The sequence below is a fragment of the Eupeodes corollae genome, chromosome 1, assembly GCF_945859685.1.
Source record: "Eupeodes corollae chromosome 1, idEupCoro1.1, whole genome shotgun sequence".
Classification (NCBI taxonomy): Eukaryota; Metazoa; Arthropoda; class Insecta; order Diptera; family Syrphidae; genus Eupeodes; species Eupeodes corollae.
The window spans coordinates 255412896-255701253 of NC_079147.1; the positions used below are offsets into that span (position 1 = coordinate 255412896).

At 34.2% G+C, this 288358-nt stretch overlaps 15 protein-coding genes across 16 annotated transcripts; 7 read left to right on the forward strand and 8 right to left on the reverse strand.

The window, feature by feature from the left end:
- Positions 1 to 1943: 1943 nt before the first annotated feature.
- LOC129943527 (probable cytochrome P450 6g2) lies at positions 1944 to 146537 on the reverse strand. The gene is made up of 5 exons (XM_056053038.1): positions 146234 to 146537; positions 142396 to 142966; positions 141510 to 142331; positions 141143 to 141452; positions 1944 to 1956 (listed from the first exon to the last, which is right to left on the reverse strand). The coding sequence occupies exons 2-4, from the start codon at positions 142861 to 142863 to the stop codon at positions 141168 to 141170; spliced, it is 1575 nt and encodes a 524-aa protein (XP_055909013.1). The 5' UTR covers positions 142864 to 142966; positions 146234 to 146537; the 3' UTR covers positions 1944 to 1956; positions 141143 to 141167.
- LOC129943529 (uncharacterized) lies at positions 43832 to 46020 on the forward strand. Of its 2 annotated transcripts, none has more exons than XM_056053041.1 (4): positions 43832 to 44030; positions 44099 to 44287; positions 44385 to 44594; positions 45840 to 46020. In XM_056053041.1, exons 1-4 carry the CDS (start codon positions 44013 to 44015, stop codon positions 45891 to 45893), a joined length of 471 nt encoding a protein of 156 aa, XP_055909016.1. In that variant the 5' UTR covers positions 43832 to 44012; the 3' UTR covers positions 45894 to 46020. The 2 variants fall into 2 exon arrangements, with proteins under 2 accessions (XP_055909016.1, XP_055909015.1); XM_056053040.1 differs by lacking the exon at positions 45840 to 46020 and adding an exon at positions 44655 to 45157 and having other exon boundaries at positions 43838 to 44030.
- LOC129949936 (putative nuclease HARBI1) lies at positions 45915 to 46744 on the reverse strand. Its single transcript, XM_056061676.1, has 4 exons — positions 46380 to 46744; positions 46185 to 46320; positions 45982 to 46130; positions 45915 to 45918 (listed from the first exon to the last, which is right to left on the reverse strand). The coding sequence occupies exons 1-4, from the start codon at positions 46742 to 46744 to the stop codon at positions 45915 to 45917; spliced, it is 654 nt and encodes a 217-aa protein (XP_055917651.1).
- Positions 48725 to 55814, forward strand: LOC129943526 (proteasome-associated protein ECM29 homolog). The gene is made up of 19 exons (XM_056053036.1): positions 48725 to 48793; positions 49060 to 49190; positions 49253 to 49485; positions 49548 to 49697; positions 49759 to 49849; positions 49905 to 50773; positions 50833 to 51106; positions 51168 to 51345; positions 51404 to 51766; positions 51824 to 51976; positions 52041 to 52405; positions 52467 to 52581; positions 52647 to 53300; positions 53365 to 53483; positions 53554 to 53898; positions 53964 to 54080; positions 54142 to 54282; positions 54350 to 55388; positions 55450 to 55814. Exons 1-19 carry the CDS (start codon positions 48766 to 48768, stop codon positions 55656 to 55658), a joined length of 5574 nt encoding a protein of 1857 aa, XP_055909011.1. The 5' UTR covers positions 48725 to 48765; the 3' UTR covers positions 55659 to 55814.
- LOC129943532 (uncharacterized) lies at positions 59448 to 62111 on the reverse strand. The gene is given in 4 exon segments (XM_056053043.1): positions 59448 to 60395; positions 60397 to 61590; positions 61704 to 61775; positions 61838 to 62111. Coding segments are annotated over 4 exon segments (1947 nt in total). The 5' UTR covers positions 61873 to 62111; the 3' UTR covers positions 59448 to 59749.
- LOC129943528 (cytochrome P450 6g1-like) lies at positions 69433 to 78539 on the forward strand. The gene is made up of 4 exons (XM_056053039.1): positions 69433 to 69508; positions 76846 to 77322; positions 77381 to 78166; positions 78223 to 78539. The coding sequence occupies exons 2-4, from the start codon at positions 76858 to 76860 to the stop codon at positions 78508 to 78510; spliced, it is 1539 nt and encodes a 512-aa protein (XP_055909014.1). The 5' UTR covers positions 69433 to 69508; positions 76846 to 76857; the 3' UTR covers positions 78511 to 78539.
- Positions 79829 to 90937, reverse strand: LOC129949938 (probable cytochrome P450 6g2). The gene is made up of 5 exons (XM_056061688.1): positions 90379 to 90937; positions 89534 to 90319; positions 89178 to 89465; positions 80197 to 80982; positions 79829 to 80134 (listed from the first exon to the last, which is right to left on the reverse strand). Exons 1-5 carry the CDS (start codon positions 90841 to 90843, stop codon positions 79841 to 79843), a joined length of 2619 nt encoding a protein of 872 aa, XP_055917663.1. The 5' UTR covers positions 90844 to 90937; the 3' UTR covers positions 79829 to 79840.
- LOC129949948 (uncharacterized) lies at positions 93930 to 126652 on the reverse strand. The gene is made up of 7 exons (XM_056061698.1): positions 126509 to 126652; positions 112317 to 112797; positions 111460 to 112257; positions 111114 to 111399; positions 95198 to 95682; positions 94353 to 95138; positions 93930 to 94296 (listed from the first exon to the last, which is right to left on the reverse strand). Exons 2-7 carry the CDS (start codon positions 112779 to 112781, stop codon positions 94003 to 94005), a joined length of 3114 nt encoding a protein of 1037 aa, XP_055917673.1. The 5' UTR covers positions 112782 to 112797; positions 126509 to 126652; the 3' UTR covers positions 93930 to 94002.
- LOC129943531 (uncharacterized) lies at positions 134863 to 135425 on the forward strand. The gene is made up of 3 exons (XM_056053042.1): positions 134863 to 135022; positions 135092 to 135251; positions 135324 to 135425. Exons 1-3 carry the CDS (start codon positions 134953 to 134955, stop codon positions 135328 to 135330), a joined length of 237 nt encoding a protein of 78 aa, XP_055909017.1. The 5' UTR covers positions 134863 to 134952; the 3' UTR covers positions 135331 to 135425.
- A 4745-nt stretch (positions 146538 to 151282) lies between the features above and the next one.
- Positions 151283 to 153072, reverse strand: LOC129939712 (cytochrome P450 6g1-like). Its single transcript, XM_056047827.1, has 3 exons — positions 152593 to 153072; positions 151717 to 152538; positions 151283 to 151653 (listed from the first exon to the last, which is right to left on the reverse strand). The coding sequence occupies exons 1-3, from the start codon at positions 153058 to 153060 to the stop codon at positions 151369 to 151371; spliced, it is 1575 nt and encodes a 524-aa protein (XP_055903802.1). The 5' UTR covers positions 153061 to 153072; the 3' UTR covers positions 151283 to 151368.
- A 23749-nt stretch (positions 153073 to 176821) lies between these two features.
- On the forward strand, positions 176822 to 178704 carry LOC129941859 (probable cytochrome P450 6g2). Its single transcript, XM_056050611.1, has 3 exons — positions 176822 to 177295; positions 177372 to 178175; positions 178412 to 178704. Exons 1-3 carry the CDS (start codon positions 176828 to 176830, stop codon positions 178694 to 178696), a joined length of 1557 nt encoding a protein of 518 aa, XP_055906586.1. The 5' UTR covers positions 176822 to 176827; the 3' UTR covers positions 178697 to 178704.
- An 11050-nt stretch (positions 178705 to 189754) lies between these two features.
- Positions 189755 to 191691, reverse strand: LOC129940652 (probable cytochrome P450 6g2). The gene is made up of 5 exons (XM_056049052.1): positions 191250 to 191691; positions 191048 to 191195; positions 190717 to 190986; positions 190126 to 190656; positions 189755 to 190062 (listed from the first exon to the last, which is right to left on the reverse strand). Exons 1-5 carry the CDS (start codon positions 191570 to 191572, stop codon positions 189775 to 189777), a joined length of 1560 nt encoding a protein of 519 aa, XP_055905027.1. The 5' UTR covers positions 191573 to 191691; the 3' UTR covers positions 189755 to 189774.
- A 6911-nt stretch (positions 191692 to 198602) lies between these two features.
- LOC129940654 (protein LTO1 homolog) lies at positions 198603 to 199176 on the forward strand. The gene has a single exon (XM_056049054.1). It carries the CDS (start codon positions 198757 to 198759, stop codon positions 199174 to 199176), a length of 420 nt encoding a protein of 139 aa, XP_055905029.1. The 5' UTR covers positions 198603 to 198756.
- A 15-nt stretch (positions 199177 to 199191) lies between these two features.
- LOC129940653 (probable methyltransferase-like protein 25) lies at positions 199192 to 200761 on the forward strand. Its single transcript, XM_056049053.1, has 2 exons — positions 199192 to 199773; positions 199835 to 200761. The coding sequence occupies exons 1-2, from the start codon at positions 199192 to 199194 to the stop codon at positions 200720 to 200722; spliced, it is 1470 nt and encodes a 489-aa protein (XP_055905028.1). The 3' UTR covers positions 200723 to 200761.
- A 9850-nt stretch (positions 200762 to 210611) lies between these two features.
- LOC129940864 (protein preli-like) lies at positions 210612 to 222256 on the reverse strand. Its single transcript, XM_056049377.1, has 4 exons — positions 221952 to 222256; positions 221721 to 221875; positions 221422 to 221635; positions 210612 to 211707 (listed from the first exon to the last, which is right to left on the reverse strand). The coding sequence occupies exons 2-4, from the start codon at positions 221810 to 221812 to the stop codon at positions 211324 to 211326; spliced, it is 690 nt and encodes a 229-aa protein (XP_055905352.1). The 5' UTR covers positions 221813 to 221875; positions 221952 to 222256; the 3' UTR covers positions 210612 to 211323.
- Positions 222257 to 288358: the final 66102 nt, after the last annotated feature.

The window sequence follows — 288358 nt, forward strand, 5'->3', positions numbered from 1 at the left end:
AAAGCTTGTGTCTATGGTTTGTAGGATGGCAAATAAAAAGGATATAACGTATTAACTTACTCTTTTGTTTGGAAGATAATCAATTATAATGAGGTTAATCTGTGGAATGAGAAGTTAGCACATAAAAGGCGGTTTTGGGATTTAAATAAAAACCACAAACATTATAAATAGGAAGTTAAAAACTTTAAACATATGAAAACGTTGGTTGTTTGGCTTTTGAAAGAAGTACATAGGTTAAGGAAATTCTGTTAAAAATATTAAAACAAAAAGATACGTATACGCGGTAGTGTGCCTTTTTAATTTCAACCTTAACATGTACGATACTATTTACTTACAATTTTATGCAAAGAGTTTTTTCGAAAAGTAGAAAAAATATTCAAGGTTTTGTTTACCTAATTAAAGCTGTCATCTTTTGTCAGGTAAAAACTATGTCAATTCCTGCTTTAACAGCGCATTCAAATTTATTGCAGACATTTTGAAAACTCTGAAGTCACAATTAACAAAATTAAAGGACTATTGGGTAATCTTGAATCAATAAAAGTCTTGGAGAAATATTGTAACTACAAAAAGAAGTTATCGGTATATACATATATGTAGATAGGGGTCTACGTGCTATTTGTTTTAATCTTAATGGCGTGGCCCTTATTTGACATCTTGCTGTGCTGTTGCTCAATTTGGTGTGTTAGGTCCGTATTTTTTCAAAGAAAATAGGCAAAAAGTTGCAGTTAATGCGGATCGCTACTGTCACATGATTGAGAACATCCTCCAACCAAACTAACTATTGGACACTCACTTTCCTGGTATTTCTCTTACCGAAACTTGCAACAATTTTATACGTTCAAGTTCAAATACAACATATCCACAAGGTCTGATCACGAAGGTTAAGCTACAATGGGCTCTCAACAGCTGCAAACCATTTAAAGCTGCAGGACCAGATGGAATAATACCAGCCGAATTACAAAAGACTTCTGTTATAATTGCACCAATCCTTGAAGCAATTTTTACCAGCTGTCTTTACCTGGTCGATGTTCCCTCGGTATGGAGAGAAGTAAAAGTTGTTTTCATACCTAAAGCAGTTAAATGCTCCCAAGTCAATCCTAAAGATCTACGACCTATAAGTCTATCATCATTCCTTCTTAAGACCCTGGAAAGATTGATTGATATTCATTTAAGGGCACGTATCGATACCAGACTTCTGTCTTCGTTTCAACATGCCTATTGTAAAGGTTAATCGGTGGAAACAGCGTTACACACTTTAGTACGCACCATCGAATATTCCCTCCATGATAAAAAGTTCACTATGGTTGCTTTCCTTGACATCGAAGGTGCTTTTAACAACGTGGACACATCTGCAATCACATCTGCACTGACATCTCTAAATGTAGAGAGTTCGCTTCGGGAGTTAATTCATTTAATGCTTACTAGCAGAATAATTATCTCAAAACTGGGCAACTCTTCTAGCAGACGATTCGTTAGTAGAGGGACACCGCAAGGTGGTGTTCTATCCCCTCTCCTCTGGAACCTAGTGGTGAATGAAATCCTTACTAGTCTGGATGCGGAGGGTTTCAGAGTGATAGCCTATGCGGACGACGTTGCTATTAAAATTCTCAGACGAGGCTAAATACCTGGGTCTTGTCTTAGACAAAAAACTAAATTGGAAACGCAACGTACAGGAAAGAGTCAAAAAAGCTACTGTAGCTCTCTTTTCTTGCAAAAAAGCTATTGGTAATAAATGGGGCTTACAACCCAGAACCACGCATTGGCTATACACATCGGTAATCATAACGATTTTAACGTACGGTGTGGCAGTATGGTGGACTGCTTTAGAGAAAGGTATAAACAGGGATAAGTTAAATAAAGTGCAACGTTCAGCCTGCTTATGTATAAGCGGATCGCTTCGCACGACCCCGTCTGCTGCACTGGACACCTTGCTCTACCTTACACCTCTTCACATATTTAGCAAACAAATATCTGCAAGCTCTGCTATTCGCCTCAATGCTTCGTCGCAGTGGATTAACAACAACATTGGCCACTCCGTATCTTAGATATAAAGGATCAATTCCAAATCACACAGCCTACACCATCCCCCAACTGCAATTCGACAGAAACTTCCAGTTTTCTATACCTACCACATCTTTTTGCGAGGATATGACATTCTTGGATAGTGAGTCAATCCATTTTTACACAGATGGGTCAAAAACCAAAGAGGTGTGTACTCTGAACGACTGAAATTAAGTCTCTCATTCCGCCTTCCCAATCATTGTAGCGTGTTCCAAGTGAAACTTTTGGCGATTAAAGAAGTCTTTTCTTGGCTCAAAGAAAACGTGATATCAACATCTGATATCCGTATTTTCTCTGACAGCCAGGCCGCTATCAAATCTCTGGACTCTGTCTCTACAAACTCTATAACAGTCCATAACTGTCGATCATCTCTAATGGAGATGGCACAACAGTTTAATATTCACCTTTGCTGGGTGCCGGGCCATAGCGACATTCCAGGTAACTGTAAGGTAAGTGTGTCCGTTTCCATCTTGGACAGCCACTATAACATAACCTAACCTGTCATTGCCTTTTTTAAAATATGGGAGATCTTTTTGCTGGACCTTGTATATAAACCTTAATTGTCGTTTAAAAACAACTGAGTATATTTCTGCTGTAGCCCGTAGTTTGTACATTATTACTCATGTAATAGGATCTTCAGCAGAAACTGGAGACCAAATTCTAAAATCATTATGTGGATGTACACTGTGCGCGGCTTACCACTGATATGTACAAAGGCAGCAGTGATGAGAAAGACCAAAAAGATACAGTCCACTTATTATGCCACTGCCCAGCACTATGTCACACCAGAAACAAACTCTTAGCCAGACACTTCATCAATAATCTTGAAGAACTAGTAGAAATTTCAGAAAACAGTCTGTCAATGTCTACAAATTGCTATAGTAAGACAATCCATAGACATCATAGGTTTTTCTATTTTATTTTCAAGGAAGTTCAATACTTCGGGCTATCACAATGGTTCTACATTGATCTAATCGTGGCGATAACAGAATCAATCGCCGGACCATTTGCCTAACCGTAGCGTTGACAAAAAAGCAGATTTGTCGAGTATTCTTTTCTGAAAAATCAGAATGAGATCTCTTATTGATGAAACCTTGAATATTACGTCCTATAAGAAGTTACATATTATGTTATTTGATTTGCCTAACATGTCTGTGTGAACATAATAATGGAGACAATCTAATTTGCGCCAACTACAGAGGCATCAGTCTCCTTAACATTGCATATAAGATCCTCTCTAACGTTCCCCTGTCTGAAGCCGTTCGTCAACAACCTGATAGGTCCTTATCAGTGTGGTTTCAGACCACGAAAGTCCACCATTGACCAAATATTCACATTACGGCAGATTTTTGAAAAAACCCAGGAACTTCAAATCGATATCCACCATCTCTTTATCGATTTTAAAGCCGCATATCTTTAAGGAAGAGCACAACACAGCAATGTTTCATCAAGGTCGGAAAAGTTCTCACTGATGTATTTAATGTCAAAAAAGGTTTTAAGCAAGGAGATGCACCTCATTGTAAAAAGAATTGTGCAAAACTCAACAGTCAACACTGGCACATTCTTCCAAAAGTCCATCCAATTACTCGGATACACAAAGGATATTGACATAATTGGAAGATCAAAGCGAGATGTCAGTGGAGCGTTTCTGAGCTTTGCGACGGAAGTGAAAAGATGGGTTAAGTGTCAATGTGGACAAGACCAAGTATATATGTTGTCATTAAGAAAGACATTGAACGTGACGACGTCTTGGACAAAAAGTTACCATTGAAAGCTATAAATTTGAGGTAATTGAGCACTTTATCTACCTAGGCACCAATATAAACTCAGACAACAACACCAGCGCTGAAACGAAGAATAACTCTTGCAAATCACTGCTTCTTTGGACTTAGAAGGCAATTGAGTAGTAAATGCTTCTCTGGATCATCTAAAATCACAATCTATAAGGCGCTCATTATCCCGGTTTTTTTTATAATAAGCCCACACTCAAGGGGATATATTACCCTTATTATGTAGAAACTGTGTGAGCACTAGGAAAGGGAAAGAGGGGTTGAAAGGAGATGCCGGTGCACATCGGTTTTGATATGCTGAATATTGCAATATCTGAGAAAGGTAAGGCATTCCACATTTGCATAGTACGGCTAAAGAACGAATCTCTGTACTTGACATCAGTACGACCGAAGTTGGGTTCGAGGGTATATTGATGAGAATTCCTAGAAGCGCGAGAATTACGGTTGAACTGTTTAAGTCGAGGAATGCAGCTGGCTATATCTCTAGAGCATAAACCGTTCAAATAACGGTAAAAGAGGTTCAAGTGACGTAAATGATCTTATGATGGTAATATCACTAATCAATCTAAATGCTCTACGTTAAATACTATCCAAGAGGCTTAAGTAAATGGCAGGAGCACCAGCCCAGATATGAGAGTTATACTCAAGCTTTGGACGTATATAAGTCTTGTAAATAACAGCCAGATCAGAGGGGGAGAAAAACTTCTTGCATCGCCTTGTGATCGCGTATGTGATCGTTCCACAAAAGGTGGTTAGTGACACACATACCAAGAATATCGAGATGTTCAGTTTCCTCAAAGCAGGTGCCATTTATGGACAATGGCAGGAGGGTATATTTCGCTTTAACGATACAAGACAGCATTGCGTTTTCTAAGCATTAAATTCCACGCGGTTTCTTATTCCCCATTGTACAATGCTGTTTAAGTCGGAATTTAATGAGCTTATCATATTTTGTCGTTGCAGTTCCACATCCGAAGAAGAGGGATGTGAATCTGAAAACGAATATGAAAAGCTAAGAGTACTATCGTCAGCGAAACAATGTATTGGATTAGATGTAGCAGACAGGAGATCATTAATAAAAATGAGAAAGAGTGTTGGAGATAGAACAGAGCCCTGGGGCACACTTGAATCCATCCAATACAACTTGTATTGAACGATTTAAAAGGTAATTACCAATCCAATGAAGGAGGGATTCATGGAAACCGAAAGGACGCATTTTCGATAAGAGAGCCTGATGCCAAACCCTATCAAATGCTTTTGAAATATCTAGTGCAATAATCTTACTTTCTCCAAAACTATGTAAAGATTTGTTCCACTGTTCGGTGAGATGAACCATGAGATCACCAGTGGACCCATTGCTACGAAAGCCATACTGTCGGTCATTAAGAAGCTTCCGTTCTTCAAGATATTTCTTGAGCTGATAATTAATCAGCGTTTCCATGACCTTGGAAAGAAGGGACGTAAGTGCAATCGGTCGATAATTAGACCGTGAGGAAGATTCGCCTTTTTTGGGAATAGGCTGGACAAATGCGGTTTTCCATCCGCTCGGAACGAGACTTGAGGAGTAGGACAGATGAAAAAGCTTACGCAGTGGTTTTGCCAGCGATGAAGAACACGTTGCTACAGTACGAGTGCGAAAAAAGATTTGCCCCATAGAATCATTAACCCAATCAAGTACAGGCGGAGTCATAAAACTCACTGGCAGCGTTGAACTATCCCTGTTCTGCGTTGAGGCCTGGACCATATCAAAGGAAGATGAGAACGTCTTTCGATGCTTCGAGAGAAAAATTCTTCCGATGATTTTTGGTCCTGACTCAGTTTGTAAACGCAGGTGAAGACCTCAACTAACTTGGTGTGCGAAACTAGAGACAGCTAGCTATATTTTGGCAACAATTCAAGATGTTGGTTTCAAACTAATTTTGTTTGTTTTATTATATGATTATGTTTTTGAAAAAATCCAATATTTTTAACTTCCCATAGGGAGTTATTGTAATGGGTCCGATTTGTGAAATTGAAAATGTTGACATTTTGTCGACGTTTCATGGTCCCTAAGTCAAAATAAAATATTTTTAGAAAGATGTCTGTGCGTGCGCGTGTTCGCGACGTTGTTTTCGTCGTCCATAGCTCACGAACCAGTAGAGATATCGATATCAAATAAATTTTGTTATACAGATAATAATTCAGAAAGGGCTCTTAAGAAAATTGCTTTGGTGTTTTTTTTTAAATAGCAGTTTAAAAAAAAAGGTGAACATTTTTGTTATCCCTAAATATCTTACGAACCAAAAACGCTTGAGACTTGAATTAAATTGTATATAATATACTATAACATGATACAAAACAAGTATATTTTTTGAAAAGAATCCAATTAACGCTTTTTTTACAAATCAAAAAAACTGAAAAAAAATTGTCTTCCCGAAAATTTTACGAATAAATAATGATTTTATCTTAAAAACAATTTTGTGCTACGAAGAATAAAGTTTTCAACAACTGGTTGAATTTTGAGAAAAATGGAATTGACAGTTTTTCTTATTTTTACAAAAATAAAAACCTAAACAAAAAAATAAATAAAAGTTAGTAAAAATTGATTTTCGACTGAAATATCTTGTCAAAATCTTAGATCTTGGCTTGAAACTAATTTTATCTTATAAGAAATATTGTTTTCAACATTCGGAAAAAATTTTGAAAAAATCGATTGATAGTTTTTTCCAAAAAATAAAAACCTAAACAAAAAACCTAACAAAACTTGGTAAAAATTTACTTTCGACTGAACAGCTTTTCAAACATTAAAAATATTGTTTTAAAACTTTTTTTATTTCACAGAAAATATTTTTTTTTCGATATTAAATAATTTTTTTTTTTTATGAAAATCCAACAGTTTGTGGGTTGCATCTCTAAAAACCTTTAAAGAAATGTTGCTTAAAATTGTTGAATTGAAAAATATTTGTATACAAAAATATCCCAGAAGAAAAAGACGTATTTTTGTATTTTTTTTTAGAAAAATCCAATTGGCAACTTTTTAGAAAAAAAATTCAACAACTGGGAAAAATAACTAAAAACTGATACAAAATTGTCAACGACTAAAATATCTTGAGAACAAAGAAATAAATGATTTCAAACATTTTTATGTGTAACAAAATGTTTTTATTCTTTCACAGACTTCTTTTATTTGTTTGGGACTTGTCTGCTACTATTTTGAAGTCACTTAAATGACGTGAGAGCTATAATTTATTTAACAAATTTACAAACAACAATAAATCTTTAAAGTTATTGAAAATAAAACTTTCAAAACTTAAACTTCATTTTCAATCTCAAAATGAGATTCTTCAAATGATTACTATAAATAAAATATTACCAACTAAGTGGGAACTTCTAGGCACTCGCCATTCTTATTAAATCTGAAAACCATTCCAAAAAAAATGTTTTCAATAAAATATTTGTTTCAAATTTTCTTTATCCATATCAAAGGTATCACAAATAATATTCGAGAAAAGCAATAAATACCTAAAAACAAACAAATCCAAGACATTGTTCTCTAAAAGCCTATATTTCATAATTTTCAAAACCACTTTCCATAATTAGCTTCCTCTCTCCCTTTTTCTTTTTATCCCTCTCTTTCTATCTCTTTAAAAGTTAGTATATTTTTTTTTTAAACTCATCCTTCCTGAATGACGATGACGATGATGATGTCCTAGTTTTTTTTTAGATAAATAAGAAAGCAAAAGATTTATTGAACAAACAGGACAGAGATATAACGGTACCTACACTACACCACTATATATGTACATAGAAGAACACATAATAATAAAGGCAATTTACTGTAACTCTGTGTATATGCATTCTAATTAATTGCTTACTTCGTCTTCATCATTATCATCATCATTGTAGTCCTAGTCGACGTCGTCGTTGTAGTAGTAGTCATTGGGGTAGAGAAGTCTTATTTGACTTCGTCTTCCATTACGCCACCCGTCGTCTTCGTCGTTTTGCCCGTCATCGTTGGTGTGCTTTCAATTTACAAGTTCCGCTTTCTTTCCTGCCATCATGCAACATTAAATCCATGTTCTTTCTTCATTCTATATATAAATCCAATACCCACCTTCTAAGCTCTATGTCCTATTTGGAAATTACCAAAGCGAGTTCCTGTGAGCCATACCCATCCCAGGATGACGATGATGGCGAAAACCTAAACCATGGAGCCGTTCTTAATTATTACCACAGGCACGCATTATATATTCCCTCTATTTTCCTATTCTCAAGGCACAGAGCCAGAACCAGAAACAGAGTCAGAGCACACAGAACAGAACACATAGAGTACATTTATAACAAAAGCTCACTCAGAGTCTCTGCAGTCTCAGTTATCAGCTATGTTAGCTATACGTGGATGAACTGAATATCCAATGTTCCAGGACACGCAACTTGTATTATAAAAATCAATAAACACCCTCTAAGCCTGGTAGAGCTGAAGCTGATGGTCTACTTTTCCATTGTTCTAATACACCTAACTACCCACAGTTTCATCCTCTATTCCTATTCCTCAGCTTTGCTTGTTGCCTCCTCTGCAGTGTGCCTTGTCAATTTCCATTTGGAGAATCTGTGCTCAGCTCATAAGAAAATCCTGTTTATTTAAGGTTAAAGGACTGCTGGTGCTACTCCTGCTGTCGTCGTCCCTACGGTCTGGTATTCTTGGTAGTACTGGTTGGTATAGAAGCAAGTCGGTGCGTCGCGTTGCTTGTTCGCTCACTTTTCGCTTATCAGATGCCGCCTATCAGCCGCCCTCCTGCTAATTCGGTTTTAATGGAATTCCTTGCCAAGCGCACAAACATTATACACGAATACAAATGGTTTTTCACTCCATGGCGACACGACACAACCATGATGTAGGGGAGCCGTCCTCTTCGTCGTCGTCGTCGTTGGAGCAGCGCAATATGGAGCAAGTGAGCGTGGCTGGGCAACTATGCGTAGCGCTAGGGTACTATCCATCCAACCATTCTATGCCACCTCAAACCAAGGACCAAGGGGATCTGATGGGAATCTCATGAATATTTAAGGAATTCAATTGAAATAAAGAAAAAAAGCTTGACAAGCACCACACAAGATTCACGGATGGAGTTTTATGGCGCAACGTGAACCTGGAGAGTTGTTTTTTGATCTGGTAGAGGTTAAAACGAAGAAGGACATTTTTTTCCTACTCCGAGAAACAAATGAATAAAAAATAATGATAAAAACTTAGTCCTTATTGTTCTACCAGGAGGACCGTATTTTGTTTAGACCTTTCGCATGCTATGAGTATAAAAAAATTAGGAAAGGAGACGTAAGAGGATAGGAGATGGGTCGTAGGAACTTGAAAGAAAAAACATTTGATGGAATTATCTTTTTCTTAGAAAATTAAGCTTGGAATGTAGTTATTTTTGGTTGTCAGGACAACTGACATAGGTGTGAGATTTTGGTTAATTTTGCGGCAAGAAGTATTTCAATTCTGTTGCTTAGCCAAGATTGACGCGATTTAGAGCGGAATTTAAGTAGAGAAAGCTTCTACGATTCTTTTTTGATATATCTACAATGTATGTATATCCCTTAAGGCTTTTAAAATTGATAAAAAGAAATGTGTTACACATACTTGACACACAATCTTTGTAAGAAATTGTGCAGCTCATATATATAAACAATGAATAACTTTTTTTTAAATGAAATTTCAACTATCTGTTATTTTAAGAAACTCCATTCTGAATATCAATCATTAAGAAAATAAAGTCTTTTGAACAAAATTTGAAGAAAAACGAAAACTTATCAATAAAAACAGAAAAGTTTGTTTCTGAACAACTTTTCGACTAGCAATTTTTTAATTTATGACTTCAATTATTTTATCCAAACAAATTTGTCCAAAAACTTAAAAGGGGGGGGGGGTATTTATTATACGTCTCCTTCGCTTTTTGTTTTATTTGTAAATGATACAAAGCAAAAATACTTATCTAGAAAGCTGTGAAACCTTCTTTTGTTATTATTTATTTATTGTAGTTTTCACAGCCAACAACTTACCGTACTTTGTTGGAAAATCTATCAATAGTATAGTACATTTTTACAGAAATATCAAAAACAATATCCGCAGTATGGATACTACCGATAAAAGTTAAAGTAGAATCTTACTACAGATGGGTTTCTGACATTTATATGAATCTCGAGTGGATCTTATGTGATTTCGTTTTCAAATGTTGGTACGACTGAAATTGCATTTGTATCCCGATGGCTGTGTTCGTTGAGTAGTTGTGCATTTGGAATCATGTGTTTCCATTGGGAAAACAAATTAATCGGTTACTGATGATATTATTTAGTTTTGTTACTATAAAAATGGACTAACTTGGCTTATTTTGCAAGAGAACACAATAGAGAAGATAATTAAGTTTCGATACGCTTTTAGCAAAGGTTTATCTCAGTTCAGATTGAATAAATCTTTAAGTTTTAAGTTTAAGTTTCTAAAATGCAAATGGTGCATCGATGTTCTTCATGCAGTGCAAATGAGATAGTTTGATTCGTGTTAAACAATGAAGAACTGAATAGATCAGCACTCCATGTGTAATTTTTTTGTATTTGATTAAAGCAAAACTTTATTTTTTGTACACAAACTTGCATTATCTGTAAAACCAACTCCTTCACACAGGTTTTTCTTCACAAATTTTGACTCGATTACGGTCGGGGAATCAATCTCAATTGAACTCGATTCAGGTTATAAGGAATTAAGGCGAGCTTCAAGCTCGCTTCAACACCACATGTTAATGTAGTAGTCTACGAACGAACCCCTTTCTTGGAGTTTTTATTTTATGTCACATTGTTTAGTTACTTAAAACTTTGAAATCAACTATCACATTACACAGACGTATTTTCTTGATTTTGACAGTCAACTATCAAAAATCAGCTTACACAATTTCAGCCTTGGTTTGAATTTCGCTTTTTTTATTGGAATTTTTTGATAAATTATTCTGGATCAACTATCAACTTTCAAATAAAAAAACTGGACTACTGCGGATCGTTTTTTTTTTGCTAATGAAGGTAGCTCAATGACAGTAAATTTTTTTGTTCAATTTTTTAATCTAAAATATCCGTTTTAAGCTTAAGTTATGGTGTCATATTCTTACGAATTTAAGATTTTGTAATAAAAATAGTATACTCAACATATATTTATTATAAGCAATTCAAAAATTAGCAAGAATAAAAATTGTATTTCTTAAATTCCAAAATTCAATTAAGAAAACTGTAGCAAGGGTGTGTTCGAAAAACCATAAGACTAAGGGTGAGGGCACAATTTATAGCCCCTGAATAAAATTGTAGGAGATACAAGTAGTTTGTAATTTAACATAATTCCAACTTATTCTCATCAGGTAATTTTTGTATTTCACAATTAAAATTTGAATTCATTTGTCAAGTCTAAGCATTGCTAATTTGTGTTCATATTTTAACACACAAATTGAAAAGTTTTTTATGCTTTTGAAATGATTTTACGATTTAATGAAATGAAATTTGATGGCTTTTTAGATAATACATATCCCATTGCGCGGATTAAAAACTTTAAATAGAAGCCCCAAAATGGTTTTATTAGCATTTACAAACTTTAAACAATAAAAGAAATAAAGCCTACTCTACCGAAAAGTAAATAAACCCTTAGAATTTACCAAGAACCGTAGTACGACTTTGTGAATTATTCTAGCAAGTATAATCTTCAAGCCATCTTCCAGAGTAAATTGTTTTAATCCCTTATCTATGACATAATTTCTTTTAATAGTTTTTTTGTTATAAGTAAAACTCAACATAAAAATAAATAAGGTGGCGGAAGGTGGGCCTAGTGACTTACAACTTTCAACCATTTGTGTGTGTGAGTACTGTTATCCGAGATGGGGAAGACCTAGAGTTATAAGCCGAATTCTACCGGCTAATTTGGGAAAGCACTTTTTATGACAAGAATTACTCAATTCCCTTGAAAAATTAGATGGCATAGTCAGGGAATGAATCCAATCTCTCTGGCATGACAGTCCAACGTACTTGCTATCATGGCACGGGTACTACCAAAACTCAACATTAGTTTATACAAACAAATCTCTACTTTTTATTTGGATGCATTGGAAAAAGGCTTTGAAGTCGATTGAATCCTTACTTAATTTAGCAAGGCATTTGACAGGTTAAATAATGAAATTCTTCTTAATGAATTAAGTAAAATTAGACTTAACGATCGTTTCGTTATATGCGAGTTTCATCATATCTTAAAGATAGTTATAAAGTCAAATTTGGTGTAACTCAAGGGAGTAACCTTGGTTCATTGCTGTTTATTTTATAAAGATCCGATAGAAAATTATTGTAATCAGTTCGATTTGTCGAATTGAAAGTTTTGACGTTTATCAACGCAGTGTGACCAGTAACAACCGTAACTACATCAATGCATTGGCGTAAGAAGCAGAAGATGGTGCAAATGGTGCGACAGCAGGATTGTTTACAGAATAACTAAAGAGCTGATCGGTGCACACAGCTCAAAGTAACACCTGGTGAAAGAAGTAGACGGTACTTTCAGATGGTGGAAAGAACACTTTTCCTCGGTTTTAAACCGAGTGTTTGCAAACAACGTGCAGCCGATGCCTTCTGAAGCTACCTAACAAAGTAATCCCCAAATCCGCACTGCACCTCTCTATAAAGATGAGATCGTTGACACAATTAAAGCACTTAAAAATAATAAATCGGTAGGACTTGATGATATTCGTCCATAGCTTTTACAAGCAGCGCCAACGTCATCAAGCGAACTCCTTCATTTGCTCATAAAAGAAGCCTGAACAACCGAAAGCTTCCCCGATAAGTAGAAAAAGGGAATGATCGTCAAGCTCCCAAAAGAAGGAGATCTTACAAACTGCGAAAATTGGAGAGGAATTTTCGTTCTACCTGCCATTGCCAAAATAGTCTGGAACGCATCAGAGAACACATTGAGGCCACACGCGATGCCAAACAAGCAGTATCCCGCGCTGGATCCTACTGCATTCATCATATCAACACCCTGCAGATCATTATAGAACAGTGCGTTGAATATCGATCACTACTACACCTTCTGTTTATCGACTTCGAGAAGGCCTTTGATAGAGTCAACATCTGGTTAGCTTGGCGGAGGATAGGCAATATAAAGGCAACATGTGATGGATTCAACTGTCACGTTCTGCACGATGTTAGGTTGTCAGATGATTCTGAAATCCGTAGCGGAATCAGTCAGGGCTGTATTATGTCGCCAATATTGTTTTTGTTGGTGATAAGCGATGTACTGCGACCAGCTTTGTCACGTTGCGGCGGTATCCAATGGACTTAGGCATCCTATTTAAAGCACTTGGATTACGCGGACGATGTTTGCTTACTCTCTCAAAGGATCATGGATCTCCATCAAATAAAAACAAGTGTGAAGAGAGAAGTTTGGGGCTGAAAATTAATTCTGGCAAAACAAAAATGATCAGCCTTGGAACCCTCTCAACATCCGGTGGAAAAAGTGGAGAGCTCTCTATACCTTGGAAGTATCGTCTCCATCGAAGGCGAAACCAAACAAGACGTCATTTGCTGCATCAGAAAAAGCAAAAACGGCGTTCAATATGCTGTCAGAATAACTCTATCAGCTTAAGAGCAAAGCTACAACTGTTTCTCACAAATGTGGGATCTGTGCTTCTTTATGGGTGCAGCACCTGGAAGGTTAAAGCTGCAAACCTTCGTGAATAGATGTCTTCGCAACATCCTAAGAATTTTCTGGCGAAACCGTGTATCAAATGAGGTACTTCATAGAAGGACAGGTCAGGAACCTATAGACGCTTCGAAAAGGTAACGACTGCATTGCAGGCCACGCAATGCAGTGGAATCCATCCACACAAGAAGAAAGGAGAGCTGGATGGCCGCGAAGCACATAACACAGGACAGTCGAGGTGGAATCAGCGTCACTTAGTAAGTGACGTGATACCAAACAAGTGTATTTTGGAAAAAAAATCAAATTTGCCCTTTTTTTTATAAATAAAAAAAATAATTGTAAATAGGAAAATTAAGTGATTTTATCGCCAAAATAATTGTTTGCAACGAAAAATAACGTTTTTGACATCTGGTAAAATTTTGGCAAAATTCGAATTGACAGTTTTTTTATAAAAAAAAAAATAACATGACTTAAAGTTGGTAAAGATTGGTTTTCGACCCAGATATCTTTTCAAAAACTAAAAATATTGGCTTAAAACTAATTTTATCTCACAGAAAAGTTTTAACATTCAGTATTTTTTTTTTAATCCAACTGTCAGTTTTTTCATGAGCAAATAGAATTTACGAAAAATATTACGCAAAAGCTACTAATAAGGACAACTTCAATCCGGCGAATCTCCGGTCGATAAGTCTTCTGCCGCTTATCAGTAAGATTTTCGAAATGGTTTTAAATAGAGCACTGTCCAAATGGGCTGAGAACAACAAAATAATTCCGGACGGAGTTCGACATGATTCTGATATCCAGTGGAGCAAATCTAAATGGCAATGTACTGGTGCTTGTCTTCGACACCGTATGGTTAGAGGGTCTGTATATAAAATCAACCAGACTTGGCATAAGTAAACCATTCTTTAATATGCTTTATGACATGCTTAATGGTAGACGGTTTATTGCCAAAATTGTTTATCTACCAAAATCTTTAATATTAAAAATGGTCATCAACAGGGAGCGGTAATATCGCAACTCTTTTTCAGCATTTACACCAGTGATCTGATAGCAAGTCTGACTCAGGTAATAGCTTCCGCCGACGACCTAATTGCGTATAGAACGGCCCCGAAAAATTGAGGTTATCAAGACACTTTTGCAGGATGTCTTCGACAAGATTCAGCAATATTGGAATGACTGGAAGTTGAAAATCAACTTTCAGAAGTGCAAAACTATTCTGTTCAGGACTCCGCTGTATGGAACCTCAAAGGATATGAAAAAGAACTGGACAAATCTAGGTATCGTTGGACCAAATCGACAGCCACTGGCGAAGAAATGTGTAGTAAGGTACCCTGGGGTTTGGTTGGTTCAGTACTTGTATTTTGACAGACATATGAGTGATGCTCTGGCCAGAGCTATAACAAACTTTGTCTGAAAAAACGGTTGTTTTTTAGCAGCCGTCTTATCCGGTCTATGATAATCTATGAGTGACCGGTATGGTTCAACGTTGCCCCATCTCAAATGAAAAAGAAAAAACTGTAGATAAGCAACTCCTTTACAGTCGAGAGATCCTCGCAATAGACGCAGCTGAGCGCCTTCGCTTCAGTAGTACTGTTTCCAATAGGGACCAAATAGAAAGTTAGGTGATGCACGAGAACCAATTCAATGGCTTCAAATTGAGAATGTCATTTAAAGTTGTTTAGGGCGTTTAGTCTTACTGCTTAAAGCTTAATGTGGCGGTTCTAGTTTGTAAGTAGTTTAAAGTAATTTTAATTTCGTTTTAAATTTTTTATTAAATAAAAAAATAATGATCAAGAACCAAGTTTTTTCCAAATATCTTGGTTTTAGATTAAGTTATTATTATTTGGTATTAAAATTGTTTTTAGGTCGAAATGCATTAGTAGATAATTAATTGACATAGAGCGCCCGCATAAGCTCAGTAAGATATATTTTTAACGTTTTTGATATCTACCCTAGTTTGTTTTAAGAATTTTGGTCTTGCTTTAAGACAGTTTTAAGATTTTGATAAAATAAAAAAAAACATTTATGGTAACTGACAGCTGTCAAACTCAGCTGTCGTTTGTATTGTCCTTATATTTTATATTTGTCATTTATTAAAATGGATCACTTAAAAATCAAACAATAAGTTACTTCAAAACTGTTGAATAAAAAGTAGCCATTTTACGAGATGATTACGGCTGTCATAATTGATTTCAAAATAATGAACAATTTTGCTAATATTGCTGGGCCTTTAAATCATCGTGGTTTTAATTTGCTTACACACAACCACAAATTCAAATAATTATTCTTAACTATTGTGGGTCTTTGCCGAAAATTAATAATCTTGAATGTTAAATTTGGTGTAAGTTTTAGTTTTTTTTTCATGCAACCAATATTTACCCCATAGAATGCAAAAACAAAGCATGAACAAATTTAAAAAGTTTTACTCACTATAGTCAGGTGGTTCTTAATTTAAAAATACGAGACAAAACAACAATGAAAAGAATGAATATACAAAAATGTACCTACATTCATTTCATGCACACATATGTGAACCTACCCTTAAGGTAAAATAATTTAAGTAAATCTTCTATATTTTTTTCTCAATCAGTTTTTATGCTCAGGAAAATTGTCAACTTGTGTGTCTTTTCTTTATTATTTTGGGACTATTGTTTTTAGCTATGGAAAAAAGTTGGTCTTTTTGTTTCCTCTCAACTTTATAGGATGTATAGAAGGGCAATCAATCTGGTTTGTTGACAATGCTTTTTTGTTGTTCCTATAATTCCGAAAGGACTTATGTAACTTTCATCCAATGGTTTTTGGATGACAAAAAAAAAACTAAAAGAAAAATAGGTAAATAAGGATAAGATTTTGTTGACATATTAAACATATATTTGAATTGCCATTCATTCAATTTTATATTAGTCAGAGATAAAAAAGTTTGAGAGGAAGAGAATAATATTGATTTTGGAATATAGGGCAAAACCAAATTTTATATAATTATAGGAAGAATGTTTTTTTTTCAAATAACACAGGAAAGAGATTATTTGACAGGAAAGGTCTATATCGTTTAGACCACACACCATCATCTAAGCTCTAGAATATTAAATTAACTAAATTGAGAGTGTTCTGTTTCAGAGCCAATTGGAGCCTGGAAATTAATAGATTTCAGATGAAAATGGCAAGAATAGTCCTGTTGAAAGGTTTGCTTCCTGGAAATAAGTGACAGTTATTGAGTTTTATAATTGACTTTATTTAAATACAAATGTTTTGCATGATGCAGAGTTAACTTCTAGAAACTTATACGTTTTATAAATACCTAGAGCTTTTTCTAAGAAGAGGTGTTTTTTTTTTTATTTTAAACTTTTCTTTTAAATCGAATGAAATTCATTAAAACTCATAAGTATCCTTGTTTTCTTTGTTTATTTTTCTTTTATCTGAAAGTATTTTTAAACTACAATTAAGTCATTAACTGCACAACAATAAATAACTTATTCATCAAAGTAACACCCTTATATTAAATTATCACGCTCCTTATGCCTGCTTTCCTTTTCTTTGGTTAAAATATTCTTAAATATAACTTAAATAAATAATTATTGTTGCGTGAGTTACAAAATGTAGGAAGGTATTGTTTTTGTTTCCATTTTTTTTTCAGTTTTCAGAATAACAAAAATGTTGATGTAGTTTATATTTAAATTTTATAATTTAAGAAACATTATCAAGGAAATACCTTTGTAGTAGGTATACATTTAATATACCCCTATTTTATAAGCATGCAAGGATATGGGGTTCTTACTTAAGTGGCATTTAAATTAACTGTTAGTCGATGTTATGAGGGTTATTTTCTCCTGCAACCAGTTGATAGAAAATGTAAGGATAAAGATTTTTGTTCACTTTTTGTGGCTAAGTTATATTTTTTTTTGTTTTTTCTTGTTAGCAAATCCTTGTTAAAAATAAAAAGTATAAAGTTATATTCCAAATAAAAGAATTATGAAGTATGAAATTAACATTTAAATTTATAACACAACCTTTGAAAAAAAGATGTTTTTACTTATAAAAAATAGCAAGTTTTGCATTCTACTACTTAAAAGACCGTGCTTATGTGAATAATGTTCAATTCTTTTGTGGGTCCATTCAAAAATAAAATTACTGATGTTATAGCAGCGAAAAAGTGATAAAAATAAATTCACAAGAATCGCATGCATTGAATCTTACCAATGCATACGTTTGAATGATATTTGTTGATACTTAGGGGCCAGTTATAGCTATCATTGAAATCAATCCGGAAAAATGTTTGAATCGATATTTGACGGTGTTTCCCTTTGGTTAGAAATGAAAATTATATACTGATCGATCGGAGACCACACAAAGAAATTTTTTTGAGAAAAAAAAGTGTAATTAATCTTTTATTTTTCTATAAAAATTAATTTTTCTATTTTCCGGATGGAAGGGTAGGTAGAAATGGCGATCTCAAGGCAACCTAGCCTGAGATCCAATTAGTGCTGTAGTGCGCCATTTTGATACCAAAAACTCGTTTGACCTTTGATTGAAGGGGATAGATTTATAGAGAAGCTTCATAGCGATTATGTAAGAGCCATTTTGTAGCATTGAGAAAAAAGATTAGGTCTCTAATCTTTGTCTCAGATAGCTCATCAAGTTCTTGAAAGAATGCTTTTCCAAAGTATTTCATTCTAGTGTTTGCCAAAGCAGGACATTTGCAGAGGAAATGGATTATCGTTTGACTTTCTCTTTGATCACTACAGCTACGGCAAAAGGTGTTGTAAGAGATACACAACTTGTCTGCATGAAGATTTTACCCTTCATAGCACCAAGAGGAATGTTAACCATTTCCGCAAGTGAGCTATGAAGGGCCGATCCTTGCCTGGCTAGCTCGTCAGCCCGTTAATTTCCCACGATACCACTATTGCCCGGAATCCAGATCATTGTGACACCGAGGTTAATAATCAGGCTCGAAAGCTCATCGCGACATTGCTGGACCAATTTAGATGAGGATATGGCCGAGTTAATGGCTTTGACAGCTGCCTGACTGTCTGCAAAGATAGCCGCATTTCGGTTTTGGTTTGGGTTTTGTTTAAGTATCTTACATGCCTCCCTTATTGCCAGCAAAAAAAGGTTTGGCTACACTTAGGGACTCAGAAAAGATCCCAGAACCAACTCCGCACTCCATCTTTGAGCCGTCAGTAAAGATGGTTATGTCGAAACCTATCGACACGATGTCATCCTCCCAATCTTCTCTCGATGGAAAAATAACCTTAAAACCCTTACTAAGGCTCAAAGTAGGAGTGCAGTATAGTCAGTGTCTACCGAGATAATATCTGAGGGAATAAATTTCGTTGTGTTGCTGTGACCATAAGGTTTTGACAACCAGCTGTTTGATTCCATCAGCCTAATAGAGTTGCAGGAAACTATGTATTTAATAAAAAGGTCGATTGGTAGAAGATCCAAAATAACGTTTAAGGCGTCCGTTGGGCAAGTACGCATGGCCCCTGTGGTGCCCACGCAAGCTGTTCTCTGAACCTTCTTTAGCTTATCAATATTATATGCTTTTCTAAAAGCAGGCCACCACACAATCGAACCATATGTTAAGATTAGACGTAATACGGCTGTGGACGTCCATAAAATCATTTCGACTGAAGTCCCCACTTTTTGTCGAATGTTTTGCTGCAGGCGTAGAAGGCAACACAGGCCTTCTTAACCCGTACTTCAATATTTAGTTTCCAGTTTAGTTTAGGGTCGAGTATAACTCCCAAATATTTTGCACTGGAAGACAATGATAGGATTTGACCGTTGAGTCGAGGTAGCGTGAAGGGCGGTACTTTAGTTTTGGTGGTAAAGAGCAACAGTTCAGTTTTACTTTGGTTAACTCCTAGTCCACAACTCGTGGCCCAGTTGCTAACTTTCTTCAAAGCTGACTCTGTGATTTCACTTATCACAGAGGTGTACTTTCCTGACACCAATAGCACCAAATCATCCGCATAAGCTAGAGCCTTCACTCCACATCTCTCTAATTTAACGAGAATTGTATCCATGACCAGAGGCCATAGCAGAGGCGAAAGGACACTACCCTGGGGTGTTCCCCTACTCACGTGTTTTATTGCTATTATATTGCCTAGAGTGGCTCGAATATTCCTACCACTGAGCATGGAAATAATCCGGATGGAAACTCATTTTTGTGTTTCAATTTCACACAATTCAAATGGCCGATGTCTGTCAGTAAAAATTTTTCGGTGGATATCAATTAGAAAATTATTTTCAATGACAGAAATTTTTAGTGAAAGCTATAAACGACCAAAAAAAGTCCAATGTTTGTTTTCAAACATGAAAACCAATGATAGTTATAACTGGCGCCAAAACCAAAACTTTGTAACGAAATGAAATTTGCATCAAAAATGTATCACTCTCCGTATTTTGTTAATATTCTATAGGAAGTTAATGTTACTGAAAAAAGATGTGTTTTAAATATTTTAAATGCCAACGGGTTTTTCTACAAATCAAACGCAATAGAAACGCCAAAATTTTGTGCCCTCGAATATTTTGCCAACATTAATTGATTTTACCTTCAAAATCATTGTATGCAACGAAGAATAATGTTTTTTTTTAAACATCTCCAAAATTCTGCCAAAAGTTGGTAAAAATAGTTTTTCGACGAAATTATCCCGGGAACAATGAACGATATTGAAACCGCACTCATTTTATTATGTACCTACCTATGTATTTGCAAAATGTTGTTAGCTTTTTGTTTAAATTTTTAGAAAAATTCAATTCAAATCTTTTTCTTACAAACAATTAAAACAACTAAAAATTGATAAAAACTGGTTGTTGACGCAAATGTCAAAATATTGTTGTTAAAATTTTGTAAAACTTTAAGAAATATCTACAGACGATCACAAATGGAAAGTTATCAGTGTTTGGGTCTCATCCACACCTTTACTTTCGAAGCTGAAAATTGCATGAACTCGTACAAATTTACTAAGATTTTTAGACATGAATCAGATTGAGTTTGACAGATTTTATGAATTCTTTTAAAAACTCCATCTAGCTCGGTCCTTAGCTAGATGTCTACAGTTTCGCGTTCCAAGTTGGGTGAGTTCACTTTCCACTTTGATGATTGATTGATGATCCACGATGATGTTGATTTTGACCGAGACGTCTGTGTTGTAAGTCCTTTCTTGATGACAGTATGTACTTTGTTTTACCCTCATTAACCGTTAAACCCATTTTTGCTGGCTCTGCCTCAATACTCACAAAAGCTCCCACGCATGCAAAATCGCATGACAGCGCATCACCTTGTCTTAAACCTTTTTTGACGTCGAAAAGTGCTGTTAAGTTGTTTCCAACTAAAGGTTGGCAGCGTGAATTCTAGATGGTCATCCTTCATAAACGGACGAGTTTGGCAGGGATGCCAAAACTATACATGGCTCTATACAGCTCGTCAATGAACACAGTCATAAGCGGCGTTGAAATCGATGAAAAGATGGTGGGTGTCGATTTGGTGTTCTTGGGTTTTTTTTTCCAGGATCTGCGTAATGTGAATATTTGATCGGCTGTGGACTTTCCTGGTATAAAACCATACTGGTTAAGGACCTATCAGGTTGTTGACGGTAAACTTTAGACGTTCACATATTAGCAGTTCGCATTCGGCATATAAACAATAGGTCCCCTCCCACTCTGACAACATTACTCGCACATAGAAATGGTTTGGAATTGTAAGTTACTAGGACCTAGTTCTAAACGGACTATTGCGCTACCCAATTTATATTTTTAAATAGAAAATATTTCAACTTTATCAGTTATCAACTGTCAAAATTAGGTAATCCCTTTTATGTTAGTTTTAAATGAACTCTCAAAAAATTTTCTGTACCAGGACGATTGAAACTATGACCCCGAAAAGAAAACACTCATACACCCAAGTGCAACTTTGCATTTATTCTCATCTTTTCCACAGATAAAATGGTGATTGATGATTTTTTAAGGTGTGAAGTTTCTCATAATTTTGTGGCTTATCACAGTTACACACAATTCTTACATTTGTATTTGATATTTGTTACTCAATTATTTCTATCCTACTTACTTACTTACTTAAGGTGGCGCTACAGTCCGGCGCGGACCTGGGCCTCAACCAACAATCGTCTCCAGAAAGCTCGGTCCCTAGCTAGCTGTCTCCAGTTTCTCACGCCAAGTTGGTTGAGGTCCTCTCCCACCTGGGTGCGCCACCTGAGTCGCGGTCTTCCTCTACTGCGCCGTCCCTCGGGATTGGATTCGAAGACCTTCCGGGCTGGAGCGTTGATGTCCATCCGCTCTACATGACCTAGCCATCTAAGCCGTTGGACTTTGATTCTGCTAACTAGGTCAGTGTCGCTGTACAGCCCGTACAGCTCGTCGTTATATCTTCTCCTCAATTCTCCATCTATGCGTACGGGACCAAAAATCGCCCGAGGAATTTTTCTCTCGAAGCATCCTAAGAGGCTCTCATCTTTCTTTGACAGGGTCCAGGCCTCAGCGCCATAAATGAGAACCGGGATGATGAGTGTCTTATAGATGGTGATTTTACATGCTCGAGAGAGGACTTTACTTCTCAATTGCCTTCTAAGTCCAAAGAAGCAGCGATTTGCAAGAGTTATTCTTCGTTTGATTTCAGCGCTGGTGTCGTTGTCTGCATTAATAGCGGTGCCTAGGTAGACAAAGTCCTTAACTACCTCAAAGTTATAGCTGTCCATGGTGACGTTTTGTCCAAGGCGTCATCGTTCAGTGTCCTTTTTTGATGACAGCATATACTTGGTCTTGCCCTCATTGACCACTAAACCCATCTTCTTCGCTTCCGTCGCAATGCTCAAAAACGCTCCACTGACATCACGCTTTGATCTTCCAATTATGTCAATATCATATGCGTATCCGAGTAATTGGATGGACCTTTGGAAGATTGTGCCTCTAGTGTTGAAGGTTGAGTTTTGCACAATTCTTTCCAGAACGATGTTGAAGAAGTCGCATGACAGTGCATCGCCTTGTCTAAAACCTTTTTTGACATCAAATGCATCGGTAAGATCTTTTCCGGCCTTGATAGAGCAGCGTGCATTCTCCATCGTCATTCTGCACAAACGGGTAAGTTTGACAGGGATGCCAAAACTAGACATTGCTCGGTAGAGCTCTTCCCTATAGATGCTGTCATACGCTGCATTAAAATCGATAAAGAGATGGTGGGTATCGATTTGAAGCTCCTGGGTTTTTTCCAAGATCTGCCGTAGTGTGAATATTTGGTCGATAGTGGACTTTCCTGGTCTGAAGCCACACTGATAAGGACCAATCAGGTTGTTGACGAATGGCTTCAGACGTTCACATAATACGGCAGAGAGGATCTTATACGCAATGTTAAGGAGACTGATGCCTCTGTAGTTGGCGCAGTTTAGAGGGTCTCCTTTCTTATGTATCGGGCACACTATGCTGAGATTCCACTCATCGGGCATGCTTTCTTCCGACCATATTTTGCAGATGAGTTGGTGCATGCTCCGTACCAAGTCATCGCCTGCTGCTTTGAATAGTTCGGCGGTGATGCCGTCAGCTCCAGCAGCTTTGTTTGACTTAAGTTTAGATATAGCTATCTTCACTTCGTCAAGGTCGGGTAGGCGGAATTGTTGATCTGCGTCGCCGAGGTTGAGTGGTTCTATCTCCCTTACAGCGGAATTCGGTTTGTCATCGTCGTTATATAATTTGGAGAAGTGATCTTTCCATATTCTCAGCATCGACTGTGGTTCTACTACGATGTTCCCTTGATCGTCTTTACAGGCTTCGGTTCGTGGCTGGTGCCCTTGGGAGGTTTTTTTTACCTTTTGGTAAAATTTACGAACCTCATTCCTGTTGTGACATCCCTCTATCTCCTCGATCGCGCGCTTCTCATGCTCTCTTTTTTTCCGTCTAAGAAGCCGGTGTTCCTCTCTCCTCTTCTGCTCATAGAGCTCGCGAGCAGCTCTCGTCCTTTTGTGCAGCGCCGTTTTGTATGCCTCTTGTTTCGTTGCGTGAGCTTGCCGGCATTCGTCGTCAAACCAGGGGTTTCGCTGTGGTGGCCGTGTGAAACCTAGCACTTCAGAGGCGGCATCTCTGATGGCTGCAAGGCAATGTTGCGACTGGTTTTCAATGCTTAATGCAGGAAGCATAGGACTCCCTAGGAGGTTATTAGAGACTCGATCGGAAAAGGACATGGCAGTCTCTTGCGATTGTAGCCGTCTAACGTCGAATCTTCTCACAGTACTTCCTTGTTTTGGCTTGGATCGGGATATCCGTAGCCGTACCTTGGCTACAACGAGGTAGTGGTCCGAGTCAATGTTGGCCTCTCGGAATGTTCGGATATCCTGGATACTGGAGAAGTGTCGTGCGTCGATCGCAATGTGGTCAATCTGGTTGACAGTTGATTGATCAGGAGATTTCCATGTCCCCTTGTGGATATTAAGATGCGTGAACTGCGTACTAGCTACCAGAACGTCTCGCCCGGCAGCGAAATCGACCAGCCTGAATCCGTTGTCGGAGGTAGTGTCGTGCAGGCTGTTTCTACCGATTATGCCACCAAAGATGTCTTCTCTTCCTAGCTTGGCATTAAAATCTCCTAAGACAATTTTAATGTCATAGCCAGGGCACTGCTTATATGTCTTGTCCAAGAGCTCGAAGAATATATCTTTGGTGTCTTCATCTTTCTCCTCTGTTGGGGCATGCGCGCATATTAGGCTTATGTTTGCGAATTTAGCCTTGATGCGGATTGTCGTGATGCGCTCGCTCACACTGTTGAAACTCAAGACTTTTTGCCTGAGCCTAGTTCCAACAACAAATCCACATCCAAATAGACGCTGTCTTTGTTCTCGGTAGCAGTCACCGTAGTATATATCGCAGTCTTTTAGTTTGCGTTTGCCCGGTCCATCCCATCGCACTTCTTAAATGGCTGTAATATCTGCCTTGCAGCAGTTTAGGGCTTCCGCTAATTGTTCGACTGCACGTGGTCTGTTAAGGGACCTAACATTCCACGTACATATCCGAAGTTCGTTGTCCTTATTTCGTTTGCGTGGGTTGTCAACAGTGAATCCGTCCGTTTTTACGTGGCCAGGAAGTCACCCCGACGGCACAACCCCCAACCTGGAGGGCCAGATCCTTAGTATAACTCCAAGGAAGGGGAGCCGGATGAACCGCTCCTTATAGGCCTGGGCTCCGAATATGTCGAAGAAGCCCTATAAGGTGTTCACTAAGTAGTTCGACCTTACTGGAACTGTAGACGCCACCATTGATTCTATCTCGAGAATTCGTCCGCTGCCGACTGGATAAGGAGAGGTGCCTTAGTGGAAACACCTCTCCCCCCCTCTCTCGTTTGCTGCCCCCAACAACTTTCCACTGGGGTTGGAACCCAATCTCCAGTTGAGGTACTAGGCACCCGATGTTCACCGCGGGGAGGTGAGAGTAGGAGTTGATAGACAGAGGTGGGTTTTGAGAAAAACCTGTAGACGCTTGTGTCCTCTTGAATGCACATGTCTACCATTTGAACATCGATTTCTATCCATCTTGCCTTATATTTTGTCTATTACGCCAGGTTTTTAAAATATGTGTACCCTAGCAATTTTTATGCGCACCGTAAACATTAGTTTGTCTTGTTTTTCAAAATAAAATTGCTTTCACTTTGTCAAAGTCCAATATGACCAAGTGCTGAAAAGTGACCTTATTTAACTTTTGTAAGGCGCAATAACACTTGGCTTTATTTCACGGCACCACAGATAGAAATCTTAAAAGGAATACATCAGAAATCTGACATAAAAGAGTAATTTTTTAGCCGCATTTGAATAAAAAGCCACCAAAATCTATGCAAAAAGTGCAATTTTATTGCCAGGAATAAAACTTTGTTGGCCAGAGATTTACCTGATTTTATAAATTATAGAAAAAAATAAAGAGTAAAGACAAATATTTCCCCTTGAAAAAGTATGAAGCAAACTTTTAAAATACAAATTGACATGCAAAAAGAATTTGAAAACTAATTAACAATCCTTTTCTCAAATCTTTAAAACCATACTCAAATTCGCCCCACTAAAAAAAAAATGTTCAACACGTAGTATTAAAATTTTAGTGTCAAAACCACGAATTCCTTTGATGAAAGTTACAGCTGTAACTGCTCCATTCACAGGTGGTATGGAGGCAAGATGCTTTCTCCAGAAAAATCCGGTGTGAGAAAAATGATGATTTTTATATGAATCACATCTCATTACTTAGAATACTTCTTGAATATGAAGTTTTACGATCCTCATTAAATGTTTTATATGCTTTATCAAGATCTTTTCCCATTCAGGGATAACATAGAATTCGAATTGTCAGAGTATGAGCACAGGATAAAAACTTTTGCCATCCTTATCGTTAAAGGAATTGGAATCATGTAGAAGTACATTGTAGGTACCGACTTCCTTGCGCGTGTACATATATAGGTATTAAGTTGAAGAGAAAAATGGCAACGACCGAACCGACAACGACGACGAGCTAGCTAGGAAGATGTCGAAGACGATAGCATTTAAGTGCTTTACTTTTTGATTTATTTTTATTCGTATTCACCTCTTCTCTCCCTCACCACAGAGATGAGAAAAGACCAACTTCAGGAGGTTTGGTACTCGTATATATCCTCCCAGACTCGCATTGACTTATTCCATTAGAAATATAAAAATAAAATAAAGCTCCGGGTTAGGCCAAGTCAAGACTTTGCCACCAGCAGCGTGAATTTTATGTATATAGTAAAATGGATGGCCAAGAATCTTGAATAGCAATAATCTTCCACTTTGTATGGAATTAAAATGGTCATTAAAATTGCTCGAAAATATTTTATTACACAAATGAAAGTTTTTCGCTTCCTGCTGATATTATTTTTTGTTTTTCGCTGATGTGGGGGAGAGTATTTAACCCTTAAGATTTAGGTTCAACGACGAACGATGCAATGCACGGCGGCGGTTTTGGCGGCAACCGAAGAACGATGGCGGCGTTTTAGAGGGAGGAAGAGATATAATTCATATAAAAAGTCATTGAATCGATAGAACAAATCATGGGATGAGAGTGGGCTGAGGAGGGTAGTGTAGAAAAAGATCATAAAATTCGTGGTAGCCATCAATTTAATGAAACTTTATTCTTCCTGCAGTTTAAGGTGGTTGAACAAACTTGAGAAACAAGAAATGAAGTGAAACTTGTAGGTCCGTACTTTTTATGGATCATTATATTACCATGACTTTTGGGTGAGAGAAATTGATGGAAAGCAGATGTTAATAGTTGTGAACGCGACTTGACGTTGATTTTGACGGATATTCTTTCAATTGGATGATGAAAAAAAATAAAAATATAATAAAAGAAGCCGTCAATAGCTCATGTTGAAATTTTATAGTATTTTTGGTAAAGAATGTTCTGACGAAATGAGATGTTCTAAGTGAAAATGCTACAACACCCACTACTTAACATTTTATCATTGGAGCCATTTAACGTTCATAAAATGCGAATTTAATCTTGTAAGAATATTTAGCTGGAGAAAGACAAACGCTTGGGATATTTTTAAAGTCTTTAGATTCTGCAGTTTTCAAAGTTAAAACCCCAGTAGAAGTGATTTATTTGAAATTAAAGGAAAAATGAACTTGGCAGAACTGTACAACAACTGAACTCCATAGCAATGGTACCTTACGGAAAATCTGTCAAAGTATTCACACCGATTATATTTTCATTATTATATCCGATGGGGAGGCTGCCAAATAAAGCAAATAACAGTTTTGACATTTCTATTAGAGTAAACATATAAATGCTTATTCCGAGTCCTGTCAAAGTTACTTACCGAAACAGATTTATTATTTGTATACTAATGTCTCAGGAAATCAATTCAGTCAATCTTGATTTTTATGTACCTACCTTATGTATAAAACGATGTTCACGTTGACGTAACTCATTTTGACAATTCATTATTTTTTCGCACTACTACTCGTTTAAAAAAAAGTTTCTTTCCTGTCTCTTTAAAATTGTTTTAACTCATTCTTATTAACTTCCCATAGGAAGTTATTGTAATGGGTCCGATTTGTCAAATTGAAAATTTTGACATTTCTCGATGTTTCAAGGTCCCTAGAGTCGAAATAAAAGATTTTTAGAAGGATGTCAATATTGTTTTGACATCTGATAAAATTTTGAGAAAAATCGAATTGACATTTTTTTTATAAAAAAATAAAAATCTAAAAAACACATTACTCAAAGTTGGTAAAAATTGAATATCGATTCAAATATCTTTTCAAAAACTTGAAATTTGGGCTTCAATCTTATTTTATCTTATAAGAAATATTGTTTTCAACATTTTAAAAAATGTTGAGAAAAATCGAATTGGCAGTTTTTTTACAAAAAATAAAAACCTAAACAAAAATTAATACAAGTTGGTAAAAATTGATTCCCGACTCAAATATCTTTTCAAAAATTGTAGATATTGGCTTAACACTTCTTTTATCTTTCGAAACAAATTTTTGTTAACATTCAGTAAAATTTAAAAAAAAAAAACGAATAGACATTTTTTGTAAAAAAAATTAAAAACCTAAAAAAGTATTTAACAAAAGTTGGTAAAAATTGATTTTCGACTTAAATAACTTTTCAAATATTTGAAATATTGGCTTCCAACTAATTTTATCTTATAAGAAATTTTGTTTTCAACATTTGATAATATTTTGAAAAAAATCGAATTACAAAAAATAAAACTCTAAAAAAAAACAATACTAAAACTTGGTAAAAATTTACTTTCGACTCAAATAGCTTTTCAAAAATTAAAAAGAGGCTGTAATGTGACCCACACTGATAACTTCCCATCCCGTCTGTCGGTTTGTCTTGCTTAAAAGTTTGTCTGTATGTACTCGTATCAATTTTTACCAAATTTGCGTACTATTTTTTGTAGATTTTATTTTTTATGAAAAAACGGACTGTTGGATTTTTATATAAAAATTACTGAATATTGAAAACAATATTTTCTGTGAAATAAAATAAGTTTGAAGCCAATATTTTTAATTTTTGAAAAGCTATTTGAGCCGAAAATAAATTTTTACAAAGTTTTATTATTGTTTTTTTTTTTAGAGTTTTATTTTTTGTAAAAAAAAACTGTCAATTCGAATTTTTTAAAAATTTTAATGAATTTTGAAAACAATATTTCTTATAAGATAAAATTAGTTCAAGCCACTATTTAAAATGTTTGAAGACATATTTGAGTCGAAAATCAATTTTTACCAACTTTTATACATTTTTTTTCTTAGGTTTTTGTTTTTTGTAAAAAAACTGTCGATTCGATTTTTCTCAAAATGTGTCCTTATGTTTAAAGCAATATTCCTTATAGGAAAAAATTAATAACAAGCTATTATCTCAAAGTTTTTTAAAGATATTTGAGTCGAAAATCATTTTTTACCAACTTTTGTACATTTTTATTTTAGGTTTTTTATTTTTTGTAAAAAAACGGTCAATTTGATTTTTCTCAACATTTTTTGAAATGTTGAAAACAATATTTCTTATAAGATAAAATAAGATTGAAACCCAAATTTCAAGTTTTTGAAAAGATATTTGAATCAATTCAATTTTTACGAACTTTAAGTAATGTGTGTTTTAGATTTTTATTTTTTATAAAAAAAACTGTCAATTAGATTTTTCTCAAAATTTTATCAGATGTCAAAAACATTATTCTTCGTTGCACAAAATTGTTTTAAAGATGAAATCATATTTCAGCCGTAAAATTTTGGAGGTGACACATTTTTGTCAAATGGAAAAAATATATTTCTTTGATATCACGTTACAATATATTATATAAAATTTAGTTCAAGTCTCTAGCGGTTTTGGTTCGTAAGATATTTAGGGTTAACCAAAATATTCACCTTTTTTTCAAACTGCTATGGTAAAAAAATCACCCACGCAATTGTCTTGAGAGCCCTTTCTGCACCTTTCTGCCTTATTATCTGTATAACAAAATTTATTTGAAGTCGATATCTCTTCTAGTTCTTGAGCTATGGAGAACGAAAAAACGTCGCGAACGTACGGACGTATACAAACATACGTCTAGGGTCTAGGGACCTTGTGTGTTGTGTTTCCTTGAAACGTCGAGAAATGTCAAAATTTTCAATTTGACAAATCGGACCCATTACAATAACTTCCTATGGGAAGTTAATAAGATGTTTTCGACTTGATAAAATACTCAAAAGAGAATGATTTTCTTATAGAACTAAACGGATTCAATTTAAATATAACTTTAACGAAAAAGTTGATTTGTCCAAATACTTTAAGCCGAAAGTCCGCTTGGCAAAAAACCAGAAATCCACTTAATTTAATACAGATTCCACTTGTTTTTAGCAAGTCTTTTATAAACACATTATTAAATATATGGGCCAATACATCAACGACATTAAAAGCGATAGAAATGGCAATCTCAAGGCAACCTAGCCTGAGATCCATATAGCGCTGTAGTGCGCCGTTTTGATATTAAAAGCGATACTTTTCAAAAACTTGTTAGAAAAACTGTTTTGATTCGCAGAATTTGAGCTGTCCATGGAAATAAGAATTTTATATAGCTCAAAAGAAATGGATAGGCTGAAAATGTTTTGAGACCTATTTTCTTTATTAAAACAATGTCTGGAGCAGAAACTTACGGTTAACATTGTAAAACCAGCAGTCTTAAGCGTATCGAGGGCAACCCCTGTGAAAAAATTGTTAAATATGTTAGACATATTTAAAGAAGAGTGAATTTTTTGGCCCATATATCGTCGGTATCCTGCAAAAACGTCTCAAGTCCACTTTTTTGTGAAATAGAGTTAATAATGCAAAAATGTCCCAAAAGTCATAATCCATGTCGTGAAAAAAAATCCCATCTCTATTTAAAGTATTTATGTAGTTATTGTATTAAAACCATCCATTCTATGTCCAAAACATCCAAGTGCGTAGAGCAAGAAAGACCCAAGTGGACTTGGGTCCTTTTTGCACAACTCTTTTATTTCCTTTTTTTCATTTTCTCTGCAAAAAAAGCCCAAGTACTGATATCAAATAAAAAACTATTTCATGGCCTACTTGAATTTTTTTATTAGGGGATTTCCCAAATAGTTTTGCTTTGAATTTACGTTAAGAAAAATGATCATTATTGAAAGTTGTTCATGTGTGTAGGTTGAGCTTTTTTACTCTATTTTAAGAAAAATGAATTTCTCAAGCCGAAGCGCTGTTCTTCTACAGCTTGCGTTAAAAAAAGGTTATTATTTAGTTTCAAAATAGCTAGAACGTTGTTTAACTTAATGATTAATTACTTTCAGAACATTCCAATAAAAATTTTGATATTATAAATTTTAACAAACCCAGTACTTCAAGAGCTTCAAAAACAAAATCTACGGTATCAAATGGTACTTCCTGACTTTTGAAAATCATTTCATGATGTATGTAAGGCTTAAATTCGATTTTGAATTTTATGTTTAGATATTCAAGAACCCATTCCTGGATGTAGTAAAGAAAACAGCGAAAAAGAATGGGATGAATCAAGCCTTGACCAAGATTTTTCAGGCGACGATGATGACCTTGATTATATTCCTGACAACAACAACGAATCAAGCGATGATGATGGTGAAGGAGATGTCGTGGTTTTGGAGGCGCCTCAAGAATCTACTGCAGAAACACCAATCGCTGAAAAGAAAAATATAAGGTGGAGAAAATCGTGTCCAGAACTATGGAAACGAAATTTAAAGCATGCTGATTTAATACGAGGTAAGAATCCCAAGCAATCAAAGTGTGAAAAATGTCGTTTTAAATGCAAGGACAAATTTACGGAAGAACAGCGACTAAAAATGTGCAAAGACTTTTGGAAGTTACCATATCAACGCCAAAAAGATTTCATTTTAAATGCGGTAGTCGATTCGCAGATACAAAGGCCCCGAGTAAGATCTTCAATTAAAAAAGTTAACCGTAGTGTAGCTAGATCGTACTTTTTGAAAAATGAAAACTCCAATGTACGGGTTTGTCGCGACTTTTTTTGTGGGACCACATCGAAAGCTTTCCAACTGTAGAGTCTCACTACTGCCGCAAAAGTTCTAATCGGATGTATTTAGATGCAAATCTGAGTATATCAAAAATGTATGCCTTATTCTTAGAAAAATACAAGAGTGACACGTTAACAAAGATACCTTCATCGACTACCTACAGGAAAGTTTTCGGTGAGTGCTACAATTTGTCGTTCTTTCGTCCAAAGAAAGATCAATGCCAAGCATGTGAAAAAGGCAAAGATAGCCAAAATGCTGATTACATTGCCCATTTAAAAAGAAAAAAAGAATGTTCAGAAGCAAAATCCTTGGACAAAGAAAGGGCCATCAAGAAGCCTAATTTCATGGCATGCACATTCGACTTGCAATCGGTGTTGCAAATTCCTTCAAGCGATGTAAGTCCAATGTATTACAGCCGAAAACTATGTGCATATAACTTAACTATTTACAACGCCGCTCCACCTAACGATGCTTTTTGCTATTTTTGGACAGAAACTGATGGCAAAAGAGGAAGCAATGAAATTGGTTCGTGCTTGTATAAGTATTTGCATCAACTATCACCAAAAATAAAAGAAGTGTCTTTTTTTTCTGATACGTGCAGTGGCCAAAATAGAAATAAAAATATTTCAATATTATTTCTCTATTTGGTTCCAACTTTAAATTTAGATATAATTGAACACAAATTTCTAGAAAGTGGACACAGCTACATGGAAGTTGATAGCATGCACAGCGCAATCGAGAGGCAAAAAAAGAATTTTCCAGTCTATACGATCCAGGACTGGCTGACTATATTCAGACTCGTACGTTCCAAAAGACTTAAGAGCAAAGGAAATCAGTATAATATAACCCAAATGCGATACACTGACTTTCTGGACTTGTCACAACTGTCGGATATTATAAAAAACAAAAATTTGGACGAAAATGGAGACAAGGTTAACTGGTTAAAAGTAAAATCTTTTAGGTACCAAAAGATAAAACCTGGTGTGATGGAATACAAATATGACCACACTGAAACTTATAAAGAGATACGTGTTTTTGGTAAAGGTCGTCCAATTAATTTAAAAGAAGTTACCATCAAAAGAGTCTATAACAGCAGCCTTCCCATAAGTGTGGAAAAGAAAAAAGATTTACTTAGTCTTTGCAAGTCAGGAGCCATACCGGAAGAGTTTCACCAATGGTACAAAAACTTAAAAACAAGCAAAATCACCAGAAATAAGGCCCCAGAGCCCGATATAAATGAGGATTCGGAATCAGACCAAGATTAATACATAACAAAAAAAACAAAAAAAAATGTTCATAAAAAACCCATGTCCCTTTAAACCTTTTTTTTTAATGCAAAAAAGACCTATGTCCAAGATTCATTTAATTTTTGTATAAAAAAAAGTTGAATAAATTGAATTGAGTTAAATTTTTTGGTTTCATCTTATTTATAAATACTTTTACTATCAGATTTTAATTACAATTTTCAAATCAAAACTGCTTAGTGATTTTTCCGGCCGCCATGAACTTTAAATCTTCAATAACTCAGAAACACAAAAATGTGACTTGAGATGTTTTTGCAGGATACCGACGATATGTAGTTTATAATAATGGGTGAATCAAAAGTAACATTAATTCAAAAAATTTAATTAATGATGCCCCACTCTTTTTTAAGATTCCCTTGAGCTATTTTAAATTTTTGAGAAAAGTAGTGTTCTTTACACAAGGATACCTGGGCAGCAACTTCCTTTGATAACTCTGAATATTTTTTTCTGCAGACAAAGCTCTATATCCAAAATAAATTGAAGATCAATATAAAAAATGAATTGTTTTTTTTACCCATGGAAACCCCCTTAGCAAAATTTTATATTATATAAACTCTATGTGACAATATTGCCAGAAATGTCATTACAGCCATTGACAGGCGAGGTTATAAACTGTCAGGTGTGGTTGTTGAGAACAAATAGCAATAGCTGACAACTACTTCAGTGTCTATTGTCATATTAAGTAACCAATACTATAGCTAAGTTATTCAAAATTCGCCTCTTGACATGTATTTTTTATAAGACTTTTAAACTCTTATCATCACAATTAATTCTGATGACAGCAAGTATGACAGCTGATAGGTCTATTCTGCAACCATGTCACAAATAAGTATTTCCATTGGTGTATTTCGATTTCAATATCCAATATCTACTTAGTTGTTTGGAATTTCCAGCAAACCAATTATACAAACAAATGAAAAATGAATCCTTCTGGAATCTGACCAAATCAAATGTCATAATCCTTACTTCAGTCAAAACGCAAATCAAAAATATTCAATTTATTTTAAATGAATATTTTTTTACTTTGTCTGTTTCTTTTTGGTCGTCTATTCAAATTCGTCTACTGAATTGACCCTTCCGCCTTTATCCATGATGCTAGTTAGAATCCCAAAACAAAGTCAATTTCGCGTCAATGTCATTTAATTTGCAACAGTAAAACTCTAATGTCAATGTTTTGACAGCAACATAATCTATGGGCTTATTTTATGGTAAACAAAAGTGTAACTATCGATTTTGACACATTTGACATATTTCTAGATAATTTTAAAATAAATTGCTTTCTTTTGAACTTTTAAAGCAAAAACACACTTTTCAAGGATGTTGTTTCCCGTAACAACTTAATTTCTGCGTCAAACAATGTCATCCATAACAACATACCTCCTGCAATACAAACAAAAATATACGTACATCTATAGAAAATACAGTTCTTCAAAACTCACTCTTAGGACAAAACAAAAAATCCAGGTTATGGTCATTCATGAGAGAGCTAAAAATTTGGGTCAAATTGGGGCGTTGGTTGGTTGCTTGCAACATCATGCAACTTAATAATGTTTGTTTTTTCCTTTTTTTTAATCGAGTCGAGAGTAAACCTACGCAAATGCACCTAGACAAGCCCCAGCAGCTGCATCAGCAGCAATAATGTGTTGAGGAGGTAAAGAACGCAGAGGTATGTACATTTGTACATAAAATGGTGAATTCACCACACCAACCTCCTTACAGTCGTGTTGTGTGTTGTATTTTCTGTGAAACTTACCTCTCACATTTGTACAGAATACAGGTTAAGGTCAGCACAGGCGTGTAAGCTCCTATCCTAACGGTAGATATCCTGTTTTATGTGCAAAACATACATAGATATACAAATGTATGTGTTTTTCGGGGTATAAGCAAATGATGCACAACAGTTATGTGGATTTACCTTTCACCTCACTACGTCGGTTGATCCTGATGGTAGATAATTCGACTCCAGTCTTAATCTGCTGATTGCGGGTAGTTTGACGATGGTGGGTAAATTTGAAGGGCTAACAGTCGTTCATTCATCTGCACGCAAATTGTGGGTGGGCCCGCGTTGGGCGCCATCTATGAATCCGAGTAAAGCGCATGGAATTTCAACACCCTCATGCCTCAAACTGCAGTTAAATCGACTGTATGCACGAAGGGTGGAAGGGGAGCGAAAGAGGGCTTCAAGAAGGGGGTGATGGTTGCATTATTAAAAGTTTTCCTAGTTGTTGCGGTTTGGACTAGTTTCTGCAGAGCTCATTCTGAGATGGTATACTTGTAGTGCTGTATGTGTCTGCGCGCTGCACTGATGGTCTGTGTCTATTTATAGATCAACTTTTCTACATTTTGACCTCCTTTTTTCGTCCTCAGTCCTCTCGTGTTTCGTTTTGAATACTTTTTGTTGTTGTTTCTTTTAAATAGAAAGAAAATAACTGCTTGAAGAGCCAATGCTGGGCAAGAAGAGAAGAGCAGAACGAACCGTGGTTAGCCTTTATTGTTGATGGATGGTTGATGAAGACAAAGGAAATAAGGGATAGAAAAAAGAAAGCAAGGTCTTTCAAGGGGATTTTCTGTAATATTTTGTGTGCTTTTTTTTACTTCTTCACTTTTCTAGTGGTCACAAGGGGATGTTCTTGTGTCTTCAAAGAGCATACAAAGTGAACAGCTTATGAATAAACGAGTAACATAAAGTTGACATTCGACGTCGTCGTCGTCGGTCGTCGTCATTGCAGCAACATAAAGCCATATACCTACGACGACGACTCTAGAAAAGCAGCAAGCAAATTGTTTTCTTTTTTTATTTGTATGTTGGTAGGTAGATAGGTGCTCGAACTATGTACGGACTTGTTTCTCATTTTTATGTTTGGCTTTAACGGAACACAGAAGGCTGGGCTCTATATAATGGAATCAAGGTTACTCAATGCAAATAAGGGTAGATAAAGTCTACTTAAGAAATTGTATTAATCTACAAGAGGGTGAACTTGTTTCTGGGACAAGGTTCTTATTTTAAGAGCCATTTGCATCTCGAAAATTAATAAATTGATTTATTAGCGGAAGTAGAATCTGATTAAAGGTTATGACGAGAGAATTAGGTAAAATTTAAAAGAAATTATTTCCGTTAAAAAAGAAAGAAACAATAATCTAAAGAAAGTTAAGCTCAAGGTTCTTTAGCTAAGGAACCTTGTAATAATTCAAGATCCAAAGAAAATAGCTTTAGCTTTGATGGTCTACATCAATAAAAGGGTATTGACCAAGGGGAAGAAGGGGATTTGGAATGGAAAAAATACATTTTAAATTAAGAAGTAATCAGGCTTGTAAAAGAATGCAATCTTTTAAGAAGATTGCATTCATTTTATTCATCTGGAGATTGGAACTTTAAATTTTAACTCATCAATCACTTGAACTTGAAAAGATTGCAATCATTTGAGATTTCATGCATTTTTTGCATTTACTTGAAGTCCTTGCATTCTTTTGAAGTTTTTGCACTTACCTGGAGTGTTTGCATTTTGAGGTTTTTTGACCCGGATTTATCATTGTCATTTGAGTTGAGAGTTTGAATTAGAGTTGAGTTGATATGGTGTTGAAGTGACATTTGACGTTTAACTGACTCAACGTTAATGAACATACGTGCATGAGCTTTTATTTTTAGTTTCTATTTCTATACTCACAAAATATATTTATTGCTCAAATTATTTTCCAAATCCACATCGTCAATTATAAAATATTTAAGGTATTGTCATATTTGACAGTGTTCACGTTCGAATCTTTCAAGTGGACACATCTTAAAGTTTCATCGCTTTATATCCCCCTTAAGACTGACGTGGTTTCGATTTGTCTAATGTTTTTTATGCGAATACTACCGAAATCCAATTGCACAATAATGTGGTCAAAAGTCAATTAAAGAAACTAAGTCAAATATTATGGCGAAACAATTCAAAACAAAGTTATTATTATTCAACTTTTGCAGACATTCAAAAATGTGAAATTTTAAATCAATTTTAAAATCAAAAAATGCATCTGAACACGACTAAATAGTGACAGTTCGTGTAAAAGAATTAAAACTTTGCGTACTATTTTTGTAGATTTTATTTTTTATGAAAAAACGGACTGTTGCATTTTTATACAGAAATTACTGAATATAAGAAACAATATTTTCTGTGAAATAAAAAAAGTTTGAAGACAATATTTTTAATTTTTGAAAAACTATTTGAGTCGTAAGTAAATTTTTACCAAGTTTTAGTATTGTTTTTTTTTTAGAGTTTTATTTTTTGTAAAAAAAACTTTCAATTCGATTTTTTTTAAATTTTACAAAATGTTGAAAACAATATTTCTTATAAGAAAAAATTAGTTTGAAGCCAAAAGCTACAATTTTTGAAAAGATATTTGAGTTGAAAATCAATTTTTACCAACTTTTATTAATTTAGGTTTTTATTTTTTGTAAAAAAACTGTCAATTCGATTTTTCTCAACATTTTTCAGATTGTTGAAAACAATATTTCTTATAAGATAAAATAAGATTGAAGCCTAAATTTCCAGTATTTGAAAAGATATTTGAATTGATATTCAATTTTTACAAACTTTGAGTCATGTTTTTTTAGATTTTTATTTTTTTATAAAAAAAACTATCAATTCGATTTTTCTCAAAATTTTATCAGATTTTAAAAACATTATTCTTTGTTGCACAAAATTGTTTTGGAGATGAAATCATATTTTGGTCGTAAAACCGTTAAATAGATTTTTTTCAAAAAATATACTTCTTTGATATGACGTTACAATATATAATATAAAATTTATTTCAAGTCTCACCTTTTTTCAAACTGCTATGCTAAAAAAAACCACCCACGCAATATTCTTGAGAGCCCTTCTGCATCTTTCTGCCTTATTATCTGTATAACCAAATTTATTTAAAATCGATATCTCTTCTGGTTCTTGAGCTATGGACGACGAAAAAACGTCGGGAACGTACGTACACACGCACGCACAGACATCTTTATAAAAATCTTTTATTTCGACTCTAGGGACCTTGAAACGTCGAGAAATGTCAAAATTTTCAATTTGACAAATCAGACCCATTACAATAACTTCCTATGGGAAGTTAATAATAAACTTTTTGAAATAGCTTTGATATTTTACTGAATTGTTTAAAAACTTTCCTCCACTATTTTGAAATTCCCACGAAAAGCCATTTAATCTTGCTAAACTACTATTTGTACAAAAAAATTCTACGTTTTTTGACAACATTTCAATTGGAGCACTTAATTCACTTGAGGTAGTAGATTAGTGAATGCTTTGAAAAAGTATAATTTTCCGCCTTACAAATTTTTTTATGAACTACCCTTAAAGAAATATAGACGTTTAAAAAAAGTTATGTTCGTTTTTTTTATTTGGCTTCGACCTTTTTCTTTAGTGACATTTCGTTGCAAATTGTCGCATTATAAATCCAAACCCCGGTTCTCGCGAAGTAATTGTTTTGGGCATAAAAACTAAATCGAAAACTCAAGTTTTCGCATTCATTATTCGTAAGCCACAAATTTTCGTAAACAACAAGTTTTATATATAGCATGTCGAAAACCAGCAGAAATTCTAAGATGAATTAAACAAAAAAACCTTTCGAAACATTCAGCGCTTAGTAAAATGTAAACAAAACATCTGATGACTGCTGTCAAAAGAAATATTTCACTTCAATATTTTGGATTTCTGACCACACAAACCAGAGGTTTGAATTTAAATGAACCTTAATTTTGTTGTGGAGGACAGCCATCCCTCAGGTATTTATTTTCGCAAATAATAATTGAAGTACCTACTAAACTTTTACTTACAAATTTTGCATCAATACAATATTTGACGGTGGATGTTGTAAAAACTGAAATGCCAAACGACAACGTGTAAATGGTCAGTGTGACCAATTTTCGGGTTTTCGAAAACTTTTTGCCGAAAACTCGGTTTTGTGTTTGGCGTAAAAAGGCTATTCATCAAATTCATGAGATAAATGTTTGTACACTGTAAAAACATTTCAACTTTAATAGTTCGTTGTTGCGGAAATAATTTTTTGTATCGATTTTTACAACTATGCTTTAAAAAATCATGATAAATTTAAAGATACAAGAAGACTAAACTAAAAAAATTGTTCGAGCTTATGTTTTAGGTTGATCGTTGAAGTAAATGAACGGATACCATAAAATTCTTTTTATTCCATTGAGCTGATAACATTTGATGTAGTTTCAAACCAAATTTTATTTTAAAAGAAAAAACTATGATATGACAAAATTAGTTATCCTGAAACATTCAAAAGTGACATGTCACTTTTTTTACATCTTTGATGAAGAACACAACATAACAATTTTGACAGTTGTTATCTATTATTTACAAACAGGCTTGTTTTAAATTATAATATAACAAAGCACTAGAAATTATAAATTAGGAAATTTAACCATTGGTCAATTTTTGTATATATTTCATTAAAAGGTTTTCTTGGAATTTTAATGTTCTTAAAGATTCAATTTCCTATATTCGAACACTAGAAAGTTATTGACTTTTGTTTTTGAAAAAATAAATAAATTCTCCAAAATTTTTTTGCAGAAGAGCATTTCAAACAATATACATAAATGATAAATGAAAACGATGACTTCTGTATTCAGCTTAATATCAGACGATTTTCAGATCTCAGACAAATGTCAGATACAGATGATATCATTGGCGGCGTTTTATCTCGTTTTGGGTAGGGTATCTTGGATAGGTGGATTTTAAGATACCTTGTTGAACGAGTTGGATAGCTGTATTGGGATAGCTGTGAAAAAATAAAAACAACTTTCAGCTGTTCACAAAAAACAGAGAAACGTTTAAGCTTTGAAGTCGAAGTTGGGAATTTTAAACGATTTACGTTTAACAGAAAACTATCCTAACAGAAACGAGGGCTATTATGAAGTTGTAGTAGATAGGGTTTGGAAGAATTTCGATCTGATTTCCGAATGAGCAGAAGTTGCTTTGCAGTAATATTTTGAGTTGGTTTGTTCACAGTAGATAAAGTTTTAGCTTAATGCTGGACCAACGCAAGAAGTTTTGTTGCATGATATATCTGTTTGTATATCCAACGCTTCTTTTAAAACCATTTAAGGGGCAAAATCAACTAAAATAGCCAATAAAATGTGAAAAAATCAGTCTTGATATCTAAAATGAATTGCTTATTAACGATTTCAAATTATAAGGATCGCTTGCACAAAGTGCAGCAAAATAAAAGAACTTTTAACTTGGAGAAAAAACAGTTGTTTTTTGTTTCGATCTTGAACGATCAGATGAAGACAGGTATCTTCTAAAACAGACATCCTCATATGAAACGTCAACTGACATTTAGTACCTTTTTGTTTACCAGCAAATACAAAAAAGCTGAAATCAATTTTTAAGTTTCTTGAAATTCAACCATGTGTTGAATCAGCTGTTCTGTCAGATACCTACATACCCCAGAAATTCTTGGATACATTTGGATTCCTTCCATGACATCATAGCTGATTTTGACCAGCTGTTATTTTACACGTAAAACACTAACAAAAAGGTATCCGGATACCTTATCTGTCTGAGATTTAACGCATTCATTGTCGTTATTATCTTTGAAACCAGATTTTGAAATGTTTTTTTTAAGCTATAATTTTTTTGTTTGTAATCAAGCCGATATTTTTGTTAAGTGATTTATGGCATATAAGATCAGTAAATAAAATTATACCTACCTTAAAAAACATTTGTTTAGTCAAAAATTCAGTCAAAAATAATTCTTCCCAAAATCCACACTAAACTGTAATTTTTTGAGGATGCATTATAACCTGGTGGCTTGGTGTCGCGTCCCATATATGGCAATTTTACTTGTTAACACAGCCATTCATCCAAAAATGCGCCTAGTCACTAAAGATGATTTCTCGCCCGAAATTGGGGTCCTCTTCCAAACGATTCAAAGCCTATTCCACGAACAAACGGAGTTGCTTATGGCCATAAACTTTGAGCTCCTGGGTCTAATGGATCTTAAACGGGTGTAGACTCAAGTCCCGACGCGAAATGAGCTAAGTTGAAGTGTGCGAAAGCCCGAGTTCTAGCGCACGGCGAGGAATAGACTGTTTCGGGTTCTGCTGTAGACTTTCAGTGACCACGGCGATGATCTCGGCCGACCTTGCGTTCCTTGAACGTACGGATGTAGGCTGATTGTTTACTGAACTCGTTGTCTCAAAATTGGCCACGAATAAAGTTTTAACATTTGAACGTGCTGTTTAATCGTGTAACTTGTGATCACACTACCTTCCCTTAAAATGACATGAGGCAAATTTAATTGATTTCCAATTAAACTTACGTCAAAGCTCAAAACTTTATAAAACTAATTTCTTGTCCTTATTACGAATTCTTTGTCTTCAGGTTATAACTTCAAGTTTTTGAAATACATTGAAGAAAATATAAAAATAAAATGCTGAGAATGGGTATTTCTGAATTTGAATACATGAAGATAAAATCGGAGTACAGATTCAGAATCAGGACCAAGAATTATCTCTAAAATGAATCATTGTTTTTTATCATTGAAAGCAATCATTAGAATTTTTTGACATTTTGGTAATAGCTGTCACTTAGCATTTTTGTTACTAAGACAAATTTTCTGACTATAATCAACCATTTGAGGTAAGAGTTGATCATTGACAGTAAAACTGACAGTTGGGAATACAAAGAAAATGGAAAGCATTAAGTTGCACGATTATGTTTTGAATTGTGAAATCCACAATCAGCTTTAGGTAGATAATAATTTCATTGTTGAAAAACTAAATTTTAACTTAAGGAAAAGTTCTGGATCAATAAATTAATTTTTTTAATAGACAAAGGGCCTTACCAATAATCAAAATTAAAGCTCAGTTAAATATTTAACTGGGTTTTAAATATATTGCAATACATATAAATATTTTAATAGTTAGGGTAAGGGCTAACACCCAGTTAAATTGTATTGTTGGGAAACTCAACTATAAGCGGACATTTAAATTAAACTCCATGGTTTGCACTGTCACTTTGACAGGCCATCCAACAAATACTTTACAGGTCACAAGAGTTGAGATTTGTTGTGATTGTTGTCTGCTGATTGTTCGTGGCAATATTTTATAAAAAAAGGATGTCGAATAATACTTTTTTTTAATATGAAATTGTGGTTATGTTCAAATAAATATCCATCATTTAAGAAATGGCTGAAAAACAAAATTTAAAACGGAGCAGATCGTCAAATTAGAGGACGGCAATGAAGAAGCTACAAGTCGAACCAGCTAGACCTCTGGCGCATATTATATGTAGATTATAAGCTAAATGATGTCAAGTCATTCAGGCAAAGTGGCTTTGAATTAACGCCGAAACAAGTAAGGGACCGATGGAGCCACTACAAGCAGGAGGTGGACCAATTAAAGTCAATTTAATCGATCTCAGAGGGATACCTGATGTGGAAAATCTTCTAAGGTACCTTCTAAGATCGATTATGAAATTTCCGCTGTGGATTTTGTTGAAGATACCGCAGAATTTCGTTGCTATGCCTTTTTTAAAAAGTCATTAATAATAATAATAGTTACTCAAAAATTTGTTTTGTTCTTATTTTTGCTCTCAAAAATTTCGAACCATTTATTATTTCGAACTTTCAATAATTTTAATTTAAATATTGTATAATTTAATATTGATCAAATATTTTGGTTTTGTTTATGTTTGCAAGTTCTACTAATGTCGATTAAATGCTGTCTTTTTGAGCGAGAATGTAGTACATATTGTAATAGAAGGCTTATTAGTAAAAGACTTGTTTATGTTGGTTATAAGTATACACGCAAATTAACTCGCAAATTAAAACTAAATTAAACACAACAATACCTAGACGTGCTTAGCAATTTATTATTTGTAAGGCGCAAAATCTACAACTTATCTGATTCATTTCGACACGGAACATAACATAAGAGTCCATTGAAAACTAGGGCCTTGTGACTTACAACTCTCAACCATTCCTGTGTGCGAGCACTGTTTTCAGGGAAAGAGGGGACTTACAGTTTTAAGCCAAATCCGGACGGCTTGAGGAAGCACTTTTTATGACAAGAATTACTCTTGGAAAATTTGTCAATTTCTCGCAAGAGTCAGTACCCGGTAAAAAAAAACTTTAGATGGCACAGGCAGGGTTTGACCCAAAACGCACTAACCATCACGCCACAGGACCTATTAGACTGTCTTAAGCAGTATTCACATGAGCACGACCAACGAATGAACGGATATTCGTCGATTTTGACATTTCTTTCAGATGAGAGTTTTTAATTCGTCGCTAATGAAGTTTGACTTCGACAATTGTTTTTTTTTTTGTCCATCATTATTGTGTTTTGTTTTGAAAACAAACGATTGAGAACATGAGGTCGAAACTATATTTGTTAAAAAAAAAGTTATTGGTGTCCTTTTTAATAAACAAAACAAGAAAAAGATTTCAAGAAAAAGAATATGTTTCCTTAATAAGACTGCTGGAAAAATATCCAGAAAACAGCCGAACACCATTCACCATCGAAAACAAAACAAGAATGTTTTTTTTAAGGTTAAGTGCGCTTGATTATTTTATTCGTTGCGAGTGTACATAAAGTGGAACGCGAATGATGTTTGACAGTTCGTTTTAACTACAATTTTTTCGCGACGAATAAATTTGTTTTCTTAAATTTATTAATATATGACATTAAGTGCGTTTTTTTAGTATAGTACAGTGAGAAATTCCCAACAAAACTATCCGCAGTAGCCAAATTTTTGTATTTAAAATTGCTACAACTGAAAGAAGATCATACTTACTTACTTAAGGTGGCGCTACAGTCCGGGGTGGACCTGGGCCTCAACCAACATGCGCCTCCAGCCAGCTCGGTCCCTAGCTAGCTGTCTCCAGTACCCATGTTCTGTAACTATCGCATCGATAAAATTCTTCGAGAAACGGTGAGAATCGGTACAAAAATCAATTTATCGCATCATCGGGTTTCTGTATCTTTTGACAATCGATAACTTTATCGACTGAAACAAACGGAATAGAAATACTGGAAAAATGTGATAAAATGGGTTTCTGTATCTTTGAAAGTCGATAAGTTCATCGATTCAAATGTCAAAACTTATCACTTACCATCAAGCAGGCGAATAGAAAGAAACTAAATAAAATGTCTGAAGCTAAAAAGGTGAACAAATAAATAAATAATAAAAAGTTCTATTTTTTACATTATTTTATTCAAATTTTATAATTTAGAGATCCTCCCGAGTTACCGGTGGTCAGAAGACAACTTTAATAGAATATATGGCCGAAAACAAGCCCTTTGCAAGAGGCCAATTCTCAAGCCTAAATTCTAGGCAAAATAACAGCGAGACGTGGGAGAGTTTAAGCGCACAGCTAAATGCTCAAGGACCTAACGTAAAAGCTGTTGAGCAATGGAAAAAGGTATACATAATATACATATACAAAAACAAAGTAAGCACCAATTTGGTGTTGATCTTGTTTCGAGGACAAAGTTTTTAATTTGTAATTTTTGTTTTAGTGCTGGACAGACATCAAATCGTCCGTTAAAAAACAAGCCAGCGAGCAAAGGGCGTTTATGAATAAAACTGGTGGTGGGAGCGTAATGGACCGACCTCGACCACTCAGTGATATGGATGAGAAAGTTTTGTCCATCATTACAATTGATGCCGTTGATGGGGATGGTTCAACCCCTGAATTGGGAATAGAAGTAGCACTCAATGAATACGATGTAAATACCTACAAATTATTCTTTATTAAATTGAATTCTAATCTATTTTTTTATGTATAGAATCTAGAAATTGAACTAGATGAAGACGAGGGCCCTAAACCTCCAAAAGTTAAGAAGACCCAAAATATTGGGTATGCAAATGCTTTGGAGGAAGCAAGGGCCATGCAAAGCTCCGTCGAACAAAAGCTCGACGAAATTTTAAAAATAATCAAGGAAATTCTGGATTTTTTTAAAAAAAAGTGAATATTAGCTCTTTATATGTAATTAACTCTCTCCGTGTGATTTGTTTGTTGTTTTTTTAAGTATACATATTTATTTTACTGTTTGTATGTTTTATGAAGTTTATTTATTTTATTGGATTCACTATTTTTATTTTTTTTAAGGATGTTTTTTATTATTTTGTTAAAATAAAAATAAGCCTATAGCATATATTTATAAAGACTTGCACTTCGATTTTCATTTCTTAACAAAACATTGGTACTTTTCGAGTGACATTATTTTCCAACTAAAACTTATCAGAATTTCAGTGAAATTTCAATGTCACTCGAAAAGTATTTGCTCGATTTGGATAATTCAAAAGCTTCTGAGTCACTTATTAAGTGTTATGCTGAATTTCAAAAACAATTTTTAATTTCAACAAATATTTCAAAAAAACATCATATGAAAATAGTTTCCTCATGCTCAAGGATTGTATACGAACTGACGAAACTATTCCTATATGAATTTTTTTTGTAATTTCTGCTTGAATCGAAAATGGATTTTAGTACCACGAATAGGATCTTAATTAAGACTCAGAAACGTTTGAATTATCCAAAAGAATCGATTGGTTTTAAAATGACATTTACATATCAAAAACTTACAAGAACTTGAAGAGAAAATAATACGAAATCAATGATGATTTTTTATAATTTGTTTTTTTTATTTATTTAAATTTTTTAGTAATATTTTTAGACAAATTAATTAAAATTTCGTTTGATGCGGTCTCGAATCACCGTGGCTGCTCGTAGATGGGCTGAAGCATTTTCGTGGAAAGAGCTTTCATCTCCAGCATCATTTTCGTCTTGAAAATTTTCCTCTTCTAAAAGGCCGTGCCTTAATCGGAAGTTATGCAGCATACAGCATGCATTAATTATTCTTCCTGCTGCTGGCGGAGAATAGCATAATCCCAATTTAAGGCACCGGAACACAGATTTTAAAACTCCGTTGAGCCTTTCGACACAGTTGCGTGTTCTTGCATGAATGAAGTTGTACGATCTCTCATCAACAGCAGAAGAAGAGCGGTATGGTGTCATGAGATAAGGGCGAAGTGGATAGCCAGAATCACCTACATAAAAAAGATTTAAAATTGAAGTGCAAACGCCTTGTGAAACATAATTGCTTACCTAACAGCCAAGAGCTGTGTTCCCCCGGTTCACAAGCTTCATAGCGTCGTTCAAGCAAAGAATTTACTTGAGATCCATCCCATGTATAGGAATCATGTGAGGATCCTCCAAACTTTGCTATCACACTTAGAATTCTCAGATTGTAGTCACATACCTAAAAGCAATTTTCATTAAAACTAAGATTTTAAGTTCTTAAGAATATATTTACCAACTGGACGTTCTTCGAGTGGTATCCTTTTCTGTTGAGGTAGCATGCTTCGATTTCAATGTTTGGTTTTTGGATCCTCACATGGGTGCAGTCAACAGCCCCAATAACTCCGGGAAATCCGGTCTCATTGAAAAATCTAATAATAATTTACATATGTATGATAATAATAAGTTCAAAAATATTTTTCAAATTTACCTTTGCTTTATTGAATCGTATTCCTCTTCTCTGGGGAATTTTATCCACTTGCCCGCTAGCTTGTCCTGAAGTATTTTGGATACTTCGGCTACAATGCGGGACACCATAGTTCGGCTCATTGCTGCTGAAAAGTCGTGTCCAACGTCCCTTTGGTAGGACCCAGACGCAAAAAAAAGCAGTGCCGCACAGATACGAACAGGGATGGGGATAAAGGTTGTCCTCTGTCCCTGCCTCATATGTGGACGCATTTCTTCAACGAGAATGAGCGCTGCATCCCGACTAAGTCGGTACAACTCCCGAAATCGCTCTTCTGGCATTTCAAATGGGTTAGTATTATCCCGAAGTCTTCGCCTGTGTATACGCATTCTGTTGCGTCCATTCCGACAATAAAATTATTGCAAACATAGTAGATATATTTTGTATATTAATATTTCTTTTTACTTTTACTCAATATCAATTATTTTAAAACTTTCTTTTTTTATTTGACAGAAGATTGACAGTTCAACTTATCGCCTTCCAATTGATATTCCAGTCAGAATAGTTTGGAAATTGAACTTATCGCGTTCAATTACAGAACCCCGATTTTTTCCAGAGGTGATAACTGAGGAATGAGTTGTTTCATTTTTTAACGATGCGAAAAGTTATCGCCTTAGTTACAGAACATAGGTACAGTTTCGCACGCCAAGTTGGTTGAGGTCCTCTCCCACCTGGGTACGCCACCAGAGTAGCGGTCTTCCTCTACTGCGCCGTCCCTCGGGATTGGATTCGAAGACTTTCCGTGCTGGAGCGTTGATGTCCATCCGCTCTACATGACCTAGCCATCTAAGCCGATGGACTTTAATTCTGCTAACTAGGTCAGTGTCGCTGTACAGCCCGAACAGTTCGCCGTTATATCTTCTCCTCCATTCTCCATCTATGCGTACGGGACCAAAAATCGCCCGAAGAATTTTTCTCTCGAAGCATCCTAAGACGCTCTCATCTTTCTTTGACAGGGTCCAGGCCTCAGCGCCATAATTGAGGACCGGGATGATGAGTGTCTTATAGATGGTGATTTTACATGCTCGAGAGAGCACTTTACTTCTCAATTGCCTTCTAAGTCCAAAGAAGCAGCGATTTGCAAGAGTTATTCTTCGTTTGATTTCAGCGCTGGTGTCGTTGTCTGTATTAATAGCGGTGCCTAGGTAGACAAAGTCCTTTACTACCTCAAAGTTATAGCTGTCCATGGTGACGTTTTGTCCCAGACGTCGTTGTTCAAGGTCCTTTTTTGATGATAGCATATACTTGGTCTTGCCCTCATTGACCACTAACCCCAACTTCTTCGCTTCCGTCGTAATGCTTAAAAACGCTCCACTGACATCACACTTTGATCTTCCAATTATGTCATCTGCGTATCCGAGTAATTGGATGGACCTTTGGAAGATTGTGCCTCTAGTGTTGACGGTTGAGTTTTGCACAATTCTTTCCAGAACGATGTTGAAGAAGTCGCATGACAGTGCATCGCCTTGTCTAAAACCTTTTTTGACATCAAATGCATCGGTAAGATCTTTTCCGACCTTGATAGAGCAGCGTGCATTCTCCATCGTCATTCTGCACAAACGGATAAGTTTGACAGGGATGCCAAAACTAGACATTGCTCGATCGAGCTCTTCCTTATAGATGCTGTCATACGCGGCTTTAAAATCGATAAAGAGATTGTGGGTCTCGATTTGAAGCTCCTGGGTTTTTTCCAAGATCTGCCGTAGTCACAATATTTGGTCGATAGTGGACTTTCCTGAAAGAAAATCTGTCAGAATAATAATAAAAAAATAACACCCAAATAGACGAAATTTTTGTGAAAATGAGATTCTAAAAGTTCATTGAACAATTGCTTTAAGGATTGGGTTTATTCGTAGACTATATTAAAAAGCTTCTACCGTACATTTCCTTAAATCATCCTAAAATGTATATAAAAACTTCAAAATAAATACTTAACAAATACAATTGTTTCTATAAAATCCCAAAATGTCATCACTAATCAAAAACCCTTTAAGAAATGTCAAAATAAACTATTTTTCATGTACTTGATGAATAAAACTAAACTTTGAAGATTAAAAAAGTTATTTAAAAGTTTGATCTTCCATATTTTTTTTAACCAAAAAGACAATCTTTGTAAAAAAATGAAGATATTTCTAAAAATAATTCCCCAAGAAACAAACAAATCAAATTCATAAAAAGTTTCAACTTCGAACGCTTCCATACGCTATTCATATTCACGATTAACGAACACACCCCACAAAACCAACAACACTGGCCTACAAAACTATTACTGACTTATCCACTTGTCAAGCAGAAGAATATAGAAATAGAAAGAGAAAAAAGTAGAAGAAGAAAACAGTCCAAAAACAAAATGTCATCAACAGCTGCAGAAGAAATTGGTAAATTCCTTGCACAAATATTAAAATCTCTTTAATTTATGAAAATAATTAAATCAAAATGAAGAAAATGTTTCCCCAACAATTGAAACAATCTTTCTGCGTTCAAAAAATATCCAAAAACAATTCCAATGGGAAGAAATTGACATTTTTGAGGCACAACTTTTTTGAGTTTCTTTTGTTCTTCGGTCCGCGAAAGAATTGAATCGCTGAAAAATTCCAAAATTTAAACTTTAAAAAATTATTTCTATTTGTTTTCTTATTTATAGAACTCCTAGAACGCGTATTATTGCGTCTGGGTGTTGCTGATACCGATGAGAAACTTGAGGCAACTGTTGGCCGGTTCCTGACACCGGTCATCATCAAGATAACCTCTCCCCATGACAATGTCCGATTGAAGGTACTTTGCATAATTTCTGCACCCTAAAAGTCTAATTTTTGAAATGGGAATTCAAATTCTAGGTCGTTGAAGTGCTTACGCACATAAAGAGGCGTGTAACTTCCCGACCTCTGGTCCAAATCCCGGTGGAATCGCTGCTGGATCAGTACAAGGCTTCGGGTGAGTCACCATTTCTACAGAATTTCGCCATAATCTTCATTACCATGGGATACCCGAGGCTCCCGATTAAGAAACAAACCGAATTGGCAGCCAAGTTGATTGCCTGCGAAGACAAATTGGAAAACTATCAGGATAAGTATGTATGAGGACATTCGAGAGACCTCCCAGACTTATCTCACTCTGTTCTATGATTTCTAGATTGTTCATGTTGCTATTGCCATTGCTGGGGGACATAAAGATTCCTGAGGATCCAGCTAAAAGGAAAGACCTGCTCGCCATCGATGATAAGCCCGCCATCAAGAAGAGCTTCTTGGGACTGCTTCAGGATGTTCTCCTGGTTCCTTATGGGTGAGTTTCTTGATTTCTTTACTTCTTTCGAGATGACCTATGATTTCTTCTACGTTTCCAGATCAACTAACGACGTCATCCCGGCTGGACTCAGTGCAAGTTCCTTTAAACGCATCAACGCCAACAATTGGAAGGCCGAGGAACTAGAAAAGGTACGTCAGAAATCAAGCTTCTTAAGGCACATCTAATCATCTCCTCATCTTCTAGATAAAACAAGGAATAGTCCGTTTCATTTGCTCTGGAATCTTTTCCGACTTGGAGATCTTCATTCTCCTCGTCATAGCTTCATCCGATACCCGATTCAGTGTAGCCACTCCGGCAATTGCTGAACTGAGCAAAGTCTGCACCATGCTCGACTTCACCGATGGCCATGTCACAGCTCCCTTGTACACACTCTTCTCGGGCAACAACTCCCCGAATCCCGATCGCAAGACAACTCCCTGCTGTGCTCGTGTCCGTCAAAAACTCCTTCAGTATCTGATCAAGGCCCGTGGCAAGGGAATCAACACTCCCAAAGGGATCCAGGTCATCTTCGAGGGTCTCTTCGGGGAGTTCACCAACCAGAAGTGTCGCGTGTTGGCTCTGCAATTCTGTGAAATCCTCATCAAAGAGGGACCCATCGAGATAGTGTCGAAAGTGGCCAAAGTAATTCTGACTGGTCTATCGAAGCTCATCGGTCGGGAAGCTGACGAACCGGTAGATGTTCAGAATGCCGCCTATTCAGCGCTGGCTCAACTCTCCCGGACCTGTCCGAATGTCATCAATCAGGATTTGAAGATAGTTCTGTCGTATTTCAATCACTTGGCCAATGCACAGCCGGAATTGCATTCCTCGATTAGGGAAGCTTTGATCTCGATGGCTCCGGCGTTTGCCTACAATTCAACCATGGAAACAGACAACAGCAAGGATGACTACCAGCTTGACTCACAGCAACATCTCCTGTTGGCCATGTTGGCGGATAACGCCGAGTCCAAGTTGAACATTGTCCAGAATGTCACGAGTATTTTCTTGACGACTTGTTTCCCGGAGCATTTTGCACCAGCCAGGTTCCTCCTGCTTCTCATTGCTGGAGAGAGGTAAGTTATTTAGTCAATTGGGGACTTTGTTCTTCATGGGCTTATTTCTGGGTTTCTAGGAACTCCTTAAGAGAGACTGTCACATCCTATCTCTATGGAGTGTCCAAAAAAGACCAAGTCAACTACAACTATCTCTCGTCGATTGACTTCCCCGAGGGAACTGTGGATGATTTCAACAAACTTAGCTCCGAACAGAGACGTGTGGTGATTCCCGGATTCAAGCCAATGATGAGACACGTTGCCGATGTCGCCAAGAAGCGTCTAGCCAAGAATACCCAATGCGTCGTGGTTGGAAGAACTAAGTTGGCCTTCAATTTGAATGTCTACGAGGAGGTGAGTTCCTCCCCTGAAACAAATGATGAAGTCGGGAAAAGTGTTAAAAGTATCTTTCCAGATCCTCGACTACCTGAGAGTCTGTCTCTGGTATTCGGCTGGAGTCAAAGGAGGCCCTGGAGACGAGAAGAACACCATGCAGCTCAAGAACTACATCATGAAGAACTTCGCAGAGAGCGAGGAGAATGAAATCCATCAATACCTGCAATTGGTTCAGAAATCCGTGGAAGCTAAGAGGAGTATGGGACTTCCTAGAGATCCAAGAGAAAATGTGTTCTAATCCTAATCTCCTTCCAGGTGAAGGAAGTCTCCTTTGTTTGTATGATCTTCTCAACGCCGCTCCAGAAATTCTCGCAAAACCTCAAATGCATTTAATGGAATCGTTGGCAAATTCCCTCAAAGATGTCTCCGAGACAACGAGGTTACATGTCGCCCAAGTCTATGGGATTCTTTTGGCCTATGGAACCGATCAGAAGGAATTCGACTCCCAGATTTCAGAGATTCTCGCTGGACTTCCCCAGAAATCTCTCGAGAATCGTCATGGTTGGTTGTTGGTTCTGGGGCATGCCTACAGCAGACGTATTGAGTCCATTAGCAAGGTAGAGGAGAAGAAGCAGTTCAGCAAGGCACCACAGTTCATTGGAAGTGTGAAGGTTCTTGGTGGGTATTTTTAGAGGACATTTTTAGGGAATTTTCTATCTAACTTCAAAATTTTAGTAAAAATGCTCTGCGAGACTCAGCCACTCTTGGTGTCGGCTGCAATTAAGGGCATCTCGATGATTGGTAGGACCGTCGAAATCCCTAACTTTGATGTCGAGATACCAATCCAGAAAGATGACGAGAATGATGACGCTATGGATGAGGACAAAAGTAGTTATCTTCCCTTTTTGAATGATTCCCCAAAATCCTCAATAAAATTCCTTTTTTCTTTCAGCTGCTTCTGTGTCCACAAAATTCATAATTTTCGGAGTGATCTTTGGCCTCCTGAGGAGCTCCTCGGTGAGAGCTAAGATTCGTGAAGATGCCTGCAGGTGCTTGGGCAGTCTAGCCATCGGCGATGGTCTCCACTTTACCACCAAGAATCTTGATAAGTTCCTTTCTCTGGTCAAGGTTCAGAAAGATGCTGCTCTAAACATCGCAATCTCGGAGGCTATTGTCTCGACAATCAATGGATACGATCCAAGTTGTGGACCACCAAGTGTGGGTTTTGTGAATACACATTGCGACGATAAGGCTTTTGAGAAATTCTTGAATTCTTTGGTCAAGATTGTCACTGATCCAAATCCCAACTCAAGACAGGTAAAGAACAAACTGAGGAGATTCTGTTGAGAATTTAATGAATTTTGACATGTTCTTCCAGGCGAGCGCTGTGTGGCTCTTGGCTGTGGTGAAGCACTGCAGCAGCCGACCAAGTGTCTTGGCTAAGAAGCAACTCCTTCAGTTTGCCTTTACAGAGCTTCTCTCTGACGACAGTGGTAAGTAGGGTGTTCCTAAGGGGTTCGTTGGATGTGTTTCTATGTGTGTTTTGTTTTTTGGATAGAATTCGTTCAGGACGTTGCATCTCGAGGTCTGGGTCTGGTGTACTCCCTCTCCGACAGCAACAGCCAAAACGACCTGGCCAACTCCCTTCTCGACCAGCTTATTGGTGGCAAAAAGAAGGTCAACCAAGTGGCCGAGGACACAGAGCTCTTTGCCGAGGGAATGTTGGGAAAAACTCCCACCGGAGGCAACATCACAACCTACAAGGAGCTCTGCAGTCTGGCCTCGGATCTCAATCAACCCGAAATGATTTATCAGTTCATGCAATTGGCCAATCACAATGCCACCTGGACCAGCAAACTGGGAGCCGCATTTGGTCTGAAATCGATCTCCAAGGATGCCAAAACTAAAATGCAACCGTATTTGGGAAAAATCATTCCCCGCTTGTATCGCTACAAGTACGATCCGACGCCAAAAATCCAAAATTCCATGATCTCCATTTGGGATTCGATTGTTGCTGATTCCAAGTCTGTGGTGGAGGAGTACTATTGGGAGATTATGAGGGAGATTCTGGATAATTTGACGTTCAACGAGTGGAGGGTGAGGATTGCGTGTTGTTTGGCTGTGAGGGATTTGATACGCAGACCGAATGGCTTGAGATTGAGGACAGAGGAGGCAGCAACAGCAAGGAAGAAGACTGATGCTATGGAAGTTGGTGAGTGTTTAAGGTTTGGAGAGACTTCTAAACCAATTTCACTAATGTTTATTCTCGTTTGAAGATAATGAAGTTCCAGAACCTGAGTTAAAAGAACTCTGGTCACAGTTGTTCCGGGTCATGGATGACATACACGAGGGCACGCGTCTGGCAGCTCAAGGAACAGTTTCAACTCTTAGCAAGGTAACATCACGATTGATTCTTCCTTCCATTAAAATGATACTCGTAACTTATTCCTCTCTCTCTTCTAAAGATCTGTGTAAAAGCCTCGTCGAGTGATCATGGGAAGTCTGGTCTAGCTGTTGCGTCTTCCATTTTACCTTTGCTTTTAGAGACCGGAGTTGGTCATACCGTAGCCGACATAAGGAAAGTTAGCATTCAAACTATTTCCGAAATGATTGAGTCTTCGGGATCTCTTATTACCCCGCATTTACCTTCGTTGATTCCGTGTTTATTAAAAGCCACCGGAGAATTGGAGTCTTCTAAACTTTCCTATTTATCCACAAGACTTGGAGCCGAAGCTGAAGCTCAAGAAGCTGTTGATTCGATCAGAGCTGAGGCTGCAAAATCTCATCATACCACCGAGACTACAGCTAAGGTGAGTTTCAGAAGAAGAGGTTCCAGAGTTTTTAACCTTGATTCCTTTTTTTTGGTGATTTTTAGTGTATTCGTCATGTGGATTATGCAGCTCTGGAGAAGATGACACCAGAAATCCTCGAGCTCATCAAGACGAGTATGAATTTGGGAACGAAAATTGCTTGTGCACATTTTGTCTGCTTGGTAAACCACAAACTTGAGTTCCATGTCATAAATCAGTTTTAATTCATAAGATGTCTTTCAGGTAAGCATCCGTTTGGGTAAGGAGATGACTCCACTCGTGGGTAAGTACTTGGGGGCCTGTTTCACTGGCCTCAAGGATCGCAATGCCACAGTTAGGAAGTATTACGCAAGTGCACTTGGTCATCTTATGGGCATCGCCAAAGTAAGAAATTGACCTCACAGTTAATGTTTTTGTGACCATGAATCAACTTGTTTCTTCTTTTTTTAAGGAGCAATCTATAAAGAACCTGTTCGTGAAGCTCGATGAGCTGTACACAGAGAATCCTTCGAATCGATCAATTGCCCTGACAATTCAGTCGATAAACAAACGTCATCATGAACTTCTCAAGGACTACACAGAAAGCACTATTCCTTTGATCTTCTATGCCATGCATGAGGAGTCGAATGAGGAGAACAAGAGCAACATCGAGCTATGGAAGGATCTGTGGAATGAAGTGAGTCCTGGCGATGCCGGCATTCGACTGAATTTGAATGTGATCATACCCAAACTCGAGAAGTCCCTGGAAGATCCCAGTTGGTTGAGGAAGGCACAGAGCGCCAATGCCATAAATACCATTGCCAAGCGGTTGAACACCACCCTGGAGGATGCAGAGCGTTTGAGACTTATCAATTTACTTTTGGGTGCTCTCCAAGGGAGGACCTTCCAGGGAAAGGAACGTCTGTTGCAGGCTCTGGCAGGACTTTGCAAGGGTTTGGATAAGAATCATGAAATTTGCAGTAAGATCATCGATGCTGCACTCAAAGAATGCAAAAAGGAGGAGCCTCAATATCGAACCATGGTGCTGTGTTCGTTGGGAGATATTCTCGAGGAACTGGAAGCTGATCGATTCGAGGAGGTTTACAACATGATTTGGTATTTATTGGATAAGAAAGATCTCAAGAGCGACGAAGACGACGACATGGGTGAGTTGAACGCCGATCAGCGGAATAAGAGAGCGAACCTCTTCAACAAGCTCAAGGAAACTGTCTGCGAAACACTTGGCAAATCCTGGCCAAAGAACTCGGAGACAACTCAAGCCAAGTATCAAGTTCAATTTGCTGAAAGGTGTTCTCAGTGTCTGAAGGACAATACACGTCCAGTTCAGGTTAGTCTGATGATTGCCATGACGAAGTTTGTGGAGAGATTGAAAGTTCTTGAAGCCGAAACGGATGAAAATAAGGAGAAGAAACTGAAGGTGGATTCCTCGAATGATTCGATAAAAGAGAAGATATGCACCGATGTCTTGGGAGCTGTTACTTATGCATCAGGTTTGAAGATGGTTGTTCTATTTTTAGATCTTGTCTAAAACCCTTTTCTTTTTGTTTCAAGGTTTACCTCATACTGGACTGAAGAAAGAATCGTTAAATATTGTCCTCGTTTTGATCAAGAAACTCTCAGAAGCTCACGATGAACGGAATCTTGCTCTTGTAAAGAAAATATTCGATGAATCACTGCAGAGATTTGAAAAGGATTCAGCTCCTGAGGTGCGCTGTCGTATTAAGGACATCGAAGAAAAACTCAGTAAGATTAAAAGTTAGAGGGGTTTCGTTGGTTTAAGAGGAGGGAATTTCAACTAAATAAGTTTGTTTAAATTGATTCAATTCAAAACATTTAAGTTAAGAATCATTTAAATACAACAAAAAAAAACTATTAATAATTATTCGTGGATTGAGTCTGCAAAAGTAAAAGAAAAATTGTTTTATTTCTGTTAAATGTTTAAAATAGAATTTAATTGTAATTCGATATTCCTTGGAGTTGGTAATGAGAAGGGAAAGTAACAAATTGGCTAGCTATCAAAAAACTGCCTTCCAATTAAGACAACTTTATTGGAAAGTTGACTGAAAAGTAGGCAGGTTCGGACAACATAAGGGACATCATTTGCAGTCAACTTCATTCTTTGAACGTACATTTTGAACTAGGCGACTAGTTAATTTTTCCAGTCTTATCAAGTTCAGAACCTTACTTCACAAACCTCTACTTTAAGACTTTAAGTTCATAGTAAAAAACACTACCAAAAACTTTATTGCCACAGAAGGCACTCTTAAGGACAGCTTAAAGTTAAAAACGATTTGTGTTTTGTATTGTAAAGAAAAATTACTTCTTTTCCAAATTCACAATGGACCCTCTTACAGAAAGCATTAATTGAAGTTAATAAATAAGTTAATTAATAAAGTTCAGCTTTCAGTTGAATATAAAAACCATGATCAACTGTCATGTTGACAGAAGAAGACTTGACTTGATAGTTAGGGAGATTGTGCCCGATTACACGAGATGCTTTTTCGGTTGTTTCCTCTTTCGTCTTTTTGACAGATCGGGTGAGGAGCGTAGAAACGTAGGGGAAAAGAAGTCGTGAAAAGAGTCCTGAAAATGTATGGACTTTTTTTGGTTGAACTTTGACAACCAATAAAAAAAAAAAAAAACAAAATGCATAATTTACAGATATAAGTTCAGTTTTCAAGAGTACGGTGTAGTAAAGGCAAATATAAATGTGGAATAATGTAAATTTAATTATTTATTTAAACGATTTAAGAAATGTGGACAAAAACTCAAACGGAAGTATTATTAACGCTGTTTCAAAGTTGGGGCCCAATTTGTATAACAAGCTAAACAAAAATTAATAAAAAATCAATAAAAATTATTCCATAAATTTGTTTTATTTTTCACTAAATTATTTCCACAGAAATCCAATTATAATTTGTAGGTACTCTCTGATTATTCTTCCAGCACAGTTTTTTTCAGAAACGTCAAAAAGAGGAATAACGAAAGGAACGAAAAAAGGAAAGGTGTAATCACAAGGGGAGGTACCTGTCAAAAAGACGAAAACGAACGAAAACACATCCCGTGTAATCAGGGTCATTTTTCTTGACTAACTTTCCAGTCAACTTTCCATTAAAGTTGCCTTGATTGGAAGGCAATTTATTGGCAGCTGGCCAATTAGATAATAAAAACTTGCCTAACTTTCAAGCCCCATAATATGTCGACTAAAACTGTCCAGTTATTCAAGAAAAGTCTACCCCAAATACACTCTACATAAAGATATAAACCATATAGAGTGTTTTTGATCTACCCTACTATCAATTTATGTCTACTTATGTCGAAATGACAGCTGATCATGTCTTTCCATTCAATTCAGAGCTAATCTTTATAATCTTTATTTTTTTTAATTTATTGAACAATTCTATTTAATATTCAATATGGCATGGTATAAAGAATATAAGGTATGTTGGATATGACATGATAGGTCACCATCTTGTACTCGTGTGACGTCATTACGAGTGACAGCCACTTTTGTGCGGTTTTTATTTCTTAATGTTTTGGTAGATTTCATTTGCGAAAGTAAAAAGACAGTGTGCTCTTGAAAAATATAAATAATTTTAACTTCTACCAGAACTGTCAAGCATACCTTGAATTCTTTATATCATGGGGGTAGGGTATCCTGTATAGGTGGATTTTTAGATACCTTGTTGAACGAGTTGGATAGCTGTCAAAAAATAAAAATCACAGAAAGCAGAGAAACATTTAAACTTCGAAGTCAAAATTGTTGTAAGATAAAACATTTAATGGATAATTCAACTGATTCTTCGGACGATAATGAATTGATAGGTGGGTAACAATTTAATAAATAAGAGATAACCTTAATCGGTAATCTATGTTAAATTTCCTCTTAGCTCAATTGAAATTCTATACGATTAATAATTACCTAACTTGCGAAATCTCCACTTTTAAACGATTTACGTTTAACAGAAAACTATGCCAACGGAAACGAGGACTATTATGAATAGATCATAATTACCTTCCAAAATTCTCTCTCATTAGATAATATTAAAACTATTATCTCGTCTCTCAGAAACAGAAAAACAGCAGGTTTTGACAAGCTTAAGAATTTGTATCTTAAGGATCTTCTAACAGCAGGAATAAAATACATTCAGTACTTGTTTAATTCCTGTTTTAAGTTAAATTATTTTTCGGTTAGTTGGAAATTAGCTAAAATTATTCCACTCTTAAAACCAGGGAAATCTGCAGATATGCCTTGCAATTACAGGCCGATCAGTATGCTTAGCTCATTAAGTAAATGTTTTGAACAAGTAATTAAAAAAAAAAATAACAACACATGTTGAGAGATACGATATATGTACCTACTTCCACTAGAACAGTTTGGATTTCGCGCCTTCCAGAATTCAGTTCACCAAGTACATAGAATAACCAATAATATTAAGAAAAATAGAAATAGTGAAAAAAAGTTAATATCACAATAAAAGTTTTATACCCTTTCATCAACCGTAAATCTAAATACAGGGGGGTTATTATGAAAAACGAAACTCGTTCAAAATAACGCTTATTCGTTAAATTGCGATTAGAAAAAACGATTGTAGTGGAACTAAATCGTCAAACTGCGATTAAGAAAAACGAGAATCGTAAAAATGACGATACTCGTATTTTTATTTACGAGTGCCTTCAGCTCTCGTTCAGCTTTCGTTTTGGGGGTAGATGTCAAATGTCATTTATTTTTTTGTTTGGTTGGTTTTTGTTTTGTTAAGTGCGCAAAAAAATGTAATTAAATAATAAATAAAATTGTCAAAAACATACAAATAAGTTATTTCTAACCTTCTAGGCCTACAACTAATGCTAAGCAGTTTGATTTGCTGGTAGCTTTTATGGAAACCAATCCAAACATAGCAACAAATTACTTGCCGACGAGCCAAGACAAAGCCAAATCTAATACATATTTGAATGCGTCCTTGTTCAACCGATAAAGAAGCTTGAACCTGGCAAATATTTAAGGAGTTTTTTTTTAATACTAGATGGAAAGGATTTCACTTTACTTACGCTGAACTTGGAAGGCTCATTGGGTTCGATGAATCTCTTAAAACTCTTCTTTATATACGCATTTCCTCTTCTTCGTTAGTTTGGGATTCATCTTCGCTTTCAAGGAAATAGTCGCAGTGAAAAAACATTTTATAGAATTTATGCAAATTACATTTATTTTTGAAACTTCCTCGACTTTATTTATATTTTGACATTTGTTAATAGGAGTGAAGTTAGTTGCTCCTTTAAAAAATTATCATTTTTCGTTTTTGCCTGGCAACTTTTTTTGCTTTCTATTTTCGTATCTTATAATCGCTCTTCACCATGACTTTCGTTTCTTCGAGTTTCGTTTTTTCTGCCGTTCGTTTCGTAATTCATAATAAGGGCCCAGCCAGCGCTGCCACCCTTCGAACAATTGAGCGCAGTAAATTCGACAAAAAAGCGCAGTGGATTAAAATAAAGAGCAGGAGATTTTAAAATATGCAATACCTATAGATACAAAAAGCCAAAAAAAAATTGCATCAATTTTAAAGAGATTTTATTAACTCAAACATACAAAACAAAAACAATTCATACAAAATAAGGTTCTAGAGAATACAAAAAACAACTTAAAAAAATAATTCAACAATAACATACATATAATGTATTTAAATCAGTTTGCATTCAGTGCCTTAGAAAGTTTTATAAACGAAATTAACAAAAAATCACATTTTCATTGGAGCAATATCAATTGCAAGTTATTAGTTTGAATATAAAAAATAAATAAAAACGTAAAATGTATCTTATTTACATACATACATATAAAAAAAAAATTGCTTTTGCCCTACTTTCTTTTAAACTCGCCGTTTACAAAGTTAAATTGATTAAAAAAGTCAAGAATGCCTGGTGAGTCTGAGGGCTCCCAACAGTTCTTTTTGGGGTCTGTTAGTTCTTTAGCTAAAATAATATTTTCAAGAGTTTTGGTGTTAAGGCTGTTTCGCAAATCAGTTTTTACTGCATTAACCAATGAGAATTTTCTTTCAGCCGCTGCGCTACTGTGGGGCAATGAGCAAAGCATGAGCATATATTTTGAAAGTTCAGCACAAAATTGTTCACCTATAGCGTTTTTAATTGACCCCAATCCAGACCAAAACTTAGTTATATCCAATGGATCATGGTATTTGCTAACTAAATCCTTATTACCCAACAAAAATCTCCATTGGCTATTAAGCATTTCTTTATTTTCGCTTGAAAACGGAAACTCATCCAAAATTGGTAAAATTGACGGCATAGTGCCACCTACTATTTGGCTCACATCTAAATACTTAAGTAATTGAATTTTTTTATTGTTGAAATCGAACCGTTTTTTAATTTGTTTACATAGCTCCTTATAAAACTGTAATAACATACTTTTAATCACGATTAAATCTTCCGCGACAATATCTTGCGAATCAAGATACTGTTGAAACTCAATCCCAAAGTACATATCCGGTGGTGTGGTTTATTAATTTTAGTATGTAGGACAGAAAAAGAAGATAAAGCTTACTCTGCGGCTTCATTAAAAAATTTGTTATATCCGAACATGAACTTTGATTGTCGAAAGATTGTAAATTAAAATAATATTGCAAGGGCTGCCATTGTTGCAAAATACGATTCACTACACCTTCCATCGAAAGCCAACGTGTGGAAGATAAACCTAAAATACTGTTGCTTTTGACATCAAAATATTCTTGAAACTCTTTGTATGCACCAATACGTTTTGGGCTATGAGCAAAATAGTTGTATATTGCTTTGACTATCTTTTCAACATGTTCTGGCAATTTTTTGGATGCTGCAGAGGCACACAGATGCAAAGAATGGCACGTACATCCAAGAAAAAATATATCCTTGTTTGCATTCTGAAACCTTGCTCTCACCCCCCCTATACTACCGGACATAACAGAAGCATTATCTGTTGCTAGTCCTAAAATATTCGTAAGTGGAATATTTTTTTCCTCGAAAATTAATTTGAGGCTTGAAAATATTTCTTGAGAATCTGACAGCTGGAGCTCTACCAATCCAAAGAAATGGTCAGTCATTTTGTTTAAAACATTGTTAAAAAACCGAGTTACAATAACTAAACACTTGGTAGAGGAGACATCAGTCGTCTCATCAATTATAATCGAAAACTTGGTATTCTTAAGTTGTTCGATTATTAACGATTGGGCAAATGGTCCTACTATATTATTAAGCATGGAAGTTCCTTTGGTCCGTCCACATTTAATAGTTTTTGCAATGGATGAGTCTGGGCAAACAGTGGAAATTAGGGTAGGAAGGAAATCCATATTTACAATAGACAAGTTGCGTTTTATGCAAAACATCAAACAAGTAAGTTCAGCTTTTGTTTTTGAGCTTTCTGAATCGCGTACACTTGTTTGTTTAAACAAATTAGGTATAGACATCATTTCCATTTCATTTTTAACTTTGCTTATGTGCCTGGGTGAATCATGGTGCCTCTGTAGATTTTTTTTATTATTTTCAAGCGGTTTAAAACAGATTTTGCAGAAACCGCTACCGTTGACGCACTGCAACCAGGTATAATCAATCTCCCAAGAACTTTTGTATTTCTGTTTGTACCTTTTTTGTGTCGATGCAATAATTGTTGTTGGTTCATCATCACTTGATGATGATTCCGAATCATGGTCCCTTTTTAAAATAAAGAAATAAGGTAGGTAGTCAGAACGTAGCGCAACGATATTCTCAACAGTTTTCTTAGAAGTAAGAATATTGTTGCAAACATAAAAATGAAAATGACTTACATCAATCTTTTGCTAGACCCAGCTTCTACAATTGTAGTTTGTGACTTGTTTTGCGTTTGTGACTTGCTGGTGCTGCTACCAAGAAAAAATATATAAGTTGCTAATCAAAAAACACATTTATACGACTATAATACCTTGGCTTTGCAGTCCTAATTACAAATTTGTCCATTTCAAAATAAAATAGGCACAACAAATCAAAAAACAACAAACAATTCCATAAAAACAAACACAATTGTACGACATCGAGTATCAGCCAGCTGTCAGTTTCATATTTTTGAGCCGATAGCCAATAGCGAATGTATTTTGAATTTTTTGATGGATGCATTCAGAGTAAAAATGAATATTCGTCTGGATGGCTGCGTTTAGAGTGTCTATTTTGAATAAAAGATTCGTTAAGTTGTGTAGAAAATATACTTTTTTCAAAATTCTAAAAAGAGGAGTAGATTGGTTTTGCTGCGCAGTATATTTCCGTTTGGGCCAAAACGCAGTAGATCTACTGCTATAGGAGTAGGGTGGCAGCGCTGGGCCCAGCATGAAAAATAAGTTGTTGATATACAAAGTTGTATTTCAAGCAATAATATTTTACGGTTCTCCAGCATGTGGCAGATGTGCTATAAGAGTCGTTCATAGGTTACAAATCATTCAAAATAAAGTCTTGAAATTGATGTTGAATCTTCTGAGACATTTTTCTACAGAAGAACTGCACCAAATTTGTAATTTTGAACTTATATCGTTAAGACTTTCAAGGCTTTATGAGAGATATAACATAGCATGCAATTCTTCCGACAACGAATTGATAGCAAACCTGACTAGTTTATAAATATTTATAAGCAAAAAAAATAATGTACGTATACATATATACATATATTAATTATTTGTATATTTATTTATTTATATATTTAGATATTAAAAAAAATGTATAGTATCCAAACTCTTCCAGTATTTTTTATTTAATTAATTTGTTTTAATTTGCAGGCGATGACTTGGTACGGAGCATGCACCAACTCATCTGCAAAATATAGTCGGAAGAAAGCATGCCCGATGAGTGGAATCTCATCTACATAAGAAAAGAGACCCTCTAAACTGCGCCAACTACAGAGGCATCAGTCTCCTTAACATTGCGTATAAGATCCTCTCTGCCGTATTATGTGAACGTCTGAAGCCATTCGTCAACAACCTGATTGGTCCTTATCAGTGTGGCTTCAGACCAGGAAAGTCCACTATCGACCAAATATTCACACTACGGCAGATCTTGGAAAAAACTCAGGAGCTTCAAATCGATTCCCACCATTTCTTTATCGTTTTTAAAGACGCGTATGACAGCATCTATAGGGAAGAGCTCTACCGAGCAATGTCTAGTTTTGGCATCCCTGTCAAGCTTATCCGTTTGTGCAGAATGACGACGGAGAATGCACGCTGCTCTATCAAGGTCGGAAAAGATCTTTCCGATGCATTTGATGTTAAAAAAGGTTTTAGACAAGGCGATGCACTGTCATGCGACTTCTTCAACATCGTTCTATAAAGAATTGTGGAAAACTCAACCGTCAACACTAGGGGCACAATCTTCCAAAGATCCATCCAATTACTCGGATACGCAGATGATATTGACATAATTGGAAGATCAAAGCGTGATGTCAGTGGAGCGTTTTTGAGCATTGCGACGGAAGCGAAGAAGATGGGTTTAGTAGTCAATGAGGGCAAGACCAAGTATATGCTGTCATCAAAAAAGGACACTGAACGACGACGTCTTGGACAAAACGTCACCATGGCTAGCTATAACCTTGAGGTAGTTAAGGACTTTGTCTACCTAGGCACCGCTATTAATACAGTCAACGACACCAGCGCTGAAATCAAACGAAGAATAACTCTTGCAAATTGCTGCTTCTTTGGACTTAGAAGGCAATTGAGAAGTAAAGTCCTCTCTCGAGCATGTAAAATCACCATCTATAAGACACTCATCATCCCGGTTCTCATTTATGGCGCTGAGGCCTGGACCCTGTCAAAGAAAGATGAGAGCGTCTTAGGATGCTTCGAGAGAAAAATTCTTCGGGTGATTTTTGGTCCCGTACGCATAGATGGAGAATGGAGGAGAAGATATAACGACGAACTGTACGGGCTGTAAAGCGAAACTGACCTAGTTAGCAGAATTAAAGTCCAACGGCTTAGATGGCTAGGTCATGTAGAGCGGATGGACATCAACGCTCCAGCCCGGAAGGTCTTCGAATCCAATCCCGAGGGACGGCGCAGTAGAGGAAGACCGCGACTCAGGTGGCGCACGCAGGTGGGAAAGGACCTCAACCAACTTGGCGTGCGAAACTTTAGACAGCTAGCTAGGGACCGAGCTGGCTGGAGACGCTTGTTGGTTGAGACCCAGGTCCGCCCCGGACTGTAGCGCCACCTTAAGTAAGTAAGTACGTTTAATTTGTTTTTAAAGTTATTTATTTATTTTGCTATTCGTTTAGTTAATGTACAATGTTTAAAAACTTGTTATTTATTTATTTGTTTATTTATTTTGTATTTATTTAATCATCTATTTATTTACCATTTATTTGTTTAATCATCTATTTATTTAACATTTATTTATGTATGTATCTATTTACTTATTCATTATTTATTTCCTGAGTATATTGTAAGGCTTGGTTCTATCTAAAGCTTCACCGCCTCCCATTAGTTTCAATTCTTTTAATGAAGGTTTTTAGAAGCTTTTCCTTCACTATATTTTTGGTCTAAATTTTCATTTGCTTAAAATACTGTTTATTCTTATTGTCAGTTGCAAGGTAGTTATATATCGTAACTCTGTAAATTGTGCAATATAGGTTAAGATATCAATGTAATATATTTTCTGCTTAAATAAATATATCCAATATCCAATAACCTTCCAAAATTCGGTGGCAAATAGCTTCTTCATCGTCTATTATGTACAGAACATCCTCAAATACAACTTCAACTAACATTTTGTTTCTTTTTGTTTACCAACAAATACAAAAAAGCTGAAATCAATTTTTAAGTTTCTTGAAATTCAACCATGTGTTGAATCAGCTGTTTTGTCAGATACCTACATAGCCCAGAAATTCTTGGATGGGGAATGCTGTTATTTTTCGTATTAATAAAATTAAAAAAATAAACGCCAATCAACACAATTGCTTGGACTGTAGGAGCCAGGAAAGACAGACAGACGGACGGAATCGGGGTGCCCAGTTTTTTCGACTTCTCAACCGTCGTAATGTTATATTTGATTAAAAGCTCTAGTTCGAAATTGTTTACTAATGCAAAACTTTCCATATAGTTCCTAATGTCGCAAATAAAAATCACTTCAATGTTCACTATTTATGTGTGTCAAAAAAATTTAATAGTAAAATTGAAGGCTAGTTTAAGGAATTTAAAGGCAACTTAATGTAAAATTGATGATCTATTATTCAAGGTTTCTTCTTAAGAACCTGAATATTTGCTGTTTTTCTTATAAACAATTTTCATGAAAATAATTTAAAACATTACTAAAGTTTGTTTCAAATTCTAAATTGAGTGAAAATAAAAATGTTAGTTGTTTTTGACAGTAAACCACTTTTTGGTGAATGTCGTCAAATTACTAATAAATCTATAGATAAAATCTTTATTTATAAAACTTTACTTTACGGCTCATATTACGCCCCCCTGGATCGTCAGTTGGTCAAAAGTTGATGAATTTGTGCTTCATTTTTAGAAAAGGCTGAATTTTCATATTATATTCTTGGTCCAGTCCAGTAGAAAAATTTAAGGAAGATTTGTTTTTTTTTTTCTTTGATATACAAGAGATAAATAATATAAAATATAATGGGGGTCATATCCACTAACGCAATACGATTAGTTTTGAATTGAAGGGAATTCCTACGAAAAAGCAAACAAATTATCTCCCAGGGGGGGGGGTCATGATTTCAAAATCTATTTTTGTTAAAGAGATTTTTAATCGAAAACCAATTTTTACCAGTTTTAGTAACATTACTTTAAAGCTTTTATTTCTTATAAAGGCCGATTTTTTAAAAAGCTACAGGAAAGTTAAAAAAATGCATGAAATCTTTATTTGTATCGATAGTACGATCATTATAATTTAATGTTTGAAGATTATTTGATGCGTTGACCTTGACTGTGCCTCAAATGGTCCATCCGCTTAGTCCAATTTTTGCATACATATCTACTCTTTCCATCATTTCGGCCGTATTCTCACGAATAAAAGCTTCAATGTTGTCTTCCAATGCGTCAATTGAAGCAGGCTTGTTTGTATAGACATGAGCTTAAACATAGCCCCCCAAAAAATAGTGTAAAGGCGTTAAATCGCACGATCTAGGCGGCCAATTGACCGGTCCAGAACGTGAAATAAAATGTTCACCGAACTTGCCTCTCAATAAGTAAATTGTTGCGCGTGCTGTTGAAACCACATGTTATGCAAGTCAAGCTCTTGCATTGTTTTCAAGAAATCTCATGGTACCGCCATTCACACTTAGGTTACGATTCACACCATTTTTGAAGAAGTACGGTCCAATGATGCCACCGGCCCATAAACCGAACCAATCGTATGTTCCATTAGGCACGCTTCCTGGATTTAATGATCCTGTTATAAGCCTTTTACAACTCAGGAGTTGTCTACTATATAATGTTATTATTAGACTCAAGTATGGTAAGGCTGCAGGGTGGGATAGGATTCCTATTGAATTTTACACGTACGGATCGAAATATTTTACTTATCCGCAGACAAACCTAATGAACAAAATTTTGGAAAACAGTTTACTAAAATTTGGGACTATTTTTGCTCACAATTTAAAAGAAAGGCCTTACTATGAACCCTGTAAAAGTTGAAACTATAGACAGGGGTATTTCGTTTCTAAAGGCAAATTAAAACATTTACACTGCTGTGCTACACAGAGACTATGATAGAATTTAAAACGGGCTTAAGATCAGGCTATTCGAAAATAGATCACAAGTTCGTGTTTAAATGTATTGCAGATTAATTTCTTGCAAGAAATTGAAAGCTTTTTGTTTTTTTCGTAGGCTTCTTAGCAGCCTTCTATATAGTTAACCGCCAAACAAGGCTATACATTCAACCTTTTTTTTTTATTTTTACTTTTTGTAGATGACTTGGGTGATTGTCTTCCCGAAGGTATTGAATTTGCAGATTTTGAAATTAAAGCTCAGCTTTTTGATGATGACATAGTTACATTGGCTTACTCACCTTAAAAACCTCAGCTTAACAGCGTAATACCCGTGGCATAATAGTAAGTACGATGGACTGTCAAGCTAGAGGTCTTTAGCTCAATCCCTTGCTATGACATTTAAAGTTTTTTTTTCACCGGTACTGCCTCTTGCGAAGATTTGACAAATCCTCCAAGAGTAATTCTTGTCATAAATAGTGCTTTCCCAAATTATCCGTTCGGATTCGGTTTAAAACGTTAGGTCCCCTTCATCGTTGACAATATTACTCACACACAGGAAATGTTGAGAATGTTGTTGTGCCACATAATGTATTTAATTTTTAATGCTTAACAAGCTTCATAAATATTGCAAGTTTCAGAATCTTAAATTAAATAAATCCTAGACAAGCCAAAAGTTACGATTATTAAAAAGGGAAGAGGTAGAAACAGCTTCAATGAAAGATGGTGGTAGGTTGGGAAGGCAGTTCAAGCAGTAAAAAAATAAAAATATCTTGGGACATTACTCACATAAGATATAAAAATGGATAATCATCTTAACGTTAAATTAACTTAAGCGAACTGTTCGAAAAAAACTTGTATCAATAACAAATTTATAAAGCACAATAACAAATATTCAGTCCTCGAAGCTGTAACGGAAGAAAGTTCTAACTTCTAAGTTCGAAACTTTTAAGTCTTAAAAAGAATATTTCATTTGTCTCCGAACTCCCCAACTATTCAAACTGAACTATCGCGCTATTCATTAAGACTCTTAAAATTATTCTGACATAAGAGTTCTTTTCTTTTTAAAACTATTCTTTTTAATTATGTTATTCCTATACGTTAAGATTTTAAAACTTTTCTTTTCTAATTTGTCATTCCTAAACGTTAAGATTGTTACGATTTGTAGAAATATGACGACATCACACCGTTCCTTAACTCAATGTAGAAGTGTAAAATATGTAGTTATATTTTATTATAACTTCAACTTATAAAACAGAGTTGGGTAAGGAAATCCACATTCTTAATGTGAACTGGATATTTCGACAGAACTTCGTCTTTTGTTGTCTGAGCTCTATTACGGATTTTGTATAAAAAATTTAAGCTTGTAATCGGAATAACTACCTTAAGTAATAATAAATTCTAGGCAGATTGAAGGTTTGAATTAATTTCAATTCGAATCAGAAAGCAGAAAAAAATGTCTCAATTAGCAGAATTTTAACTTACAAGGGAGTCCCACATTATTAAAGGTGTTTTTTTTTTAGAGGTACATATATAAGCTTTGAAATTTAATAAACAAGGATTGTTTTTTAAAATTGACATACAATTTATTTTATTCGAAAGATAATATTCTGACAGCATAATTTTAATATGTTTTTTCACATGTGACCTGATGTCTTGAACGTAGTTTAATTGAAGTTCCAATTTTCGATGACTTCTTCTAAAATTTGTGCCCATATATTGGCAATTACGCTGCGAAAGTTGTCCTCCAAATGATCAATCGTATAGACACATTTAAATACTTCAGAAACGAATTCTAAAGTGTCTTAATAGCAGTTTCTAAATACACAACTATAGATACTTCCAAACTTTAATTGAATTGTTGTAATATAAACGACTTAATCTTTATCACTAAGTATATCTAGCAAAAAATAATAATAAATGATATAAAAAAATATAATTTTTTTTAAAGACCTTGAATTTCCTGACCTCTTTATTTAATTTGCTTTCATTGATTAGAAAATAAAGCCCCCCAATTATTTGCAAAAAGATAACAACATTTAAAACTTTAATTTAGATATAACCGGACCAGTAATTGACTTTAAATTGAAGATATGCACTACAGCTTTATATTTATCACTTTATCTAATACAATCTACAACGTGTACAATCACTTAAAATATAAAGATTTATAAGTGCGTACACATAATTATAGTGTTATTATAAATTTATCATTTTAATCTCATCTACTCTTAATTTTATATCTGATAAGTAAAGGAAAAAAAATCTTGACAAATCTTTTATACGTGATATCGACATGGACAAATTACATATTTATACTCTTTAAAATATATACTCGTAATTAAAAAATATTAAATTACTAGTTATTACTAGTTTGTACAAACAAACTCACATTAGGGTGGTTCTTATTCAACAAACAGAATTATCACTTACCATTTGGTGAGCTCAAAAACCTGTACCTGATTATAATGGTTATAACTGAAATTTTCAATTAACGTGCATTACAAAACTTGAAATTAATATTTGACTTCAAAGCTTTTCTCAAGTAGGACTTACAATTTTGTATTTAAAATTTTGACAAAATCTCTCATTTAATAGAATATAATTGTCATTTTGAAAAAAAAAAACTGCTGAAAAGATACTATGCAATTAAATTGTGTACATTATCTTAAAACATTTAGCTTAAAAAATATCTATCTTATCTTAAGAAACATAAAATCGGACCATATGACGTCATTGTTTAATTAGTCTATAATAAATTATTTTATATTTTGAGTTAACCAAGTATAAATTTAACGATAATAGAATTTTAAGTAAAAGATATAAAAGTAACTTATGCCTCATTTTGAGAATTCTGTTTCAAGACCATCAGACTGAATTCTTAGCTGTTTGATTTAAGTTGAAGTAAGAATAAGACCTATACTTAATTTATTGGATAACTGCCTTTGTGAATAATTTTGGATTATATTGTGAAATTAAATAGTGAAAAATTTGAAACTTTAAACAAAATATATCTGAAATAAAATGTGAACCTGAACACTGAAGGCTTATGTAAAAATATCCCGGATGGAACTAAAACTATGATTTTCTATCTTACGTATACTTTTTAATTGCTTTTTAAACCTATAAAAAAGTTAAACTTTAGAAATGACAACTTGAAAGCTTACTACAATTTTATTTTGTATTTTAAAAAATGTATTCGTAAATTTTGAGTTCATAGTTTTTAGTTTTACTAGCGCGATTTTGGCAAATTAAGGGGCTAGCTATAGGTATCATTGAAATCGATATTTGACGGTGTTTCCCTTTGAAATTAAAATTATATACTGATCGTTCGAAAACCATACAAATAATTTTTTTTTTGAGAAAAAGGGTAATTGAGCATTTACATACATCTAATATATAAAATTCTTATGTCAAAGTGTTAGCTGCCATACTCCTCCGAAACGGCTTGACCAATTTCAATGAATTTTTGCGTATACATTCGGCAGGTCTGAGAATAGGTTTTATCTATTTTGTATGTTCTTAAGTGCTATGGTTCAATTGCATCAACATCGTAAACGGTGCAACGATTCAGTGACGCTATGTGCAATGAAGTATTGATTACTATTGAGGACTTTGCATTATCATTTCCAACTTACCACTCAGTCAATTTGGTATGCATTCACCAAATCAAAATGCATCTGATTTATTAGACACTGAACTGAATCGTGAACTACAATACAATATTGTAGAAAAGCCAGTGATCGTTGCTCGCAATGTTCCACTAATGAATGAAGAACAAATAACCATTTATGACCACATCATGCTTGCAGTTTCGGTAGGACAAGGTTGAAAAAACATTCAGTATTTCGCTAGTTCTTGCTAAAAAAAACTTTCAAATAATGGTATCGCATCGGCTGTTGCATCTTCTGGCATTGTGGCAACTTTATTGAATGGAGTTAAAACAGCTTATTCAGTATTTAAACTGCCACTAAATATTTAAAATAATCCAGACGCGGTGTGCAATATAAAAAAAGCAATCATCCATGGCCACATTGCTGAGACAGTGAAAAATTATCATCTGGGATGAATGCACTATGGTATACAAACATCCGCTTGAGGCGTTCAACAGGACATTGAAAGAAAAAAAAAAAAAACCTCATATTATTTGGCGGGACTCTGTTACTGCTTTCAGGTGATTCCACGCAAAGACTTTCCGTTATTCCGCGTTCAACGTACGCTGATGAGATTAACGCGTGCTTAAAATCATTGCCACTGCGGAGTAATGTTGAAAAAGTACAACTGAAAGTAAATATGCCTCTTCAAATGCTACAAAATCCATCGGCTGAATAATTCTTAAAACAACTGTTAAATATAAGCGACGGAAAAGTTACTACAGAAGAAAATGGATGCATAAAATTACCGGTTGATTTCTGCACGGTTATTAATTTACAAGATGCTCTCATTCATCAGCAGCAAAAAATGTGGATGTCAACGAATTAAATCTCAAATTTTAAACTGATTGGATTTACCAGGCATGCCACCGTTTTTGCTTCGTAGTTTGAACCCACCACTTATCGAAGTCATTATTCTTAATGGCAAATTCCGAGAAGAAAATATATTATTACCGCGAATTCCTATTATACCCACAGATGTGCTAATTTAATTAAAATTTCAATTTTCTAATTAGATTTTCGTTTGCAATGACTATCAATAAGTCTCAAGGCCAAAAAATGTCTGTCTGTGGCTTAGATTTGAGCACTTTATGGTTTTTACACATACAATTATACGTGGCGTGGTCTCGAATGGGCAAACCATCCAGTTTATTTGTAATAGCGAGAGATGGGAGTACAAAAAATGTTGTACACTCTATTACATTAAGGGATTGCTATTGTTTTGTCGTAGTACTGTCATTATTAGCGATATGTTTATAATTATAATTTGTTTGGTGATTTATTATTTTAATATTTTCTCACCGTTTACGGTGCTCTACATCTCTTCCACTTACATACCACATCCTTACACACTTACAATAAGTTATTTATTTCTAGCAAAATATTCTGTAGAAATTATTTATATGACAAAACAACGTGTGTCGGGTCAGCTAGTTTATCTCTAAAAATGTATTTTTTCTATGTTTCATTCATTCTTCATTCATACATTCATACATTCATTTTCCTTAAGGCGCCAGCTATAGCTATCATTGAAATCGACCCGGGAAAAATTTTTAAATCGATATTTGACAGTGTTTCTCTTTGATTAGATACACAAATTTTATACTTATTGATCTGAAATCACATTAAGAATTTTTGTTAAGAAAGAAAAGTATAATTATGCATTTATTTTTCTGTAAAAATGTATTTTTAACTTCCCATAGTTATTGTAATGGGTCCGATTTGTCAAATTGAAAATTTTGACATTTCTTGATGTTTCAAAGTCCCTAGAGTCGAAATGAAAGATTTTTAGAAAGATGTCTGTGCGTGCGTGTGTAAATTTTACGAACCTAAAACGCTAGAGACTTGAATTAAATTTTATATAATTTATTGTAATGTGATATCAAAGAAGTATATTTTTTGAAAAAAAATCCAATCAACGTTTTTTTTATAAATCATCAAAACTGAAAAAAAATGTGTCACCTCCAAAATTTTACGACTAAAATATGATTTCATCTCCAAAACAATTTTGTTGCAACGAAGAATAATGAAAAATCGAATTGACAGTTGTTTTTATAAAAAATAAAAATCGGTTGGACCCCGTGAAATATGTAGCTATAACTCCAGCCTATGAACTTGGTGGTAGCACACACAAGTTGTTGCTGTTTCATTCTAAATTTTCAATTGTAAATTCGGCAAGCAACTGCCTTAAACTGCGAGTATAAAATTTCATACAAAAACCTCCTTAGAATTAATAAAAGTTGGTAAAAAGTGATTTTGGGCTCAAATATCTTGTCAAAAATTTGAGATAATAGCTTTAAACTAATTTTATCTTATAAGAAATATTGTTTTCAACATTGAAACAAATGTTGAGAAAAATCGAATTGACAGTTTTTCTACTAAAAATAAAAACCTAAAAAAATGTATAAAAGTTGGTAAAAATTGATTTTCGACTCAAATATCTTTTCTAAAATTGTAGATATTGGCTTCAAACTAATTTTATCTTATAAGAAATATTGTTTTCAACATTCAGTAAAATTTTGAAAAAAATCGAATAGACAGTTTTCTTACAAAAAATAAAACTAAAAAAAAAAAAAAACAATACTAAAACTTGGTAAAAAATTACTTTCGACTCAAAAAGCTTTTCAAAAATTAAAAATATTGCCTTCAAGCTTATTTTTTTACAGAAAATATTATTTTTGATATTCAGTCATTTTTATATAAAAATCCAACAGTCCGTTTTTTCATAAAAATTAAATCTACAAAGAGAAGTACGAAAATTTGGTAAAATTACATACATATAGACAAACTTTTAAGCAAGACAAATCGAAAGACGGGATGGGAAGTAATCAGTGTGGATCGCTTCCCAGCCTTTATTTATTTTCCGACGGAAGTGTATTTTCTCTAAACAGCTGATACTTTTATGTTTAAAAGTTATACAGTCGTTCCACTAATTTGTGTTTCAATTCCAACGACTGATTTCTGTCAGAAAACAATTTCCAGTGGATTTCAATCAGAACGTTGTGTTTAATGACATGCATTTTGATTTATCGTTTATAGCGACCTATCAACAAAAAGTAATGAGAGCTTTTAATGATGAAAATATTATTTCCAGATTTAAAAGCGAGTAAGAGAGTCAAATTTGTTATGTTCGGTGTCTTTTTGAAGCTGACGTGTTGTAGATTTTTGTCTACAAAAAAAAAATAATTATTAAACCCAGAACTCTTCTTATAGTTTATTTTTAATATCTAAAATCCACCAAAAGTGTTATATTTTTATAGTTTTTCAATGAAACGTATAAACGACATGTCAAAAAAATACAATGATTAGTTTCAATAATAAAAACAAATGATAGATTTATGATAACGTTCCAATTATTAACTATATCGATGGCATCACACTGATGGAATCGAATCTAAGCAAAGCAATTACAAATAAATTCACTACAGGGTTGCACAAACTTGCTCATGTATCCAAAGAATCGAGTCAGCTTAAAACTTGTATTTTAAGATATAAAAATTCACCTAAAAACAAGTTTGTTTGGAAAAAATTAAATGCCATTTGAATTTTTATTTGAAAATCCTTAAAACGTTTTTTTTTTTAAATAGATTGTGTACCCATACATATTTTTTTTAAATTTTGTATACGTTTTATTAAAAATTAAAAAAAACATCGGTTCAGTTCTTCGTTTTATAGTTATTGCATTAGTTTTTTTTCAAAATTAATGTACTTGCAAACTTTTATTTCACTTGAACTTTATCCTTAACACCTTACACCCAATATACAGGGTTATCCAGTTTGCGGTTTCAAAAGTAAACGTAAATTAAAGACATGTACAATATTTTTGTACGACATTTATTTTTTATAATAAAGTTTGAACACATCTTTGGTGGAATAATCGGGAAAAACAGCCTGCACCACAACAGTTCCGACAACGTATTCAGGCGTATAGATTTTGCTGCGGAGCGAAACGTCATGGTAGCCAGTACGCGTTTTCCACACCTCAACATCCACAAAAGACCTTGGACTTCTCCAGATCAATCTACCGTCAACCAGATTGACCATATTGCGATCGACGCCAGACACGCTACCAGCATCATGGATGTACGAACTTTCTGAGGAGCTAATATCGACTCGGACCACTACCTCGTTGTAGACAAGGTAGCACTTCGGGTTCCCAGACCCAAGGCAAAACAGGGAGATAATGGGAGAAGGTACAACGTCGAACGGCTACAATCGCCAGAGATCGCCAAATCCTTTTCCGACCGACTTACAAGTTACCTCTCTCGAAGTTCTTTGCCACCAACACAATGTATCGAAAACCAGTGGCAACATTGCCAAGATGCAATCAGAGAAGCCGCCTCTGGTACACTGGGTTTCAAGCAGCCACCAACAAGGAACCCCTGGTTTGTTGAGGAATGTCGGCAGGCAAATGCAGCCAAACAACAGGCACGCTAAGCGGCGATGCATAAAAGGACTAGAGCTGCTCATGAGCTCTATGAGCAGAAGAGGCGAGAGGAACGCCGACTTCTCGGAAGGAAAATGAGAGGGCATGAGAAGCGTGTGGTCGAAGATGTTGAGAGGTTTTAAAAGCAGAAAAGAAGTTCGAAAGTTTTATGAACAGGTGAAACAAAAATTCACAGGTACATAAATCTAGAACCGAAGGCTGCAAACACGAAAGTGGAAACATCATAGTGGAACTGCAGATTGTATAAGGGCGACGACGAACTGAATTCCGCTGTCAGGTAGGATGATCTATTCAACATAGACGATGAAAGCCAACAATCCCGTCCTCCTGACTTAGACGAAGTAAAGATTGCCATATCTAAGCTTAAGTCTAATAAAGCCGCTGGAGCGGATGGCTTGAACGCCAGCTCTTTAAAGCAGCATGGAGATAAGTTGGTTAGGAGCAGGCACCAACTTATCTGTAAGATATGGTCTGAAGAAAGCTTGCCCAACGAATGGAACCTCCGTATTGTTTGCCCGATCCTGAAAAAAGGAGACCCTCTAAACTGCACCAACCATAGACGAATCAGTCTTCTTAACATCGCCTATAAAATTTCTCTGCCGTTATATGTGAACGTCTAAAGACCATCGTCAACAACCTGATAGGTCCTTATCAGTGTGGTTCAAGACCAGGAAAGTCCACAGTTGATCAAATATTCACATTACGGCAGATCCTGGAAAAAACCCAAGAACACCAAATCGACACCCACCATCTTTTCATCGATTTCAAGGCCGCATATGACAGCATCTACAGGGACGAGCTGTATAGAGCCATGTCTAGTTTCGGCATCCCTGCCAAACTCATCCGTTTGTGCAGGATGACCATGGAGAATTCACGCTGCTCCATAAAGCTTGGAAAAAAAATTAAAGAACCTTTCGACGTAAAAAAAGGTTTTAAACAAGGTGATGCGCTGTCATGTGATTTTTTAACATCGTGCTTGAAAGAATAGTGCAGAGCTCACACGTCAACAGCGGCAAAAATGGGTTTAACGGTTAATGAGGGCAAAACAAAGTACATGCTGTTGTCAAGAAACGACATACAACACCCACGTCTTGGTCAAAACGTCACCATCGACAGACGTAACTTTGAGGTAGTCAAGGACTTCGTCTAACTAGGCTCCGCTGTAAACGCAGAAAACAACACCAGCGCTGAGATTAAACGCAAAATAATTCTTGCTAACTGCTGTTTCTTTGGACTAAGAAAGCAATTGAGTGGTAAATTCCTCTCTCGTTGGACCAAAGTGTCGCTATATATAAGACCCTTATCATCCCGGTGCTCCTATACGGTGCAGAAGCATGGACTATGACAAAAGCGGATGAAAGCACCTTGGGTCGCTTCGAGAGAAAAGTTCTTTGTGTGATCTACGGTCCCGTATAGAAATTCACGGTGACAGTCGTTCTATTTTCGTTTTCAAAAAAATAACCTCCGGAACAAAGAGCGCACCAAACAGTGACTTTTAGTAGATGTAATGCCCTCCCTTCAATTATTTGAGGATTCTCAATACCCCAATTACGACAGTTTTGTTTATTAACACACCCACCGTCCACCGCATGTTGTCCTAGCACTCATTCGACGCATCGACGACGTTGTGAATGATCAGCTGGCTTCAGTTGTTGTGTGTGCTGGGCTTTATATGGATATAGGTGAACATAAAAATACCTTGGCTCTTTGTATTATCTCTCAGATGATAAATATTTTAATCCAAACTGAGACAAATTTTAAAATCCCTTTTTTGCCACTTTAAATAAAATTTACGACTTCAAGCTTGCTATCCCTTTTTTTTAATCAAGATTAATAATGATAATTTTTTTAATTTCAATAATAATTAATTATTAAAATCATAACTATTTCATGTGACAGTAGTGATTTAATTAGAATATGGGAAATTCCATAAGTTTTCTATCATTGTCCTAGTTAAGTTATACTTCTTTGCATTAATTATTTATTTAATCTAATCTAGACAACACTTAATATATTTGATTTGAATATCATTCAAGTTTTATTAAAAAACCCAAAATTATTATCAAATTACTCTTATCTAATATAACTTTTATAATAATGATTTGCATACAAAAATTTAAGAAACATATTTCTATTTTTAGTCCTCAACGAACATGGCCCTTAGTATTTTGCTTTTAGTCCTGATAGTCACCCTCACAATATTCTACCTATGGATGAAAAACCAATATTCCTACTGGAAGAAGAAGAACATACCTTACATCAAACCATTTCCATTGATTGGCAGCCTAAAGGAAATTCTCACAATGACGAGTTGTCCAGCTGAACAATTGGCTGCTGTGTGTAACGATAAAAGCGTGAAAAACCATCCTGCTTTTGGAATCTACTTGCTCAATAGACCAATTCTTGTCATAAAAGATCCTGCTCTGTCCAAACTTATTCTAATCAAAGAATTCAATAAGTTTTCAGATCGTTTTGCTTCAGCGGATCCTCATGGCGATCCATTGGCATTCAATAATCTATTCTTTCTGAAAGGTGCTCCTTGGAGAGAGATGCGGACCAAAGTGACACCAGTATTTACCAGTGGAAAGTTGAAGCAAATGTTTCCACTAATTGAAGAGGTGAGATTCTTTGCAATTCCTTACCTATTTTGGTTCTAAGAACTTATTTTAATATCAGATAGGATTTGAGCTGAATGAGTACCTGTGTCGATTGACTAAAGACAACAAAACTTCTATGCAGGAAATCAAAGAAATCAGCGCCCTCTTTGGAACCGATGTTATTGCATCGGTAGCATTTGGAATGTATGCCAATTGTTTGAAAGATGAAAACAGTGACTTTAGAAGAAATGGAAAACCAATCTTCAAATGGAATACGATGAGAGCTTACGAATTTATTGTCATGTTCTTCTTTCCACAATTGGTTAAATTATTTCGTGCTAAGTTATTCCCTACGGAAGCAACAAAGTTTCTGGTTGACTCCATAAGTTTTGTAATGGCTGATAGAGCAAAATCTAGAATACCCAGAAATGACTTAATTGATATTCTTGTGAAGATAAAAGAGACTTCAGAAGCTGAAGGTGAAGATTTGGATAAGAAGAAGCTAATTGCACAAGCTGCTGTCTTCTTCGCTGCTGGGTTTGAGACTTCTTCGTCGATTATTTCATTTGGATTGCATGAATTGTCAAGGAAACCCGAATTGCAGAAACGTTTGAGAGAAGAAATTAAAGAGTCTCTTCTAGAAAATGATGGCAAAACCAGTTATGAATCCCTCAATGCAATGAAGTATTTGGATATGGTAGTGCTAGAGGTGTTGAGAATGTACCCACCACAACCATTTCTCGATCGAATATGTACTCTGCCCAAAGGTGAGGAGGAGTTCTCGTTGAGACCACACATTGACTTGAGTATTCCACATGGAATGCCAGTTTTTTTTCCACTCCTAGCCCTTCAAAGAGATCCCAAGGTAAACTCATACGCCTTATTTTTATTTGTTTAGTACTAATACTGAACTTTTTTCAGTTCTTTCCAAATCCCGATGAATTTGATCCTGAGAGATTTTCCCCCGAAAATAAGCCAAAAATAATACCATTTTCATACATGCCATTTGGGGTTGGACCACACAATTGTATTGGTGAACGATTAGGAGTTTTCCAGTCGAAAATGGGTATTGTTAACTTTCTGAGGAGTCACTATGTGGAACCCTGTGAAAAATCCCACGAAAAAATTAAACTAGATCCTAAAGGTTTGCTATTAAGTGCCAAAGGAGGAATTTATGTCAACTTAGTTAGGGATTCATTGATTTGTTGAGACATAAAAATAACTTTGATAAAGAAAATAAAAAATAGTTGTTAATTTTTGTTATAAACTAAGAAATCACAAGAACAACATATTCATCCCACCAAAAAGTGACACATTGGCTGCGTTCAATCTCGTGTTGGATAGGGTAGCTTGAATAGGTTGATTTGTAGATACCTTGTTGAACGAGTTGGATAGCTGTATTGAGATAGCTGTCAAAAAATAAAAACAACTTTCAGCTGTTCACAAAAAGCAAAAGAGAAACATTTAATCTTCGAAGTCATTATTGTTGTAAGATAAATCATTTAATGGATAATTCAACTGATTAGGTGCGTAACGATTTAATAAATAAGATATAACTTTAATCTGTAATCCTAGCTCAATTGGAATTCTATACGATTAATAATTTACTTGGGAAATCTTCGGTTTTAAACGATTTGCGTCTAACAGAGAGCTGAAATCAATGTTCAAGTTTCTTGAAATTCAACCGTGTTTTGAATCAGCTGTTCTGTCAGATACCTATATACCCCAGAAATTCTTGGATACCTTTAGATTCCTTTTTGAAATCTCACTTGTTTTTGATCAGCTGTTATTGTACACGTAAAACACGAACAAAAAGGTATCTGGATACCGTATCTGTCTGAGATTGAAAGCAGCCATTGAGAATGAAGTTGTTGTGTTCATTTGTCAATAGATGACATCTTTAATTGTGACAGCTGCCCAAAAAGCGGGATATTTACAGTAAAACATTTTATAGGAATTTATTTATGGCAAATTTTTTTTCGTACATGACATTTTTTAAGCTTTTAATATTTTTAGTAGACTATCCTTTAATAATAGAAAAGTGTCAATCTTTTTGAGGAAGAACATAAATGTACGACAATGTTTGTTTTTGTTTAATAATTCACTCCTTACTAAAAAGCAAACTTTCTTAGAAACTTACATTTGTTTGAGTATCAATAAACCTGTCAATTCTACAGAGTCCCACCTCAGGGGCAAATTAAAGGTGGGGCTGTTTCATTGGCTACTTTCAATCTTGTGTTGGATATGACTGTGAACTTTATTTAAGGATTTGGATAGCTAGATTGGTATAGCTGTCAAAAAATAAAATCAAACTTCAGCTGTTCGAAAAAAGTAGACAAACAATAAGAGTTCTAAGTTTTCTAATTTGACTTCTTTCAAATTTAAGAAAACTTTGTTTACTTTAACTGAGTTAAATATCATTTAAAATTTGTATGATTAACTTTTCATTCTTTCCATTTCTTTCATATTTAGTCTATCAATTTTTTTTTGTAAAATAATGTAAAGCGAGTATTTTGCATTGATTAAGAAAAATAAAGATTTATTTCTCAATAAACAATAAATCCTCAACTAATTTAACATAAATTCCTCCTTGGGCACTTAAAAGCAATCCCTTGGGGTCTAGTATAATTTTGCTGTGTGATTTTTCACAAGGCTCCACGTAATGACTCCTTAAAAAATTTACAAGTCCCATCTTAGACTGAAGTGTTCCTAATCGTTCGCCAATACAATTGTGTGGTCCAACGCCAAATGGCATGTAGGAAAATGGTGTTATTTTTGGCTTATTCTCTGGGGAGAATCTTTCCGGATCGAATTCATCGGGGTTCGGAAAGTACTAAAAAAAATAAAATGTATAAATAGATTTACAAAAGAATGAGCAAACTTAATTCAAGATACCTTTGGATCTCTTTGAATAGCAAAGACTGGAAAGTAGACAGCCATACCATTTGGAATATTATAGTCAAGCTGTGGACTTAGTGAGAACTCCTCCTCACCTTTGGCTAAAGTACATCTTCGGTCTAGGAATGGTTGTGGTGGGTACATTCTCAAGACCTCTTGAATCACCATATCCAAGTATTCCATAGCATTCAGGGAGTCATAGGTTAATTTACCCTCATTTGCCATAAGTGACTTTTTTATTTCGTCTCTTAATCGCTTCTGTAAAGCGGGTTTCCTTGACAATTCATGCAATCCAAAGGCAATAGTTGAAGAAGAAGTCTCAAAGCCCGCCGTAAAAAAGACAGCAGCTTGTGCGATTAGCTTGTTTATATCCACAAATTCACCCTTATCTTCAGAGGTCTTTTTTAACTGCACCAGAATGTCAATTAAGTCATTTCTTGTTGTTCTGGATTTGGCTCTATCAGCCATTACAAAACTTATGGATTTCCGCAGAAATTTGGTTGATTCCGGAGAGAATACCTTTGCACGAAAAAGTTTCACCAAGTGTGGAACAAAGAAAATTACAATATACTCAAGTGCCTTGAGTGTGGTCCATGTGAAGATTGGTTTACCATTTCGTCGGAAGTCACTGTTCTTATTTTTCAAACTATTTGCATATATTCCATAAGCCGCCAAAGCAGTGACATCGGTGGTATAGAGGGCGCTGATTTCCTTAACCTCTCTAACACATTCTTTTGTATCTTTAGTCAATCGACAAAGATATTGATTCAATTCACTTCCTATCTAGAAATAAGGTGAGTTTTTTAAAGATTTTTAACCTCAACTTTTAAAAAAAACCTCACTTCGTTGATGGATGAAAACATTTGCTTCAATTTTCAACTGGTAAAAACTGGAGTCACTTTAGATCGCATCTCTCGCCAAGGCTCACCTTTTAAAAAGAATAGATTATTGAATGCCAATGGGTCGCCATGTGGATCCGCCGAAGCATTGCGATTTGCAAACCTATTGAATTCCTTAATTAGAATAGTTTTTGCCAGAGCAGGGTCTCTAATTATAAGGGCAGGTCTATTGAACATATACATTCCGAAGGCAGCTTGATTTTTAATGGTTTCATGGTTATATAACTCCCTTAATTGTTCAGCAGGACAGCTCCTCAATGTAAGCATAGCTCTTATATTACCAATTATTGGCATTGGTTCAACATAAGCTATATTTTTTCTCTTCCAGTAGGAAAATTGATATTTCATCCAGATGTAAAATTTAGTAAGACCACCGACGACGAGTATAAGAAATATGGTTAGGAACATTTTGACACGTATTCACAGCTAAAATGAGGTAAATAGTTCTTTCAAAAAGAGCAATTAATTGAAGGTTATTTGGTGCATTATTCCTACTATAAGCCTTTTTTCAAATTTTGCTAAAACTGAGTACTGACGATGGTCTGTCTGATTTGATTTGGTTCATATGACTTGAGAGGTCTTTGAAGTAAATAGCAGAAAAAACACAGAAGCTCAATGTGGTCCACCAATAAAAGTTCCAAATTTTGCGTAATCTACTGAACTTGCAATGAAAATGTCTACAAATAGATTAAACACGGTTTTTTAATTATGATAAGGACGTTTTCATCAGATTTTAATCTAATTTAAAAACTGTTACTACAATTTCTTGACAATGTTAAATTCTCCATAAATTATTGATAAATTTGAACTCGATTTAGTTCTAAGTTATTTCTTCATCAAGTTCAAATTTGGGGGTATAGGATATTAGAACTTGGTTTAACAATGTTTTTACTTCTTCAAAGACTAAATTTGTAGATTAATTTCGCGCTTCGATTAAATTTCAGACCACATGAATTTTTATTAAACTTATATAAATATTGTTGCATTTTTGTCACAACTATCTATCTAAAATTCTGAAAACTCAAAAATGATTTTTAACACAGTTACAGTTAAGATTAGACGTTTAAGAAAGTTCTAAATATTTTTAAAATAGATGAAGTTCCATAGATAAACCGAGAATTATGTATTAGATCGAGTTTTTATTTTATTTTGGAACTTCGTAAAGAAATTGGCCGTAAGACTTTTTCACTTTTCATCACATTGTATAATCGAATTTAAATATCGGTCTACATTTTTTTTTAACCCAAAACTGCTGTTGATATAATGTCACTAATCACTGCGTATTATATTAAGCTTTGCTGTGGTAAGTTTCGTGTATTACTTTTTTTTCAGAAGACTGTTAGAAAATTCCTCAAAAGTAACCAGGCTGCTACTCCAATAAAGAAAACTTCTGGTTTGTTTTTCAATTTTTTGTTTAATTTCGTATTCAAATGCGCACTAGCAGTCTATGCAAGTTTCGAAACTATCACTATCAAATTCGTTACTAGTTTTCTTTTATATCGCATCGAAAGTAATTTAAGCTACTTAAGGATCTTCAGGTCATGTATTGGGTCCACATAAAGAAAATAACAATTACAAATAAATAAAAGTTTCGATTTCCGGAAATTGGGCCAGAAGAAATTACGATTTTGTTTGGAAAAAACGCCAGAAATGTCTCCATATAAACTTCTGAATGTGTTTCCAAGGAAAACAAACAATTTTCTACAACGAATTTGATTTTATGTTTTTTTTTTTCTTGGATAGAAATGATTTAGGAAAAATTCGAGAAAGCAAGTTTTAGATTTTGTTGACATTTCACGGACTTTTTGTCCATACATTTCTAATCAGATATGATTATGCAGGATAAATTATCAGATTTTAATTTGTCTTCACATTCCTTAGCTGCCACAGTTTCCAAAATTTCTGTTTTTTTTTCCAAAAAATCTAATAAGTTTGATGGAAAATTTTATTAAAATCGATTCGAAACACGGTAGGATTAAAAAAGCAAGTTTAATCAATCATGAGGAGAACTTTACGTGGTTTTGAATGTTATTATTAATTATATTGTTGTGTTTTTATAATCAAATTAAGATTTTAATCTTAAAAATTGGTACTTTCTGTTGTTATGAATATAGGTTTTATAATTCTTATATAACTTTATCCAAATTTTTAATGTAAAGATAAATTTAATCAATAAAACATTTAGTTTGAAATGACTTTTGGGAAGAAATACAAAATATCCATAAATTCTATGGAAATTTTTTATAGACTTTCTTCATTTTGGGCATTTAAAAAGTCTGTTTAGAAGTTAAATTTCAAAACTAATAGTCAGTTGTGAAGTTTAATTATTTACTTCGTTTAATTATTTACGTCGCGCTTAAGGTTGTTTTTAATATAATAATTAGATAGTTAAAGTCGATTACGTATTATTAAATTTAATATAAAAATAAGTGCTCTATAGTTAAAATTTCCTTATTAATTTTTAGATTTAAATCTTCAAAAGTGTTTTGTTATATAAATTTAAAAAAAATAAATGTTTTCTTTTGGACTTTAATGCGTTTTAAAATGTTTTAGAACACCTCTTACTCAGAAATGTATTTTTTATTAGAAAAATTAGATACAATTTGGTTCACATTATGATATAGAGCTACTATATCGACTTAGCGGTTTGAAAAGTCTAGGGTTGGAATTCGGCATTATGTAAAACTAAGTTGTTAAACCATTTTTGTTTTTCAGTTGAGGGTCTGACATTTACGAAAATGTATTTCTAAACTATCGCACAACGCAGAAATATTTTTGAACCTTCTACAAAAATGGTGATTCTCCCACAGCCACATATCGTGCATTAAAAGGAGATTATGGTTTACATAATTGTCCAATTACGTAAGCAATTGCCAAAATTGTGATGAAATTTGAAGAGACTGGATTGGTTACGGGTATTGTGGGGCCTGTGCATCATCGTTTTGCTCATATCACTCGTAATATCGCTGCTGTAAGTGAAAGTGTTGTCGAAGAAAGAAAGTGTCGATTCTTCGTCGATCTCAGGAATTAGGACAGTCTTATGGTACATTGTAACGTATTTTGCATTTTGATTTACACGTACATCCATATAAAGTCCAGTTTACACAACAACTGAACCCAGCTGACCATTCACAACGTGCGTCGTAGATGCGTCGAATGGGTGCTTGCACAACAGGGGGTGGCCCGCGATTTTAAGAACAAAATTTTCATCAGTGACGAAGCACATTTCTCAATCGATGGGTATGTTAATAAACAAAATTATCGTACAGTTAAACTTCCCTATAACGAACTTCTACATAACGAAGATTCTCTATTACGAATTGAGTTTGAGTACACATCTTTTTGGTTACTTTTTTGGTGTGTGTTGATCTCCTCATTACAAATTTTTATAAATCGAATTTTTCTCTACAACTAACAAATTTTGTTGCTGGAAATCCAAATCTCATATGTTTTTGTTTCCACATCACGAATTTTTTTCGAATAATTTTCGGTTAAAAACAACAGAATGCTTAGAGAAAAAAAACCTTATAAGATGAATTTCCCAAGATTTTAAATCCAAGCATTCTATGTTCAGGCTTCAGTAAATATAATTGAAAATGTCTCAAAGTATCATTTTTTTTTGATAAAAAAAGTTGTTGATAATTAATAAAGTTGAAGAACGATTGACTTAAAAAACAGATAGGTAGGTAGGTAGAAATGGCGATCCCAAGGCAACGTAGCACGTCAGTAAAGATAATTGTGTCGAAACCTATCGACACGGTGTCATCCTCCCAATCTTCTCTCGTTGGGAAAATAACCTTAAAACCCTTACTAAGGCTCAAAGTAGGAGTGCAGTAGTCAGTGTCTACCGAGATAATATCTGAGGGAATCAATTTCGTAGTGTTGCTGTGACCATAAGGTTTTGACAACCAGCTATTTGATTCCTTCAGCCTAATAGCGCTGCAGGAAACTATGTATTTAATAAAAAGGTCGATTGGTAGAAGATCCAAAATAACGTTTAAGGCGTCCGTTGGGCAAGTACGCATGGCCCCTGTGGTGCCCACAAAGCTGTCCTCTGAACATTCTTTAGCTTATTAATATTATAGGCTTTGCTAAGAGCAGGCCACCACACAATCGAACCATATGTTAAGATTGGACGTACTACGGCTGTGTACGTCCATAAAATCATCTTCGACTGATGTCCCCACTTTTTGCCGAAAGTTTTGCTGCAGGCGTAGGAGGCAACACAGGCCTTCTTAACCCGTACTTCAATATTTAGTTTCCAGTTTAGTTTAGGGTCGAGTATAACTCCCAAATATTTTGCACTGGAAGACAATGATAGGATTTGACCGTTGAGTCGAGGTAGCGTGAAGGGCGGTACTTTAGCTTTGGTGGTAAAGAGCAACAGTTTAGTTTTACTTTGGTTAACTCCTAGTCCACAACTCGTGGCCCAGTTGCTAACTTTCTCCAAAACTGACTCCGTGATTTCACTAATCACAGAGGTGTACTTTCCTGACACCAATAGCACCAAATTATCCGCTTAGGCTACCGCCTTTAATCCACATCTCTCTAATTTAACGAGAATTGTATCCATGACCAGAAGCCATAGAAGAGGCGAAAGGACACCACCCTGGGGTGTTCCCCTACTCACGTGTTTTGTTGCGATTGTATTGCCTAGAGTGGCTCGAATCTTCCTACCACTGAGCATGGAAATAATCCATTCTCGAATGAAGTCTTCTACACCGAACTTAACGAGCGATTCTTCTATGGATTCTGTAAGGACGTTGTTAAAAGCACCTTCTATGTCTAGGAAGGTGGCAAGAGTAAATTCTTTATAATGGATTGTTTGTTCTACAGTACGCACTACTTCATGGAGGGCAGTCTCCGTAGATAAAAAACAGATATTGCCTTTGAAGTGTTTCGACTTTGAACCTTTCTGGATGTGAAAAGTAAAATGTAAGTTTCCGGATTTACAAAGCCAACCCAACTGAAGAAAACCGGAATAAGTTCAAACAAGCTAGGAAGACCTATACCGGACATATACGACGCATTACATTTTTGCATGACCAGAATTTACGGCAAAAAATACTACAATGTCCCAATTGTAGTAATTTCTGGTCATTTGTAAAAAAATTTGCGTAACCCTAAGGCTTCGACACTCCCTATGTAAGCTCGATTGATAAAGCCAATTTGCTTGCAGCACAGTTTTCTGTTAATTCGATGCTGCCAGTGGGTGACATGACTCCGCCTGTACTTGAAAGCTTAAACGCTGTTGATGGACGAATCTTCTTTCGCACTCGTTCAGTTACTAGAGTACTTAAAAATCTTGACATTCACAAATCCGTTGGCTCGGATGGTATCCCCGCTATTGTTCTGAAGTGGTGTTTTTCCACGCTGGCAAAACCACTGCGTAAGCATTTCCATCTGTCCTATTCTACAGGCCTTTTTCCGAGGGGATGGAAAAAAGGCGAATGGAGTGATCACATATTTGACATCGCCAAAAATGCTAATAGGTAGTACAAGTGGCATGATGGTTAGTGCGATGGACTTAGTGTTATAGTTTAACTTAGAGTGTCCGTATGGGACCATTAAGTTAGTTGTAAGTTATGGATAATTAGACTAGTTTTATGAATTTTTGTCAAGCTTTAAGATGGGTTTAAGAATGAATTAATAAAAATGAATTAAAAAAAAGAGGCTGTGATGCGACCCACACTGATAACTTCCCACCCCGTCTGTCGATTTGTCTTGCTTAAAAGATTGTCTATATGTATTTTTACCAAATTTGCGCACTATTTTTTGCAGATTTTATTTTTTATGAAAAAACGGACTGTTGGATTTTTATATAAAAATTATTGAATATTGAAAACAATATTTTCTGTGAAATAAAATAAGTTTGAAACCAATATTTTTAATTTTTGAAAAGCTATTTGAGCCGAAAGTAAATTTTTAATAAGTTTTATTTTTCTTTTTTTTTAGAGTTTTATTTTTTGTAAAAAAAACTGTCAATTCGATTTTTTTCAAACTTTAACTGAATGTTGACAACAAGATTTTTTGAAAGATAAAAGTAAATTAAAGCCAATATCTCAAAGTTTTGAAAAGTTATTCGAGTCGAAAATCAATTTTTACCAACTTTTACAATTTTTTTTTTATGTTTTTATTTTTTGTAAATTAACTGTCAATTCGATTTTTCTCAACATTTTTCAAAATGTTTAAAACAATATTTCTTATAAGATAAAATAAGCTTGAAGCCTAAATTTCAAGTTCTTGAAAAGATATTTGAATCGATATTCAATTTTTACGAACTTTGAGTAATATTTTTTTTAGATTTTTATTTTTTATAAAAAAAACTGTCAATTAGATTTTTCTCAAAATTTTATCAGATGTCAAAAACATTATTTTTCGCTGCACAAAATTGTTTTAGAGATGAAATCATATTTTAGTCAAATTTTTTTTTCAGTTTTTTTGATTTATAAAAAAAAACGTAAAATGGAATTTTTGCAAAAATATACTTCTTTGGTATCACGTTACATTTTATTATAAAAAAATTTAATTCAAGTCTCTAGCGTTTTTGGTTCGTAAGATATTTAGGGTTAACCAAAATTTTCACCTTTTTTTCAAACTGCTATGGTAAAAAAACCACCCACGCAATTTTCTTGAGAGCCCTTTCTGCATCTTTCTGTTTTATTATCTGTATAACAAAATTTATTTGAATTCGATATATCTTCTGCTTCTTGAGCTATGGACGACGAAAAAAACGTCGCGAACGTACGGACGTACAAACGTACGTACACACGCACGCACAGACATCTTTCTAAAAATCTTTTATTTCGACTCTAGGGACTTTGAAACGTCGAGAAATGTCAAAATTTTCAATTTGACAAATCGGACCCATTACAATAACTTCCTATGGGAAGTAAATAACTTATCGACTAATTTATTTGAATCTCTCAATTTATTAGACGATTTTGTTGAAAAATAAAATGGAAGAATGTTATCCAAACTAAAATCACTGACTATGAATTTCTGTTTAACGAATTTTCTATATAACGAATTTTCTGGTCCTGTGCAAATTCGATTTGGGGAAGTTTGACTGTATTTGGGGTTCTGAGAATCCTCAAGTAATGAAGAGAAGCCATTACATCCAAAAAAAATTTACTGTTTGGTACGCTCTTTGTTCCGGGGGTATGATGGACCTTATTAACGATTATCACCATCAATTCGGAGCGTTATGTGGTTTCAACAAGACGGTGCCACATGCCACACAAATCGACCGAGCATGGTTTATTGCAAAAAAAAACATTTTTTGGCCACGTAATTTCTTGTCATGGCAATATCAAATGGCCACCAAGATCATGCGATTTGAATATGTGTCAAAAAGAGGTCGAAAGTTACCTCAAAAGTAAGATGTTCTTTTTTCTCACTTATGTGGACAAAATAGCTAGGGCTTCAATTACAGATTTCATACTTCTCGTAATGACTTAATTAAATGACAATTTGGCTCACTGTAAAAAATACCCTTCTTATTTTAAAGGGCACGTTGACAGTTTGATTACCAATTAAAGGATGTAAATAAATAGTGACTTACAACTCTAAACAATTTGTGTGTGCCAGTAATGTTCTCAGCGATGGAGGAAATCTACAGTTTTCAGTCGAATCTAAACAGCCGATTTGAGAAAACACTTTCATGTCAATAATTACTCTTTGGGGATTTTTTATAATTTTCTCGCAAAAAGGCAAAGATGAAGACAAGGTCTTTGGCATGACAGTCCTACGCACTAACCATCACTCCAGAGGTACTACTAATTGAAGGGTACGTTCACAGTATAAATTCAATAATGTCATGTTCGAATTTGAAACTCCTTCAGACGATTTTCATATCAAAATCTTTTAAGGTGACTCATTTTGACGTTTCATAATAAAAAAAAATGTTTGGAGTGAAAATTACGAGATGTCTTATACAAAAATATTAAGGCAATTTTTTCATGTACATTTTATTTTACACTGTGTATAAATAAATAGTTAGTATTCAATTACAAATTTATTTTTTTATTTATATAGCTTGTGTATATCTTAGAAAATTAATCTAAATTTACATTCTTATTTTTTGAAAAGTGGATCTCTGATAAACTTGCAATAAAGTCCACCTTTAGCTTGCAAGAGTACAGCTTTCGGATCGAGTGTTAGTGTTTTATGGGATTTCTCACAAGTGTTAACTTTGTGGTTTCGCAAGAAGCTTATCAAACCAATTTTAACTTTAATAATTCCCAAACGTCCTGCAATACAATTATGCGGCCCTGTTCCAAAAGGCATATAAGAATTAGGCACTAAATTTGAAATATTCTCTGCGGAAAATCTTTCAGGATCGAATTCATCGGGATTTGAAAAGTACTAAAAGAAAAACAAGCAAACATTAATTTTGAATCATCTAAATAGTGTTTATTTATAACGAAACTTACCTTTGGATCTTTATGAATCGCAAAGACTGAAACATAAACTGGCATTCCATGAGGAATATTAAAATCACTATAAGGCTCCAGGGAGTACTCTTTTTCGCCCTTTGGCAGAGTACATTCTCGATCTAAGAACGGTAACGATGGATATAATCTCAATATTTCTTGAACAACCATATTCAAATATTCCATCTCTTGAAGACCATCATAAGTTATATTTCCTCCGTTTTTTTCCAAACATTCTTTGATTTCTTCACGAAGACGGTTTTGAACTTCTTGATTTTTTGACAATTCATACAATCCAAATGCGATGGAGGAGGCAGTCGTTTCAAAACCAGCAGTAAACAATCCAGCCGCTACTGCAATAAGAGTTTCATCATCTAACTGCACACCTTCAGCTGCAGCAGTATTTTTCAAAGATACAAGAGTGTCTATCACATCATTTCGGGTATCTCCAGACTTCATTCTTTCACGAATCACAAAGGCTATAGTTTCACGAATAAACGTAGCAGCCTTTTTGGAAAACGTCTTCCAACCAAACAACCCCGTGAATTCTGGTAAGAAGAATATTCCATTGAATTGAATAGTTGTGTACGTTGTCCATTTGAAAATTTCACTTCCCTGTTCACGGAATTCACTTCTGGGGTTTTTCAAACAATTCGCTTCGAGACCATATGCCACAGACGCAATGACGTCAGTGGTGAAGAGAGCACTGATTTCTTTGACTTCTTTGATGCAATTTCCTGAATCCAAAGGCATCTTGCACAAATAATCATCTAAGTCCACTCCGATCTATCAAAAGGACTAAATATTTTATGACACAACTTTGAAAAAAGAAAAATTGTACTTACCTTTGCAACAAGTGGAAACATTAGCTTCAATTTGCCACCCGTGAAAACGGGAGTAATTTTTGATCTCATTTCCTTCCACTGTGGATTCTTCAAAAAGAAAAGGTTATAATGCCCTAAAGGATCACCATGTGGATCGCATGACGTGTATCTGTTTGAGAACTTATTAAAATCCTTGTTCATAATTGTTTTGATTAAATCCAAGTCACGTAAGAGAAGTGCAGGTTTGTGGAAAATGTGAATACCAACAATTGGTTGATCTTGAGCATTTTTGTGATTATACAGCGAAGCTATATGAGCTGCAGGATTGACTGTCATGCAAATTAATTCCTTGAGATTTCCAAATATTTTATTCGGTTCAATGAAGGGAACATTTTGTCGACGCCAATATGAATAGTGATGTTTTATCCAAAAGTAAAGAGCTGTAACAACTCCGGTTAGAACCAGAAGCCATTCAGAAACACTCATAGTAAAAAATATCTATAAAAATTAACTACTTTAATATGCATAAATGCGTATTTCGCTCATTAAATTGAGAAAAAAAGTTAACAACTTCACTGGATAGTTTTTTAAACACTGTTCAACGAATTTTAATCCAAGATCTTTTATAGACTCAGATAATTTTATATCATTGTATACATTTTAAATTTAATTATAATTTTAATAAGATCTTGCCAGGTGAAACAATCGTCACATTATGTACTTTCTTTACCTTACCTATTGCGTTGCTTACCTTAACAAGATACCTCTTGAATATGTTAAAGGTAGAATCTAACTAGACATCAGTGTTATCAAGTTTTATTATATTTATAATGCCATTGAGACATGTGTATATTATTTATGAATTGTAAATATTATGGCATTTAAAATTAAGTTTGTTTGTTTGTGTAATATTATAATTCAACTCTCTAAATAAAATCTTATAATAAAATGAAGTAAGTACATCAAAAGTATAGGGGAGACCGGAGTCAGTAGTGGTAAAATGATACAATTTAATAAATTACAAATAAGACTTAATGTTAAAAAAATTTGTCTTATTTAATAGGCGTGTTTCCTTTTAAGCTTCGTAGAAAACTAGGGCCTAGAGACTTACAACTCTCAATTATTTGATGTATAGTTTTAATGTCAAAGCCGAACAAGAATTACACTTGGAGGATTTGTCAATTACAAGAAAAAGGCGAAGAAAACTTTATGTGGCACAGGCAGGGATTGAACCCAAAACCTATAGCATAACAGTTCTACGCATTAATCATGACACCATTGGTACTACGACCTGAACATTTAACAGTAAAATTTTGACATTTGTCAATTTACTAGCAATTTTTTTCTACAGAAATAAGACATACGAATTAAAAGTTAAATTAAAATTAAAACACTTTTATTTTCATATGTCAACAAGTGTTTTAAGCTTTCTTATTCTGAGCTCATAAAGCGCTCTCTGAAAAGTCTCAGAAAATGTTAAGAGCGTAAAATAGACACAAATTTGAAGAGCTATTAAAGAAAAGCAACTCTTCGTTTGACAGTTCTGGTTTTGTTCTGAACTAAAAACGAAAACTGGCTAAAGAGTTGCTATCTTTTTTAATAGAAGAGATTTTAAAATTATTAGTGACATTTATATCATTAGCTCAATTACGTCACTCGAACATCGTCGTAAAGTTTCTTGTCTCACGCTTTTTTACCGTGAACGTGCTAACGGACTATAATCTAGTGAAAATGCCAGTTGTATTCCTCCTCTTAAACAATTTAACCGTAATAACCGCCCTTATAGGAATGGCCATGAGTTTACCCTTGAACCCAACTTTAGCCGTACTACGAAGTACAGAGATTTATTTTTTTGCTGTACTTCGCGGATGTCGAATGCTCACTATTATGTCTTTGGCATATTAAAAGTATACAAGTCGTTTGAGTGTTCGTTAATTATAAAACAAAATGTCAGCAGCTTTGTCTCCAAGTCCAAAAAATGTACGACAGTTGTGAAAACGTTAAATACATTTTCATAAAAGTTTACTGGCTGTGATGAAGAAAATTGTATGTTAGCAGAGCGATGTCATATTTGACATATTGTACTAGAGGTTTTATTTTAAATAGTTCGCTACTTTTGACATTTGACAAAGCAACACAAGCAGCGAAACAATAGGAATTTTGCACGAAAAGTTTTCTGAACGTGTTATTTCTGGAAGCAGCGACCATAATATTTGCCACCGAGATCTTCAGATTTACAGCCTTAAGGCTTTTTCTTTTAAGCCATGGGAAAGATTAGGTCTATGTTAAAGCTCCAATTTGGAGTCAAGGTCATACAGATGGATACATCTAACTCCTATTGTCATTAAGCGCGATAGTGATTTTATTGGACCAATCTCTTTTCGTACTCGAACTATTGTTTTCAACTTCTAATCCAATACAATGTTTTGCTGACGATAGTAGCTTAGCAATTCATGTTCGTTTTCAGACTAACATCCCTCTTCTTCAGATGTGAAATTGCAGAGCTTATCAAATTCCACCTAAATAGCATTGTACAATGGAAATAAAAAACCGCGTGGAATATAATGCTTCGAAAACTCAATGCTATCTTGTATCATTAAAGCGTGGTATAACCCCTTTGCTTTTATCCATTGGTGGCGCTTGCAGCGAATTGACTGAACATCTCGGTATTTTCGGTATGTGTACCACCAACCACCTCGATCACATACGCAATGTCACCAAAAATGCCACAAGATGTTTGAGTTTTCTAAGGCGATGCAAGAAGTTTTTCTCCCTCTCCAAAGCTTGAGTATAACTCCCATATCTGAGCATTTCTCCCCTTAAACAGTTTAACCGTAATACACGCGCTTTTAGGAATGCTCATCAATATAACCTCGAGCCCAATTTCGGTCGCACTGTCAAGCAAATATATAGATTCGTTCTTCAGCCGCACATACTGTCTTTCCCTTTATTCAATAAAAAAAGGAATCCATTTGGAAAACTCTGTACATGAAATGAAGAAAACATTTTTGTTTTTAAACTTAATTTACTTTAAAAGCACAAATGCAAACTTTTAAATTCAACTAAAATGATTTTAGAAAGCCATGTTCAAAAAACGTCAAATTAGATTAAACTATAAAAAAACTTGTTATTTTACAGTAAATTATCGTTGATTTGACTCTTTTTCAAAATTAGTTACGACTTCTTCTATTTTATTTGTCTTTCTTTTTGGAAATTTAAATTGCTCTGTAGTAATAGTTTTAAAATATTTTCTGAATCATTATGATGAAGTTTTTGAACTAAATTCTTTTTATATTTATATTTTTTAAACCTGAAGAGTTGAGTTTAATTAAGTACACATTTTTACCACTCTCCCCTATTGATAAAATTAAGTAAGCAATTATATGTATAAAATTCGTTGCATAATACGTTAGAATGTTGTTTTATTTTTATTATCTAGAGCTCAAATTTCTGATTTCTCAAATTTGTCAAACTGTTAATTTTTCAAAGACTACATTCAGTTGATTCTTTTGATAAGAAACTTCAGGTCGACATGTTTTATTTTAAGAGTTAAAAGTCTCAGTTTTTTTAAAATTAAAATTCTATTTTTATTCATAAATCTTATTTCTAGCTAAACTTGGACTAATTATAAGCACACACGTATTTTTATTTCGTAACGTAAAGTGGATCTCTAATAAGTTTACAATAAATTCCTCCTTTAGCTTGTAAAAGCACACCTTTAGGATCGAGTTGTAATACTTTTGGGGTTTTTTCACATATGTCTACTTTATGATTTCTCAGAAAACTTATTAAACCGATTTTAACTTTAACGATTCCTAAACGTTCTCCTATGCAAATGTGAGGTCCAGCCCCAAATGGCATATAAGAATTAGGAACTAGATTTGGTCGATTCTCTGCAGAGAATCTTTCTGGATCGAACTTTAATGGATTCGGGAAGTACTGAAAATAAAATCAAAATTACGTTAATGAAGAAATGAAGCAGACAAATACAATACCTTTGGATCTTTTTGAAGGGCATAAGTTGATATGTAAATAGGCATTCCATTGGGTATCTTGAAATTGCTATATGGCTCCAATGAATAACCCTCTTCACCCTTAGACAATGTACATTCTCGATCCAAAAACGGCAACGTCGGGTACAATCTTAAAACTTCTAACGTAACCATATTCAAGTATTCCATTCCTTGCAGAGTCTCATAAGTTACATTCCCATCGTTCTTTTCCAAGCATTCTTTGATTTCTTCACGAAGACGATTTTGAATCTCTTGATTTTTGGACAATTCGTACAATCCAAAGGAGATACCCGATGAGGTAGTTTCAAAACCAGCCGTGAAAAACACAGCAGCTTGAGCAATGAGAACTTCGTCATCAAGCTCTTCACCTTCAGCAGCAGCTGCCTTTTTAATCGATACAAGAGTGTCAATCAAGTCATTTCGCGTCAACCCCGTCTTCATTCTTTCACTCATTACATATGATATAGTTTCACGAATAAATGAGGCAGCCTTTTTGGTGAAAGTTTTCCAACGAAATAGTGCTGCAAATTCTGGCAAGAAGAATATTCCATTGAACCTAATGGTGGTGTATGTATTCCATTTAAATATTTCTTTTCCTTGTTCACGGAATTCACTTTTAGGATTATTTAAACAATTTGCTTCAAGTCCATAAGCTACAGAAGCAATGGCATCGGTAGTGAAGAGAGCACTGATTTCTTTGACTTCCTTGACACAGTTCGTTGAGTCCACGGAATGTTTGCACAAATACTTATCCAAGTCCAATCCAATCTATAAAAGAGATCACAAAATTAGATAAGAAGATCTTTAAACTTAAAGGGGTTTGTTACCTTTGCAATAAGTGGGAACATCTGTTTCAGTTTGCCACTTGTGAAAACTGGTGTCAACTTTGCGCGAATTTCCTTCCATTGTGGGTTCTTTAGAAAGAAAATATTGTAGTGTCCTAGGGGATCACCATGTACGTCACACGCTGTATATCTGTTTGAAAACTTGTTGAAGTCCTTGATCATAATTGCCTTGATTAGGTCCAAGTCACGCAGTAGGAGTGCTGGCTTATGGAAAATGTGAATTCCAACTATCGGTTGATCTTGAGCATTTTTATGGTTATATAGGGAAGCTACATGAACTGCTGGATTGATTTTCATGCAAATGAGTTCCTTGAGATTTCCAAATATTGGATTTGCTTCGATATAGGGGACATTTTGTCGACGCCAATATGAATAGTGGTGTTTTATCCAGAAATAGAGGGCCGTTACTACTCCAGCTAGAACCAGAAGCCATTCAGAAACTCCCATTATCACAATAAGATAGGAATCTTAAAAATAAATTAGAAATTTGTTAATGTAGCACACTGGATATGAATTTTTAAAAGTGTTCATTTAGAGCACGTTATGAACATAATAATCATAAAGGTCAGAGGAAATACAACGATTTTTAACTTCTTTTCAAAATAATTTATTCCGAGGTAAACACTTTCAAAGAAGTTTTCCGAATGGCTAAACAAAAATGATATAAGCTTCCAATCGCATAATAATAGAAAATCAAGTTTCAAAGTTTCGAAAACAAAAAATGGCTAAACAAACCTTACAGCCTTTAAAAATTCGCACTGTTAAAAACTCAGAACAATAATTCTTAAAAATTATTTTTTAAGATAATCAAACAAACTTTGCTTAGAACGATTGTCTTGATATCGGTATTTGTTGACAGGGTTTGATTTCAATCAATAATCATTTTAACAGCTTCCGAATCGAATTGTGCAACACACTCAGTTAGATAATTTGGAACACAAACAAAACTTGACACTTGTATGGGTTTAACAAAAGTTATAAAAATTCGTAAAGCCTTTAATTTGATATCTGAAATTCAAACTTGTCTTTTTAAATTAAATCCATTTTTCGGACTAAATATTATCAAACAAAAACTTTAAATATATCACCTTAAAACAAATATATTATATTTTCCCAGAAAACAAAATATCAATAACTTTCTCACTTCCTCAAGTCGATTTGGTTCTTTGAAGACTGATCGTTATATTAATTTATTCAACATCATTTATAGGCTTCACGCGTTGGCTCACTTCATATTTATTAATTTAATCAATATTACGTTTAATCTGTTATCATATTGTACTTGGATTTTCTAAAAATAGAAACAATTTAGTATTCATTAATAAATAAATACATGACTTGATCGCACAAATTTGCTGTTGAAAACTACTCTAGCTGCCTTTCGTTTTGGAAAAGTGAAGAAAAATGAAGATGTTTTGTCGAAAAAGAACACAAATTTAAAAAATCTAGAAAGAAAAACCAGAACTCAATTTTGCTGATGATAATTTCTAAAGTCGGTTTGATATTATTTGATAAAAACCGTACACGAAATCATTTTGTTTGCATTTGGTATCAAAAGTTAAAATGGGCTAAAAAAGCGGTTCAGACCTTAGTTCCAATAATATGTGGGATAAGACCTTTTCATAAGAGGAAATAAAGAAGTTGCTTGACAAAAATAAAACTTTTCTATCCTTTTATAACCTGGATTTTTAACACGAAACCAATAAATGCCCAATAGAGCAAGTACAAGCTTAAAGTATTCAAGTAACAAGTGATAATTTAGAATACAATTATCGTATGAATTAGATGCGGGGTATTGTTAAGAATTTTAAGTATATAAGACGAAGTGCCTACTTACGCCTATCTAGGTATTTGATGTTGACAAGATAGAGTAAAACAGTCTTATCGGAATTACTACGTTTTCGTTTTCATTAAGGTGCTTTAAATGCCTTACACAAATTGTTTGTTATGAAATTTAGTTTCATAAGCTATAAGGTACATAAATGTTTATTCAACAAAAATGACAGCTGTCATCGTTTGATATTTCTGATAATTTAAAACTACGACACGGTGAAAATGTTTTAATTACATTTTCGGTAAACTAAAGCACTTATTTTATATTCGTTAAGCACAATACTTGTCAGACGAGAAGTTGACCTAATTTGTTCAGCTGTTTTAACAAGTAAGTGGTAAGAAAAATCTAAACCGTAGACTCAAAAACAATTGATAATATTGCTATTGTAGCGCGTACTGTTAACGAAAACCAAGATTTGTCAATTTGTGCTGGATATTTGGAATTAAGAAATATCAAAAACGAAGGGAGATTTTAAAGCTTAGTAAATAACTCAAGCCGGTAGATAACCAGTAACTTCATCACTTCACTGATTAAGTCCTAGAAATGCATCAAAATGATCCGCATTTTCATGCAGAAATCAGTGATTAGTTTTTTTTACGGTTCAGTTTTTGCTATACATATACACCTTCGATTAAATACCGCAAATATGGAGTTTGTGCTTTTTATTGAGCACACAGTGTCATGGAAAGGGTACGGTGTCCAATGTCATTAGAGCTATCAAAATGTATGTTCTCGATCTCTTAGAGATTTGCGATGATCTTATCAATAGGCGATTGAATTCCAAAATTTTGACATTAAGAGCAACATAAAAATTAAAATGATAAGTTCGTAACGTCTTAATGTTTTTTTCGGCTTTTTGATTTGTAATCTAAAAAGTTATTCTTACAAGTTATTTGCGCTAAGATTTCTTATCAATTTGCATTCTCCCAATAGGTTTAAGAAACATGAAAGTAGGTGTTTTAAAATCCGATAAATATAAAAAGGAAATGATAAGACTTATATTATCTTAACATCCGTTTTCGATTAAAAATGTTGATTCTTTATGTGATAAAAAAATGTTAACAAACAAATCGTTCTTGGTCTATAACATTAATCTAAGAGATTATAAAACAAAAATTATTAAAACGATTGATGAAAGTCTAGTAAAGGGTTTTTCAATAAGGGCGGGTAGATGTTGAAATAGAATAATAGGTTTTTCACACCAAACCCAAAACCGGGTTTTCGGCAAAAAGTTTTCGAAAACCCGAAAATCGTTCACACCGAACATTTACACGTTTTCATTTGGCATTTAAATTTATTTAACACGGGCTGTCAAATTTTGTATTGATAAAAAAATTTGTGAGTAAAAAGTTTTGCTCTTCTCAAATTAATTAAAATTGATTTTAACGTAATACTAACTCGTCAAGAAAAAGAGTTTCAACTGAAGTTCTGGGGACGGGTTGAATGGGCCCACGACATGAACCAACAAGTACTAAAAGCTCGCTTGGACCGTCCAAACAATTCACTAGGGAAAAGCTAATTGTGTAGAAAATATATCATAGCATTAACAACAAACAAAACTGTTGCAATAAAAGTTCATTTTATTTAAAACATTTTCTTCTTCTTCCACAACAAATTTAATCCAAAATACTGAGCTTATGACTACTGCCTCTGTTGGCCAAATGTGCATTCAGAATCGCCATATATTGTGGCCGTCCGAGGCGGGATTGAAAAGATTCTGAACGATTTCGTGTATGGCCGGAGCAGAAAAGGTCAATTCCTAGTTCCAGATTCGTTCCAGATTATTTATAAAACTTGTGGTTTACCGAAACTTGTGGTTTACCAAACCACGGATCAGAGTGGTCCAATTTTCAATGACTCTTCCGCATAGATCCGGCTGAATTTGGGCGATGGTTTGTGTTATGTTTACCTTTAGGGCATGTGTCGATTGTGGTTTATTTTTATAGACCTGCGACTTTAAGAAAACAAACAGGAAAAAGTCAAGTAGGTCAAATCGCATGACCTTGGTGGCCAATTCACAGTACCCCTGTGAGAGATAACCTTACCCTTAAATCGTTCATGCAAAATGTTAATCGTGGCAATAGCTGTGTGGCACGTAGCGCCGCGTCGTTCAATTTGGGACATAAGAAATTAGTTATCATCGTTATGTTGCGCTTGCTGTTGACGGCGACCGCCTCACTAACGTTGTTTTTTAAAAAAGAACGTACCAATTACTCCGCCGGCCAAAAACCGACAAATGTAAACTTTTCGGGAATGGACTGTCACCTGGTGAACCTCTTGTCGGTTGGTGTAGTCTTTGCTTGTTAACACAGCCATTCATCCAAAAATGCTCCTCGTCATTAGATATATTTTAATTTGAAACTTTTGTAACAGAGAACAATTACACAAGTATAGATAATAAACTAATAGATTATTAGTTTATGTGGATCCCGGCAATACGAAGTCAAACAAGAGGAAGAGCAAGTGGAGGATGTTACTTCAGTTACAAAAAAGAGTTAGTAAACTTGAAGTGTGAGATTCTCAATCAAAATCACCTAACGAACGTTAAATTGCAAATCAACAACAAAACTCTTTTGATACTCCCCCTGTACTTGAATTGCAATAACTGGGATGAGGACTTTGATATTCTCGGCGAGATATTTAATACGATTAGTTCATCGAAAATAATGCTGATTGGGGATCTGAACGGGAGAACCGGTCAAGTTGCAGGAACAATTAACAAAGCAAAAGGAATTAATAGGCAGACTAAAGATGTAGTGTGCAATACAAGAGGAAAACGAATAATTGAACTGTGTGACTCGTTTGGATTGAGAATTCTAAATGGAACAATGCCCAGTGACGTTTCTGGTGATTTTACTTTTGTTGGTAGTCAAGGTTCATCAACTATTGATTATTCAATGATAGGCGAAGATTGGGAACCCTTTGTGACTGATTTCGAGGTGCGAGAACTTCCATACTCAGACCATCTGCCGATAGTAGTTACCTTACGTATGACTGGACATTCAACTGTAGTAAATAACATCGACCAATTACTTCCTAGACTCAACTGGAACCTCTCAAAAACCTCATTATACAGACAATGTTTGGACACCAATCTACACAACCGCCAAAATACGGACTTTCGCTTGCTAGATCAAATCGTTAAGGCATCTTATCCACAGCAGCCGATTAGTAATACACGAAACAAAACAAGGGTAGAGCCTTGGTTTGACGAAGAATGCCAGAAGGCACGCAGAATTTCATTCGCATGGCTCAGGAATTTCAGAAACTCACCCCAAGGTCAATTTAGAAACATATACATCGAAGCTAATGCGACATATAAAAAACTGTGCAAAAGCAAAAAGCGAGAGTATGAGGAACGACAAGCGGCCAGGTTGGCCTCCTGTAAGAATGCATCAACGTTTTGGAAACTTGCATGGAAGCTAAATGGTAAAAAACCGTCAATACACAAAAATCTGCGTGCAAATATGCTAGCCGAACACTTTCGGCAACTCCTCAACTCAGAAATGATGCCATCTATCTGGCAACATGCAACACCTGGTATAACCAATGAAATATTGGACTCGCAGTTTACTGCACAAGAATTGGAGCAAGCGTTATGTACTCTGAAAGATAGGAAAGCAGCAGGCGCAAACGGTATCCCAGCCGAATTTTACAACTATGGCACTTCTGCACTTAATGATCGACTTCTAACGATGTTCAATAAAGTCATAGAGGGGAATTTGGTAGTAAATGAATATCAAGAAGCTGTTATATTCCCAATACATAAGAAAGGATCATACTCGGATGCTTCAAACTTTCGGGGCATTTCCTTCTTGAATGCAACATATTAAATTCTTACAACGATGATGCAGAAAAGGCTCAACAAGTGAATTAAGTCTCAGAACATACTGAAAGAGTTTCAAGCTGGTTTTAGAGCAGGCTACTCTACAATGGATAATATTTTTGTACTCCGAAGTCTTGCAGAAAGCTTTATCGCTCAAAAAAAGAAATTACATGTATTTTTCATCGACTTTCAAGCGGCATTCGATACAATAAATAGAGGTGCCTTATTCTACAAGCTATATAACGCGGGGTTATCGACGAAATTTGGACGTGCGCTAGAGAATCTCTATAGAGGAACTCGAGCGGCTGTATGGAATGGTGCAGAGTTGTCAGATTGGTTTGTGACCTCATCGGGAGTAAGGCAAGGCTGCACATGGAGCCCCACTTTGTTCTCACTTTTTATAAATGACCTGATTGATTATCTTCCTGGTGCCGTGGATTTCGCAGGAACACATATGAAGGCCTTATTATTTGCAGATGATATTGTCATGTTTGCGTATTTGCCAGAAGCGTTACAGCTCATGATAAACAGGTTATATAATTACTGTTGCTTATGGAACTTAATAGTTAATACGCAAAAGTCTAAAGTGATGATATTTAAAAACGGTGGTGGAAGAAATGCTTCTAACGAGAAATGGTCATTTAACGGAGAAGCCTTAGAATGTGTAACCGAATACAAATACCTAGGGGTAATTTTTACTAGAAGTTTGAGCATACAGAAGCATTTAACTGTGAAGTTAGAAAAGGCGAAAACAGCCATTAACATATCATGGAAAAGATGCTTCATGAACAGAAAAATTGCGCATAGCAGTAAGCTGAAGGTATTTGAAGCTGTATCGGAGAGCATACTTTTATATGGCGCACAAGTTTGGGGATGTATGAGATTTCAAACGGTGGAAAAACTCTTCACACACTATTTTAAATGGATATTTAGCTTACCAGTCAACACACCAAATTACGTGGTAATGCTCGAAACAGGACTATCACCTTTACACATAAAGACCTTGAAGTTGCAAGCCGATTTTCTTTAGTACATATTCAATTTATCAGAATCCAGATTAGTCAAGAAGGTAGCTATCAGTGCCATACACGAACGAAACAGCTGGTATAGAGAGTGGTCAAAACTTGCTGAAAAATGCAATCTAAGCTTTGATTTAAACCTGGAAAACATTGGAGAAATGTAGAGCTGAATATATAGCTGAAGCCTCCAGTTCCATCTACAGAACAGTTTACGGTAGATTAAATCACAATTTGGCAGAGAAAAACTATTTTCGTGACTCTAATAAGGTTAATGTTATCGCTACAATGGTCAGACTTCGCAGCGAGCTTATCAATCTGAACATCATGCCTCACAGACCTGATCTACCATTAGAATGCAGCATTTGCAACATGAGAGAAAGGGAAGACGTCATTCACTTTTTGGGAAGATGCCCAACTCTGAAAGAAACCAGAAGAAGCGTTCTTGGGAGCGATGTTTTATCTGAAGAGCAAGTCCTGGACGAATTGAATCATATGAACGTTAATAGACTTTATGAATATTGTGTAATTGCGCTCAGATATAGAGCAAGAATAATTAACGAAGATTTTTGATTAAACAAACCTTTAACTGTATCTTATTTGAATTTCTAAATTTTATTGGTTACCATATAATTCCATATTTTAAACACATATGTTATTTAAAACGGTTATTTCTTTGTAATTAAATTAATATATTATAGTTGTCAATCTGGCAGACGGCAAATGCCATGTCATAATGATTTTTGTAAATGTAAAAACGTATCTATTGTTAAATTCAAATGTTGATCCAATAAAATCCAAATTATCTATCTATCTATCTATCTATCATTAACTTTGAGCTCCTGGCTCAGTTGGATCTTGTACAGGTGTAGGCCAAAGTTCCGAAGCAAAATTCGCCAAGTTGCGAAAGTTTGCGAAGGACCGAGCTCTTGCGCACGGCGAGGAATAGACTTTCCGGGTTCTGCTGTAGACTTTCACGGACTGCGGCGATGTTTATACCTTATATTGCGTTCCTTGAACGTATGGCTGTTAGCTGATTGTTTACTGAACCGGTCGCTCACATTTGGCATCCAAACCTTGAAGAGGCGACAGTGAAGGGCCACTACGTCTACTGTAAAATGGTCGCAATACGCGCAACGTTTTCGTTAACGAACAGTCATTTTGATAATAAAGTTTTATCATTTAAACGAGCAGTTCAATCGTGTAACTTGACATGATAATTTGGCATAAACAACAGAATAATAAACAAAAGATTTGACAGAACAAAATGGCCACCACGCAGCTCCAAAATCAACCGGAGCCAATTGAAAAACCCTTTATTATTTTTTGATCTATACACAATGATAAGTAATTTTTGCAAGTAAGCTCAACAACAAAGATTATGTGAGATCTATTACAATCTTAGTTGGAACTTTTAAAAGAACGTATTATTAGTTTAGATCTGATATTTTAAATGATTGCATATCTTACGTGGGTTGGATAATCTAATCTCTTATCTGATGACAGTACTAGTTTGAAATTGAATTATATTTATTTCATCTAACAATGAAAATGTCTAACGTTATAAAGATCAAATACATAAGACCTATAGCCTATCATTTAAAATCTTTTTAAAAAAAAGAGTGTAATGTAATTGCAAAAGTAAAGTTTACACTTCATTAGATGTAAGATAAGATTTTATTGAACGAGACTACGTCTCACATTGGTGTTTAGAACATTCGCATGATGACTTGTCCACCATAGTTTTGTTGGCGCCATATTACGCTTTGGACTTAAAGTTCAGGAATAGGTCTTACCTAATTTAAACTGTTTATTTGTAAAGTTCTGTAGACATAACGACGCGAACGAAGCTCAATTATTCTTCATGGATCATCTTTAAAATCATAAGACTGACAATATAAACTAGTTGAGGCCTTGGACCGCAACAGAGACAAACAATTTCGTAAAATATTCATCATCTTATAATCTATCTCCTCTCAGGAACGTCTGTGATAAGGTTATTCAAAAATCTGAAAATATTGAAAGTCATCAACGTCGTATTAAAATTAATTATTAAAGTTTAGTGATCCATATATAATTTTTATCAGTTTATTGAATAAGCATGTTTATTTAATAAAAAAAATGTATAGTCATTATACATTATTAAAAATTCGGTAAAAGTTCTCATTATATGAACCCCCATCAAGATCGCTTCCGTATTTTGTCAACATTTTCTAATGTTGTTAATCAAATCATGTTCTCTGGATGATAAAGATAAGAAATATTAGGTTCAATAAATTAATAAACATAAAGTATGAATATATTGCACAAAACCTTATAAGAGGCGCCCTCTGATAATATTTTTTTGCGGAAGGTGTTTGGTAAAAAGGTTATTTATACATATAGAATGTTTCAAAAAATTGTAGCATATACAGTACTTGCTATATTATTTGTCCCATCTTTTAGAATAGGTTAGGTTAAAGTGGCTGTTCGTATTATTGCACTCTAGGCCAGTGAGAGACTGATTGTTAATACGATTGAGATTGTGTAAATCGTTATATAGTAACGAGAGGAACACCGACTTCCCAGAAGGAAAAAGATAGGGCATGAGAAGCGTGTGGTCGAAGATGTTGAGAGGTTTAAAAACAGGAATGAAGTTCGAAAATTTTATGAACATGTAAAAGGAATTCACAGGTACATAAACCTAGAACCAAAAGCTCCAAAGACGAAAGTGGAAACATCATAGTAGAACCGCAGTCAATGCTGAGGATATGGAAGGACCACTTCTGCAGACTGTATAGCGGTGACGACGAACCAAATTCCACTGTCATGAAGGTTGATCCATGCCCGATGAATTAAACCTCAGTATTGTTTGCCCGATCCTGAAAAAAGGAGACCCTCTGAAGTGCACCAACTATCGAGAAATCAGTCTACTTAACATCGCCTATAAAATCTTCTCTGCCGTAATATGTGAACGTCTAAAGCCATCGTCAATAACCTGATAGGTCCTTATCAATGTGGTTTAGACCAGGAAAGTCCACAGTCGATCAAATATTCATATTACGGCAGATCCTGAAAAAAACCCAAGAACACCAAATCGACACCCACCATCTTTTCATCGATTTCAAAGCCGCATTTGACAGCATCTGCAGGGACGAGCTGTATATAGATCCATGTCTAGTTTTGGCATCCTTGCCAAACTCGTCCGTTTGTGCAGAATGACCATGGAGAATTCACGCTGCTCCATAATGTTTGGAAACAACTTAACAGAACCTTTCGATGTCAAAAAACGTTTTAGACAAGGTGATGCGCTGTCAACCGATTTTTTTTACATCGTGCTGGAAAGAATAGTGCAGAGCTCACACGTCAACACTAGAGGCACTATCTTTCAAAAGTCTGTCCAATTACTGGCATATGCTCATGACATTGACTTAATCGGAAGAACTCAGCGTGATGTCAATGGGGCTTTTGTGAGTATTGAGGCAGAAGCGGCAAAAATGGGTTTAACGGTTAATGAGGGCAAAACAAAGTACATGCTGTCGTCAAGAAAAGACATACAACACCTACGTCTTGGTCAAAACGTCACCATCGACAGATGTAACTTTGAGTTAGTCAAGGACTTCGTTTACCTAGGCTCCGCTGTAAACGCAGAAAACAACACCAGCGCAACGCTGAGATCAAACGCAGAATAACTCTTGCTAACCGCTGTTTATTTGGACTAAGAAAGCAATTGAGTGATAAAGCCCTCTCTCGAGGGACCAAAATGTTGCTATATAAGACCCCCAACGTCCCCGTCCTGCTATACGGTGCAGAAGAATGGACTATGACAAAAGCGGATGAAAGCACCTTGGGTCGCTTCGAGAGAAAAGTTCTTCGTGTGATCTACGGTCCCGTATGCATCAAAGGGGAGTGGAGAAGAAGATGGAACGACGAGCTGTACGGGCTGTACAGCGACGTAGACTTAGCCAGAAGGGTAAAAGTCCAACGGCTGGGTCACGTAGAACGCATGGAAACCAATGCTCCGGCCCGGAAAGTCTTCGAATCCACACCCACTTTACACAGGATTGTAGCGCCACCTTAAGTAAGCAACTAATTGTAAAAAACAGTAACATAATTTTGGCTATACTTCAAAATGTCTCACACTGTATTTCCTCAACCGCTCAAAAAATATACATAGCCATGGATAATTTAAAAATTCCAAGAAAGAAAAATGTTTAAAAAATAGGTCATAATAGGTTCAACGTTTTGTTTTTAATTGTTCAAGAAACCAATGGGACCAATTAAATTAAAACAATGCTCTAAATTATTTTGTCCAAGTACATATTATTATAGTTCACTGATTACCGAAATATTGATTACTTTTAGAGAGAAATGATGTCACCACTTCACGATATGCACCAAATTTTCATTTTCTGCAAATGCATTCGATAATAAAGTGCGGGGTTTTCGTGCCCTGGATGAAGCAATTTTGTTTCTTAGCATTAAAACTGCACTGCTACCGAAAAGATAATTTTTCTACCAAAATCGTTGACAAATTCAAGCTGCTTTAAGAACTGCGAATCTGCTGATGTAATTGTTTTTTTTTAAGCTAAAAATCTGAGATATTTGCTTAGAATTTCCTCTCGGGCTAGTGTTCAGGTTTTGAAAATTCATTCGTGCATTTATTTTCATACTCTCGGGACAATGAATGTTATTCACTAGCATCAGTCTCCCAAAGCATTTTCAAGGTTGGTGCTTCATTAAGATGTAAGCTTCTTCTCAAAAAACGCGTGCTATTTGCAATGCACCGTTAGTGTACCCGTAGTATGATGGTTAGTGCGTTGGACTATAAAACGAACGATGGAACGGACAATCCCAAAGTACAAAGAACGGGACCAAATGGACGCTTACAGAAACGCGACTATTGACGCACTACGTAGGCACAAGAGTGGCTTACTGACAAGACTCAAAAACTTGTACAGGCGACTTACAGACCCACACGACTTGGAGGTTAGGACACTGAAGTCGTCAATAAAAAATGTCAATCTGTTGATTAAGGAGAACTACAGGCTGTCAATTAACAAGTACTGGGACCGCAAGATCCGGTCAGTTAATTCTAGTGACCCTAGTATGTTCCCTAAAATCAACAAGATATTCAGGAAAAAGAACGACAATGACCTTCCGAGTCTGAAACTCCAAAGAACCGAAGAAAACAGAGACGTACTCATGACAGCGCAAATAGATCCAGAAGAAGCCATCTTTGACGATGACTTTTACATAATTGAAGATCCGAAGGAAAAAGTGGAGGCGGTGGGAGCTGCTTGCCAGCAAGTGTACAAGGTAAATGTTAGCATTCGCCCCAACCACGACCTGGAAAACAGAGCCCTACTTAATCACTTTTACCTCCGTAATGATATCACACATTGGCGATCTGAGAACCGCGGTTTCATGCGGTTCAATGACGATTCCTTGGCAAATGCCATAATCGCCGAGCAAACGGGACCAAGTCCCTTGTTAGTGACGAAGGTTGAGCTTCAGCTCATCTTCAATTCAATAAAAAACAAAAAGTCAGCAGGAGTCGATGGTATATCCAACGTTGTACTGAGACATTTACCGACGGAAGCAATTGACATTTACACCACACTCTTCAACAATGCACTGAATAATGCATACTATCCAGTGCATTGGAAGACCGCTGTGGTTCATCCTCTCCCGAAAAAGGGAAAGGACAACTCCAACCCGTCAAATCTTCGGTCGATAAGTCTTCTTCCGAGCATCAGCAAAGTTTTCGAAAAAATCATTAATAGGGCTCTGACTAAGTGGGCTGCGGACAACAAAATAATTCCGGATAAACAGTTCGGGTTCAAGGCGGGTCATGACACAATTCATGCTGCGTCTAAACTCGTTTCTGATATCCAATGCAATAAATCCAAACAACAATGCACAGGTGCTGTTCTGGTTGATTTGGAAAAGGCCTTTGACACCGTATGGTTAGAGGGTCTTTACCTAAAACTGAGCAGACTTGGCATAAGCAAGCCATTGTTGTATATACTTTATGATATGCTTAACGGTAGAAAGTTTGTTGTCAAAAGTGGCAATGTAACTTCTACCACAACATTCTCAATTAAAAATGGTCTTCAACAGGGAGCGGTGAATTCGCCGATTCTCTTCAACATTTACACCAGCGATTTGATAGGTAGTCTTACAAAGGCAATTGCGTACGCCGACGATCTAATTGCGTACAGAACGGCCCAAAAGGTTGAGGTTATTAGAATTCTCTTGCAGCGTGATTTCGACAAGATTCAGCGATATTGCGACGACTGGAAACTGAAAATAAATGTCCAGAAGTCAGAGACAATTCTGTTCCGAACTCCGTTGGCTAGGGCCACGAGGGATACGTGCAAGAATTGGCGCAAGATGGTCATCGTTGATCTTTACGGGCAGCCATTAGCGAGCAAAAGTGTAGTGAAGTACCTCGGTATCTGGTTAGATCAGTATTTATATTTCGACAGACATATAAATGCTGCTCTGACCAGGGCCAGAGGAGTCTTCGCTCTGACGAAACGGCTGTTTTTTAGCAGTCGGCTTGACCCCAGAGTGAAGGTAATTTGCTACATGGCCCTCATACGGCCAATGATCGTGTATGGTTGTCCTGTGTGGTTCAACGTTGCCCCTTCCCAGATGGAGAAGTTTCGGGTGTTCGAGCGGCAGTGTTTACGACGCTGTACCGGCTTATATCGAACAGCCGAATCTTCTTATGTGCATTACTATTCCAACGAGGTCCTGTACAACGGGGCTCGAATCAACAGAATTGACAATTTCGTGATAAAACTCGTTCGAGGTCACATTGCAAGAGCTATGTCTTCGACCAACAATTTAATTTTCGGGGCGTTCTATCCGAACGACGAGTATTTTGAGAGTGCACGCTTGAGCGGCTTCATTCCACCAGAGGCATTCCTCTTTTTAGACAAATGCGGTCTGATACAGGATAGATTGGCAGTTCCGTTAATCTACCACGTCAGACGAAGAACCGTGGATAGGCGACTCCCGTACAGTCGGGACGTCATGGCACAAGGCGGTGCAGAGCTCCTTCGGTTCAGTAGGGCTGTGTCCGAACGGGACCGAACTGATAGGCTGAAGCAGGAGAACCAGTTTTGGTGGCTTCAAACGGCACTTGATATTGGGTAGTCGGGATGGGGTTTTAAGCCTTGGCCGGCTTACATACTTGTTTTATAGTTTTAGGGTTTAGTTTTAAGTAGAATAGGCATGGTGGCACGAAAAAAAAAAATTAAAAAAAAAAAAAAAACAAGAAATACAAAAAAAAAAAAAAACATTAAAAAAAAAATAAATAAAAATAAAAAAATAAAAAAATAAAAAAAAAGACAACGAAATATGAAAAACAAAAATGTTAGATATGCTGCTGTGGTTGTTCTAGTTTTAAGTAGTTTATAGGTAGAATAGGTAGTTTAAGTTAGTTTTAAGTTTTATTTTAGGACCTAATTTTAAGTAGTTTGTAAGTAAAAATAAAAAAGGATATTGATATTAGTTTTTTTTTCCAACTTTTCTAATAAATACAAAATAAATAAAATTTAAATGAAGTAAAATAGATCTTAGGGCCGAAAGGCATTAGTTTTAAGTGTTATAGTTTAACTTAGAGTGTCCGTATGGGACCATTAAGTTAGTTGTAAGTTATGGATAATTAGGCTAGTTTTATGAATTTTTGTCTAGCTTTAAGATAGGTTTAAGAATGAATTAATAAAAATGAATTTAAAAAAAAAAAAAATAAAAAAAAAAAAAAAAAAAAGTGCGTTGGACTGTCATGCAAGGGGTCTTGGGTTCAATCCCTGCCTGTGCCACCTTAATTTAAAAAAAAAAAATAATTTTCGCGGGTACTGCCTCTTGCGAGGAATTGACAAATAATTCAAGAGTAATTCTTGTCATGAAAAAGTGCTTTCTCAAAACTAGCCGTTCGGATTCGGCCTTAAATTGTAGGTCCCTTCCATTCCTGACAACAGTACTCGCACACAGGAATGGTTGAGAGTTGTAAGTCACTAGGCCCTGGTTCACAACGGACTGTTGCGCCACCCCATTTGATTTGATTTGCAATGCACATCACTGACTTCGGGATTAAGTTTTCAATATTTCCGAACGTTTTCAAGCATATATGTACATATGTATAGGTAACCATTTGGTTTCTGCCTGTCTACCAAGATTATAAGCGAGAAATAGCTGTCAAGTGCCAATACAACATCGAATTTAAAAAGAAACCATAAATGGCCTACAATTATAGTTTTGAATTTCATAAAAAATCTCTTTTTTATTTTTATCTATACATAATCATATTTTGTAGAATACAAATCATAACTTCTTTTAGGGTGACTGTTTGAAAATTCAAAGTCGTAGTGTCTTGTTTTAGTAGCTTCCGTTACAAAAATCTTGCATACTTTTGGGCTAATTGAGAAAATGTCAATTCTAAAAACTGCAACTTCCAATGATATTGAATTTTGTTTGAGAAATTAGATCAAGTAATTGAATAAACTTCTGCAGCAATGTCCAAAAGAAAAAAAGAGTTTTATGAAACAAATGTTTAAATTTATTGAAGACCGTTTGAAGAATAAATATATTTTTTATTATAAATTATTTTTGAAAGCACTGTTTGCTCTAAGTCTATATGATTTTTGAAACCCTTTTTTAAAATTAAGTTTGGTATTTTAGTTTTTAGAATCTACTTATTTGTCTTGAAAAAATTTATCAAGCTATTTTCAATATATTTAATTTTCAAACTTTTACTTAATTAGAGGTTCAAAACATTCTGTTTGAAAACTTTGATTGATAAGAAAATCGACGATAGCTTTTTTCAATATATAAGAACTGCAAATATTGGACAAACCATAGGATTTGGGTTAAGGGGTGTTGAAAATTTGGTTTTATTTCACTTTGCTTAAGTGCAATAAGACCAACTGTTTGAAATTAGCTTTATTAGACTTTATAAAATTGAAATAAGGCCGGTTCTTGAAATTTGACCTTTTTTCACTTGGCTTTATTTCACGGGACCTTTTGTTGTCACTCTTTGCTTTAAAAAAATCCAAAATAAAAAACATGTATTTAAAAAGAAATTTTTTTATTATTATCGGTATTAACATGAATTACTTAAATTAAACTTATTCTATCTTGGGTTATACATAATTATTTAACATTAAAATTTAGCTTTAATCCCCTTCTTCGAACAAGAAGAAAATAAACTTTTTAAAAATATAATTATCTATGTTATCAAAGGATCACGTACAATTTTACAATAGATTCCTCCCATCGATTGTATAATCAAAGCTTTTGGATCGAGTATCATTTTCTTGTGGGATTTTTCACAAGTCGTAACGGAGTGATTTCTGAGGAAATTAATAAGTCCCAGTTTAGCTTGTAAGATTCCAAACCGTTCTCCAATGCAATTGTGAGGTCCTGCTCCGAATGGCATATAGGCAAGTTGAGGGAAGTTAGCTTTGTTTTCTGGTGAGAATCTTTCCGGATCAAATTCTTCGGGATTGGGGAAGTACTGAAAATAAAATATTATTTATATTTGAGGCTCCAAGATCACCAGAAGTTATTGACATACCTTTGGATCTCTATGAATAGCAAAAATAGGAATATAAACTGGCATTCCATTGGGGACACCAAAATCACTAAACGGTTTCAATGAGTATTCTTTTTCACCCTCTGCCAAAGTACACTGTCGGTCTAAGAATGGTAGAGGTGGATATAATCTCCAAACCTCTTGCAGGACCATATTCAAATATTCCATTTCAGCGATCATTTCATAGGTGATTTTTCCATCACACTTCAGCAAGGCATCCTTAATTTCCTGTCTAAGGCGCTTCTGTAGCTCAGGTTTCTTAGAGAGTTCGTGCAACGTGAACGACATAGCCGATGAGGTAGTTTCAAAACCTGCAGTAAAGAAAACAGCTGCTTGTGCCACCAGCATGTCAGGATTCTTTGCCAAATGTTTCTTTTCCTTGTCGGCTTCGGCGGCTTTTTTGAATGCCACCAAGATGTCAATGAGATCATTTCGGATATGACCGGTCTTTGTCCTTTCTTTCATGATATAGTTGATCGTTTCTCGAAGGAATGTTGCTGCCTCTTTGGAGAACATCTTACAGCCGAAGAGTTTCACAAATTGTGGCAAGAAGAAGATGATTGTAAATTCAAAAGCTCTAAAGCTTGTGAACTTGAAAAGAGCTCGTCCGTTTTGTCGAAAATCAGCGTTGGGGTTCTTAAGGCTGTTCGCCTCAACCCCAAATGCCACCGAAGCTATAACATCAGTAGTATAGTTACCACATATTTCTTTGACTTCACAAACACTTGCGCTGGAATCGAGGGCCAAATTGCAAAGATATTTATCCAATTCAAGACCGATCTTCAAAAATGTAAAATATTTTAAGCTTTCTTAAAATAACAAAAAATAGGATTACGTACCTTTTCAACAAGTGGAAACATTTGCTTGATTTTACCACTTGTAAATACCGGCGACAGCTTACTCCTCAACTCCTTCCAGTACGGATTCTTGATGAAGAACAAATTAAACGAGCCCAAAGCATCGCTATGAGGATCACAAGTTGTATAACGATCTGAGAATTTATTGAAGTCTTTGATCAGAACATTTTTGATCAGATCCAAGTCACGAACAAGCAAGGCGGGCTTGTTGAAGAGGTGAATACCAACAACAGGTTCATTTTGTGATTGTTTGTGGTTATAGAGGTTGACCATGTGATCGGCTGAGCAGCTCTTCATAAAGATCATGTCTTTCAAATTGCCAAATAAATAGTTTGGCTCAATGAAGGGAACATTTTTCCTCCGCCAATATGAAAAGTGGTGTGATATCCAGATGTAGAGTAATGTTAGGGCACCCGATAGAATTAGGAGCCATTCGGAGAGAGCCATGTTGAAAGAAGGAGTGCTATAAAATAAACGAGAACACGAACACAAAAACATTTTAAAATATAGTTAAATAAAATTTAATTTTTAAAGCAATTTAGTTATTTAAAATATTGCGTCTTAAAATGGCTTAAAACATCACGAGCTTCATTTTAATAGAAGAACTGTCAACAATAGGTCAATTTATCAACTTTTTTTCTTATTTAGCCCCAAGCCATGAACTAAGCTTGAGAAAAAGTTACGTTTCTATTTTAATTAGAAGTGCTCTGAGAGTTCAACATGCATTTCTGTTAAAGCTTACGGCTCATTGGGCAAACTAAATAAGTTAAAAATGCCTGAGCACAAGGCAAGACCAAAACGAATAATAAATAAAAGGCACTCAAGGGCTTATTTATTAATACCTTTAACATGTTTAAGGTTTAAACACAGTGGGAGAAGAGATTTCGGTTCACATTGGTCTTAAAGTTTTGAATATTAATGTAGTAGAGAAAAACAGAGTGGGGTTAAACATCTACATTCTCGATGTGCGTTTAAAAAATAAATGTCTACACTTGACAGTATGTCTAGCATTGTTCGAGTGATGTGAACGTTTCTATCGCCTTCAACGCTCATTTTGGTAATTTTTCAAAATACTTAAACTTGCATGTAATTAAAAATTGAATTTTGTTCTATTTTCTTCAAAGATATTCGAGACTTTCAATGGATTCAATGGACAACTACTGTCGATTGTAAAAAAAAATGAATCAAGTGTTAAGAAAAATAATATGTAAAAGTTGTAATAAGCTTTAAGACAGAAATTACTGAATTTTTAGTTGTTTTTTGTTGTACATTTTTCTAAAATTTTCATCGCTTATCAGAAATGGCATTCCTTCATTCTTTGTAGTCTAGAATTATTTTGATAGGTCATATCCTCTCAATATTCAGTTTGTTCTTGAAAAATTATCCATGGATAGAAACACAAAATTTAACGTTTCAAGTCGACCGATTTCTATAATTTCCAATTCCAATGAGAAGTTAAAAAGAAAGCAATTTTAAATTTCATATGTACAATGTTCTATTCGCCACAAGAAAAAATCAATTTTTCATATTCCTTTGCGAATAATTGCAATTGGTGTAATTTTTCAAATTGAACAAAACTCTTAACGTTTCAATGTCCCTAAAATCTAAATCTATCATATTTAGAGAATGTTAGACTACAAATAAAAACTATCTTACAGATAAGGACATCAAGATTTGTGGGGAACACTTTCAAAAGAAGACTTTTAGTCTTAGGAACAAAAAATGCTATCAATTTGTATTAGATTTTATTATAAACATTGCAGAAATTATTCCATTTAAGAACAATATTTATTACAAAGAAGAATAAAGTTTTTGACACTTGGTAAGATTCAAATTCAATTAATATGTACAAAAAGCGAGTATTAAAAAAAAACGCTTTTCGATTGGAATATCTGGGAAACGAAAGGTCAAGCATAAAGAAAGGCTATATTCATAACAATATTTCGTGAGACACAAATTTTGAATTCGGTACTTTACTTTGTTCTAATGATTTTGTGAGTTTTCGTGTTTTTTTAAAAAGTTGTCAGGTGATTTTTTTTTTTTTTAAATTAACAATATTTTGCATGATATGAAAATCTATTTTTGCTAACGAGATTTTAAGTCGAATACCATTTTTAAAAATTTAATTTCTCATATTAACAAATACAGATTGAAATTTTAGCACACAATTAAGTCATTCTTATCATACGTTTTTATCATAAGAAATATTGAGAATCGAACATCAATTTTTATCAATTTTGGGTATTTTTAATTTGTTTGGTGTTGGACAAAGTGAAAAGAAAAAGTTAAGCCACATGTCTTCTAAACATTTGTTTGGAAGACACAATACAGTAGGTAACTGTTATTCATGTTTTGTTTTGTTTTGTTTTTTTTTTTGTACACTGAATAGGAAAAATTAAGCTTCTAAGTCAGTTGTTGTCAACAGGTGCATTCACATAACAGAGAAAAGTGTTTTTTTGGTATAACTTTGGTTTACGAATAAATGCTACGGTGATTTTTAAATTCCCATAGGAAGTTATTGTAATGGGTCCGATTTGTCAAATTGAAAATTTTGACATTTCTGGACGTTTCAAGGTCACTAGACGCGACGTGTTTTTCGTCGTCCAAAGCTCAAGAACCAAAAGAGATATCGACTTCAAATAAATGTTGTTATTAAGATAATAATGCAGAAAGATGCAGAAAGAGCTCTTAAGAAAGTTTCGTGGGCGGTTTTTTAACCATATCAGTTTAAAAAAAGGTGAACATTTTGGTTAACCCTAATTATTTCATGAACCAATGACGCTAGAGACCTGAATTAAATTGTATATGATATATTGTAACGTGATACTAAACAAACATATTTTTTTGAAAAAAATCCAAATAACGTTTTTTTTTTTATAAATGAAAAAAACTTAAAAAAAATTAGTCACCTCGAAAATTTTACGAATACAAAATGATTTTATCTCCAAAACAATTTTGTTCAACATGATGTTTTTAACATCTAGTAAAATTTTGAGAAATATCGAATGAACAGTTTTTGTATTAAAAATAAAAACCTAAAAAAAAACATTACTCACAGTTGGTAAAAATTGAATTTCGACTTAAATATCTTTACCAAAATTTGAGATTACGGCTTTTAACTTACTTTTACTTATAAGAAATATTGTAGTCAACATTTTGAGAAAATCGAATTGACAGTTTTTTTTACAAAAAATATAAACCTAAACAAAAAAAAAAGGCTCGGAAGCGACCCACACTAATAACTTCCCATCCCATCTGTCGATTTGTCTTGCTTAAAAGTTTTTCTATATGTACTCGTATCAATTTTTACCAAATTTGCGTACTATTTTTTTTTGATTTTATTTTTTATGAAAAAACGGACTGTTGGATTATTATATAAAAATTACTGAATATTGAAAACAATATTTGAAGTGAAATAAAATAAGTTTGAAGCTAATATTTTTAATTTTTGAAAAGCTATTTGAGCCGAAAGTAAATTTTTTAAAAGTTTTAGTATTGTTTTTTTAGAGTTTTATTTTTTGTAAAAAAACTGTCCATTCGATTTTTTTCAAAATTTTACCAAATGTTATAAAACAATATTTCTTATAACAAAAAATTAGTTTGAAGCCAATATCTACAATTTTGGAAGAGATATTTGAGTCGGAAATAAATTTATACCAACTTTTATACATTTTTTTTTAGGTTTTTATTTTTTGTAAAAAAACTGTCAATTTGATTTTTCTTAAAATGTGTCCTAATGTTAAAAACAGTATTTCTTATAAGAAAAAATTAGTTAGAAGCTATTATCTCAAAGTTTTTAAAAGATATTTAAGTCGAAAATTTTTACCAACTTTTGTTATTTTTGTCGGTTTTTAATTTTTTGTAAAAAAAATTTGAATTCGATTTTTTCAAACTTTAACTGAATGTTGACAACAAGATTTTTTGAAAGATGAAAGTAAAATCAAAATTTTACTAGATGTCTTCGTTGCACAAAAATGTTTTAGAGATGAAATCATATTTCAGTCGTAAAATTTTGGAGGTGACAAATTTTTTTTTTCAGTTTTATTGATTTATAAAAAAACCGTTATATTTATTTTTTTTCAAAAAATATACGTATTTGGTATCACGTTACAATATGTTATATAAAATTTAATTCAAGTCTCTAGCGTTTTTGGTTCGTAAGATATTTAAGATTAACAAAAATGTTCACCTTTTTTTCAAACTGCTATGGTAAAAAAGCCACCCACGCACTTTTCTTGAGAGCCCTTTCTGCATCTTTCTGCCTTATTATCTGTATAACAAAATTTATTTGAAGTCGATATCTCTTCTGGTTCTTTAGCTATGGATGACGAAAAAAACGTCGCGAACGTACGGACGTACAAAAGACATCTTTCTAAAAATCTTTTATTTCGACTCTAGGGACCTTGAAACGTCGAGAAATGTCAAAATTTTCAATTTGACAAATCGGACCCATTACAAGTTAATAATTAAAGTTGGTAAAAATTGATTTTCGGCTTAAATATCTTTTTAAAACTTTGAGATATTGACTTAAAATTTCTTTATCTTTTAAATCCAACAGTCCGTTTTTTCATAAAAAAATAAAATCTAAAAAAAATAGTACGTAAATTTGGTAAAAATTGATATGCAGTTCTTGATGTCTCTCAAATTAATTTCATTCATCCAATTTGTAAAAATTTAAGAAATGCTACTTTAATTGGTAAAAATTTAACAGAACTAGATTTTCAAATGAAACTATTTATGTATTTTAAAAATATTGTTTGTAATTTTAAAATTCATTCAATCATTCAGCTGACAACTTTTTTAACTCAACACGAAAACCTACAAATTTTTAAGCAAGAGAAATAGACAGAGGGGATGGAAAGTTATCAGTGTGGGTCGCATCCCCGCCTCTTTTATTGTTATAATTTTATTTTGTTATTATTAATCTATATTTCAAGTTGAAATATAATAATTGTTATTTAATTATTTTCATTGGAAATATTAAAAAAAAATATTTTGGTGAGTAAGAGGAAAAAATAAAATATTTTCTTTTTTTAAGCAGAGTTAAAGTTAATTATTCCGCATAATTCCGCTGCAAGACTGTACTTCAATTAATCTGTTTAGAGTTCACTTTAAGGAAAATATAGAATATCTTGCACATTTTTGCGACAGCCATAGATTTTTTTTTCCTTTTTCCAGTATGACCTCCACTCTATCGCGCAAGAAAATTTTTAAGAATGGGAAAAAAACTCCCAAAATACATCGAAAAGACGTGCGTCGTATTGTCATTATAATAGAAAGATATGGTCTTCAAGACATATCAGAAAAGTTAAAACAAATCTTAAGGCAAATGTTAATATTGTTTGCTTTAAGCTAAGCTAAAAATGAGAAAAAAGTGGAAGGTATTGCAACCGTTTTTTGGCATCAAATGCAGTTTGGGTTTATCAACCTTATGGTTCACATGAAAGAGTAAAACCTCAAAATCTTGATAAAGCTGGAAGAAAACCAAAAATCTTTAATGACTGTTCTGAAAAATCAAAAACATTTAAAGTCTTTTAGATGCAACTGACCCTCAAAAAAAATTGTTAAGGCTAGTGTGATAGTGCTTTCAAAAAATGGGAAAGCGAGATTCAGCCAAGCTTTTGAAAGATTTGTCGGAAGCTTCGTCCAGTAAGGGTACGGAATTGAAAAAAAACTTTGTAAAAGATATAGTTCTGAGTATGTACCTTCAAAGGGCTTTTCTGCTGATGAAGCATTATCTTTTATGGTTGATGCTTATTTCTATTTGTCGAAACATCAATATGATGTTATTCGGCAAAAAGTAAACGCAAAATGCAAAAATCTTTTTCCCTTATATACAAACATTCAAAAAGCTAAGGAAAACTGTTAACCAGCTGAGTTAACATTCACTGAGGTATATGCAAAAAGTTCACTGCAGTCATTAGTAAATCATACTATTAAGAGGCTTAACAGGAGGTTTTACTCGGAAAAGACGACGAATTGAAAAATGGGGACCGTTTTTCTAAAGTGGGGATGCGATAGTGCTCAGCAAAAGCAGTATAAACAGAAATTTATTTTGGAGGAGGGCCATACGGATGAAAGTTTATTTAGTATTTCAATGGTGCCTATTCAAATGAATTTAAGTTCTTCAAAAGGAAAAATAATTGTTTGGAAAAATCCAGCTCCTTCATCTTCACGATATTGCCGCCCAATCAAATTTGTTTTTGCCAAAAAGTCCACTGAATTAATTTCTCAAGAAGTTAATTCAATCCAGCAAGAAATAATAGATTTGTCTCCAGTTCTTATTCGAAATGGCGAACAAAATTTATTTGTTGAATCTACGTTTATGTTTACAATGATAGACCGTAAAATATGTACTACAATTTCATCTGTGAATTCGTCTTCTCAAACGTGCTTCATATGTGGAGCGAAACCAAGTGAGTTAAATAAAACTCCCGTGATATTAAATAAAACTGTCGTCGACCTTTGGAATGTCTCCGCTACATTCATGGATCCGTTTTATGGAGTGCTTATTACATAAGCTTCTTATTCTGACCTGGCAAGCTCGAGGACCGGAAAATAAAGCCAAAGTTGCTGAAGAAAAAAAAAGGATTCAACAGAAGTTTAGAAGAGAGATGGGGTTGCTTGTAGACATGCCAAAGCATCAAGCAGGTAATACGAATGATGTTAATAATACTACTGACGGTTCTTTCGAGCTGCTGAAAAGAGTTCAGAAATTACAGGTGCAAACAAAGAATTAATTGAACGATTTCACATTGTTTTGGAAGCTTTAGGAAGTGGTTTTAAAATAAACGAAGATGCTTACTCGTATATTTAAATGAATGTAAAATGCCAGTAAGCGTCCACAAAATTCTTTTTTATGGAAAAGATATAGTAAGGTCTTGCATTCTTCCTGTACAGGACAGCTGTCAGAAGAGGCTCAAGAAAACAAGAAATAAGGCCACGAGGAAATTTAGAGATCTATTTACTCGAAGAACTTCGAGAGTAAATACAATACAGATCTTTTCAATCGTCTTTAAATTTCATCTGATCCATTTATTACAAACTTATGTCACAATCCTATTCTAGTTCTTGGTATAATAACAAAAGAAGTTCTTTTCCTATTAACTGCTGATGCTCTTGAGGAGAAAGAATATTTTTACGACAGATATGAAAGTGAATGACAAAGTCTATGAATGTTTCTATGTATTATTATTGTAATAAAGTAAAAACAAGTAAATAAAAACAATTATTATACAAATTTTAACGGAGGCTCTCCTGTAACAATAGCAACGATGAACTCCGACTTCTTTCGTAAAAATTCACTTAATAATTGTATTTATCATAAATCTTTGCAAAATTTGTTACAACTTCTATATTTTTGTTTAATTTTTTTTTTAAAGGAACAAAAACTTAAATTTGAACTATTACCCTTGAACTTGTAATGTACGAGTAGTTAACTTATTTACCAATTGAATAAATATGAGAACACTCACGACTTATCTGAAGAGAATCTTAGTTCTTACTGTCTTATTCTTCATCTTCATTTTATTTAAGACTTAAAAACTGTGCGTGCATTATACTATTAAATTATTTATTAAGAAGTCTACATAATAAACTACGTAATAATAAATTGTACGCCTGTAAGAAGAGTGCAATTTAATTTTATTCATGTTGATGTTGTCTTACCTGCTAAATAGACTTCAATCAATGTGAACGTGAATTTAATTATTACTTTAAGACTAGTTAGTTTTTCTTAGGGGCTTTCAATTAAATATTTTCTAATTGAGTGTATTATTTTTGTTTTGTATGTAAATTGATGATGTTGTTTTGATACAGTCTGTCAAAAATTATATACCAGTTTAGGAAAACAAGAATACACTTAAAATGTTCGCACAATTTAATCATCAGTCGAAATTTTTGTTTTCGTAAAAAAATAAACAAAAATTTTTGTGTGAGTATTTTAGTAATTTGCAACGACTTCAATTTGAAGATTTTTTCCTCATGAAGAGTTTTCAAATCAGAGGTTTCTGCTATTTGAGCAGCTGTCACTTTGAAAGCTATCAAATTTTGACATTTAGAAACTACATTATTACTAAAAATAGAACAATAAAATTGGTGAACATTTTTCAGTCACAGTTTTCTGAACTTAAGTACTACTATTTTTCCATTTTTCAAAAAAAGTTTTCAAAAAGTGTGACCTCTCAAAGAGGTTATCACAATCGTTCAAAGAAACCTTGAGATTTACGCCTCTTAAACACTTCGACGAAGAAATCAAAAATATTCTATTGCTCTACAATCGGTTCAAGACATACTCACGTTCATTCTTAAAGTTATTGAAAAAATCCTGCTTCAAATTGGATTTCAAGAACTTTCAAACATTTATAGATTCTAAAAGTTTAGTTATGTCTCATTTCATAAGTGACAATTTAACAAATTTGACGCACTTACAAGTTTTTTTTTTTATTTATTTATTTTATCTGTCGACTTACATCTATCAGACTAACATTAACAATAAATATTATAATAATGATAAAATAAATATAAAATGTAATAATATGTACAACTTAAATTAAAACTTAGTTTCCAAAATGCAAAGCACCAATATATATAACGTATAGAACATTTTGTTTAAAAATTGATCTCACTTGACTAAAGTCGATTACATTTTAAATGGAGTTGAACGCAGTACAAGATTTATGATACTCAATATAAAAAACTCTCTGGATCGTATAGATCTTTCAGGTGCATAAATATTAAAAAGGGAAAGAATAGGAGGACATACAATATGGTTCATAAGAACATCTCTAGCAAACATTATTAAAAACTATTTCCTTCTAGATTGAAGATTCATTAGCCCGAGAAGATTACTTTATAAGAAGGTGCAAAATCCCAATCCAACTTTCCGATAGCATAACGTGTACATCTTTTCTGAATATTTTTAATTCTATTAATATGACAAACATAATATGGATCCCTTTTAACAGATTGTTCTCCAAAACAGATCTTACCAACGATGTATACATAGATTTCAAAGCGTGAGGATCGGAAAAATCTTGAGAGTTTTTTCTAAGGAATCCCAACATGGCATTGGCTTTCAAGATTAAATAATCATAATGCGGTACAAAGCTAAGTTTCTGCTCAAAAATCACACCTAAGTCCATTTTTAAATTGACTCTAACTAGATCTGAGTTTGAGATGGAATATTTAAATAAAAAAGGATGATTAAGCATGAAAAACAAGAGAACATTAAATTTAGAAATATTAAAGTGCAATCTATTAATAGCACACCAACTAACAACATTATTAAGATTCTCTTGAAAAAGACTGCATTCATCTATACTTTTTAAAGACTTACAAATCTTGAGTTCTTCAGCATAAAGCAGACGTTTTGAATTCATAATATACAAAGGCAAATCATTTATGAAAAGCAGAAAAAGTATAGGTCCTAAATGACTTCCCTGAGGAACTGCAGATCGGTTAAAGATAACCTTTGACATTTTGTTCTCAATGCGTACCAATTGCCTTCGTCCAGTCAAATAACTGGACAACCATATGAGCAAAGAAGAGTGAAACCCCATTGACTGTAATTTTCTTATAAGTATTTGATGTTGAACCCTGTCGAAGGCCTTTGCAAAGTCAGTAAATATAACATCTACCTGACAACAATCCTCTAATTCAGTTCTTAAGAAATTAGAAAATAAAGTTAAATTGGTAGTGGTAGATCCACCGCTAAGAAACCCATGTTGGGTTTCTCAAATGTAGTTCTTCACTTCATTATAAATTCTTCGTTTTACAATTGCTTCGAAAATTTTCGCGATCAATGGCAATTTAGATAAAGGACGATAATTAGAAATGTTTTGTCTTGAACCTGATTTGAATGTTGGGGTTATTAAGGATACTTTCCATGAATCCAGAAATTCCCCAGTTTGTAAAAATAAGTTGAAGATTGAAGTAAGTGCTATTGCCATAAACTCAGAACAATTTTCGAAAAATATGGGTGGAATGTTGTCAGGACTACAAGCAAGGTTTGAGTCCAAACTCAACAATTTAGGTCTTACTTCATCCACAGTTAGAATCACATAACCAAGATTTGTTATATTATTTCCCCTATAAATATTACCATAAAGGCTTGAAGCGTCTAAGTCTTCTATAAAATTTGACTGAAAGATAGAACTGAACATATCACAAATATCATTCTCACTATTCGATACAGCTCCTTCATAACACATATTTGATGGATAACCCATTGTTTTTCTTTTACTATTAAGGAACAACCCGAATGCTTTGGGGTTGGATCTTATATTTGACTCAAAAGAGAAAAGATACTGTATATACGATTTTTTTTTAAGAATTCATATTCTTTTTTTGTTCGAAAATATTCCGAACGAATAGATGGATTGGATAGCATTCTTTACATTAAGTAGGAGTCTATTGAACCAAATCGGTCTATTGTTTCTCCTTGTCTTTTTTATCGGCACATAGTTCGCAAATGCAGTGTTAAATGTGTTTAAGAGGAAGTAAAAGCTTCCAAGTAAGTTTCTATTAAAATCAATATTCTTTATGCTTTAACAAAATCATATATTCATCATTCTCAAATTAAGAAATTTTACATGACAGTAAATCAAGAGTGAACTGAAGAGCTTTATGGTGAATACTATTTTTAACTTCCCATAGGAAGTTATTGTAATGGTCTGATTTGTCAAATTGAATATTTTGACATTTCTCGACGTTTCAAGGTCCCTAGAGTCGAAATAAAAGATTTTTAGAAAGATGTCAGTGCGTGTGTGTGTACTTGCGTTCGCGACGTTTTTTTCGTCGTCCATAGCTCAAGAACCAGTAGAGACTTCAAATAAATTTTGTTTTACAGATAATAAGGCAGCAAGATGCAGAAAGGGCTCCCAAGAAAATTGCGTGGGTGGTTTTTTTTACCATAGTTTAAAAAAAAGGTGAAAATTTTGGTTAACCATAAATATCTTACGAACCAAAAACGCTAGAGACTTGAATTAAATTTTGTGTAATAAACTGTAACGTGATCTCAAAGAAGTATATTTTTTGAAAAAAAATCGATATAACGGTTTTTTTATAAATCAAAAAAACTGAAAAAAAAAATGTGTCACCTCCTAAATTTAACGACTTACATATGACTTCATCTCCAAAACAATTTTGAGCAACGGAGAAAAATGTTTTTGAAATTTGATAAAATTTTTAGAGAAAACCCGAATTGACAGTTTTTTTTTATAAAAAATAAAAATCTAAAAAAAACATTACTCAAAGTTCGTAAAAATTAAATATCGATTCATATATCTTTTCAAAAACTTGAAATTTAGGCTTCAAGCTTATTTTATCGTATAAAAAATATTGTTTTCAACATTCGGAAAAATTTTGAGAAAAATGGAATTGACAGTTTTTTTACAAAAAATAAAAACCTAAAAAAAAAATTAATAAAAGTTGGTAAAAATTGATTTTCGAATCAAATATCTTTTCAAAAATTGTAGATATTGGCTTTTAACTACTTTTATCTTTCAAAAAATATTGTTGTTAACATTTAGTAAAATTTTGAAAAAAATCGAATTGATAGTTTTTGTACAAAAAATTAAATACCTAAAAAAACATTTAACAAAAGTTGGTAAAAATTGAAAATCGAATGAACGGTTTTTTTACAAAAAATAAAATTCTAAAAAAAAACAATACTAAAACTTGGTGAAAATTTACTTTCGACTGAAATAGCTTTTCAAAAATTAAAAATATTGGCTTCAAACTTATTTTATTTTACAGAAAATATTGTTTTCGATATTCAGTGATTTTTATATAAAAATCCAACAGTCCGTTTTTTCATACAAAATAAAATCTATAAAAAATAGTACGCAAATTTGGTAAAATTGATACTAGTACATATAGGCAAACTTTTAAGCAAGACAAATCGACAGATGGGATGGGAAGTTATCAGTGTGGATCGCATCCCAACCTCTTTTCTAATATAGGAATATCAACTTCGCAGAGCTCTGCATTAACTATATGATCTACAAAAACTAAGTCGAGCGTTCTTCCAATTGAATTTTTAACATTATTGATTTGCAATAGGCCAAGAGACATAATAGAATCCCAAAAATTTGAATCAATCGTATTGCTTAAATTAAGAGGAACCAGACATTTTTCTTCTTGAGAATAAACCCAGTTTACATCACCAAGGTTAAAATCACCTAAGATAACAACATGATCTCTATCTTTAATATTTTCTAAAATTTTAAATATGTTTAAAAATTGCAAGGTATACATTACGAGGTAACCAGAACGAATAGCCATCATTAAGCCTCCACCAACGATATTTGTGCCTGGCAAATGCCGATCCTTTCGAAAAACACGTTGAATTGAGCGTCAAAAAATTCGTCTCAGGAAGAGATATCAAATCGTAAGAGCAATCAGGAGAAGCGAGCCGAAAATTGTCTGATTTGATTTTTCATTGCATAACGTATTGTGAGGTGACATAATGGTCAATTAGATACATCTATAAATTTGTCATTTCACTTTTGTCACTTTTAGGCTATATGACCCAAACGTCCAAAGGTAGATAAAGCCGTAGACCAAGAAAAATTGCTAAACACAATAGACTCTTAAAAAGATTGGAAGCACTTTCGAGGCACTATATTATGGCATTGATAAGTGGTTACCGTTTCTGTCAACAAATGCTAACCTATTATCAGTCAGTAAATCCTTAACCATTAAAGAGTCTTCGAAAATACCAGAAACACAAGTAAAATTCGCAACATGTCTAAAACATTGAGATCAGCGGATTTCTTTTTTCATACATAACGTTCTCTACTGTAAGATTGCAAAATATTTGTACTCATGTTTTTAACAAATTATATTACACTGAAAATTACTTAACATTAAAAATTGTATATTCTTTTAATATTCGAGGATAGTTTCCTTCGCGAAATCTCACTTAATATTCTTTTTTTTCTTTAAATTAAAACAAAATTTATATTTTGTACTCAAATTTAATTTAATTGCTTGTCAAAGTTGGTAACTACATACTTACAAATTGGTATTTTTTTAAAGTTCCCTAAACATTCTCACTAAATGTGTCGGGAATTTTTGACAGTTTTCAAAAAAACATTGAAAATGTATTGTCATTTCAATTTTTGTATAGGACAGAAAAAAACATGATTGTCAAGCTGCCATTTGCAAATTCTCTTCTGTCACCTGTGACAGTTGTAAATGTCTATAAAATAAGTGGTTGGCTTGTAATATTTAAATTTTATAATTGACATCACCCTGTTAATTTGTATTACATACAAGAAAGCCTGTCAGTCTCGTTAAAGATGTTTTTCAATTTCTACTTAATTGCATTGCAATAATCTGATGAGCTTGAGATGCATTGCTTTGTAGGCATACAAGTCTATGCCAAAGTTATAAATAAAATGATAATGTATTATTTTATAGAGTTGTTGTTTCGTCGTACGTTGTTAACATGTGTAGTCAGTTTTTATCGAACATCTTATTCCTAAGCAAACAAGTTATAGAGTCAATAAATGTACGTACATACATTGTGCATCTATAAGCTCTTTGACCTTGTAATGGGTGGTTAACCTGCATCTTTTAATTGAATAGCTATAGAAATGAGTTCGTATATCTAATAACTACTGATTTCAAGCTTCAAACGAGTAATGTTAATTAAATAAATAGGAAACAAAGAAATTGGACAACATTGTTTGGAATTTTTTAAGGACCACAATGTAGGTTTTTATTAAAGTTAACACTAAGAGAAAGAAGCCTCAAAGATATTGCAGCGATGTCTGGCCTTGAAACTTGAACAGTGCAATCAAGCTTTTGCCCTTATTTATGGTTATGTTCCCGAATGTCTTGTTATTGGCTGGAGCAACTTAGTTATTGTTAATTTCCGAATTCGAAACACAATTAAGAGATTGATTTAGATTGATTAACTTATTTGTTTTTTTAAGAAAACTTAACTATAAATGGGATGTTTAACAAAACAATTACGGAATCAAGATTCACAGTCTTTACTTTGTTCAGGAATTCGATATTTTGATAGTCTTTTTCTTGGGGCTTATGTGCTAATTATCAAAAAACCTTTAGCAAAACTTAAATAAATCATTTTAATATTGTAAACAGAACACTTAATTATTTCATTTTCAACAAGAGGAAAAAAAGAAAACTATCCGCGAACTCACTTTGTATATTGTTATCTTTAGCGAAATTCACTCGCGCTTGATGAACTTGTTTACGCGCTTGTAAAATCAAAACAAGTTCGTTTATAGATTTCTTAGCTGCTTTTATAGGCTTTTCTTAAAAGTTGTGCAGGCGTAAGTGTAGATGTACTGTAGATAGATTTACTTAGATGTAAGTAAGTTTACGTATAGATGTAAATATTTACTGTTGAAAACAGTTATCAACATTGACAACTATATACATTTTATCAATTGTGATATAATTATTTATGCACCTATCAATCAAATGCAATTGATGTTAGTAGCTATAAAAATATACATTCATAAGAGGCTTATAGAATGAAAACGAATTCTGGGTGTGCTTATTTTGAGCATGTGCATTAATAGATAAAAAATTGCAATTCATTCTAAGTACGTGAATTGTATAATTTTAGGAGTGTTTAATTGTTAATTTACATATAGATATAGAACAATAGATTTAAGCTTGCACTTAAATTAATTAACAAAACAATTCAAAATAATAAAAAGATTCAGAATAGTACATGATAATGTAATCAATAATTGAAATTTGAAGTGTTGGCTATTATTTTTTATCTGCATATATTCTTTTTTTTTGGAAAATCCTTTTGCTACAAGTTTTGTTTCGGTTTTTGAGGTTTGTACATTTCGACTTTTCTATACCAAAGAGCGACCGCTCGCAAACAATTAAAAGTTAAATAACCAAATCTTAAAACGCTTTTTATTAGAAAAAGATATTTTTCAATTGAACTAACATTGTAACTCAAAGAGCAATTATTCAAAATACTTGAAATTAAGTGCTCTTGAATATACATACATACATGTTTACTCTAGCTCGATGTCGGATATTTTTGATTAAATAATAGATTTATATAATGAAAGCCTTTTCGTAAGATATTGATATTTATTTTATTTATTTATTTAAATCTTAGGTAATCATACAAGAAATATTTTCTAGCTTAACATAGTTAACACCCCCTGCAATAGAATTAAACTGGAAGTATTAGGCAATTAACTTAAATTTGAAAATAAATTATTTTTTTCTGTCCATTGGATATGTATCTTTGAAAAAGGACGAATTCTTTATTTTTAAGATAATAATTTTATTTAAAAGTTTTTATACCAACGAATCTGTTCTATTTAGGCCTACTAGCACTCTAAGTAAATAAAATTTGGTTATAGTACAATACAATTGGGTTGTACTGGGGAGAACCTATACTACGTAAATAAGTTGCGAGCAACTTAAACTTTTTTGGATGTTGCCTTGCGGGATTTATCACTGGTGTATTTATTTCCTAAGTTTTTGTTTTGTGTCCGAAATTGAGAAGTCATTTTCATATATTTAATTAATGACTTATTTTTGAAATATTATTTTTTGTTGGAGAGTAAATAGATACATACGAAAAGAGAGAGTTTTTCATAAATGTGCACCATAAGAGTTGAGCACGCAGATTGGGCTAAAAGAAGAAACGCATTTAGGAATGCTAATAATTTGGTATTATGTACACAAATTTCGTGTCACATGAAATGAGCCCTTGACTGTTTTATGGCTTCAACAATCTCAACGGTTTTTTGGTATTGCCGTCCTCCTTTGTAGACTTTTCTTGAAAGCGATCCCCACACTCCTCAGGTCAGGAGAATATAGTAATACAAAAATATTTAACTTTCTTCTCCAGAATTAGAATCTCACTTATGAAATTGCAAGTTAATTTATACTTAAAAGAAAAACTGTTCGTAATTCTCCAACGCTTATATTATAAATATCTCAAGTCACTAAGTTACACGTAAGCAATACGTGCATTGCATTAAATTGTTTAAATAATTCAGTAATTATAATTATTTTGTATTGTATTTCGTTTGTATTGATTTTTTTACTTCAAAAATGTCAAAAACAATACACTTAAGGAAATTAAGTTTATTTCACCATCGATTGAAACATTCAATAATTTTATCCTTACTTTATTATAACAACAGCTTAATCTAGAGAAATAATCTATTTTTCCCTTTTTAATAGAAGCTAAGATTCTTATATGATTGTAAGATTGTATTCTGGGCTTAGGGTTTATAGAGTATTTAAATTTTGTATTTTTCATTAATTTTTTTATAAAGATTTTATACGAATTCTTATTTAAAAAAAAACATAAATCAAAACTTTGCTTTTTTGTCAGCAAACTTTCGGACCAGACTGGAGAAATGAATATTTTCTGCAATTTCATCTTCAATCGACAGCAAAGCCAAGCTTGTCAGCCTTGTTGACATACTTGACCACAGTCACTGGGTTAAAAGAATGCGAAAGGCGATCCAAATGTTTGGATATATTTCCTGAAAGTTGCGCTCCTTAATAAAATTCAATATTGGTGTTGTTTTAGTATCTTTGATATGATGTTGAATATTTAAAATCTTACAGCACAACAAATCTGCATTTATATCGGACTTTGAGTTAACTGTTTGTTTTGATATTATGCAGAAAGTTACATGTTTCCGAAAACTCTTTGACTTGCTGAAAACTTTCCATCGTAGATACAAGGATAGTATAAGCTTTTTGGGTTTTTTTAAATTCTAAACGCAAAAGTTCTGCTTTTCCTAGCTCTATGGTGCTTGATGGAGAGACCTCCCATAGTACTGAAGCTACTTGCAATCTTTTTGCTAAGTTTTTTCAAGCGAATTATAATATAGATATTATACCTAATATTGAAAACCTGTATAATGATATTACTTCTCAAGTTGATTTTAATGTGTTTTCTCTATCTGATCAAGAGGTATTTGAAGGCTTAGTTTCTCTTGATGTTAATATAAAAGCTGGAGTAGATTTGATTCCTCCTCTTTTGATATCGGCATGTGCTGTTTCGCTTTGTAAAGGTCTAAAAATTATTTTTAATAAATCGCTCCATTCTGGGGTTTTTCTAGAAGAGTGAAAAATATCATCCATCAGCCCTATTTATAAAAGTGGTCTCAAGCACTTAATTAAGAACTATAGACCAATCTCAAAACTTTCAGCGATTCCAAAACTTTTTGAAAAGTTGGTGTTCAATAGACTTAGTTTCACGGTGAAAGACATAATATCTTCGAGACAGCATGGATTTTGTAGTGGTCGCTGCACTACTACGAATTTATGTCTGTTTACAACTTTTTGTTTATCTGCTTTGAAAAAAAGAATGCAGGTCGATGTTTTATACACAGATTTTGTGAAAGCGTTCGATAGAGTCCATCATAGACTTCTATTAAGAAAGTTGGAGAGGATGGGATTCAGATTCGGTTTTCTTAAATGGTTAGAATCTTATTTGTCAAATCGAACACAGATTGTTAAAATCGAAGGCAATCAATCCTTTTTTATTGAAGTCTTATCAGGACTGCCTCAGGGAAGTCATTTGGGACCCCTCCTTTTCAATCTTTTCGTCAATGATATTCCGAACGGTCTACAATTCTCTAATTGTTTGATGTTCGCAGATGACTTAAAACTTTATTCCCAAATTTCTTCAGTTGAAAACTGTGTTAACTTTCAAAAAGATATAGATGCGTTTTTTAATTGGTGTAAATATAATCATCTCGAGCTTAATATCTCTAAATGTAAAATATTTAGAGCTTCTCCTACAACACCTAAAGTGCTGTTCAGTTACAGTCTTGGCAATGAAAGTCTTTCAACCGTGAGTGAAATAGAGGACCTTGGTGTTATTTTTGCCACTAAGTTTTCTTTTTCTGAACCCATACATTTTATTATTTCGAAAGCGAATTCTTTGCTAGGTTTTTTAAAACGCAACACGGGGGTATTTAAAGATAGTTATACTCTGAAAACGATTTACATATCTTTAATATTACCCATACTGGAATACTGTTGTGTTATTTGGTCTCCTTTTTATCAAAATTCCTCAGACAGGATCGAAAATATTCAAAGAAGATTCACGCGCTTTGCTTTAAGGAATTTCAGGTGGTCAGATGGTTTTCCCAATTATGGTTCTAGGTGCGCACTGATAGCTTTAAAATCTTTAAAAAGCCGTAGAGATACCCTTGGGGCTTTTTTTATCAAGGACATACTTAATGGTAAAATAAAATCTCCGGACTTACTAGCTCTTATATCTTTTTATGTTCCTGAGGGACATCTAAGAAATAGGGATGTTCTCTTTTTGATTTCTAGTCACAGGACGAACTATGGACTTAATGAACCCATAACTCGTAATTTGTCTCTTTTTAATTTAATTCATAGTGAAGTCGACCTTCAAATGAATAGGGATATGTTTAAGAGTATTGCTTTAAACTTTTTTAATGATGTATAGTGATAAATTATAATTTAATTGTAGTCAACGGATTATGTATCCATTGATGAATAAAGAAATAATAAATGATAGTATCTATTAGAGCGTTAAAAAATTCGACTTCAAACTCGGTTCTGTATCTGCAATCTGTTCATCAAGAGCATCTTTTCCCGGTCGGGCGTTTAATGCGTCTTAGTCTTGGTTATGGTTTAAAATGTGGTTACGTTTCAACTGCCTATGCTAATTATTTAGCTGTAACAAGAGCTTGAACAAAGCCTGACTGCCTATGTGTTTCGAAATAAGAACAACTGTTACTTACCATTCAAGTGAACGGGAGAAAGCTTATTTTTGGTGACTTACTTGCCTTGCTCACAACATTTAACTAAAAAAGTACGTCATACCAAACTACTAAGTCTTTTATTTGGTCTACCAAAGTGGTTGCTTCATGTGAAGTCACAGCATCGTTTTTGCAACTCTCTGCTAACGAAACCAAAGAATTGTGTGTTTCTAACTGTTGGTAGCTGACCGCTTTTACGCTCTCCACTCGATCCTCCAATCGGCTATGATTGCGAAGTACTTTGATTCCTTAATGCGTGAAATTATAGTGGATACTACTTTTAATGCCATAGCTCTACCAGCTCATTTTGTACATTCTTTCCGCAATAGTGATCAGACAATTTGTGATTCATCGCCAGTTTGACATGTTTTTCCATTATGAGACCCAACTTCGTGAACAATTGCAGAAGGCCCAAGAATTTCCTATTGTTTCTTGTAAATAACTTGTCCGATGATCTGTTGAAGCCCATGTTATTCTCCACCAATTACAAAGTTATGTTTATCAATCTTTGCACCACGTTTTTCCATCTTAATCTCTTCTTTGAAATAATCTTTTGCTCCTGTTTGTCAATTATTATACCAGACTTCAACCTGCTGGTATACCCTAAAGGCATTGATTGCTCCCCATACCATTTAACCGCCTCGTTTGCTGTTTCGTTTTTCAAGATACATTTTTTTCGTTCTTAAATCATGGAAATATTTGCTATATTCAACATGTCCGTCGAAATTAAATTTTTATCGTAAAATCACAAATTTAAGGCGCTGCTGGCTCCTACGTGCAGCATTCAATGGTGTTTTTTTTTTTCATTTTTTGGTGTCGTATATGATCTGCCTTTTGTATCAACCGAGCAACAGTCGATCTGCTAGCATTTACCCCACCTTTTCTTGAATTTACTTATGAAAAGCCTTGAATTTAAAGAATGTCTCACTATCGCCCGCTTTTCCTAAAATTATGCGGCTTTCTTGAGACTTCCTTTTTTTCCATACATCTCTGGGTCAAATTGTATACCAAACTTCTTCTTATTTCGCTGGCTAAAAAACTGATTGTTTTGGCGAGATCCGAGATCAAGAAGCTCAAATTTGGCCTATTTCCTCCTTGGTTAGACCCTTACCTCTACCCATACTTGATTCTATCAAATAAATACTCGTATTAAGCTCCCAAACAATCAGAATATCATTTTATCAGATTTGAAACACGCTTAAAGGTTAACTTATCTACCTACTTGGGTTATCAATTGGTCCAAAACCATAACCAATTCAATTAAAAAAATCAAAAATTCCGAATTTTGGGCATCACGAATCACGTTAGCAATATTAAAATTGTAGCCGAAATAATCATGCTATGCGATCCTGATGATGGCTTTATTGGAAATGGTTTTTACAAGACCGTTGAATAAGAGAGTGCAGAATGTCGGCGGGAATACTTTTTTTTCAACAATAACTTTGCAGATATTTAATTTATACCATTGCAAAATAGGAATACCAGTGACTGTGACTTAGATTTTGGCACAAAATATTTAAATTTTCGAGAGTTGGTTAACAGTTTCCAATTTTTGGTTTGTTTTTTGAAAACTTTCTTTATTATAAATTACTAAAATGTCTTTCTATAGGAAGTTTTTGTAATAGGTCCGATTTGTCGAATTGAAAATGTTGACATTTCTCGACGTTTCAAGGTCCCCAGAGTGAAAATAAAAGATTTTAAGATGTATGTATGTGCGTCCGTGGTTACGTACGTTCGCGATGATTTGTTTGAAGTCCATAGCTCAAGAACCAGTAAGGATATTGACTTCAAATAAATGTTGTTATACAGATAATAATGCAAAAAGGACTCGCACAAAAATTGAGTGGGTGGTTATTTTACCATAGCAACTTTAAAACAGGATGAAAATTTTAGTTAAACCAAAATATCTCACGAACCAATAACTCTAGCCACTTGAATTTAATTTCATATTTTATATTGTAACGTGATACCAAAACTATATTTTTAGAAAAAAACTCCAATTAACGGTTTTTTTATAAATCAAAAAAAAATGAAAAAAATATTTGTCACTTCGAATATTTTACAAACAAAAAATGAGTTCATCTCCAAAATAATTGTATGCAACGAAGACTAACGTTTTTAATATCTGGTAAAATTTTTAGAAGAATGGAATTGATAGCTTTTTTACAAAAAATGAAAAGATAAACAAAACATTACTAAAAGCTGGTAAAAAATGATTTTCAACTCAAATATCTTTTCAAAAATTTAAGATAATGGCTTCAAATTAACTTAATCTTATTAGAAATATTATTTTCAACATACAATAATATTTTGGAAAAATTGAATTGACAGTTTTTTTACAAAAAATAAAAACCAAAAAAAAAACATTACTAAAAGTTGGTAAAAATTTACTTTCGACTAAAATATCTTTTCATAAATTGAAAGTATTGGCTTCAAACTAGTTTTATCTCACAGAAAATATTGTTTTCGACATTCAGAAAATCTTTTATAAAAATCCAACAGTCATGTTTTTATAAAAAATGAAAATCTACAAAAAATAGTACGCAAGATTGGTAAAAATCGATGTTCGGTTCTCGGTATCTTGGTTCTCATTCATTTGATTTGTATTTATTTATAAGAAATAAACGTTTAAAAATTGGTAAAAATGGTTTTCGACTAAAAATATCAGTAACAAAAAAAAAATTTGAAATAAAACTATTTTATCATATGCAATATATTGTTATTAATTTTTAATTTCTTTAGAATAATTCAAGTAACAACTTTTTTAACAAAACTCAATAACCTAGAATACTTTTAAGCACGACAAATCGACAGACGAGATGGGAAGCTATCAGTGCGGATCGTATCAATGCCTCTTTTTTTTGCATAGAATACAAATGAAATAATCATGCAGCGGTTATAAGCTTAATGATTTTTACATTAAGACACTATTGTGGGGTACATACTTAAGCAAAGAATGTTTAACCCTTGAACACAATCTTCTATTTACTTTAAGAAAACCAATTTAAAATAACATTATTGATCGATGTAAAAAAAAGATGAAAAACAAGTATTTTTCTGAAAAAATAATTAGAATTTTAGTACACACACGTTCTTATCAAAAGATCAAATAATTGTTTTATAATTGACCGAACATCTGTTTTACTAATTTTCTACTGGTAAACAAAACACTTCTCCAGCTTATAGGTATATTGATCTTTAGCAGTCTGTGAAACTAGTTTTCTTTTATTACTGGCTATTTGTTCATTTGTTAGTATTTTATTAATTTATTTGATTTGATGAAATAAGGGACTTTTAGGGGGTTTATAAAATAAAAAATATTTATTAGATTTTAGAAATCCAGCAATTTCTAAGAAAAACTCTATTTATATTTCTGGTTAAAAGTATGTTAATATTTTTATCCGACTTTAAAAAATAATTAAAGTTTCCACCCGGGCTAATCTTCTTAAAATTGAAAGACTGAAAGATACGTTTTAAATAAATACAAAAACTCACAAAAGGAAGAACGTTTTTAGTTAGTTTTCCTACATTTACTTTGAGATAAACAAAAAAGATAAGCTAAATATAATTATTTCGTTATAAATTATAATTTTTATCATTTTACAAAATAAATTTATACAACCGCTTAAAAGCATGCGACACAGGTAGATATTTGAAATTATATAATTAATGTTTGTTTTATTTATTTTTTAAACGTGAACCCATATTGTCTCACAAACATGTATAATATGTGATAGCCCGTCATCAATAGCAAATTAAAATATAAAAGCTAGGCATTCTCTGTCAGAATGCTTACTTAGAATCTTGTTTTCGTCAGGGTACAATTAAAGTTTAAAACAACAATGAAGTTCTTATTATCAATCTTGGTAGCATTTTTGATGATAGTTGCTTATTTTGACACTTGCTCAGCAGGTTAAGTTTAATTGAACTGAACTTAATGTTTGTCTTGTTTTTATTACTATCTATATTTGTTTACTTTAGTTACTGAGCCAGTTTGTGGTTATGTCAACACTGAAGGAAAAATGATCTTCCTCAAGTACTTCCCAGGAATTAATGAAGGCCAAGACTATTCAGAAGTTGGGGCTGATGGTAAATGCACAAAAGTAACATGTCAATCGGATTATACTCTTAAGACTGAGGAGTAAGTTTTGGATAACTAGCTTAATTATCAAATAATGAAATTAATTATGAATTATGTTTGTTTCCATTTCAGGTGTTAATTAAACGTTCATAAGTTGAGGAAATTTGACTTTTTATTAATAAAATTCTATTGAATAAAAAATAATTTATGTCATTTTTTGACGTAACTATCGTTTGTGACTCAATTCTTTTTGTTTGTGAAGTAAGTGGTCAATTCCTAAATTGAGTCGGCTTTTTTCTGAATACTCGTCGTGATATAACTTAGTTGCCATAATATTACATTTGGAGCTTCAATCTTTGGAACCACTGATGTGGTTAAGCTTTTCCCAAAAAAAGGAAGTTTAATTCTTGTGACGAACACCGTGACACTTTTCTTATTTTGAAATAGATAAGGCTCGGAAATACCAATATTGCTTGATGAAATGATATACTCGTATTATAGATTGCGTGTGCTTTTTTAAGGGCATATTCTAAACAAGAAGATCTTTTACAATGATGTACTCTTGCGTCAGAATCACGAGCACAAAGAGATCTCGGTGGCCGATTGTGACCACATCTTCATTAAACAATAACTGCTCAAAAAGCAGACTATTCAAAATAAAACTTCTTATTTGAATAACTTGAGTTTTGAATCGAAATTTAAGCACTTTCCTCGCCGTCGTAAAATGTTAAACCTCACCCTTTATGTTGACAGCATAAAGCCATTAGAAACTTTGACAATGCTGAAACATACAAAGATCGATAGATAGATAGATATATATATAATTTTATTTTCAAAAAAATTAGTATTGTTGGCTTAAAATTAGTTTTGACAATAACCTTAAGTTGCCTGTAAGGTTAAAAAAATCAGATGGCTTTCCAGTTAACTTCACTTACAAGAACCTTTCGTTAGATAAAACTTTTGATATCTGTAACGCTTTCGCAACGAATTTCCGTTAGTCATTTGTTAATAGCCCTCAAGAAGTTGATGAAGTATATTTTCATAATCTTCACACTTTTTCGCAAACTAGCTGTAGTCACAAACCTGTGCTACAGAGTACCGTCCTTGATCTTTTATCTGCGTTGAATGATGACTGCTCAGCCGGTCCTGATGGTATTCCCCCGATAGTACTAAAAAAGTGTAGTAATGCTTTAGTTGAACCCTTTACGTTTTTATTCAAACTTTCTCTAAAAACAGGCAAATTTCCCAGTATATGGAAGAAGTCATTTCTAACACCAATTTTTAAGAAAGGTAACAAGTCGGATATAAGCAACTACAGGCCCATTGCAAAGCTTTCTTGCATTCCTAAAGTATTTGAACAAGTTGTTTGTGAAAGCTTAGCATATTTTAGTAAAAATATCATTTGCGAACAGCAACATGGTTTTGTGAAAAAAAGATCAACCGTTACTAATCTCCTCACATTCTCAAACATATGTTCATACGCTTTAGAAAGAGGTTATGAAGTTGACTGTATATACACTGACTTTTCTAAAGCTTTTGACCAACTTAGCCACGGCATCATTTGATCGTATTCTTTTACAAGCCGACATTGATAGTTTCACATTTTGGTGTGGGAAGAATAGCCTTTCAACCCTTTAACGTGTTTGACTACTGTATATCACAGCAAAAACTCTGTCATTTAAAGATTAAGGTGTACATTTCTGTTGCAACTTAGAGTTTACACATCACATTAATTTTATTGTTAGTAAGGCAAGTTCTATGCTTGGTTTTATAAAACACTGGGCAAAGGAGTTAAATGATCCCTATGTTACCCTTTCTTTGTATAATTGCCATGTTCGTCCTCATCTTGAATATGCTTCGCAGGTATGGACTCCCTATTACGAAATTCATAGAAAATCGTATTGAATCAATTCAACATAATTTCATTCGCTTTGCCCTATAAAAGGTCTTCCTTGGGAAGATCCCTATGATCTGCCTCCCTATGAACATCGTATTCTACTTCTTCAAATGAAATCTCTTCATCAGAGGCGTGTTAATAATGACTTAGTATTTTTTCATCAACTCATTAATGGTGAAATTGATGCACCTTATTTGCTTTCTTGTGTACATTTGAAGTACCGGTCGGAACTCATCACCTGCGCACATTTGATTTAATACATATTGACTTCCATAGAACTAACTATGGGGAGAATGAAGCTTTAAGTCGAATGAGCATTTTATATAACTTAAACTGTTCATCGATAGATTTCAATTTAAATAAGGTGGGATTAAAATCATTGTTTAGAACCAGTGCTCCACTATCGTAAACGTTCTCATTTTATTTTTTGTTCTGTAATATAAATGCTAATTTTGTTTTGTATTTTGTGCGTGTGTTAGGCTATATTTGTATTATTTTTTACTAACAACTAACACATGCACTTATGATGAGCCTCTGATCGTAGTTTGACGCTTGCTATAAGCTTACTACTTTCTGAAATTCTGAAGTGTAATAAATATTTTATGAAAATTCATTTATAATAAGATTGCGATATTTAATTGATGCTTTTAAAAAGTAATATAAGTTTGAGTAGCAGTAGTACCCGTGGCATGATGGTTAGTGCGTTGGACTGTCATGCAAGGGGTCTTGGGTTCAATCCCTGCCTGTGCCAAACTTAATTTAAAAAAAATAATTTTCGCGGGTACTGCCTCTTGCGAGGAATTGACAAATCCTTCAAGAGTAATTCTTGTCATGAAAAAATGCTTTCTCAAACTAGCCGTTCGGATTCGACATGAAATTGTAGGTCCCCTCCATTCCTGACAACATTACTCGCACACAGGAATGGTTAAGAGTTGTAAGTCACTAGGCCCTGGTTCACAACGGACTGTTGCGCCACCCCATTTGATTTGAGCAGTAGTCATTAAGAATGTTGAGAAGTTGAGAATAAGAAAGCATGCCGCTGCCAAAAAATTTTTTCCTGTAAGTTTTGAATACCGGGCAGGTTCCAATAAAGTGCATGGTATTTTCCGATTCATCCATATTACATAATGTACATATTCCATCTGTATCTCCTTGGAAGGCTCTTCCATTGATATTAAGGAGCCCGCAGTGTGCTTTAAAAATTATGGAAATCATATCACGTGAGTTGGAGTACATCAAGTTGCAATATTCATCGTCATATTGAAACTGTGTCGCACTAACTGTAAATTCAGTCCAGTGTTTTTCTTTTATTTTCAGTAAAAGAATGTTATGTAAGCTGGGCCATTCAAGTAGATTGATTCATGCCTAAAGAAAAATCCAACGAACATCCATGGAAAAGTTCCAACCATTCCTTAGCCCAAAAGATTTTCTTGTTTATAATGGCTATCGAAAAATTTAGGTTTAGGGACGTTAAAAAAACCCTTCGGTAAGCCTGTTTCAATGTGCATAGCATTATTATTATTATTTCGACTAGGTTGTATTCTCGGTATCCTCAAACTTGAGCACAGTACAACATAATAGCTTTTGAGGCGGGATTGTATATTTTGAACTTTGTTGAGTGTTGGACGGTATTGTCTCACAGCAGTCTCTACCACGTTGCATAGATGGAATTTTTAGATGCTTCCAATCTGTTTGCTCATTCCAAGACATGTTGTAATTAAACACTACGCCAAAATATTTGCATTGATTAGACACCTTTATTTCTGAATTATTGTAAAACCATTTTTCGCACGCTGCTCTTCTTCCGCCATTGCGAAATATTACCTACTATTTCCGACTTACCTACTTACTTACTTACTAAAGGTGGCGCTACAGTCCGGGACGGACCTGGGCCTCAACCAACATGTGTCTCCAGCCAACTCGGTCCCTAGCTAGCTGTCTCCAGTTTCGCACGCCAAGTTGGTTGAGGTCCTCTCCCACCTGGGTGCGCCACCTGAGTCGTGGTCTTCCTCTATTGCACCATCCCTCGAGATTGGGTTCGAAGACCTTCCGGGCTGAAGCGTTGATGTCCATTCGCTCTACATGACCCAGCTACCTAAGCCGTTGGACTTTAATTGTACTAACTAGGTCAGTGTCGCTGTACAGCCCGCACAGTTCGTCTTTACTTCTCAATTGCCTTCTTAGTACAAAGAAGGAGTGATTTGCAAGAGTTATTCTTCGTTTGATTTCAGCGCTGGTGTCGTTGTTTGTGTTAGCGGTGCTTACGTAGACAAAGTCCCACTTATCAAGATTTATTTCAAGATTCCATTAAATGCAGTAAGTCTTAAAACCCTCAATTAGCTGTTGCAAATTGGAAGGTACAGTATCGTCCGCATATAAAAGGGCGTTAATTTGAAGATCGTCTAAAACAATACCGATTGGAAGTGCCGTATGAAGATCATTTTAAAACAGAACGAAAAGAAGAAAGCTTTGCACACATGATCGATGAAAAAAGCGTAGAGTTTATTCTTTTTTCCGAGTTGAAGTTGAATTATCCATGAAAGATTATAAACTGGGTCCAAAGTAGAATAGTTGGTCCTACATGGAGCTTGAAATTCATTGATGATGTTGTTTTTTCTAACCAGTCTGTTCAAGAGAACTGTATTAAACAGCTTATATAGCATATCCAGAAATGGGAGTCCTCTATTGTTTGACACAACATTGTATCTCCATTATTGAACAGTGGGTATATAATGGATTTTTTGAAAGATGACGGTAGCGTTGCAGTTTCAAGAATCTCAGTGAATAACTTCTGTATTTCTTCAATAAGAGATGGACATGCTATTTTATAAAATTTATACGGTATTCCATCAAAACCAGAAGTTTTCAAATCTTTTGATGAAGATATAGCAGAATATATCTCGTGCAGTTCAATGGGGTAATCTAACTCTGGAACATGTCGCTGAGGAAGAGCGTATGAGATACTAACTGAATCATTTAATTACGAGAGTAAGCTTTCAAAATGCATTTTAAATTCATTTACTATTATTGACGTTGTGGTTTTAATCGACTGTCCGCGTATTTGCTTAGCAACCTTTCAGAACTCTGGGGCCGAATGAACATATTCAAGACTCCTAGTAAGGTTAACGAAATAAGCTTGTTTTTTAGTTTTGCATAAAATCCTATATTTTTTGTTGACATCATAGTAGCTTCTACGACATGTTTCCAGGTTCAGTTTTCTGAAGGATTAAAGGTGTTTAAGAGCATTTTTCCTGACCATAAAATAAGCTTAATTAAACCAAGGTTTATTTGGCTCGAACTTAACATTTTGTGGCATGGGAGCTCCATTTGCTTCATAAATATAGCTTTTTATTGCTTTGCATCGTTCTTCAATTGAATCTGTTGGTATTATGAAGGAGGGGAAACATAGAAAGTGTGACCACTATCATTGGAATGTTCAGGCAGGGAATTTTTTTTGCAGTCAACTTTATTATTTGAACACATATTTTAACCAAGACAATTAGTTCTTTTTTCTCACAAACCTCTACCTTCAGTTCATAAAACAAAAACTACCAAAAACATTATTGTTTACAAAAAAATGTTAAACCATGCTTCAAGTCCATCACAATTTCTGTTTTGTATTGTATAGAAATATTACTTATTTCTTATGTGGTCTGAACCTGCCCATTTGCTGCTTGTTTACTTTGAGGACAGCAAACGCCAAGAAAGAAATCCGAAATATTTTAGAATTAAATGAAGATTATTTAAGCTTGTAGTTAGCATCTCATTATTTTTTGGGACATTCAATGATAATCAGTTGTATGGAAATAAATCTGTTTTCTTGATTATTAATTAACATTTAGTAAAATAAATAATTGAAATTTAATAAAAACAATAAAGCAAACTGCGAATTAAAACACAATGTTAGTTCAATCAATTCATTAAGACCAGATTTTTAATACTTTTGTATGCGTTAAAATATTTTCTATAGTCTTACAAAAATATTGAAATTCATTTAATAACTATAAAATTTAAAACAAGCACTTAAACTAATAATATCATTCTATAAAGCCTCTTTTCCATTTAAAAACTATTAACAGTTAAATTAATGGATCCCTTATAAATTTACAATATATTCCACCCTTCGTTTGTACAAATAATGCTTTTGGGTCCAAAAATATTTGTTTGGTGGTCTTATCACAAGTTGTTAGAATATGATTTCTAAGAAAACTAATCAATCCAATTTTTGTTTTCAATAGTCCCATGCGATATCCAATACAACTTCGTGGTCCCAATCCAAAAGCTAAATAAGTTCCTGTTTGTATGTTTGGCTTATTCTTAGCTGAAAATCGTTCAGGATCAAATTTATCTGGATTTGGAAAGTACTAACAAAAATAAAATAAATATAAATGTATTATTTCGAACAAAAAATTAAGATATACCTTTGAATCTCTATGAATGGCAATCTTTGGGACATAAACCGGCATATTGTTCGGTATGGCAAAGTCAGAAAACGGTTTCAATGAGAATTCCTTTTCATCTTTGGGTAAAGTACATATTCGATCTAATATTGGTAGTGAGGGATAAAGTCTTAAAGTCTCCATTATGACCATATCCAAGTATTCCATTCCATAGACATCTTCGTAGGTGAGTGTGTCCTTGCCAGTTAAGGTGATGTTTCTAAGCAAAGCCTGCCTTATTTCTTCCCTTAACCTCTCTTGAATTTCTGGATTCTTTGATAGCTCATACAAACAAAAAGACATAGTAGATGCAGAAGTCTCCAGGCCAGCAATAAAAAAAGTCGCTGCCTGTGCTACCAAAATGTCATTTGTCATCGGTAAATTATTGTTATTCTGGCTGTCACCTAAACACTGTTTTTTTAATTCTGCTAGAACATCTATCAAATCATTGCGAGTTGTTCCATTCTTAATTCTATTATCCATAACCGAATTGATGGTCTTTCGAAAAAATACTTCCGTGTCTTTTGCAAATAGTTTGCAGCGGAAAAGTGATGCCAAATGTGGTATAAAAAATGCAACTACAAACTGAAGGCCTCTCCATAGAGTAAAATCTAGTGTACTTCGACCGACTCGTAGAAAGGCATCCTTTGGATTTTTAAGACTACTGGTTTTAATACCAAAAGCCACTGTTGCAATCACATCTGTTGTAAAGAGAAAACAGATTTCCCTAACCTCTCGAACGAAGCTGTTACTATTTTTATCTATTTGAAAAGAGTTAATGTATGTGTCTAAATTATTGCCGATCTGAAAGTAAAAATAAAGTTAGAACCAATCAAAACTCTTAGTTCTTAAAAGTAGTTAACTTTACTTCTTGAATAAGTGGAAACATTTGTTTCATTTTTCCGCTCGTAAAAACTGGTGATAACTTCGTTCGCAATTCCTTCCATTCTGGATTATTGATCATGAACAGTGTAGCTGACCCAAGGGTATCACCTTTGGTATCACTTTGAGCATAACGATCTGAGAATTTGTCAAAATTCTTCACGCATATTGATTTTACCAATTCGGGATCACGTATCAGTAAGGCTGGTTTGTTGAAGATGTAAATTCCAAGAATTGGTTGATCTTTGGCATTCTTGTGATTGTACAAATCTTTGATGACATCAGCACAATTTTTCGACATCATCAACATGTCTTTGAAATTACCAAAAAAGTAATTTGGTTCAACATAGGCCACATTTTTATTTCGCCAATATGAGAAATGATGGTTTGCCCAAATGTAAATACCGAACAGAATGAACGTGACAAATAGCAGTAACTCGGTAATTAAATCCATATTTATTTTGTTTTTAAGTCAATGTATTAGAAAAAAACATTAAGATAAAGGAAAAACTTATTGTTTAGAACTATCACTTGTAAACTTCAAAAGATGATCTTTTCTGTGGAGAAATATATACAAATAAAATTAATTGATTGCTCGACTTCATTAGAAAGAAGAAATGTACAAAGGTATAAACCACTGATACAAAGATTATTAATTTAAAATTTAGATTAATATAACTTCATGGATGTGGAAAAATAAACCAATCGGGATTAAAAAACTTCATTTTACGAAACAAATAAACACAAATGAAATTTATTGACAGGCTCCTAAATTTTAAAAAGGCTGTGATGCGACCCACACTGATAACTTTCCATCTCGTCTGGCGACTTTTCTTAACTAAGTCTTAACAATTTGATTTCTATATCTTTCTTTGATAATTGAGTCGAAAACCGTTTCATATTAGTTTTTTGCAGGTTTTCGTGTTTTGTTAAAAAAGTTGTTAGTTGAATTTTTCTAAAAGATTTATTAAAAATTACTTACAATATTTTGATCATGGTTAAATAGTTTTATTTCAAAATCTATTTTTGCTAACGAGATTTTTAGTCGAAAAGCAATATTTACCAATTATAGTAGCATTTCTTGAAAATTTGAAAGCATTTTGAAGACAATCAAGTAGATTCTAAAGTTCACTTTCAATCGAAATAAAATTGATCTCGATTCAAATTGTAAATTGGAGTTCTGAAATTCACTGTTATCGGTACCGATTGCGTAATTTTCGAACTCAAAATGAAGTAATTTTTAAGTAATTAAGTAGGTGTGATTTGAATTCGGCAAATCTTAAAAAAGAAAATAAACATTATGTTTCTTTATAGAATACACTTGATTCGTGAGAAGTTGCAACTTCTACTTTCTATTTGAATGAAGGGGCAAAGCATTTAATTTTTTAACAAACCGAATGGCTTTTTTATACTACAAACAATGTTTTTTTCAAAAACTTTAAAGACACATTCAAAAATTATAAATTGATAACACAGTTTTTTCCAATCGATAATTGGAAACTTCGTTGGCAAATAAAAAAAACACTTATATTTTATATTTATTTTATAACACTGAAAAAAATATAATTATACAAATCATGACAATTAACAAAACTTTGATTTGACTGATTTGCTATATGTCAGCTGCTTTAATTTCACTTGAAGTAAATTCGAAAATTTTTGGAAGCTATAAAATCGATCGAATGTAAGAACGCTTAAAATAATTTCACTCGATTTTCAATTTAAATTTTGATTTCCTTTCACGCCATCAGGGTTGGAAGTTATTAGTGTGATTCGCATTTCAGGCTATTTTAGAGATTTTTGAATACACAATAAAAAAAGAGGCTGAGATGCGACCCACACCGATAACTTTCCATCCTGTCTGTGTATTTGTCTTGCTAAAAAGTTTGTAGCTTTTTGTGTTGTGTTAAAAAAGTCGTCAGTTGAATTATTCTTAAAAATTAAAAAAATTACCAACATATATACATAGAAATAGTTTAGTTTGAAAATCAATTTTAGTTAAATAGATTTTTAGTCGAAAACTTTTGTTTACCAATTTTAGTAGTATTTCTTAAATCTTTAAAAATTGAATGACTGAAATTAATTTGAGAAATATCAAGAAACGAACATCAATTTTTTAACAAATTTGCGTACTATTTTTTGTAGATTTTACTTTCTTATGAAGAACGGACTGTTGAATTTGTATAAGCAAAAAACTACTGAATATCGAAAACAATATTTTCTGTGATATAAAAAAAGTTTGAAGACCATATTTTTAAGTTTTAAAAGCTTTTTGAGTTGAAAGTAAATTTTTACTAAGTTTTAGTATTGTGTTTTATGTAGCTTTTTATTTTTTGTTAAAAATACATTTTTATTAAAGTTTTACTGAGTTTTGTCAAAAATATTGTTTGAAAGTAGTTAAAAGACAATATATCAAAGTCTAGAAAAGATCTTTCAGTCGAAATTCAATTTTTACCAACTTTTATTAATTTCTTTGTTTAGGTTTTTATTTTTTGTTAAAAAACTGTCAATTCCATTTTTTACAAAATTTTTGGGAATGTTGAAAACAATATTTATTATAAGATAAAATTAATTGGAATCCATAATCTAAAATTATTAAAAAGATATTTAAGTCGAAATACAATTTTTACTAACTTTGAGTAAGGTTTTTTTAGGTTTGTATTTCTTATAAAAAAAAACTTTAAATTCGATTTTTCTCATAATTTTTTTCAGATGTTAAAAACTTTATTTATCGTAGCACAAAATTGTTTTGGATTCGTATCTGTGTAACAAAATTTATTTGAAACTGATATCTCTACTGGTTCTTGAGCTATGGATAACAAAAAAAAACGTCGGAAACGTACCGACGCGACGAACCGAGTACAGACGTACGAACGTACGTGCACATGCACGCACAGACATCTTTCTAAACATCTTTAATTCCGACTCTAGGGACCTTGAAACGTCAAGAAATATCAACATTTTCAATTTGACGAATCGGACCCATTACAATAACTTCCTATTTAAAGTTAATAAAGTTTAAGATGTTTTTTGTGGAGTATTCAATATATTTGTATAGGAAAACACTGTCTTTAAATATAACAAAACATTAACAAAAATATTTCTATGGCACGAAGTAACTTGGAAGTCAGTATTTTCTTTTATTTTTAAGATATTTAAATCAAAATTTAATTTTGAGTTCTTTTGAGTGTTCTTGGTTCAGGGTTTTATTTTCTCTTAATTGGTAATAACTTTACAAAATTTTAATTACAAAACTTTATATAAGGTAAAGAAAGTTTTAAGTCAGAGCCTTTTTTTTGTCTTAAGATACTTGTGTCGAAAATCAATGTTTACCAAATCTTAGGAGTATTTTTCTAATATTTATTTTTTATTAAAAAAACTGTCAATTGGATTTTTTTTTTAAATATTATTTTATATTAATAACAGCAAATTTATTTTTCCCAATATATTTCAGCCCAGGTTTTTATTTTTGTTAAGTAAACTGTCGATTCTTTAAATTAGTTAAAAGTTAGTATAAATGTCTTTAATATCGTAGAACTAAATCAATTTTTAGGTTTTCAATTCGATTTTTCTAAATGATTTGAAAAAAAGTTAAAGTGTTATTGAAATTTTTTAGCTCACGAATAGTGTTGTTATTAATATTTTCTTTAAGTTTTGGAAAAATCGATAAACGGGCACAGATGGAAAGTTATCAGTGTGGGTTGCATTCCAGGGTATTTTATATATTTTTGAATGCAACACACAATTTTATAATAACACTCCCGAAAGTCTTATAACATATATGTATACAAATAATGACATTATTTACACTGTATTCAAGTTACCCAATTAAACTAACACTTTAAAGATGAGCAGAATTTTAAAGAGATTACATTGCATAAGTTTGTAACACAAATCCGTTTGTTTTACGTCTATTTTTTTATAATAAAAAAAATCTTTTTTACACAATAAAAAATATATCTTTTTTGAACATCAGTTTTTGAATATCCACTTGCTTATTTAATACTTTCGTTATTATTTTCTTATATTGTATATATTCTTAAAATTTTTGCGGAAATGCACTTCTTTACCACAACAACGAAGAAACTTATCTCGAAAAGCGGTCTCATTCTATGATAACTAAATCAAAACTGATTCAAATGATCTATTTTCTTAAGCAAGTAAGCTAAGATATTATATTCTTAAGAACGGATTTATTTTAATTTGTCTTATAACTTTTATTAAAAGTTCAATTAAAATTATAATAATTATGATTAAAAAAAAGTTATTTACAAATTGCGTTCGAAATTAATCACTGATAATCATTTGATTAACTGGATTTTAAACTTATACTTCGATGAATGTCACCAGTTCTACTAAAGAAAAATACTACGCAATAATTTTTTTATTAATATTCAAAAACTAAAAAAAATATTTGCATTTTAAACACCTCTGATTTCTTGAAGTTCGAGATGCATTTCGTTACTAATTTTTTTACAACACAGTCGACATATAATAATGTGTGTGCCTAGGTTAATTTTGCATAAGAGGAAATTCTAATTATTTACTAAGAACATTGCCTATTAATTATTTTTAATTTAACACATCCGTTTTTTTATGGATCAGCTTATTCAGCTTCACTTAAGGAATTGAATTAAGAAAACAGAGGCTAGGATGCGACCCACACTGATCACATCCCTTCCCGTCTGTCGATTTGTCTTGCTTAAAATTTTGTAAGTTTTCGTGTTGGGTTAAAAAAGTTGTTAGTTGAATTATTCTTACAAATTTTTAAATTACCAACCATATTTTTCATATAAATAAATAGTTTAGTTTGAAAATCTAGTTTTGTTAAATAGATTTTCTAGTTGAATTTCTTAAAATTTTACAAATTGGATGAATTTTTACCAAATTTGCGTACTTGTAGATTTTATTTTTTTATGAAAAAAACGGACTGTTGTATTTTTATAAGAAACTACTGAATATCGAAAACAATGTTTTCTGTGAAATAAAAAGAATTTGAAGACAATATTTTTAGTTTTTAAAAGCTTTTTGAGTCGTTAGTAAATTTTTGCCAAGTATTAGTATTATTTTTTGTTAGGTTTTTGTTTTCTGTAAAAATAGATTTTCTTCTAAATTTAACTGAGTGTTGACAAAAATATTTTTGAAAGATATAAGCAGTTTAAAGCCAATATATCAAATTTTTGATAAGTTATTTGAGCCATAAATCAATTTTTACCAACTTTTATTACACAATATTTCCAATTTCTTGCGTAGTTGAAGTTGTAAACCATAAAATTACTTTTTAAAAAACTCAAGTTCCTTAAAAATCTTTCTTACATCTTTTGATATTAATATCTTGCAACAAAGCTGCTACTATATGCTGATGACATCGTCATAATAGCAGAGAGCCCCAACATGATGCAGTTGATGATCAACAAACTACAGCAATATTGGTACTTATTGAATCTTCAACTCAATACGAGCAAATCGAAAATAATGATTTTTCGAAACGGACGAGGACGATTTGCTGGAAACGAAAAATGGACTTGGAACAATGAAGATCTCGAAATAGTCAAGGAGTATAAATATCTTGGTGTACTCATGACACCAGAACTGTCTTTCAAAAAACACTTGCAAGAAAAACTAAAAGAATGAAAACGAGCGATTAATAGTACCTGGAATAGAGTGTTGAGCAAGAGGAATATCCCTCCGAGCTCGAAATATAAGTTTTTTGATGCAGTTATGAGATGCAATGTGCTATGCGGCACAAGTCTGGGGGATATAACAATATGAAGAGATGGAACAACTTCTAAGATATTTTCTCAAAAAAATCTTCAGATTACCATACAACACTCCAAACTACTGGTACATCTGAAAACAGGTTTACCACCACTTTATATACACACTCTCGAATTTCATTTTAGCCATATCAAGAAAGACATGGCACTATCGAGCAACCGTCTCCCTCATAAAGTACTGAAGTATCTCCAAAGGAGAAATCTGCAATTTTTGAATAAATAGATACAATATCTAATATCGAAAATAGAAGATTCTACACGAAATGAATTTAAGAACCAAAGCGAACAAAACCAGTCAAGAACAACATACAGATTTAACCTAGATATGATATCTACCATTTTTAAAACCAGGGGAGAACTAATATACTTTAATTACCTGCCATACATCAATGAAACGGATGTGGAGGGCACTATGTGCAACTTAAGAGAAAGGGAAGATGTACAACACTTTGTGGGTTCCTGTCCCATACTTAAAAACTGCACTAAAATACCGGCAATAAATTATGAATAAAGCATTCTAAATAAACACATCTATATATTTTATTAATAGTAAAACTAGATGGTCAAACACATTACTAAAATTTTACTTACATATTTATTTAAAGAACACACTCATTTTCGGCTGACGGCAAAAGCCAATCCTCTATTATGAATTTCTTACCAAACACTGAAATTATGGTTGTGGTTCTTGAGATATGGACGATGAAAAATGGTATTCCGAAGGTACGTAAATACAGACATCTCTCTAAAAATCTTTTATTTAGATTCTATGAACCTTGAAACGACGAAAAATGTTGATATTTCAAATTTGACAAAATCAGACCCATTAATAACAAGTTAAAGAATTGTCTCCTTTGCGACGTGTATTTTTTTACTGCGTTTCTAAATATGGGAGGCTCTGGGATGTCTGATGTTCTTATGACCTTAAATCTCTTTAAATCTTTACCCTACGCTTCGTAGATATATTGTAGCTATTGGGTTAATTATGTAGATCTTGTATCGTGTCAAATTCTTCGTCAGTTAGCCTTCTTTTCTCATTTTGTCCTCGCCGCCATGTGGATTGAATATGAACTATTATCATCATATCTGATTGAATTTGTCAGGCTAGCTCCTCGGCACCTAGGTTCCTTACAAGATAATTGTTTAAGGGACAGATTATGAGCCTGTCAACAACCTTTCGAGATTTATTTCTGGTAACCGGAAGACACGAAGAGGCTATACCGAAACTTTCAGCAGAAAGTTAGAGTACGCGAATGTCTTTGTATGGTAAATGGTCTTCATCTATTAATCTGATGGCAGACGTAATTTATACTTAATCAAGTAAGCGACCAATAATCATAATAACAATCGTTAATTCTTATCAATTATTTTATTGATAAAATTACAAGTGGTAGAACAAATTAGTTATTCCTATTTTTATCCCGTTTTTAAGCTTTATCTTTAAAATAATGACAAGGGTCCAATATAGATAAATATTTTCTTTAGCCATATTATGTTTTTTTTTAACTTCCCATAGGAAGTAATTGTAATGGGTGCGATTTGTCAAATTAAAAATTTTGACATTTCTCGACGTTTCGAGGTCCCTAGAATCCAAATAAAAGATTTTTAGAAAGATGTCTGTGGCGTGCTTTAGTACGCACGTTCGCTACGTTTTTTTTCGTCGTCTATATCTCAAGAACCAGAAGAGACATCGACTTCAAGTAAATTTTGTTATACAGATAATAAGGCAGAAAGATGCAGAAAGGGTTCTCAAAAAAATGGCTTGTGTGGTCATTTTACCAAAGCAGTTTAAAAAAATTTTACGAATGCAAAATGATTTTATCTCCAAAACAATTTTTCGCAACGAAAAAAAGTGTTTTTTTAAAATCTGGTAAAATTTTGAGAAAAATCGAATTGACAGTTTTTTTATAAAAAAATAAAAACTTAAAAAAAACATTACACAAAGTTGGTAACAATTGAATTTCGACTCAAATATTTTTTCAAAAATTTGAGATTATGGCTTCTAGCTAATTTTAACCTATAAGAAATATTGTTTTCAACATTCAATAAAATTTTGAGAAAAATCCAATCGACAGTTTTTTTGTCCAAAAAATTAAAACCTAAACAATACTAAGACTTTGTAAAAATTTACTTTCGACTCAAATAGCTTTTTAAAAATTAAAAATATTGTCTTCAAACTTATTTTCTTTCACAGAAAATATTGTTTTCGATAATCAGTAGTTCAGTATAAAAATCCAACAGTCCATTTTTTTATAAAAAAAAATAGAAACTAGAAGAAATAGTACGCAAAGTTGGTAAAAACTGATGTTCGGTTCTTGATATCTTTCAAATTAATTTCATTCATCCAATTTGTAAAAATTTAAGAAATGCTACTGAAATTGGTAAACAGATTGTAAAACTAAATTATTTCTTTATATGAAATTCATTGTTGGTAATTAAAAATTGTTCAAGAATAATTCAACTGATATCTTTTTCAACCCATCACGAAAACCTACAAATTTTTAAGCAAGACAAATCGACAGACGGGATGGGAAGTTATCAATGTGGGTCGCATCCCAGCCTCTTTTTTTTGAATTTTGATAAGAAATTTCTCATCCATATGGTGATTTGTTTTTTAAAATTTGTTTTTTATTTTAACACAAATTAATCTGCTGTCAAAATCGTACATTAAAAAAATAAAACTATAGCTCGTGTCATGGGGTTAATTACTGCGTTAATTCATAATATATTTATAATAGCTGAGGACTGAGTATATGAATATATGTTCAATAAGAGATAGTCCATAACCTAACTACAGTAAGTGTCTACTTTATTAGAACAAATAGTACACTGAGCAGATAAAACACATTAAAATAAAAAAGGGACTTTGCATTAATACACACTTTTTCTAAAAAAAAATAATCATTTCGAAAGCCTATTAACAGAGAGAAATTTTAATAGAAGGCCCACATCCCGGTTTTTTTTTCAACGTAGTCCAATAAAAAGGGGACTAGAAACTCCTTTGGCCAGATTTCTTTATAATTTTTGTTCTTGCTAAAGAAATTCTACTCCAGAATTTTAAATATATTAAAAATTTTATTTTATAAAAATACAATTTAGGGCTATATTACTTAAACTAATAATATCATACTGAATTTCATCTACATATGTACATTGTCCTCTTTGGAAACCATAAGTTTGAACTAAATTAATGGATCCCTTACAAATTCACAAAATATTCCCCCTTTCGTTTGTATAAACAATGCTTTTGGTTCGAAATAAATTTGTTTGGTGGTTTTATTACAAGTCCGAAGAATATGATTTCTAAGAAAACTTATCAACCCAATTTTCGTTTTTAATAGTCCCATGCGATATCCAATACAACTTCGAGGTCCCAATCCAAAAGCTAAATAAGTTCCTGTTTGTATGTTTGATTTATTTTTAGCTGAAAATCGCTCAGGATCAAATTTATCAGGATTTGGAAAGTACTATCAAAATTTAAAAAAAAAATTACAACTTTTGGGTTCTAAGAAAATAAGTCTTGAAAATACCTTTGAATCTCTTTGAATAGCAATCTTTGGAACATAAAGCGGCATATTGTTCGGTATGGCAAAGTCAGAAAACGGTTTCAATGAAAATTCCTTTTCATCTTTTGGCAATGTACATATTCGATCTAAAATTGGTAGCGACGGATAAAGTCTTAAAGTCTCCATAATGACCATATCCAAGTATTCCATTCCATAGACATCTTCGTAGGTGAGTGTGTCTTTGCCAGTTAAGGTGATGTTTCTAAGCAAAGCCAGCCTTATTTCTTCCCTTAACCTCTCTTGAATTTCTGGATTCTTTGAAAGCTCGTACAAACAAAAAGACATAGTAGATGCAGAAGTCTCCAGACCAGCAATAAAAAAAGTCGCTGCCTGTGCTACCAAAGTGTCATTTGTCATCGATAAATTATCATTCTTGTGATTGTCACTTAAACGCTCCTTTTTAAATTCTGCCAGAACATCTATCAAATCATTGCGAGTTGTTCCATTTTGGATTCTATCATCCATAACCGAATTGATAGTTGTCCGAAAAAATATTTCCGCATCTTTGGTAAATAGCCTGCAGCGGAAAAGTGATGCCAAATGTGGTATAAAAAACGCAACAACAAATTCAAGACCTCTCCAAAGAGTAAAATCAAGCATACTTCGACCGACTATCCGAAAGGCATCCTTTGGATTTTTTAGACTACTGGTTTTAATACCAAATGCCACTGTTGCAATCACATCTGTTGCAAAAAGGGAACACATTTCTTTAACCTCTCGGACGAAGCTGTTACTATTTTTATCCATTGGAAAAGAATTAATGTATGCGTCTAAATCGTTACCGATCTGAAAATAAAAACTATTAAAAACTCTTGGTTCCCAAAATCAGTTTCTTCTTACTTCTTCAACAAGTGGAAACATTTGTTTCATTTTTCCGCTCGTAAAAACTGGTGATAACTTCGTTCGCAATTCCTTCCATTCCGGATTATTGATCATGAACAGTGTAGCTGATCCGAGGGTATCACCTTTGATATCACTTTGAGCGTAACGATTTGAGAACTTGTCAAAATTCTTCACGCATATTGATTTTACCAATTCGGGATCACGTATCAGTAAGGCTGGTTTGTTGAAGATGTAAATTCCAAGAATTGGTTGATCTTTGGCATTCTTGTGATTGTACAAATTTATGAGGATATCAGCGCAATTTTTTGACATCATCAACATCTCTTTGAAATTACCAAAAAAGAAATTTGGCTCAACATTAGGAACATTTTTTCTGCGCCAATATGAGAAATGATACTTTGCCCAAACGTAAATTCCAATCAGGATGAAAGAGGTGAAAAGCAGCAACTCGGTGATGAAAGCCATTTTTCGTATTTAATTCACTAAATCTGAGAAAAAGAATCAAATGTTAAAATAGTGTAATAATTTTAATACAACTCAGGGGAGAAATTCAATTAATTTGGTATGAAATGTGATTCTTTTGATAAAAAGTTCTTCTCGGTAATGTCTTTGTTGTTTTTTTAAGGAAAATATAGTCGCGTTTCCATAATTTCCACGTGGACGTTATTGGAAGGGATGACTTATGTTCTTAGTACTGTCACTTCAACAATTCTTTGGATTATTTTGTTTACTTTTCAATATCAATTGATCTGTTTCGCTGCTAACTTAAATTTTTTTTTAAATCACAAATGGCGGCAAATTTAAATCTTGCCTTTGTTTTGAGACACTACACAATTTATCACATTTAACGTAATAAGCGATCACGTTCCTGAAATATCTTGTGATATCCCTACACAAAATTTAAACTTTTTCTTGTGAGTTTTTCTAACTTCAAACACTTATCATAAGGTTCAATATTTATTTCTAAAAAAATGTCCTTTAATATGATTTTATTTAAAAAGTTTAAGAAACTAAATCAGCAAAGATTGTAGAAAATTTTCAAATTATGTACAAAATATTTCCAGTAAATTTAATAATTTTGTATTCAACTTTTAATTACATATTTTTTTGTATTTTCAATCACTTATATATTATTATTATTTTTCACAAGACTAACACTTTAAAAGGATCAATTGGAACTAAGGCAAGTTTCTGTAACCAACCAAACTTTTATTATAAAATTCCAAAACCCTACGAAATAAAGATTTTATTGGAATTAAATCAATGGCATCACTTTTAATTTATGCATAATTTCAAATTTAATTTAAAAGTATTTATAAGGTACAAGTCATTTGTAAGAATATCAAAATGCATCTGCAACTTAATCAGCTTCTTTCTTTTTGCAGGTTAAATGTATAGGAACACCAGTGATGGGAGGGAGAGAAAGTTAATTAAATTTGAAAATAAAATTTTTAATGATTTTATTGATCTTTGGACCTTTTTTTTGTGTAATATTAATTAAAATCGATTTTTGATGAAATGTTTTATTAAATGATCAAGTTTTTTGGGTTCACAATATATCGTCCCTAACCTACCTAAATGACACTTTTGAATTAATTTGCGGTGTACATATTCGTATTAACTCTCAATTATTACGACTCCAAGATAATCGTTCTGATTTTGTAACACTTAAAAATAATGGAGTTATACACATTGCACTAAAATTAAAGGTAGCAAATCAATCAAACGAAAAATAATAAGTTTTTATCATAATAGTTTGGAAAATGTTTGCAATTAAGTAAATAATCGGCTTTTTCGTAGAAATTAACACCATAGACATTTTAAGAATCTTAAAGAGATCATTTTACTTCAGCCTGCAACATAACGCAATTTTTAAGTACAATATAATTAAAAACTAAACTTCAGATTATTTGTCAACACTATTTAAAAAATGTAATGACACTTTTCTAGAAAATAAACTTATTTTTTCCTTGTTTTCGAATATTTTCTAATTTAATGATTACAACGATTTCAAGAAATTTGGTTACCTTCTAAGAATTATAACAAAAGAAAAATCACGGTTTCATTCTATGATAGCTAAATCACGACTGGTCCAAACGATCTAATTTTCTTAAAGAAGTTTCTTTTTTGATTAGGATTTTTCTTATAATTATTAATACAATTTCAATCAAAATGATAATAAAAACGTAAGAAACAACAGTCAAGGGAACAATTAAAAATACCCCAAGTAGTGAGACAGTTTTATATTTTCGGTTTTTGTCTCTATTGCTCTAAACGTATGTATAGGTATTACTCATAACAGGCCTAAGGTTTATATTTTGAAAAATGTGTAGGGCCCGATATTGAAATGTCATCTTTTAGACAGATGGTGTTATTTTTTGTTTCATATTTTGATAAGAAATTTGGAAATGTTTTTTCTTCATCCATGATATTTTTTTCTTGTAATTTAAAATAAAATAATCTATTGTCAAAAAATGTACATTAACAAAAAATATTACGGCTTATGTCTGGCTTTAATTACTAGTTTATAGGCGTAAGATTTACATGTTCAATGAGAGATAATCCATAACCTTTCCGCAATAATTTTCCACTTCATAATTTTTATTGATGAACATTTACGAAAGTATTATAATATTTTTTTAAATTAAAAAAACAAATGGTACACTGAGCCAAAAAACTTTCAAAAACAAAAAAAGTGACATTACATTGGTAGAAATTTGTAACTCCAAGTCATAACTCTTGAAAATTTAGGACTGGTAGAGGTATATTTTGTTGAAACAAAAAATGAACTTTCAAAAATGTGTATTCATACTGAACTTTTTTGAGGAAACTAATTTTGACATTTGTTTATTAAATTGCGCAGTTTCAGACGTTATAAGGGACTCAGGTTGGGTTAGGTTGGAGTGGCTGTCCAGACTTCAGTGACTCACCTAGACCTCAAGGGTCCATTGTGATACTACTAATGAGGTTACTCATGGGAGAGTAATGAACTTAAACAAACCACATCGTACTTTTAATAAAGCTTCACTGGTATTATTGAAGAAGGGATTACCGAGGAAGTTATTCCTTCTAATGGAGAGAGCTGGACATGTTTATAGAAGGTGTTGGACTGTTTTCTCTTCCTTCTCGTCCATGCAGCTTCTACAAAAGTCATTTGTGTAGACCCTTGCCTCAGAGCATGTCTTCCTAAAAGGCAGTGTCCTGTTATTACTCCAATTGTAGAGCTTATACTTTGTCTGCTCAGGGATATCAAGCCTTTTGACCGTTTTAAGCCTATGCTTGGCCATATTTGCTTGGTTACTAGGCAGGTGTTACTCTGTGACCATTTAGCATTTGTTGATTCTAGATTATATTGCTTGAGAAGATATTTGCATGTAGCAAGTGGTGTTCCTATGTTATGTTTTTGTCTAACATTAGGCAGAAGTGTTCCGTTTTTGGCGAGCTCATCGGCTTTGCAATTTCCCGGAATGTCTCTGTGGCCCAGCACCCAAATGAGGTAAATATTAAACTGTTCCGTCATCTCATTCAGAGATGATCGACAATCGTGGACTGTTTGAGAGTTTCTGTAGCCAGACCCGAGAGAATTAAGAGCGGCTTGGCTGTCTGAGAAGATTCGTATATCCTTACAAGATATAACGTTTTCTTTGAGCCAGGATAGTGCATCTTTAATCGCCATTAATTCTGCCTGGAATACACTACATTAATTGGGAAGTCTATAAGATAGACTGAGATTCAGTTGTTTCGAATAGATACCACTTCCAACTCCGTGATCGGTCTTTGAACCGTCTGTATAGAAGTGTATCGCATCGTCTTCCAGGGGTCTCTCTTCTTCCCAGGAGGATCTTGAAGGGATGGACACATGGAAGCTTTTACCGAATACCATTTTTGGGGTGGTACAGTCTCAGCGATCTGGGATAGATCTGAAACTGTCTAGAATAGTAGTATGTCCAGTATTGTTACTGTTCCATGGAGAGGTGGCTCTAAGCCTCACACATGAGTTGGCTGCCACCATTTTGGAGAAGATGTCAAGAGGACTTGAAAATAAGGCAAATTTCTAGCCAGATTCTAAAAAAATTGCCTTCCAATTAAGGCAACTTTATTTAAAAGTTGACTGGAAAATAAGTCAAGAAAAATATCCATAACTATGAAGTTAAGTCAACTTATGCCAAAATGACAATTGATCATGTTTTTTTTTTCATTCAACGGAAAGATGAACTTTATTACTACATGATTAACTTATTTTGTGCACGGCTTCATTTAATGCTTTCTGTAAAAAAGGTCCTTGTAAATTTGGAAAAGAAATAATTAAAATTTCTTTATAATACAAAGTACAAATCGTGATGGACTTGTAGCTTGGCGAGGAGAGTGAGCTTAAAGCAGAGGTTTGTGAAGTAAATTTCTGAATTTGAAATTCATTGTACTTGAAAAACTAAGTAGCTGCCTTGGTGAAAATGTACGTTCAAAGAATGGAGTTGACAGCAAATGAAGTCCCTTATGTTGTCTAAACCTGTCCATTAATTTGTTTGATACTTAAATTTTATAAACACCAAACTCTTCTTTAGTTTAATTTTTATCAATTCAATTGAATTATTTCCAGGGAGGCTTACAAAAAATGGTCAAACCTACTTCTTTGTAATTCATATTTTTTCTTCCAACTTTCGAAAAACTTTTTTTAAATGAAAAAAAAAGAAAACGTTTACAATTTCTTTTTCTCTGAGTGTATAAATTCTAATTATTTTTATAAAATTTATAATAGTGACCTCTTACAAGTCATTTTGAAAATCTGGAAAAAATTAGTACTAAATATATTTTAAGCTTTAAAAATCTAATTCCAGATAAGACGCTTGAGTTCAGAAGAAAACAATAAAAACATGGACATTTATACATATATTTAAACATAAAAGCATCATAATAAAATAATGTTTACATAATATTGTGAAATCATAATTTTGCAACAAAAAAAATTAATCTAGCACTTTGGTAGTTATAGCACATTCGCGACTGTGGAGAACTGGCATAATAGACTCTATGTTTCACGTTCTCTCTGAGAAAAATTTTAAGGATGTTACATCGCAAACTCTTTTGTGGCCAAATGTGATCAGTTCTTTAAGAAATACCATGGTGAAGACACTTTACTTTAAAAATTGGGATTGCTTCTATTTTTTGGGAGGCACGCAAAATCGCGCCATATCGACCGTTCGCCGACCAGGTGAAAAACAAACATCGTCCACATCGAAATTATTTAAATTCAATCCATAAAAAATCAACAAAAATAGCCTCGGACTCTAATCTATCCACCAACCTCATTTTCGACTAAAAAGGGTCCAATCACACCAACATCGACAGCCCAAAAATCGCATCAAACAGTGACACGTTCAGTATGGAGAGTCTCCTCTATAATGGTTCTTGAAAGGCTTTAAGTTTAGCAAACTGTAAATGCAAAGTTTTCATAATTTTTGTATTTAATTATAACAATTTTAATCCATTTCTGAATAGTGTAAAGTGTTATTCTACTAATGGCGATGATAGTGGAAGATGTCTAAATGGCGCGATATTTAAATCAATACAAATTAAAAGTTAAAAAAAAATTAATTACAATTTTTTACAAATGAATTCCTACCAAAAATACTATTAAATTATTTTAAAGTTCCCCATCGCAACAATAAAAAACATTTTTTTTGTTATTGCAATGGGAAATTATAATCATCCAATCCTCTACTCTTTTTTTTGAAATTTTCAAAGAATTGTCTCTGGTCGTAAAGATAATAATAATTTTTTTTTTCAACCACAATTTGAAAGACGTAGTTTTATTATTGTACATCAATATTATATATTAAAGTTAAAGAAAAATTACAATAATATATTCAAATAAGAAACAATAAGATAAGTACAGGTACCTGTAATCATTTTTTTAGATATTAACATTAAATGGTCTCTTAATGCAATCTTCATTAATAAATTAAAATTAATTAAGTTGTAAAATCTTTATAAAAAATGTGACACATATGTAATTGTTCACAGGTTTATTTAGATTGTGACTGAATTAACAATCAGCATTCAGCTCCCTTGATGAAAATCCCATCAGTAATTGTCGTATCTATGTGGATTAAAAGAAGAATCAGTATCGTTATAGAGGGTGATTTTTTGAGGTTAGGATTTTCATGCATTAGTATTTAACAGATCACGCGGGATTTCAGACATGGTGTCAAAGAGAAAGATGATCAGTATGCTTTGACATTTCATCATGAATAGACTTACTAACGAGTAACGCTTGCAAATCATTGAATTTTATTACCAAAATCAGTGTTCGGTACGAAATGTGTTCCGCGCTTTACGTCCGATTTATGGTCTACATAATCGACCAAGTGAGCAAACAATTAATGCGATTGTGACCAAGTTTCGCACTCAGTTTACTTTATTGGACATTAAACCAACCACACGAATGCGTACAGTGCGTACAGAAGAGAATATTGCGTCTGTTTCTGAGAGTGTTGCTGTGTTGCTGAAGACCGTGAAGACACATGGAAGATTTTACGCAAAGATCTTGGTGTAAAACCGTATAAAATACAGCTCGTGCAAGAACTGAAGCCGAACGATCGGCCACAACGTCGAATTTTCAGTGAATGGGCCCTAGAAATGTTGGCAGAAAATCCGCTTTTTTATCGACAAATTTTGTTCAGCGATGAGGCTCATTTCTGGTTGAATGGCTACGTAAATAAGCAAAATTGCCGCATTTGGAGTGAAGAGCAACCAGAAGCCGTTCAAGAACTGCCCATGCATCCCGAAAAATGCACTGTTTGGTGTGGTTTGTACGCTGGTGGAATCATTGGACCGTATTTTTTCAAAGATGCTGTTGGACGCAACGTTACGGTGAATGGCGATCGCTATCGTTCAATGCTAACAAACTTTTTGTTGCCAAAAATGGAAGAACTGAACTTGGTTGACATGTGGTTTCAACAAGATAGCGCTACATGCCACACAGCTCGCGATTCTATGGCCATTTTGAGGGAAAACTTCGGAGAACAATTCATCTCAAGGAATGGACCGGTAAGTTGGCCACCAAGATCATGCGATTTGACGCCTTTAGACTATTTTTTGTGGGGCCACGTCAAGTCTAAAGTCTACACAAATAAGCCAGCAACTATTCCAGCTTTGGAAGACAACATTTCCGAAGAAATTCGGGCTTTTCCGGCCGAAATGTTTTTTTTTCAATTTTATTTTCGAAAATTGTAGTGTATAATATATACAATTTTCCGGTTTTAAATTAAAACAAATTTTACTTTCGTAAGAATGGTGATTAATAAATTTTGTTTTTAAATCAAAAAATAGCTATCACATTTTTGATCATCAAATATTATTGAGACATTGCAAAAGCTTGTGCACTACGTTCGATATTAAAATCTTTTCATTGTTCTTGAGAAAAATTAAGAACAGAAGAACACCTAACCCGAATGTGTTTAAAACCTTAATTTCCAAGTTTAAACTTCATCGACCCAATGGTATTAGCTGTAGAAGCGAGGACAGACAGACATACAGACGGAATCAGTGGACCCACTTTTTCCGACTTCTCTTCCATCTTAATGTCATGTTTGAGTAAAGTCTCGAGTTCGAAATTGTTTACAAATGAAATATAGATACAAATATGTTGCAATTAAAAATATTCATAATTCCCGAAAAAGTCGCTCTTAAGAAACAATGATTTACAGAACATTTAAAATCGCTACATGGAATGCAAACGGTCTTATAGAACATTCATCGGAATTAAAAATATTTTTAGATCTAGAACATATCGATATTTGTCTGGTGTCCGAAACTCATTTCTCCAATGGGCAAAGTCTAGATAATGTAATAGAAAACTATTTATGTTACAACGTTCCACATCCAGCTGACAAGGCAAGAGGTGGATCGGCGATTTTTATAAAAGAATGCTTAAAACAATATGAAGTAGCCAAGTTTACTAGTGAAAATATGCAAGTAACAACTATTAGTATTGGTATGAAAAAGAAAAGGTTTCAGATAGCAGTCATATACTGCCCACCAAGGCGGTCTCCGAAAGAAAAGACTATACAGATCTATTTAATCTTTTTGGCCATAACGTTCTTGTTGGCGGAGACTTCAATGCTAAACACACCCATTGGGGTTCAAGACTTATATCAACAAAAGGCAAAAGACTTTTCCAAGCAGGCCGTAAATACAATTGCGAATTCCATTCCTCCAGGTCGTCAACTTCCTGGCCTTCCGATACTAACAAAATACCAGACGTTATTGAATTTTTCGTAGCTAAAGGAATCAAACGAAATCACATTAGTGTCGAAGGTAATTATGTCATCAGATCATATTCCAGTGATTCTATCACTAAGTGAATCGGAAGTACTAGAAAAAAGTAATCCGAAGCTTGAAAAAAAGAAAACAAACTGAAGTAATTTTAGAGAAAGGCTTTCAAGTTTTATAAATTTAAGATCTCACATGGATACAATCGAGCAAATTGACACTGATGTGCAACAGGCCGCTGAAGAAAGTACTCCAACATTTTCCAATAGAAGACATTATGAAATAAAATATCCTTTAGAGGTAAGAGAGTTGATAATAGAGAAAAGAAGAGCTCGAAGAAAATGGCAAAATACTAGATTTCCAGATGAAAAAACAACGTTTAACCGTATAAGCCACAATCTTAAAAAAACAAATTTACAAATTCAAAAATGATTCACTCAGTACATTTTTAAGGAATTTAACAACTCATGCTTCCACCGATTTTTCGCTATGGAAAGCAGCCAAGTGCCTGAAAAAACCGCAGTTACAAAACTCGCCCTTGAAATCTCAAGATGGGAAATTGATCAGTAACCCGAAAGAAAAAGCTAACCCTTTCGCTGAACATCTTGCGAATGTTTTTAAGCCATACTCATCAAACGCGGCTGAAAATAGCTTAAAGTTTGTTGATAAAATAGATGAAAGTGAAATACTAATTGTAAGACTTAAAGAAATAAAAAGTATGTGTTTACACCAACTATCAAATAAAAAATCACCAGGTTACGATCTAATTACTGCTCAGATTTTGAAACAAATGCCATTGAAAGCCTTCATAAAACTCCAATATATAATAAATGCATGCCTTAAGCACCGGTATGTCCCGCACCATTGGAAAATTGCTGAAGTAATTGTCATACCAAAGCCAGGTAAACCACCTAAAGAAGTGACGGCTTACAGACCAATATCACTTATACCAATTATGGTAAAAGTTTTTGAAAAACTGCTTCTGAAGAGACTTAGCAAAATCATAGAAGAAAGAAGGTTAATCCCAAACCATCTGGGTTAAACGATAGACCAAGTTCATAGAATATCGGATGTAATAGAAAAAGCATTAGAAGAAAAACAAGTATGTTCAGCTATTTCTTAGATGTTGCTCAAGCTTTTGACAAGGTTTGGCATGAGGGACTTGAGTACAAACTGCAAAGGGATCTTCCCAGGCAGTACTTTGAAATATTAAAATCGTATACATCTTAGACCGCTTGATTAGAGTAAGGTACGATCAAGAATATTTGGAATTGAAGAAAATAGAAGCCGGTTTACTATACACAAGGGATTTTCCAGTTGGTAATCACACCATAGTGGCTACTTTGGAAAAATGGCGTATCAAACTCAATGAAACAAAATCTTCACATATAAACTTTACAAATGAAAAGATAAACAATATTCTAATATTCATTAATAATCAAGTTGTTTCTTACGCCAATACGGCCAAATACATTATAATGACTTTGGATGCAAAGCTTAAGTGGGAAGCGCACATCAAAAAGAAAAGAAACTTGAAATATAGAAAAATGTACTGGTTACTTGGTAACAACTCTAATTTATCAATCCAAAACAAAAGAAGAGGCTGGGATGCGACCCACACTGATAACTTCCCATCCCGTCTGTCGATTTGTCTTGCTTAAAAGTTTGTCTATATGTATTTTTAAAAAATTTGCGCACTATTTTTTGTAGATTTTATTTTTTATGAAAAAAACGGACTGTTGGATTTTTATATAAAAATTACTGAATATTAAAAACAATATTTTCTCTGAAATAAAATAAGTTTGAAGCCAATATTTTTAATTTTTGAAAAGCTATTTGAGCCGAAAGTAAATTTTTACCAAGTTTTAGTATTGTTTTTTTCTTAGAGTTTTATTTTTTGTAAAAAAACTGTCAATTCGAATTTTTTAAAAATTTTACCAACTGTTGAAAACAATATTTCTTATAAGATAAAATTAGTTTGAAGCCAATATTTAAAATTTTTAAAGAAATATTTGAGTCGAAAATCAATTTTTACCAACTTTTATAAATTTTTTTTTAGGTTTTTATTTTTTGTAAAAAAACTGTCAATTCGATTTTTTTCAAACTTTAACTGAATGTTGACAACAAGATTTTTGAAAGATAAAAGTAAATTAAAGCCAATATCTCAAAGTTTTGAAAAGATATTTGAGTCGAAAATCAATTTTTACCAACTTTTATAAATTTTTTTTTAGGTTTTTATTTTTTGTAAAAAAAAATGTCAATTCGATTTTTCTCAAAATTTGTCCTAATGTTGAAAACAATATTTCTAATAAGAAAAAATTAGTTAGAACCTATTATCTCAAAGTTTTTAAAAGATATTTGAGTCGAAAATCATTTTTTACGAACTTTTGCTAATTTTTTTTTTCGGTTTTTAATTTTTTGTACAAAACTGTCAAATCAATTTTTTTAAAACTTTAACTGAATATTGACAATAAAATGTTTTGAAAGATAAAAGTAAATTAAAGAAAATATCTCAAAGTTTTGAAAAGATATTTGAGTCGAAAATCAATTTTTATCAACTTTTATACATTTTTTTTTAGGTTTTTATTTTTTGTAAAAAAAACTGTCAATTAGATTTTTCTCAAAATTTTATCAGATGTCAAAAACATTATTCTTCGTTGCACAAAACTGTTTTAGAGATGAAATCATATTTCAGTCGTAAAATTTTGGAGGTGACAAATTTTTTTTCAGTTTTATTGATTTATAAAAAAACCGTTATATTGATTTTTTTTTAAAATATACCTGTTTGGTATCACGTTACAATATATTATATACAATTTAATTCAAGTCTCTATCGTTTTTGGTTCGTAAGATATTTAAGGTTAACCAAAATTTTCACCTTTTTTTCAAACTGCTATGGTAAAAAAACCACCCACGCAATTTTCTTGAGAGCCCTTTCTGCATCTTTCTGTCCTATTATCGGTATAACAAAATTTATTTGAAGTCGATATCTCTTCTGGTTCTTGAGCTATGGACGACGAAAAAAACGTCGCGAACGTACGGACGAACGTACGTACACACGCACGCACAGACATCTTTCTAAAAATCTTTTATTTCGACTCTAGGGACCTTGAAACGTCGAGAAATGTCAAAATTTTCAATTTGACAAATCGGACCCATTACAATAACTTCCTATGGGAAGTTAATAATGCTGTATAATTATGTACTAAAGTCTGTTTGGACCTATGGAATCCAATTATGGGGCTGTACAAAGAAAACAAATACCGAAATTCCAAAACAAAGTCCTTCGTGGAATATTTAATGCACCTTGGTACATAAGAAATGCCGATCTACATCGTGACTTACAAATACAAATGGTTACAGAAGTTGTTAAAAAATACGCTGTATCGCACAACCAGAGACTGCAAAGTCATACTAATTCTGAAATAAAGTCTGTCTTGAATATAAGAAACCATGTTCGGAGATTAAGAAGAACTAAGCCTCATGAGCTTATGTTCTAAAAAAAAACATGGGAAAGTATTAAAAGTTTAAACTTCCCCCAAAGTGATTGTACAAAAGAAAGAAAAATCGGAAGTCGATCCTTCAAGATTGGTCCTGATGAAGAGGTGGTCTTAGTGGTTAAGATTCCCACACTACTTGGTGTCGAATACAAGTGTCTTTTGAAGATTTCCACCTGTCAGAAAAAAAAAATTCCCACTTACGAGAGTACTTCATTGCTTTACATATTTTACATGTTAAGATTCATTGTATTCAGAAATTTCATATATCATAAAGATAAGTTAAAAATTTAAATCAAAAAGCAAATACATTATCATGATTCAATTTAATCATAATTGATTAGGGAATCTTCTTTGAAATAAAATTAATATATACAAAAACAATCCAAAAATAAAAATAAGTATAAAAACTAAAAGCACCACACAAGACTTCTTTATGCATACTGATTATTTAGCAACATTTAAATAAACGATAACAATTATCGATATGTACGTTTCTACACACAATTTAATTATAAATAAGGTACCAAGTTCAAGTTTTCTAACTATAGCTATTTATCTATTAAAGAGAGATTTTTGAATAATAATTTTACATATGTTTATGTTAAAGAGCTTTTTTTAGATTGACTTTACTAAATTATGTAAATATACAAGAGCTATACAATTTTAGAAGCAATTTTTATTTCAAGACAAATGAATACGTATTTTTCAAATAATGTAACAATTTAAAAGTGTCTAATTTTAATACCAATATGCATTTCTTGAGTTTCAGGTTCATAAATCGGCCAAAAATATGATAAGAAATCATTCTAATCGTTAAATGATCCAATAAAAAAACCTCAAAAATAAGAATTTAAACAAAATTGCAATACTTCAAAACTTAACTTTGACTTTTTTAAGATACTATTCAGCTTTCTGTGGCAAGTAATTGTTATTGGTACGATTTGTTCAACTGACATTTTTTAAATTGGTCAACGTTTACAAATCCATGATTTGTAAACTTTCTAACTTTATGGGATACAGCAGAAATATATATTTTAAACGACGGGTTATTCATTTTGCGGTTTTAAGAGTATAGGGCTCGAATTTGACACTTGTCAAACTAAGTTCTTAAATCAATTTATTTTTTTTCCGTTGAAATTCAGACATTTACGAAAATGAATGGATTAACGATCGCACAACGCATACAAATAGTTAATACCTGATACAAAAATGGTGTGTCACAGCTACATATCGTACCTAAAGAGTGGATTATGGTTTACATAAATGTCTTACTACGCAAGCAATTGTGAAGAAATTTGAGGCGACTGGATTGGTTATAGATATTGTCTCGTTCGAACACAGCCATACTGAACCGAAGGAGCTCTGCTCTGCCTTGTGCCATAACGTCGCGATTGTACAGGAGTCGCCTATAAATGGTTCGTCGTCTGACGTGATAGATTGGCGGAACTGGGACGTCGTTGGAATAGTAATGCACGAAAGAGGATTCGGCTTATCGATATAAGCCGGTACAGAGTCGTCGTAAACACTGGGAAGGGGCAACGTTGAACCGCACATGACAACCATAAACGATCATCGGCCGTATGAGGGCCATGTAGCAAATTACCTTCACTCTGGGGTCAAGCCGACTGCTGTAAAACAGCCGTTTCGTCAGAGCGAAATCTCCTCCGGCCCTGGTCAGAGCAGCATTTATATGTCTGTCGAAATATAAATACTGATCTAACCAGATACCGAGGTACTTCACTACACTTTTGTTTGCTAATCGCAGCCCGTGAAGATCAACGATGACCATCTTGCGCCATTTCTTGCATGTATCCCTTGGTGCCCTAGCCAACGGAGTCCGGAAGAGAATTGTCTACGACTTTTAGACACTTAATTAACTTCCAGCCGTCGCAATATCGCTAAATCTTGTCGAAATCAAGCTGCAAGATAATTCTAATAACCTCAACCTTTCTGGCCGTTCTGTACGCAATTAGATCGTCGGCGTACGCAATTGCCTTTGTAAGATTACTTATCAGATCGCTTGTGTAAATGCTGAAGAGAATCGGTGAATTCACTGCTTCCTGTTGAAGACCATTTTTGATTAGGAATATTGTGGTACAAGTTACATTGCCACTTTTGATAACGAACTTTCTGCCGTTAAGCATACGGGGCTTATGCCAAGCCTTCTAACTATACGGTGTCAAAGGCCTTTTCCAAATCAACCAGAACAGAACCTGTGCATTGATTTATTCCATTGGATATCAAAAACGAGTTTAGACACAGCATGAAGTGTGTCACGACCTGCCTTGAATGCATTATTCCGTTATTCCGGTGCATTATTGAAGAGTCGATAAATGTCTTAATACAATATTTGATATACTATCGACATCTGCTGAATTTTTGTTTTTTTTTTAGCTGAAGCTCAACCTTTGTCACTAATATGGGACTCGGTCCCGTTTGCTCGGCGATTATGGCATTTGCCAAGGAATCGTCATTGAACCGCATGAAACCGCGGTTCTCAGATCGCCATTGTGTGATATCATTTCGAAGGTAAAAGTTATTATGTAGGGCTCTGTTTTGCAGGTCGTGGTTGGAGCGAATGCTAACATTCACCGCCTCCACTATTTCCTTCGGACCTTCAATTATGTAAAAGTCGTCAAAAAAAAAAAACTTTCTGGATCTATTTGCGCTGCCATAAGTACGTCTCTGATCTCTTCAGTTCTTTGGACTTTGCAGACACGGAAGGTCATTATCCTTCTTTTTCCTGAATATCTTGTTGATTTTAGGAAACATACTTGGGTCACTGGAATAAACTGACCGGAACCTGCTATCCCAGTTCTTGTTAATTGATACCCTGTAGTTCTCCTGAATCAACAGAATAATATTCTTTATTGACGACTTTAATGTCCTAAGCTCCAAGCCGTGTGGGTCTGTCAACGTTTAGACTTTGTAATAACAAAGAAATAGTATATAATATATACAGAGTTAATAATTATTTATTTGAATATTAAAGCTATGGCTAAGCCGTCAGCCTGGTTGGTAAATATAGGTACTTTCATTATTTATAATATTTAAAACTTTATATAATAGATTCAAAAATCAAACATATACTGTTATTAAAAGCATTCGGTACTTGTAAATTGCACTCAAAAAGTTGCTTAACATTTTCCAGTCACATCCGTTTAGAATTTGAAGTGTTTCTTGCATTGTTAATGTTTGTTTACCAACGAAACGTATCCTTTGTTGTTTAAATATAGGACATATACTTATAACATCAAAGCAATCCTCTTTGGATTTAAGATTACAAAGGGTACAAAATTGATTGAAGCTGCCGTTGTAAGGATTACCGTTTAAACTGAGTGTCTCTCTTCTTGCTTTAAAGATTAAAGATATTTCTTTGTAACTCAGTGAATCGTTGAAGTAATTTCTATTATTAAGGTTAAAATCAAGTTGAGAGTATAAAAGTCTGCTGTCAGATTCGCAGGCCTTAATAATGAATGCATCTCATATTGAGTCTTCATTCTTTTGGATAATTTTATAGAGCTGATCTTTTACATTGCACAAGTTGTTTATGTCTATACGGAGCATTTCTCCGCAAGAGCTTCCAATATATTGCCATTTCGCGAACCACCAATCCTTATTTCTCAATTCATATAAAAGCATCTTTTTGGATACTCTGGAGTTCTGAAAAGCACATATTTTGATTATAAAATCAGCCTGTGCTTTAAGTGTATTTATCATGAGTTGAGGTAAGCCTGTTTAAAAGTAGATTGCGTAACTTGGTGTGTTGAGTGGAAGATTGAAAAGTTTTTTCAAAAAATTCCTTTGGAATTTCTCAATAACCTCATATTCCTCTGATCCCCAAACCTGAGAGGCATAGCACAAGGTTGATTTAACAACAGCATCAAAAATTTTGTATTTGGCTGATAATTGTATCCTGTCGTTTGAAAAAACTTTTTTCCATGTTGAATTCAACAAACTCTGCGAAGTGTTGACCTTCTCTAATAGGTGTTTGTTAAAATCCAAAGTTGAGTTTAACTTGACTCCTAAGTACTTTATTTCTTTAGATATTTCCAAGAGATTCCCATTGTAGAACCATCTATTCCGAGTTTGAGATTGTACGGATCGTGAGAAAATCATCACTTTGGATTTAGGGGTATTCATGGTCAGCCCCCATTTGTTGCAGTAAGACGCCAACCGATTTATAATCAATTGTAAATTTTCAGGAGATTCGGACAATAGGACGAGATCATCTGCGTATAACAAAACATTTATTGTAGTACTTGCGATATTTATGCCTCCAGGAAGGTCATCTACTACGTCATTTATAAAAAGCGAGAAGAGCAGAGCGCTGAGCAGGCAACCTTGTTTCACTCCCGTACTTGTAACAAACCATTTTGAATAAGCCGAACCATCCCATACTGCTGCTTTTGTTTCAGTGTACATTTCTTTGATTACATTTAATAACTTCGAAGATATGCTCAGTTGCGATAGTTTATAAAAGAGCTCGTTTCTGTTCACTAGATCGAAGGCTGCTTTAAAATCAACAAAAAACGAGTACACTTTTTTATTCCTTGCTTGGAAAGCTTTTACAATTGAGGAAAGTGTAAAAATGTGTTCTATTGTAGAGTAATTTTTCCTAAAACCAGCTTGTAGGTTCGAGAGGATGTCTCTTTGTGTCACCCATTTGTCTAGTCTCTCTCCTAATATACCGCAGAAAATTTTAGCTATAACATTCATAAATGAAATGCCTCGATAATTTTCAGCACTATCCAAAGCACCTTTTTTTGTGAATGGGAAAAATCGCGGACTCCTTAAAGGAGGAAGGGATATCCGCATATGTAAAAACTTGATTGTATAAAGTTTTCAAGTGGTTGAAAAACGTAGGTGTTGCATTAGCGAAAAAATCGTATGTTATACCATCTTCACCTGGTGCCTTCCCATTTTTGGCTTTATTTATAACAGCTTTTATTTCATCGTTTGTTATATCAACGTCTAACATTTCATCCGATACTAATGGTTTAGCATATGAAAACGCCAGGTTGGAGTAATTGCAAAGGAGACTTTCAAAGTGACAGGAGAGCATTTCTGCAGTTAATTCAGGTCCGATTATATGTTTAAAGCCATTAATTCCTCTAGCTATCTTCCAAAATTCTTTCGAATACCTTGTTCTTCCAAGAGTTAGCGCTTGCTCGTTTTCATATTCTGTTTTTTTTTTTTAAACATACATTTTTGTATTGAGTGTTAGCTTCGATGTACCAATTTTTCAAATTGTAATTATTTGAATTTCGCATCACTCGCAGTAGTGCAAAAGATTTTTGCCTGGCTTTTAAACAATCTTTGTCAAACCATTTTTGTTTGAAACTTGTGCTGGTGTTTAAGTTTTTTGTTTAATGTTGAATTTCTAATACACTCTGTAAGCTGGATAGATTGTGCATCAGAAGATTCAGCTGTCGCATTTGCTGATATTAAGTTGTCCAAAAAAATTTTATATGCAGCTGTTTCCTCATTCTTCCATTTAAGCCTCGGTAGCAAATTTAAATTTTGTTGAATGTTAGAGGATTCAGTTGAAAATGTCACTTTTACTGGCATGTGATCTGAGAACGTTTTGCACTCTACTTCAAATTTATTGATTCGTTCTATCCAGTCATTATTAACTCCACAGAAGTCAATAACTGATTTTCCTTGCCCTGATACGAATGTATAGTGTCCTTCTTCATCTCCATCCGTACATCCATTTAGGATAACAGAATCATATATCATATAGCATATCAGATCCATTTTTATTGCAAATGTTGTCTTTTGAATTCCTGTTGTTAATGGAGATCTTTGGATTTAATATGTTTTGTATTGTAGTGATTTGTGAGTTGCTGGTCCTTGCATTCCAATCCCCTATCAGTAAAGTGCATTTGTTAGATAAACGCTGCATTGTGTTATGTAGTTTTTCAAAATCGACAAAAAGAAATATCATATACAAAATATTTCATATGTGTTTTTTAGTCAAAAGATGACATCTTCAGAAGTAATAGCCGCTCGAATAGCATGTTATTCTTTTTTTACAAATTATTATTTTCAAGTTTATATTTTTCCCTAAAATACCTAAAAATCATTGAAGCTATTACTCCAAGTTATTTGGAATATTTTTGAAGTACCACTTAAGATAAATATGCATGGAGGATGATAAAAATACAAGAAATCAAACATAGTGAACACAATTAACCATAAATAGCTTAAGTATGTTCTAAATACGATTTTAAAAGCTAAGCCACTTTGTTTACGTTACTTAAGTTAGTAAAAACAAAAATCAACCTAAAGCAGTTGTGATATGAATCAATAATCAACAATTAACAAATTCACTTGTCTACACAAGAATTTACCTAATACCTTACCTAAAAAAGATACCACAAATACAACAAGTCTGTGGCACAAAATTTGATAAACTTAATTAATTCAAAAGTTTACCAAAAATACGGTTCTCATTATGTATTCGAATTCTAATAAACGAGTAGTTTAAATTTTCTCTTAAAAAGGGTCATTTATTGGTTTAGTGTAAAAAGCTTATTTTATAAACTACACTTTGGTTCATAGGAATTGATGGTTCAAAGCTAAGGTAAGGGAATAAAGTACGCCCTGAACGTATTTTTCTATTTTTGCCTAAACACTTAATTATTAATTTTTAAATTTCTAGAAACAAAAAAAAATAGTTAAATAAAGGAAGTGAAGTGAAAAGTTACGCTTTTGTAAAACTGGTTACAGTAAAAATTTAAATTAAAAGCAACAAACAAAATACCATAGTTGGAAAAATAAAACATTACAGCCACTTTTAGTATCTGCGACCAAGTTCCGTCTTTTGTATTTATACCTCCGAACTATTTCTTGATTCTATCACAAAGTCCAAGAGTAGTCCAAAATATTGTTGTTGATAACTCTCAGAGCTTTTTTTTTGATAAAATAATTATGTATAAAAGCATAAAGACAATTAAATTTCAAAACAGTATCTATTCGGTTGTTAAACATTTTAAAGAAGGTAGAGAACAATTTGATTTTGTTTATTATTTAAATTATGTATCTTAAGCTTTATGATACCGGATTATTATTAATGATTGAAAGTGTGACAGATTGATTGTTATTAAGTTGTTAAATAATTATATATTTTTTTTATAATTATGATAATTATGATTTCTAAACAAAACAGAAAAAAATCCCTATTCTCGTGTTAACATTTTTTTATTTGTTTAATCTTAACAAGGAATACAAACATCTTTATTAACTATACTGATCGCGCGTGTCGTCATTTGATATGTTCCTATACAAGTTATACAACATTATGCCGTAATAACTAAATAAACAAAATAATTTGCCATAATAATAGAACACATTGAAATCATTCGGCTCTTTTAAAACAAAAACTTAAATACTATAATTATTATCTCTTTATTTGTAAGATTAATAATTTATGTGTTTTTTGACCTAGTGATAAGAAACTTTGTTGATACATTAAATGTAAAAAATAGTAATAAAAATATTAAATACAAATGTTTTGGTGATTTCGGAAAAAAAATTAATTATTTTTAATTTTTTAATGTACATATGCATACATATACATATATTTTTAGAAATTTGTTATTCTAAATCAGTATTAAAATATTATGTTAATTAGCCACAAAACATCATTTTTATGTTTCAATTAAAATAACCAATGTTTATATTTGTGTTTAAACAAATTGATATGAGACCAAAACTAAACACTAAACATAAACAATAATAAAAAAGAGATACAAAACTGATAAATAAAAATTGTGCAAGTGGCTTCAAGTTCTAAACTAACTGGTAAACTTATTCAAGAAATTTTAAATAACCTTTAAGTATTCGGAAGAAAATATCGAGTAATCAATTTTCTTTAAAATTTATTTCTGAAGAGAGTGAAATTATGATACAAATTATAGTAAAATGTATTGCATTAACATATGTTCTTATTCTTATTTCTTATATTTTGAATATCAAAACCTATTTGAAGAAAAATTAAACGTCCAGCTAAGTATAAGGTTCTTCTTAAACTATACTTAAAAAAGAGGCTGGGATGCTACCCACACTGATAACTTCCCATCCCGTCTGTCGATTTGTCTTGCTTAAAAGTTTTTCTATATGTACTCGTATCAATTTTTACCAAATTTGCGTACTATTTTTTGTAGATTTTATTTTTTATGAAAAAACTGACTGTTGGATTTTTATATAAAAATTACTGAATATCAAAAACAATATTTTCTGTGAAATAAAATAAGTTTGAAGCCAATACTTTTAATTTTTGAAAAGCTTTTTGAGTCGAAAAAAAATTTCTACCAACTTTTGTTAATTTTTTTTTCGGTTTTTAATTTTTTGTAAGAAAACTGTCAATTCGATTTTTTTCAAAATTTTACTGAATGTTGACAATTATTTTTTTTAAAGATGAAAGTAAATTAAAGCCAATATCTTAAAGTTTTTAAAAGATATTTGAGTCGAAAATCAATTTTTACCAACTTTTATTAATTTTTTTTTAGGTTTTTATTTTTTGTAAAAAAACTGTCAATTTGATTTTTCTCAACATTTTTCAGAATGTTGAAAACAATATTTCTTATAACATAGAATAAGTTTAAAGCCTAAATTTTAAGTTTTTGAAAAGATAATTTTTACCAACTTTGAGTAATGTTTTTTTTAGATTCTTATTTCTTATAAAAAAAAACTGTCAATGCGATTTTTTTCAAAATTTTATCAGATGTCAAAAACATTATTCTTCGTTGCACACAATTATTTTGGAAATGAAATCATATTTAAGTCGTTGGAATATATTAAGATATTTTGCGTTTTCGGTTCGTAAGATATTTAGGGTTAACCAAAATGTTTACCTTTTTTTTAAACTACTATGCCCATGGTAGTTTTCTTGAGAGCCCTTTCTGCATCTTTCTGCCTTATTATCTGTATAACACAATTTATTTTAAGTCGATGTCTCTTCTGGTTCTTGAGCTATGGACGACGAAAAAACGTCGCGAACGTACGGTAAGAGAATACCAACGTTGTAGAAGATGCTTGAAGAAACACAATATACGGAATGGCCCCTTAACATCACTTTGCGGCAAAGACAATTGCACCTTTAAACATCATCCGCTATAGCACAATGATCAAAACAACGTCGAGAAGAGGTGAAAGGAAACGTTTCGGTCCATATGAAAAGCCATTGCAACGCTCATCGTAACAATTGTGAATCCACCCTATTTCGTAAATGTTCGGTGATGTCATTTACTCGAGCTAGAAATCCAATTTTGTTTGCATATAACATCTCTCAGAGTGATCTTAATCGCGTTACGGTGCAAAAGGATTTGGGGGTTATTTTTAACTCTCAGTTGAGTTTCGCCTTGCATATAGACTTTTTGATCTCAAAATCGAATGCTATGCTTGGTTTTATATTTAGAAATTCTAAGGAATTTAGCGACCCTTACACGTTAAAGACTCTGTTCGTATCCTTAGTTCGGTCTTATCTTGAATATTGCTGTACAATATGGTCACCCTACTACAACAAAGGATCATTACGGCTGGAACGTATTCAAAAAAGATTTACAAAATTTGCTTTGCGTAGAACTTACTTGCATTCTGATATGCCTAGCTATAATATAAGATGCCAATTAATTCAATTAAAGCCACTCCAAAACAGACGAGATTATTATTTCGCAATGTTTGCCAGGGACATTCTGTGTAACCACATTGATAGCCCTAAGTTGCTGTCTTTATTTAATATCTATGCTCCTGCGCGTTTCCTACGACCTAGAGAAAACGAGTTAAATAAATAAATAAATAAATATTTCGAATCGTACCAGTGATCCTGTATGAGAATGGATCTCAAATTAAGACTTTCGCTTTCCTGGATGATGGTTCGTCCTTGACCTTGATGGACGAGGAACTCGCAACCCAACTTAATATGAAAGGTAAACCTCAGCCGTTGTGTCTAAAGTGGACTGGCAACACTAATAGATATGAAAACCAGTCACAATTGCTCACTCTCCGAATTTCAAGCACAGTACCTGATGCTGAGATTTATGCATTTTCTGACGTTCACACTGTGAAGAACCTATCGCTGCCTTATCAATCTCTAAATTTCGAAGACCTACAGAATAAATATGAACATCTCAAAGGACTACCCATCGAATCGTATGATAATCAATCTCCACGTTTGTTAATTGGCCTGAAGCATACAAAATTGGGACTTCCTCTAAAATGTCGAGAACGGAGAACCGAAGAGCCGGTCGCAACTAAGACTCGTTTGGGATGGCTAGTGCATGGTGGTTGCTCTCAACAGTTACATGACGGTGAATTAAGATACCAACACCACAATTTTCACAAAGGCGATTAGCTTGTCTTCACAAGAGAATGAAAAGGGAGCCGCAGCTGGCTAAATCCCCAGACGAGAAGATCAAACAATTTATCAAAAAAGGGTATGCTAGAAAGCTCACAAAAGAAGAAGTAGCCAAAATATGTGACCGCTGTTGGTATCTTCCTATATTTCCTGTTTTCAAACCAAACAAACTTATAGCTGTTTTGTTTAAATTCAGAGAAGACCTAGTTGCAATCTTCGCAGATATCATGGAAATGTACATAGGAAGTTATTGTTATGGGTCCAATTTGTCGCATTGGAAATTTTGACATTTCTCGACGTTTCTAGGTCTCTAGAGTCGAAATAAAAGATTTTTAGAAAGATGTGTACGTACGTCCGTATGTCCGTACATTCGCTACTTTTTCTTCGTCGTCCGTAGCTCAAGAACCAGAAGAGATATGGACTTCAAATAAATTGTATTTATACAGATACTTATGCAGAATTATGCAAAAGGGGCTCTCAAGAAAATAGCGTGGGTGGTTTTTTTTACCATAGCAGTTTAAGAAAACGGTGAACATTTTGTTTAACACTAAATATCTTACGAACCAAAACCGATAGAGACTTATATTCAATTTTATATAATATATTGTAACGCGATACCAAACAAATATACTTTTTGAAAAAAAAAATACAATTATGTAACTATTTTTTTTTAAATCAAAAAAACTGAAGAAAAAAATTTGTCAACCCGAAAATTTTACGAATACAAAATTATTTCATCTCTAAAAAAAATTTGTGCTACGAAAAATAACGTTTTTAACATCTGGTAAAATTTGGAGAAAAATCGAATTGATAGTTTTTTCTACAAAAAATAAAAACTTAAAAAAAACATTACTCAAAGTTGGTAAAAATTGAATTTCTGCTCAAATATCTTTTCAAAACTTTGTGATATTGGCTCGAAAATACTTTTATTTTTTAACTAATTTTATTTTCAACATTCAGTTATATTTTGAGAAAAATCGCATTGACAGTTTTCTTACAAACAATAAAAACTTAAAAGAAAAAAATTTTAAAAAAGTTGGTAAAAATTAATTTTCGGCTCAAATATCTTTTCAAAAATTTGAGTTTATGGCTTCCAGCCAATTTTAACTTATAAGAAATATTGTTTTCAAGATTCAATAAAATTTTAAGAAAATTCTTATTGAAATTTTTTACAAATAAACTAAAAACCTAAAAAAATATAACAAAAGTTGGTAAAAATATTATTTTTGACGCAAACATCTTATCAAAACTTTAAGATATTGGCTTTAAACTACTTTTATTTTTCAAAAAATATTGTTGTCAACATTCAGTAAAATTTTGAAAAAAATCGAATTAACAGTTTTTGTACAAAAAAAAAAACTAAAAACCTAATAAACATTTAACAAAAGTTGGTAAAATTTGATTTTCGACTCAAATATCTTTTCTAAAATTTGAGATTATGGTTTCCAACTAATTTTATCTTATAAGAAATATTGTTTTCAACATTCAGTAAAATTTTGAGAAAAATCAAATTTACATTCTTTTTTAAAAAAATAAAAACCCAAATTAATTAAAGTTGGTGAAAATTGTTTTCAACAAAATTTCTTTCCAATACTTTGAGAGATTGAGCTTAAACTACTTTTGTCTTTAAAAAATGATGTTTTCAACATTCACTTAATTTCTGAGAAAAATCTAATAGACAGTTTTTTACAAAAAAAATAAAAACCTTAAAAAAAAGAATACTAAAGCTTGGTAAAAATTTACTTTCGACTCAAATAGCTTTTCAAAAATTAAAAATATTGTCTTCTAACTTTTTTTATTTCACAAAAAATATTGTTTTCGTTATTCAGTAGTTTTTTTTCATAAAAATCCAACAAATTAAATCTCCAAAAAAATACACAAATTTGGTAAAAATTGATGTTCGGTTCTTGATATCTCTCAAATTAATTTAATTTATCCAGTTGTAAAAATTTAAGAAATGCTACTAAAATTCGTAAAAATTTGTTTTTGACTAAAAATCTTTTTAACAAAACCAAGCAAGGCTTGCTAACACTTTTCTATACCAATGGTAATAAATCATGCTATATTAATTTATTTATTTTCTTAATTTTAGCTCAGGATGATTTCCCTGACCGAATGGCTGTTGTTTATCATAACTTTACTCTTCGGTTTATACGTTTGGTCAAAATATAAATTATCATATTGGCGAAGGAAAAATGTTCCCTTCATCGAACCAAACATTTTCTTGGGAAGTCTTCAAGATATGTTAAAAATGTCCAAGAGCGGTGCTGAGAATTTACAAGACCTCTACAATCACACAAATGCCAAGGATCAGCCTATCCTCGGAATTTACATTTTAAATAAGCCCGTTTTGTTGGTTCGTGAACCGGAATTGATAAAATCAATATTGATAAAGAATTTTAATAAATTCTCAAATCGTTATTCTTCGACTGATGTTAAAGGTGATCCTTTGGGATCGAGTACTTTGTTCTTCATCAAAAATCCACATTGGAAGGAATTGCGTTCGAAGTTGACGCCTGTGTTTTCAAGTGGAAAAATCAAGCAAATGTTTCCACTTATTCTTGACGTAAGTTAAAAAAAACTAGCACTTTCTTCTTAAAATATCTTAAATCATATGAATCTTTTACGCATTTATTCCAAAGGTTGGCAACGAGCTGGATGAGCATCTTTTGGCTTTAGAAGCTGATCAGGATAAAAGCTTTGTTGAAGAGGTTAAGGAAATCTGCGCCCTCTATACCACAGATGTGATAGCATCGGTGGCATTTGGTATACAAGCGAATTGTCTTAACAATCCCGAGTGTGAGTTTCGACGAAACGGTAGAAGTATCTTTAACTTCACTCTACACAGGGCTCTTCAATTTACTTTTGCCTTCTTTATACCCTATCTGACACCACTTGTTCGATGCAGGATCTTCCCAAAAGAAGCTGAAAAATTCATTCGAAAATCCATTAACTTTGTCATGAGTGAAAGAATGAAGAACGGTAATAGCCGCAATGATTTAATAGACGTTTTGATAGCTTTCAAAAAAGCAGCTGAGGATAGAAATGACATGAGCAGTGCCTTGGCAATGAATAACGAAATTTTAGTAGCACAGGCTGCTATCTTTTTTGTTGCTGGTTATGAGACTTCTTCGGCGACAATGTCATTCTGTTTGTACGAATTGGCAAAGAATTCTGAAATTCAGAAGAGATTGCGTGAAGAGATCAAAGGTGCTTTGAAGGCGAATGATGGCAAGTTAACTTATGAAGCTGTCAATGAAATGGATTATCTGAATATGGTGGTCATGGAGGTTTTGAGAATGTATCCACCACTTCCGTTCTTGGATCGACAATGTACTTTGGCGAAAGATGAGAAGGAATTCTCCTTGGAACCTGAATCTAACTTTGCTATACCCAATAATATGCCTGTGTTCATTCCGACTTTTGGCATCCAAAGAGATCCTAAGGTAAGATTTGTTGTTTTTTAAGATAAAGTGATATTCGGATATCCGTATCCATACGAATAAGATTCTTAAGATTCAAAACATCCGAATAGTGTGGGATATCCGATATTCAAATTTGTTTCAGTTATTATGATAGCGTATCAACTATGTTTTGGCTGTCCGAATTATCCGAATAGTTAAAAGAACTACAAGAAACCTTTTAATATAATTTTGTTTTTTGTATTTTTTCTTTCTTCTAGTACTTCCCGAATCCCGAACAATTTGATCCTGAAAGATTTTCCCTAGAGAACAAAGCAAACCTTCATCCTTATACTTATATGCCATTCGGTTTAGGACCACACAATTGTATTGGAGAACGTTTTGGACTTGTGCAAGCTAAAGTCGGTCTAATCCATATTCTCAAAAATCATTATGTTGACGTTTGTGATAAATCGCACAGTAAAATGAAACTCGATCCCAAGGCTTTAGTTATTCAATCAGAAGGTGGTATATTTTGTAAGTTTGTCCGAGATCCCTTAATCTAGATTCTTAACTTTAAGGCTGCAATGCAAAAACAAAATATTATTATAATTTTACATGATACCAAAATAAAATCTATGCACATATTATACATAATGTTTAGGTAGTTTATAAAACATTGTCTTTTATTTAAATTTAATCACAATCTGAGAATAAACCAAATTCAAGATTTAACAACAAAAATTAGGTAAATTTTTCAGTTAATTGTTTAGCAAAACTACATTTTTCGACGCAAAAAACAAAAACTAAAAATAATTTCTATTGTTTATGTAAACAAAAACAAATGTTATTGTATGTAGGTAGTTTATTATTGTGATGCTGATTGGATCATCCATTCCCGCTCCCCCCCCCCCCCCCCCTAGACACACAAATTGAAGTCTGCGTTTTAAGAAATAAATTCTAAACACGAACTTCTTATAATTTGTCAACCTAATTATAATTTATAACATTTTCGCTGTTCTACGCTAAAAAGTAATAACAATAACAAAATTTTAAACAGCGATGCTATGTTGTACAATTATACAAATGTACATATGTACAAACGTCATACATTATGTCATGCTTCAATAAATGTTTATAAAAACACAACCCATAGCAAAAACAAATATTAGAATGTGAAACGGCAGCGGGTGATTAATGATTATTTTTTCCCGAATTTTTTAAATTACGTATGCAACTTTAGTTTATACTGCCTGGAGCTTTTTGGTAAAATGTTATAAATAAGTCTTACAGCGTGTAGAATACTTGATTTCAAGGTCGTGTATTAGGTAAACAAAAATAGTAATTACCGGCTTTTTTTAAACGTGCTTCAAGAGTAGTGTGTTAAGCATATTATGATTTCAAGGAAACATACAAACATTTTTATATGAGCAAAAAATGAAGCTTCTCTTACTTAAAAGGTTTGTAGGTTTTCGTGTTTTATTAAAAAAAGAGTGTCAGTTAAATTAATCCTAAAAATGTTTAAATTACCAACAATATTTTTTATATAAAGAAATAGTTACTTTGAAAATCTAATTTTATTAAATAGATTTTCAGTCGAAAACAAATTTTTACCAATTGAAGTAGCATTTCTTAATTTTTTGCAAATTGGATGAATGAAATTTCAAATTTTTTAAAAGCCATTTGAGTCAAAAGTAAATTTTTTACCAAGTTTTATTAATTTTTTGTTTAGGTTTTTATTTTTTGTAAAAAACTGTCAATTCGATTTTTTTCAAAATTTGTCCGAATATTGACAACAATATTCAGCCTTATCATGAATTCCATCGTAATCGGAAATGTGCTCCGAGTCCCGAAAAATCGATCACAAAATTCATTCGTAGTGAAAAATCTTCTACGAATTTCGAAGTTCGTGAAATTTGGTATCCTTCAATCCGAATGAAACGGAAATGTTGCCTCTTTTTCTACGGCAAGTAATTTGTGTCGGAATCTTTGGAAACAGTTGTGTTGTTTATAAATATGTAAGTATTAACCAATTTGTTTTTCTTTTAATAATATTTGTTGCTTTAGAAGGGCAAAAACAACAAATAAGGCACAATACGAAAGGCTTTATCAATTATTAAATGAGAAACCGGACATAGCTCAAGGATATACTAAGGCTCCAAAAGAAGATGTGACGCAGTTCTGGGAAATAGTTAAATCCGAACTGAATGCTCTTGGGCCACCTTCAAAAGAAGCTTCAGTTTCGAGAAAATTACGTGAAAGATTCTGCTATAAAAAAATATTTTTAAACCCTTCTTAAAACTCTTAGGTTTGGTTAGATTGGAAATCTTACATAAAAAAGAAACTTATCGACAACAAAAAAGAGATAAATGCAACTGGTGGCGTCAACATTCCTTCTCAAAGCTGGAGGAAGGAGTCATTCAGCTAGCAGGGCTACAAACTTCCACACCAGGAATACAAAACCTGAATTCATTTGGGTTTGGAAGCTCTGCTGAGCATGGGAGGTTCACAGTCCGAAACAGAAAATGTGGCTCCTGAGCTTGATGACCCACCTGTAGATGTGTCCATGTCATCCGATCGTGACACATATCGGAAAAATCAGTCTTCAACTGCCTTAAATGATACTGCAAACCTCTTAAGGAAGCAAATTGAATTGCAAAACAATTTTTATTCAAAAACAGAGAAGTATTACGAGGAACAAATAAAACTAATGGAAGATATTGCTGCAAACACAAAGAGAATATACAGAGGAACAGACAGATTGGGTGACATGAAAAAAAAAAAAAACAAATTGAAGAAACACGAAGACACAACAAAATACAAGAAGAGCTTCTACAAAAAAAAAAGTTGAAATAAAACTTAAAAAGCTGGAAATAGAAGAGGAGAAGCTAGTTCGCCACAACCTGAATTAGTTTATGGTTTTAAAAAACTAATTTGATCCATTTTGAAAAAGTTCCTATTGTAATGCTGTGAAAGCTTTTAAATAAGATTAGATTTAAGATTCTGTGGACTGTGAAAGTAATTTTTTATTTTCAATAAATTTTCTTTTTTTAAACAAATGTGTTCCAAATGTTATCCCGTTTGCAACATTTTGGTAACTACTCGAATCATCAATGCCGATATTTTCCTGTGATAATTCTTGGTCCTCAAATATCAAAGTGAGGAATATTCGTATAGTCCAAGACACGATAATGTATGCAGATATTATGCAATGCACAAACCACATTGATAATCTGTGCTGCTTTTTGTGGACTGTAATGTACATAGTTGACGTGCACTCACCCAGTATGCACCGAAATCTGTTTTTCAAAATCCCTATAGTTCTTTCCACAACAATTCGTGTTTTGCTGTGTTTACTATTGTATTCCTGATATTTGGATTGGAAGTATCGTCTTGCGTTGCTTAGGTTCCATATGTGAGAATCATGGCTCGCACCAGGATAGCGGGCATCAACGCATCTTATTCTTAAGTTGTGGTCACAAATCTTAAACGAAATTCACATACATAATTTCATAATAAAGTTCATCGATGATAAATTATTTTACCAGCATAACATTTATACTAAAGTTTCCTTTTTTATTGTAATATAACCACTTTTCTTCGGGTGGAGCAATTATATTTATATGTGTTCCATCGACACACATAATGATGCCTGGGAAACTCGCCTTCGAATAGAAGTCTCTTTTCGCATTCATTTTTTCCGACTCGCTCATCTGGATTTGTATCCACACAGGACAGAGTCTTCTTTCCATTACATTCAACACAGTTTTGAGTGTTGAAGAAAATGTGGACTGTGCCATGCCAACTTCATATTCGTTACCAACATCAAGTTGGTATCCACCTCCTGCCAAGAATTTTATGACAGCCACGATCCGGCTAATGGAAGTTATTGCGCATGAAAACACTCCTAAATTAAGCTCATGTTCCAGCTCATCCAAAACATATTTGAATGCTAGTTTGTTCAGTCGGAAATTTCTTTGAAATCTGTAAGATTTTGTTTTTAAAACATAAACACAATTAAAGTCAATGTCACTATAAATACGTTATGCCATCTAAGTCGAGTGGATTACAAGCGTCTCGAAGTATTTTCCTCTGTATTTTCAGGTTTTTCTTTAGCCTGAAGGACTCTATTCGACCAGCAATTATAGAAAAAGCCACTGAATCCATTTTTAAAGACTTTATATTTAATTAGCTTACACTTAAAAAAAAAACGTATTTAAAAAACTGGAAATTAATTCAAATTTATTTGGGTAATATTCGCAATGTTTGACACGAAACAGCTGATTTCGAAAATGAAAATGGAAGCGGCAAATGAGGCAATGCCTTTTCAAATTCCATTCGGATTTTGTGATGTAAATTTTTCGTAATTCGTAGGGTAGATTTTGTTCGGAGATTTTCTACGAATGGATTTTGTGATAGGGCTGATTTTCTAATAGATAAAAGCAGCCTAAAGACAATATCTCAAAGTTTCGAAAAGATATTTGAGTCGAAAATTAATGAATGAACTTTTATTATTTTGTTTGTTTAGGTTTTTGTTTTTGGTAAGAAAACTGTCAATTCGATTTTTCTCAAAATTTGTGTGAATGTTGAAAATAATGTTTCTTAAAAGATAAAATTAGTTAAAAGCCATAATCCCAAGTTTTTGAAAAGATATTTGAGTCGAAATTTAATTTTTACCAACTTTGAGTAAAGTTTTTTTTAGGTTTTTATTTTTTATAAAAAAAAACTGTCACTTCGATTTTTCTCAAAGTTGTATCAGATATTAAAAACTTTATTTTTCGTGGCACACAGTTGTTTTAAAATCATTTTGTATTCGTTAAGTTTTAGAGCCGACATTTTTTTTAGGTTTTTTGATTTATAAAAAAACCGTTAATTAGATTTTTTTCAAAAAGTATTTGGTATCGCGTTACATTATATTATATAAAATTTAATTTAAGTCTCTGGTGTTTTTTGGTTCGTGAGATATCTATGGTTAACCTAAATGTTCACCTTTTCTTAAACTGCCATGGTAAAAAAAAACACCGACGGAATTTTCCTGAGAGCCCTTTCTGCATCTTTCTGCCTTATTGTCCGTATACAAAAAAATTATGAAGTCGATATCTCTTCTGCTTCTTGAGCTATGGACGACGAAAAAAAACGTTGCGAACGTACGGACGTACGGACGCACGAACGTACGTACAGACGCACGCATAGGCATCTTCCTAAAAATCTTTCATTTCGACTCTAGAGACCTTGAAACGTCGAGAAATGCAAAAATTTCAATTTGACAAATCGGACCCATTACAATAATTTCCCATGGGAAGTAAAAAATATTTTGTGGAAGTTAGAAAAGTTTGAAGTCAACAAGAATTTGAAAATAAGTGGATGTTTGAAAATAAATATTTTATAATTTTTTTAATTTAAAAATATAAATTTGTATACTCTGACATTTGACATCTGCCAATCTCAAGTGTAATTTTAAGTGTAGTAAAATTATTTTAATGTTTGTCATTTACGATAATGGTTTGCTTAATAACACTGGTCAACAAAATTTTAACTTTTTTTTGCCACACGAACTTTTTTGATATTTTTTGCTTTAGTTGGTGATCATAAGAAAAAATAAATAGTTAAAAAAAATCTGTTGGCCAAAGATTTTATTTTATTAAGTAATTTAAAATATTGCGAAATAACACAGATTTTGTTAATCAAAACTGTATTTTTTGTATAAACGACTTAATAAATCTTAGATTTTCTTCCATGTTTCGCTTCTGTTTGGTCCCTTTTGATTGCCAAGCAGTAATCCGCTAACATATTTGGGTTCAATTTACCCTAGTACAGCTTTTCCATATTCAAAATGTGTTGATGGAACCTCTTACCGTGCTTGTCACTGACAGGCACTAAATTGTCAGGAAAAAAATACAGGTGGGAGTCTAAAAAGTGGATCTTATGTGACATGTTGCAACGCAAAGCTTTATATGTCATTAACAGCTCGCTAACCAAATCCCTGTAGCTGTCACTCTTGTGGTTACCCAAAAAATTTGCAACAACATTTTTAAAAGCCTTCCATGCAGATTTTTCTAAATCGCTTAGTTTTTAGACGAGATTCTTATAGTTCTGATTGTTTTTTGGACACATTTACATTCCGAACTAAATCATTTAAGTCTCCTTGAGTTATGAAATGTGGCACGTTTGCGATTTCTCTAAACTGAAAGTCATCGTCCTCGTCAACACATTAACCTGAAGTGCACGGGTGTGAATGGTCATTCTCAACAGACGTAGTTGCAACTAGTAATAGTTCTGGCAATTTTGTACAATTAGGGACTGGGCTTATAGCCGAAGATAAGTTAGGGTAAATAACAGTATTTTTTTTTTGTATTTTATACTGTTTATGTCAGTGAGACAAAAATAGCAATTCGAAAAGTGATCTCGCTGTTCAGGCCATATCATAGGTACTGCAAACGGCATAGGTCGTGCGCCTTTCTTCCTGCATGCGGGTTGAATTTTTCACACACGTTATGCAACAGACATAAGAAGCCCAGGATTTGTCTTGATGGGCGACTGAAAATACAAAACATTGGTGATAACACTCCAACACAAGATTCGTAAAATTTCGTCTTTGTTTTTTGAATGTCAGTTCTTCGCAAACATAACATAAATAGAAAGCATCATTGTTACACTTCCTCGACATGTTCACAGGGTTAATAACAAAAAAATGCTAAAACTAAAAGGTGTTAAAATGCAACCGCAAATATTTTTAAAACAGTTTACTTGGAAGCGCTTCTGTTAATTTGCTGCGTAGTACAAGTTTTGAGTTATACCGTATCACAACAAAACTGATGCTAATTGACACTTGACAATTGTGATTTAATAATGAAAGTAGATTGAAAAAACAAAATTAGCTATCAAAGTTCGTGTCACAAAACCAGTGTTGACCAGTGTAATCGAACAACGCGTTAAAATGATCAAAACTTACTACAAAAGTAAGTGATAAAAACGTTATCTCACTTTTCGCGTTTGCTGAGATGATTATGTTCTTAATCGAGACGAAACTCCAAGGAAGAAGAAGATTTACTTAATAAAGCGGTGCAATTCCGTTATATAGCTCATTAGAAAATATTTCTACTTCAAGTGCAAGTGGTCTGGTAAAATCGAATTATTAGCGGCCTTTTAAATACAAAGTTGTTCACACTTTATGGAAAAGTCGAAACTTCATAATCAAAGTAAATTTGTGTGAAAACTATATCGCTCTATGCATTTGTTAATTTTCCATAGGAAGTCAGATGTTTGGACTTGATAATTGTGAAATTTATCGCCGTTTCAAGGTCCCTATAATCGAACAAAAAAGTTTTGAGAGAAATGCTTGTTTGTACGTACGTTCGTATATTCGTAAGTCCGTACGTCTTTATGTCCGTATGTTCATACGTCCGTACGCTTGGGATACCTTTTTTCTTCGGCCATATCTCAAGAACTAGAACAGATATGGACTACAAATACATTTTGTCTTACCGATGATAACATCAAAACACTTTTAAGAAAATTAAGTTTTAATTAGTCGAGCAAAATTTAGATTTAATCACCAATAATATCGTTCAAAAACCAATACTAATTTCCAGTTCTTCCTATGTCTATCCTTCTATGTCTACATACATGGATGCTATATTATGATTTATGTTCTATTAATTTGTTCCTAATAAATCAATAATTGGCTGTAACAATTATTCAGCCAATAACTATGAGAAGCTTTAAAAACAAAACTTTTGAAAAGTGTGCTTAGATACAAATTTTAACAACAACAAATTGTTTATTTAATTCATTTTTGTTTAAAAAAAAATAATACTTATTATTTTTCCTTTTTATTTTTTTTTTTTTGGTTGACTACCAGAAATTTAATTGTATGGACTGAAAAAACTGTACTTCCGTTCAGTTGTAAATTATGTAAATGTTTATGCAGAAATGCAAATCATCGATATTGCAACCTCAAAATCGCAAAAAATCGTTTCCAGTGTAAGCAACTGTCAAAACTCAGGAAAATTTGAGCACCTAGTGATTTTTTGACAAATTTATGAAAATATGTATATTAGTTTTTCATTAAAAATGAATTTCCTTTGATTCAAAAATAAAAGTTTTAAATCTTTTGTTTCCTGGAATCGCGCAGAAATGGTTTAAAGAAATAACTTTTAAATAAATTAAATATCTATCATGTCATGTGCTTTGTTTGCTCAAAATTACTGAGAATTAATTTAATATTTCATCTTCTAATACTTTATATGCCTCAACTTTAAGCATATTCAAGAATGGTTAGATACAGCAACAGTAATTCAAAATAGTTGCTTCTTCCGTTCCATCTTTTGGAATTAGCCGGCTATTCTGAACTATGAAATAGTTGAGGTTAAGTTCTTAACCGGATTTGAGACAGTGATTTGGTACATCCTTTTATATATATGATATTTATATATTATATAAGCTTTTTATAAATAAAGTTTAGTGAAAGGAGGAAGATAGCGAAAATTGCACAACCTATTTAAGATTAACTTACATCAAATTACTTAACAATGAACCATTTAAGATATAAGCTTTTGATCGCTTTACTTAAATAAAAAAAGAGGCTGGGATGCGACCCACACTGATAACTTCCCATCCCGTCTGTTGATTTGTCTTGCTTAAAAGTTTGTCTGTACGAACTCGTATCAATTTTTACCAAATTTTGTAGATTTTATTTTTTATGAAAAAACGGACTGTTGGATTTTTATACAAAAATAAGTTTAATTTTTTAATTTTTGAAAAGCTATTTGAGTCGAAAGTAAATTTTTACCAAGTTTTAGCATTGTTTTTTTAAGAGTTTTATTTTTTGTACTTACAATTCTATTTTTTCAAAATTTTACTGAATGTTAACAACAATATTTTTTAAAAGATTAAAGCAGTTTGAAGCCAATATCTACAATTTTTGAAAAGATATTTGAGTCGAAAATCTATTTTTACCAATTTTATACATTTTTTAAGGTTTTTATTTTTTTTAAAAAACTGTCAATTCGATTTTTCTTAACATTTTTCAGAATGTTAAAAACAATATTTCTTATAAGATAAAATAAGTTTGAAGCCTAAATTTCAAGTTTTTGAAAAGATATTTGAGTCGATATTCAATTTTTACGAACTTTGAGTAATGTTTTTTTTTAGATTTTTATTTTTTATAAAAAAAAACTGTCAATTTGATTTTTCTCAAAATTTTATCAGATGTCAAAAACATTATTCTTCGTTGCACAAAATTGTTTTGGAGATAAAATCATATTTTAGGCGTTAAATTTTGGAGGTGACCAATTTTTTTTTCAGTTTTTTTTTTGATTTATAAAAAAACTTAAATGGAAAAAATATATTTCTTTCATATCACGTTACAATATATTATATAAAATTTAATTCAAGTCTCTAGCGTTTTTGGTTAGTAAGATATTTAGGGTTAGCCAAAATTTTCACCTTTTTTTCAAACTGCTATGGTAAAAAAAACCACCCACGCAATTTTCTTGAGAGCCCTTTCTGCATTTTTCTGCCTTATTATCTGTATAACAAAATTTATTTGAAGTCGATATCTCTTCTGGTTCTTGAGCTATGGACGACGAAAAAAACGTCGGGAACGTACGTACACACGCACGCACAGACATCGTTCTAAAAATCTTTTATTTCGACTCTAGGGACCTTGAAACGTTGAGAAATGTCAAAATTTTCAATTTGACAAATCGGACCCATTACAATAACTTCCTATGGGAAGTTAAAAAAATTGTTTTTTCATACGTCATGTCTTCATCACTTTATAAAACATTTGAAACCGATTTTAAAAAATTCATATTTTCGCACATTCATGCTTTTCTGATCAAAGTGAAGCGATATCATCTAAATCAATAAATTAAAGCAAAGTCATTCTAAATGTTATCAATTCGATTATAAAAGTTTTGTTGTGTATTTAAATGTAGAAGTACCTTATTAAATATATCTACGTCTAGGCATACAGTTTGGTAATTGATTAACAATAAAAATATTTAAATTTATTATTGATTTGCATTTCTTTTTTTTTTAATTCATTGATGTATAGGTTAGAAAGGTGCTCTCCAAACTATAATGTAATACATTTCTACTGTATATGTATTTTTATATCTGATCTAGTTTAACTGTACTTACCAGGGATGGATTTACTTCTTAAGAATCCTAAAAATGATAAAGTCATTGAAAAGTAAAAATAAAAGATTTATTTTATTTGTGTTCAAATTTTACTTCCATCGAGACACCCTATTGGAATTTGTTATAGTCTTCACAAATGGCAACAAATGTCAATTTGAATTTTAAGATTATTAATAATATGACGGTGTTGAAGTAAGGCAAGATCACACAACATTAAGGACTTGAAGGTAAGCCAAGTTTCTAGTACCTTATAAGCTAGTTGCCAAAAAACTACCATCGAATTAGACCAACTTTATTGAAAATTTGACTGGAAAGCTAATAAAAAATGTGTCTTACTATCAAGTGATATCCACTTATGTCATAATGTCAACTGATCATTCAAACTAAAAGCTGAACTTCATGACTCTGTGATTTATTTATTTACTTCACAATTATTGTAGGGATAAAGCAGAAATTAACCTTGTGCTGGTACTTTCTGCAGGATCAACTGAAGGCAATAGATTTGTAAGTAAAGTTCAAAGTTTAAATCAATGACATCTGGAAAATTTTTCAGCTACCCTGGTCTTATTTGCCATTCAAAGAATGCAAAAGAACTCCCTTGTGGTGTTTGAACCTACCGATTGGGTTCTTTTAAGGCGAAGTTTATTCTCGTTTCCAATTGATGCGGCTATAATGCAAAAGAGACACCAGGAGACATTGGAAGGTTCAGTCAACTTAACGGACTTATTTACAGCATTCTTTGAACGTAAATTTTAACCAAGACAAATATTTATTTAGTTTTTCAAGTGTCATAAATTTCAAACTTCTAACTTTACTTCTCTAACATCTACCTTCAGTTCATCGTACAAAAACTTTAAAGCACATTATTGTCTACAAAACACTCCTTAGGCAAGCTACAATGCCACCTCGAATTGTATTTTGTATTTTGAAGATATATTACTTATTACTTTTCCAATTTTAAACAGAAACCCTTTTACATAAAACATTAAATGGAATTGTGCAGAAAACAAATAAATCACAGAATAATAAAGTTCAGCTTTCAGTTGATTGAATAAAACATGATCAGCTGTCATTTTGACATAAGTAGACTTGACTTGATAGCTAGGGGGATTTTTAAAAAACAATCTTTCCAATCAACTTCCCAATAAAGTTGCCTTAATTGTAAGGCAAATTTTTGGCAGCTAGCCAATTGGATATTTGAAACTTGCCTTACTTTTCAGAAATGCTCAATAAGTTGCCTTCAAGTTGAGTCCAACGTAAAACCGTCTTTAGAAGACAAAATTTCCTTAAATGCTTAAGATTAGACTGATTATAACTTATTTGTCAAGTTATTTCTTGTTAGAAAAGTTACTTATGAGAGTTTAATGGCTCGAAGTGTTTAAATAGATTTTTTGAAGCCTCACGAAAATATCTCCTAAATAAGTATCCTAGTTCCATGGAAATCAAGATACTTTTAACTTGAGAATAAAGACTCGTGGTTTATTATTAAAATTGTAATTTATTGAATCAATGGTTCCCTCACAATATTACAGTAAATTCCACCCAGAGGTTGTGTTATCAAGGCTTTTGGATCCAACTTCATTACTGGCATTGACTTCTCACAAGTCGTAACATAATGATTTCGAAAAAAATTCACCAGCCCAATCTTAGCTTGTAACATGGCAAAACGTTCACCAATGCAACTATGTGGTCCAGTTCCAAACGGCAAATAAGTAAATGGCACAATTTTTGACTTATTCTCAAGTGAAAATCTTTCCGGGTCAAATTCATTTGGATTTGAAAAATACTAAAATTAAAAAAAAAACAAACAATTAACTTAACGTACGTAAAGCACTTCATAAAGCCATACCTTTGGATCTCGTTGAATTCCAAATACTGGAATGTATATAGGCATTCCCCTGCGAACAATCAAACTGCTAAATGGATCAAATGAATATACTTCCCCATCTTGCACTGTACACTCTCGATCTAAGAAGCCTAGAGGAGGATATAGCCGCAAAACCTCTTGAATAATCATATGGAGATATTGCAGATTAGCAATCATTCGGTAGTTGATGTCTCCACCATTTTCTTCGAGAGCATCGCGAATCTCATTGCGAAGTCTCATCTGCAAATCGGGCCTTTTTGCAAGCTCATAGAGAGCAAATGACATCGATGAAGAAGAAGTCTCAAATCCAGCTGTAAAGAAAAGAGCTGCCTGAGCTACCAGAATATCTCCTTCTAGAGCTATTTGACTTTTTCGTCTATCAGCTTTTGCAGATCGTTGAAATTCCAGAAGAAGATCGATCAGATCATTTCGAGCCATACCAGTTTCTTCACGAACCCGCATCACATAATTGATCGTGGATCGAAGAAATTTTGCTGAGTGTTTGGGAAATACCTAAGAAAAATAGTTAAATTTCAAAATCTCCATGGATTGATGAGAAAAAATATTAGATACCTTGAATCGAAAGAACGGAACCAATCTCGGTAGAAAAAATACAGTCACGAATTCTATGGCACGTTTGGTGGTAAAGTCAAAGATAAACCTTCCATGGCTACGGAACTCTCCATGAGGATTTTTAAGGCTGTTTGCTTGAACGCCATAAGCAACCGTAGCTATGACATCTGTAGTGTAGAGGGCACATATTTCCTTGAGTTCTTGACAAGTTGACCGATTGGTTACATCAACTGGCAACGATAACAAATATGAATCCAACTGACGACCAATCTGTGATGGAAAAAAAACACAAAAGTCATCTCAAATATTCGCCTTTTTGAAAAACCCTCACCTCTTCAACAAGGGGAAACATTTGTTTGATCTTTCCGCTGGTAAAAACGGGTGAGATTTTCGAGCGAATCTCCTTCCAAGCTGGGTTTTTGATGAAGAACAGATTTTTCGAGCCCAATGAGTCAGCATACAGATCTGAAGTTGAGTATCTAAAACAGTTGTATGAAACAAAAGCCACAAAGTACTTTTTTCGAAATACTGACCGATCAGAAAACTTAGTAAAATCTTTCACCAAAACTCTTTTCACCAACTCAGGATGTCTCAAGAGAACAGCAGCTCTATGAAAGATATGAATTCCTACAAGTGGTTCCTCAGCCGTTGTCGAATGCATATACATTGCTTGAAATTGTTCTGCGGGACATCGCTTCAACGTGAGCATTTCTTTAAAATTTCCAACCAAAAAACTTGGTGTTATGAATGGAATTCCACTTCTTTGCCAAAACTTGTAAAACGATTTTATCCAAATGTATAAAAGGATTAATAGAATATGGAGCAAAACAAGAGTTGTACGATATGATTCCAACATTTTGGTGAGTGTTTTCACTTGAGCATCCGAGGAAGAACTGATTTGGGTTGGGAGCACAACATTTTAGAAATCTGTAACTTATTCGAATGCAAATTTTATGACACCCATAAATGGTAAAAATAGCATAATATGAATGAAGGGTCAAATGTCTGTCTAATTTGAATGAATTTCTATGGTACAACATTTTTTTGTATTAGTTTGAAAATGTATGTTTAAGAAAAATAAAGTGAAAAATGAATGAATGTTTGAAATTCGTGGTTATGTTCAGAGAGATTCAGAATAATTTATGAATAATACATAAATATTAGTTTATTTTTACTTACTTTTATTTTAATTTTGGAAAATACGCTCCCTTATAACAATTATTTGAAAAGTCACATATGCACTTCCAAATCTTTCTCTCAAATAAAAGATTAGTTTCTTAGAAATATCACATTAAAACGGTAGCTTTTCGGAAATCAGTAAAAATTCGTAAATTTTATTGGAATCTCCTTAAAACTTGAAAATAATCAGATTAAATAATTCACACAAATTAAATTATTTGATCTTTGAAGGCATCGGATTGCGGAATACATCCGTATAAAATGAGGGAAAATTTTAAATCAATAATCACCCAATAGCTGAAAGAAATGTTTGCCTTGATGTTTATAACTAAGGTGTCTTCCAACTAGAACTTCCGAACTTCGACAGTTAAAAGCTAGATGCCATATTGGTTGCGTTCAGTCTCGAGTTGGATAGGGTACCCTGGATATGTGGATTTTTAGATAAATTTTTGAACGAGTTGGATATAAAAAAATCAAAATAACAAAAAAATTAAAAAAAAAATAATAATAAAATGATAACTTTAATAATTCACTGAATTTTGCTGAAAAACATACAAATTTAAAATAAGTTGTCGGTGTCCTTCAAGTTGAACCAAATGTTAAATCAGCTGTTGTTTTGGCAGATACACACATATACCAGAAATTCTTGGATAACTTTGGAATGCTTTTTTGACATACATACATACCAGCTGTTTTGGATTAGTTGTTCCTTTACACGTAAAACACTGAGCAGTTTCAGACAACTTAAGGGACTTCCTTTTGCAGTCAACTGCATTTTTTAGTTAGTTTCCAAGTGTCATTAATTTCAAACATGGAACTTTACTTCACTGACCTCTACCTTCAAGTAATCGTAAAAAAACTACCAAAGACATAATTGTCTACAAAAGAACCTTCAGGCAGGTTTAGGTCCATAGGGGAAATATAATATATCTACATATATATATTTTTCCTCTATGTTTAAGTCCATTACGATTTGTATTTTGTATTGTAAAAGAATTTTACTTATTTATCTTCTAAGTGGATAATAAACCTTCTTTTACAAAACATTGAAAGGAATTATGCAAATAAAATAAATAATTGAAAGAGTAATAAAGTTCAGCTTTCAGTTGAATGAAAAAACATGATCAACTGTCATTTTGACATAAGTAGACTTGACTTGATAGTTAAGGAGATTTTTCTTGACTAACTTTCCAGTTAACTTTCGAATAAAGTTGCATTAATTGGAAAGCAATTTGAAATTTGCCTTGCTTTCAAGTCCCTTAAGTCATCTCAACCTTAGTTACTTTATTTAAGTTGGTGCTACAGCGCATTGTGCTCCCGAGTCTCAAGTAATAACTTTCGCCAGCTAACTCGATCTCTTGCTTGCTGCCTCCAGTTTCAAATACCAAGTTGAAGTGCGTTGGCAAAACTTGATCACTAGACTGGAGATGGTGCCTGCCTCTGCTTCTTGCTCCCTCAGGCTTAGCGTTGGTACCCTACGTGCTGGAGCCTCGATGTTCATTCGCACTTCTGTTTGAGGTTGAACGCATCCATTTTTGAAGCTACATCTGTCAAATTGGCAAACATTTTAAAAACAAGTTTTTCAAATAAGAGGTTTTATTAACTTCCCATAGGAAGTTATTGTAATGGGTCCGATTTGTAAAATTGAAAATTTTTACATTTCTCGACTTTTTAAGGTCACTAGAGTCAAAATAAAATATTTTTAGAAAGATGTCTGTGCGTGCGTGTGTACGTATGTGCGTTCGTACGTCCGTACATCCGTACGTCTGTTTCGTCATCCACAGCTCAAGAACCAGAAGAGATATCGACTTCAAATAAATTTTGTTATGCAGATTAAAAGGCAGAAAGATCCAGAAAGAGCTCTCAAGAAAATTGTGTGGACGGTTTTTTTACCATAATAAATAAATAAAGTGGGCGGCGCAACAGTCCGTTTGAGAACTAGGGCTTAGTAACTGACAACTCTCAACCATTACTGTGTGCGAGTACTGTTGTCAGGGATGGAAGGGACCTACAGTTTTTAGCCGAATCCGAACGGCAAATTTGAGAAAACACTTTTCATGACAAGAATTACTCTTGAATTTTTCAATTCCTCGCAAGAGGCAGTACCCGTACAAAAAAAACTTTAGGTGGTATAGGCAGGGATCGAACCCATGACCTCCCCCATCGCACTTTTTTTTTAAATTAATTTTTATCAATTCAATCTTAAACCTATCTTAAGGCTAGACAAAAATTCATAAAACTAGCCTAATTAACCATAACTTACAACTAACTTGTATTTTTTTTTGTATTTTTATTTATTTTTTTTTTGTGCCACCAGGCCTATGCCACTTAAAACTAAACCCTAAAACTATAAAACAAGTATGTAAGCTGGCCAAGGCTTAAAACCCCTACCCAACTACCCACTATCAAGTGCCGATTAAAGCCACCAAAACTGGTTCTCTTGCTTCATCCTATCAGTTCGTTCCCGTTCGGACACAGCTCTAATGAACCGAAGGTACTCTGCTCCGCCTTGTGCCATGACGTCCCGATTGTACAGGAGTCGCATATCCACGGTTTGTCGTCTGACGGGGTAGATTAACGGAACTGCCAATCTATCTCAAGCGTGCACTTTCAAAACACTCGTGGTTCGGATAGAACGCCCCAAAATTAAATTGTTGGTCGAAGACATAGCTCTGTGACCTTGAACGAGTTTTATCACGAAATTGTCAATTCTGTTGATTCGAGTCCCGTTGTATAGGGCCTCGTTGGAATAGTAATGCACATAAGAAGATTCGGCAGAGCGAAGGCTCCTCTGGCCCTGGTCAGAGCAGCATTTATATGTCTGTAGAAATATAAATACTGATCTAACCAGATACCGAGGTACTTCACTTTTGCTCGCTAATGGCTGCCCGTGTAGATCAACGATGACCATCTTGGGCCAATTCTTGCACGTATCCCACGTGGCCCTAGCCAACGGAGTCCAGAACAGAATTGTCTCCGACTTCTGGACATTTATTTTCAGTTTCCAATCGTCGTAATATCGCTGAATCTTGTCGAAATCACGCTAATAACCTCAACCTTTCGGGCCGTTCTGTACGCAATTAGATCGTCGGCGTACGCAATTGCCTTTGTAAGACTACCTATCAGATCGCTGGTGTAAATGCTGAAGAGAATCGGCGAATTCACCGCTCCCTGTTGAAGACCATTTTTAATTGAGAATGTTGTGGTAGAAGTTACATTGCCACTTTTAACAACAAACTTTCTACCGTTAAGCATATCATAAAGTATATAAAACAATGGCTTGCTAATGCCAAGCCTGCTCAATTTTAGGTAAAGACCCTCTAACCATACGGTGTCAAAGGCTTTTTCCAAATCAACCAGGACAGCACCTGTGCATTGTTGTTTTGATTTATTCCATTGGATATCAGAAACGAGTTAAGACGCAGCATGAATTGTGTCATGACCCGCCTTGAACCCGAACTGTTTATCCGGAATTATTTTGTTGTCCGCAGCCCACTTAGTCAGAGCCCTTTTAATGATCTTTTCGAAAACTTTGCTGATGCTCGGAAGAAGACTTATCGACCGAAGATTTGTAGGGTTGGAGTTGTCCTTTCCGTTTTTCGGGAGAGGATGAACCACAGCGGTCTTCCAATGCACTGGATAATATGCATTGTTCAAGGCATTATTGAAGAGTGTGGTGTAAATGTCAAATACAGTCCATCGCACTAACCATCATGCCACGGGTACTACCATAGCAGTTTAAAAAAGGTGAACATTTTGGTTAACTCTCTTCCGAACCAAAAACCTGGACTTAAATTAAATTGTATGTAATATATTGTAACGTGATACCAAGCAAATATATTTTTTGAAAAAAAACCAATTAATTTTAAATATAAGAAAAGAGGCTGGGATGCGACCCACACTGATAACTTCCCATCCCGTCTGTCGATTTGTCTTGCTTAAAAGTTTGTCTATATGTACGAGTATCAATTTTACCAAATTTGCGTACTATTTTTAATAGATTTTATTTTTTATGAAAAACGGACTGTTGGATTTTTATATAAAAGTCACTGAATATCGAAAACAATATTTTCTGTAAAATAAAATAAGTTTGAAGCCAATATTTTTAATTTTTGAAAAGCTATTTGAGTCGAAAGTAAATTTTTACCAAGTTTTAGTATTGTTTTTTTTAGAGTTTTATTTTTTGTAAAAAAACGTCAATTTGATTTTCTTCAAAATTCTACCGAATGTTGAAAACAATATTTCTTATAAGATAAAATTAGTTTGAAGCCAATATTTTATAGTTTTGAAAAGATATTTGAGTCGAAAATCAATTTTTACCAACTTTTGTTAAATTTTTTTTAGGTATTTAATTTTTTGTATAAAAACTATCAATTCGATTTTTTTCAAAATTTTACTAAATGTTAACAACAATATTTTTTGAAAGATAAAAGTAGTTAAAAGCCAATATCTACAATTTTTGAAAAGATAGTTGAGTCGAAAATCAATTTTTACGAACTTTTATAAATTTTTTTTTAAGGTTTTTATTTTTTGTAAAAAAACTGTCAATTTGATTTTTCTCAACATCTTTCAGAATGCTTAAACCAATATTTCTCATAAGATAGAATAAGTTTGAAGTCTAACTTTCAAGTTTTTGAAAAGATATTTGAATCCATATTCAATTTTTACCAACTTTTGTTAATTTTTGTTCGGTTTTTAATTTTTTATAAAAAAAACTGTCAATTCGATTTTGTTCAAAATTTTACTGAATGTTGACAACAATATTTTTTGAAAGATAAAAGTAGTTAAAAGCCAATATCTACAATTTTTGAAAAGATATTTGAGTCGAAAATCAATTTTTACCAACTTTTATTAATTTTTTTTTAGGTTTTTATTTTTTGTAAAAAAAACTGTCAATTCGATTTTCTTCAAAATTTTACTGAATGTTGAAAACAATATTTCTTATAAGATAAAATAAGTTTGAAGCCTAAATCTTTAGTTTTTGAAAAGATATTTGAATCGATATTTAATTTTTACGAACTTTGAGTACTGTTTTTTTTAGATTTTTATTTTTTATAAAAAAAACAGTCAATTCGATTTTTCTCAAAATTTTATCAGATTTCAAAAACATTATTCTCCGTTGCTCAAAATTGTTTTGGAGATGAAATCATATGTTAGTCGTTAAATTTAGGAGGTGACAAATTTTTTTTTTCAGTTTTTTTGGATTTAAAAAAAAAACCGTTAGATAGATTTTTTTCAAAAAATATATTTCTTTGAGATCACGTTACAGTTTATTATATAAAATTAAATTCAAGTCTCTAGTGTTTTTGGTTCGTAAGATATTTAGGGTTAACCAAAATTTTTACCTTTTTTTTAAACTGCTATGGTAAAAAAACCACCCACGCAATTTTCTTAAGAGCCCTTTCTGCATCTTTCTGCCTTATTATCTGTATAACAAAATTTATTTGAAGTCGATATCTCTTCTGGTTCTTGAGCTATGGACGACGAAAAAAACGTCGCGAACGTACGGACGTACGAACGTACGTACACACGCACGCACAGACATCTTTCTAAAAATCTTTTATTTCGACTCTAGGGACCTTGAAACGTCTAGAAATGTCAAAATTTTCAATTTGACAAATCGGACCCATTACAATAACTTCCTATGGGAAGTTAAAAAAAACTGAAAAAAAATATTTGTCACCTCGAAAATTTTATGAATACAAAATAATTTTATCTCCAAAACAAATTTTGTGCAACGAAAAATGATGATTTAAACATTTTTGAGAAAAATCGAATTGACAGCTTTTTTATAAGCCCAAATGTAACAATTCGGAAAATTAGCCTTTAGAGCATTGATCATGATTTTTCAATGAAAATCCAGAATTGTATGCATTTCAAGGACGTAATAAGTGAAGATATTGATGTTGAATAGTGAAAGAGAGGCTTGAGTTGTTGTAATAACTGATCTTAATGTCTTAAGACTTTAGACGATGTCATGTCTGTTATGGAATGTCTTATTTCAAAGACAGAAGAAAAATCGTCAACTGGCTTCATAAACAATTTTTTCAATTCTTTACTTCACTAACTATTGTGCAATTGGCTCAAATTGTTTGAAGATTGTTTTGCGACACTAAGTTTTGAAAATTGTGGCTGCAAAATGTTCACCAATATGTATTAAATCTTTACAAATTTAAAATGGCTTAGTTTGTACTTGTCAAATACCAAAAGATGACACTTTTAAAAGTGACAGCTGACTCAATATAGGAGACTGTACGAAATGAAGAATTTTATTGGGTAGCCCTGAATAAGACCCCTAGAGATCTTTTACAAGGCCGTATTAAATTGGTTCTTGCCAACAAAAGACCATTACGTCGTAAATGCAGTTCAATATAAGGTATTAAACTGTATATAGCTGTTTCTTATGTAAAAATCTGTAGTCAAATCAACGAAGATTGTGATTTATCACACCGGCCACTGTTAACGTGACCACATGAACTACTTGTTCTTCAAAGTATATTAAAACACATATAGAAACGTATAGATTTATAAAATGGTTCTGAATAAATCCGGATTTGGGATAATAAATTTTGGCTTTAATTTTCTGTGCAAATCTGAAATGTTGATAACTGTTTTGTGTTAACCCATAAAGACTAATATAGAAATCTAGTACCATAAGTAAAATATGACACCCCTGTATTCAAGTGTCAGCTGTCATATGCATGTGCTAAAAAGTGACGTTTCAAGAAGATTAATTCTAATTTTTAAACAAAAATATTTTATTTTCGTAAATAAATCCTAAATAAATCATATTTCCATCCTAATTATATTCAAATAAGATTCTGACGTGGTCAACCGCTCTTTTATGTCCCCATCCATGCAATGACAACATTCGAAGAACGCGACATCAATGATATCTTCGATGATATTGCTCTGATTGAAGAAAAACTATCCAAAAAAAGTTACCAAGAAGGTTTCGAAGACGGTGTTAAAGAAGGTAATCTAGAAGGCTATAAGCTAGGTTACGCTCAGGGAGTAAGTTTGGGTGAAGAACTAGGAACATATTACGGCACTGTGATAGCCCACTTACAACTTCCCCATTCCGAACGCATTAAGAAAACCTTAGAACAAGTTCGTTCTGCTCTTGAGAAATTCCCAAAAACTAACGATCCTGAAGCTGATATCATTGGTGAAATCGAACATATTCGAACTCAGTACAAGAAGCTCAAGGCTATGTTAAGATTGCCAACTTCTACTGAAACTGGAACATCAGTGGAACAACAAAAAGATTTATCATTTTAAGAGAAAACAAGAAAAATGTCCACAAAAGAATTAAGAACAAGTTTGCAAGGAATTCTAAAGTTTCTGGCACCTCATTGGGATTTTGTCAATTGCCATATGGTCAATTATCTAACTGATAATCACTGGGAAACTTTTATACCAGAAAATGTCCAACAAAATGTGAAGGAATCCAGCGATATCGATGAGTGTATCGATGAGGTGTTTTGGAAGTCCATAGAATCAAAAAAATTCGAGGATGTATGGACATTTTTCGAGGATTCCAAGAGATTTCGTTTAGAAAACATGAAGCATCTCTTGACAACTGTTGATGATTTACACAAGGTTCTGGAAAAAAATAATTTGGGAAGCTCGCTGACTCTTAAAGAATTTATGAGCGAAAAGAAGCGACATGAAGTTGAAACTACAGCTGAGTTAGTAAACGACTTGATTGAACACCATAAGGCCAAGGAAGCAAAGGATCTCTATATTGTCGACGCTGGCGATGGCAAGGGTTATCTTTCTTCGCGACTGGCTTTGCAGTATGACCACAAAGTCCTTGGAATCGATTTTAAGGAGACAAATACTGAAAACGCTTCCGAAAGAAATAAAAAGCTTCAGGTGAGTTTTCTTTTTTTATACGTCATAATTTTTCTTAACCTTGGAACTCTTCTAATTTAAGCGTGCTTGGAATGGACTCACAGAACGTGCTGAGCTTATAAGTCAAGGCATCCAACCTCCACGACGCGGTAAGAAACAAAAACCCACTCCAGCTGCCGAACCGAAACCAGATAACTACAAAACCACAAACAAGTTCATTACCACCAAATTGCCTTTCAAGGACCTCGTTAAGCAGGACTTTGATCTTCCGGCTGACTCAAGTCCATCACTCTGTTTGACTGGTCTTCACACATGCGGGAATCTTGCTCCAACTTGTCTGCAGGTCTTCTCAGCCCAAGAAGACTTTCGAATCGTTTGCAACATCGGCTGCTGTTACCATCTGCTGAAGGAAGAATTCTCAACCGATGAATTCTTTGGCAACAAAGTAATCATGGAGCAGCAGTCGGACATTGGATTCCCTATGAGCGAGTTTCTTAAAGGCCAACGAGTTAGAATGGGACGAAATGCAAGGATGCTGGCTGCACAATCAATCCACCGAACTCAAAATGCCAAAGAGCTACCAAATATATCGTTGTTCTATCGAGCACTGCTGGAGGTGATGATTGTCGAGCGAGATCCAAGCCTCAAGGATACCGTGCAAGTGGGCAAGATTAAAAAATTCAATAACTTCAAAGAATACATCGCGTTATGTAGTAGAAAGGTGAGCCTGGAGCTTGAAACACTCGCCGAGGAAGATATTGAAAGGATAGAGAAAACGTATGAAAAACAAGCGAAATTCCTTGATTTATTTTATCTCCTTCGAATGGGATTTGCTCCTGTTTTGGAAACTCTCATTATCCTAGATCGTTTGTTGTATTTAAGGGAGCAGGGTTATGCCAATAGTTATGTGATTCCATTGTTTGATCCTGTTGTTTCGCCGAGACACTTTTGTATTGTTGCTTTCAAATAGATTTTACGGATTTTACAATAAAACTATTTTTATAAAGAATTTTGGTTTTGTTTGCTATTCTCACTTTTAAGACATCAAACAGGAAGAGTCAAGAGTACACCAAAAATTGAATGGAAACCGTATTTAGAATTGACCAATATCATAATATATCTTTAATTTAACATCAATTGAAGGCGACAAAACCCCCCTTCCCATTAGGATTTGTTCCTTCGACGAATAATTTCAATTTAGTTGGCTTTGCATAAGATTGAAATTCAATAGGTTTGTTGAAAAGGCCACACAAACAAACATTGTCTTGGCTAAATTCTTTTGTCTTTGTTGACCTTATCAAATTCTTGCTCAGATTAGGGAATTTTTTTAGGTGGCTCTAACCTTACTTTTTGACTAACGTGTCTGCATTTATTTCTAAGTTTTTATATTTTCCAAGATTTTGGGTTAAACAACTCTAGAAAAAAGACAAAGGCAACTTCAACGCTATAACCTGTCCTCCGGAAGTAGGTCAGAATCCCTGAAAACGTTAAAGAAAAGTGCGCAAAACTGTGCTTTCAAGCTCTTTTTTGACCTTTTTTTGCGCACTTTTTCTTAACGTTTTCAGGGATCCTGACGTACTTCTGGAGTTCAAGTCAGAACGTTAAAGCTCCCTTCGCCATTTTTCTAAAGTTGTTTGACCCAAAATAAGATCGCTTTTCTGCATCACCATTTTTATCCTTAAAATTCTAAATTTCCTACAGCCCTGCATATATCTCGGTCATAAGGCCGATCCTTACTTATGGAGTAGCGGTATGATGGACGGCGCTAAATATAGCGACATATCGCGATAAACTCAGCAAAGTCCAACGAATTGCCTGCCTGTGTATGGGAGGAGCATTCGTTCTACCAACTCCGCCTCACTTGATGTTCTGTTCCATCTAATACCGCTAGACAATTTCAGCAAGCAAACGGCCGCAAATACAGCCATACGGCTTCAAGCCTCCTCTCTGTGGATCAATAATGGAATTGGCCAAACCACTATTTTGAACTCGTTCAGAACTATAGACAGTAATATTGACTACACCATACCCCATCCTCAGTTTAATAACTATAGCTTCAAAGTGACTTTACCTCCCAGGTCTTCTTGGGAAAATACATCATTTTTAAACGATGATCTTTATACAGACGGATCAAAAACGGAGGATGGGGTTGGTGGAGGCGTATACTCAGATAGACTAAACTTAAGTCTCTCCTTTCGTCTACCTGATCATTGTAGCGTGTTCCAAGCTGAAATCCTGGCTATAAAAGAAGTCCTATCTTGGCTTAGAGAAAACATTATATCCACTAATGATATACGCATCTTCTCGGATAGCCAAGCTGCGTTAAAGTCCCTAGACTCTGTCTCCACTAACTCACTTACTTAAGGTGACGCTACAGTCCGGGGCGGACCTGGGCCTCAACCAACAAGCGTCTCCAGCCAGCTCGGTCCCTAGCTAGCTGTCTCCAGTTTCGCACGCCAAGTTGGTTGAGGTCCCCTCCCACCTAGGTGTGCCACCTGAGTCGCGGTCTTCCTCTACTGAGCCGTCCCTCGGGATTGGATTCGACGACCTTCCGGGCTGGAGCGTTGATGTCCATCCACTCTACAGGACCTAGCTATCTAAGCCGTTGGACTTTAATTCTGCTAACCAGGTCAGTGTCGCTGTACAGCCCGTACAGTTCGTCGTTATATCTACTCCTCCATTCTCCATCTATGCGTACGGGTTCAAAAATCACCTGAAGAATTTTTCTTTCGAAGCATCCTAAGAAGCTGGCATCTTTCTTTGACAGGGTCCAGGCCTCAGCGCCATAAATGAGGACCGGGATGATGAGTGTCTTATAGATAAGGATTTTAGATGCTCGAGTCCAAAGAAGCAGCGCTGGTGTCGTTGTCTATATTAATAGCGGTGCCAAGGTAGACAAAGTACTTAACTACCTCGAAGTTATAGCTGTCCATGGTGACGTTTGTTGCAGAGTTTAGGCGGATATCTATGATTTAAAGGAGGAAGAAATAAAGAGAAACACAACTTACTCGTTTGAGATTTGGCAAGAGAAGAAGGAGCCAGACATTTTATTAAAAAAGGAAGTTTAATAAAAGTGATGCCAATAACAATATTGTATTAGAGTATATATAAATTCAGTGGATACAAATTATAATTAATTGAGTTGGATATGGAACTCATTATACGTTGTTAAATTCAAAGTAAAGCTCAATGTTATAATAATAAATGATAATCTTATTTCAACATTTCCTCTAGATAATTATTTATGCTATTTAAACAGACCCATAGACTCGGCACAGTAGTTGTTCTTCAGCGCTGGAAGTGGTTTTGTAAGTGCATCAGCAACCATTTGTTCTGTTGGTATATGTTCCAATATTATCTTGCCATCGTTGATAATATTTCGTATGTAATGATGCTTAACGTCGATGTGCTTCGTCCTGCTGTGGTAACTATTGGTTGATGCCAGATGTATGGCACTCTGGCTATCGCAAAATATATGCATCTTAGGTGAGTTCGGTTGAAGTTCTTTTTGAAGATTTTGAAGCCATAAACCTTCTTGCATGGAAAGGCTTAATGACATGTATTCTGCTTCCGTCGTTGAGAGGGCTACCGTCGGTTGTTTTTTTGAACACCAAGAAATGGATCCGCCATGCATCTTAAAAACGTACCCTGATGTTGATTTTCGTTCATCTATCGCTTGCGAAATCAGAGTCACAATAGCCAGTAATGCGTGGAGGACCGTCTTCTTGCTGTTGGAAACAAAGTTTATATTTAGACGTTTGTTTAAGATACCTTACAATTCGTTTCACGGCTATCCAATGAAGCTTGCCTGGGTTGTTGTTAAACCTGCTTACAGTGTTGACTGCATAGCAAATGTCGGGCCTCGACACTTGAGCCACAAACAGCAAACTTCCGACCAGTTCTTGATAAGGGCATTTAAGCATTTGTTCCCTTTCTTCTTCTGATTTTGGAGACATACTCTTTGAAAGCTTTTGGTTGATATCCATTGGTGTTGTTAACGGCCTCACTCATTTTAAATCGATTTATGATGCTTTGTATATAGCTCTCCTGGTCCAGCCATATTTTACGTTGTTGACGATTTCTGCGCAGCCGCAATCCCAAAAAGGTATGTGCCGGTCCAATATCTTTCATCTGAAAGATATTCATAAGGTTTTTCTTTAAATTATTTTTCATATTTTGATTATTGGATAATATTAAAAAATCATCCACATATACAGCAACAATCAATATGTTTTGACCATCGATGATGAAGTATATGCAAGGATCAACCTTCGACTGTTGCATATTAAGACCCTTCAGTTCATCATCGAGTTTTTTGTTCCATACACGAGAAGATTGTTTGAGCCCATAAATGGACTTTTTAAGACGCAGTACCTTACTCCCATTCTTATAACCTTCGGGCTGATCAATGTAGATTTCCTCTTGAATGTCACCTTGTAGAAAAGCGGAAACAGCATCCATTTGGTCCACATCTAAATCCATCTGAGCGGCTAAGGCAAATAGAAAGCGAATTGAGTTATATCGGACGACTGGTGAAAAAGTCTCTGTGTAATCGAAACCTTGTCTCTGGCTGCAGCCTTTCGCTACAAGCCGTGCCTTGTATTTATAAATCTCACCTTTGGGATTCAATTTGGTTTTAAAAACCCACTTACAGTTTAATTTTCTTTTTCCAGGTGGTAATTCAACTTCTTCCCAAGTACGGTTTTGTAGTAGCGCCTCGTATTCAGCATTAATTGCTTCTCGCCATTGCACTGCATCGTTTCTCGAAATCGCTTCTTCATAGGTAAGCGGATCACCTAAACACTCGGCAACTGCAGCATAGGAAATGAAATCATCTCGTCTTATAGGTTTCGGTGGGCGGTTGGATCTTCTTTGGAATTGGCCATCGACATTGGTTGGTGTGACTTGGTCTGCGGGTGGCGTGTAGTCTTCGTCATCATCGGTGAAGAACATCTCATTTTCGGATTCTGAAGGGATAAAATTTTCAGAGATATTAACATCATTTTGTATAGATATCTGTTCGGTTTCATCAGAATTTTCCTCTTCAGACGTTAGGCTTTCGCCCTGCTCTTCTTCTTCATTATCACCTGTAAATTCATAGGTTAGTACGCTTTGGGGAAAAATATCTTCAATTGTATCAGTTATTTTATTTGAATAAAGTTCATCTTCAAAAAATACTACATCACGGCTGATAGTTAATTTTTTTGAAATAGGATTAAACAATCGGTATCCTTTTGTATTCTCACAATACCCTACCATGATGCATTTATCGGATTTTGAATCCCATTTTGTCCTCTTTTGTTTCGGTATATGTACCATGGCTATACATCCAAACAAACGGAGATTATTGAGATTCGGTTTTTTGCCTGACCACATTTCCTCTGGAGTTTTATCTTTCAAAACTTTGCTGGCAGTTCGGTTGATAAGATATGTTGAAGTAGCAACAGCTTCACCCCAAAACGATTTATTTAACCCTGCATCTAAAAGCAGGCACCGAGATCGTTCAACTATTGTCCTGTTCATCCTTTCAGCTTTCCCGTTTTGTTCCGGTGTATACGGTGCACTGGTTTGATGACGTATGCCAGCATTTCGTAAGTAACTTAAAAATTCAGTGTTACAGTATTCACTCCCGTTATCTGTGCGCAAGATTTTAATTTTCTTTTTAGTTTCATTCTCTACGAGAAGCCTGAACTCATGAAATTTCTCTTTCACTTGGGTTTTTGAATGTAGCATGTAGACAAAAATTTTTCTAGAGAAATCATCTAGTAAGAGAAAAAAATACCTTGCGCCTCCTAAGGATTTTTGTGGCATCGGTCCGCAAAGATCAGAGTGCACAATTTCTAACACCTCCTTAGAAATGGAACTCGATGATTTAAATGGCAACCTGGATTGCTTACCTTTTAAGCAAGTTTCACAATGTTCCTTGTTTGTGTCAACAAAATCCATGCCTTCCACACTGGAGTCCTTCATTATTTTAAGGTTATCGAAATTAATATGACCTAGCCTCCTATGCCAAACGTTATAAGAAGTATTTTTGCAGATATTATTTGACTGAATAGCGCCATCTAATTTAAACATATTTCCATGTAAAGTAGCAGTGGCAAGTAACTCACCCGTGTTATTGAAAATTCTGCACATGTTTTCAGAGAACACAACCTCTTTACCATTGCTAAGCATTTGACTTACCGAGAGTAGGTTTGCACATAGACCTGGGACGTATAACACGTTTTTTAAGCTGATCGCAGCACTAGAGTTATTTGCAAAACCATAGATGCATATATCACCTCTCGATTCAACTCTTAAAGTTTTGTTATTCGCAATTGTAGCCACATCATTGAGCGAAGGTGTAGTATTTTTCAGCCAATCTTTGCGCATAGTCATGTGCGCGGACACACCTGAGTCGATGTACCACTCGTCCATATTTTGTACCTTTGCTGTCAATGAGACTAAGTGTACCTTCTCATTTTTTCCTTTAGAAGTACAATTTTTCGAGATGTGCCCATATTGGTTACATTCATAACATCGGGGGCCTAGCTTCTTTTTCGTTTTCTTGTACCTTTTGCCACCAGCACCACTAAAAAACACAGTTCCCTCACCAACGGTTCCACTCGCCAACGTTTCCTCCTGCAGCAATTTCGTTTTTATTAAATCACCAGAAATCTTCGCACCTGAATTTTCGAGACCCATGATCATCGGTCTATAATGATCTGGCAGACCAGCAAGCAACAGCGTCCCGATCCACTCTTCATCAACAGTCATACCTAAGCTATTTAATTTATGTGCGGTCATGATAATTTTATTCACGTACACTTCTATCGAAGAACAATTATTTAAGTTGGTTGTGACCAGTGTACGAAGAAGGCCGACTTTCCTTGTGAGACCAGAATCTTCGTATGCAGCTATGAGGTTATCCCAAACTTCTTTTGCGGTAGTGGCTTCTCGCACGTGGACATAAGCTATCGGATCAATCAGCATAATCAACTTTGATTTCGCTTTTAACAATTTAACTGGATCATTCTCTTCTCCTGTCACACATTTCCAGAGCAACTCATGCTGCAGGTAGTTCATCACGGCAAACTTCCAAGAATCGAAGTTTTCTCTTCCTTTTAGACGATCGATTACAGGCAACATGGAAACAGACATCTTTCGCACGATGTATTGCCAACAGGAATCGAACAAAAAATCAACGGAATCCCCGCACAGAAGATAAAACAAAAAATAGTATTTAACAACTCAGTTTTTGTGTATTCCACTGCTGCGGCTATCTGGGCCCATAACCTGTTGCAGAGTTTAGGCGGATATCTATGATTTAAAGGAGGAAGAAATAAAGAGAAACACAACTTACTCGTTTGAGATTTGGCAAGAGAAGAAGGAGCCAGACATTTTATTAAAAAAGGAAGTTTAATAAAAGTGATGCCAATAACAATATTGTATTAGAGTATATATAAATTCAGTGGATACAAATTATAATTAATTGAGTTGGATATGGAATTCATTATACGTTGTTAAATTCAAAGTAAAGCTCAATGTTATAATAATAAATGATAATCTTATTTCAACAACGTTTTGTCCAAGACGTCGTTGTTCAGTGTCCTTTTTTGATGACAGCATAATACTTGGTCTTGCCTCATTGACCACTAAACCCATCTTCTTCGCTTTCGTCGCAATGCTCAAAAACGCTCCACTGACATCACGCTTTGATCTTCCAATTATGTCAATATCATTTGCGTAATTGGGTGGACCTTTGGAAGATTGTGCCTCTAGTGTTGACGGTTGAGTTTTGCACAATTCTTTCCAGAACGATGTTGAAGAAGTCGCATGACAATGCATCACCTTGTCTTAAACCTTTTTTGACAGCAAATGCATCGGTAAGATCTTTTCCGATCTTGATAGAGCAGCGTGCATTCTCCATCGTCATTCTGCACAAACGGATAAGTTTGACAGGGATGCCAAAACTAGACATTGCTCGGTAGAGCTCTTCCCTATAGATGCTGTCATACGCGGCTTTAAAATCGATAAAGAGATGGTGGGTATCGATTTGAAGCTCCTTGGTTTTTTCCAAGATCTGCCGTAGTGTGAATATAGGGACCAATCAGGTTGTTGACAAACGGCTTCAGACGTTCACATAATACGGCAGAGAGGATCTTATGCTCAATGTTAAGGAGATTGATGCCTCTGTAGTTGGCGCAGTTTAGAGGGTCTCCTTTTTTATGTATCGGGCACACTATGCTGAGATTCCACTCATCGGGCATGCTTTCTTGCAGATGAGTTGGTGCATGCTCCCTACCAAGTCATCACCTGCTTCTTTGAATAGTTCGGCAGCAATGGCGTCAGCTTCAGCAGCTTTGTTTGAGTTAAGTTTCACTTCATCAAGGTCGAATAGTTGATCTGCGTCACTTAGGTTGAGTGGTTCTATCTCCCTTACAGCGGAATTCGGTTCGACATCGCCGTTATATAATTTGGAGAAGTGATCTTTCCATATTCTCAGCATCGACTGCGGTTCTACTACAATGCTCCCCTGATCGTCTTTACAGGCTTCGGTTCGTGGCTGGTACCCTTGGGAGGTTTTTTTTACCCTTTAGTAAAATTTACGAACCTCATTCCTGTTGTGACATCCCTCTATCTCCTCGATCGCGCGCTGCTCATACTCTCTTTTTTTCCATCTAAGAAGCCGGTGTTCCTCTCTCCTCTTCTGCTCGTAGAGCTCGCAAGCAGCTCTAGTCCTTTGTGCAGCGCCGTTTTGTAAGCCTCTTGTTTCGCTGCGTGTGCTTGCCGGCATTCGTCGTCAAACCAGGGGTTTCGCTGTGGTGGCCGTGTGATACCTAGAACTTCAGAGGCGGCATCTCTGATGGCTGCAAGGCAATGTTGCCACTGGTTTTCAATGCTTAATGCAGGCAGCATAGGACTCCTTAATAGGTTATTAGAGACTCGATCGGAAAAGGACATGGCAGTCTCTTGCGATTGTAGCCGTCTAACGTCGAATCTTCTCACAAACTTCTTTGTTTTGTTTTGGATCGGGATATCCGTAGACGTACCTTGGCTACAACGAGGTAATGGTCGAGTCAATGTTGGCCTCTCGGAATGTTCGGATATCCTGGATACTGGAGAAGTGTCGTGCGTCGATCGCAATGTGGTCAATCTGGTTGACGGTTTATTGATCAGGAGATTTCCATGTCCCCTTGTGGATATTGAGATGTGTGAACTTGGCATTAAAATCTCCTAAGACAATTTTAATGTCATAGCCAGGGCACTGCTCATATGTCTTGTCCAAGAGTTCGAAGAATATGTCTATGGTGTCTTCATCTTTTTCCTCTGTTGGGGAATGCGCGCATATTAGGCTTATGTTGGCGAATTTAGCCTTGATGCGGATTGTCGTGATGCGCCACACTGTTGAAACTCAAGACTTTTTGCCTGCGTCTAGTTCCAACAACAAATCCACACCCAAATAGACGCTGTCTTTGCTCTCGGTAGCAGTCGCCGTAGTATATAACGCGATCTTTTAGTTTGGGTTTGCCCGGTCCATCCCATCGCACTTCTTGGATGGCGGTAATATCTGCCTTGCAGCAGTTTAGGGCCTCCGCTAATTCTTCGGCCCCACGTGGTCTGTTAAGGGACCTAACATTCCACGTGCATATCCGAAGTTCGTTGTCCTTATTTCGTGTGCGTGGGTTATCAACAGTGAATCCGTCCGTATCCGAGGCTTGTTGGTGCTTCGAAACTGAAGGTATTTTTTACGTGGCCAGGAAGTCACCCCGACGGCACAACCCCCAACCTGGAGGGCCAGATCCTTAGTTTAAATCCAAGGAAGGGGAGTCGGATAAACCGCTCCTTACAGGCCTGGGCTCCGAATATGTCGAAGAAGCCCTATAAGGTGTTCACTAAGTAGTTCAACCTTACTGGAACTGTAGACGCCACCGTTGATTCCATCTCGAGAATTCGTCCGCTGCCGCCTGGATAACGAGAGGTGCCTTAGTGGAAACACCTCTCCCCCCTCTCTCGTTTGCTGCTCCAACAACTTGCCACTGGGGTTGGAACCCAATCTCCAGTTGAGGTACTAGGCACCCGATGTTCACCGCGGGGAGGTAGGTTTTGAGAAAAACCTGTGGACGCTTGTGTCTTCTTGAATGCACATGTCTACCATTTGGACATCCACTAACTCACTAACAGCCCTAAATTGTCGATCATCTCTTACGGAGATGGCTACACAGTTCAAAATCACTTTTTCTGGGTGCCGGGCCATAGAGACATTCCAGGAAATTGCAAAGCTGACGAACTTGCAAAAAGCGGAACAATTTTACCTCTGCTGGCTCACAATGCTAGCATAAGCTACATGTAAACTCATGCTCAAGTAAGATACCATGGAGAAAACAAATTTCAGTTGGAATAACACCACCACCTGTTTAGCGACAAAACTAATTTGGCCTAATCTTAGCGCCAGGCACTCAAAACAATTAATCTCCCTGAGAAGATTGCACATTAGCTACGTTATAGGTGTCCTGACTGGGCACTACTTAATAGGAAGGCATGCTATTCGACTTGGAGGCCCTACAAATGATCTTTGTAGGAGTCGCATGGACGAGGAGGAGACAATCTCTGATCTTCTGTGCACATGCCCTGCTTTATATCAAAGACGTAGAATCCACCTTGGAGACTACTACTTCAACGATACCAGCGATCTAAAAAATTCTGACATTATTTGTCTCCTACGCTTCATTCGGAGCTCCAATTGGTTCGAAAAGTTAACCTGATCAACTGATCCATGTGGTATCACAACGACTTTTGTCTAAGTGTGTTGGACTTCCCAACCAACAGCTACTTTAACCTAACCTAATTTCCTTTAAAGAAAAATACAAACAAAATTTAAATATTTATCGCATTATTTGCAATTTAATTTCGATTAATCGCATCTAAATTTTACTTAAATGTTTATACAAATAAAAATGAAAACAATAATAAATTTTGTAACAAAGAATTTGTTTATAAATCTAATTAAATATTTAAGTTTAATATTAAGTTTACAAAAAAAAATAATGTATTTTATGGACCAGAGTCACAATTGCATCATAATTAAATAAATTTAAACTTAAATTTTTATTTAGATAAAAATATAATTTTTTTTTATGTTGAAACCCCAATTTTCAGCAAAACAATCACTTTTTCTTCATTTCATCATTTAAATTCAACTTTTAATCAATTAATATCTATTCTTGTTTTGTTTAGTTTGTTGGAATGGAATTCATTAAACTCTAAGGAAAGGGAGAATAACTGTCGATGAAATAATTAGTATTGGGAGCCAATGACTGATTTGTCCTTCTTCCTGGCAGTTTCGTTCCTTTTTAGCATAAGCGATCTTTTTATTTGTTTTTTTTTTTTTTAAATACACTTTTGCCTTATTTTTGATTGCAGTCCTTTTCGAGCCTTGATGATAAATCTTTTTTTAATTTTAGATGTTTTTTGTTTTAGTGACTACGGACTAAATTATAATAAAATTATAAAAGCCAGTCAATCTCAATGACGTTGACTTTGACGTGCTTTTTCTATGATTATTATCTTTTAATCTTCCACTGGACCTCAGTTCTTCACCGAGAACATTTGACCAACTTTGCCAGCCTGATTCTTAACAAATTCATAAGTAGCTCGACTAGCTCGTTTGATTTTTTCCGCTTTGCTAGAAGCTTGTTGGGCTACTGTCGTTGTTGTTTGCTGATTTGTTGGAGCAATTTCTTTGACTTTGTTTGCTGCTTCGATGGCATGAAGATGGGCTGAGGGGAACATATTCCGCAGCACATGATTGAAACCCATTGATGCTTTGCTGCAATTCGATTTGAAACGTTCCACGCCAAATGCACGAATCGCACGCGAAAACCCAAATACTTGCGAACTGATGAATGCTGTGCGAATGGCGATTGTGGTGCCATCTTTTTGTTCGAGGTATTCAACGCGTTCGTCGACACGCTAGAAATAAAAGAAGAGAGATAATATGTTTAGAAATGTTTGTTTGTATGTTAGAAATCATATGCTCTACGTTATCAGGCGTATTTTTAGATTTTCTTGAAAATTTAGTTCAAGGGCCAACGAAATTGAAGAACAAAGTTTTTCTGATACGTGAGTTTTGTAACCTAGAACGAGATGATTTCACCTTCCTTGGGGGTTTGTTGTTATTTGTTTTAAAAATAGAAGACCAAACATGAAAAGTATATTATTCGAGAGACATTATGTCGGCAGTGACTGCTGATGGTTAGGAAATGTTCAAAGTGTTATCTTCTTTTTGAAATAAAAATATTCTTAATCATTTTTTTTTCATTTTTGATTAAAATCGTTTCTACAGGTGGACTCAGAAAACTTTATTATATGTGCGAATGGAGGGAGACCACTTTCGTTATGGCTTCGCAGCTTGGACCTCTGAGAAACTTAAAGCGAACAAGTTTTTTGAGCTAAATATCATCTTTTCTGACGAACAAATAAAGTTGAAGCACATAGGGCTCGCAAAACCCTCACCTTAGCGTCGAGAAGTCAATACATTCATAAAGAGTACAGGTTGTAGAGTAGTAGCTATATAAGACCATTTTTCTTTGAAAATGAGACTGAAAACAACTTTTAGGTCAACGGTGTTGCAGCGCCATGATTGCCTATTTTATTTTTACTAAAATGTTTGAAATTAATTGTTCCACCTTTGGTTCATGCACCAAAATCGTATTATTAGTCGTCTGGGTGATGTCAATTGGCCTTCTTGGCTTGTTTTAGTGGGGAAACATAATCGAACGATTTTATAACAATAATCCAAATGTTAAGCCCAATATGATCAAAACGATGACAGAACTATGCTTTGAAACAAGCGTAAGGTCTTTGAGCCAGCAAAAGCAACTTCTTGAACTAGTTTTTGTTTCATAAGTAATAAATTATATCATTTACAGAATTGCAAGGCGTTCAGAAGAGAACTGGAAAATAATCATGGTGTCAAGGGACGATCCTCGGTAGGTTTAGCAATATAGCAGCTTACGCAGGCGACATTGACATCATTTTAAAAATGGAATAAGCTGCAAACGATTTAATCATCTATGTGTATTGACCAGGAGGCGTCACAAAAACTAGAGCTTCAGTGAGAGAAAAACGTATTATTGTAGGAGATGAAGAATAAACACAAAGCTCAAGAAATCTAAAAATAAATGAACAAACTGCCTTACATGATCATATCCCTGCCAGTTAATAGTGTCCATACTCAAATAAAGATTCAAGATTAGGATGATGAAAAAAAAGCACTTTGGCTTCTTAGTTTTATTTGAGAATTATTACGGAGAATTGTTAGCCCCTTTATGAAGAAGGACGATATCACAAGTACCTCATCTATCTCAAAGACATTCACTATTGTCGCTTTAACGATGAAGAGACGCTGGAGCAGAAAGTTAGTGTTGAAAATGGGGTAGAGCTTGTGAAAAAAAAATGATTGCTTCCAGCGCAAAACTTCAGAGATAAAAATAAAGCTCGGAAAAATCCGATGGAAAAGTTAAAAAACAACAAACTAGTAAAGTCGATAAGTTCCTGAAGTCAAACGATTCGTACAGGATTTCCGAAGCTTTGTGGCCCTCAATTTTATTAAGTTAACTAACCATGGAGATGAGTGTATAAATTTGAGAGAAGGAATCAAAGATCGAACCCATCTAAAGCTCAATGATTATAATAATGATGTTTTGGAAATCGGTGAGCCAAAATTCGTACGTCTAAGGAACTCCGGATTATCGACAATCTACACAAAAGTGTTAAAAAGACCCAAAAGCATTTTCTCTTTGTCTTTTCTTTCCTGATTTCAATTTCTCCAGACACATCTATAAAAGTCGTAGAGCTAAAAAAAATATTCCATTTTATAGTTGAATACATAGAAGAAGGATTGAAAGAAGTTTTGGACCGACGAATAATTTTTATGTTCTGCTATTTGGGTAAATTGAAAGACAAAAATTTACACGATTTGCAATAGGTATTAATGCAATGACTTTGATCTGCTATGCATCAGCATTCGTTTTTTAAACTTCTAAAACTACACCTTTGAATATTGATGGCAGAAGCTTAACAGGGTATTGCACAAACCTAATTCTTCCATGAATCATTTGAGAATAGCGACTTGACTTCAATTTGGCCAAGTAACGACATTTTAATAGAAAGTTTACTAAAGACACAGGTCTTGCGACACAAGTCTTTGTGGACCAAAGCTTTATCAAATCATTTAACATACTTAAGTCTTTTGAACTGTATTCAAATAAAATCGTTTAAAATGATTGTTTACAATAATATCACTGATTGATTTAAAACTTACTAACAAAATTATAGAATTCTATCGAAATCCGAGCACTTTCAGGAATTCACTATCAAGTTTTATTACCCTTATTATGAAGAGATACATTGTGAGCACTACGAAGGGGAGAGAGGATTTGAAATGAGATTTTTGAATTCCTGAATATTGCAATGACTAGGACAGACAGAGTGTGGCCGGGCATTCCACATTCGCGTAGTACGGCTAAAGAACGAATCTCTGCTAGAGGGTATACTGATGAGCATTTCTAGAAGTGCTAGTATTACGGTTGAACTGTTTAAGGGGAGAAATTAGGCTGGCTATTTCTCTAGAGCATCAACCATTAAAACTACGGTAAATAGGGTTAGACAAAAAACCCTTACGACGATGTTCAAGCGAAGTAAATGAACTTATGATGATATTATCGTCTATCAATTTAAATGCTTTACGTTCAATACTATCCAAGAGGCTTAAGTAAGTTGCAGGAGCACCCGCCCAGAGATGGGAGCTATACTCAAGCTTTGGACGTGTCTTGTAGATAACAGAAGGGGTGAAATATTTCTTGCATCGCCTAAGGAAACCCAAACACCTTGCGGCATTTTTGGCGATATCGTGTATATGATCGTTTCACAAGAGGTGGTTGGTGGCACACATACCGAGAATATCGAGATGTTCAGTCTTCTCGATGCAAGTGCCATCAATTGACAATGGCAAGGGGGTACATCTAAACGATACAAGACAGCACTTGGTTTTCGAAGCATTAAATTCCACGCGGTTTTTTATTCGCCATTGTACAATGCTGTTAAGGTCGGAATTTAATGAGCTTATCGTACTTTGTCATTGCAGTTTCACATCCGAAGAAGAGGGACGTGAACACAAATATGAAAATCTAAGAGTACTATCGCCAGCGAAACAATGAAATCATTTCAGATTAGAAGTTGCAGACAGGAGATCATTAATAAAAATGAGAAAGAGTGTTGGAGATAGAACACAGCCCTGGGGCACATCAGCATTTATTGTAGGGTTCTCAGACTTCAATCCATCGAATACTACTTGTATTGAACAACCCGAAGGGTAATTACTAATCCAATGAAGGAGGGATTCATGAAAACCAAAAGCACGCATTTTCGATAAGAGAGCCTGATGCCAAACCCTATCAAATGTTTTGAAATATCAAGTGCAATAATCTTACTTTCTCCAAAGCGATGTAAAGATTTCTTCCACTGTTAGATGAGATGAACCATTGGATCACCAGTGGACCAAATGCTTCGAAAGCCGTACTGATGGTCATTAAGAAGCTTTCGATCTTCAAGATATTTTTTGAGCTGATAATTAATCAGCGTTTCCATGACCTTGGAAAGAAGGGAAGTGCAATCGGTCTGAAATTAGAGGGTAAGAAAGATTCGCCTTTTTTGAAGATGGGCTGGACAAATGCGGTTTTCCATTCGCTCGGAACGAGACCTGAGCAGTAGGACAGATGAAAAAGCTTACGCAGTAGTTTTGCCAGCGTTAAAGAAAACCTCTTCAGAACAATAGCGGAAATACCATTCGGACCAGCGGATTTATGTAAGAAGAGGAGAAGAAGAGAGGAAGAATTTCTCATGTTTTTACAAATGACCAAAGATTTTTACTGCCTTTGGAATATTGTAGTATTTTTTGCCGAAAATGTTGGTCATGTATTAATTTGGTACGTCGAATATGAGCGTTGCAGGCCTTCCTGGCTTGTTTCAAATTTGTCCGGCTTTCCTCAACAGGGTCGGCTTGATAGAAACTTCCTTATTTGACCCTCCTCTTTAAAGTTCGCATTATTGGCGTGAATTTTCGACGGGTTTTTATTTGAATATTTGCGAACCAATGACGCTCACTTGTTGGTTATGTTTGCTTAATTTTTGGAACACAAATGTGTCTTTTGAAAGGCATCAAAACTTTACACAACATTCTAAGTAAGAAAGATGAAGAGTATTTAAGTAAAAGAAGTTTCAAAAGTTAATAAGAAATAATTTCAAAGATTTTAATCTAAACAAACATTTTCTGGAAATCTCTAATATATAAAATTCTCCCGTCACAGTGTTGGTTGCCATTCTACTCCGAAACGGCTTAACCAATTTCAATTAAATTTTGCATATATATACATTCGGTAGATCTAAGAATAGGTTTTTATCTATTTTGTATATTTATATATGTTTTATTGTATTAACATCGTGCACGGTGCAACGATCTTACGGTTGTATTCAATGACGTTATGTACAATGAAGCTTTGATCTTTGCGTCATTGATCTCATTCATTTTGGTACACATTCACCAATTCGAAATGCATCTGATTTAGACACTGAATTGAATCTTGAACTACAAACACAATACCTACTGTAGAAACGGCAGCGACTAATGAATGTAGAACAAAGAACCATTTATGACCACATCATATTCTCAGTTTCGGTATGACAAGGATGGAGGCAGAACAACTCATTCAGTATTTAAACTGCCACTAAATATTCAAAATAACCCAGACGCGGTGCGCAAAATAAAAAAAACAATCATCCACTGCCATAGTACGGAAACAGTGTAAAATTATCATCCGGGATGAATGCACTATGGCACACAATCATTCGTTTGATGCGTTGAACAGGGCATTAAAATATATAAAAAACAAAGAAAGACCATTTGGTGGTAATCTGTTTCTCCTTTCAGGTGATCCAAGACAAACAATTCCCCTTATTCCGCGTTCAACGTACTCTAATGAGATCAACGCGTGCTTCAAATCATCGCCACTGTGGCGTAATGTTGAAAAAGTACAACTGTTAGAAAATATGCGTGTTCAAACGCTTTAAGATTCATCCGCTGAAAAATTCTCATATAGGTATAGGTATAGGCGACGGAAAAGTTACTACAGATCAAACTGGATGCATAAAATTACGGGTCGATTTCTGCACGATTATTGATTCACAAGATGCTCCCATTGATTAGATATTTCTCGATGTACACAGACAATATACAAATCATGAGTGGCTGGCAGAAAGAGCAATTTTGGCAGCAAAAAATGTGGATTTCAACGAATTAAATCTCAAGACATAACATTTGTCACCAGGCGACTTGGTATCATACAAATCTTTTGATACTGTTTGCGTTGCTACCGAAGCTGTTAATTATTTTGAACTCATTGGATTTACCAGGCATGCCACCGCATAATTTACAACTGAATGTTGGATCTCCGGTAATTTCGCTTCGTAATTGAACCCACCACGTTGTGCAACGGCACGCGATTAGTAGTTAAAAAATTAATGAAAAATGTTATCGAATCCATAATTTTAAATAAAAATTCAGAGTTGAAAATATATTTTTACCGTGAATCCCTATTATACACACAGATGTGGCAATTCAATTTAAACGCCTTCAATTTCCAATTAGATTGGCATTTGCAATGACCATAAATAAGTCTCCAGGCCAAACGAAGTCTGTCTGTTGCTAAGATTTGAGCACTTCATGTTTTTCATACGGATAATTATACTCTCGAGTGGGCAAACCATCCAATTTGTTTTTATAGGCAAAATATGGGATCAAAAGAAAATATTGTACACTTTGTTGCATTAAGAAATTGATAATGACATGTACATATGTATATAATTTTAAAGATTTAATTTTAATAAATTCAAAAAAATTGTTTGGTGATTTGTTATTTTAATATGTTGTCACTGTTGACAGTGCTCTATCTCTACCTCTATCACTTACAATACTACATCTTTACACACTTACGATAAGTTATTTATTTCTAGCAAAATATTGTCTGGAAATTATTTATGTATATGCCAAAACAACGTTTGTCGGGTCAGCTAGTAATTTATATAATTTACTAATCCATTCGCTTTTAATAATTGATCAAGGCCAGTCAAGACAAAGAAATCGTGTGGAAAAATATTCGCTTCGTAACCTCTTATCAGGAAGGGGTTTATCCGGCGCCCCGTCCTTGGAGTTATACTAAGGATCTGGCCCTCCAGGTTGGGGATTGTGCCGTCTGGTTGACTTCCTGGACACGTAAAAAATACATTTAGTTGCGAAGCACCAACAAGCCTCGGATACGGACGGATTTACTGTTGACAACCAACGCAAACGAATAAAGGACAACGAATTTCGGATATGCACGTGGAATGTTAGGTCCCTAGATTTTGCTGCGGGGCGAAAAGTCATGGTAGCCAGTACGCTTTTTCCACACCTCAACATCCAAAAAGGTACTTGGACTTCTCCAGATCAATCTATTGTCAACCAGATTGACCACATTGCGATCGGACACGCTTCCAGTATCATGGATGTACGAACTTTCCGAGGAGCTAACATCGACTCCGACCACTACCACGTTGTAGCCAAGGTAGCACTTCGGGTTTTCAGACCAAAGGCAAAACAGCGAGGTGCTGGGAGAAGGTACAACGTCGAACGGCTACAATTGCCAGAGATCGCCAAATCCTTTTCGGACCGAGTTACAAGTAGCCTCTCTCGAAGTTCTTTGCCGCCAACACAATGTATCGAAAACCAGTGGCAACATTGCCAAGATGCAATCAGAGAAGCCGCCTCTGATGTGCTGGGTTTCAAGCAGCCACCAACAAGGAACCCATGGTTTGATGAGGAATGTCGGCAGGCAAATGCAGCCAAACAACAGCCACGCAAAGCGGCGGCGCTGCATAAAAGGACGAGAGCTACTCATGAGCTCTATGAGCAGAAGAGGCGAGATAAACGCCGACTTCTCAGAAGGAAAAAGAGAGGGCATGAGAAGCATGCGGTCGAAGATGTTGAGAGGTATAAAAGCAGGAATGAAGTTCGAAAGTTTTTCACAGGTACATAAACCTAGAACGGAAGGCTGCAAAGACGAAATAGGAAACATCATAGTGGAACCGCAGTCAATGCTGAGGATATGGAAGGACCACTTCTGCAGACTGTATAACGGCGACGACGAACTGAATTCCGCTGTCAGGCAGGATGATCCATTCAACATAGACGACGAAAGCCAACAATCCCGTCCTCCCGACTTAGACGAAGTAAAGATTGCCATATCTGAAGTCTAATGAAACCGATGGAGCGGATGAATTGAATGCCGAGCTCTTTAAAGCAGCTGGAGATAAGTTGGTTAGGAGCATGCACCAACTCATCTGCAAGAAAGCATGCACGATGAGTGGAATCTCAACATAGTTTGTCCAATACATAAAAAAGAAGACCCTCTAAATTGCGCCAACTACAGAGGCATCAGTCTTCTTAACATTGCATATAAGATCCTTTCTGCCGTATTATGTGAACGTCTGAAGCCGTTCGTCAACAACCTGATAGGTCCTTATCAGTGTAGCTTCAAACTACTATCGACCAAATTTTCACACTACGGCAGATCTTGGAAAAAAATCAGCGACTTCAAATCGATACCCACCATCTCTTTATCGATTTTAAAGCTGCGTATGACAGCGTCTATAGGGAATAGCTCTACAAAGCAATGTCTAGTTTTGGCATCCCTGTCAAACTTATCCGTTTGTGAAAAATGACGATGGAGACTGCACGCTGCTCTATCAAGGTCGGAAAAGATCTCACCGATGCATTTGCTGTCAAAAAAGGTTTTAGACAAGGCGATGCACTGTCATGCGACTTCTTCAACATCGTTCTGGAAAAAATTGTGCAAAACTCAACCGTCAACACACTAGAGGCACAATCTTCCATAGGTCCATCCAATTACTCGGATAGGCAGATGATATTGACATAGTTGGAAGATCAAAGCGTGATGTCACTGGAGCGATTTTGAGCATTGCGACTGTAGCGAAGAAGATGGGTTTAATGGTCAATGAGGGCAAGACCAAATATATACTGTCATCAAAAAAGACACTGAACAACGACGTCTTGGACAAAACGTCACCATGGACAGCTATAACTTCGAGGTAGTTAAGGACTTTGTCTACCTAGGCACCGCTATTAACATAGACAACGACACCAGCGCTGAAATCAAACGAAGAACAACTCTTGCAAATCGCTACTTCTTTGGACTTAGAAGGCAATTGAGGAGTGAAGTCCTCTCTCGAGCATCTAAAATTACCATCTATAAGACACTCATAATCTCATTTATGGCGCTGAGGCCTGGACTCTGTTAAAGAAAGATGAGAGTGTTTAAGGATGCTTCGAGAGAAAAATTCTTCGGGTGATTTTTGGTCCCCTACGCATAGATGGAGAATGGAGGAGAAATTATAACGACGAACTGAACTCTACGGGCTGTACAGCGACACTGACCTAGTTAGCAGAATTGAAGCCCAACGGCTTTGATGGCTAGGTCATGTAGAGCGAATGAACTTGCCAACGCTCCAGCCCGGAAGGTCGTCGAATCCAATCCCGAGGGACGGCGCAGTAGAGGAAGATTGCGACTAAGGTGGGTGAAGGCCTCAACCCACTTGGCGTGCGAAACTGGAGACAGATAGCTAAGGACCGAGTTGGCTGGTGACGCCTGTTGGTTAAGGCCAAGGTCTGCCCCTGTAGCGCCACCTTGAGAAAGTAATTAAGTATTCTCATATCAGTCAACATAGATTTGTTTTTTAGCCGTACTGCACGAATGTACTACACTGTCTTCTTGTCATTGCAATATTCAGAAATTTAATTACTTACTTCTTGTCCAATTAGACCCTTTACACAAAACATTAAATGGATTTGTGCAGAAAATAAATAAACGACAGGTTAATAAAGTTCAGCTTTTAGCTAAATAAAAAAGTATGATCAGCTGTTATTTTGACACTAGTGGACTTGATTGATTTTTTAGATTTTTCTTGCCTAACTTTATAGCCAGCTTTCCAATAAAGTTGATGTAATTGGAAAAACAATTTTTTGGCAGCTGGTCAATCAGATACTAGAAACTTGCCTTACTTTTAAGTCCCTTATGTTGCCTAAGTGTGCCCATTGTGTCTCTCCGCAAAGAGCTTCGATTATTGAGATACTTAATATACGGCACGGGTACTTATTACATGCCACGTAAGTTTACAACAAGCTCATATCAAACGACCTTGCAAGTTTTAATATCTGGCTTTAGAGCTTAAATCTAAGCTAGTTATATCATTATTTTTTTGAATGAAGGTCATTGCTATTGATTCGTTATCATTACAACAAATCATTGAATTCGTAGAAGTCTGTCTAGGTCGTTTGTTTTTGTCAGTCTTCTTAACAAACTATCAAAATTCTGATTTCCAATAAAATGTAATTAGTTACATCGTAAAAATTAATGTACTTCCTATTTATAAACACACCCTTCAAGGTTGTCATAAAAGCCCATAAAAGGTAAACAAATAACAACAACGTAGTTTCTCTCTATGGCTTCCTGTCCTGGGCACACCATCATAACAACAAAAACAACAACACATTGATGAACAAAATAAACTTACCATAATTTTTTTAAATCCAATATTTCTTGTAAATGTAACGAGTGACTTCTTCTTCAAATCCAGAATTGAATCTTCGACGATTTTCACAGAATTTGTATTGACAAATCGTTCTCCCCATCGTGGCACTGGATTCGTCTTCGAGAGAAGTCGTCTTGAATAGAGTTTGCCATCGCGTACCTCTCGAGACACAGTGTCTTCTGTTAAAACATGTGAACTGCAAAACAAGATAAAATTCATTTTTAAAAAACCTCTTTGAACTTTGAACCCATTTTATAGCCAAAGCTTGAAACAAAACAAACCTTGATGGATTTGGATATCTATTCCAATAAGCTTGAACAACTTGCTTCCAGCTGTAATCGAATACAGTGCGTGATTCATAGAAGGTTCCCATGACTGTTTGTTTTTCTATCTTTGGTAGATTTGGATCACGATGTTGTTACTTTGTATTTTCCAACTAAATTAAATCGATTGGAATTTATTTTTAAAATTAGAATTGATTGTGTATGTTTTTCTGCAACAAATTAACTCACGTTATACAACAGTTTGCCGAATCCGGTGCGTTTTGAGTTCGTTTTCGTTCTGACGAAACGACGAGACTTAACCAAAAAAGGAAAATTCTCAAAATGTAAACACGACAAAACACACAGATGAAAACTATCGATTTTCAAATTTCAATTGCCAAACAATGCGTTTACGTTTTTAGTTGGAGTTTGAGACTTTGGGTGAACGTGAGACGAGTCATGAATCCGAATTTTGAATGGAGGACGACAACGACGACGACGGCGACAGCTGTGACGGACGACGATGTGCTTTTCGGAAGAATCAAATCGCGAAAACCAGAAAATTGAGAACAAGAGATTTGAGCGAAATGATGTTTGTGTTGACATAAGGAAATATGACATTTCGGAATGAAAGTGAAAGCGAGACGAGTATATTTGTAGGCAATGAAAATAAGACAGTACTTTGCGATTGTACTAGATTAAGGAAATAACTAAGGCAGACGTGTTCATTTTATTGATGATTGTATACTAATACTAAATGAAAGAATTTTTAATTTATTGAGATTTATGTTTTAAGAATTTAATTTTTTTTTGTATTATACTATATAATAAGGAAACTAAAATTTTCTTTAGATAACGTCTGGCGCAAACCGTTTTTTTATATCTCATTTAGTTTTCAAGTTATGGAGAACTGTTTTTTTCAATAAACCACTTTTCTGACCATTTTGAGTATCATTTTTGTTCAATAAACCACTATCCATTCTTTTTGTATCATATTGAACAATTCATAGTATATCTTTAAAACCATATCTTCTTATTAACTTCCCAAAGGAAGTAATTGTAATGGGTCCGATTTGTCAAATTGAAAATTTTGACATATCTCGATGTTTCAAGGTCCCTAGAGTCGAAATAAAAGATTTATAGAAAGATGTCTGTGCGTGTGTACGAACGTTCGTACGTCCGCGACGTTTTTTTTTTTGTTATATATAGCTCAAGAACAAGAAGAGATATCGATTTCAAATAAATTAAGTTATACAGATAATAAGGCAGAAAGATGCAGAAAGGGCTCTCAAGAAAATTGCGTTTGTGGTTTTTTTACCATAGCAGTTTGAAAAAAGGTGAAAATTTTGGTTAACCCTAAATATCTTACGAACCAAAAACGCTAAAGACTTGAATTAAATTTTATATAATATATTGTAACGTGATATCGAAGAAATATATTTAATATTTTCTTCTTCACAAAACTTACGAAATGTTTCTGAGATGAAAGCACCACCACGATCAGTAATGATTCGGCGAGGATTTCCAAATAGCTGCTGCTGTCACTGAAGACGTCGTACAACTTCTTCAGCATTTAAAGTTTTGGTCGGATATATCCAAGTATATTTAGAAAAACCATCCACAGCAGTTAATATATATTTGTATTGTGTTTGTGTCACTCCAATGGGGCCTATGTGGTCTAGATGCAACGTGTCAAGTGGTAGATCGCCTTTATCAACTTGCTCAATGTATCCTCCCTGTTTGCCTCCTTTCCGATTCGCTAAAATACATTTAATGCAATTTGTTATACAGGTTTGGATTTTTTCTTTAACTTTAGGAATATAAAATTCTTGCATAACGGAACTTAAAGTCTTTTGGAGTCCAAAATGTCCTTCTTCGTGTTTGAGTTTGATTACCACTTTTTCCAAGTTTCTTGGAACCACTAATAGTTCAAATCCATTTACAAATTTGAATAATATTCACCCTTCATAAGGAAATTTTCATATTCTACTTGCTTCAGTACATCCTTTATAGATGCGATGAATTCGACTTCTTCTTGCAGCTTCTTCAAGCGCACCTACAGTTCTGGCTGCAATACATATACAACAGGATTTCAGCTTAGTGTATCAACGTGAGTCATTCAAATTCCAGGCCGATGTTCAACTGTGTAGTCAAAGTCCTGAAGATACATTATCCATCTTTTTACAGCATTTGGCAGCTCACTTTTGCCCACTGTTTGGCGGAATGCTATACAATCGGTGACAACCTTGAATCTTGTTCCAAGGAGATAGACGCGAAACTTTTCCAATGCTTTGTAAACAGCAAAAACCTCCAACACATAGCTGTGCATTTTTTGTTCGGGTAGACTGTTCTTGCGGCTATAATAATAAATTGGATGAAATTTTTTGTCATCACCTTGCTGCAGCATTATCGCTCCGATTCCTTCTTGACTTTCATCCGTATGAACTTCTGTGACCCCATTTTGTTTGTAAATATAGTTAACACAGGGTTTTTTTTATTAGAGAATCTTTCAGATCGTGAAAAGCTTTGCGCTGCTGGGAAGAAAATTGAAATTTAATATCTTTTTTAGTTAAATCAGAAAGGGGTTTAGCAATCATCGATTAATTTTTAATATACTTCCTGAAAAAACCACTCAATCCAAGAAAAGCTAACACATTCTTCACATTCTCAGGCTCTGGAAAATTTTGTACAGCATTTATTTTGGTGGGTGATGGACTTATTTTGCTATCCTCAACAACGTGTCCCAAAAATTTCACCTTACGCTGCAAAAATTTGCATTTTGACCAGTTTATTTGTAGGTTATATTCGGCGGCTGTGTGCAACACCATTCTCAGTTTTTCCAAATTTTCATCTTCAGTTGCTGCCCATATGATTAAGTCATCTACATAGATGTCAACGATGCCTTTACTCACCAAAGCGCGAAAGATCGAAAGCATATGAATGCTGCAGGAGATTTCGTCACCCCAAACGGAGCAAAGTTGAACTCATGGAGGCCTTCATCTGTCACAAATGCAGTATATTTTCTGCTGGTTTCTGCAACTAGGACGTAAAAATACCCATTTTTCAGGTCCAGTGTTGTGTAAACCTTTGCTCCCTGTAAATTATCAATTATGTTTTCAGCTATAGGATGAGGAAATCTAACTTTAATAGTTTTTGAATTTAATCGGCGATAATCAATACAGACTCTTGGGCTGCCGTCTTTTTTGCTTGCAATAACCACTGGGCTGCTAAAAGTTGAAGACGATGGCCTAATAATTCCGTCTTAAAGCCATTTTTAACTTGCTGCTTCACCACTTTTTTTCAATAATCGGAAGGCGGCGGGGTTGGCAATAAACAGGTGTTTCATCTTCCAGCATTACAGTCATCTCAGTCTCTTTTTGGATTCGGCTTATAGTTTTGGACCAGGCGTTTAACATCAGCTGCATATTTGATTGGTCCATCAACTTCGGCATTCTCGTTAATATCGATCTGCATAACGAAATTAAGTTCATCCTGCTTGTAAAAAATTGCACCATTTTTGTCAAAAATAACCCTGGTTTTGGAAATGATGTCATTGCGTATTATAACCCCAAAATTTGAGGCCAAACAGGTCATCTTAAGCTTACGAAAAGCATCTTCTCGCATCAGTGATACTTGAGCACTAGTGTCTATTAACGCCTGAAATGACAAATTATTAATAATCACGTTTTTAGAATTTAATACTGAGATGGTATTTGCTGCTTTTGGTTGATTTTTGTTTGGACATGTGGGTGCCATGTGTCCAGCTCCGTTGCATGAAAAACATTTTGTTTCAGATTTACAATCATGCGTTGGTGCTCCGTTGACCCACAATTGAAACAACGATACAGACGATGATTGGGATTCTTTTTATTTGCTCCACCACTGCTTCGAAATTTGTCGGCTCCCACGTTTCTGCTGCTGATATTGTTGCCACCAAAACCAACAAAATTACCAACACCACTTGAATTACCAGCTTTGCAAACCCTCTCATATACCTCATACTGCTCCTTCAGCTGCGCTATAGTTTACAGTTGTACAACAACATTTTACCTTCGCCAGAACCTGGAGTACCATTCACGATGAACCAAATAAGGGAACTTTCGTCAATCTCTGCAAGTTGACCCAGCTCCTGCATCTTGTAGACATACTCACGAAAACGCTCACTCTTGTTCATCTTTCTGGTCTGTAATTTCTTATAAATTTCAGCTTTACAGACTGGCATTTCGAACTCTGTGCACAGCTTTGTCTTAAAGTCAGCATACGAAGAACATTTGCACGTGCGAATGAAAATGCGTGCAGATCCAGAAAGTTGTTTTTTTTGCAAAAACATATTTCTCTATGTCGGTCCAGTTCAAAAGATCAGCAAGTTCCTCAACTTCTGCTAGCCACGTTTTGAATGAAACGTTGTCATCGCCACTGAAAGTAGATAACAAATTTTCGATGTCTTTTACTCCGATGCGACTCATTGATTCTCCAACCCTAGAACCCTGAATCGCCATCATCTGTTCGCTCTTCTGCTCTACTTGATTATTATTGCTCTCAAACTCGGATTTACTTTTCTCCTCCAACGCCTTATCAAGTCTATCAACCAGCACTGCTTTTACACCTGTAATATCTAAGCCAAGACTTTCAAGTTTTTCTTTTAATTGATCGACAGGGAAATTTTTCGACATTATAGAAAAATTATTATTATTTTTTTTTGTTGAGCCCCCAAATGTGTATAGGAATCAAAAGGCTTCTTTCTTATTGATTAAGGTTTATTATAAGTAATTCATTGAAACAGTTTTAATTTAGTAATAGAGATTGCAAAAACAACTTATTAACAGCAGATTTAAGTTGAACGGCTTAAGACAAAAACAGCAATAATTCCTCGTCTGACTTTATGGCTTTTATATCATTCGTTTATGGTAAATGTTAAGATGATAATGATGATTTTCGATGTCAGTCGACTATATGTTGAGTTGATGCAGTGAATCATTGATGATATCATACATCCATGACATGATTAAGAACAAAGCTTACATGTACATTTGGGATGAGTCGGTTCAAACAAGAGCTCCCCAAGAAATTGGCAGCTGCTTATTGCATTATTAAACATTTTGTGGGTACCTCAAATTAAATTATGTAAATTAAAATTGATCACAAATTTCTATTGAGTGCCTACTCTTACTTACCTTTTAATCAAGACTTTGGTCGTATCAAAAAATAAAAGAAATATTTAATAGACATTTTGGCCCTGTCGACTGGTTATAACAACGGCAAGAAAGAAGGGTCCATCTAAAATTATTTGTTATGGATTGGTCTGTGATGTTTTTCACGAAAAAATTGGAAAAAATATAACAAATCCAAAGATTAATGTTAATAAAGGGAAAGTGGAATAGCTTAAATTTTTGAAAGAGACCCAGTTCAATATTTCTTACGAGTACAGCAATAACAAAGATGTGCTTTTTAAAACTGTGATATTAAGAAAAAGAAAATCTGCATTAATCTCAAATCTCGAATTTCTGTTTCCAAAAGGAAATGCCGTAAATGAAGCGAATGAGAAAGATTTACTCGACTTACTAAATTTACCGGAATTACCTGGACTTTTATAAGAACTTGACAACTGTTTCTACAAACAGAGATTTTGGCTTAGTTGAATACGTAGATGAGAATGAAGAGTGATAGTTTCATAGCAGTCTTAATTCAAAACTTGTAATTATTTTGTACTTAGAAAATCATAATTAAAAAAATGTACTAACTTGTATTTTTAATACAATCCTTTTTTAAATTATTCCTGTATCTAGAAAGCAGAAGTGGTGTAAGCCACATAAAATCCAGTAAATCACACATTTACAGACAAGATTTAGATCTGAAATAGAAGATATTACACCAAATATGTCATAGCCGAAGTGTATTAGCCATTATTTTAAATAGGAAACTAATAGTAAACAATTGTTTTTCTTTATTTTCTTTAACCGTTCTTTTCTCAATTATCGCAATTTGGGATTACGCCACTTCTGCTCTCAATACCTCAAATTGGATGATTGAAATTAAGTTAAAGTCAATAACTCTTATTATTCACACGAGATAACGAGAACCAAACATCAATTTTTACGAAATTTGAGTAATATTTTTGTACATTTTATTTTTAATGAAAAAACGGACAGTTGGGTTTTTATAAAAAATTTACTGAATGTCGAAGAAAATATTTTCTATGAGAAAGACCAGTTTTAAGCCAGTATTTTTAATTTTTGAAAAGATATTTGAATCGAAAGTAAATTTGTACTAATTTTAATATTGTTTTTTTTTTTTGGTTTTTATTTTTTGTCAAAAACTGTCAATTCAATCTTTCTCAAAATTGTATCGAACGTTGAAAACTGTATTTAAGTCAAAAATCAGTTTTTACCAACTTTTGTTAATTTTGTTTAGGTTTTTAATTTTTTGTAAGAAAACTGTCTATCCGATTGTTCAAAATTTTACTGAATGTTGATAACACTATTTTTTAAAAAATAAAATTAGTTTAATGCCAATATCTCAAAGTTCTGAAAAGTTATTTGAGTCAAAATTCAGTTTTTACCAAAATTTACTATTTTTTTTTAGGTTTATATTTTTTGTAAATAAAACTGTCAATTCTTTTTTGCTAAAAATTTTACCGAATGTTGTAAACGATATTTATTATAAGACAAAATAATTTTTAAGCCATAATCTCAAGTTTTTGAAAAATATTTGCGTCGAAATTCATTTTTTTACCAACTTAAAGTAATGTTCTTTAAGTCTTTAAAAAAAAACTGTCATTTAGATTTTTTTCAAATTGTACCAAATGCACAAAATTGTTTTGGAGATGAAATAATATTTTTTTCATAAAATTTTCGAGGTGACAAATATTTCTTTTCAGTTTTTTGATTTCTAAAAAAACCCGTTAATTTGAATTTTTCCAAAAATATGTTTATTTGGTATCGCGTTACAATATCACGTTACAGTGTATAATATAAAATTTAATTCAAGTCATTGGTTCCTGAGATATAAAGGGTTAACCAACATTTTCACCTTTTTTAAACTACTACCTTCTTCAATATTATCTGTATAACAAAATTGATTGGAAATCAATATCTCTTCTGGTTCTTGAGCTATATGCACGACGAAAAAAACGTTGCGAACGTACGTCTTTATTTGGACCCTAGGGACCTTAAATTTTCAATTCGACAAATCCGATCCATTACAATAACTTCTTATGGGAAGTTCATTAAATAAAAACAAATTAAGGTAAACAAATAAATTGTGAAGAAACTTTTGTGTGGCAGTCGCAAATTACACGTTTCAGAATTTTTCCTTTCACTTCAGTTCTCAAGAGATTCACAGGTTTTATATTAATAGATATAAAAAGGGCATTGCGTTTTTCAATTAGCCATTAGTTTAACAAAAGTCTCATTTTGCAGTTTTTAGGACATTTATATTCTTGAAATACGTGTTTAAATATCAGTTCCAGAACTTCTTAGGCAAATTCACTTCAAAAAATAGATTTCTTAAATTTTTTAAGACCTTAAAAGTTTTTGTACTCAACAGAAAATCAATTTTGAAAAGAAAAAAATGTACAACTGGATCGCTAGAACTTTCTTATGTCTTCTAAAAGATTAAAAAATATACCTGCAAAATATATTTTTCTCAAATATTTAAATGCCATTTTATTTCTCAAAACACTTAGGTTTTTTTGTAAATATTTAGAGCGGTTGACATTTTTGATCATCCAAAAATCTTCATCAATTTGAAAATTTGATTATCGACAAGAGCTGCACTGAAAAAGAAGATTATGAAAACGTAAAAACAAAATAACGGTTTTGTGAGAGGTATCATTAGGGCAAACCAAAATATGTATGTTTTTCTTGAAAAAAGAATTCATTAAGAACAACAAATTTAGAGAAAGTTTTAAAAAAATGTTCCGGTTGATTTTAATAAAAAAATCGGCTAAAAACCTCAATTTCATTCAGCACATTGGTTTAGGTTGTAGGGGCCAGGACAAACAGCAGACAGACGGGGGGTGTTGTCCCTACGACCCTCCTGGATCCACAATTGGTTTCACTTAATTGTATAAGGTGCCATTTAAAGTCTTGATTGGTTTTCATCATTGATAACTTTGCTTTGAGGTTTAAATTTAAGTTAACAATATTATGTTTGGTATTCAGATGAAGCAAACATGTTATTGATTTTTTAGTTTTCTTTTAGTTAATTTTTAATTGTTCAATGAACAATAAGCGTTTTCAATGAACAGCTTATTGTTGATTTAACATTTCGGAACATATTCGTTTCACTGAAACGCGTTTAATTTTCTTTGAATTGTCACCTGTGAGTTTTACTTTCCATGATCAACTCTAAACTTAAATGTTTGATTCCAATCAGGAAATTTGTGCCCAATGACAGAAATTTTCAATGAAGTCTATGATCGACCTATACAAAATTCCAATGATTGGTTTCATTATAATTTAAAGTTTTACCTGTCAAGGTGCAGTTCAGTGAAACAGCGACTTACTTTTATGTTAGGAATTGTAAGGTGCAATTATTTTTGAGCCCTTTTATAGAAAGGATAAGACTAAGGAAATATTTTATGTGCCAATTTATTGTTGGCATATACATATGTATTTATATCATATTATAAATCTCAAATCTGCATTTGATTTTTAAATATTTCTTTGCTTTGACACTTTCAAACTAGGAATATACATTGGAAAACCTAGATAAGAAAAGATATTGACTTCAAATTTATTTAACCTTCAACAATCTTCATGTTTGTCAACTTATGGTTTTTTTTGTAAACAAAATATAATATCCATCAAAAAAAGCATATCTTGACAAAATTAAGCTTAAACTTTAACATATTATTGCATTTTTCAAAGTTCCGTAAATGGTAAATCCGCTTATTGCCTATTTTCTGGAAGTCAGCAAAACCTTTCCCAACAGAACAAATCCTGAAAAAAAGAAAATTATCAACAATGATTTATTTTTGACAAATAAATGAAGCGTTTTCTCTGCTAAAATTGTGAACGGAGCACACTTTTCAATAAAAACATTCTTAAAGTTCGGACTAAAAAAAGGAAACCTTAAGCTTTTTTAATCTGTCACAACCAACTTTCGATTGATCAACGACAAATTAACGATCTGGAAGATGCTTTGCTAGATATTGGCATTCATGTAGCAATAAGACTACAAAACATAAAACTCTTTGCACAAAATTGTATTGAAATTTTTACAATTATATTCGTTCATAATTCCCAACTAATTTACCATAGTTAAATGTTGTTTCAGAGTGTGATTTGTTTTAGATACGGGTGTTCATGAGTGGTCTTAAATATATTTTGTTATAATTTTTACAGACTAAATAACTGACAGTTAATTTGACAGATGCATACCTGCAAGAATGTATCAGCTTTTCGAAGTTTCAAAACACTACATTCTTTAAAAGAATACTTTTGTTGTAATATATACATTCCAGGATTTTGACTCTAGGAAGTTCTTTTCCCTTCAAGTCTTCACATTAAGTTTTAATAACGACGCGATGTTTATCTTAAAATTGTATTCTAGATAAGTGTGGCAGAAGATTTTTTCCCAACAAAATATCACACAAAAGGATTTTTATCTACATTTCCTTATAGAATCCTTAAAACATTCTATAGCAGTCCCTTTGATTACATCAAATTTTGTATGGAGTAGTGATTTTCGAAACGTTTCTGACAAAATAGAATTTTCAAAAAAATAAAGAGCATACCTATTTCTAGGTTTTCTGGTTGGTATTTAAAAGAAAAGGTACCTAATTCCAATTGCTTTTGTCCATCAGAACCTCACAAAACTCTGTGGCTTTGTGTTGTCGATGTTAACGAAAAAGAGATCTCCAAAACGAAATAACTACCTTTCTATCCTACGAGTATACCAAAAGGATAATCCATTGACCATTGATGAAACATGCTGGAATTAACTATTCACAAAAGTAAGCTCTCCCCCATCTCACTCTATTTCTCGTTCTCGTTCTTTTTTTTATATTTTTGCGGTATTACACTCTGGGTTGCTAATTAAAATACTAAAAATTAATTGGATCCCGAACGCTCGCCTCAGCAAGGACACACGCCCTGCCTGATGATGGCCCACCCAAATATCCATCAGCCGTTCCCGTTAGCTGTATATATGTATCTTCACTCTCTCCACTCTGATGTTAAACTATTTTGAAAGAGTGAATCTGTGTGAAAGTCCTTTATTTTCTTTAGTTTCGTTTTTATGCAAATCGGAGGAGAACAACAAAAGTGAAAAATATAACAAAGCAAAAAAGAAGAAAATATAGACCAAAATCCTTTTTGGTCCTTTTTATTTTCCATTCGGACTTTGAATTTGAATTTTTTGTAAGAGTATTCATTTTCTACTCTCATTTAGAAAATATAAGGAAAGGAATAAAATAAATGAGTTATCCTTGCCACATGGATTATCCTTGGTCCTTTGTAATTTGCTTTTTTTTGTTTCGTTTGTTTTATCTACATCCGCTTTGTATTCATTGGGAGAAAACTTTTATACTTTCTCCTCCAGTTCCATCAGTTCAAAAAAAAGGGAAATCGGGAGGCAGCAAATGGTACGGTTTGGTATACGGTACGGTACGGTACGATCTTTGTGAGTTAAGGATGTGGGCGAGATAATGTGTCCTTCCCATGTAATTGTAATTCTCAACACCCGTTTCTAATTAAAAAATCTTCTCCTTTTCTCTCTTTTTGGGGTTGGGGTTGGTTTGGTTTGGTGGATTGGATATAATGGATTGCAGGGCAGGCAGCATCCACTATCCACTTGATGCTTCATCCGTCGTCAAGTCGGGTCGTCATCGTCGGTGGTGAGTTTTTTTCTTTTTAGAAAGTTTTTTTCATGAATTTTCTAAGAAAAATAAACCACAAAGAGTGTCCAAAGTCCAAAACGAAACAAGGAAGTTCTTTGGCGAGCTAAAAGATTTATAGAATTATACACATCCAACGGCATATTGGAGATGGGGGTGGATGATGCGTTGGAAAAACAATAACACTAAACTCGCAACGTGCGATTTTAAATTTGCCTTTTCACATCTTTTTTGGCTCCAACGAATAAAATAAAGGATATTCGACGATATTTAAGCGAAATTCATTCATGTTGGAATTTTGCTTCTTAGCTGCTTCCTGTTGCCACCATTGCCAGCACCGCTAAAGAGTGTTGGGCGTTAGGACGATGACGACGCACCATCCAGGGGAGAATATCTAATCGGAATTTAATGCTCCAAAAGAATGCAAGGAATCTGAGAGTTTGTTTGTTTGTTCCTTTTGCTTTTTTCTTGTTATCCCTTTTTACGAATCTCCAGGGTTTTTAATTCTTCCTTTTGAAAGATATTTTTTTTTCTGTTAAGTCGCGGTTTTCTTGAAGAAGATTTACTTAATTTTCTCTTCTGCGTTAAAACAGCAGTTTCAACGAAAGAACAAACGAAGGTAGATATTAGAGGTACTGTGATTGCAGCAAGCCACTTGGTGGCGCTGATTGTGGCATGAGAATTCAGATTTATCTGTAAGATACCTTTTACAAACCGAATTGGGAATTGTAATTTGGACAAGCAGAAATTTATTGAAATTACCATTTTCATTGGATTAATGGGTTGTGAAAAATTTGAGAGAATTTTATTGGAGTTTAAAAAAAACACGATTTTCTTTTAAGTGTTTTATGAGATACAAATTAAATTTATAAAATACCTTTTAAGAATAATTACCTTTTGAAAAGCGGAAATGCAGTTTTTGGAAAATTAATGCAATTTACATGAGATGTATATTTTTTAATTGTTTAAGTAGACTTTTATAAGGAAAACGATGTTTGGATTGGAACTTTGACAGCTGATAGCGGCCATATTGTTGAACCTACATCTGTCAAATTGGTTATCATTTATTCAGTCTAAATCACCATAAACATATATAGAGCTTAAAAATAGGTGTAAGATAACGTTGCGCGTATTTCTTACATTTTACTGCAGCTATATCATCTTGTCGAAAGGTTTATTTACAACGTGGTAAAGATAAACAGCACCTGTGGCATTATGATTAGCGCGTTGGACTGTCATACCAGTATCTTATGTTAAATCCCTAACCTATGAAACCTAAATGTTTTTTTCACAGGTACTGCCTCTTGCGAGGAATTGACAAATCCTCCAAGAGTAATTCTTCTCATGAAAAGTTCTTTCTAAATTACTTTAAAAACCTTCATTAGTTAAAAGAGTTGTTTAAAGTGTTTAAAATTAAGAAAAAATTAAACAAATCTTTTTATAGAACTACTTTAACTATAGAGTCAGCTTTTTTGCTTAAACGAGAACTGCATGTCTTTTTTTAAGGTCCTATTGGTAGTAAAATAAAAACCTAAAACAAAAAAGTGCTAAAAATTTAGTTTCGATGCAAATATCTTGAGAACAAGTTGAGACATCGACATAAAATAAATTTTGTTATTAAGATAATAATGCCCAAAAGATGCAGAATTGACTCTGAACACAATTGAGTGGGCAGTTTTTTTTTTACCAAAGCAATTAAAACGTTTTGGCTAATGTAAAATATCTCACGAAAAAGTGACGTTAGCGACTTGAATCAAATTGTATATTATATATTGTGAAGCGATACCAAACTTGTATGTTTTTGGAAAACAATTTACAATTTTTTTTTAAATCAAAATAATTTGTCACTTCGAATATTTTACGAACAAAAAACAATTTTAGCTCCAAAACAATTTTATGCAACGAAGAATAAAGTTTTTAACATCTGTGCTAATTTTTTTTTTAGAAAAATCCAATCAGTGATTGTTTACATAAGAAATGAAAACTTTCAAAAAATGGTATTAAAATTGGTAGAAATAGGTTTTCAACTAAAAATCTCGTTAACAAAAATAGATTTTGAAATCAAACTATTTCATCATATGCAAAATCTGTTGGTAAATTTTAGTTAATTTCTTAGGAAAATTCAACAGAGATTTTTTTAGCGAAACATGAAAACCCTCAAATATAACAAAAAACTTTTAAGAAATGTTTTTCTATTAAATTATTAGGAGAACAAAGATATTATTCAAAATGTTTACCAACAGACAAGATTGGAAGTTATCAGTGTTGGCCGCACCCAGCCAACATTAATTTTGTGCAAATAATATTTTTTAATTTTAATTTAAAAATATTTGTAGTATGCAGTTTAAAAAAAATTTTATGTTTTTATAAAAATCCAAAAAGAACATTTCGACATTTTTGATTATCAAATATTATTAAGATAGTATAAGAGCTTGTGCCAAAAAAGTTATTGAAATCGGTTCAATAGTTCTTTCTTTTGTTTTTTAAAAGCACACACTCAAGGGGATATTACTACCCTTATTATGCAGACACAGTGTGAGCACTATAGGAAGAGGAGAGAGGGTTTGAAAGAAGACGTGGGTGCACATTGGTTTTGAATTCTGAATATTGCAATGACTAGTAAAAACAGAGTGTGTTAAGGGACTCCACATTCTCGTAGTACGGCTAAAGAACGAATCTCTGTACTTGTCAGTACTACAGAAGTTGGGCTCGAGGGTTTACTGATGAGCATTCCTAGAAGCACTAGTATTAAGGTTGAACTGTTTAAAAAACGGTTAGACCAGAAACCTTAAATGAACGTATAATAATATTATCACCAATCAATTTACATGCTCTACGTTTAATGCTATCCAAGATGCTTAAGTAAGTTGCAGGTGCACCAGCCCAAAGGTGGGAGTTATACTCAAGCTTTGGACGTATATAAGTCTTGTAGATAACAGCCTGATCGAAGTGATGTACAGTCTCATTTATACAAGTGCCATCCATTGATAATGGCAAGTGGGTTATATCTCGCTTTAACGATACAAGATAGCATTGGGGTTTCGAAGCATTGCGGTTTTCAATCCATATTGAACAATGCTGTTTAGGTCGGAATTAATTGAGCTTATTATATTTTGTCGTTGCAGTTCTACATTGCAAGAAGTCTGAAAAGGAATATGAAAAGCTGAGAGTACTATCGTCAGCGGAACAATGTATTGGATTAGAAGTTGCAGACAGAAGGCCATTTATACAAATGAGAAAGAGTGTTGGAGATAGAACAGAGCCCTTATTTATTTTATAGCTTCAGAAGACTTGAATCCATCTAGTACTACTTGTACTCAACAACCCGAAAGGTAATTACTAATCCAATGAAGCAGGGATTCATGAAAACCGGAAGCACGCATTTTCGATAAGAGAGCCTGATGCCAAACCCTGTCACATATGTTTTTGTAATATCTAGTGCAATAATTTTACCTTCTCCAAAACGATGTAAAGATTTGCTCCAGTGCTTGGTGAGATGAACCATGAGATCATCAGTGGACCTATTGCTACGAAAGCCGTATTGTCGGCCATTAAGAAGCTTTCGATCTTCGAGATATTTTTTGAGCTAATAATTAATCAGCGTTTCCATGACCTTGAAAAGAAGGGACATAAGTGCAATCGGTCGGTAATAAGAGGGTTAGGAAGATTCGCCCGTTTTGGGGATGGGCTGGACAAATGCAGTTTTCCATCAGCTCGAACAAGCCTGAGGAGTTGGTTTTGCCAGCGTTGAAGAACACCTCTTCAGAACAGTAGCGGGGATACCATCCGGACCAGTGGATTTATGTGTGTCTAGATCTCTAAGGACTCTTGCCACAGTACGAGTGCGAAAAAAGATTGGTCCAATAGAATCACTTACTCGCTCAAGTACACTGAGTCATAAAATTCACTGGCACCGTAAAATTGTAGGTGAGCTGCCTAGCAAAGAGATTAGCATTCTCCAAAGAAGTAACAAAAGGGCTGTCATTGACAGCGAGCGTAGGAACCGCGAAAGAGGTCTTCCTCTTCCTCATTTTTTTTAGAAATGACCAAAAATGTCTTTAGGACATTGTAGTATTTTTTGCCGTAATTTTTGGTCATGTATAAATTTGGTCCGTTGAATATGGGCGTTACAGGCCTTAGTCCTTAAAAGGAAATAAACAAAATAACGGTTCTATAAAAAAATATTTTCTTTATCAAAAAAAGACAAATTAAGAACAAAAATTTGAAAGACAATTCAATAAAAATCTATGTGTTCTTCGTAACGCGAATCGGCTTAAAATCTTAATTTCCAAGTTTGAAATCAATCAACCTAATGGTTTGGGCGGTAGGTGCGTGGACAGACGCATACCGAGTTCAAATGTTTGTATGAATGCAAAACTTTTCTATATGTAGTTGCAATAAGTCGAAAGTAAAAATACTGACTTCAAAGATGCCTCATCCTATATAAACATTATTGTTAATTGTTTTTAAAAAACTTAAAGACAGTTATTTTTGTTTTTTTTTTAAGATACTTGAGTCGAAAGCCTATTTTTACCAATTTATGTTTTTGTTTTTTTGTTTTATTTTTTAATTTTCGTTGTTTTGTAAGCAAAATTAAAAATTGGTATATTTATTTTTTTTTGTCAGGAAATATTTTTGTTGAAATCCAACTTTATCAATTGTATGTAAAACTTTTTGAAGATTTACCAGATTTTATTATTTTGGAGGTATTATCATTTTTAATTCTCAAAATATTCGAGGGAACAAACATTTAATATTTCTTCCCAATATAATATTTAATTGAAAAACATAATTTACTTGAAGTCGATATTTCTGCAGGTTCTTAACATAAGCTGATAAAAATAGTATCTATAATGTACGAACGTAGGTCCACACACGAAAACACAGACATCACTCTAAAAGTCTTTAATTTAGATTCCAGGGATCTTGAAACATTAAGAAATCGGACCAATTACGATTACTTTTTACGGGAAGTTAAAAATCATCTTCATTGATGAAACCAGTTTCTGAAAGAATAAAGTAAACAAAATTGATGAATTGGGTTAAAATTGTATTATTTAAAGCTTTCCAATTAAAGGTTTTCTCTTAATATTACAAAAATTAATATATTGTAAGATAAAACAATATGGAATTTTGTTTAATTGTAAAAAATAAAGTTTATCATTAAAAATATAAATGATTCAATGTTATCCATTTTGCGGTTTCAAAAGTAAACGTAAAAAAATCACATATAAAATATTATTTTCCTAACATTTCTTTTTTATTATAAAGTTTGAACTTTGCCATTATTAATGTCTTCGTTTAAATGACCACCACGCGAATTGTTGCAAGCATAGATGCATTTGATACAATTTTCTTTCACTGTTTGACACATATTGCGAAGTACTCGGCCATAACTTGACGAATGTTGGTTTTTAATTGCTCAAGAGTTAAAGTTTATCTGCATAAACACGGTCTTTGGCGTAGACCAAAAAAAGTCCAGCGGTGTCAAATCGTAGGTTCTTGGTGGCCAGTTGATATCATCATGACGAGAAATTACGCGGCCATTAAATTTATCTTGGAATAAGGCCATATTCACTCGAGTTGTGCGGCATGTGCCACCGTCTTTTTGAAACCACATATTCTCCAAGTCATGTTCTTCAATAGCATGCCAAAAAAAGTCGGTTATCATATGACCATAACGCTCCAAATTGACGGTGATAGTCGTTCCATCGTTCTTTTCGAAGAAGTAAGGTCCAATCACATGACAAGTCTGCTTATTAACATACCCACCGAGTGAGGAATGTGCCTTCTCCTGGTGAAAAATCGTTCGACGTATCTACAACGTTGTGATTGGTCAGCTTTAGTTTGGTCTATAATTTAACCACGAATCGTCCTAGAAAAGAACAAAGCTTGCAAATTATTGAATTTAATTATCAAAATGCGTGCTCTTTTAAGAAAGTTCATCGCACGCTTCTTCCATTTTATGGTCAGTTTAATCGACCCACTGAAGCGACTATTCGGGCTACTGTGACTTAATTTCGCACCAAATTTACATTGCTGGACATTAAACCACCAACACGATTACGTACAGTGCGAATTGAAGAAAATATTGCAGCTGTACAGGCCAATGTTATTGATGACAATCAACTATCGATTCGTGGTTGTTCGCAGCAATTGGGCCTCTGTTACCCAACAACGTGGAAAATTTTGCGGAAGGATTTAGGTGTGATGCCTTTCAAAATACAGCTGGTGCAAGAATTGAAGCCGACAGACCTACTGCACCGTAAAATTTTTGGTGAATGGGCTCTTGGAAAGTTGGCCGAAAATCTTCTTTTTTTACCGAAAAATTGTGTTCAGCTATGAACCAATTTTTTAAATAAAAGATATTCTTACAAACAAAATTATAATGCTACTTGCATCTAACGGTCTTTCATTTTCATATTAGAGACTTTTAGCTTGAAGTTATACTTTACTTTTCCTGATGAACACACACTATTTCAAACTCTCTGGATATAGAGTGTTCATAAAAATAACAGTGCTTATAATTTTATAATTGTGTTTGGTTTTATAAACTTTTCATGTACTTTTTAATATACTTTGCCTTAGCTGCGATTACTTGCGAATTCACTTTTAATTAATTTTTGAGCCACCTAATGTCTCATTTTTTGTATTTCAGGGCATTTAACTAAAGTCTCATTTACAAGAATGTTTGTGCTTCAGCAGTGCTTAAATGCTAATGGAACCGAAAAAAAGTCCCATTTAATATTAGATATAATTTCCAAATCCTTACATGACATTCCATTATGCATATTATAAAGTATTGGAAACTAGAATCGCATATGTTTTTGTATTCATTTATCGTACAGATTACATATACAAAAAGAGGTTGGGATGCGACCCACACTGATAACTTCCCATCCCGTCTGTCGATTTGTCTTGCTTAAAAGTTTGTCTATATGTACTAGTATCAATTTTACCAAATTTGCGTAATATTTTTTGTAGATTTTATTTTTTATGAAAAAACGGACTGTTGGATTTTTATATAAAAATTACTGAATATCGAAAACAATATTTTCTGTAAAATAAATAAGTTTGAAGCCAATATCTAAAATTTTTGAAAAGATATTTGAGTCGAAAATCAATTTTTACCAACTTTTGTTTAACATTTTTCGGTTTTTATTTTTTTGTTAAAAAACTGTCAATTCGATTTTATTCAAAATTTTACCGAATGTTGAAAACAATATTTTTTGAAAGATAAAAGTAAATTTAAGCCAATATCTCAAAGTTTTCAAAAGATATTTGAGTCGAAAATGAATTTTTACCAACTTTTATTATTTTTTTTAGGTTTTTATTTTTTGTAAGAAAACTGTCAATTCGATTTTTTTCAAAATTTTATCGAATGTTGGAAACAGTATGTATTTCTTATAAGATAAAATAAGTTTTTAGCCTAAATTTCACGATTTTGAAAAGATATTTGAATCGATATTCAATTTTTACCAACTTTGAGTAATTTTTTTTTTAGATTTTTATTTTTTATAAAAAAAAAACTGTCAATTCGATTTTTCTTAAAATTTTATCAGATTTCAAAAACATTGTTCTCCGTTGCTCAAAATTGTATTTGAGATGAAATTATATTTTAGTCGTTAAATTTTGGAGGTGACAAATTTTTTTTTCAGTTTTTTTGATTTATAAAAAAAAACCATTAGATAGATTTTTTTCAAAAAATATACTTCTTTGAGATCACGTTACAATATATTATATAAAATTTAATTCAAGTCTCTTACGTTTTTGGTTCGTAAGATATTTAGGGTTAACCAAAATTTTCACCTTTTTTTAAACTGCTATGGTAAAAAAAACCACCCACGCAATTTTCTTGAGAGCCCTTTCTGCTTAAACTATGGAAGACGAAAAAAACGTCGCGGACGTACGGACGTACGAAACTTATTATCGATAGACCGCGAAGTGGAGGAAGTGGAACATCTAATGATGGAAACACGGCACGAAAATTCTTCGCAAATGCTTCAATCTCTGCTGAAATTACAGGAATCGATAAAAAATATTCTTGAGCGATGTCACTCAATACATGATCACCTTATCTTCTGGATTCGATACTAACTGGAAACAGCCAGACTTATTAATCAAGAATATGGATCAGAAATAATCAATCATGCTCTTTTGCCAATAGGAGAACTATCTGAAGAGGCTGCAGAGGCTACAAATAAAAACTGTTTTGTCGAGATCATACAAGAAATATGTCAAAAAAAGTTTGGAATACAGATCTTTTTCATCAGCTTCTTTTGAATTTCGATCCTTTAACTACAAGTTTGCGGAAATTACCAAACAAACAAAATTATGCTTTTCAGACCAAGTGATTTTTTCCGTTTATGAAAACTTCCTAACTTAAAAGTTAAAATATTGAAATGGCCATAATTGTATAAATAATTTTTGAAAAATATTTACTTTTTGTATTATTATATATACAAAAAACTTAAAAACTTAAAGAAAAAAAATTAATTTAAATACTGGTACCTAGAGTTGTTGCTGAGTTTAACTAACAGTTTAAGGAATACTTAATGCCATTCATGTACAAAATAACTCATGCATCCTATAACAAGTACACATAATAAAGAAAAAAAATTATATTTAAATAAAACTATATTAAACCGATCTTCAATCCTTTACCGAACGTATCTCAAAGTCATGACGAGATAGTTTAAAACTGATTGCAGATTCGACATCAGGGAGCTCAAAACATTTTAGGACCAATCGCTTTATAAATTTTATCAAGTGAGTTACTTATTAGAAAACTGTGTTTTTTCAAGACACCATACGCTGCTCACCACAAATGGTCAGTAACGCCTTAAAATGGCAAATAAACCCCAAAAAGGCTAAGCCCAAAAAGAATGACTACTGAAAGAACTGACAGAAAAATTGTTCAGTTAGCAAAACAAACTGTCTGTTAACGCTGTCACAATACGAAGACGTCTTTTGAAGCGAAGTTATCAGCCCGAAGTCCACGCAAGGTACCATTCTTGACGAAAAAGCATGTGGCAAAGAGAATGGAGTTTGCCAAAGTGCATTGAGAATGGGCAAAGTCGTCCTTTTTGGATCCAAGGGCAAACGATTCACGGTGCACTATAAAAACAGAGAATCATGGTGAATGAAAAATTATGATATGGGCTTGCTTTTCATATTACGGGGGTCGGGCCTATTTATCCTATCGGGGGTATAAGAGATGCAACCTACTATGTGAAAATTTTCGAGGAGGTTATGTTACCCTATGCTGAAGAGTAAATGCCCTTGGTTTTAGTATACCAACAAGACTATGACCCAAAGCAAACGCAAAAAATGCAAAATCATGGTTTGCGCAAAAGAAGTTATTCATTATGGAGTGGCCCGCAGAATTCCCTGAACCACATCGAAAATGTGTGGGGGAATGTTATGAACGCAGTTCATAAAGCAAAACCCAATACCAGCCGAGAGAGGTGTCAGGTTTTAGTGGACTTGATGCCACGTAGATACGAATCAGTCATACAAAACAATGGTTATGAAACAAAAGTACTAATTGCAATCTAACATTATAATAGATCCAGTACTTTATCATGCACTGCTATTTTTATGAACAGCCATATATTTAAAAAATGGTTTTTACTGTGACAAAGCTTACGTTAAAAAATCGATAATATTTATTTTCTGTTATTATGAATAAAATATTTTAGTTTGTTATTTGAAGTTTAATGAAACATATTATAACGTTGATATTGAATGCCTTTTTGTATTATTTGGAGAGCACTACTATTTTTTGAACACAACTGTATGTAGCTGTCTATAGCCCCTTAGACAAGTATATTCATTGTATGCATTTATTTTCAAAAACTTGACTGCAACAAAATTCTACTTTCTTATTTTCTAAATTTGATGAACAAAAAGCTATAAAACATTTGAAATATTTTATATACTTGAATTCTGTTGAAATATTCCATGTACTTCAATCTATATTCCTTTTTTATATTGGAATACAAATTGGTATATATTGTGCATTTCAAATAAGTTGAATTTAATTTGTTTTCTAAAAGTTTTTAAAATTACCTGCCTAACACATACTTTTACTAGAGTGGCTAGGTTTCCACATGAATAACTACACTCATTTTAGCATAGACGTGCATCCAAGAATTTCTTTTGAAAAATATCCTTGCAGCAATAATTATACATCAAATCCATGCCATTTGCAGTGAATGTGCAGTGCATAAAATATATGCAATGCATGTGTCCAGGCTATAGGATATAGTCTGGTATCTAATGAAACACACATAGACAAATAACATTTTCTAAAATCACTTCTATGCAAGCGCTAAATTGGTTTAATTCGATCACCATCAATATACCGTTTGAATAAATCGTAATTGTATTTTGTGCTGCTATAATCAACAGGATACATGTACCTATAGAAGAAAATCCATTCGAATTAGTTCACTAAGCATGGTTACCACCTTAACAAAAATGTTATCATCAAAATTCTGACGTTAAGGAATTGTCATTCATATTCTTTTTATATCTTTAAACTACAGGGTCTCGATGGGCTATTGTGATCATCCCTTTAAGAAAAAAGCACGTTCAGGTAAGTTTTATAAACTAATAGTGGTTTGTAAAACCGTGACTATTAAACCTTCAATTTTAGTGAATTATTAGATTGTCAATGCGTTGTTGAAGAGTGCATGATTCTATTTTGAGCAATGGCGTTTTTTTTTACTTGTCAAACGTCAAAGATGACAGCTTCAAAAGTGACAGCTGTCCAAAAAGTGGGCTATTCGAAATGAAATCTCTTATTGGAAACCGCTTAAGTAGTAATTTATTTTGCACAATCGAGAAGAATTGTTTATATCGTCGCTAGACAAGCTATGATTTGATTTTTTAATTTTACATTTAAAGTATTATTTTACATAATCACCTCCCCTGGCAACCAATGGCCCGCGTATATCGGCAGCCATTTATTGAAAATTCTAAAACCTGGCAAATGAAATTCTTCTAAAAGGATAAAACTATCCACTCTGAGTGTTAATCCACGCGTGAAATTCCACTGTACGACTAAAGGTATCTATTGCAAACTGTAACTATACTCTAACTGTAACTATGCTCTATATCGCATTTCAAAGTGTTACTGATGGGATGGACAAATACACCGCCGCCGTATACAGTATACCTTACCTAAGTACGTATGTCCGTCGTCGTAGCTCGTTGGGGGGCTAAATAGACTTTTGATAATTTGAAAAGTTTATTTAATACAAAACGTGATTCAATTACGAATGCAACCCTCTCGTCGTCATTTGCGCGTCCAACCCAAAACTTATCCGTGTGTCCTCAAAAAATAAAACGACATAAAAAGTCTAACCTACAACATACTATAAAAAAATAAAGTTATACAAAAGCCACCCTCAAGCCAAAATGGTAATCTTCCCCCAATAGACATGATAGTATGTAGATGCGAGCTTTTGTGGAATTAAGTGACATTTTCTATATGATCCTAGTTTTATAGATTAAACAAAAACAACACACTCAGAAAAAACGCATTACAAGGACACGGGTATAGGGTAACACGTATGGGCTTATGGGGGGTCATGTTGGAAGCGCTCTATAGCTGGGTTGTTAAAAGGTGTGAGTTCATCAGAATCAGAGTGGTTGGAGAGAAAGGGTTGTTAAAATAAGTTTTGACAATATTGGAACATGTTTGCGATTCAATGGGGTATGATTCTGTACAAAACAAAATGGCGTTTTAACTTCTCCGGCTTGGAATGGACTCGATTTAGAAATAAATGCGAATGGTAACCACATTAGATACAAGCGGAAATAACAATTGCTACACTTATTTCTTTTTGCAAGCTTTTTGTCAGATTGTCATAGAATTTGTCGCACGACATGTTCGGAGATATTGGGCGGGTTTAATTGGAAATGTGTGGTCCGGATTAGTAAATCTAATTTTGTATTTGCTTTTTTGGAAAAAGATTTGGTTCTCCCATGAAAAGAATTGTTTTTATTTCCTACCGCCAATCGGCATTGGTGGCAATAAAAGCCGAACTGTAAGTTGATTTCAGTATATTTCGAATACAACTTTCTTAACCACTTTTGGAATATTGCAAGCAGGAACAGCAATGTCCATGCTTCATAAGGCCAAGGACACTATCCAACTCATATTTGTATCCAAAAATGTGTGAGGTAGGGAGACACGAAGCAGCGTATTTATAATACAACTTTTAAAGGTTTTTTCAATATCAGATGAATTTTAGGCTATTTAAAGCCAATCCAACTGAGGAAAACCGGAATACGTTCAAGCAAGCCAGGAAAGCCTGCCACGCCCATATTCGACGGACCAAATTTTTACATGGCCAACAATTACCGCAAAAAACACTGCAATGTCCCAAAGGCAGTACAAATTTTATGTGAGGAATTATTCCTCTTCCTTAGTTCCTACGCTCGTTGTCAATGACACTGCATTCGCCAGCTCTTTAGAGAAAGCTAATCTCTTTGCTAGGCAGTTCGCCGCCAATACAAAGCTGACAGTGAGTGTTATGACTCCGCCTGTACTTAAGCGAGTTAGTGATTCTATGGGACCAATCTTTTTTCGTAATCGTACTGTTGACAACCTACGCAAACGAATTAAGGAAAATAAACTTCGGATATGCATGTAAAATGTTAGTTCCCTTAACAGACCACGTGCGGCCGAAGAATTAGCGGAGCCCCTAGACTGCTATAAAGCAGACATCACCGCCATCCAGGAAATACGATGGGATGGGAGGTGAAAATTTTGGTTAACCCTAAATATCTTACGAACCAAAAACGCTAGAGACTTGAATCAAATTTTATATAATATATTGTAACGTGATACCAAACTGGTATATTTTTTGAAAAAAATCCATTTAACGGTTTTTTTATAAATCAATAAAACTGAAAAAAAAATTTGTCACCTGCAATATTTTACGACTGAATTATGATTTCATCTCTAAAACAATTTTGTGCTACGAAGAATAATGTTTTTGACATATGATGAAATTTTGAGAAAAATCGAATTGCCAGTTTTTTTTATAAAAAATAAAAATCTAAAAAAAACATTACTCAAAGTTAGTAAAAATTGAATATCGATTCAAATATCTTTTCAAAAACTTGAAATTTTGGCTTAAAGCTTATTTTATCTTATAAGAAATAATGCTTTCAACATTTTAAAAATGTTGAGAAAAATTGAATTGACAGTTTTTGTACAAAAAATTAAAAACCGAAAAAAAAATTAACAAAAGTTGTTAAAAAATGATTTTGGACTCAAATATCTTTTCAAAAATTTGATATAATAGGTTCTAACTATTTTTTTTGTAAGAAATATTGTTTTCAACATTAGGAAAATTTTTGAAAAAAATCGAATTGACAGTTTTTTTCACAAAAAATAAAAACCTAAAGAAAAAATGTATAAAAGTTGGTAAAAATTGATTTTCGACTCAAATATCTCTTCAAAAATTTTAAATATTGGCTTCAAACTAATTTTATCTTATAAGAAATATTGTTTTCAACATTTGGTAAAATTTAAAAAAAAAATCGAATTGACAGTTTTTTTTACAAAAAATAAAAACCAAAAAAAATGTACAAAAGTTGGTAAATATTGATTTTCGACTCAAATAGCTTTTCAAAACATTGAAATATTGGCTTCAATTTACTTTTATCTTTCAAAAAATCTTGTTGTCAACATTCAGTTAAAGTTTGAAAAAAATCAACTCGACAGTTTTTTTACGAAAAATTAAAAACCGAACAAAAAATTAACAAAAGTTGGTAAAAAATGATTTTCGACTCATATATCTCTTAAAAACTTTGAAATAATAGCTTCAAACTAATTTTATCTTATAAGAAATATTGTTTTTAACGTTTGGTAAAATTTTTAAAAAATTCGAAGTGAAAGTTTTTTTTACAAAAAATAAAACTCTAAATAAAAAAACAATAATAAAACTTGGTAAAAATTTACTTTCGGCTCAAATAGCTTTTCAAAAATTAAAAATATTGGCTTCAAACTTATTTTATTTCACAGAAAATATTGTTTTCAATATTAAGTAATATATGTATATAAAAATCTAACAGTCCGTTATTTCATAAAAAAATAAAATCTACTAAAAATAGTACGCAAATTTGGTAAAAATTGATACGAGTACATACACATAGTCCAAAAAGTCTCCGTACAGAGATAATTTTTTTTAATTCTGCAAAGGAAAAAGTGATGTGGGAACACTGATGATAGCACGCGTTCTCCTCTCGCTCTTAAACAAAATTCCATGCATTTATATAAACGAAAGATACCGTTATGAATTTAATAACATTGAGGGCCCTGAAAATAGAGACAAAAAAGTTTCCGTACAGATATCATTTTTATGTTATTTAGTTTTGTGTAGTTGGCAGTGAAAGGTTCATGATCACATTTTTTTGTTTTTTTTTTGATAAGTTTTAGTATTCGTAATGAAATTTCAGCTTAAAAATTTCTTTTCACCTAAGGAAAGAAAAATGGCAGATAAAAATAAGGAAATACCATTGGCCAATAAACAAATCATAATTGACTTGAGGAATGAGGGAAAATCTTTGGGCGAAATTTCCAAAATAGTCAATAGATTGCGTTCCTCAGTTCAATATGTAGTAGAAAGCTATAAAAAAACAAAAACAATTGCCAACAAACCAAAATCTGGCCGTCCTGGAAAGATTGATCGTCGTACAGAGAAGAGCTTATTAAGGAGTGTTGTGTAAGATCCCAAACAAAGTCCAGTTCTCGCTGGAATATTGAAAACTAGCGATGGAATTGATGTTTCGCCCCAAACCATTAGAAACCTTTTAACCAGAAATGGTTTTAATTGTCGAGTGTGCCGGAAGAAGCCATTCATTCGAAAGGCAAATAAAAAAGCTAGAATGGAGTATGCTATCTCACACTTAGAGAAAGAAAATTCTTTCTGGGATCAGATTATATTTACTGACGAAAGTAAATATAACATCTTCGGTCTTCGGTTCAGATGGACGCCGTATGGTGTGGAGAAAGCCCAACACTGCTCTGAATCCTAAAAACTTGATACCTACTGTAAAGCACGGCGGCGGTAATGTCATGGTGTGGGGGTGTATGGCATTTTCCGGCGTTGGAAACCTCATATTCATAGAAAATACCATGGATAAATTTGGGTACTTGAATATTCTTAAGGAAAACCAACATTCAAGTGCCCAAAAACTAGGTCTCGGCAGCAAATTCATTTTCCAACAGGACAACGATCCTAAGCACACCTCCATGGTGGTAAAGGAATGGTTGCTGTACAATGTTCGTACGCAAGTTAAACATCTGGCTCAGTCTCCAGATCTCAATCCTATAGAGCACTTGTGGGATCACTGTGAAAAAAAATATACAATCTCCAACAGAAATGACCTCAAAACGGTCCTACTTGAAGAATGGAACAACATATCTCCAGATACGACCCGTAAGCTTGTCCATTCGATGAGACACAGATTGCAGGAAGTGATCAGGAACTACTAGTTATTAAGTTTATTTTTGCCTTAAGTTAAGTGATTTTTTGTTAGTTTTTTCGTCGAAAAAATGAACTGTACGGAGACTTTTTTGTTTATTATTTTTTCATATTGTGCTGTGAATTTCTTTTATTTTAAGTTTTTTAAATAAAATGCTCTATATATTTTGTTGAAAATTATTTTTTGATACCAATTCTGTCATTTCTGGAACTGCTCAAAAATGTTCGTTATCTTAAATTCTATACTTTAGAGATTTAAAAAAAAATTGCTGCTGTACGGAGACTTTTTTGATTATGTGTATGAACAAACTTTTAAGCAAGACAAATCGACAGACGGGATGGGAAGTTATCAGTGTGGGTCGCATCCCAGCCTCTTTTTTTTTTGTTAAAGTTTAACGTAGAAAATAAAGTGTAGGAAAGAAGAAATGTGATTGGATTGTAGTAATAACTTATAACTTTCCTTCATTATCATCATAAACATGTCTTTATCCATCTATCTGCATAAAGATGAGCACGCCAATGAACTATACTCTATCCATTTTAGACACCTACCTAACTACACAACCATAGCGATAGCTTTAAAATTTAAACACATGTTCTGCCTCTTTCTTATCTTCAGATAATTTATGTTCCATTCTGGTTCCTCTAATATGAAATTAATATAAAGCTATCTAAAAGAAAAAGCTTTCAACGAAGTTTCAATTTCAACAATTGTTTTCGTTAAAATGTTGGAAATTACAAGTATTTTCATTTCCTGGAAGATTTGTCCTAGGATAAGATGTGTCTTGGGATGAATCGCGCGGTTTTCTTTGACAAGACAAATGGCATTTAAATCTTTAAAGAAAAACTTATTTAACAGGTATATTTTTAAATCTTATATAGGTACTTTAAACAGATTATTTACATTTGTGAGGTTTATATTTTATAAAGCTAACTTTCCAATGAAAATCGAGTTGACAGATTTATTTCCAAAAATTAAATCACAAAAAAAAACCGACAAAACTTATATTGATCATATTTTTTACTTTAAACTTATCATATTTTAAATAGTCTGCTTCCAAGCATTCTTACTTTTTCAAGGCCGTTACGGAAATTAGGAAAAGTATTGAATTTAAATGTTTTATCAATTTAACATTTAACTGCATTAAAATATATATTTTAACCTTCTTTAGCATTAACTAAAATCTAAAACATTTAAAATTCAGAACCTACCGATTTATGTATATCTATTACATTTAACCTCATGTTATCAAACAAGGCTTTTTGGTTAAGTTCGATTTTGTCTATCGCTCTTTGTTACCCAAATTTAATTCACATATAACCAAATGAATGAAAAACAAAGTACAAACTATAAAGAACAAAAGAATCCACACGACTAACTTATCATCTATTTCATTCCGCCCAACAGGAAGAAGGAAAATATACCACAACTCCCCATTTGCGAACAGGAAATAACATAGATTTTTCCCCAACCGCCATTGTGTTATCTGTTTAACATTACAAAATAGTTTCGCGATCGTGTGGAGTAAAAATATTTATTTTTGTAGTTAATTGTTAATATTCGGTTTTAAATTTTTGACATAATTATTAATAAGTGTGTGTTGATCGTTTTTCTCAAAAAATATTTATTTCTTCATAGTTAAAATGTGCTTTTTTCCTACAAAATTAAATTCTATTTTGGGTTTGCAATATCTTGATTTTACCGTTGTTGTTTGTTGCTGTACGTATTCAGTGGTTGGTTTTTATTGGTTTGTCGGGCGGCTAGCGGCGGCGGGCGCGGCGCGGCGGCGAAGTTTAAAAAAAAGATCGTTGGATTCAAATTCAAACTCAAAATTCATTTTTAAGACTCGGGGGATGGTCAAATAACGAAGTAGTTAATGAATATTTAGGAATTTTGTAACTTCTGAAATTATATTTGCTTGAACTATTAAATATCTACTATTTATTTTTAATGTTCAAATCAGTATTTTATGCTATTTATAATATTATTTAACTTATTTTTAACTAAATATGTTTACATTTGTTCTTGTTTTTAGATAAAATAATCGATGTGAAAGCACAGGAAAGAATCAGCGGTAGAAATAAAAGTATAAAGGTCATTTGCGGGTTGACTTAAGATTTTAAGAAATTTATATTTTGCCTACCCGGTAAGTGTTTTTTTTTGTATAGGTACCTACATAAAATATATACATAGGTATATCTATTTTTATTATAAATTCAAGTAGGTTACATAAAAAACAGTAGTTATTCTTTCCCAAAGAAAACAATGCGAGAAGATCTTATTTTGAAAATGTATCCATCGAAATTGGGTCGTTATGTAAATATTTTGAATTTATAGGTATCAAGTCAACTTAGACTATAAGACAAATTTATTCATTCAAATTCATATACTTTAAGTGTTTTTAAAAGTTATTCAACATTGTTTTGAGCTTTTTAAACATTGTAATTCAATTTCAAGGCTTGTACTTTTGATCACGGAAGTTATTAACTTCCCATAGGAAGTTATTATAATAGATTTGTCAAATTGAAAATCTTGACATTCAACGTTTCAAGGTCCGTAGAGTCGAAATAAAAGATTTTTAGAAAGATTCTGTGCGTGCGTGTGTACGTCCGTACTTTTGCGCATTTTTTTTCGTCGTTCATACCTCAAGAACCAGAAGAGATATCGACTATAAATAAATGTTGTTATAGAGATAATAATGCAGACAGGACTCTCAAGAAAATTGTGTGAGTGGTTTTCTTATCATAGCAGTTTAAAAAAGGGTGAAAAATTGGTAAACCCTAAATATCTCTCGAGCCAGTGACGCTAGAGACTTGAATTAAATTTTATAATATATATTGTAACGTGAAACCAAACCAATATACTTACTTAAGGTGGCGTTACAGTCCGGGGCGGACCTGGGCCTCAACCAACATGCGTCTCAAGCCAGTTTGGTCCCTAGCTAGCTGTCTCCAGTTTTGCACGCCAAGTTCGTTGAGGTCTTCACCCACCTGCATGCGCCACCTGAGTCCCGGTCTTCCTCTACTGCAGCGTCCCTCGAGATTGGATTCGAAGACCTTCCGGGCTGGAGCATTGATGTCCATCCGCTCTACATGACCTAGCCATCTAAGCCGTTGGACTTTAATTCTGCTAAATAGGTCAGTGTCGCTGTACAGCCCGCACAGTTCGTCGTTATATCTTCTCCTCCATTCTCCATATATGCGTACGGGACCAAAAATCACCCGAAGAATTTTTCTCTCGATGCATCCTGAGACGCTCTCATCTTTCTTTGACAGGGTCCAGGCCTCAGCGCCATAAATGAGAACCGGGATGACGAGTATCTTATAGATGGTGCTTTAAGATGCTCGAGAGAGGACTTTACTTCTCAATTGCCTTCTAAGTCCAAAGAAGCAGCGATTTGCAAGAGTTATTCTTCGTTTGATTTCAGCGCTGGTGTCGTTGTCTGCATTAATAGCAGTGCCTAGGTAGACAAAGTCCTTAACTACCTCAAAGTTATAGCTGTCCATGGTCACGTTTTGTCCAAGACGTCGTCGTTCAGTGCCCTTTTTTGATGACAGCATATACTTGGTCTTGCCCTCATAAACCCATCTTCTTTGCTTCCGTCGCACTCGCAATGCTCAAAAACGCTCCACTGACATCACGCTTTGGTCTTCCAATTATGTCATTATCATGTGCGTATCCGAGTAATTGGATGGACCTTTGGAAGATTGTGCCTCTAGTGTTGACGGTTGAGTTTTGCACAATTCTTTCCAGAACGATGTTGAAGAAGTCGCATGACAGTGCATCGCCTTGTCTAAAACCTTTTTTGACATGAAATGCTTCGGTGAGATCTTTTCTGACCTTGATAGAGCAGCGTGCATTTTCCATTGTCATTCTGCACAAACGGATAAGTTTGACAGGGATGCCAAAACTAGACATTGCTCGGTAGAGCTCTTCCCTATAGATGCTGTCATACGCGGCTTTAAAATCGATAAAGAAATGGTGGGTATCGATTTGAAGCTCCTGTGTTTTTTCCAAGATCTGCCGTAGTGTGAACATTTGGTCGATAGTGGTTTAAAGCTATCCTGATAAGGACCTATCAGGTTGTTGACGAACGGCTTCAGACGTTCACATAATACGGCAGAGAGGGTCTTATACGCAATGTTAAGAAAACTGATGCCTTTATAGTTGGCACGGTTTAGAGAGTCTCCTTTCTTATGTATCGGCTATCTTCACTTCGTCAAGGTCGAGTAGGCAGAATTGTTAACAACATAGTTAACATTATGAGGAATATTCTTCAAGTTGATAAATTTTGTCAACATGAAGAAATCAGTTATTAGGTACCTATCGGAGATTTGAGTCAGTCAACGATTTCTGATTGTTAAAATGAAAAAAATTTGTTCGGTTGAATAAAATACTAAATTTTTTAGCAATTGAAGACAGTTTTGTGATTTGAATATTTAATATTCATTATCACTAACATTTTCATGAAATATTGTGGATTTGAATGAATTATTCTTCAAATGTTAACAAAATATTTCCGTCAGTATGACCTACCTGATTTGGTTCAGTGTTGATTTGCGTCGCCGAGGTTGAGTGGTTCTATCTGCCTTACAGCGGAATTCGGTTCGTCATCTCCGTTATATAATTTGGAGAAGCAGTCTTTCCATATTCTCATCATCGACTGCGGTTTTACAACGATGTTCCCCTGATCGTCTCCACAGGCTTCGGTTCGTGGCTTACCTTTTGGTAAAATTTACGAATCTCATTCCTGTTGTGACATCCCTCTATCTCCTCGATCGCGCGCTTCTCATGCTCTCTTTTTTTCCATCTAAGAAGCCGGTGTTCCTCTTTCCTATTCTGCTCGTAGAGCTCGCGAGCAGCTCTAGTCCTTTTGTGCAGCGCTGTTTTGTATGCCTCTTGTTTCGCTGCGTGCGCTTGCCGGCATTCGTCGTCAAACCAGGGGTTTCGCTGTGGTGGCTTAGTGAAACCTAGCAGCTCAGAGGTGGTATCTCTGATGGCTGCAAGGCAATGTTGCTACTGGTTTTCAATGCTTAATGCAGGCGGCATAGGACTCCTCAAGAGGTTATTAAAGACTCGATCTGAAAAGGACATGGCAGTCTCTTGCGATTGTAGCCGTCTAACGTCAAAACTTCTCGCAGTACTTCCTTGTTAACTTCCCATAGGAAGTTATTGTAATGGGTCCGATTTGTCAAATTGAAAATTTTGACATTTCTCGACGTTTCATGGTCCCTAGATTTGAAATAAAAGATTTTTAGAAAGATGTCTGTGCGTGCGTGTGTACGTACGTTCGTACGTTCGCGACGTTTTTTTCGTCGTCCATAGCTCAAGATTCAGAAAAGATATCGATTTCAGATAAATTTTGTTATACAGATAATAAGGCAGAAAGATTCAGAAAGGGTAAATAAAATTTACAAAAAATAGTAATCAAATTTGATACGAGTACATAATAGACAAACTTTTAAGCAAGACAAATCGATAGACGGGATGGGAAGTTATCAGTGTGGGTCGTATCCCAGCCTCTTGTTTGTTTTTAAAATAAAACCACTTATTCTAAAATCCTATAATTTTCTCTAAAAAATCCAACTGCTCACTTCCGGATTAACAACATTGTGTAATCCTTTTTATACAAACAAAAGGTTAAAAAGAATAAATTAACAGGAACACATTCAAAATGAAACACAAAAATGTCAAAAAAGGCAAAAGAACAAATCTTAAAAAATAACAAACCAATCAAAAAAATGATTACAAACAAAACTGACAACTTTTTACTTAAAATTCAATTAAACATTGTTAGCCCAAAATGTTATTTTTCAATTAAAATTTCTAATTGTTTACTGTCAATTATGATAAAAATGGTATGAGTTACCACAGTGGCACAGTATCAACAAAGATTTCTTCCTAAAATAGAAGAAGAAGGAACAGGATTTGCCAAAACTTATAGTAAAAGGGTGTACCGTCTTTATGTGGGCATACTGCATAGTACACATCAAATTATATGAGATACGTCGTCGACTATGATCTAGGAAGTATTTTCGTTCCTTAAAAACAGAGTCTTATTCTCCTCACTTTCTTCCAAATAAAATAAAACCTGACTCAAAATCCAAAACTGTTGAATATCACCCTGTCTGCAACATGAATTTTGTATCCTTATACACACATAAACGTATAGTACAAGGAACTTCTTTAACGAGCATAGCACTAGCTAAAGCTGGCTTGATTATTCAAAGATACTACGACCACGAGTACTTCCAGAGAATCAGTCGCTAACGTATGAAGCTTCAGCTGATGGTTTGGTTGCCGGGAGTAACGGATGTCAACTTTTATGAGATATTTCGGAAATGGAGTGGATAAACCACATGCACGCAGCCAGGATGTGCCAGAAGTTTATATATGTATGTGAAGGGATAAAACACATCCCATCTTCCTGCACTCGACAAAAACCCCATAGTAAATATGCAGATTAAAGGATTTAATTGAATTCGTTCACATCCCTGGCAGTTTGTGTTTGGGCAAAGAGTTTTGGGATGGTCTCGGATAGGTTTTGGGTGATGGGTTTTAATCTTGTAAACATGAGTGTACAAAATTATTACTTATGTCTTTTTTTTATTGATAATTCTTTAAAATGACAGTAACTGTTACACAAGGTGGCGTACTAGTCAAATAATAAATACCAATCTAATTCAGGGTTCTCTTAGATGACTAAAACCTACAAAAAATTCTATAAAAATTAGTTTTCGATTAAAATATTTTCACGGAAAAAAATTATATTGAAACCAAATTTAATAAATCTGATGCAAAATATTATTCTTGACATTAAGTTGATTTTTTAGAAAAATTCATTCAACAATTTTTTTCTGTAGAATAAAATATAGCATCAAATATATTTAACATCTGTAAGAAGAAAAAAGTATGTAATGTAGAAACGTCAATTTTTCGCCTGGACACGAATTGAGCACATTCAACAGTTTCTTGATAAAATTTTACTTACCGTTATTAATTCTAAGTTTTTCTTAGTATTTGGTGGGGAACCCTTTATTTTGCAGTACAGAAGCAATTTTGTTGGCAAACTTTCATCCAAAGCCCCACATCATGATTTTGGAATTGCATACCAAGCATTTTGAATCTCCTGTCACAATTGTGTTAAATTGGTTGTTTTTTTTGCTCAATGTGATGTTCAACATCATTTTCACAAATTCTCGATTGGGTGATTGTGCTGGTCACTTCAAAACGTGGACTTTATTCACCTCTAAGGCACACTTCAATAACTTTGAAGTGTGTTTCGGGTCGTTGTCGTCCATGAAGCGCCATAATAACGCCAACTTGTCTTCTGCGAAGGATATCATATGACCCTCGTCCATTTTGGTATCAATTTTTACGAAGGGGCCAACGACCGCGCCGTGCCATGAAAAAGCAGCCCAGACCATAACGTTGCCCCACCGTGTTCCACCGTCTTTATGGAGTACCTTAGATCATATTCCCTGTTTTTTGGACGCCATACATATTTCTTCCCATCCGATACGAACCGGCAGAATTTGGATTCATCGCTCCAGAACACGTCCAAAAACTAATGGGTTTGTCTAGGTGAGCTTTGGCAAACTGGAATTTCAGATTTTTTTTGATAAAAGCGGTTTTCTCTTAGCAACAAACCCACGTAGATTGTTTTAATTTAATCGGCGTCTTATGGTCCTTGAGAAAACATTAACTTCATAGTTCGTTGAAAGTTCGCTTCGAATGGCACTAGAGGTCTGAAACGGATCATTGGTCGTTAACCTATAAATAATTCTATCTTCATTTGTAGTTGTCTTTCTGGTCCGGGGGTTCTGTTTAACGTTTTCAATCACTCCAAACTTTTTTAAATGACGAAGTGCATTATAAACCAGCTTCCTGCAGTATTCTAACAACTTAGAAATGTCTGTTACAGTCCGCCCTTTTGACTTCATTTTCAAGATCAAACTTCTTTTTTCTTTTGAGATGAAATGATTTCACCTCCAAAACAACTTTGTCTAACAAAAAATACCGTTTTTAACATCTGTTAAAATTTTGAGAAAAATCAAAGTGACAGTTTTTTTTTTTTAATAAAAACCTAAAGAAGGGTTTCTTGATTCTTGAGGGACGTCTGGGATGTTCTCTGATTCTGATGCTTTACTTATTGTCGAATTAGGTTCGGCAGCGAAGGATTTCTCTTCAAAATTGAAATTAATGAAGTCATCTTCGGTTTTATCTTCAACTGAAACATTAGTGTCTTCATAAAAAACTACATTACGATCCTTGACCACCTTTCATGTCTTTGAATCAAACAATCTATAAGCCTTAGACCCTTCAGAATAACCTACCATGATCATTTCTACGCCCTTTGCTTGAAATTTAGATTTACCTGGTCTTTTGTTTAAAACAACAGCTTTAGAACCAAAGACTCTCAAATGCAAAACGTTGGGTTTTCTTCCGTACCAGCTCTCAAATAGTGTAACATTTTGTAGACTTTTTGAAATGGACCTGTTCCTGAGGTATGCAGCTGTGTTAATTGCTTCTCCAAAAAGATACTCTGAAAGCTTTGAGTTAAGAATTAAACGTCTGGCCATTTTAACAAGGGTACGGTTCGCCCTCTCAGCGACTCCATTTTGCTGTGGCCAGTATTGAACTGTCAATTGTCGCTGGATATCATAGGCTTCTAAAAAGGATGAAAATTTGGTACTTAGATACTCACACCCATTGTCACTTCGTAAGACTTTGATCTTCTTCGAGGTTTGGCACTCTACCATCTGCTTGAATTTTCTGAAGACATCAAAAATTTCGTCACGACTCCTCATAAAATAAACAAAAATCATTTTGCTTTCGTCATCGATGAAAGTGACGGAAGTATATAGCTTCTCCAGATGAAGTAACTTGCATTGGTCCACATATGTCACTGTTAATATCCAACATATTAACACTCCTTGTTGTTGCCTGTTTTGGAAACGGTTTTGTTGTTATCTTCCCCTTAGCACAGATAATGCATTCAAAATCATTGCTGGCACTAATTTTGTCAATTCCCATCACCATTTTATGGCAATACATCTGCTCCAGACTTCAAATATTGAGATGGCCAAAACGCTTTGAAATTGCTTTTATTTTGTGCTGCTAAAATGTGGTTATCACAATTTTCTGATTCCTTTTCAAGCTTTCTTGAATCTTCTTGTAATAGTTTTGCCTTGAGTACCGAAAGCAATGGCATCTCATCACTGCTTTCCATAGCAACAACAAATATATCAAAATGGTCAGGCAAACTACACAGCAATATGATTGCTAGAAGGTCCTCTGGAATATCGACTTGGATTTCCCTTGGCCTTTCCGAAATGCTGTAAAACTCCTTCAAATAATCGGACATCGACATGGTTCCAGTCATCTTGCACATTAAAAGTTTCTTGAAAAGGCTTATTTTGCTTGAAGGTCCTGAGGGTTACAACATTTCGCACAATCGAATCCACTCCTTTTTTTAAGTCTTGCAATTTTTCACACGAATCAGTTCGGTTGATTTCATTTTTCATTTCAGAAAAATCAAAGAAATAGCCTTTTTGTCCTGACTCATCCATTTTGCACCTTCACCTTCATCTTCGGGCTCCAACTTTTGTCCAGAAACAAACAGCCAAAATTCTTGGAAAATTAAAATGCTTCTCATTTGAATCGCCAGCTAGCGTAATTGGTTGCATCCAGCTTTTCAATGCTTAACATAGATCCAGCCCTACTAAACGAAAATAAATGTATTAAAGAGATACAAATTTTTCAATTAATTTTCTAGAATTTTCCAATTTAGAACGCCTCGGCACATAACCTGATAGAAACATAACAACTTATACTTCGATGTTTACTGAACAAAAGATTTTTATTGACTGACAAAATATTATTATTTAATTACATAGCAACAATGCAAAGTAAATAAGCTTTGATATGATTAAAACTAAAAACAATATTTCAAGAGGAGTGAATTTAAGCAAAGTAGTTTTATATAATATTCTTCAAATATTTAATTTAACAGTTTTTAACATCTGGTAAAATATTTGAGAAAAATCAAATTTAAAGTTTTTTTTATAAAAAATAAAAACCGAAAGAAAAACATTATTAAAAATTGGTAAAAACTGAATTTCGACTCAAATATCTTTTTTTTTTTACACTTCAGAATTTCAGAAAGTAGTAAGCTTATAGCAAGCGTCAAACTACGATCAGAGGCTCATCATAAGCAGCGTTACCGCCAAAAAATAAATTTTCGTGCAACGTTTTTTGAAAAAACGTGCCATTTATGAAATTTTCGTGCCATACGAAAATAAAACTGAAGTTGTTCTTTGAAAATAAATATAAATTGTTACTATTAAAAAAAATCACTTCCTCTATTCGTGCATGTAGGTATTATTATTAAAAATATGTATAAATCATATAAAAATATAAATACGTAATAAAGCTTTGTTATAATAATTTAAATAAATAAATTAGCTGAAGGTTAAAATTTTGACAATTATTAGGCCTAATAATTTCATTATATGACATTATAGCATTAATTGTTTTGTATGACAATTTGTTTTCGTTGTTTGTTTTAATAATATTTAGCCTTAAAAACACTCATTTTGCTGATGCACTTCCGTGAGGCAAACATAAATTTGGAAATATTAATGAACATTGCTTCATCAATTATATTTTTTAATTCATACAACTTAAGCCTAAACGTGTTTGAATCTTCAAGAAAAACGCTAGCCCGAAATTTTTTCTTATAACATCTTTCTCGCACTATAATAGATGAGAAAATTCTGATATCAAAATATTAAATGTGCCAAAATACTTTTTTATGTTTGAATTATTTTTTAAACGCATTAACATTAAATTAAGTTTTTTTTTTCAAATTCTTGCGAAAGTTTTTTATAGAATATTTGACAATCTTTTAAAACATTCAATTTTTCGTTAGTATCTAAATTTCGAACCTCTTCTGTGCATTCAAATCCCAAAAAATAATCATATATTGCCTTACAGTTTTCGGTTTCATATCAAATATCATGTTTGTTTTTTGAAGAATTAACATAATCATCTTTAAAAAAGTTTATTTAGGAAAATTTGGTGAAAAGTAGTTATTTCTGAAATTAATAAATTTATTTTTGGGGCTTCGCTTTGAAATGACAATAAGTTTGTCTGTAGAAGGTAGAACGTAATCCAAAAAAATTGAAATATGATTTTATTCAGTTATCATTCAGTAGGTCAAGGAGTCTTTTTTGACTTTTCACTATTTTCTTCTTTTGCAGCGAGTAGAAAAAAATGAGAGAAAACCATCCAATTTCTTAACAAACATTTAAAACAAATAAAAGCCTGAGAATTGAAATCATTTGCCATTTTACTTTGCCTTTTAAGACTGTTTTTTAAAAAACTATATATACAGCATTGGCTAATTCATGTATTTCTTTCGGAAGAGTAGAGCACGCATTTGAAATACATATTTGAAACGAATGTGAAGTTCAACTGCTTGAGCAAATATTCAACTCCCCCTTTTTTTCCAATTAAGTTTGATATGGGAATATTATAAGTTTCTAAAAAATTAAGTATGGTTCTTGATACACTGTTCTTTTAATGGATATTGACAGTGCGTTTACACTATGAGTTTAAATTTATGTAAAAATTAAATTTAAATAAAACGTGCCATATTTAAAATTTTCGTGTCACCGTGCCACGAAAAAGTTTCCGTGTCAAAAAGGCACGATCGTGCCATATCGGCAACGCTGATCATAAGTGCATGTGTTAGTTGTTAGTAAAAAATAATACAAATATAGCCTAACACACGCACAAAATACAAAACAAAATTAGCATTTAACTATTACAGAACAAAAAATTACGATAGTGGAGCACTGGTTCTAAACAATGATTTTAATCCCACCTTATTTAAATTTAAATCTATCGATGAACAGTTTAAGTTATATAAAATGCTCATTCGACTTAAAGCTTCATTCTTGCCATAGTTAGTTCTATGGAAGTCAATATGTATAAAATCAAACGTGCGCAGGTGATGAGTTCCGCCCCGGTAATTCAAATGTACACAAGATAGCAAATAAGGTGCATCAATTTCACCATTAATGAGTTGATGAAAAAATACTAAGTCATTATTAACACGCCTTTGATGGAGAGATTGCATTTGAAGAAGTAGAATACGATGTTCATAGGGAGGCAGATCATAGGGATCTTCCCAAGGAAGACCTTTTAGAGCAAAGCGAATGAAATTATGTTGAATTGATTCAATACGTTTTCTATGAATTTCGTAATAGGGAGTCCATACCTGCGAAGCATATTCAAGATGAGGACGAACATGGCAATTATACAAAGAAAGGGTAACATAGGGATCATTGAACTCCTTTGCCCAGCGTTTTATAAAACCAAGCATAGAACTTGCCTTATTAACAATAACATTGATGTGATGTGTAAACTCTAAGTTGGAACAGAAATGTACACCTAAATCTTTAAATGTGGAGACACGACAGAGTTTTTGCTGTGATATACAGTAGTCAAATACGTTACTGATTAGTTTTTTAGTGAAAGTTATAGTCTGGCATTTTAAAGGGTTGAGTAAGAGGCTATTTTTCCCACACCAAAATGTGAAACTATCAATGTCGGCTTGTAAAAGAATACGATCATGGTTTGACTTTATTATTTTGAAAATCTTCATATCGTCAGCAAAAATAAGAAGTTCACTTGAGCGTAGACATGACGATACGTCGTTAATAGACAGGATGAACAGAAAAGGGCCAAGATGGCTTCCCTGGGGAACACCAGATTGAGCAACGAAAGGTTCAGAATGACAATTTCTAAATTTTACCTCGTAGGATCTGTTTTCAAGGTATGACTTAATCCAAGCTAAGAAAAATGGTGGAAAACCAAGAGCCTTAAGTTTAAATAAAATAATTCCGTGGCTAAGTTGGTCAAAAAAAAAGAAATGTCAGTGTATGCACAGTCAACTTCATATCCTTGTTCTAAAGCGTTTGAACATATGTTTGAGAATGTGAGGAGATTAGTAACGGTTGATCTTTTTTTCACAAAACCATGTTGCTGTTCGCAAATGATATTTTTACTAAAATATGCTACGCTTTCACAAACAACTTGTTCAAATACTTTAGGAATGCAAGAAACCTTTGCAATGGGCCTGTAGTTGCTTATATCCGACTTGTTACCTTTCTTGAAAATTGGTGTTAGAAATGACTTCTTCCATATACTGGGAAATTCGCCTGTTTTTAGAGAAAGTTTGAATAAAAACGTAAGTTCAACTAAAGCATTACTACACTTTTTTAGTACTATCGGAGGAATACCATCAGGACCGGCTGAGCAGTCATCATTCAACGCAGATAAAAGATCAAGGACCGTACTCTGTAGTACAGGTATGTGGCTACAGCTAGTTTGCGAAAAAGTGTGATTATTATGAAAATATACTTCATCAACTTCTTGAGGGCTATTAACAAATGACTCACGGAAATTCGTCGCGAAAGCGTTACAGATATCAAAAGTTTTATCTAACGAAAGGTTCTTGTAAGTGAAGTTAACTGGAAAACCATCTGATTTTTTCTTTGAGTTTACAAAATTCCAAAATTTGTTTGGATTTTCTTTCAAAGAGGAGCCCATATCAGTACCATAACAAGCATATAAATAATTAGAAAGATATTTAAATTGGTTAAAGTGTTCAACATAAAAAGAGAAGTTGACTGGAGACAGGGTTTTGAGATACGTTTACCATGCCTTATTTCGTTTGATACGCAGTAAACGCAACTGCTGGAAATTGGCTCTTCTAAAGTCAAAATTATATAAGCAATCAAAAGAATTACTGTGATTAGTAAGGTGATTACTTAAGTCAAAAAAATGTTTAATGGGGGGTGATATTTGTCAATATTAGTAATTCCTGATCTAGATTCTAGAACAAGAGTACCAATAGCGTCAGACGAAAAGACTAAATCGAGAATTCGATTTTTTGAGTTTTTAATACAGCTTGTTTGCTGTAAGTCAGTAAGAAGGACTTTATCGAGAAGAGATAGTTAAATTTGTGAAGAAGAAGGAGAGGTTTCAAGGCAGGATTCGTCTTTGGATGGAATCCAGTCAATGTGTGGTAAATTAAAATCACCTAAAAGTAAGATATTGGTGTCAGAGCTGAACAAATTTATAAGATAGTCTAATGCCAAGGAGAGAGTTATAAACAGACTCCAAACTTTTTGGAGGAATGTAAACGTTTAAAATGAAAAAAGTCTTAGTCTGTACCATTATCATTACACATACCAGTTCAATTGATAATACAAATGGAAAAGATACAGAAGAAGAGAAATATGTATTTTTTACCGCTATGAGAACACCTCCACCTAAATCCTTTGCATTACCAACATGACGATCTTTTCTGTAAACTTCGAACTCTTGACTAAAAAGTTGTGTGTCGGAAAAGCTTGAATTAAGCCACGTTTCTGTCAAAACGAATACGTCGTGTGGAGTTAAGAAAAATGTAAGTAGTCTTGCTACGAAGTCCCCTTACGTTTTGGTAGAAGAGCGTAAGCCTGTTAAGTTTTTTGATTTGTTTTTCAAAGAAACACCCTGTTTTTGACTTTGAGTAAATTCTTTGACTAAAGTCTCTGCGGGCCATATATTTGGGGTACAAATAGAATCAAAGTAAGTGGGATTTGTTATTAATTTAAGAGAGGAAACAAAGCTTTTTGGTTTACTGATCTTAGTACACCTGATAGATGAGCTGGAAGGTATGCTCTTGGTAGATATTAAGTGGGAAGTTATATCTTCTGGCGTAGTAAATGGGTCCAGACGAGATATAAAAATTATTTTTGGTTTGGAGACAGCTTTGATAGGGATGGCGTTGTTTATTACAGTTCCTGTAACGGTGTCACTATTGGAAGCTAAATCTGAGGCAATAATTTGAGGTATATTGGGAGTTCCGGTGGGATCTGTAGGTATTGGAGTGATGTTGACATTTGTTCTTTTTGATGGTGGGGTAGAATTTCAAAAACTTGAGATTATATCTTCAAACTTTTTTTTATCTTATAGGAAATATTGTTTTCAACATTTTGTTAAATTAATCAAAGATGGGGAAAATTGATTTTACACTCAAATATCTTTTCAAAACCTTGAGATATTGGCTTTAAACTCTTTTATCTTTTAAATACTAATTTTTTCAACAGTCGATAAAATTTTGAGAACAATTTAATTGACAGTTGTTTTTACACAAGATAAAAACCTTAAAAAAAAACAATACTTAAACTAGGTGAAAATTTACTTTCGACTCAAATTTTTCAAAAATTAAAACAACTATTTTTTTATTTTATAGAAAATATTGTTTTCAATATTTAGTAGTTTTTTTTTAATCCAGAAGTGCTTTTTTTCATAAAAAAAATTAAATCTACAAAAGATAGTACGCAAATTTGGTAAAAATTGAAGTTCAGTTCTTAAACATTTATGTCCAAACTCACTTCAAAAAGGTCCATAATTGTTAACACCCTGTTTATAAAATAATATTTTCGACTTAAATATCCTGCAAACGGGTTGTTTGTATTTATATGTCCTCATTGTCGTCACTGTGTCATCCTGACAATATGGAAGTGGAGATTTGTCTGTTATGTTGGTACATTAACATTTTTTAAATATTTTGTTTTAATGCAACCATTTTACGCGCTCACAACACAAAGTAATTAATAGTTATTGTGCGAAAATCCTTGTTTTTTTTTGCCATAAAGGGATATGTAAATAAGTTGGTACTTGTTGTATGTATATGTTAATTTTTATCGAACGCAGTTATATAATTTAAAGCAAAATCGTTTAAGTGACATTTTTTCAGTTTTTTTTGGCAAGTGTATTCACATAAAATGCCACCACTGATGATGATAATGTAAATATTTTAATTAATTAAGGTTTTCAACGAATTGTGTTTTTGGTGATAACGTGTATTAATTTTTTCTGTTGGTATTTACTTTTTTGTTATTCTTATATAATTTGATGCTTACATAGTAAAATTATGTATGTATTTTATATGGGCCATATAAAATTTATGAGGACCATTTAATAAAATGGATTTTGAGTTAAAAATATTCATATCGATATCAATGTAATAATAGCTACATAGGAAGATAAGGTTTTATATAATGAATCTTCATATGGATCTTCCTATCTTTAAATAATAATAAAACAAAGTGTTGCTTTTCAATGCCATTATGAATTAATCAAAATATTGTTTCAATCTTCTAGTTATATTCTCGATTAGCGTAAATGCAAAATGATTAATTTTCATTAAATTGTAAATATAAATGAGACTGCATTTGTCGAAAGGCTTGTTTAGACGGAAGCTATAGTTTGTGGATTATGGACCTACAACTTTATGACAGGAAAATTCTAAAGTGGTTAAATCAAACAATCGTATGTTAAACTACAAATTAATAGAAAGATTTATCGCATCCTTCCCACATATATCAATTGCAATCAATGGAACAATGATTTTGAAAAACTGGAAAGAATGATGTATGAAAGTAGTACTTCTAAACTGCTTGTTGTGGATGACATGAATGCAAGAAATCAAGCTGGAAATGAGAACAGTGTACTGGGAATCGAGAGGAAATGGAAGGATTTAGTGTGCAACGCAAGAGGTTTAAAGCTTATTGACCTGTGTAACTCGTACGGGTTGAGAATACAAAATGGTACAAGCTTGTCAGATATGGAAGGTCAATTAACTTTTGTCAGTGGTCAGAGAAGCTCTGTGATAGACTATATTCTCGTAGTCAACGAATGAAATGAGCATATGATGATGAAAATAGAGACTTAACCGTATTCAGACCACTTTCTAATGATCATAACGTTCAGACTGATTTCCAGAGAAGCCAAGGTTATAAATTCCCTACCGAAACTGAAATGGAAACCGACAAACCAGATGAAATATCAAGTAAGGCTTGATATCTCACTGCTGGGTCAAAGAAATTGTGATCTATCCAAGCTGTATAAATTAATCAACTGTAGCTGCCAACAGCAAAGCCCGGATGAACTTCATTGATGTAGACTGTAGAAAGGTACGGGAATTATCGTTAAGTATCCATTGCATTTCTTGAAAGACTTCTACTAATTGTTGACTTTTCATTTATTATTATGGCGTCTTGATAGACGCTGTTGTCCGATGTGCGGTTTACTGCAGCCGAAGCTGTAGAAGGATTCTCCATAAAAAGGTCACTTCTTGGGAACTCGTTTCCAGTTGTTGTCATAATTCATGTGACAGCATATACCCTTCCACCACAGTGTTTTCCGAGATAAGATTAATAACATACATAAGCTCAGATTCGACAGGCACACCCGCCCTTCGTATGGTCGAACACATAACCGATTGGGGACGCCCACTCAGGAATACAGACGCTACTTGCTGCTACCGTTGACCTTCTTAAAAATCTCATCCGTCACCAGACTTTCATGCCTTTGACCGCAAACTGCAGTTCCTCCCCCTTTAAGGAGATTTTCTATAACCCAGTGACAAGTCAGTGCCCCGTCCAGCAAAGCTGGGTTGGCTGCTTATTCGGGCAGTTGTTCGGTCCCCTAAGCGTTAGCGTTACCTGCTCTCTATCGTGAGGAGGTGCACATAGAGAAAAAAGAAACAAATTGACTTTAAATTATTTTAATCTCACACAAAAAATTGTTAAAGTAATAGAAAAATTGACAGAAGGGTATAAATGAGAAGTTTTAAGTGTGGGTTGCATTACAGCTTTTTTTTACCAAAAGTATGCCCACCCTTAGACCGGTCATAAGGTAGCAAAGAACGAGGTTTTACAAACATACCTTGAATATGAATACCCGTTACGTTCCAACTTCCACATAATCGATATGAAACAAAGTCTTGAAATAAAAAAGCAACTCTTACAACTTTTTAAAACAAATATTTTGTTTTTCCAAGAATAGTTTTCTTTCTTTCTTTCAGTATTAATAGAAGAGCTATGCCGTCTAACAATTGCTTTGCCATCTGCATTTCAAGTGTCACATAAGCCTGCTTGCGTAAATATTTGGTCATTACTCATTCAGTATGTAAGTTATTTTTATGGCGATAAATTATAAAACCTTGTCACATTTTTCCCAATACCATTTAAGGGATACGTCAGCCGAATAGGACTTAAATATACACACACCGTGGTTCTGACTTCATTTTGGCTAACTTTCTATGCTTAAAGGATAACCACACATCAAAATTGGCGCCAAAAGATATAAATAATAAAATATAGACGTAGAGTTTAGTTTTGAATAATCTCGTTTAGCGATATAACACAAACACGATAATTTATCATTTCGAAAAAGCAAACGGAAGACCAAAAAACCAATAAATTTAACTGACCAAAAGAAATTGTCTGACATGTTTAGCCCATGTACTGATGTACGTACAATACACATAACTTGAATCTGCTGAAATATCATAAGCAACTTTTTCAAAACGTCGGAAGTGGTAAATTTTTCAAGAAAAAAAAGAAAAATCTTTTTAAAATTCCAAATAAAATCATCTTGAAACGGGCATCATATCATCGTATGAGAAGTGGAAGTGGTTTTCCGGCGGATATCAAGCCATCCGTATTTCCTCCTTTTTTCCACCATTTTGGCACCACATCGCCCATATCAAGGAAAAACATATTTTTTCTTCCCTCCTTCTCATTTAATGAGAAACAGGAAACTCAAAGAAATAAATTATCGAATATTCTAGGATATGACCCAAATGTTCATGATATTTGTTCATCTTCCTGTTTTTCATCCCTGAATTTATTAAAAATTAATAGAAATAGTAATTTTCCAAAAAAAAGTTTGGTTATTTTTCTTTCAAGTTTTGTTTTTCTTATGTCTCAATATTATTGAAAAGCAAGTCGAAAACTCATGTAAAGGGAGGCTGGTTCTAAACAATACGGAACTGCTATTACTTCGATCATTTTATGGCTTTGGTTGTTTGAGGTTAAGTATTTTGTTTTGTAAGATATTTCCATATCTGATGACCTAGAAAAACATTGAGGGTAAATACACAACTTAAAATATCTCTCTTATCGCTCTATGCAAAGTGGAACGAAAAACTTTTTAATTTGACTAAGGATAAAGTTTTGTTGTCCGGATGCGCGTACTTTTACCTATAGCTGGAGTTCAGGGATGCCAATTTGTTTTAGGAAAATTGGTTGTTCCATGCTTTGTTTTTTAAATAAAATGTGTTTTAAGAATTTTTCACCAAATATTAAACTAAATTGAAACGAAATTTCTTATAACACTTTTTAACTGAGTGATTCAAATGAACTCAAATATTTGATGAGCTATTATATCTACTTGAAACGCACGAACTTTAACATGTTTTTAAGGACATATCCCAAATTAACAGAAAGGGGGACTTGGGGCTTATTTCACAAAACACTTTTTACTTTGCAACTTTGCAAATAACGTTTCACTAAACGCAAATTTTGCAAAGGGGAAATGATTCTATTGAAAACTTTTCCTTTTTGCAAAATTCGTTTCACCAAACTCAAATTTGCAAAGTGCGAAGTCTTTTCAAAGAAGTGAAAGAAGTTTTGTTATTTTGAAAAGTACAGGGTGTGCCAGAGAAACTTACTTATTTGATAGGTCAATAAAAAAAAAAGTACTTCAGTTATTGTTTTACATTTTTTTTAAATTTGAGAATACAATATCCCAATTTTTTGTATGCAGTCTTAAAAATGACATCACTGATGAAGTCGATTTTTGAAATTCGTATCCACTCTTCGCAGCATATCAATCGGTATGTTGGCAATGACGTCGCGATGTTGTCCTTGAGGTGTGCTATGGTCCGTTGTCGATCGACATAAACCAGGGATTTTAAATAACCCCATAAAAAGAAATCGCATGGAGGCGGTCGGGGAAATGTTGTTGCAACAAATTCATTGAGTCTCGTGCTGTGCTAGCTGTGGCTCCTTCTTGCTGAAACCACACGTTCCTAACGTTCATTTCTTCGAGTCTTGGAAGAAAAAATTCCTCGATCCTGTAACGAGCTCCATTCACTGTAACTGCGCGTTCGTTTTCTTCATAAAAAATAAGGACCAATTATTCCCATTAGCGTCATCGCACACCAGACAGTAACTCGCTCACAATTAAGTGGCTTCTGGTGAAGCTCACGCGTATTTACACCACACCAACAACGCATGTTTTGCTTGTTGACGCAGCCGGAAATGTGGAAATGAGCCTCGTCACTGAAAAAAACAACCGCGTCTTCAGGCAGGTTGTCAATCAGCATTTCACATGCATTTTGACGGGCAACAAAATGACATTCAGTTTATTCTTGCACAACAGCCAATTTTGTTGGGATGAAATTGAAGGTCTTTATGGAGAATTCATCGAACAGTGATGCCAGAAATTCCCATAGCAGCTGCGTGTTTGCAAGCCGAACGCCGGGGAAAACGCACAACTGACTGCCTCACTCTTTCGATATTTTCCGGAGTTCTGATGGTCCGTTGAAATGTATTTCTGGGTTTAGTGACACTTCCACACTCCCGAAATGAGTTCACCCAGGACAGAATTGAATTACGGCCAGGAACGAGTCTGTGAGGAAGAATTTCAAAACGAGCGCGGAAGGCACGTTGCGTAGCAACAAGTGAGCGACCGTTAGAAAAGAAGCTCTTAACTGCGAAGGCCCGCTACTCTCTAGACCAGAACATGATGGCAACTGACTAGAGGGAGAAACAAACTTAGGAACTTCTCCAGATGCTCCGCCTCCAGATACTCACCGTGCGGGAATTTTTTCAAATAAGTAAGTTTCTCTGGCGCACCCTGTATTTGTTTTTATAGTTCCACCAAATAACAAACTCTGCAAATTATATTTAGAGTTTCGAAAAGCTTTTCAGGAATATACGAAGGGAAATTTTTATTTGCAAACTAGCGGACCCGACAGACTTCGTCGTGTCATAAAGATTTGTAAATTGTCAGTTTTTGTTCCAACGTATTTTATAGTCGTGGCCAAACATTCTCCTGAACAGAACCGTCACCCTGGTGATAGCGCGTTGTGAATAAAAAATATATAAATGAAACCTTAATTTAAAAAAAATAATTTTCGCGGGTACTGCCTCTTGCGAGGAATTGACAAATCCTTCAAGAGTAATTCTTGTCATGAAAAAGTGCTTTCTCAAACTAGCCGTTCGGATTCGGCATAAAATTGTAGGTCCCCTCCATTCCTGACAACATTACTCGCACACAGGAATGGTTGAGAGTTGTAAGTCACTAGGCCCTGGTTCACAACGGACTGTTGCGCCACCCCATTTGATTTGATTTTGAAATGAAACAAATATAACGATTAAAAAGTAAGTAATCGTTTTATTGTAAATCATGTGAATCATAATAATATCAGGTAGGTAGAAATGGCGATCTCAATGCAACCTATCCTGAGATCCAATTAGCGCTGTAGTGCGCCGTTTTGATACCAAAAACTCGTTTGACATCTGATTGAAAGGGATAAATTGATAGAGAAGCTTCATAGCGATTATGTTCTTGAAAGAATGCTTTTCCAAAGTATTTCATTCTAGTGTTTGCCAAAGCAGGACATTTGCAGATTAAATGGATTATCGTTTCACTTTCTCTTTGGTCACTACAGCTACGGCAAAAGGTGTTGTAAAAGATACCCAACTCTTCTGCATGAACTTCTATAGGCCAATGTCCGGTACAAACCGCAACAATCCAGGCTTTGTCCTGCCTTGGCCTGCATAGAAGATCGTTTGTACGGGTTTTGTTATAGGTGGGCCATATCTTCCTAGATATAATGCAGTTGGGTAAATTGCTCCACCTTTGGTTTGATTCAGTTTGGTAGATAGAAAAGATTTTACCCTTCATAGCACCAAGAGGAATGTTAACCATTTCCGCAAGTGAGCTATGAAGGGCCGATCCTTGCCTGGCTAGTTTGTCAGCCCGTTGATATCCCATGATACCACTATGGCACGGAACCTAGATCAGAGTGACACCGAGGTTGATATTCAGGCTCGCAAGCTCATCGCGACATTGCTGGACTAATTTAGATGAGGATGTGGCCGAGATAATGGTTTTGACAGCTGCCTGACTGTCTGTAAAGTATCTTACATGCCTCCATTATTGCCAGCAGTTCAGCCTGAAAAACGCTAGCAAAGTCAGGAAGCCTAAAGGATTTGGCCACATTTAGGGACTCAGAAAAGATCCCAGAACCAACTCCGCACTCTATCTTTGAGCCGTCAGTAAAGATGGAACCTTAAAACCCTTACTAAGGTTCAAAGTAGGAGTGCAGTAGTCAGTGTCTACTGAGATAATATCTGAGGGAATCAATTTAGTAGTGTTGCTGTGACCATAGGGTTTTGACAACCAGCTTTTTGATTCATTCAGCCTAATAGCGCTGCAGGAAACTAAGAAAACTATGTATTTAATAAAAAGGTCGATTGGTAGAATATCCAAAATAACGTTTAAGGCGTCCGTTGGGCAGGTACGCATGGCCCCTGTGGTGCCCAGGCAATCTGTTCTCTGAACCTTCTTTAGCTTATCAATATTATAGGCTTTGCTAAGAGCAGGCCACCACACAATCGAACCATATGTTAAGTTTGGGCGTACTACGGCTGTGTACGTCCATAAAATCATCTACGACTGAAGTCCCCACTTTTTGCCGAAAGTTTTGCTGCAGGCGTAGAAGGCAACACAGGCCTTTTAAACCCGTACTTCAATATTTAGTTTCCAGTTTAGTTTAGGGTCGAGTATGACTCCCAAATATTTTGCACTGGAAGACAATGATAGGATTTGACCGTTGAGTCGTGGGAGCGTGAAGGGCGGTACTTTAGTTTTGGTGGTGAAGAGCAACAGTTCAGTTTTACTTTGGTTAACTCCTAGTCCACAACTAGTGGCCCAGTTACTAACTTTCTTCAAAGCTGACTCCGTGGTTTCACTAATCACAGAGGTGAACTTTCCTGACACCAATAGCACCAAATCATCCGCGTAGGCTAGTGCCTTCACTCCACATCTCTCTAATTTAACGAGAATTGTATCCATGACCAGAAGCCATAGAAGACGCGAAAGGACACCACCCTGGGGTGTTCCCCTACTCACGTGTTTTGTTGCGATTGTATTGCCTGGAGTGGCTCGAATCTTCCTACCACTGAGCATGAAAATAATCCATTCTCGAATGAAGTCTTCTACACCGAACTTAACGAACGATTCTTCAAAGGATTCGGTAAGGACGTTGTTAAAAGCACCTTCTATGTCTAGGAAGGTGGCAAGAGTAAATTCTTTATAATGGATTGTTTGTTCTACACTACTTCATGGAGGGCCCTTAAGATAAGCATGCTGAGAGATTTCGAGAGGTCGTCCAACTAGGATTTCTCTAATATCTAATAAATCAAGAATGCGCTCCAAGGTTTTAAGCACAAAAGATGTTAAGCTTATTGGTCTGAAATCCTTCGCGGATTCGTGACATTGCCTACCCACTTTCGGGATAAAAACTACTTTGACCTGTCTCCAGGATGTGGGCACATGTTTGAAAAGGAGACATCCTTTGAAAATTTGATCCAGCCATGGAGCTGCCACATTATGCAACTTTTGAAGCATAACTGGCAGTATGCCATCCATGCCTGGGGATTTATAATTATATCAAGAAATCAGTTTTATCATTGTAGTGCTTTGTGATACATTATGTTTTTTGTTTGATTACTTATCGCATAGACGAAACAAATCTGATGATTTTAAAACACGGAACATGCAACATACAATTGACCATGGTAGAAACATGAGTTTTCTAGATTAATACGCAAACACCTAATGATTGCCCCTGGGACTTGTTTATGGTCATAGCAAAAGCAAGCCGCACTGGAAACTGTAGTCGGTTAAACTCAAATGGCACATCAGTCGGTTTCATTGAGATACAATGTATGAGAACATCTTCTCCTTTATATTTCCCTTGGAGTATAGTTGCTTCTATCACGTTGTTTAATAATGATTGTTTCGCTAACCGTGTACCGTTGCAAAGACGCGGTTGGCTGATATTTTGCAACATTATAACTATTGATTGAGACCTATAATTAAAGATTTTGAGGTGGCAATCCTGCAAATTCCAACGAGTTAAAATATTCCGGTGGATAGTTGACTACATCATCTTGGTTAGTAGCTGAATCAACTGATTTATATATCTCGATATGAAATTTAATGCATTTACATCTATGTTTTTTGCAGTAAATAAAGCTCGTTCGCTCAACCAATCATGCTTTCTGTAATTTTGAGAAACATCAAGAAACACCTTCTTAATAAGTTCGTCTTTTGATTGCGTTAACTGACAAAAACTTCGAGGAAAGTTAATGCAGCCAGTCAACATGTCTATTGGAAATTTGTCATTACCAATGTCAATGAGTTGTTTGAAGAATATGCTTCCAGATTGGTCATTTTGAAGCACTTTGACATGTTTCCACAAATTGGAGGAATTTAGACATGCATTGATTTCATTAGCTGGCATTGATCGTGGAATTATTGGTAATGTTTGACGAAAATCTCCTGCTATTAAAATCATTGCACCACCAAATCTGTTATTATTGCTTCGTAGATCTTTTAAGGCTCTGTCTAAAGCTTCCAAAGATTTTGTATTTGCCAATGTGCATTCATTCCAAACAATCATTTTACGTTGCTGCAAAACCTTTGTCATTGCAGAGTTCTTCGGAATGTTGCAGGTTGGAGTTTCATGGCTAAATTACAAACACGCTTCAGATTTGGCTTCACCTGACGTTAACGAGTTCAGCCATAGGAATTCAATGCATGCTATCACAATGAAGCTTCGACCTCAAGTTTATGAATAAGTGCTATACTACATACCTACCTTGAAAGTTGGCATGAAATTTTCCCGAACAACATTTGTTGCCCGAAATGAAGTCATTTGAAACAATTGTTATAGTGTTGGATATGGGTCAAAAAGTGTATATAATCTGTTCCTATACCTGAAACCAATGAGTACAATGGCTCTGGGGATGGATCCAATGGTATCAATTTCGCTTTACCATTTGCGCAACACAATCCATTAGCTTCGTTTTTGTATTTCAATGCCTCACAGAGTGAGCAAACAGAGTTCATAGAACCAATAACAATACATTTGTAGTTACTGTAGTCAATTGACGCATGCGCATCGTAACTGAAAGCAGCTCGATTCAAACTTGAGCGATTTTTAGTTGAATGTCGCGCTCGCGATTCACGCGTTTGTGATATCCGAATTCTGTCAGGTTCAATTTGGTCTTCACGTTCTTGTGCAGTACGATTAGATCGGTAATTAGCTTGTTTTGTAGCAGTTCGGGTTATTCTATCTAAATTGCTTCGTCTTATAGGAAGCTTATCAGATTTAAATCATTTTGTCACTAAACACTAACTAAACAAACACTTACACTTAGCTATATATAAGTCAAACAAAGCTGCTGGAGCTGACGGCATCGCTGCTGAACTATGCAGCGGCCGATGACTTGGCAGGGAGCATGCACCAACTCATGAATGGAATCTCGGCATAGTGTGCCCGATACATAAGAAAGGAGACCCTCTAAACTGCTCCAACTACAGAGGCATCAGTCTCCTTAACATTGCGTATAAGATTCTCTCTGCCGTATTATGTGAACGACTGAAGCCGTTTGTCAACAACCTGATTGGTCCCTATCAGTGTGGCTTCAGACCAGGAAAGTCCACTATCGACCAAATATTCACACTACCGCAGATCTTGGAAAAAACCCAGAAACTTCAAATCGATACCAACCATCTCTTTTATCGATTTTAAAGCCACGTATGACAGCATCCATAGGGAAGAGCTCTACAGAGCAATGTATAGTTTTGGCATCCCTGTCAAACTTGTCCGTTTGTGCAGAATGACGATGGAGAATGCACGGTGCTCTATCAAGGTTGGAAAAGATCTTACCGATGCATTTGATGTCAAAAAAGGTTTAAGACAAGGCGACGATGCGACGCACTGTCATGCGACTTCTTCAACATCGTTCTGGAAAGAATTGTGCAAAACTCAACCGTCAACATTAGAGGCACATTCTTCCAAAGGTAAATCCAATTACTCGGATACGCAGATGATAAGGGCTGTTTTTATGGATTTTCCGGCAATTATTGGAATTTTTCTCGCCGTAAAAACTTGAACTTCGACGATCATTAAAAAAAAAATTGGCCAAATTGGTCCTGACGTTGTCGAGTTATGCGGTAACCAACACATTTTGCTATCCATTTTTATATATAATAAAGATAAAAGTTTGTTTTAAAAAGTTGTTGAAAACAAATTGAAAATATTTGACCTGTTCTAAGAATAAAAAGGAGGCCGGGATGCGACCCACACTGATAACTTCCCATCCCGTCTGTCGATTTGTCCTGCCTAAAAATTTGTAGGTTTTCGTGTTGGGTTAAAAAAGTTGTCAGCTGAATTATTATTATTTCAAAACTACCAACAATAATTTTTACATAAAAAGAAATAGTTAAGTTTGAAAAACTAGTTTTAGTTAATAGATTTTTAGTCAAAAACAAATTTTCACCATTGGATGAAAGAAATTAATTTGGGAGATATCAAGAACCGAACATCAATCTTTACCAAATTTGCGTATTATTTTTTGAAGTTTTATTATTTTTTATGAAAAACCTTACTGTTGGATTTTTATAAATAAAACTACTGAATTTTGAAAACAATATTTTCCGTGAAATAAAAAAGTTTGAAGAAAATATTTTAAAATTTTGAAAAGATATTTGAGTCGAAAGAAAATTCTGACCAGGTTTTAGTATTGCTTTTTTTATGTTTTTAATTTTTTGTAAAAAACTGTCCATTAGATTTTTCTCAAAATTTTACTGAATGTGGACAACAATATTTTTTAAAAGAAAAATGTAGTTTCAAGCCAATATCTAAAAGTTTTGAAAAGTTTTTTGAGTCGAAAATCAATTTTTACCAACTTTGAATAATGTTTTTTAGGTTTTTATTTTTTTATAAAAAAAATGTCAATTCCATTTTCAACAAAATCTCACCAGATGTTAAACACGTTATTTTTCGTTGCACAAAAGTGTTTAGGAGATAAATTAATTTTGTATTCGTAAAATTTTCGACGGGAAACACATTTTTTTCAGTTTTTAGATTTATACAAAAACCGTTAATTGGATTTTTTCCCAAAAATATATTTTAATTTAATTCAAGTCTCGAGCGTCATTGGTTCGTAAGTTATTTAGGATTAAATAACATTTTCACCTTTTATTTTAAACTGCTTTGGTAAAAAAGCCTCGGATACGGACGGATTCACTGTTGACAACCAACGCAAATAAAGGAGAACGAACTTCGGATATGCACATGGAATGTTAGGTCCCTTAACAGACCACGCGCGGCCCTAGACCGCTTTAAAGCAGATATCACCGCAATTCAGGAAATACGATGGGATGGGAAGGGCAAAAAGAGGATAAAAAACTGCGATATTTATTATGGTGACTGCTACCACGAAAACCAACAGCGCTTATTTGGATGCGGCTACGTCATTGGAGCCAGACTTAGGCAAGAAGTGTTGAGATATAGGAGCATCAATGAGCGCCTCATGACCATACGCATTAAGGCTAAATTTGGCAACAATAGCCTGATATGCGCGCACGCCCCCACAGAAGAGAAAGATGACAACACCAAGGATAATGTTCTTCAAGCTATTAGATAAAACATATGAGTAGTGCCCTAAAGCTACGATATTAAAATTGTCCTGGGCGATTTTAATGCCAAGCTAGGAAGGGAAGACATCTTTGGTGGAATAATAGGGAAAAACTACCGGCACCACAACACTTCCCACAATGGATTCAGGCCCATAGATTTTGCTGCGGGGCGAAACGTCATAGTAGCCAGTACGTGTTTTCCACACCTCAACATCCACAAAGGTACTTGGACTTCTCCAGATCAATCTACTGTCAACCAGATTGACCATATTGCGATCGACGCCAGACACGCTTCCAGCATCATGGATGTACGAACTTTCCGAGGAGCTAACATCCACTCGGACCACTACTTCACTACCTTTTCCGACCGAGTTACAAGTAACCTCTCTCGAAGTTCTCTGCCGCCAACACAATGTATCAAAAACCAGTGGAAACAGTGCCAAGATGCAATCAGAAAAGCCGCCTCTGATGTGCTGGGTTTCAAACAGCCACCAACAAGGAACCCCTGGTTTGGTGAGGAATGTCGGCAGGCAAATGCAGCCAAACAACAGGCACGCAAAGCGGCGCTGCATAAAAGGACGAGAGCTGCTCGTGAGCTCTATGAGCAGAAGAGGCGAGAGGAACGCCGACTTCTCAGAAGGAAAAAGAGAGGGCATGAGAAGCGGTCAAATACGTTGAGAGGTTTAAAAGCAGGAATGAAGTTCGAAAGGTTCATGAACAGGTGAAACGAAATTCACAGGTACATAAACCTAGAACCGAAGGCTGCAAAGACGAAAGTGGAAATATCATAGTGGAACCACGGTCAATGGTGAGGATATGGAAGGACCACTTTTGCAGACTGTATAACGGCGACGACGAACTAAATTGCGCTGTCAGGCAGGATGATCCATTCAATATAGACGACGAAAGCCAACAATCCCGTCCTCCCAACTTAGACGAAGTAAAGATTGCCATATCTTAAAGTTAAAGTCTAATAAAGCTGGAGCGGATGGCTTGAATGCCGAGCTCTTTAAAGCAGCTGGAGATAAGTTGGTTAGGAGCATGCCCCAACTTATCTATAAGATATGGTCGGAAGAAAGCATGCCCGATGAATGGAACCTTAGTATTGTTTGTCCGATCCTGAAAAAAGGAGACCCTCTAAACTGCACCAACTATAGAGGAATCAGTCTACTTAACATCGCCTATAAAATCTTCTCTGCCGAAATATGTGAACTTCTAAAGCCCATCGTCAACAACCTGATAGGTCCTTATCAGTGTGGTTTTAACCCAGGAAAGTCCACAGTTGATCAAATATTCACATTACGGCAGATCCTGGAAAAAACCCAAGAACACCAAATCGACACCCACCATCTTTTCATCGACTTCAAGGCCCGCATATGACAGCATCTACAGTGACGAGCTGTATAGAGCCATGTCTAGTTTTGGCATCCCTGCCGTTTGTGCAGGATGACCATGGAGAATTCACGCTGCTCTTTAAAGGTTGGAAACAACTTAACAGAACCTTTCGATGTCAAAAACGGTTTTAGACAAGGTGATACACTGTCATGTGATTTTTTTTAACATTCACACAGGGACCTTGAAACGTCGAAAAATGTTAAATTTTCATTTTGACAAATCGCACCAATTAAAGAAAATATTAGTAAACAAGAACATTGACACATTTTTTTTTATTTGAAGAATTTACCAAAGAACATGAATTTCGAATTTTAGAATAATAGCGTTGAGTCATTGTAAGTTCAAAAATGTCTGATTTTGTATCGTATCCTATCCTTCAATGGAATTTGACAATTTTTGAAAACGAAGAAGTTAACAATAGTGACCAAAGAGTTACGACAAAAGAGGGTTTTCGAATAACGAAAAGTTACATCGACTTTGTGTTGTTTAAAATTGCTAGTAAACTACAATTTGATAGTCAAAGGAATATGCGCTTAATTAACTTGCAACAACTTTCAAAACACTTATTTTTTCAAAAAAAAGTCTGAAAATTTTGCAAATTTTGTAAAACACTTTGCACTTCACTTCGCAGGATATAATTTGTTAGGTACAGGCCCTTAGTCAATTGGTTTAGAGGTGATTAAGCATTTTCGAAGGAAAATCTATGCTTGAACTATTTAGACGATTTATTGATAAAGGTTAACAAAACTTAAGCCTAATTACTTAATTCTTAGGAAATTGACACGTTCAACGATATAACAACAATACAAAGATTACGTATGTCATTTTGGTCCCCAAAACATGTTTTACTTAAAAACAAAATTTTCTCCTTAACTTCCTTTAAACCGGAAGTAAAAATGGCAACCCTGCTTCACCAATATAGCCACATGCCCCATTTGAACTAGAAAAAATTTAACACCCCTCTTCTTCCATTATAATGTATTTTAAACAATTTTTTCTTTTTCTCAAACTGGTTCGCTAGTTTAAGTCAAGGAAAGGACACACTTGCAGCGGAATGTTTTCTTTTTTTTTAACTTCCTAAAGCTTTTATTGAAAGCAGGTGTTGGTTTCGCTGAAAATTACCTCTGGGCAGAAATTGAGGTGAACATTTTTTATCTCCTTAAATTGCACACGTTACCACCATCCAAACACAAACTATAGGTTACGGGATGATGCTTAGTATCCTTAAAGGATGATAAAAAGAAAAAATTGTAAAAATTGTAGAAGGGGGGTTTGGCGTGTGAAACTTTTTAGTCGACATAACCGCAAGTTATTTTTACTCAAACTTTGTGGTCATACTCATATACAGCGCAAACGATGATGCTGCGATGGTTATACTCGAAAGCATCTAATTGAAATTGTGATGGCTGATTGTTTTTGTTGATTTTCTTTTCTATATTTTCTTTTTGATATAAAGTTCATCCTTATGGTGGAATGAAAAAAGTAAAGGCGAGTTCCTATGATAATAGTTTTGGCATTATGGTACCAGAAACTTATATTTACTTCTGTTACTTTGTTTTGTGGTCATTTGGCCTTAATATAATTAAAAAGCTTGTGAGTTTTTAATAAAAGAGAACTTGATAATGTTCAATTATATTTATTCAGCGTATACAATTTTTAGTTTTTGAATATTTTTTTTTTCAGGATCCAGTTTTTTTTAAGTTATTGAAACTTTTTTTTTTCCTTGATTCCTTAATTTATTTACCAATAAGAGGTTTCAATTTGAAAACAGGCAGGGATAGAAATTACACTTCCCATTGATGACCTTTACATTAATATTTTTTTTGAAACAAGCTAAAGTGTCGTTTAAAGAGTTTTGAAAAATTTGCATTCAATTATTATAAGGAAAATAGACGGTTTTGTTCCAAAGATCAGTACATCAACACTTAGGTATGTATATCATTACAAAGGTCTCAATGAATGTAAAAAGTTAAAGGGGTTGGACGTTAAAAAAGAGACTGGGATGCGAATCACGCTGAAAGCTTCCATCTCGTCTATCGATGATTAGAACTTAAACAAAATATTCATAACTATATTTTGCGTGATTTTTTTTAAAGAAAATTAAGCGCAGAATGAATCATTCCTTAATCTTCATATTAAGATATCGAGAATCGAACATCTATGTTTTTTTAACAATTTTGCGTACTATTTTTTTTAAGTTTTAATTTTATTATTATTGAATGTTGATAACAATATTTTCTTAGGATAAAATTAATTTAAAGCCAATTTATTTAATTTTTGAAAAGATATTTGAGTCGAAAATCAATCTTTATTGTTTCGTGATATACTTACTTACTTAAGGTGGCGCTACAGTCCGGATCGGACCTGGGCCTCAACCACCATGCGTCTCCAGCCAGCTCGGTACCTATCTAGCTGTCTCCAAATTCGCACGCCAAATTGGTTAAGGTCTTAACCCACTTGAGTGCGCCACCTGAGTCGCGGTCTTCCTCTACTGCGCCGTCCCTCGGGATTGGATTTGACTTTAACAGGGTCCAGGCCTCAGCGCCTTAAATGAGAACCGGGATGATGACAGTGTCTTATAGATGGTGATTTTAGATTCCCGAGAGAGGACTTTACTTCTCAATTACCTTCTAAGTCCAAAGAAGCAGCGATTTGCAAGAGTTATTCTTCGTTTGATTTCAGCGCTGGTGTCGTTGTCTGTATTAATAGCGGTGCCTTGGTAGACAAAGTCCTTAACTACCTTAAATTTATAGCTGTCCATGGTGACGTTCTGTCCAAGACGTCGTTGTTCAGTGTCCTTTTTTGATGACAGCTCCACGACATCACGCTTTGATCTTCCAATTATGTCAATATCATCTGCGTATCCGAGTATTTGGATGGACGTTTGGAAGATTGTGCCTCTAGTGTTGACGGTTGAGTTTTGCACAATTCTTTCCACAACGATGTTGGAGAAGTCGCATGACAGTGCATCGCCTTGTCTTAAACCTTTTTTTGCCATCAAATGCATCGGTAAGATCTTTTCCGAGCAGCGTGTATTCTTTATCGTCATTCTGCACAAACGGATAAGTTTGACAGGGATGCCAAAACTAGACGTTGCTCTGTAGAGCTCTTTCCTATAGAAGCTGTCATACGCGGCCTTAAAATCGATAAAGAGATGGTGGGTATCAATTTGCAGTTCCTGGGGTTTTTCAAAGATCTGCCGTAGTGTGAATATTTGGTCGATAGTGGACTTTCCTGTTCTGAATGGCTTCAGACGTTGACATAATACGGCAGAGAGGATCTTATACGCAATGTTAAGGAGACTGATGCCACTGTAGTTTGCGCAGTTTAGAGGGTCTCCTTTCTTATGTATCGGGCACACTATTCTGAGATTCCACTCATCGGGCATGCTTTCTTCCGACCATATTTTGCAGATGAGTTGGTGCATGCTCCCTACCAAGTCATCGCCTGCTGCTTTGAATAGTTCGGCAGCGATGCCGTCAGCTCCAGCAGCTCTGTTTGACTTAAGTTTAGATATAGCTATCTTCACTTCGTCGAAGTCGGGTAGGCGGAATTGTTGATCTACGTCGCCGAGGTTGAGTGGTTCTCCCTTATAGCGGAATTCGGTTCGTTATCGCCGTTATATAATTTGGAGAAGAGATCTTTCCATATTCTCAGCATCGACTGCGGTTCTACTACGATGTTCCCCTGATCGTCTTTACAGGCTTCGGTTCGTGGCTGGTACCCTTCTGAGGTTTTTTTTACCTTTTGGTAAAATTTACGAACCTCATTAATATTGTGGCATCCCTCTATCTCCTCGATCGTGCGCTTCTCATGCTCTCTTTTTTTCCATCTAAGAAGCCGGTGTTCCTCTCTCCTCTTCTGCTCGTAGAGCTCGCGAGCTCTTGTTTCGCTACGTGCGCTTGCCGGCATTCGTCGTCAAACCAGGGGTTTCGCTGTGGTGGCCGTCTGAAACCTAGCACTTCAGAGGTGGCATCTCTGATGGCTGCAAGGCAATGTTCCCACTGGTTTTCAATGCTTAATGCAGGAAGCATAGGAATCCTTAAGAGGTTATTAGAGACTCGATCGGAAAAGGACATGGCAGTCTCTTGCGATTGTAGCCGTCTAACGTCGAATCTTCTCACAGTACTTCCTTGTTTTGGCTTGGATCGGAATATCCGTAGCCGTACCTTGGCTACAACGAGGTAGAGGTCCGAGTCAATGTTGGCCTCTCTGAATGTTCGGATATCCTGTATACTGGAGAAGTGCCGTGCGTCGATCGCAATGTGGTCAATCTGGTTGACGGTTGATTGATCAGGAGATTTCCATGTCCCCTTGTGGATATTAAAATGCGTGAACTGCGTACTAGTTACCAGAACGTCTCGCCCCGCAGCGAAATCGGCCAGCCTGAATCCGTTGTTGGATGTGGTGTCGTGCAGGCTGTATCTCCCGATTATGCCACCAAAGACGTCTTCTCTTCCTAGCTTGGCATTAAAATCTCCTAAGACAATTTTAATGTCATAGCCAGGGCACTGCTCATATGTCTTGTCTAAGAGCTCGAAGAATATGTCTTTGGTGTCTTCATCTTTCTGCTCTGTTTGGGCATCATGCGCGCATATTAGGCTTATGATGGCGAATTTAGCCTTGATGTGGATTGTCTTGATGCGCTCGCTCACACTGTTGAAACTCAAGACTTTTTGCCTGAGTCTAGTTCCAACAACAAATCCACACCCAAATAGACGCTGCCTTTGTTCTCGGTAGCAGTCGCCGTAGTAGATATCGCAGTCTTTTCATTGCGTTTGCCCGGTCCTTCCCATCGCACTTCTTGGATGGCGGTTATATCTGCCTGGCAGCAGTTTAGGGCCTCCGCTAGTTGTTCGGCTGCACGTGGTCTGTTAAGACACATAACATATCACGTACAGATCAGAAGTTCGTTATCCTAATTTCGTTTGCGTGGGTTGTCAACAGTGAATCCGTCCGTATCCGATTCTTATTGGAGCTTCGCAGCTTTTATATAATTTATATGAAGTCGATATCTCCACTGGTTATTGAAACGTCGAGAAATGTCAACATTTTCAATTCCACAAAGTCGAAAAAAGTCCGTCTGTCTTATTTTGTGTCGGTCCTCGCCCTCCAGCCCAAGCCATTGAGTAGATTGACTATAAATTAGGGTCTTAAGCCGATTCCTGTTAGGCTTTTTTCAATTAAGTTTTTAAGACTAAAAACAACATTAGCACCGATACAAATGTCTTGATCAAAAACCGAAATTTCGAATTTTCTCAGAACCGAAATTATATAGAAATATACAATAAGTTTCGAATTGAATGGGATTTCTACGAAAAATTAAAAAAAAAATATTTCAAGGGGGGTCGTAGGGATCTGGATTCGCCATTGAGTTAGTTATCAATTAATTTCGAAGTCTTATTGTTTGAGTTGATACTTTTTATCTTCGAAACTTACGTAACATTTCCAATTTCTGACCACTGTGCTCTATCTTTCAATGAGTTTACAGAATTTTTCAATGCAAGTTGCTGTTGTTTGTCCAATTTCTCGAATTGAAAATTTTAACTTTTCTAAACTAATGACTAGTGTTTTAAACTTTCCAAAAATCTCTCAGTATTTTCAATATAGCACCTTATTATTACCTTAAGCCCGTCCAATCATTTCAATCTTACAACCGTTACAGGCAATCTAAAATTACGAGGTAATTCGGTTTCGAAAATTTCCAAGAAAAACATATCAAATCAAAATGTTGTCAATGTCAAAACTCAAAAATACGTACAATTCTATTTATGTAGAATTTCTTTCCATTACCTCTATAGTCGTTGGGTTTTTTTATTCACCCTTGTAAGAACTCACCCTTTTCTACATATCCTTATTCCTATAAACGTAAGTTAAGTACAAATATTCGCATTCACATCATGCTTGTTGCAATTCAATGGAGTGATTCTCGTTCCCGTTATAAAAAAGGATGAAAATGCAAATATTTATTTATGATTTACTGTATTTCTTGTGCAAATATAAACTGGCGTAAAATATATTCCTTGTGTGTATAAAATGCTGATGCAGATTCTCTGAAAAGGATATTTTATGGTTAATATAGAAAAATACTCATGTAAGGTGACCATATTCTTAATTTGGAAATATGACAGCATAATATAAAAAGAGAATTTATTTACAAATGTTGGTGTTCTACAATTTTTCACTTAAAAAAATTATGTAAATTAATAAAAAAGTAAAATAAAAATTATAGTAAAATTTAAAACTTGACAGGATATTTCTAGAATTTGTATTTGTATTTATGAACATCGTTATAACTCAACAATGCGTTTACCGATTTGGCTAATTTTGGTCTTGAATTATTCGTGAAAGTCCAGAGAAGGTTTGTACGTAGAGAAAATTAAAAAAAAAACATGAAAAAGTGTAAAATGAACATGTTTCTATACTCCCATATACAAACAATTTGTACTATACTTAAAGAAATCCCGATTTGTTGATTACCTTGGAAATGTATAACGAAGCTATAATAATAATTGAAGATATGTGTCTAACGATTGTAAATAAAATATTAGTACAATTGGGTATGACCGTAACAAATCGTGAGATACATGATTTTTAACTTCCCATAAAAAGTTATTGTAATGGGTCCGATTTGTCAAATTGAAAATTTTGACATTTCTCGACGTTTCAAGGTCAATAGAGTCGAAATATAAGATTTTTAGAAAGATGTCTGTGCGTGCGTGTGTACGTACGTTCGTACGTCCGTACGTCCGTACGTTCGCGAAGTTTTTTTTCGTTGTCCATAGCTCAAGAAAGAGATATCGACTCCAAATAAATTTTGTTAAACAGATAATAAGGCAGAAAGATGCAGAAAGGGCTCTCAAGAAAATTGCGTGGGTAGTTTTTTTTACCATAGCAGTTTAAAAAAAAGGTGAACATTTTGGTTAACCCTAAATATCTTACGAACCAAAAACGCTAGAGACTTGAATTAAATTTTATATAATAAACTGTAACGTGATCTCAAAAAACTATATTTAAAAAAAAAATCTATCTAACGGTTTTTTTATAAATCAAAAAAACTGAAAAAAAAATTTGTCACCTCCAAAATTTAACGACTAAAATATAATTTCATCTCCAAAACAATTTTGAGCAACGGAGATCAATGTTTTTGAAATCTGATAAAATTTTGAGATAAATCGAATTGACAGTTTTTTTTTATAAAAAATAAAAATCTAAAAAAAACATTACTCAAAGTTAGTAAAAATTGAATATCGATTCAAATATCTTTTCAAAAACTTGAAATTTGGTCTTGAAACTTATTTTATCTTATAACAAATATTGTTTTCAACATTTGATAAAATTTGGAAAAACATCGAATTGACAGTTTTTTTTACAAAAAATTAAAAACCTAAAAAAATGTATAAAAGTTGGTAAAAATTGATTTTCGACTCAAATATCTTTTCAAAAATTTTAGATATTGGCTTCAAACTTATTTATTTTACAGAAAATATTGTTTTCAATATTCAATGATTTTTATATAAAAATCTAACAGTTGGTTTTTTCATAAAAAATAAAATCTACAAAAAATAGTACGCAAATTTGTTAAAAACTGATACGAGTACGTATAGACAAACTTTTAAGCAAGACAAATCGACAGACGGGATGGGAAGTTATCAGTGTGGATCGCATCCCAGCCTCTTTTTTTGATCTTGAATTGCAACCAGAGCAGGAGTTCAATTCTAATGCTTTACGTTTATTTGTACAATCGAATATAACCAAATTGGATATTCAACAAGAACATGTGTATGACACAATCATGCAAGCCGTATCCAATTATACAGGTGGATTATATATCTTGGATGCATTTGGTGGTACAGGCAAAATTTTAGCTGTATTATTGATTTTAGCGACCATTCGATCGGAAGAGAAAATTGAATTGGCCCTTGCTTCTTCGAGAAATTCTGCTATGGCAAAAGTTCTACGATTACTTACTTTACTTACTTGCTTAAAGTGGCGCTACAGTCCTGTGTGAACTAGGGCCTCACCCAACAAACTTCTCCATCTAGCTCGGTCCCTAGCTAGATGTCTCCAGTTTCGCGCTCCAAGTTGGGTGAGGTCACCTTCCACTTGTGCGCGCCACCTGATCCGCGGTCTTCCTCTACTGCGCTGTCCTGTGGGTGCGGATTCGAGGACTTTCCGGGCCGGAGCATTGGTTTCCATGCGCTCTACGTGACCCAGCCATCTTAGTCGTTGGACTTTTACTCTTCTGGCTAAGTCTACGTCGCTGTACAGCCCGTACAGTTCGTCGTTCCATCTTCTCCTCCACTCCCCTTCGATGCGTACGGGACCGTAGATCACACGAAGAACTTTTCTCTCGAAGCGACCCAAGGTGCTTTCATCCGCTTTTGTCATGGTCCATGCTTCTGCACCATATAGCAGGACGGGGATGATAAGGGTCTTATATAGCAACACTTTGGTCCCTCGAGAGAGGACTTTACCACTCAATTGCTTTCTTAGTCCAAAGAAACAGCGGTTAGCAAGAGTTATTCTGCGTTTGATCTCAGCGCTGGTGTTTTTTTCTGCGTTTACAGCGGAGCCTAGGTAGAAGAAGTCCTTGACTACCTCAAAGTTACGTCTGTCGATTGTGACGTTTTGACCAAAACGTCGGTGGTGTATGTCCTTTCTAGACGACAGCATGTACTTTGTTTTGCCCTCATTAACCGTTAAACCCATTTTTGCCGCCTCTGCCTCAATACTCACAAAAGCCCCATTGACATCACGCTGAGTTCTTCCGATTATGTCAATGTCATCAGCATATGCCAGTAATTGGACAGACTTTTGAAAGATAGTGCCTCTAGTGTTGACGTGTGAGCTCTGCACTATTCTTTCAAGCACGATGTTAAAAAAATCGCATGACAGCGCATCACCTTGTCTAAAACCTTTTTTGACATCAAAAGGTTCTGTTAAGTTGTTTCCAACCTTTATGGAGCAGCGTGAATTCTCCATGGTCATCCTGCACAAACGGACGAGTTTGGCAGGGATGCCAAAACTAGACATGGCTCTATACAGCTCGTCCCTGTAGATGCTGTCATATGCGGCCTTGAAATCGATGAAAAGATGGTGGGTGTCGATTTGGTGCTCTTGAGTTTTTTCCAGGATCTGCCGTAATGTGAATATTTGATCAACTGTGGACTTTCCTGGTCTAAAACCACACTGATAAGGACCTATCAGGTTGTTGACGATGGGCTTTAGACGTTCACATATTATGGCAGAGAAGATTTTATAGGCGATGTTAAGTAGACTTATTCCTCTATAGTTGGTGCAGTTTAGAGGGTCTCCTTTTTTCAGGATCGGGCAAACAATACTGAGGTTCCATTCATCGGGCATGTTTTCTTCCGACCATATCTTACAGATAAGATGGTGCATGCTCCTAACCAACTTATCTCCAGCTGCTTTAAAGAGCTCGGCATTCAAGCCATCTGCTCCAGCGGCTTTATTAGACTTCAACTTAGATATGGCAATCTTTACTTCGTCTAAGTCGGGAGGACGGGATTGTTGGCTTTCGTCGTCTATATCGAATGGGTCATCCTGCCTGACAGCGGGATTCAGTTCTTCGTCGCCGTTATACAGTCTGCAGAAGTGGTCCTTCCATATCCTCAGCATTGACTGCGGTTCCACTATGATGTTTCCACTTTCGTCTTTGCAGCCTTCGGTTCTAGGTTTATGTACCTGTGAATTTCGTTTTACCTGTTCATAAAACTTTCGAACCTCATTCCTGCTTTTATACCTCTCAACATCTTCGACCGCACGCTTCTCATGCCCTCTCTTTTTCCTTCTGAGAAGTCGGCGTTCCTCTCGCCTCTTCTGCTCATAGAGCTCACGAGCAGCTCTCGTCCTTTTATGCAGCGCCGCTTTGCGTGCCTCTTGTTTGGCTGCATTTGCCTGCCAACATTCCTCATCAAACCAGGGGTTCCTTGTTGGTGGCTGTTTGAAACCCAGCACATCAGAGGCGGCTTCTCTGATTGCATCTTGGCAATGCTGCCACTGGTTTTCGATACATTGTGTTGGCGGCAGAGAGAGGTTACTTGTAACTCGGTCGGAAAAGGATTTGGCGATCTCTTGCGATTGTAGCCGTTCGACGTTGTACCTTCACCCAGCACTTCCCTGTTTTGCCTTGGGTCTGGAAATCCGAAGTGCTTTCTTGGCTACAACGAGGTAGTGGTCCGAGTCGATGTTAGCTCCTCGGAAAGTTCGAACATCCATGATGCTGGAAGCGTGTCTGGCTTTGATCGCACTATGGTCAATCTGGTTGCCGGTAGATTGATCTGGAGAACTGCAAGTTCCTTTGTAGATGTTGGGGTGTGAAAAACGCGTACTTGCTACCATGAAATTTCGCAACACAGCAAAATCTTTTAGCCTGAATCCGTTGTCGAAAGTGTTGTCGCGCAGACTGTTCTTCCCGATTATTCCAACAAAGATGTCTTCCCTTCCTAGCTTGGCATTGAAATTGCCCAGCACTATTTTAATATCGTAGCTAGGACACTGCTCATATGTTTTGTCTAAGAGCTCGAAGATCATATCTTTGGTGTTGTTGTCTTTCTCTAATATTGCCGAATTTAGCCTTGATGCGTATGGTCATGAGGCGCTCATTGATGCACCTATAGCTCAAGATTTCTTGCCTAAGTCTGGCTCCGATGACGAATCCGCATCCAAATAAGCGCTGATGGTTTTCGTGGTAGCAGTCACCATAGTAAATATCGAGTTTTTCATCCTCTTTTTGCCCGGCCCATCCCATCGTATTTCCTGGATGGCGGTGATATCTGCTTTATATCGTTCTAGGGCCTCCGCTAATTCTTCGGCCGCACGTGGTCTGTTAAGGGAATTAACATTCCACATGCATATCCGAAGTTCGTTGTCCTTTATTCGTTTGCGTTGGTTGTCAACAGTAAATCCGTCCGTATCCGAGGCTTGTTGGTGCTTCGCAACTATGAAAGCTTTTACGTGGCCAGGAAGTCACCCCGACGCACAACCTCTCACCTGGAGGGCCAGATCCTAAGTATAACTCCAAGGATGGGGAGCCGGATAAAACCGCTCTTTACAGGCCTGGGCTTCGAATAAGTCGAAGAAGCCCTATAAGGTGTTCACTAAGTAGTTCAACCTTACTGGAACTGTAGACGCCACCGTTGATTCCATCTCGGGAATTCCTTAGTGGAAACACCTCTCCCCACCTCTCTCGTTTGCTGCCCCAACAAATTTCCACTGGGGGGTTAGAACCCAATCTCCAGTTGAGGTACTAGGC

What these genes read in the sequence shown, in the direction of transcription:
- LOC129943528 (XM_056053039.1), top strand. Translation starts at nt 76,858, where the DNA reads ATGGCCCTTAGTATTTTGCTTTTAGTCCTGATAGTCACCCTCACAATA. An exon ending in TGTTTCCACTAATTGAAGAG is followed by an intron (nt 77,323 to 77,380) that starts GTGAGATTCTTT and finishes TTTTAATATCAG; the next exon opens with ATAGGATTTGAGCTGAATGA. An exon ending in CCCTTCAAAGAGATCCCAAG is followed by an intron (nt 78,167 to 78,222) that starts GTAAACTCATAC and finishes AACTTTTTTCAG; the next exon opens with TTCTTTCCAAATCCCGATGA.
- LOC129940864 (XM_056049377.1), bottom strand. Translation starts at nt 221,812, where the DNA reads ATGGGAACCTTCTATGAATCACGCACTGTATTCGATTACAGCTGGAAG. An exon ending in AGATATCCAAATCCATCAAG is followed by an intron (nt 221,636 to 221,720) that starts GTTTGTTTTGTT and finishes CTTGTTTTGCAG; the next exon opens with TTCACATGTTTTAACAGAAG. An exon ending in TTGGATTTAAAAAAATTATG is followed by an intron (nt 211,708 to 221,421) that starts GTAAGTTTATTT and finishes TTTTATTTCTAG; the next exon opens with CGTGTCGACGAACGCGTTGA.
- LOC129943526 (XM_056053036.1), top strand. Translation starts at nt 48,766, where the DNA reads ATGTCATCAACAGCTGCAGAAGAAATTG. An exon ending in AGGCCGAGGAACTAGAAAAG is followed by an intron (nt 49,850 to 49,904) that starts GTACGTCAGAAA and finishes CTCATCTTCTAG; the next exon opens with ATAAAACAAGGAATAGTCCG. An exon ending in TGGAAGTGTGAAGGTTCTTG is followed by an intron (nt 51,767 to 51,823) that starts GTGGGTATTTTT and finishes TCAAAATTTTAG; the next exon opens with TAAAAATGCTCTGCGAGACT.
- LOC129943527 (XM_056053038.1), bottom strand. Translation starts at nt 142,863, where the DNA reads ATGGATTTAATTACCGAGTTACTGCTATTTGTCACGTTCATTCTGTTC. An exon ending in TGTTTCCACTTATTCAAGAA is followed by an intron (nt 142,332 to 142,395) that starts GTAAAGTTAACT and finishes TTTTACTTTCAG; the next exon opens with ATCGGCAATAATTTAGACAC. An exon ending in CCATTCATAGAGATTCAAAG is followed by an intron (nt 141,453 to 141,509) that starts GTATATCTTAAT and finishes TATTTTTGTTAG; the next exon opens with TACTTTCCAAATCCAGATAA.
- LOC129949936 (XM_056061676.1), bottom strand. Translation starts at nt 46,744, where the DNA reads ATGCGTATACACAGGCGAAGACTTCGGGATAATACTAACCCATTTGAA. An exon ending in TACGATTCAATAAAGCAAAG is followed by an intron (nt 46,321 to 46,379) that starts GTAAATTTGAAA and finishes AATTATTATTAG; the next exon opens with ATTTTTCAATGAGACCGGAT. An exon ending in ACTCGAAGAACGTCCAGTTG is followed by an intron (nt 46,131 to 46,184) that starts GTAAATATATTC and finishes AATTGCTTTTAG; the next exon opens with GTATGTGACTACAATCTGAG.
- LOC129941859 (XM_056050611.1), top strand. Translation starts at nt 176,828, where the DNA reads ATGATTTCCCTGACCGAATGGCTGTTGTTTATCATAACTTTACTCTTC. An exon ending in TGTTTCCACTTATTCTTGAC is followed by an intron (nt 177,296 to 177,371) that starts GTAAGTTAAAAA and finishes TTTATTCCAAAG; the next exon opens with GTTGGCAACGAGCTGGATGA. An exon ending in GCATCCAAAGAGATCCTAAG is followed by an intron (nt 178,176 to 178,411) that starts GTAAGATTTGTT and finishes TCTTTCTTCTAG; the next exon opens with TACTTCCCGAATCCCGAACA.
- LOC129940653 (XM_056049053.1), top strand. Translation starts at nt 199,192, where the DNA reads ATGTCCACAAAAGAATTAAGAACAAGTTTGCAAGGAATTCTAAAGTTT. An exon ending in AAAGAAATAAAAAGCTTCAG is followed by an intron (nt 199,774 to 199,834) that starts GTGAGTTTTCTT and finishes TTCTAATTTAAG; the next exon opens with CGTGCTTGGAATGGACTCAC.
- LOC129940652 (XM_056049052.1), bottom strand. Translation starts at nt 191,572, where the DNA reads ATGTTGGAATCATATCGTACAACTCTTGTTTTGCTCCATATTCTATTA. An exon ending in TTTACTAAGTTTTCTGATCG is followed by an intron (nt 191,196 to 191,249) that starts GTCAGTATTTCG and finishes CAACTGTTTTAG; the next exon opens with ATACTCAACTTCAGATCTGT. An exon ending in GAATTCAACGAGATCCAAAG is followed by an intron (nt 190,063 to 190,125) that starts GTATGGCTTTAT and finishes TTTTAATTTTAG; the next exon opens with TATTTTTCAAATCCAAATGA.
- LOC129940654 (XM_056049054.1), top strand. Translation starts at nt 198,757, where the DNA reads ATGACAACATTCGAAGAACGCGACATCAATGATATCTTCGATGATATT.
- LOC129943529 (XM_056053040.1), top strand. An exon ending in CTGTTGAGCAATGGAAAAAG is followed by an intron (nt 44,288 to 44,384) that starts GTATACATAATA and finishes TTTTTGTTTTAG; the next exon opens with TGCTGGACAGACATCAAATC. An exon ending in TAGCACTCAATGAATACGAT is followed by an intron (nt 44,595 to 44,654) that starts GTAAATACCTAC and finishes TTTTATGTATAG; the next exon opens with AATCTAGAAATTGAACTAGA.
- LOC129939712 (XM_056047827.1), bottom strand. Translation starts at nt 153,060, where the DNA reads ATGGCTTTCATCACCGAGTTGCTGCTTTTCACCTCTTTCATCCTGATT. An exon ending in TGTTTCCACTTGTTGAAGAA is followed by an intron (nt 152,539 to 152,592) that starts GTAAGAAGAAAC and finishes TTTTATTTTCAG; the next exon opens with ATCGGTAACGATTTAGACGC. An exon ending in CTATTCAAAGAGATTCAAAG is followed by an intron (nt 151,654 to 151,716) that starts GTATTTTCAAGA and finishes AAATTTTGATAG; the next exon opens with TACTTTCCAAATCCTGATAA.
- LOC129949948 (XM_056061698.1), bottom strand. Translation starts at nt 112,781, where the DNA reads ATGGCTCTCTCCGAATGGCTCCTAATTCTATCGGGTGCCCTAACATTA. An exon ending in TGTTTCCACTTGTTGAAAAG is followed by an intron (nt 112,258 to 112,316) that starts GTACGTAATCCT and finishes ACATTTTTGAAG; the next exon opens with ATCGGTCTTGAATTGGATAA. An exon ending in CTATTCATAGAGATCCAAAG is followed by an intron (nt 111,400 to 111,459) that starts GTATGTCAATAA and finishes TTTTATTTTCAG; the next exon opens with TACTTCCCCAATCCCGAAGA.
- LOC129943531 (XM_056053042.1), top strand. Translation starts at nt 134,953, where the DNA reads ATGAAGTTCTTATTATCAATCTTGGTAGCATTTTTGATGATAGTTGCT. An exon ending in TTTTGACACTTGCTCAGCAG is followed by an intron (nt 135,023 to 135,091) that starts GTTAAGTTTAAT and finishes TGTTTACTTTAG; the next exon opens with TTACTGAGCCAGTTTGTGGT.
- LOC129949938 (XM_056061688.1), bottom strand. Translation starts at nt 90,843, where the DNA reads ATGAGTGTTTCTGAATGGCTTCTGGTTCTAACCGGAGTTGTTACAGCT. An exon ending in TGTTTCCACTTGTTGCAAAG is followed by an intron (nt 90,320 to 90,378) that starts GTAAGTACAATT and finishes TCCTTTTGATAG; the next exon opens with ATCGGAGTGGACTTAGATGA. An exon ending in GAGATCCACTTTTCAAAAAA is followed by an intron (nt 80,983 to 89,177) that starts TAAGAATGTAAA and finishes CCTTATTTCTAG; the next exon opens with ATAGGAAGTGAATTGAATCA.